This window comes from Mesoplodon densirostris, chromosome 15, assembly GCF_025265405.1.
Source record: "Mesoplodon densirostris isolate mMesDen1 chromosome 15, mMesDen1 primary haplotype, whole genome shotgun sequence".
NCBI classification, from domain to species: Eukaryota; Metazoa; Chordata; class Mammalia; order Artiodactyla; family Ziphiidae; genus Mesoplodon; species Mesoplodon densirostris.
In genome coordinates this window covers 89,930,017-90,174,804 of record NC_082675.1, presented here as the reverse complement: position 1 = coordinate 90,174,804, position 244,788 = coordinate 89,930,017, and the positions used below count along the sequence as shown (strand labels likewise).

General features: G+C 46.4%; 2 protein-coding genes across 4 annotated transcripts; one reads left to right on the top strand and one right to left on the bottom strand.

Annotated features, from left to right (window-relative positions):
• The first annotated feature begins 34,167 nt into the window (after window positions 1-34,167).
• On the top strand, window positions 34,168-141,510 carry PARD6G (par-6 family cell polarity regulator gamma). The gene is made up of 3 exons (XM_060118678.1): window positions 34,168-34,324; window positions 70,582-70,804; window positions 140,605-141,510. The coding sequence occupies exons 1-3, from the start codon at window positions 34,253-34,255 to the stop codon at window positions 141,423-141,425; spliced, it is 1,116 nt and encodes a 371-aa protein (XP_059974661.1). The 5' UTR covers window positions 34,168-34,252; the 3' UTR covers window positions 141,426-141,510.
• A 28,963-nt stretch (window positions 141,511-170,473) lies between these two features.
• Window positions 170,474-197,959, bottom strand: ADNP2 (ADNP homeobox 2). Of its 3 annotated transcripts, XM_060119520.1 has the most exons (5): window positions 197,579-197,675; window positions 189,118-189,238; window positions 178,868-178,957; window positions 172,049-175,200; window positions 170,474-171,581 (listed from the first exon to the last, which is right to left on the bottom strand). In XM_060119520.1, the coding sequence occupies exons 2-5, from the start codon at window positions 189,223-189,225 to the stop codon at window positions 171,500-171,502; spliced, it is 3,432 nt and encodes a 1,143-aa protein (XP_059975503.1). In that variant the 5' UTR covers window positions 189,226-189,238; window positions 197,579-197,675; the 3' UTR covers window positions 170,474-171,499. The 3 variants fall into 3 exon arrangements, with proteins under 3 accessions (XP_059975503.1, XP_059975502.1, XP_059975501.1); XM_060119519.1 differs by lacking the exon at window positions 197,579-197,675 and adding an exon at window positions 197,930-197,959 and having other exon boundaries at window positions 171,503-175,200; XM_060119518.1 differs by having other exon boundaries at window positions 171,503-175,200.
• Between the last annotated feature and the right edge of the window lie 46,829 nt (window positions 197,960-244,788).

Here is a 244,788-nt window from a genome sequence, read left to right as displayed (position 1 = left end):
ATAGTGATATTATAAATCATAGCTGGAGGCTGAGGCACACTTAGCCATACTCACCTGGAAAAAATTACACCCTCCTCATCAATTGCCCATAGAGGATGAATAACAGCTATTATAATGTATATTCAGATTATAACAATCCAAAACATACGAATTTATATCATAACAACACTCTCTTCTTATTTATGCCCAGATCATGTACTACAAGAGTACCATTATCACACACATGAGATAAAACACCTCCCATCACAATCCTTTTCCTCACCATTATAGTATCATTAGGACATCACCCATCACTATCAGCGTTTTTACCCAAATGAATAATTACCCAAGAGGCAACAAAAATGATAACATCATTCTACCAACACGGATAGCCATCATAGCAGTCCTCAGCATATATTTCTACTTGCAGCTAACATACCCCACATCACTATGTTCCCTTCATTAAACAACACAAAAATAAAACAATTTGAACATACAAAGAAATAACCTTCTTATCATTACCAATCATAATATCCACACGATTACTACACATAACACCCATTCTATCATTGCTGGACTAGGAATTTAGGTCAGTTCAGACCAAGAGCTTTCAAAACCCTAAACAAGTAAAATTTACTTAATTCCTAAAAATAAGGATTGCAAGACTTCATCCTACATCAATTGAATGTAAAGCAAACATTGTAATTCAGCCAAATCTTTAGGAGATTGATGAGTTTTAACCCCAGGAAACTTCAGTTAACAGGCAAATCCTCTAGTCAACTGGTTTCAGTCTACTTCTCCTTCATTTGAGAAAGAAAGAAAAAAAAAGGCAGGAAAGTCACCGGCAGAACTGAAGCTGCTTCTCTGAAGTTACAATTCAATTTCTTGATTCATCACAGGGTTTGCCAGAAAGAGGGCTCAATCTCTGTCTTTAGATTTATAGTCTAAAGCTAGCTCACTCATTTTACCTCTGTTCATACACTGCTGATTATTTTCAACAAATCACAAAGATATCAGCATTTTATATTTACTATTTGGTGCTTGAGCTGGAGTAGCAGGCAGCACCTTAAGTATATTAATCCAGGCTGAGCTATGCTAACCTGGAGAGCTACTTGGAGATGCCCAAATCTGTAAGGTAGTCATAACAGTCCCTCCACTTGTAATAATTTTCTTTATAGTTGTACACATTATATTGCAGGGTTTGAAAATGGACTTGGGCCACTAATAACTCGGACACCTGTGGTAGCATTTTCCCAAAAAAATCATGTAAACTTTTGAGTACTTCCCCCATCATTCTTACTCCTATTCATATCACCAACAGTGGAAGCTGGTTCTGGTACCAGTGGAACCGTGTATTCAGCTCTAGCCTGCAGTCTGGCCCACGCAGGAGCCTCTGTCGACAACCATTTTCTCCTTACATTTAGCAGGTGTCTCTTCAATTCTTGGTATTATTACTTTTATCACTATAGTCTTTCATACAAAACCAGCAGTCATATCCCAATACCAAACACCATTATTTGTTTAATCTTCCCCAACTCTAGCCATATTACTATAATTACCAATGTCAGTCCAAGCAGCCAGAATTGCCACACTGTTAAGAGATAGAAATCTCAACACTACTTTCTTTGACCCTGCAGGAGGAGACCGAATCCTATACCAACACCTATTTTGAGTCTTTGGTCACCATGAAGTCTGTATTCATGGCCTACCAGGGTTTGTTATAAACTCACATATCATTACATACTATTTAGGACAAAAAGTGCCTTTCAGCGATTTGGGAATAGTATGAGTCACGTCTACTGGCTTTTTAGGATTTCTCTTGTGGGCCCATCGTATGTTTACCATAGGGATAGCTGTCGACTCAGGAGCACACTTTGCATCAGCTACCATAATTACTTCTATCCCTACAGGAGTAAAACTATCTAGCTGATTAGCAACTCTTTCTTTAATTGTTCTTTTTTTTTTTCTTTTGGCTGCGTTGGGTCTTGGTTGCTGCACGTGGGCTTTCTCTGGTTGCGTTGAGCGGGGGCTACTCTTCGTTGCATTGCGCGGCCTTTTCATTGCAGTGGCTGCTACTGTTGCAGAGCACGTCCTCTAGGCACATGGGCTTCAGTAGTTGTGGGTTGCAGGCTCTAGAGGGAAGGCTCAGTAGTTGTGGCGCACGGGCTTTTTGCTCCACGGCATGTGGAATCTTCCCACACGAGGGCTCGAACCCATGTCCCCTGCATTGGCAGGCGAATTCTTAACACTGTGCCACCAGGGAAGTACCTGATTAGCAACTGTTCACGGAGATAATATCATATGACCTCCCACCATATTATGAGTTTTAGGCTTTAGTTTTTCTTTTTACAGTAAGTGGTTTGACAGGAATCATTTTAGCCAACTCATCCCCAGACATTGTCCTCCAGGATACATACTATGTAGTAGCACACTTCCATGACGTAGTGTCCATGGGAGCAGTCTTCACTATTATAAGAGGCTTCCTACACTGATTCCCACTATTCTCAGGTTACACAGTTAACTCAGCAGTAGCAAAACTCACTTCACAGGTATATTGTACTAGTAAATATGACTTCCTGCAGCACTTTCTTGGCCTCTCAGGGATGTCACTACGTTAGTCTGAGTACCCTGAGGCACACACAACATGAAGTGTTTTGTCTTTAGGCTCATCCTTCTCAGTAGCAGCAGTAATGCCAATAATCTTCATACTTTGAAAAGCATTTGCGTCTAAACAAGAAGTCTCAGCAGTGGAAACTGCTACTCCTAACCTAGAATGGTTGCACGGATGCCCTCCACCATATCCTATATTTGAAGATCCTACCTATGTAAATGTAAAATAAGGTAGGACTCAAGTCCTTTTCAACCAGTTTCAAGCCAACACCATAACAATTATGTCTTTCTCAATAAATGATATAAAAGTAAAAAGTGATGTAGCTTTGTCAAAGTTAAATCATAGGCTAAAATTCTGTATATCACTAAGGTATATCAATTTCATCTAGGCTCTCAAGATACAACATCACCAATTGTGGAAGAACTTTTACATTTTAATCACACACATTGTGATTTTAAAAATAAGTTCTCTAGTCCTCTCTATTATTTCACTAATATTGACATCTAAACTAACTCATATACATACAATAGATGCACAGGTAGAGAAAATGTGAACAATTTACTAGCCATTATTATAATCTTAGTTGCCCTATCATCATTGTGAATCCTTTACATGATACATGAAATCAGTAACTCTAACCAAACCATAAAAAACTATGGGTCAGTAATGATACTGAAGCTACAGATTCACAGATTATGAAGATTTAAATGTTGATCCTCTGTAATCCCCACATCAGAGCTAAAGCCAGGAGAATAGTGATTAATAGAAGTCAACAACCTAGCACTGTAGAGATAGTCATTGAAGATTAGTTTCATCTGAAATTGTTGTACACTCCTGAGCTGTTCCTTCTCAGGTCTAAAAAGAGCTGCTCTCCCAGGCCGCCTAAATTAAAGAATCCTAATACCGACAGGACCAGGCCTATGTTGTGGACAAGAGAGCTCGTTTTCCTGAGGTCAAAGACAGGACAGAGGGATATGGCTGAGATATGGGGTGAATCTGGAGCCCATGGGGATGCACCCTCCAAGCTCCAGGATAGGAATGGGGCCTCTGGGGTCCCAGGCCACCCACCACGCCCTCCCGAGCAGCATCTTGGCAACATTTCCTGTCGGTGATGGGGCAGCCCTAGCGCTTGTCACGCCCCAATGCTGTGTCCTATGTGGGTCCCCTGCTCTTGGGACCACACCCACACTCTGCAGGTCCACGCTGCAGGGTCCTTCCTGCCTCAGGAGTACAGACCCCACAGCAAGCAGTTTCCTCCCCAACCAGCAGGAGGAGGGGAGGAGAGCAGGGGCACCAGGGGAATCTCACTCAGACAGCACCCCAGGGGTGCCAGCGGGGACAGTGATGATGCAGATGAGGCACAGACCAAGAGATGGATCCAGAGGACCCAACAGGCAGCTGGTCAGGTCCTGGCTCATCTGCACCCCAGACACCTTTGTCCCTCATACAACCCCTTCCTCATACACCCTCTCCTTAAATGCAGATTCTTCAGATGCAAACAGGCAGAGCTTCAGACTGAAAGTCAGCTCTTCCAAAGTGACCCCTCAGCAAACACGGCAGGATTCCACTCCAGTGGGTGCCCTGGAGCCCACAACTCAGGGACTGAAGTGGATATCGGTGCCAGGGGCAGTGGGAGGGAATGAGGAGTGAGACGTTCGTGGTTGTGGAATTTTGGTTTTGCAAGGTGCAAAGTTCTAGGGATGGTGGTGATGGCTCCACGAGAAAGTGAATAGATCTGATGCCTCAGAAACGTGCACTTAAAATGGTGATGATGGTAAAGGGTATGTGACGTGTGTTTTATTTCACTTAAAATAAATTCTTAAAATAATGTCTTGTTCACTGTGATTCCATTTCGACTCCCCTTCATCACAGATGTCGGAGGCCCAGACACAGTCCCCTACCTTAGGGGCCATCACGGTACCCTCACATGTCACATGGGAGACCATTCTTAGGGGGGGCTAGTCTGTGCTCACCTGACCTCTGTCCAGGGGGACCCAGGCAGTGGTGACCCCCATATATTAGACTTATGATATGTGATGATATTAATATGATACCACCAAGTGTTGTCACTCACTAGAACACAGAGCAGCAACCCACTCAAACATGCCTGACCTCATATGAATGTGAGAAGACTAAGAGAAGAAAAGGTACCACAGGTTAATCAGGGCAACACCCTGGAAATCTCAAAGGGGAAAAGACACACTGCAGGCAAAGAGCAGATATGGGGTCTCCCCGTACATGTGATCCCAACCCATGCAGATGTGGTGAGACCCACACAGTCTCCGCACCCTTTACCTGGAGTCGCACATCCACACTCACCACGGTGACCCACCTCCCCAGACCCTGCACCTAAAGTCACTCGTTCTCTCTCAACAGGTGACCTCTCCTCCCCAGACACCTCCACCTGGGTCACATGTCCACAGTCCCAGTGTGACCTCACCTCCCCAGACCCTGCACCTGGGGTCACACGTCCCCTTGGTCGGGACACCATGGCTTTGCTGGTGGCTCCCCTACTGTGGAAACAAGCTGCGTCCCTGGGACCTCCTGGGATGGAAAAAAGTGTAAGGTGGGTCTCCTCTCCCCACATTTGTCCCAGAGAAGTCCTCCTCTTTTCTCTTTGGTTCTGTGTGATTTTACCTGTTTTTAAAGCTTTCATGCTAAAGTTGAACACACTACTTGGTTCTGGCAGGCTCAGTCCTTTCTTGTCTCACATGCTTGTTGAGGTAACTTACAGGACAGCAGGGCTGAAAGCAGAGGGGCAGCTCTGGACGCTTCTGAGTAGGGACGGTAGAATGGAAGGAGAGCTCAGCAGCAGCCTCAGCTGTTACCCATCGGCCTTTTGCCCGATCTGCGTGCCCTGCAATCAATTCACCAGCTAAACCTGCCTCCCTACGCACCATGCACGTGCTGGTGAATTGGAATTATTGCCAGGTAGCCCTCCTGCGGATTCTCCACGAGACCCAGGGAAGGTGAACCTTGCAGGGATTAAGACTAAGGCCCCGACCATAGCACTGACCCTTGGGAGGACCAAGTAACCACACTCAGAAGAGAGGCTGTTACTTAGACAAGCCCACCTCAGCTCCAGACCCCAGACATCTAAGCACTGACCTTCAGATGCAGGCACGGAGCTTCCCAGTACTGAGGCCAGGCCAGGTTTCTGCCCAGGTTCCCATAGTCCTAGCACACACAGAACATGGTCAGCTCTAAATCATCTTATTATAGATAACACATGGTCAACTCTAAACAGAATCAGTAGACAGGACATGCAGAGGTCTAAATCTACTCTGTAGACAGAACTTGATCATGTTTAAACTAGCTTAGGGCTGATCTCATAGGAGGTACAGATCACACCCAAGAGTCTCTCATCTTTGGACACCCACATCAGGAAAGTGAACAAAATCTTTGTCATTAAACATTTCAACAGGCAAAACAGAAATGTTACCAATATCTCTGGCCACCAGATGGTCAGGATCCACGGGTTAGCCACGAACTTCTTAGAGCGCAGCCCAGTCTCCTACAAGGACAGACAAGAAGTGGCCTGATTCCAGCTTCCCAGGCTTCCAGAAGGAGGCGGCTGCACTGGAAGCCCAGGCAGGACAGTCCTGCATGGTCTGGGCCGGGAGATCCAGTCTGTCCATTCCGCTGGCCGATTCCGGGTGGGGCGTTCAGGGCCGCTGAGAACCCTGCACTCAGGTCCTGCTTCCCTGCAGTGTGTGTGTGTGTGTGTGTGTGTGTGTGTGTATGTGTGTGTGTGTAGAGGGGGCGGTGGCTGACGGCTCCTATGGCTCCCGGTCAGGTGACCTCATGCCCTGGGGCTGACACCCAGCACGCGCACCAAGCTGTCTTCAAGGGGAGACACGGGGAGAGGTTGGGGCACAGAAGCCACTGGAGAGGAGAACCCACCATGGAACTCCTTGCACATTGGCTCATCCCCACCCAGGGAACTGCCTGCCCATCGTGGGCCCCATGTCACCCCCCAGCCCCCCCCAAGGGCAGGGTGCCTGCTCTTTCAAAAGCACAGGGTCTCACATGAAGAAGACATGGGGGGGCTGTCACCACCCCCCACTCCTGATGCTGAGTTTGGGAGAATGCACTGCCTTGACTGGGCAATGGGACCCTGTGAGGAACGGCGGCCCCATCTAAGTTGGGGCCTGGTTGAGAAATGGGAACACAGGAGCCAAGTTCAGGGCCTGGAGGCCAGGCCAACAGGAGGGACACCTCAGGCCCTGGTCGGGCTCTCCCACTGTGACATTGTAGCTTATAGGGACCTGGGACAGGTGACTGAATGTAACTGAGGCCTCAGCTGGACCCTGAATGGGGCTTAAATAAGGTGTGAAGGATGTTACTGAGACAGTGACAGTCATTGGAAGACAGACTCTGTGTCAGGACATCCTGCTCCATCCATTTAAATCCCTGAGATCTGTGATACATTAAACAAATTGACTTAATTGATATTTAATTGATAATTGATATTTATAGGACATTCCATCAAGAAACAACAGAATACACTTTCTTCTCAAGTGCTCATGGAACATTCTCCAGGATAGATCATATCTTGGGTCACAAATCAAGCCTTGGTAAATTTAAGAAAATTGAAATCATATCAAGCATCTTTTCCAATCACAATGCTATGAGATTAGAAATAAATTACAAGGAAAAAAAGGTAAAAACACAAACACATGGAGGCTAAACAATACATTACTAAATAACCAAGAGATCACTGAAGAAATCAAAGAAATTTAAACATACATAGAAACAAATGACAATGAAAACATGATGACCCAAAACCTATGGGACACAGCAAAAGCAGTTCTAAGAGGAAAGTTTATAGCAATTCAAGCTCACCTCAAGAAACAAGAAATATCTCAAATAAACAATCTTACCCTACACATAAAACAACTAGAGAAAGAAGAACAAAGAAAACCCAAAGTCAGTAGAAGGAAAGTAATCATAAATATCAGAGCAGAAACAAATGAAATAGAAATGAAGAAAACAATAACAAAGATCAATAAAACTAAAACCTGGTTCTTTGAGAAGATAAACAAAATTGATAAACCCTTAGCCAGACTCATCAAGAAAATAAGGGAGAGGATGCAAATCAATAAAATTAGAAATGAAAAAGAAGAAATCACAAGTGACACTGCAAAAATACAAAGGATTATAAGAGACTACTACAAACAACTATATGCCAATAAAATAGACAACCATGAAGAAATGGACAAATTCTCCGAAAGGTACAATTTTCCAAGACTGAACAAGGAAGAATTAGAAAATATAAACAGACCTATCACAAGTAATGAAATTGAAACTGTAATATAAAATCTTCCAACAAACAAATGTCCAGGACCAGATGGCTTCACAGGTGAATTCTATCAAACATTTAGAGAAGAGCTAACACCAATCCTTCTTGAACTCTTCCAAAAAATTGCAGAGGGAGAAACTCTCCCAAATTCATTCTATGAAGCCACCATCACCGTGATACCCAAACCAGAAAAAGATATCACAAAAAAAGAATATTATAGACCAATACCACTGAGGAACATAGATGCAAAAATCCTGAACAAAATACTAGCAAACAGAATCCAACAGCACATTAAAAGGATCATACACCATGATCAAGTGGGATTTATCCCAGGGATGCAAGGATTCTTCAATATACACAAATCAAGCAACATTATACACCACATTAGCAAATTAAGGAATAAAAACCATATGATCATCTCAATAGATGCAGAAAAAGCTTTTGACAAAATTCAATACCAATTTATGATAAAAACCCTCCAGAAAATGGGCATAGAGGGAATTTACCTCAACATAATAAAGGCCATATATGACAAACCCAGAGCAAGCATCATACTCAACAGTGAAAAACTGAAAGTATTTCCACTAAGTTCAGGAACAACACAAGGACGTCCACTCTCGCCACTCTTATTCAACATAGTTTTGGAAGTCCTAGCCACAGCAATCAGAGAAGAAAAGAAATAAAAGGAATACAAATTGGAAAAGAAGAAGTAAAACTCTCACTGTTTGCAGATGACATGATACTATACATAGAAAATCCTAAAGCTGCCACCAGAAAACTACTAGAACTAATCAATGAATTTGGTAAGGTTGCAGGATACAAAATTAATGCACAGAAATCTCTGGCATTCTTATACACCAACACTGAAAAATCAGAAAGAGAAATTAAGGAAACACTCCCATTTACCACTGCAACAAAAAGAATAAAATACCTAGGAATAAACCTGCCTAAGAAGGCAAAATACTTGTACTCAGAAAACTATAAAACACTAATGAAAGAAATCAAAGATGACATAAACAGATGAAGAAATATACCATGTTCTTGGATTGGAAGAAACAATATTGTGAAAATGACTGTACTACCCAAAGCTATCTACAGATTCAGTTCAATCACTATCAAACTACCAATGGCATTCTTCACCACTGAATTAGAACAAAAAAATTTACAGTTTGTATGGAAACACAAAAGACCCCAAACAGCCAAAGCAATCTTGAGAAAGAAAAACGGAATTGGAGCAATCAGGCTCCCCGACTTCAAACTATACCACAAAGCTACAGTAATCAAGACAGTATGGTACTGGCACAAAAACAGAACTATAGATCAATGGAACAGGATAGAAAGCCCAGAGATAAACCCATGCACATATGGTCACCTTATCTTTGATAAAGGAGGCAAGAATACACAATGGAGAAAAGACTGCCTCTTCAATAAGTGGTGCTGGGAAAACTGGACAGCTACATGTAAAAAGAATGAAATTAGAACACTCCGTAACACCATACACAAAAATTAACTCCAAAGGGATTAAAGATTTAAATGTAAGACCAGACACTATAAAACTCTTACAGGAAAACATAGGAAAAACACTCTTTGACATAAACCACAGCAAGATCTTTTTTGACCCACTTCCTAGAATAACAGAAACAAAAACAAAAATAAACAAATGGGACTTCATTAAACTTAAAAGCTTTTGCATAGCAAAGGAAACCATAAACAAGACAAAAAGACAACCCTCAGAATGGGAGAAAATATTTGCAAATGAAACAACAGACAAAGGATTAATCTCCAAAATAGACAAACAGCTCATGGAGCTCAATATCAAAAAACAAACAATCCAGCTAAAAATTGGGCAGAAGACCTAAATAGACATTTCTTCAAGGAAGACATACAGATGGCCAAGAGGCACATGAAAAGATGCTCAACATCACTAATTATTAGAGAAATAAAAATCAAAACTACAATGAGGTATCACCTCACAACGATTAGAATGCCCATTATTTTTTTTATTTTTTTATTTTTTGGTATGTGGGCCTCTCACTGATGTGGCCTCTCCTGCTGCGGAGCACAGGCTCCGGGTGCGCAGGCTCAGCAGCCATGGCTCACGGGACCAGCCACTCCGCAGCATGTGGGATCTTCCTGGACCGGGGCACAAACCCGTGTCCCCTGCATCGGCAGGCAGACTCTCAACCACTGCGCCACCAGGGAAGCCCTGGAATGCCCATTATTTAAAAATCTAGAAACAGTAAATGCTGGAGAGGGTGTGGAGAAAAGGGAACCCTCTTGCACTGTGGGTGGGAATGTAAATTGATATAGCCACTATGGAGAACAGTATGGAGGTTCCTTAAAAAACTAAAAATAGAACTACTATACGACCCAGCAATCCCACTACTGGGCATATACCCTGAGAAAACCATAATTCAAAAAGAGTCCTGTACCAAAATGTTCACTGCAGCTCTATTTACAATAGCCTGGACAAGGAAGCAATCTAAGTGTCCATCGACAGACAAATGGATAAAGAAGATGTGGCACATATATACAATGGAATATTACTCAGCCATAAAAGAAACAAAAATGACTTATTTGTAGTGAGGTGGATGGACCTAGAATCCGTCCTACAGAGTGAAGTGAGTCAGAAAGAGAAAAACAAATACCATACGCTAACGCATATATATGGAATCTAAAATAAAAACAGAAAAGGGCTTCCCTGGTGGCGCAGTGGTTGAGAGTCTGCCTGCCAATGCAGGGGACATGGGTTCGTGCCCTGGTCCAGAAAGATCCCTCATGCCACGGAGCGGCTGGGCCCGTGAGCCATGGCCGCTGAGCCTGTGCGTCCGGAGCCTGTGCTCCGCAACGGGAGAGGCCACAACAGTGAGAGGCCCGCGTACCACAAAAAAAAAAAAAAAAAGAAAAAGAAAAGAAAAGAAAAGAAAAAAAATGGTTCTGAAGAACCTAGGGGCAGGACAGGAATAAAGACGCAGACATAGAGAATGGACTTGAGGACATGGGGTGGGAGGGAGAAGCTGGGGTGAAGTGAGAGTAGCATCGACCTATATACACTACCGAATGTAAAATAGATCGCTAGTGGGAAGCAGCCACATAGCACAGGGAGATCAGCTTGGTGATTTTGGATGACCTAGAGGAGTGGGAAGTGGAAGGTGGGATAGGGAGGGTGGGAGGGAGGCTCCAGAGGGAGGGTATATGGGGACATGTGTATGCATATGGCTGATTCACTTTGGTGTATGACAGAAACTAACACAGTACAGTGAAGCAATTATACTCCAATAAAGATGTATTAAAGAAAAATTAACCAAGGATGTGAAAGCACACTGAAAAATGTAAAACACTGATGAAAGGAATGAACAGACACAAATAAATGGAAAGCTATCATTTATTGGATGCAAAGAATACTGTTAAAATGTCCATTCTACCCAAAACAATGTTCAAATTCAAAGCAAGCCTGCTCAAAACTCCAATGGCATTTTTCACAGAAACGGAACAAACATTCCTAACATTTGTGTGGAAACACAAATGACCCTGAATAGCCAAAGGGATTTTGAGAAAGCAGAACAGGCTGGAGGCATCTTGCTCCCTGACTTCACACTTCATTACAAAGCTACAATCACCAAAAAGTGGGGAATTGGCACAAAAACAGGCACGTGGACCAGAGGAACAGAACAGAGAGCCCAGGAATCAACCCACAGGTATGTGGTCAGTTAATTCACAAGAAAGGAGCCAAGAACATACACCAGGGAAAGGACAGTCCCCTCAATGAACGGTGCTGGGAAAACCAGACGCCACACTCCAAAGAACAACACTGAACTCTGTCTACACCACACACAGAAGTGGCCAAAAACCCAGTTTTCCACATCAAGCCCTTCCCCTCCTGGGTCCTCTGAAGACAGACACCCTCAGCGGGCAGCCACGCACAGGAACCTTCTCCCCACTTTTCCTCACCTTCTCCCTCAGCGGCATCACCTTCCGGCAGGTCCTGAGGAGACCAGGCTCCTGTCAGCATGAACTGCACCCCACAGTGTCCGAAAGCCAAAGCCCCAGCGGGTCCTGAGGAGACCCAGCTTCTGTTACTGTGGACTCGACCCCGGCTTGTCCCGAAGCCTGGCCGTCAGCGTGGACTCGGCCCTGCGTGTCCCAGAAGCCAAAGCCCCAGCAGGTCCTGAGGAGGCGAGGCTCCCGTCAGCTGCGCGCGGCGCCAAGTCCGCAGGCAGAATGCGCCTTCCCGCGGAGGGTCAGCGGGGCGGGCTCGCGTTCCCTGCCAGCCAATGGGAACGTGCAGACCAAGCCACCTCCCAGTTCAGTGGAGGCCCCGCCCCCTGAGGGCACTTCTGCAGCATTCACTAAAATGTGGAAATTCAAACTGAAATACAGTCAAGTATCCCATGACTTCTCCAAAATAGTTAAGGAACAATTAACTGGAAACTGTATGAAATGAAATGACTGTAGACACAAACTTTAAAACTTACACCAAATTCATGCAAATTTATTATCAGACATTTAAAATGCAAAGCTATCAAAATTACATAGAAACACAGAAGAAAATCTACATGACCTTGGATTTGGTCTGTAGATCATGAGCTTTGAGTTTTAACACACAAACAGCCAATCCACAAAAGAAAAAACTGTCGTGGACTTTATAAAAACTAAAGATTTCTACTCTGAAAGACCTTATTCAGAAAGTCAAAAGACAAGCCACAAACTGGGAGAAAAATATTTGTAAACCACATATCCGATAAAGAATTTGGACTAAAAACAGGCAAAGAGTTCTAAAACAATCCCATTTTTAAAAAAACTGGGTTAGGATTTGAACAAGACACCTGGCCAAAAAAGATATACAGATAGTAAAAATCATACAAAAATATCATATACTATTAGGGAATTACAAATTAAAATCATGAGATATCACAGCACACCTATTAGGATTGCTAAACTCCAAAAATATGACAATATCAATTGCTGGAGGGTGAAGAACAACAGAAACTATCCCTCATAGCTGGGGGGATGCATGTACAGCCACTTTGTAAGACAGTTTGGCAGTTTTATTTTCCAAAGCTAAACAAGTCTCACCTTGGGATCCAACAATCATGCTTCCAGTATTTAGGCAACTGCTTTGAAAATCTATGTCCAAATTCAAACAAGGATGCAATTATGCACAGCAGCACTATTCATAATGGCTAAAAACCTGAAGAAATCAAGATATCCTTCCATAGATGAATGCATAAGCAAAGTGGAGTACATCCATGTCAAGGTGAGTGGAATATGCCACCCCAAACTGTGCCTCTCTGTCATAAGGATTATTTCAGTCTGATTGAAAAAAAGAAAGAAAAAAACCGAGTAGAGATTGTCCTTTTGTGAAGGACATTTACAATAGAGCAGTCTCCATTTATAAGGGTATGTCCCTCTTTGTACCAGAAATAGAAGGATAATGAAATCTCAAGTAACTCTTATCAGTGGAGAAGTCCTGACTTAAATCTGCAAACAACCATACCTTTGTTTACTGTGCTTTGCATGATAACCTGCCATAACTGGCTTCTCCCCTTCCTCAGCATCTTTCTTCTGTTTTTAGCTGAAGATGATGGTATTTAAGGGGATGGCTTTGGCCATCTCAGGGAGTGACTCAGTTTTTCTTGGTATGCCCCCTGTATTCAGAAGGTATACATGTTTTTAAACTTCTGCTTTTCTCCTGGTAATCTGTCTTTTATTACAGGGGCGGGGGGGCCTCAACCAAGAACCTAGAAAAACAGAGTGAACATTGCTTTTCCTCCCATACACATGCAGTGGAATACTACTCAGCAATAAAAAGGAATGAACCATCGACCCATGGAAAGACATGGATAAATCTTCAGTATATATTGTTAAGTGAAAGAATCCAGTCTGAGGAGGCTGCACACAGTATGATCCCATTTTGGGAAAGGCACAGCTACATAGATGAGATGGGGTGGGGAGTTTGAAGTAGCCCACATGATACTCTAGGATGGATACCTGTCACTATGCATTTGTCTAAGCCCATAGATTTGTATAGCCCAAGGAGTCAATCAAAATTTATTCAAATTTAGTTATTTAGGGTGTAGGAATATTGCAGGATGGAATATTCAATGTGACAGAATCTAACTGTATTAGAAATGCATGGAAAAAACTCACTGTAGAGGATGGAGTAAAAGGCGCTGACCTAAGTTAACTTTGGAAATGAACAGAATCTGTAAACTAAAGGCAAAATGGACCATATATAAACAGTGGGCTTTATTTTACGAAGTTCTTTCCAGGGTGTAGTAGCTAACAATTCTGAAACCTCTGCACATGTAACCTGGAAAGGAGCAATGCACACGTAACTGGCAGATGGTGGGAGCCAGGCTCCTTGCTGTGGGAGCGGGAAGTTACAGATAAGCAAGGGGAGAGCCTCTGCCCTCGTAATCCTGGATCTGGGCTTCCTGGGAGGATGCTGACTGGCTGAGGGAAACATACACATGTTCACACTGGAAAGACCCTGCAGACATAGGAACCTCACACCCCATATTTCCACCATAACTGCTGGAAACACTCATCCCTCCATAATCAGTCAATTGCAGCTTTTTAGACATTCTCACCCCCAGGCGGATAAAGGAGCATGAGGGTCTTTCTTACCCCTCAGCTGTCCCAGAATCCAGGCCCTGGGGGTGGAGCCAGGTTGGGGGTTCCTGGGCCTCTGACCAGCAGGTGTGAGGAAGGAGGAAGACCAGTCCTGAGGACAGAGGTTCCCTGAAGTCTCTGAGCCCCAGTGTCCTGATGGGATTCATTCCCAGTGAGGACATGGGCGGGTCCTGCAGTGGTTGTGTTCCCCCTGGGCCCTTTGATGAAGCCACGGCAGCACTGGGCCCGGACGTCCCCTGGCGGTGTCTCAAACTCTGACACGGCGGTTTTACAAAGGAACAAGAGAATGGAGCTGAGCCCCTGACGGCCACTCCTTTCTGGCTCTAAGTTGCTTCCAACAGGAGTGCAGTCACCTGCACATAGTCTGCTGTGACCTACCTGCCTCCATTGGCCTTTCCTCTCCCTCCCTGTGATGATTCCCATGACATTTCCAGCCTGGACCCCTCTCCGAGGCCAGACGCCTCTGTCCAGCCACCGCACCCCCATCTCACCTTGGGGGCTAACAGGGCCCTCAGAGGACTGGGATCCCGCAGCTCCCCACAGCCATGAGCAGCCCCACCTTCCCAGGTTGCTGAGCCCAGGCACCGGGTGTAACCAAGCAGGACCCTATGGGGCCTTCCCAGGACAGACCCCTCCCCCATATCCTCTGCTGTAGGTCCTCTCTGAAGTATCTGATAACAGTGTCTGATGCACACTTCCTGAGTTGTTTTACAGAGGCTAAAACCACCACCAAGTGGAAGGAATTAACTACTTGATGATCATGAACAGGTAGCCCTGGAGCTTCTGGTGCCTAAGAATTTATAATGTTAACCACCTGTTACCTCACCATCAGCCAGAGAATTGTGCACCAGCTGATCACATACCCTGCGACCCCCCTCCTTCACCTGGCCTTTAAAATTGCTTTGCTGAAAACTTTCAGGGAATTCGGGGTTTTAGAGCACAAGCCACGTGGCCTCCTTGTATTGGCGCTTTTACAACTAAAGCTGCACTTTCCTTCACCACACCCGGTGTCAGTAGATTGGCTTTACTGCACTCGGGAGAGCCGATCCAAGTTTGGTTCAGTAACACTGGGGTCTCCCAGGCTCCCACTCTCCTTGTACCCCAGTGACTGTCAGCTCCTCCTCCAGAGTCTGTGGCCAGACCCCACACTGATCCCCCTCTACACCCACAGCCCTGGCCCAAGCCCGATCTTGTGCCTGGTTCCTCCATCAGGCTTGACAAAGCTCCCTGCCCCCGCGGTGCGTCTCACATCCCACCCCAATGTGGTCTTTCTGAAGCATAAACGAGAGTGACTCTCTCCCACCTGTAATCCCCCAAATGTTTCCCCACTTTCGCTAGGGTATCTGCCGGGAGAGACATCTGCAAAGGCCCTGAGGGTCCCCGGCATCCCCACTAGGCTGCTGGCTCCTGAGTTCCCTGACAGTGAGCACCTCAGCAGGCCAGGAGACACTTCAGGAAACCCCAGAACTGCTCACCTCAGGAGGGGACTGGCACTGCCACTGCCTGATCAAAGAGAGCAGAGAAGGGCTCCCCAGCTGGGACACAAACTCTGCATGAGTGGCCTCTCCTTGAGACATTACATCACCTCGTGTGACTTGAGGGAAGGAAGGACCGAGGCACCCTCGGTTCCTAAGGAGGATGGTACAGGCTCAGCCACGTCCCCCCAAATTCACATGCTGAATCCCTAACCCCCAGGACCCCAGGACGTGGCTGTATTTGGAGATGGAGTTTTTAAAGAGGTGATCAAGGTAAAATGTAGTCACTATGGTGGCTCATAATCCAGTAGGATTGATGTCCTACAAGAAGAGACTAGGACACAGATAGGCACAGGGGGAGACCATGTGAAGACCTGGGGAGAAGACAGCTGTCTAAGCACCAAGTAGAGAGGCCTCAGGAGAAACCAGCCTGCAGACACCTTGATCTCAGACAGCATCTAGGACTGGGAGATGTCTGTTGTTTAAGCTGCCCTGTCTGTGCTATTTGTTACGGCGGTCCCGAGCAGACTCACACGCAGGGTAACTCAGGGCTCAGACTGGACAGAGCCCACTCTCCATCCCCCTGTACATGAGTTACAGGAGCCCCAGGAACTGAGGAGGGGGTCCCTGATGGGAGGCACGAGATAGAAGATGCCAGGCATTAACATGAGTGCATTCATGTTAAACGTGCCTGAACTACATTCACACGAGATGGTCTTGTCCTGTATGTACAGCGGCACCTTCAGTCTGAACTGCGGATCTTTGGCTTCACCAGCTCCACCGAGAGCATTAGCTTCACCTGCTATGAACCACCTCCTATAGGATTTCCAGAACCACAAAGCATCGAAGAGCTCATGCTGATGTGTAATCATGTTTCACAGGACCCAGAGTCTGTGCGCTAGCTTCCGGGCAACCCTCACAACAGAGCGGCGCAGCTGCCCACCAGATCCCATTTCCCTTTTTCCTGCTCACAGCTACCATGCCCCTCCCAGCTTTCCCACCCCTGGCAACTGGGACCCAGTGTCTCGTGTTACCAAGGGGAAATGGTGGAGGTGGTGAGGACCTTGACAAGCCTGCATCCTAGGACAGAGGACATGATGCCCACGTGGACATCCCACCCTGCTGGGGGGGGACAAGGGGGGACAGAGCCTGGGCCCTGACACCCACCTGCCCTGGACGCTTACATGAAGCGGACAGAGACATCTTGAGCTTCAGCCCATTTCTATGGGGGATACTTTGTTCTAGTAACAAACCTTTGCCTTAAAAGCCAAGGTGCTTTACAAACCCCTCCCCAGCTTTAACAGAAAGTAAGGCTTCTTTTCATCACACAATAAACTTATGAAGAATTTACAAGTCAAAGAAACTTAGGTTTTGGATATTCAATTCGTGAAGAATCTGAACAAAGTTTGAGCTTGGGGCAGTAAATTAAAGAAGTACCAAGGGTTGTTTATATAGGCTTCTGCACCTTTCACATGAGAGACTTATTTCCTTCTTTCAGGGAGATAGAGTGTTCCTCTTGCATCAGCAGTTTATTAAGTAACTTTAATTCAAAATAATCAGTACACCATTGTGAAGCAGCCCTCTCTGAGACCCAACAATACACAGAGGTGGGAATACATGCATATATTTTCCTTGCATTATCAGCTGAGCACTTTTACCTCCTATATGTAACTTTTTTTTTTTTTGCGGTACACGGGCCTCCCACTGCCGTGACCCCCCACCCCCCCGCCCCCCGCTCCCCGCTCCCCGCTCCCCACTGCAGAGCACAGGCTCCGGACGCGCAGGCCAAGCGGCCACGGCCCACGGGCCCAGCCGCTCCGCGGCACGCGGGATCCTCCCAGACCAGGGCATGAACCCGCGTCCCACGCATCGGCAGGCGGACCCTCAACCACTGCGCCACCAGGGAAGCCCCTATATGTAACTTTTTTTAAATAAATTTATTTATTTATCTATTTATTTTTGGCTACATTGGGTCTTCGTACGTGCTTTTCTCTCTAGTTGCGGCGGGGGCTACTCTTCGTTGCAGTGCTCGGGCTTCTCATTGCGGTGGCCTCTCTTGTTGCGGGGCACAGGCTCCAGGCGCACAAGCTCAGTAGTTGTGGCTCACGGGCTCAGTAGTTGTGGTTCACGGGCTTAGTTGCTCCGCGGCATGTGGGATCCTCCCGGCCCAGGGCTCGAACCCGTGTCCCCTGCACCGGCAGGCGGGTTCCTAACCACTGCGCCACCAGGGAAGCCCCCTGTAACTTTTTAATACCATTCTCTAGTAAAAGGAACCAGAGTTCTTTGAAAAAATGGCTGACACTAAGACTGACACAGTAAATATATGAGCCAGGAGAATCTTGAATCTTATATCAGAAAGTAAGGAAGTACCAAGAAAAAAAAATCCACAGGATGGAATTATGTCAAAGGAAAAGAGGAGCCAATGGAAAGAGCTCTCAGTAGCCAAAGTGGGAATGAACTTAGCAACCAAATCTGTACTGCTGGATTATAACACAAATTCTAAACAAACAAACAAAAAAACTATCCACAGGTGTCCATGCTGGTAAAAATAAGTAACAGCATAGAGTTTTTGTGTTTTTTTATTTGTATGTTTGTTTGTTTGTTTGTTTTGTGAATGGGGTTGAATACAAGTCTCCTATGTAGAAGAATGCCAAATAATTGATGTAGACACTCAGCCAGCCATGGAGTGTGGAGGTGGAGCTAACTCCTGTCTCCATAGTTGCTGGTTCCCAAAGTGACTTCCTCCTAAAGAACGCACACAGTATGGAAATGGGAAAAAAATTAATTTCATTATGGGGAAATGTGACAAATACTACCTAGCCAGGTGACCAAAGTTAATATTAACAATGATAAGTTGCCTTGAGAACCTGTTGCCTTGATATAAAATGATAAGAAAGCAGTTTACCAGGTTTTCCTGGTGGCGCAGTGGTTAAGAATCCGCCTGCCAGTGCCTGGGACATGGGTTCGAGCCCGGGTCTGGGAAGATCCCACATGCAGCGGAGCAACTAAACCCATGCGCCACAACTACTGAGCCTGTGCTCTAGAGCCTGTGAGCCACAACTACTGAGCCCGCGTGCCACAACTACTGAGCCCGCATGACTAGAGCCCGTGCTCCACTACAAGAGAAGCCACCACAATGAGAAGCCCGCGCGCAGCAATGAAGACCCAACACAGCCAAAAATAAATAAAATTTTTTAAAAAAGAAAGCACTTTACCTCTGTGATCTGCTTACTCAAAACCCATAACTCATACCTAATCATGAGAAAAACACCAAGTAAATCCCAATGCAGGACAGTCTACAAAATACTGACCAGTCCCCCTCACCAATGTCAAGGTCATAGAAAAAAGCAGAGTCTGAGAAACTGCTAAAGCCGAAGAGCCTAAACAGACATGATGACTAAATGTCACATGATACCCTGGATGGCATCCTGGAAGAGAAAAAGTTAGAATGAAGGAAACCCAAATGAAATATGGATTTCAGTTAATAATAAGATATCAATATTTGTTCATTAATTGTGACAATTCTGTAGAAAACTAGAACGAGAGGAAAAGAAAAGTGAAATAGGAGAAACCTATTGCATCGCACTAGAAATCTAGAGCAAATGGGCAACTTCCTAATAAAAACACATTAACAAAATGGAACATAACTATGGAAACTACAAACAGAACAATTTGCCATCAAAGGACCTCTTCCCCACGCTGCTTCTCCTCTCATTGTTCTGAGACTTCACTCTCCTGAGACGGGAGGAACAGAGAGCAATTGGCAGCTCCCCTAAGATCTGACCACATTCAGGGTCTTCATCTCCCCCAGCCATGCCCCACCCAGTAGGACACCCAAGGGAGTCTCAGGGATTATTGGTTCTGATGTGTCAGCTATGAACTTTTGATTCCAAGGGACTGGACACACTTACTAAAGTAAAATAAATCAATATATTTTTTTAACAATTTATTTATTATTTATTTACTCTTGGCTGTGTTGGGTCTTTGTTACGGGTTTCTCTCTAGTTGTGGCAGTGGGTTTTCTCTTCTCTAGTTGTGACGTGCAGGCTCCAGAGTGCGTGGGCTCTGTAGTTCGTGGCAAGCAGGCTCTAGTTGAGGCAGGTGAGCTCAGTAGTTGTGGCACACAGGCTTAGCTGCCCCGCGGCATGTGGGATCTTAGTTCCCTGACCAGGGACCGAACCCACATCCCCCGCATTGTAAGGCAGATTCTTTACCACTGGACCACCAGGGAAGTCCCCAATATTTTTATTTTTATTTTTTATTTTTTATTTTTTATTTTATTTTATTTTTTTTCCTTTTGCGGTATGCGGGCCTCTCACTGTTGTGGCCTCCCCCGTCGCGGAGCACAGGCTCCGGACGCGCAGGCTCCGGACGCGCAGGCTCAGCGGCCATGGCTCACGGGCCCAGCCGCTCCGCGGCATATGGGATCCTCCCAGACCGGGGCACGAACCCGTATCCCCTGCATCGGCAGGCGGACTCTCAACCACTTGCGCCACCAGGGAGGCCCCCCAATATTTTTAAATGATAGAAATAAATAAATAATGGTAAGAGACAGGTTTAAGAGTGGATTTGGACCTGGCAGTTTCGGGGGCTCATTCTCTTGCAGTGTGATCTGGTCTCTCTCCAATCCTTTGTCCTGCTAAATGCCTTTGGGTGGCCCCATTCACAGGAACAGTCTCTCTCACTCCATCCAGGGCTTCCTGGAGCAACTCCAGGCTGACACCCACTCAATGTCCATTTTACCAGAAAGGAAGAGGTTCAGTTAAGGTCATGGGCTGTGGTCACCCATCCAGGGCTCTTGCTGTCTTCCCTTGATGGCAGGAAGCTCTTCCACTTGCTAAAATAGCAACTTTGCTGTTGGTGGTAAACTCAAGGATCTTGCTTTGGGCATCGGCGCCTCACATCAGGGGCTGGCCCTGATTGCCTGTGTACCTCAAAGGGCACACAGACTTCATTCGTGTCCCTGGGAGCTGGAAGCCCAGAAGTCACACCTGCCCTCTGTCTGTATGAATCACCCAGCTCCACAGAACACATTTGCTCATTTTCCAGTTTCTGCTCTCTACTTTACAGAGACCAAAAACCAAATGGTAGGTGGTAAGGGAACTGTTACTCAATGGAGCATTGTCTCAAGGATTATTCTATACCATGGAACCCACAGTTGGCTGGCTTTCCAGAGGCCACAGGGACTGGGCCCGAGATGCACATGGCTCCTGGAAACCACGTGGCCTCAGTGTGAGAATACCGGTTGGGTAGCCACTTGCTCCCATACCTTTGATTTTTAATGAGTATGAATGTCAAAGGTTTGCAACAACCCGAAGGCCAGAGGATTGCAGGGCCGCGGTCTGCTGTATGCTGGTTGTGGCCAAGGCCACACTCAATGTCTGGAGGGTTATTTCCTCTCGGAAGGCTAGGAAGCTATGAGGGAGGAGGCCCTTTTCTCAATCACATGGATGTAGGGAACTGAAACATCCCAAGGGGCCGTCTACCCTGACCAGGTAGCTGTTCAATTGCCCAGCAGCAAGGTCAGCTCAGTGATTGGCCACAGGGGCTTGACAGGGCCCAGGCAGGCCTGAGCTGGAGGACCACAGATGCCTGCTTGGATGGTCAGGGGTCAAGGGATATTCTGAGATTTTATTATCTACTACTGCCCACTCAAATAGGATGAGGGATGCAGCCAGTCCTGAAGGGCACCACCAGCCCTCAATAAGGCAGCATATGGGGGCTGGCAGCGCCACAGCCTTGCATACATGCCAACACGTCCCACTGAGCGCACTGCATGTCAGGGTTGTGCTGGAACCTGGGTCCAGCCCCACCCTCCTCATGTTGGCGGCGGCGGACCTTCCTGACTTCTGAGACCCTCCACAACCACAGACTGAGGTTAAGTTGGAGATGAAACAGTCAGCAACCAGAGCAGACATTTCATTCATCTTCTTTAGAGTCCCGGATGCGGAGAGGAAGCAGAGGCGGAGCAGAAAACCAACAGTCCAGCTCGACCCCGCATCACTTGTGCCAGGTGAGTCCTGTCCATCGTGGAGGCTCAGATAGACGAGAGAGGGCAGAGCGAAGCAGGCCCATCAGATCGTGAACACTAGGTGTGTAAAGCACGAGTACTTTCTGGTTATCTTTTTATTTACAGGAATTTCTATTTTTCAATCATTAAGATGTACTATCAGTAAAATAAAAAGATTAAAATTGTGTACACCTTTTCACATGCCCCTCACTAAATGTGAATTCTGTAGAAGGTACATATCTTCAGACATCTCTTCTTACAAGAGTCATGGATTTACTTACTAAAAGCTGGATGGAATCAACACAGGTGACTTTGCAGTTTCAGGAATGCCTGGGGCCCTGGCTTGCTGGGCTGCAGCTCCTACTTTCCACCTCTGTAAGATGCAGGTGGAGAAGCAAGTGTGAGACCTATCTCCCTATTAGCCGTTCAGCCAGGACTTTGAGGTACTTACCTTGTGCAGTATGTTTTAGAAGAAGCACGGGTCACAGCAGGAACGGAGTACTTGATCTCGGCCCTTAGATGACCCAGGGTGGACATTACATACTCAGCCAACAGCTAGAAAAGAGAATCCACACATCTTTCCTCCCTTCTACAAGTACGTGCCGCTCAAGAACACAGGACACAGAAACTGGGTGGATATAGAGTTTAAATGCAGAATCTCTGGGACTTCCCTGGTGGTCCAGTGGTTAAGCCTCAGCGCTTCCACTGCAGCGGGGGCAGGTTCAGTCCTTGGTTGGGGAACTAAGATCCCGCATGCCGCACGGCCCAGCCTAAATAAATAAACACACAAATGCAGAATCTCTGTTCTCAAGGTGCTGGCTGATGGGGGAGACAGAGAATAATTCATGTTCGCCTCCCCAGAGTGGAAGTGTCGGAGCCAGCCACAGACGAGCATACCTACATGGGATGCCGGGGTAGGAGCGGGCAGCTGCAGGGGGAGGAAGTTTGATGAGGAAGGGAAGCGACCCAGGGGTCCAGCCAGCGAGGCTGCCTCACAAGGCAGGCCCGGGAGACCACTGTGTGGACAGGACCACAGGTCCCCTGAGGACTGGGGCTGAGCTGCTGGTGGGAACAGGGAGGCAGCCCTGATAGAGGGTTGGGAGGCTCCAGAGTTTAGAGAGAGCCCTGGGCCCCTGTGAGGAGGATGCAGGGGAGCAAGGCCCTGCAGAGACCAGCTAGGAAAGGCTGCACGGATCCAAGCAGACGCCAGAACAAGATCGCGCCAGGGGACCATGTACAGGCGGTAGAGGAGACTGAGTGACTGCTGGGCAGGTGGGGTGGGATGGCCGACAGGGGGCGCATCACGGGGAGAGCCTAGGAGCAGCAATTTGGGGAGAGAGGAGGGACGGCAGAAACGATGAGATCGGCTGTATAGGTCAAGCCATAGTGACAAGTATCCAGATGGTCTGCCTGAGGCCTGAGTGCATGATTTAGATCTTGCGAAATATGAGTAGGAAGGAAGGAGGAGAGAGGATCCCAAGTTCTGCTACTTGCTTACCACTTTGAGGGTATGAGGAATATGAAGATCCCGCAGTGAGTGAAAGTCTGGGCAGTTATTCTCCCAGTAAAATGGGGAGATCCAGGACTAATCAAGGAGAAGAAGACACCAGAAGGGGATGCAGACATGTGGATATGGGGAAATGAACAGGACCAGAGATCAGAAGAGGATGGTCCGAGGGAACCCAGTGGGCTTCCAGTTTGTCCTTGGGGTTTTTAGTAGGACACGCGAGAACAGCTAGATCGGGTGCATATTGAGGACAGAAGGGCCTCTGGCTAAAGGACTGGGCATCAAACTGGGTGTTGCCTGAATCCAACCCTTGACTTCCTTAGGCTAAGGAAGTTCCTTGTTCACTTTCTGCATGTGCTACTGTGAGTTTTATAATCGCGTACTGGAGCACCACCTCCCAGGAAGATTTCCACCCAGTTCTAAGAGTGCTGGGTTAACCCATAACAATCTAGAATGAATAAACTGTATCCAGACAAGGACAGACAGAGAGACAGAAAATGACAGTGTGGTGTGACGAGTGCTATGACAGGGACCATTCAGGGGAACAACGAAGCCAGCAGGAGGACCAAGGGGCTGTGCTGGTCCGGCCAGACCGGGGTGTGGGGTGGAGAGCCTCCGCGAGGAAGGACGCAGTTGTTTCCTTGAACAGCTACAGGTGTTGGTTTGGCAGGAGGTCACCGGACCAGAAAATGACCAGCAGGGGGCACTGAGGGGGAGACCAGGCACCAGGAAAAGGCAACAGCTGCCCCAGCTCAAGACATTCGGCCGGCACCTCGGGTTCACCCAGGCCTGCTCTGGCCTTCGGTTCCCCCTCTAACACAGGCCACCAAGACAGCTCTGGGCAAAACTGTGCCCTCACTCACCTCCCACCCAATCCCCTCCTCACCCACTTTGGGTCTTGATGAACCCAGAGCAGCAGGGATGCCTACCATCCTCCCAGTGGGGGCCAAAGTCTATAAGCTCATCCCAGCAAGCCAGCCCACTCCTTCCAGCACACTCCCGAGGGTAGCGATGGAGATGCAGCTGGAATCCAAATTGCACAGCCTGCTCACTTCACCTTCCGTCGTTAAGAAAAAGGTCTTTACCCGTGGAACATACTTTGCATTTACACATTCACCCCATTTTGGGTCCTTTAAAAAATACATTTTCTTAGGGACTTTTACAACAAAGTATCTTCTGGAAAGCAAACCTTCAGTAATAAGATTTATTTTCAGTACAGTTTCATTTTATGTACATATATGTGTACTTAAAGAGGGCCGTGTATAAAGTGATATGCTTAGTTTTGCCATTTCTTTGAAGTCTGAGGCATCTGACGGTGCCTGGTGTTTATGATTGTTGCTTTCATAGAGTACTTTTTCCCGCCTTTATCTCCAGACCCAAGGATGGGGAACAAAGGCAAAACAGGTCTGCACACTGCAAAATGTCTTCAGGAATCTGCAAACCCCGCTTCTTACAGGAGCTAAAGGTTAAGGACTGGGACAGTGAAAGGGTGTGCGGGGCAGGGAATAGCAAGTAACCAAAGCAAGGTGTCTGCGACCAGCCCGCCTCCCCCATCAGGAGCTGCACCTGGAGCTGGTCTCTGTGTTTGGGCAGCCCTTGTGCTTCACAGAAGCAGTGCTGAGCCAGGGTGGAGCAGCTGGCCACAGACACCACCTGCCAAGCACCCACTCTCAGTCCTGAGCTAAGGTTAAACCATAATTGCATTTATTTGCTTACTTACTGTGACAGGCAATGTGCTCAGTACTTGGAGTGACTATATTCTCCCCTATTTTATTTTTTTAAACCACTTTATGAAGGTATCATTGACATACGGAAAGCTGTACATAATTAATATATATGCAACTTCGTGAGTATGGCGACAGATTACACCCATGAAACCATCACCACAATCTACACCGTAAACATATCTGTCACTCCAAAGGTTTCCTCCCGACCCATTCATTCCTTTATTTATTATTATTCCTATTATCATCATCATTTGTGTGTATGGTAAAAACTCTTAAGAAAGGAACCATCCTCTTAGTAAATTTTAAGCGCACGATACAGTATTGTTAACTACAGGCACCATGTTACTCAGCGGAGCTCCAGGACTTGCTCATCTGGCGTAACTGAAACCTTGCGCCCTTGGACTAGCAGCTCCCAATTTCTCAGGGACTCAGAAGGGGTAACCTATTGCCTCGGACCTTGACAGCTGGGAGGAAGCAGAGCCTTGGTGTCTTCCTGCTCTGTCCAGACCTGTGCATGGTCGGTAAATGCTCTGTCCTGGCTGCAGCCCCTTGCTCACACGCCCTAGTATAAAACCCCAAGTTTGGATCCCAGGCCACCCATGCATGAGTGTCAGAAACCCTTCCCAAGGACCTCCCTCTGCCAAGTTTTCTTAGTCTTCTCCCTCCCACCCTCCCATGCCTTTCCTTGCTTCCCCTAAAGAAGGAGTTAGTGGAGAAAAGCGAAGCCCGGCGGCTACAATCACACACACACACACACACACATACACACACACACACACACACACACACAGTGCTCCCTGCTGTGAGCCTCATGACAACCTTGGGAGGGGAGTCCTCACTGTACCCCCATTTCACAGATGAGGGCCCGAGGCAGAGAAGAGCAGTAGCACATCCACCTCACACAGGATGAGGCCCAGACGCCCCTAACCTGTGGCTCACCTGGCTCCAGCCACAGCCACCTCGGATTCTAGGAGACTCTGCTGGGTCTTTTCCACAAATCCCTTCGAGACCTACAGGCTCTTAACTAATCTACCAGGGCAAGCTACTCAAAAACGCCCCTGGCAGGTTTCTAGCCAGCTGTGAGCACATGAAAAACTGAAGACAGATGGGAGAGCCCAGGCTACAGAAGAGGACGAAGCAGCTGCTTCGCTGGCAAAGCAGGAGACGGGGAGCTTCTACACGCGTCCTTCAAGGAAAAGGTGTGTGGCTGGGAAGGAGGGGCGTGTGGACCCTCTCAAAGCCCCGCCCTGAAGAAGGCGTACACCCTGGACCAAGGCCAAGTGCCAGCCAATGTCTTCAGAAGGGAAGAAAAATATAAAATAGGTAGCTGTGCTTGGAGTGTTTGAGATTGCGCCGTGAGGGGCAGACTCCAGCATCATCGCACCCCAGCACATGTTCGTGCCCAGAGGTACGTCCTCCACGGGGAACTGTGGACGTCCGTAGAACATAGCTGCCCTTTTTCTCCACAGATGAAGAACCTGAGAATCACAGAACTGAAGTCTCCTGTGGAGGAGCACGCACCGTTTACAGGTTGTAACTAGTTTCAGGAGGTCACCACTGCTGACAAAGCCCCCAACTTCACGTGCATTTAGGCACACAGGTGGGTCAAGAGTCAGGCAGGATCCTTTTGCAAAGCTGTCCCACTAAGCTTCCACTCTAGTAAGGTTTTGTTTACAGAAATGCATACTTATGGCAGAAGTTTTTAAAATGCAGAAGATAACTGAGAAGAAGTAAAAATTCCCTGTGATTCCCTCCCAAGAGATACCCGCCACTAACCTAGTGATCCATCCACCGCCTTTCAGCCTCAGGCTGAGCCCCTCTGACCTGGACTTTAGTCTGGCGTGGACACCACACCCCGCACTGCCCCTAGATGTCCAGTGTAGAGTTGGCAGCATGCTGGGGCTTGCGGATGGGGTTGTCTGTGCCTGGGAGAACCTTCTGAAGAGGTCAACTCTGAAAGGCCCAGGCTGTGGGGTAGGGTGTGAGGCTGTGTCTTCGTCACACCTCTGCTACTTCTCAGTTGACCCTGGAATCTCGCGACTCAAGGGTGCTCCACAGAGCAGGCACCACCTCACTACTAATTGGCCTAATTTGTCTCTTTCTACCCCAAACATACATTGTACATTACCAGTGAGACCAAGACCAAGCCTGCTGGTGCCAAATCCAGCAGCCACTCCCTCTGTTTTTTCAGACCCTGCTCTACAACAGAGGGGGGGGTGGGGTAAGGTGCAGTCTGAGTCCATGGAATTCGGGGAGCTAACAAGGCCCTCAGTTCCCAGCTCCTAAGGCCAGGGTACCGGGTCACTCACCAAGAGTGGACAGCAAAAGGTCCTTAAATTTGACCAAGCTACAGGAGAGGACCATCCCCCCCTTGTGGGCAGGAAGAGGGGTGGGCTGTCTCCTGAGCTTCTCCTGGAGGCCAGCATTACCACTTACATAGGTTTCTCATCCTCAGCACTGCTGACATTCTGGGCTGAATCATTCTCTGTGGTGGGGTTTGTCCTGGGCATTGTAGTGTGTTTAGCAGCGTCCTGGCCACCTGCCACTAGCCCACCTTCCAGACATTGCTAGGTGTCCCTGAGGAGGGAGGGTAAAACTGTTCTGTTCAGGAACCCCTGCACTTATCCTGCTGCTCTGGCCAGCCCAGGGGCCACCATGTATGCAGGACTCACCTCCTAACCAGGCATACTGGGGAGGGTGGGCAGGGAGGGTACAGGCTGGAGTCTCTTCTCCAACAGAGTTGACATCCAAAAATCCTAACCGCTGATTCTGCAACTCCCATGAGGTTGACATTTCTCTTCTCTCTTTTCAGGGTCTTGGAAACAAATTATCTCTCTGTGTTTTCATTATTAAATCCTTTTTCTTTCTGATGAAAATGCCTTTGGTCCCCGAGTACCTAGAAGTTTAAGATTTTAAGCCTACTGCTACTTCCATTTTAGATACTGATGACTGTGAGGGCAAACCTAGGCCTTTTGGGAAACACATTTTCGGGGTCTATAGCATGTTTCCTTTTTGGTACTGGGGGGCTCGGCTACCAGTTTGGGATGGATTATTTGAAGCCAAAGATTTGAGGAGGACTGCACCCTTACACCTGCTTATTTTCCAGCCTCCATGTGAAACTAGCCTGTGTACATGGCAGGTGTGGACCTCTGCAGCCCGGGCCTCAGTGAAGGAACACCTCTGGCTGGGCTGTGTTCGTTCATCTCAAGGACAATGTGCTCACTCCTGACACCCGCTCCACCCCAGACCAGGTGAGGCATTGCTGGCAAGGTGCAACCTCCAGCCACTTTTATTGGCAGACCGCTTTAAAGATTTCAAAGTGGGCCCACATGGTGTCCTCTTGTCGCCAGGATATCGCCTTGAAGTAGGCGAGGGAAGCACTGCGGTGCCTACCTTACGAAGAAAGAAAGCTGAAGCTCAGTTAAGTGACTTGTCCAAGTTGACCTAGATCCACGTCCTTCATAAGATGCCTGCAGGACGCACGATGGAAATATAAGGCCTCCACACCCTCCCAACACTTCTGCTGAGAGACTCCAAATTTAACTTCATTTAAATCTCTGGATACCTACCTGACTGAGGCAGCTAGCTCAGAGACAACTAACGGAACAGCAATCAACATCTTGTATCTGTTCTGTGGGGCAAGCATGCACCTTCCAGCCATAGACAGCCTCCCATCGAGGACTCCCAGGGCTCTGTGACCCCATGGTGTGTGTCAGGCCAGGACCTGTGGAGAGCTTTTCAATTATGCTTCTGAACTTTGAAGAGATTTTTCCACCTGAAGGCTCCACTAGGCAAGTTGGTTTGTCTACACCCAACCCACTCACAGACTTGAAGCCCTAAAGGACCCTGTTCAAGTCTCAGCTGGACACTCAGGTTCCACATGCAGCCAGGCAGCTTTCCCAGCCTTTCCTCCTGCTGACCACGCCAACCAACAAGTGACCGGCAACAGATGAGATGAGAGATGGGTGAGAAAGGGTGCAGATGTTCAGGTGCAGATCGTGCTGCAGCGGGCCTGGGGGATCACTAAGTGCCACGGGATCACGTGTTATGGGGCCTCGGACCACACAGGCCACAAACGTGGCAGAGATGATCTCTCCTCCACCAAGCCTGGAATCCTGTGGCTTCCAGCCTTTCCTCTCTTCTGCCCCAAGGGTGCTGCTCATCCCCCCTCTGCCTCTATCCCTCCTTCTTAAAATGTCTGGGTGGGAGTTCACCGTGAGCATGCCCGGAGCCTCTCCTACCCACACCAGATGAAGATGCCCACTGTCAGCCATAACCTGTGACTCTCCTCGGAGCCAAAGACCTGCATTCAGTTTAGGAAATTTCCCTTTGAGAGAAAGTCAGCACCTCTGTACACAGTTTACTCTCCCACTTGCCCACTGTGTATCTCTTTGACATTTTTTTGTTCTACCTGGAATTTATTAAGTTTTGCATAGATGGCAAACTAATATACCAGGTCCTTTCTAGCTTTCAGACATCCTCAACCTGCTGTCTGGAACAGTTTTCTCCTGACTTCCTGTGGAAATTTCTCAGCATTTTGTTTGCATGCTTACTTCACTTGTGCCTTGTTGTGGAACTCTGTCTACATGTCTGGACCACTGGCCACCCTTCCTTTAAGGGCAGGGACCGTGAATTGTTGCCTCTCTGATCGTAGTCCCTGGCATGTAACAGCATATTTAGTGAAAGGAAATGAAAATTAAATTTTGCGTACTGGAGCTTGGCAATCTATATTGAAGGGTTTAGGGATAGGTGTGCTTTATGGCCTAGAAATTCCACTTTTAGGAGTTGATTCTAATGAAATCAGAAATAAGAGAATTCAACAAACACAGCATTATATAAAACCTAAACATTGGAAACATTCTAAATATTCAATAATGGAATGATTAAAAATTATATCTGTATTCACATATGCAGTTATTAAAAATTATATTTTCTAAGAACATTTAATGAAAATGTTTTTTATATAACATGAGGTTAAAAAAAAAGCAGGTTACGAAGCTGGTTAAACAGCATGATCAAAATTTTGTGAAATATATAAATATATATGCAGAAAAATGAAACAGAGGTAAAATATACCAAAAAGGTAATAAATACAGTTGATTGCTGAGTAGTATGATTATGGGTGATTTTAACTTTTTTCTATTATGTGTTTGGATTCTCCTGATTTCTTTTACAATGAACTTATGGTACATTTATAATTACATAACTTATAAATTATAGTCATTTATAGTATATTTGATAATAATTTTTTAATCGGTTAGGTTACCTAATATTTATTTGTTTTTTTCAAAAAGCCACCTCCTGCATTTATTTATTGATTCTATTATTCTTTTCCTAATTCAATCTTTCTACTTCCCATCCTACAATTTTATTTTATTGTTATTGTTTTAAAATTTTTAATTTGATCTTTTATTCATTTATTTTCATTCTCACTTATTTATTAGCATAATTACTTACTATAACATTTTCCTCTGAGCACTACTTGAACTATATCATATACAGTCCAATCTATGGTTTTTCATTATTACTTTAGATATTTTAATCTGATTTTTATTTACTCATTTATTCAAGGTGTGTGTATTTTCATAACAGTTTGAGTTCATAAAATTAGCTTCCAGACAGTAAGGATTTTTGTTGTGGCGTTTATTTTCTAATTTTTTCTTTCATTCCTATTTTTAAAACATTGTGACCACATATACATATCAATATCTATCTGTCTATTGATACGTATATATTAATACTCTTTTTATACTTTGGAATTATTCGTGTTTACAAACTAATTTAGGGAGCAGCAAACTTTTTGTATAATGGGCAAGACTGCAAAAGTTTTTGAGTTTGTGATCCATGCAATCTCCCTCTCAGCTATTCAGCTTTGCACCTGGAGCACAAAGCCAGCCACAGACATGAAAGAATGAGCATCCCTGTGTTCCAATAAAACCTTATTTACAAAATCAAGCAGCAGAGCAGATTTGGCACATGGGCCATAGCGTGTGGCCCTGTCCTAACATATGTCCTGATACACAGTTATTTTGTGGATGTTCTATGAAAACTGCAAAAGGACCATTGTCTGTATTTAGGCACAGAATTCAATAGTTATATAAGTTCAAATGACTAAGTTTACTATTCTTTACATATTACTGTGCATTTTAACAAAGGCACATTAGTTAATTTCTCATTCTATTTCCTGCCATGTTATTTTATGAATGCTGATCCATGTAGTGTTCATATATATTAGATCTTCATGTTGGCATACCATTTTTCATTATGAAGGACCATTTTCATTATGAAGGCTCATTTCCTTTTGCGTGCGTGTCCAAAATATAAGCCTTTTATTTAAATATCATGTAAGAGATGTCTAAAGTCTGTACAATGACTGAGTAAGCTTAATATAACAGGAGTAAGGAATAACATTATTCCTAAAGAAAAATTTTGCCCATATGACTTGTTTTTCTCAAAAAAAAAAAAAACTCCTCTCATCTGTGGTATCTGAAGGCTCATTTTCATTAAATGAGGTAATGCCTTTGTCCCTAAAGCGACATAATCTTAAATTAAGAACCCTCATTTTCTCCCTTTTACTGATATTTTAAATTTCATCCTTTCTATGTCACTTTGTTGTAGTTATGTCTCTTGTTTACCGTTTTTTAAAAAAATATTTATTTATTTATTTGGCTGCGTCAGGTCTTAGCTGCTGCACGCGGGGATCTTTGTTGCCCCTTGGGGATCTTCGTTGCAGCGTGCGGGATACAGTGCCCTGACCAGGGATCAAACGTGGGCCCCCTGCATTGGGAGCGTGGAGTCTGAGCCACTGGACCATCAGGGAGGGCCCCTCTTGTTTACTGTTTTTGACTGGGTATTACTTAGTGAACAAATCTGAAAGTCTTAAAATAGGTGAATTTTATCTCACTCACATTTATAGGCATGACAGATGTATATATATGTACTCTCAGTTCCTATCTACTTTGTTATTTTTTCTGTCTATAGAATTTAATAAGTATTTCACAACGTGTTTGCATTCGTTTCTCTCTCTCTCTCTCTCTCTCTATATATATATACATAAAATGTTCTGAAAATTTGAGGGGTTATATTGTTTTCTATATTTGTTCTTGATTAGATTTATTTTTTAAACGTAGTTTAATTTTTTTTTTTAGAAATTTATTATTTATTTATTTATTTTTGGCTGCGTTGGGTCTTTGTTGCTGCACGTGGGCTTTCTCTAGTTGCGGCGAGCCGCGGCTACTCTTCGTTGCGGTGCGTAGGCTTCTCATTGCGGTGGCTTCTCTTGTCCCGGAGCACTGGCTCTAGGCGCACAGGCTTCAGTAGTCGTGGCACGCGGGCTCAGTAGTTGTGGCTCACGGGCTCTAGAGTGCAGGCTCAGTAGTTGTGAGGCATGGGCTTAGTTGCTCCGCGGCATGTGGGATCTTCCCGGACCAGGGACGGAACCGGTGTCCCCTGCATTGGCAGGCGAATTCTTAACCACTACACTACCAGGGAAGTCCTTGATTACATATAAAACCATACATTTAACTAACCCTTCTGTATGTATAATAATTAAATTAGCATGTGTGTACTTCCTCTTCCTTTTCCTCCTATGAATTTACACTAAGAAAAATAATATAATAAACTAAAATTGGATTGCAAACTCGTATAGTATACTTTATAATAATTTTGAAACACCTATTTGTCCTGTGTTCTTAACTTCATTACAAATTCCTCAAGAGCGAGGATGTTGGTTTTGGCAGCCCCGCTTCCAGAGCTCTCTAGATAATAAGTACTCATGTCATTGCTAACAACTGATGACCTCTTTCTCCTAACATGTTCTTTTTTCTACCAGCCGTGGCAGAAGTCTTCCTTCTCATCAGACAGGCCTATGAGATGCTTCTGACCCTTCCCTATCCCTTTACTTCGGCCTATGCTAGACTATGCCTTAGGAGTTTGCCTCCGGCAGAACCTTCGCCCAGACCAAATACCACCTGGCAGCTCCTACGGACACTTGGACCCAAGGGCGTCACGCCTCCGATAATTCCCCTATTATCAAAGACAACGTTAAAGATCACCCCAAGTCAGCCCCCTTCCCTGGCCGACGGGTGGAGGCAAACAAAATCTTGGTGGGAGCGAGCAAGGGAGAAAAAGCGTGGGCGCCGAGGTGGGAATGAGGCGCCCCGCGTGGGTCAGCGCGGCGTCTCTTCCCCGCTCTTGATTTTGCGGACTGGAGCACGCACCTACCCGGGCGCGGCGTCTTTGGGGGCGGGCCCGCGGGGCGGGGCTGGGGGAAGGTCTTCGGGGCACAGGGCGGGGATTGACGGCGGGTTCGGGGGGACGGGTCGGCGAGCCCTGGGCGGGGCGTTGGGTGAGTCCTCGGGGCAGGGGGCGTGTCCTCCAGGCTCGGGAGGTGGATCCTCAGGGCGCGAGTCTGGGCCTTGAGGCTCGTGGGGCGGGTCCTCGGGAACGTGAGCCGGTTTTCTCGGCGTGGGGCGTGTCCTCGGGGAACAGATCCTCGGGTCGGGGGGCGGGGATTGGCGACTGATCCACGGGGCGCGGAGCAGGACGTGGGCCCTTGGGGCTCGTGGGGGCGTGTCCCCCGAGCTCCGGGCGTGTCCTCCGGGTACGAGTGCTGGCGACGCGGGGCAGGTCGTCGGCGCGCGGGGCGGGGCGTGGGGCCGGGTCCTCTGGGTACGGGGCGGGGATTGGCGGCGGATGCTCTGGGCGCGGGGCGGGGATTGGTGGCGGATACTCTGGGCTCGGGGCGGGACGTAGGTTCTAGGGACTCGGGGGGCGGGTCCTCGGGGCGGCGCGCGCCGGCTTCCCCTGCTCCTCCCGCGCGCGGCCCCTGGAGTGCCTAAGGCGCGCGGCCAGCCCAGCTCGGGCCGCTGCACTCGAGCTGCCCCGCGGCCGAGCGAGCGCGGGCCGGGGTCGGGGCCGCGGCGGCGGGTATTGCACCCAGGGTCCTTCTGCAGCCCCCGTAGCGAGGAGCGAGGGCGAAGACGAGGCTAAGCGGGGCCGGAACCATGAACCGGAGTTTCCACAAGTCTCAGACCCTGCGCTTCTACGACTGCAGCGCGGTGGAAGTCAAGAGCAAGGTGAGCCGGGGGCCGGCGGTCTGCGCCCCCCACCCCCGCGAATGAATGGGCACCCCGAAGGGGACTGAGAGGTGCGAGACGGGCCGGCGCCAACTTTGGAACGCGGCGCCGTCCGTGGGATGTGCAGGGGTCCCGCGATCCTTCCCGCCCCTGCGCGCGCACAAAGCCCGGCAGCCCGATAGGGTTCAGCTGGAGCCCCGGCGCTCGGAGGGCCGCGCGGCCGCCTGACCCTTCGCGAGAGCGGCTCTTTTGTTCCACAAGCTGGCGGCGACCCGGCGCGCCGCACGGTGGAGGGGCGACATTTCCGGGGCGACCCGGGGGCTGCTCGGACTCGGGGCCGTGGAGGGGCCTTGGGGGCCCGGGCCAGGGGAGGGCCCTCGCCGCGCCGCCTCCTTCATTGCGGAGGAGTCTCGGAACCGGTGAGGGGAGACGGGCAGCCGGTCCCCGATCCCCGGACCGGACCCCCAGCCCCCGGCCCGGCCCTCTGTACCAGTCCCTCAGCCTCCCGGCTCGCCCCAGGCCCAGATTGCCCGGGCGCGCCGGGCCGGCGGCCCCTCCCGCTGCCCGCGCCCCGGCCCCAGCGTGCCCGAACTTGCGGGTTGCTGTGCGCGTTTGGGTAATTGGCTGATAGGATCTGGCGCTTCTGCCCTTTGCGGGGGCGGCTACTTCGCGGCAGACGCTTTTGTCTGCGAGGGTCTCAGTGGTGGACCCCGCGGCAGAGGAGGAGTTGCAGTTGTTCAGGGTCCTGGAGGGAGGGGGCCCAGCTTACCGCTGCCTGGGATCCGGCTCTCGCCCGTTCTCTGCGCGCCCCCCGCCTCGGTCAAGCAAGGCGGAGGCAACTGAGTGGTTGGTGGGAGGGGGCCGGACCCGAGGGTGGGCTCTGACCTCCAACTCTGCGCACGCTTGGGTCGCGGGGCGTGTGTGCCCCGGTCCGGTCTCTGGGAAGACGAACCCGGCGGCCCCCTGTCTGGGCTGCCCCTGCCGGCCAAGGGGGGTGCTTTGGCGTAGGAGTCCAGGGCTTCCTCCGAGGATGGGGGATTCTCTGCGGGAACCCCACTGCAGTGAGTTGCGGCATTTCATCACCATCTTGTTGGACAGTCTTTTTAGGAACCCCTCATCTCTAACTACCCCGTGTGCTAATTCTGGGACCCTCGCCCCACACTCCTCCCCGCTTTTAGCCCCAGAGTACCTACACCCCGGAATCAGAAGTGCCCGCTGTGAGTTGCGTGGGGGAGAAGAACCGACAGGCGTGAGTGGGAGCCCCAAATAATTGACGTTTCTTCAACTCAGTGGGAAGGTGGCTTTGTGGAGCTCATTGTCCCCTGCAATAGCCACTGAGCCCGTGTGGTGTTTCGTTTTAATTGTTTATTTTGAGATCATCATAGATTAACAGGCAGTTGTGAAAAAGAATACAGAGGCTTCCCCAAAAGTAACATCTTGTATCACAATGTCATGTCCAGGACTTCATCAGACTTGTTCACTGGGTGTTTTGGGGTCACACACTTTTGTCGTGTGCTCATTCCTGAGACCTAGCACGGTCACAACACAGACCACTTCGATCGCAAGGGTACCTCCTGCTGCCCTTTCACGGTGGCAGTTTGGTTCTAAGTGATTAACATCACATGCTGTTCCTGAGTCTCACTGGCCACATTCCCTGTGCTCAGTAGCCACAGGCGGCTTGCAGCTGCCTGACCAGATTCAACTCCGGAGGGTCCGTCCAGAGGGACAGCCCTGGAGGAAATGCCCTCACCAGGCCTTATCTTGCAGTTCTGCACTGTGGACACTGAGGACCCCTGGGGACTGGAGAATAGGCGTCTGCCTTTGCCTCTCCTGGGGAACTGTGGGCTGTGGCGTTCGGGGGGCCCAGCGGGTTGCCTCAGGCTGCCCCACCTTCTTTTTTTTTTTTTTTTTTTTGCGGTACGCGGGCCTCTCACCGCTGTGGCCTCTCCCATTGCGGAGCACAGGCTCTGCGGCCATGGCTCACGGGCCCAGCCGCTCCGCGGCATGCGGGATCCTCCCGGACCGGGGCACGAACCCGTGTCCCCTGCATCGGCAGGCGGACTCCCAACCACTGCGCCACCAGGGAAGCCCTGCCCCACCTTCTTGACTCCCCAGTGAATGCTTGCCGCATGGCCCAAGCCTGGGTTCAAGTTCAGATGCATTGACTGCTCCACCGGGGGTGAGCGGCAGAGCGAGAGTTTTGGTTGGATTTGGGAGCACCCCTGGCAGGCCACACCAGCCTGGGCCCTGCTGGGCTGGCTGGTTACACACACACCACCACGACCGACCCCCGCCCTTTTGGAAGAGGGGGCTTGCCTTACTGTTTGTCCAGAGGGTCCACGTGGCTCATCTGTCTGTACACGCCCTCCCACCCACCCACTTGGTAGTGAATACGTGCATGGAGTCCATCTCTACAGAGAGCCTTAGTCCAGATGCTGATGTCAAAATATGGGAGGCCAAACATTACGACAGTGATGTCTTTCTACCATCTAAAGGTAGCACCGTAACACCTGGGTTTGTATGTGGAGAAAGTGGTGCCCGGGAGCTGAGTCCAGCTGGTTCTGCCACCTACCCTTTGGAGTTTTCAGGCAAGTTATTTAACTTTTCTGAGCCTTAGTTATTTCATCTGTAAAATGGTCGTTGAACCTATTCCGCTAGCCTCCCAGGATCAAATGAGGTAATGAATGTGAAGTACTTTTAAACACAGAGCACCCACAATTGTAAGAGTTAAGCACTGCAGATCAGGATTCTGTGGCATTTCAGGATATCAGCTCTGAAAATCTGATCCTCTCAGAATTTTTGGCCTTAGCCACCTGCCACAGCTGGTCAATTCCCAAAGCCTTGGAGACAGAGACATTGTCTTGACCTGGTGGGTCTTCCCCATCGTATAGCCCCGGCTCTTCCCCAGCATTTCTGTTTTTTTTTTTTTTTTTTTTTTTTTTTCTGTACGTGGGCCTCTCACTGTTGTGGCCTCTCCCGTTGTGGAGCACAGGCTCCAGACACGCAGGCCCAGCAGCCATGGCCCACAGGCCCAGCCGCTCCGCAGCACGTGGGATCCTCCCAGACCGGGGCACGAACCCGCGTCCCCTGCATCGGCAGGCGGACTCCCAACCACTGCACCACCAGGGAAGCCCAGTATTTCTGTTTTAATACCTGTGATGCGTCTATTTCTCTCCCCACCAGCTGCATTTCTCAGCACTTCTTTTTTTTTTTTAACATCTTTATTGGAGTATAATTGCTTTACAATGGTGTGTTAGTTTCTGCCTTATAACAAAGTGAATCAGCTGTATGTATACATATATCCCCATATCCCCTCCCTCTGTGTCTCCCTCCCACCTTCCCTATCCCACCCCTCTAGGTGCACGCACTTCTGATTCCCCAGTTTTGGTTAATGGGGCCGCCATTTCACACTCACTCTGACTTTTTCCTCTCTCCCTGTAAGACCTGCAGTGGGGAGGGGCTGTGCAGCTGTCTGAGGGAGCATGTTTCAGGCCGAGGGGAGCAAGTCTTGGCCCATCAGAGGGGGAGCAGGAAGGCCAGTGCTGGGGGGGGTGGTCTACAGGGGCAGAGTAATTGGGATGACTTGTTTGAGGAGAAGGCAAAAGGCTGCCCGGGGCCATTGTGAGCCACATGCCTGAAAAGCCTAGAGGAACACAGCTACCCGTGTCCGCAAGTTGCTGTTCACGGAGCCCTCACCCTCTGGCTGGAGGCCCCTGTGTTAAATGAGGCCCGTGTTGTCCCAGTTTCCTTACCCCTCAGGCCTCATCCGTGTTCTCTTCAGCCTCTGGGCCCCGTTTATGTGGCTTTCCCCCCACCTGAAATGTTTTCTCGAAGAATCTGCCCTATCCTGACGACCCTTTCCTGCAAGGCCCATCTGATGTCTTCACCAGGCCAAGCTTTCTGCATCCTCTGACCCCTTCCCCGTGTTTCTCTCATCTTATGGCCTTTGTCACGGTGCTGGTGACAGGAACCCAGGACTGTGTTTACACCCCCATGACTTGTTGTGTTCATTGTGTGAGGGGAGAATAACACCTCTAAAGGTTTTAATCTAGTTTTGGCTGCTTGGTTTAGATAATGTTGGAGACTTTTCTGCATTCTAGACAAATACATTATCACTGTAGAAAATGTAGAAACCATAACAGACGCAAGGGGATAATTCTCACATCCAGAGTGTGGTCACATGTCCTTCTGACCCTTTATATGCATGCGTACATGTAGATGTCTTTGTTTTACAGAATCAGAGTCATATTTTATAGGTATATTATTCTGTAGCCTTCAAGTTTCCACCTTGAACTTAACAGTGACGTGTTAAGTGTTTTCTCATGTCATTAATAATTTTAGAAAACATATTTTTGAAATGACTACGTAGTATTCCATCTTATGTGTAAACCATAATTAAATTGGGTTATTTCCAGTTTTTTCCTAGAATAAACAATGCTGTGAATAACAACTTTGCATTTAAATCTTTATATAAAGAGTACATATAGAATGTATATCATAAAAAGTATACAGAGAATACTGATTCCCTTAATTCAATGCAGAACTTTTATTATTTCTTTAGGACAGATTCCTAGAAGTGAAATTACTAAGTGAAAAGTATGCACATTTTTAAGGCTTTGAGTACATATTGCTGAATTTCCTTCCAGAAAGTCTCTTCTGTAAATGTGTATACCTTGTTTCATGTCTAGCCCTCTCTCTCCCTCCAGTACTGGGTATTTTCTTATTCTTTCCCATTTAGATAAGTGAAACACTACCCCATTTAATTTGTATTCTTGGGTTATTAGTGAATAGAAAATTCTTATACTTGTTAGCTCTTTGTATGTCTATTTTTAGCTGCCTGTTTCTTTCCACCCTTCTCTTTTTGTTGGTTAGGGTTCTTATTTTTCTACTGCATGGAGCTGCTTGTCCACAGGAGGTTTTCCAATCAGTGCAGATGGTGCTAGGTGACAGTGTTCCCCGTGGTCCCAGATCTTGTCTCTGCTGAGGTTGTTGGCTGCCTGGCCATGCCCTTCCATCTGGGGGCTGGAGCCTGGGCCAGGCCCTCCCCATGGGGTGGCTGGGCACTTGCCTCCTGTGGGCCAGTTGAGAACCGCCTGACACAGTTTGACTCACCTGTGTGTTTGGCTACACCCTTTTAAGATTCCGGTTTTGTTGTATCTGTGCATGTCTGTGTTTAAACAGGTTCGGTAACTTGATTTGGGAAGTCGCATCTAGAGGAGGCTCTCATCAGGGACCCAGGTGGGGAGTGTCGGTCTGGTGGGCATGGATGGTGTTGCTGCCCACCTCCTGTGGGTCTGTGACCCGTGAGCAGCAGAAAGCCCTATGGGCCTTCCTAGGGGCACCCCAGTTAGCAGGGGTTCAAGCCCTTTCCTAGGACCCATGACATTTCGGATAGATAGAGGGCTCTTCCAACTTTAGGGAAGGAAAGGAGTGTCAGGGCCTGGGGGATGCAGCCGTTCAAGGTTGCTTCTAGGTGTTAGAAGCTCAAATGTTTGTGAATCATATCCTGAATCGGCGAAAACAGAGAGGCATCCTGCCCCTTTCCCATGAAGGGGCCTCCTGGACTTTTAGAGGCAAGCAAGGAAGGAGCTTGGAATGACTAGGGCAGAGGCATCTGTGAAAGGGGCCTCAGGGGTCTGGGAGTTGCATTTGGTCAACTGGCTGTTTCCATGTTTATAGGCTCCCCACTTCCTCTCGGCAGATTTCTCCTCAGCTGTGAACCTGGGGAGCAATGCAAGGTGCTGTGCCCCTTTCTAGCCCAAACACACACCCTGTAGCCCTCCTCTGAGGCTGCCCTGAACGCACTGGGGGTGTAGAGATGGTCCAGGCTGGACACTGCCCTCTGGGTATAGGTTGCATTCAGAAGTATTTCTTAACATTTGGTTAACCACATACATATATATTCTAAATACATTACAAATAATAATTCATTAATCCCCATCACAACCTTGCCAGATCGGTTCTGTTATAACCTCCGTTACACAAGAGAACGCTGAAAAACCAAGGTGGTTCCACTAAGCTGGCCCAGGTCAGAGAGCCCAGGCAGTTGGGCTCGAGACCCCGTGACCTTTGCCCTGAACGGTCTGTGGCCCCGTTGGAGGAGGGCTGCTGCTCCTGCCCCTCTGACAAGCCCTCAAGTCCAGGTCCGGATACTGACGCAGGTGCTCACAGCTCACCCCGTGTAGAATGAGCCAGCCCCTCTCGGGCTTTCTGGATCTGGAGTTTGGAAGGGTTAGGCCTAGTGCTTTGGGGGAGGAAGTTCTACTTTTCTTCCATCCCGGGAGCAGCTTCTAGCCGTGTGGCCTTGAGGGGAGTCCAGTGTTCAGTAGTCATTCTTAAAAGCCTGTCATCCATGGATGTATTCATTTATTGAGCAACTACAGTGTGACAGGTGTGGGGTACAAGGGTAACCAAGACAGCCAGTATCCCCACCTTAAAAACGTAGGATCCAATGAAGGATCAGTCGCTGATGGGCATATCGGAGTGGGTGGATGCGGGGGTCCTTCATTCTGATATCCAAAGTGTCACCAAATCCACAGTTTCACATCTTGAGACCAGAGGTTTCCGGTGCATCCTGGCCATCTTGCCCACACAGCAAGACCAGTCATGGTGCTCGGGCACCCAGGACCTGCTCTTGTCTTCTCTGGCGTCAGCAGCAGCGGCGCCTGCGCGGGTCGCTTTGAGACGAGTCAGAGCATCTTCCGCCCTCCTTGCTTCCAGAAGCAGCTGGGCTCTGGTCCCCACTTCTACGCATCTGGGGACTCTAGCTCTCCCCCTGTGCTGCCTTTCTCAGTAGCACGCTGCAAGGAAAAAATTCAGTGGCTAAAATGTGACAAGCAGTGCTTTGCATGCAGTAGGTACCCAATAAATATTAGTTGAGTTGAAATCAGATGATTTTCCTGATAGCTGCTAGTGCAGAAGTGGTCTGTCAGGGTACTTTCAAAAAGAACTGCTTTTTGAGGAAGGTGACCAACGCTGGATTCACCAATTGACTTATTCCCAGGGCATCTCTGAGAGGGGTCAGGGGCCTTGTCCCCTGCCTGCTAGTGCCACGGAGGGGAAGGGAAAGAATGGGGTAGAAGATGAGCTGAACAAAGACGAGAAAGTTTGGAAGTGCAAAGGAAGCTGATGTAAAAGTCCACGTGGACATTGCTGCTGTGGTTAGTGTCTCCTTATTTCCTTAGTGCTAAATTGTAGGCTGAGAGCTGCAGGGGCCCAGCTCGGGGCACCTCGTCAGAGCCAGCTCCTGTGCATCTCCACGAGCGGTGCTCACCCCTCTTCCTTGTAAACCCCATTGGCCCTACCTGCTTCCTCCGCCAGAGCCGCCTGGGCAGCCCTGTGTTACCCATAGGATAGGGGGAGCAGGACAGGGCACTCACTGTTACAGCTGGGACAGCAGTTACCTTTGCTGCCTCCTTTCTCTGTCCCCTAAATTCACTGCTTCTCAGGTTCCTGGGGTCCAGGGATATGTGTCCCGCACCCCGCCATCCATCTCTCCGACTCCCCAAGACTGTTCCTCTGGGGCTCTGCAAAGATGCTTGCTGGCAGAGGAGACCACGGGGGTGGGCTCCTCTCAGCATCCCCAGCCAGAGCATGTGCTCTGTATTTTGGGGTACATGTGTAGCACTTTACTTGAGGAAAGTGAAAAAAGCTTTTGCCGCTTAAAGAGTGTGAAAAGCACCCAGAGCCTCCTGCGTGGCCCATCCCTGTTAAATTCTTAGTTTGTCACCCTCCCCGGGTCCACGGTCTGACCTTCTGCAACCTGATCCTCTCCTACACTTAAGCAGGAAGCTCTGCCATGCCTCAAGGCTGAAACAGCTGCCTTTTCAGGAAACTGTTCCAGCCCCACCTCGCACCAGGGAATCTCTCCTGTGTGGAGTGCGGTGTGTGAGACAGTACAGTAATCTCAGGCGTGTGGCTTGATGAAATTTTACATGTTTGCACACCCGGTGAGCACTGTGCACATCACAGTGTGGAGCATTTCGGCATTCAGGAAGTTCCTTCGTGCCCTATACAGTCAGCACCCATCCCCATTGTAACCACCATCAGGGTCTCTGTCACCAGAGATGAGCGTGCCGGTTCTCAGGCGCTATGTCACAATGCAGTCTGTGTCCGCGGGGTCCATCCGTGTTGTGTGCATCCAGAGATCTGTTTTTTATGGATTCAAAGTATTCCTTTGTGCAGAAGGTGTGACACATATATACAGTGGAATTTTACTCAGCCATAAAAAGAAACGAACTTAAGTTATTTGTAGTGAGGTGGATGGACCTAGAGTCTGTCATACAGAGTGAAGTAAGTCAGAAAGAGAAAAACAAACACCGTATGCTAACACATATATATGGAATCCAAAAAAAAAAAAATGGTCATGAAGAACCTAGGGGCAGGACAGGAATAGACGCAGATGTAGAGAATGGACTTGGGGACATGGGGAGGGGGAAGGGTAAGCTGGGACGAAGCGAGAGAGTGGCATGGACATATATACACTACCAAACGTAAAACAGATAGCTAGTGGGAAGCAGCCACATAGCACAGGGAGATCAGCTCGGTGCTTTGTGACCACCTAGAGGGGTGGGATAGGGAGGGTGGGAGGGAGACGCAAGAGGGAGGAGATATGGGGATATATGTATACGTATAGCTGATTCACTTTGTTATAAAGCAGAAACTAACACACCATTGTAAAGCAATTATACTCCAATAAAGATGTTTAAAAAAAAGTATTCTTTTGCATCCGTCTGTGTGCTGGAAGTCCAGGTGGCCAAAGCCTCCTGTGAGCTCCTTCAGCGTGCTTGTGAATTTCACTAGCCATTCTCGATGCTGCTGGGGGCCGGCTGGTGGAGGCCCTGGTCAGGCTAGCGCACAGCCCACTGTGGCTCTTCTGGAGTGTCAGCTGTGCGGGCTCCAGCCCTGGACTTGGGTGGATTTGGGTGGGGCAGCTGTTGTAGGGTTCTGAGGGTTAAGGAGTTCCTGAAGGCCTTGAGCCACAGCTTATTAATTAGTTGTTGATTACTGAATCCAAACAAATCAGGAATTAGTCTTACAGAATTGAAGGGCCTTCCTAGTCCTTCCTGTATTTATTTATTTTAAAAACTATTTATGTATTTATTTATTTGGGTTGCGCCAGGTCTTAGTTGCAGCGCGCGGGATCTTTAGTTACAGCATGCAGACTCTGAGATGCGGCATGCAGACTCTGAGATGCGGCACGCACGCGGGATCTAGTTCCCCGACCAGGGATGGAACCCGGGCGCCCTGCGTCGGGAGCGTGGAGTCCTGCCCACGGGCCTGCCAGGGAAGCCCCCCCGGCCCGGTCCTTCATTTAATTCTGCAGTTTGAGCTGTTGCTGTCCTGCCTTCCCCTGCCCCGCTCTACCCCGTATTACCTTGTGTGGGCCTTTCTGGTGGGCCAGGTGCTCGGGGAGAAACTGAGACACGACATGAGCAAGGATGGGCCTGGTGCTGCTCAACGGGTCCAGGATAGCTCACGCCACAGTCTCTTTTTTTTCTTGAATTTTATTTTATTTATTTTTTATACAGCAGGTTCTTGTTAGTCACCTGTTTCATACACATCAGTGTGTACATGTCAATCCCAATCTGCCAGTTCATCCCACCACCGCCCCCGCCACTTCCCCCCTTGGTGTCCGTACTCTTGTTCTCTACCTCTGCCACGGTCTCTTTCGTGACAGTGCACAGTTGTCCTTTTGAAAACTGTCTGAGTTTCCCACGCGGAACGAAGACCCCCCACGGCGGCCTTGACCGTGGCGGGCTGTGGAGCCAGGAGCTTCATGTGGCCTTCACCTAGGGGTGTCCCTGTGTCGCCCTGCAGCTCACCACTCGCACACCTGAGGATGTTGGTGAACTGCACCCTTTGCCTTCGGGAATTTCTTCGCTCTCCCTAAAAGTCCTGCCTAGTGATCCGGCTTGTTTATTTTCTGTTTCATGGCGTGAGTGTGCCTGTCGAAAGCTGGATTGTGTGTCCGTCAGTCTATAGAGCAGATCTCTCTGTGCCTTTGCTTCCGAGACAGGATGTGGGGCACTGATGCACAGGGGCAGAAAGTCCCCCCGAGGGCCTCCTTTGGGGGTGTGTTGCTGTGGTCCACCTGGGGTCCCTGGTTAAGGGCTGTGGAAGAGAACTGTGAGGTCCATTAAGTGGCTGTCTTTATGTGGTCAGCTATGCTAGAGGAATTGGGAGACTAAAGTAATGTTCGTGTCCTGTTTTCCACGCTTGGGGGCCTGAGCGACTGCTTCCCCACCCACAAGCCCTGCCCTTACTTCCCTCGCTGGCCTGGAATAATAACGGGCTGCTGCTATGGGGCAAAGCAAACTACTCTGCCTGCAGGAAGGTCCTTCACACAGAGGAGGAGGTGGCCCCTGGCTCCTGGCAGCAGCTACAGGTGCAGGATGAGCAGGGCGCCCAGATTTCACAAGAACGTGCTCCTTTGGCCTGGAAGGGGATGCAGAAGCCCGTATGTCTGGACGCTCTTGTGGGAAGCAGCATGTCGAGGGTTCTCCGGAGAGGAGATGCCCTGGAGCAGCTTCGTCCCTGCTCGTCTGGAGCTCGGAGTCACCGGTCCTGTGCGCCGCGCCCCCGAACTGGGAGCAGTTTCCCAGGAATGCGACCGCACTGCTGATCAATGGTGCCTCCTCTCAGCCCACCCGGTGGAGGGTCACAGACTCTGGTCACCGCCAGGCCAAGGATCAGCAGGGACCAGCCCTTGAGAGTGAGCAAGCGTGTGCTATCGGGGTTGCCCTGCAGTCCTTCCTGGAGCGAGTTTCTGGGGAGCACACAGTCTCTGGGCTCCCTCCCTGCCCTAGGAGCTAGGTCCAGACTGGTGGGAGCAGTTGCCACCCAGGTCACCTCACCTGGAGGAGAGTCTGGGCAGGCGTGACCTTCTCTCGTCAGTTTCAGTGGCGTCTCATGGTTGCAGCTTCCTTTCTTGGAGCATCAGCTGTGTACCAGCTTCCTGCCAGCCCTTCTGCGGGGTACTCGTCACAGATGTTTTCCTTGATGCTCATGACACCTTATGCATGGGCTGTAGAGGGGAGGACCTGGGGTCTTGACCAGGCTGTTAACTCTCCCAGCCAAGGCCCCAGCCAAGTGGCAACATCAGATCTTAAACCCTCAGTTGCTATGCCATCCTGCTTCCCATCTAGTTCTCATTATCCACCTCATGGAAAATAGACAGCACCTACCTGGTCGAGACGTGCTCTGAAGTCACAGCATGTGTCACTCCACCTTCCTCCCCAGCACCTCCTGGACACCAGCTCAGGGCTGCACTGCTTCTTAAATATCCGTCCTGCACCCTGTGAAATCCCCTCTCCTAGGCAGCCCCATGAGCTCTGGCCCGTGTACAGTCTGATTGGAGGGAGATGGGGAGGGTATAGGGAGGGCCTTTTCCTCTGTAGCACTGCAGAGGCTCTTGCAACTGTGGTCAGTGTTAGCGGTGACCTCCCAGGTACCTAGCACACGGGACATGTGACTCAGTGGAGGCCCCTTGGATTGCAAGGCTGGGGGTGGGCAGCGCCTGCTCAGCTTAGCTCTGAGTCCCCATCCAGAGATCGGGATTAGGGTCACACTCCTGAGCACAGCTTTTCTCTCACAGAGTTATCAAAAGGTGGTTTCATTGTGAAAAATGCCCTGAAAAATAACTGCCTGCCAGTGACGGAAGGGACAGGGCCTATGGCAGCCGTGACTCGTATTCAGAAGTTAGGAAGGTGGCTCAGCTGAAGGAGGGAACGCTGCCATTGGGGGCCCACGAGCTTCCTGCTCTGTCTTTTATAAACCCACGCCGGCAAAAGGTCTCACGTTATGATGCTGGCAGGTCTGGCTCTTTGAGAAGGGCTCAATACAGCCCTGGGAATGCGTGTGGAAGGCCTAGCTCAGTGCAAAACTTGTGCACCTTCTCCACGCGTGCTTGGCCAAGAGGAGCAAGAGCTCCGGGCGCAAGCTGGTGAATAGCTGCTGTCTGCTGGCATCTCGCTCAGAACAGCACGTGGTTGTGGATTCGGTTCTCACAACGACCCTGTGAGCAATATACTTTGTCCCTCTTTTACAAAGGAGGAAGTAGGCTTGGAGAAGTTGAAATTATCGAGTCCCCCAGCCAGTCAAGGTGAGTCAGGAATTTGGACCTAGTACACTGGTCCAGAGCCTGCCTCTCGGTGACTCTGCCTTTTGTGTGATAAGCTACCCCCCTGACCCAGGCAGCATCCCGCCTCAGCCTGTGCCCTCCCTGGACACTGACTCTTTTCCGTGCATCCTGAGCTCGTGTCCGAATGTGACCTTGCTTCCCTACTCAGGCTGGGGTCCCAGTCCTCTGCCTGAGTGGATTTCTGTTCCAGGAAAGTTCTATGAAGGCAAAGACACATGAGAAGCTGGCATTTGCCTCCACGCTCTGGCCCAGGTGGACCTTCCAGTCCGCCAGCCCCACCTCAACACCAGGGTCTCCCTGCACGTCTACCCCCAGCTTCTAGAGCAGCCCGGCTCTGGTTCATGCTGCTAGCCCCACCATGGCCCCCCTTTGTCCACGCTCTCAGCTGGTCTGGGTGCTGTCCCTTCCCACGTAGGGCGTCCCTGTCCCTTGGAATTCTCACCCGCACCATGGGCGCTCTTTAGGTCTTGTCTAAATTCTCCCCTGTATTAGCCTCAGTTCCTTCATTTACTAGCCTTGTACCCGTGCACTGTTATAGAATCCTTCCAGGCCTCAGTCTCCTGGTCTGTAAAATGGGAACAGTGACACCTCGGGCTCGCTGTTAGGGTCACGTAGAGCGTGCACGCAAAGCTTGGCGCCCACCACACCTTCTCTACCACAGTGGAAACCCCTGCCAGGCAGGCACCAAGGCCATATTCCTAAATCTCTCTGGCCTCTATTCTCAGCCCTGCCCCACCGCTACATTTAGCAGCACTGGGTCCACGGGTGCCAGTCACGCATTCGTGAGCAGAGGAGTGTGTGCCCACCTGTCTGGAGCACACGTGGGGCTCATAGAGGTGACCACAAGCGCAGTGGGTTCTCAGGCCCCAGCAGCTGTCTGGCAGCCTCGTGCAGGAATCGGTGCTTGTCTGAGCAGTTCTGCAGGTGCTGACAGCTGCGCCATCATTGCTGTGGATTGAGGTGGGTGGACGGGGCACAGCAAGGGGCCAGGCTCCGCTGCCGGCTCCACCCCATCTGACTCACAGGTCTGTGGCCCGATTTTAAACTGTCCCAGCGTGTCAGCCCAGGAGGTCGTCCCTTGGCAGGTCCCACGCCCTGACAGATACCTCGTTAGGACGACGACCTGTGCCGCCTGATCATCCCATAAAGGGAGGTCTCTCCGCAGTTTTCCACATGGCATGCTTGTGTACACATGTTCCTTGGCCCCGTCCTGAAATGGTCCCGAGGTGCTGGCATTTACCCTATGAATGTACGCTCCTGAGATCTTTTAAGGTTGGAATGTCATGTTGATTGTGACTCCAGGACCCACCCCGACGAAAAGCAGGACATAGGAGGTCACAGCCCACAGGGCCGCCCTGGCAGCCTCTTGGTGCACACAGTGAGGGCCTGCCCCCCACCGGTGCCTGGGCTGTTGGGAGCTCCTTCGGGCCACGTGTGGGTGATGTGCTGCAGCCCTTCTCCATCCATCTGTTTGTTGCTTTCCTCATGCACACAATTTAAACCAGGGCCTGTGTCATGCGGCTTCTTCGTTTACGTTTCTCAGTTTGTCGTTACACATTTGCACATGTGATTACTGTTCAACGTCTCAGTGCTGGGCTCTCAAGCTAAACCATCAGCCTCACGAAGACGCTCATCACTGGCGCAGGGCCTGGCCCATACTGGGCATTCAGTGAAATCTTGTTGAGTGAATGAATGAGTACTAAAAAGTAGCCCATAGTGGTTACTGGCAAGATGCTTACTGGGATGTTTATGACACTGCTTTTGAGACTTTAGTGTGCACCTGGATTACTGGGAATCTTGTTAGAATGCAGATTCTGATTCCCTGTGTCTGGGCCCAGCCCAGAGAGCCTGGCTTCACTGGCCAAAGGTGGGCCGGGTGTACACAGCTCCCTGGGCTCTTGGCTTAGGCAGGAGTCCCAGGCCTGGGGTGGGGCCTTGCTGCTTTGTTCTGTGTTGCACCCAAGTCATTTTCAACCTGATTGGGATCACATTGTGGATTTTCCGATGGGTTGTGTTTTCTTTCACTTTCCATATTGTAAAGGCTTCCTTGAGCGCTAAAACAGCACTTCTGTTGGCTTCATCGTATTTCATCCTGCGCATGTGCTTCATCTGTCTGACGAGCTTTTACAGTTTCCGTTTTTCACCATATTTTGATGAAGATTTTCCATCAGAATCTACCTGTGCTTCTGATGACTTCCTGTGATTGCTCTCACCTAAGAGGCTGGGGCGGGGGGGGGGGGGTGGCCTCGGTATGGGGTGGTGCCTCGGGGTGGGGTCGCCTGGGGGCGGAGCCTCTACCGCAGGGTCCAGAGTGCTGGGCTGGGTCGCTTCCTGCATTGAGCTGCTCAGAAGGCTGGGTAACGTGTGTGCGTCGTTTTAAGTCTGCGCTGTAAGACAGACTTTACTTATAAGGGGTCGTTCGTGTGTGGAAGAACATAGTAGCCCCCTGGATAACCCTCAGGAGTATCTTAAGAGAAACACAACATTTTACAATAGGAAAATGAGCCGAGGAATCCTGGATGCTTCAGCCCCAGGCCCCTGCCAGGGAGCAGTCAGTGGGTATTGGAATGAGAAGATTTAGCATCTAGCATCCTCCTTGGTCCCTCAAGATTAGGGCAGAGTCTCGGGATCACTGGGAAGAGTCTAGCCCTGAAGATTTTTCAAGGAAAGTACTGCTTTCACAGTAATGGTTAAATTGTTACAGTGGTCAGAAGCAGCTAACCTGCTCTGTGTGCATAAAACCTTACGGTAGCCCCATCCTACAGATGGGGTAACTGAAGCCCAGAGAGCTGTAGCGCCGGGGCGACCTGTCCAGGCCCTGTGGAAGGGATCCAGCAGGCCTTTGAGCTGCCATGGTCTGTGCTCCCATGTAGCTTCCGGCAGGTTATGGAAAACACGTGGCTTCCATCAGCCCATCTCCTTACCATTCTCTCCTCCTCCCCGTGGCGCTCACCACTTCCTCACACACTCTAGGATCTGCTTATTCACTATTTGTACTGTTTGCTGTCTGTCCTCCCCACTGGTATGTAAGTCTCATGAGGGCAGACATTTTTTCTGCTTTGTTCACTCACGTGCCCCAGTGTGAGGGGTCGTACCTGCTTCTGGGAACCTCTCCGTGGATATTCTCTGCGTGACTGAGAGCAGGGGCCATGCCTTATTACTAGCTGTCCACTCGGCGGATGTACTTTGAGTGCCTGCTCTATGCCAGGCTCAGTGGGGATAAAATGGAGACCATATTTTTCTTTTTGCAGCTATAAAGTCCAGCTCATGAAAATATTTTTTCAATGAATAAGTTCCTCCTTGGGGTACTTCCCTGGCGGTCCAGTGGTTAAGACTTCGCCTTCCAGTGCAGGGGGTGCGGGTTCTATCTCTGGTCGGGGAGCTAAGATCCCTCACACCTCGAGGCCAAAAAAACCAAAACATAAGACAGAAGCAATATTGTAACAAATTCAATAAAGACTTTAAAAATGGTCCACATCAAAAAAAAGTTCCTCCTTGGTAGTTTGGAGGAGTGAGTTCACGTGAATGAAGAGACACATGTCACATGAAACGACACTTTTGTAAAAGTGTCCTGGTGGTTCCTGGGGCCTCTCTTGTGAAAGGGAGCAGCAAAAGCAAACGATGCTTCTCGGATGTTCTCCTCTTTCTAGGGTCAGTTCTGCTGCAGGGAGGGTGTGGGGTGGGCAGTGGTAGGAGCGGCCTGGAGGCTCAGGGTCTACCTTCCTGCCGCAGGTGCAGGGTGCCCACCGCGTGGTCTCTAGCAGAGGGTACAGCTTCAGGCAGCCACTGGGTCTGAGACCCACTGAGCCTCTGTGGCCTAAAACTGGCACTTGATGTTGAGCTGTGCCCTCTGAAGCAAAGGCACAGCCAGAGTGTGTTACACCTGCCAGGTCACACCCCTTTGCAAATATGCATTGAAACAGTGCCTTTGCTGGTGAAGATGTCTTCACTTTTGGGCTGACACATGGTGGGCAGGGGCGGGCTGGCATTCAGCTTCAGGTTGCTGGGATGCGGCAGGGCTAGCGTGAGGCGCGGGGCCTGCTTCGTGACTCCGTGCTCACATCTGCTGCATTCCTGTTTTCTCCCGTAATGTCAGCTTATAGAGTTTTATTTTGAAACTGGTTGACACAGGTTTATTTCATTAATTCAATAAAGATTTGAGCGCCTACTATATACCAGGGACCGTGGTAGGCTGCAGCAACCAGACCCTGCGCTCATGGGTTTGTGTTCTGGTGGCAGTTTCCTGCTCCCGCTCATATGGTAATTGGAAGTTTGTGGCTGCTTGGGGTTCGGGGGGTAGCTTATAAGTGACTCAGTTACTAAGCAGATTTCAACAGGTAAAGACTCCTCCTTAGTGCCTGGCTCCTCTGGCCTTGCCTGGTGAGTCTGACAATACCTCATCACATCCCTGTGGGCACCTTGTGGGCACCTTACAAGCCAGCAGCCAGCTGACGTGCAAGTTTGAGATGCCTACCTCGTAGGACCTCAGCATTCAGTAAAAGAATGTTTTTCAAGTACAGCAGATAAGTGGAAAATGTGTACAGTAGAGCAGTGCATACGGTACAGTACTGTTTAGAACAGAGGGCACATGGACACAAGTCACAGAGACTGCTTTCACATGCAGGAGACGCCTTTTGAAGGCACATACAAGTGAAGTCATCGGTTCCTGTGGAGGGGACACTGGGTGGCTGGGATTCCTTTTGAATTTTGGGCTGTATGGTTCTATCCCATGCAAACCATAAAGATAAATGTACCAAACTGTGTAATCCTAATTGTTTAAAAGCACACACGCTGGAGAAGCCTGGAGGAGCGTCCTCTCCCCCAGCGCAGAGCTCTCTCAGTCAGCTGTCCCTCCCGGCCCAGGCAGCACTGGAACGGCCGCAGGACAGTGAGCCCTGGGTTCCGGCGGCACGTCAAGTGTCATACCAGACACCCGCCCTGGCGTGTCCGCCTCTTTTTCGGTCCAGCATGAATCTTGCGGGTTTCTCCAGAGTGACGGTGTTCACAGGCACATGCGGTCGGCTTTGCTGACTGCCTCTGAGGCGAAGATTACCGTGAGTTGCATGCAGGAGAGGAAAGGATGCTTTCTTAAGAACAGCAGAGTACCTTAAGGAAATGATGAAGAAGGATAGAACTTGAGAGTTATAGACCTTTGTCCTGAAAGTTCAATTCCCCCTTTTTGTGAAAGCCAACCTGAAAGGGGAGGTGAGCTGGGGCTTGGGGGTGGCTGACTCAGACACTGTGGCAAAGAGTGACCAAGAGCACCTTCGCCTCTGGGTTTTAGCTGCCTACATCTAGGAGGGGGCAGCTTGAAAGTAACAGTAGTGTGGTGCATTTCCTGCCCCCAGATAGTTGTTAGAGACACAGCCACGGGTGTACCTTTACCTCCCACGGCCTTTCCCCAAGTGATGGAAACGGTGATTGGTTGGCCCCCCCTGGGGCCGTCGAGGGACATCACGTGGGGTTCAGGCCCTAGGAGCTGTCCCTAGTTAGAAAGACAACGGTGGGAAAGGACCTAGGTGAGAAGACAGTACCATTTATAATTCTCCTACCCTTGCCTTTGACGTTAGACCACAGGAGGATGGCGGCTGCTTTTACTCAGACTCAGTTTCTTTGGGAATGGTATTAAGCCAGAGCTGCATCTTAATTATCAAAGATGTGCCATTTTAGAGTTTTGAAGTGAATAGTAGCTAAGTGAGTTTAAGGTGAAACCTGGGACCATGATTTCAGTTGTAAAAAGAATGAACTTTTTGGTTGGCTTGAAGTGGCAGCAGGTGGAACACAGGACCAGAGTCAGGAAATGGGGTTTATTTCCAGCCTGGAATCAAGTAGCTCTATGGCTTTGGGCAAATCTCTCTCTCTGAGACCCTCAGCATAGGAGCTTGGAAGTGCACCTCCACTGGGGAAGCTTATGATTTAATTGTGGGCGTGAAGACAGCTAACAAGACTTGCAGTGCACACCAAATGAGCCTTTCACGCTCTGAATTAAATATGTTTCCATACCAAAGGGATTTGTTTAAACATGTGGATAACTGTAGAGAGAACTCCTTAGGTATCAAGAAAAAGAAAATTTTACATTTTTAATATTTTTAACCTGGAAAGTAAGAGAGAATTATGGTAATGGTAATAAACTGACCTTGGAGTCACGTGACACTGAATGATGAAAATACATTTGTATTGCCAGAGCCTTGTGGCTCCAAAAACATCATTCATATGAAGTTTTAGCTTCTAACTTGGATGAGAGGGATTGAGGGCCTTTTGCAGTTTGGGGTCAGGGTGGAGATGGGCGTGTGAAGGAGGCAAGTTCTGCCCTGTTCAGAGTGCCCGCCCTCTGTCTTCCCTACCAGTTCTACTCTGTTGGACCAATTCGAACTGGAAAAGCTTGCCCTACCAGCCTGGACGAAGTCTCACATCCTGTTCTCCTCTGCAAGGGCCAGCAGTAATGGCGGCGGGGCAGGGGGCGGGCTTCCCTGAGTTCTTTGTAAGTCTTCATCTTCTAAACTGAGGTGTGCTGGCAGCTGATGCTTGGACCCTTGGTCTCTTGGGATTTCCTGGGGCACAAGCAGAGCCTCCGTGTGCACCAGCCAGTCCACCGCCGTCTTCCGGGGTTTCCGTATTTCTTTTTTTTTTTTTTTTTTTTTTGTGGTTCGCGGGCCTCTCACTGTTGTGGCCTCTCCCGTAGTGGAGCACAGGCCCCGGACGCGCAGGCTCAGCAGCCATGGCTCACGGGCCTGGCCGCTCCACGGCATGTGGGATCTTCCCAGACCGGGGCACGAACCCGTATCCCCTGCATCGGCAGGCGGACTCTCAACCACTGCGCCACCAGGGAAGCCCTTCCGTATTTCTTAACGTAACTGCCAATAAGCCTTCAGTTGGCGGTTTAAAAAAATTATTCTTTGAAGTGAAAGTTACAAAAACAGCTCTATATGCTGTAATTTGTATGAAATAAAATTCATACCTTTAAAGTATAAATTCAGTAGTTTTTAGTATTTTCACAGAGTTGTGCAATCATTACCATTATCTAATTTTAGAACATTTTCTTCACCCCAAAAAGAAACCCCCTGCCGATTAGCAGCCGTTCTCAATTCCTTTCTACTTCTAGTCCCTAGAAACCACTAGTCTACCTTCTTTATGAATTTGCCTATTCTGTACATTTCATATAAATAGAATCATACAGTATATGGTCTACGTGTCTGATGACTTTCATTAACCATAATGTTTTCAAGGTTCAAATTTGTTGCAGCATTTATCATACTTCATTCCTTATTATGGCTGAGTAATATTCACCAGTAAGGGTATATACCACTTTTTGTTTATCCATTCATCAGTTGATGGACATTTGGATAGTTTTCACTCTTTGGCTATTGTGAACAATGCTGCTGTGAACATTCATGTGCAAGTTTTTATGTGTTCGTTAATCTTGGGTACATACCTGGGGGTGAAATTTCTTGGGCCACATGGCAACTCTTTGTTCAACATTTTTAGGAGCCAAGCTGATTACCAAAACAGGCACATATTTTATATTCCTACCAGAAATGTATGAGAGAGTTCAGACTCCTTCATATTCTACCAGCACATCATCATCTAGCTCTTTTTTTTTTTTTTTTCTGGCTGCACCTCATGGCATGTGGGATCTTAGTTCCCTGACCAGGGATCTAACACATGCCCCCTGCAGTGGAAACGTGGAGTCTTAACCACTGGACCGCCAGGGAAGTCCCTGTCGTCTGTCTCTTTGATTGTAGTCATCATAGTGGATGAAATGGTGGCTTATTACAGTTTTGATTTGCATTTTCCTAATGACTAATGATGTTGAGCATCTTTTCATGTGTTTATTGGCTATGTGTATATCTTCTTTGGAGGAATGTCTGTTCAAGTCCTTTGCCCATTTTAATAGGGTTGTTTTGTCTTTTCATTGTTGAGTTTTAAGGGGTCTTTATATATTTTTGGTACAAGTACATTATATATGATTTGCAGCATTTTCCTCCCAGTCTGTAGATTATCTTTTCACTTTGTTGATGCACAACATTTTCAGTTTTGATGAAGGCCAATTTATCTAATTTATTCTTTTGTTGCTTATGCTTTTAGTGTCATATCAAAGAAATCATTGCCTAAGTGAAGTAATAAATTTAATCCTATGTATTCTTCTAAGAGTTTTATAATTTTAGCTCTCACATTTACGTCTGTGATCCAGTTTTAGTTTAGCTGTATCTGATATGAGGTAGGAGTCCAACTTCATTGCTTTGCCTGTGAGTATCAGATTGCCTCAGCACCATTTGTTGAAAAGACTGTTCTCTTCCACTACTGAATTGCCTTAGCATTCTTGTCGAAAATCAATTGATCACAAATATAAGGGTTATTTTCCTTGACTCCCAATTCTATAATATTGATTATATGTCTACTTCTTTGCCAGCATTAGTCTGTAACTTTTGAAATTAAGAAGTGTTGAGTCCTCCCTGTTCTTCTTTTTCAGGCATCTTTTGGATTTTCTGGATCCCTTGCATTTCCATATAAATTTTAGGAACAGCTTGCCAATTACTGCAAAAGGGCAGCTAGGATTTTGATAGGGCTTGAAATGAATTTGCAGTCAAGTTGGGGATTATTGCCATCTTAACAGTATTAAGCCTTGCACTTCATAAGCATTGAATATCTTTTTTCCTTCCCTCCCCGCTTCCTTTCATGCCATAGGTAGCCATCTGCTCCCTGGAGACATCTGCCGATAACTTTGAGAAAAATATTTGACAAAATGGGAACTCATCAGGGAATTGTTGTTAATGTGTTGGAAATGAAGAGCAAGATGACTAATATTCCCAGTCGTCTTACTTTATGAATTAAAAGCTGTTTTGTTTTGTCCTTTTTACATGTCCATATATGTGCTCACACTATTTAGGTCTTCTTTAATTTTTCAGCAGTATTCTGTACACTATTCTGTAGTTTTCAGCATACAAGTCTTTCACTTCTTTTGTTAGATTTATTCCTAAATACTTTAATCCTTTTTGATGCTATTGTAAGTGAAATTTTGTTAATTTCATTTTCAGATTGTTCCTTGCTAGTGTACAGAAATAAATTTATATTTGTGTGTTGATACTGTATCCTGCAACCATGCTGAACTCATCTATTAAGTCTAATAATTAATTCTTCCAGATTCCTTAGGACTTTCTACATGTAAGAACATATCAGACGGGGACAGACGTATTTTTAATTCCTCCTTTCCAATCTGGATGTCTTTTATTGTCTTCCCTAAGCGCCCTTGGTAGAACCTGTAGAACAGTGTTAACTAGTAGATGTGAAAGTGGAAATTCTTTTCTTGTTCCTCATCTCAGGGTGAAATCATTCTGTCTTTAACCGTTAAGTATGAGGTGTTAACCTAAAACAATCAGTTATCTTACCAACAAATAGGGTTTGCTTGGGAACAGCAAAAAAAATTGCAATTTGAGACATGCAGTCTATGGCAAACCACAGGCATGTCCAGAGAACAAAGGGAGTCTGCTTTTATGGGGAAAATGGGGAAGCTGCAGGGGTTGTTCTAAATGAAAGTTCATTGGAGGAAGGAAGGAGTTCAGGATGGTGATGGCTTCTCCTTGGTCGAGCTGTGATGTTTCTCATTGGCTGAACTGTTGCTGAGCAAGGAGAAATTCTTCCTTTCGGATAGTGATGTAGTCACTTCCTGTCTGGGAGTGCAAGGTATGCTTCTTCCTGTGGGGCAAACACATGAAGTTCAGGGCATGCGAATGATGGTGAGTGAGAATGTGTGAGCGCTCCCTCTACAGGTCATTCCTGACTCTAATTTTAGTTGAGGTCTCCTTTATTAATTTCCAGAGGTTACCTATGAGTTTTCTTGGATGCCCTCTATCAGGGTGGAGAAGTCCCCTTATATTCCTAATTCCTTGAGTATTTTAGATCATTAAAAGGTGTTAGATTTTGTCAAATGCTCTTTCTGCATCTATTGAGATGATCACGTGGCTTTGCTCTTTATTACTATTATGTACTACATTGATTTTTAGGTGTTAAACTGACCTTGTGTTCCTGTGATAAATCTCACTGGTCATGATGTATTGTCCTTTTTATACAGTCCTTTGCTGGATATAGCTTGCTAGTATTTTGTTGAGAATTTCTGTGTTTCTATTCACAGTGGATATTGATTTGTTGTTTTCTTTTCCTGTAATGTCTTTTTCTGGCTTTGCCAGGGTAATACTGACTTCATAGAATAAGTTGGAAAATGTTCCTTCCTCTTTTACTTTTTAGAAGATTTGTGAAGGATTGGTATTATTTTTGTAAATGTTTACTAGAATTCTCCAGTGAAGCCCTATGGGCATCGGATTTTCTTTGTGGGCACTTTGAAAAGTAAATAAATACCTTACAATAAGTTTAATCAGATTGTCTATTCTTGAGTCAGTTTTGGTAATCTGTGTATTTCTAGCAATTTGTCCTTTTCATCTTGGTTATCAAATTTGTTGAGACAACAGTTATTAGTAGTATTCCCTTGTCATACTTCTAAAGAATTAACTTTTAATTTTAGGACAGCTTTAGATTTACAGAAAAGTTGCAAAGATAGTACAGAGAGTTTCCATATATGTGCCACATCTAGTTTCCTCTGTTATTAATGTCTAATGCTAATAAAATAAAATCTAATGGTACATTTGTTATAATCTGTAAATATTGATACATTTAAATGAAATACATACTTTATTTTTCCTTAGTTCTCACCCAGTATTCTTTTTAGCCTAATGTTTCAAAATCCTGTACAGGATACCACATCATATTTGTGTGATGTCTCCTTAGGCTCCTCTTGACCATGACAATTTCTCTGACTTTAATTGTTTTTTATTACCTCTATGAATTGAATGTTGAATTCAGTTCATATGTTGAAGCCCTAATCCCCAATTTGACTGTAGGTATTTCGAGGTATTAGGCCTTTGGGAGGTAATTAGCTTTAGATTAGGTTATCAGGGTAGAAGCCTCATGATGGAATTAATGTCCTTATAAAAAGAGGAAAAGATGCATGAGCTCTCCATCATGTGAGGACACACAGCAAGAAGGCGGCCATCAGCAAATCAGGAAGAGAGCTCTCACCAGATACTGAATCTGCCAGCACCTTGATTCTGGACTTCCCAGCCTCCAGAACTGTGAGGAAAAAATATTTGTCGTTTAAACTACCCAGTCTATGGTATTTTGTTTTAGCAGCTCAAGCAACGACCTCAGCAGTTTGAAGGAGTAATGGTCAGATACTTTGTGGATTATCCTTCAGTTGGGATTTGCCTGTTGTGTTTCTCATTATTATACTGAGATTATAGGGTTTGGGGAGGAAGACCATAGAGGTAAAGTGCCATTTTCATCACATCGTATCAAGAGTACATGCTGTTGGGCTTCCCTGGTGGCGCAGTGGTTGAGAGTCCGCCTGCCGATGCAGGGGACACGGGTTCGTGCCCCTATCCCGGAAGATCCCACATGCCGCGGAGCGGCTGGGCCCGCGAGCCATGGCCGCGGAGCCTGTGTGTCCGGAGCCTGTGCTCCGCAACGGGAGAGGCCACAGCAGTGAGAGGCCCGCGTACAGCAAAAAAAAAAAAAAAAAAAAAAAGAGTACATGCTGTCAACATGGCTTATCACTATTGATATTGACCTTGATGACCTGGCTGAGAATGTTTGCCAGATTTCTCCACTTAAAGTTATTCTTTCTCTCCCTTTCCACACTGTATTCTTTGGAATGAACTGTGTGTGCAGCCTACTCTTAAGGAGTTATGTTCTATTTCCTTGAAGTTGGTGTATCTACATAAATTATTTGGTGTTCTTCTGCATGGGAGATCTGTCTCTTCTCCCCCATTTATTTATTCACCATTTATTATGTCATTCTGGACACATGAACATTTATTTTGTATGCTGAGTTATAGTCCAGTATACTTTATTGATTTTGTTGCTCATATGGTTCCAGCTTCAGCAATTGGGAGCTTTTGCAATTGGTTCCTGTTTCCTTTGACATACCCCCATGATTATGTGTTTTGTTTCTGTTTTCAGCACTTTCTTACTTTCTGGTATTATAAAATTTCCTAGGCTCATCTTATGTGTTTTGTGTACCAGTTCTAGAATCAGTCAATTCTTCAGGGAGTTTCTTGGGTGTTAGGTGTGATTGTTACTACTGGGATGCTTATGATCCTTCTTAATTCCTTAAGCTCAATAGTAATGTTTCCTCCTCTTTCATTCCTGGTTTTAGTAGTTTGAATCTTCTTTTTTTCTTGGTCCACCTACTTAAAGATTTGTCAGTTTTGGTGATCTTTGATCTTTTCAAAGAACTGATTTTTGGTTTTGTTATTTTCTATATTTTTTTCTATTCTCTATCACATTCATTCTGTTCTAATCTCTATAATTTCTTACTTTCTGCTTGCATTGGGTTATTTTTGTGCTTTTTTAGTTTCTAATGGTGGTAGTTTAGATTATTGTTTTGATATCTTTCTTCTATTACTATGGGTGTTTATAGCTGTGAATATCCTCTAAGCACTGCTTTAGCTGATTTCCATAAATTTTGGTATGGAATGTTTTCATTTTCTTTAATCTCTCTGTATTTGCTAATTTCCCTTGTGATTTCTTCTTTAAACCATAGGTTATTTAGGAGTATGTTGTTTAATTTCCACATATTTGTGAATTTCCCCAATTTCCTTCTATTATTGATTTCTAATTTCATTCCGTTTTGGTTGGAAGACATATTTTGTATAATTTCAATCCTTTTAAATTTATTAAGACCTGTTTTAGGGTCTAAAATGTGATCTATCCTGGAGAATGTTCCATGTTCACTTGAGAAGAATGTGCATTCCACAGTTGTTTGGTGGCATGTTGTATAGACTGTTAGGTCTAGTGTTGTCTTCTATTTCCTTTTTGATCTTCTGTCTAGTTCTATTCTGTAATAAAAGTGGGATATTGAAGTTTCCAACATTCATTGTTTTTTTAATAGTTTTTTTAAATGTTTATTTATTTATTTATTTGGCTGCACCAGGTCTTCGTTGTGGCATGCAGGATCTTTTAGTTGCAGCATTCGGGATCTTTGGTTGCAGCATGTGAACTCTTAGTTGCGACATGTGGGATCTAGTTCCCTGACCAGGGATCGAACCTGGGCCCCCTGCATTGGGAGCTCGGAGTCTTAGCCCCCGAACCACCAGGGAAGTCCCTCCAACATTCATTGTTGAATTGTCTATTTCTTCCTTCAAGTTTGTCTCTTTTTGCTTCATGTATTTTGGATCTCTGTTGTTCGGTGCATAAATGTTTAAATTTTTACGTTTCCCTCATGAAATGACCTTTTTATGATTGTAAAATATTTTTCTTTGTCTCTAGTAACAATTTTCGTCTTAAAGTTTATTTTGCCTGCTGTTAGTATAGCCACTTAGCACTCTTTTTGTACTGTTTGCATGGTGTATTTTTTCCCATCCTCTTTCAACCTATTTGTTTCCTTGAATTTAAAGCATGTTTCCTGTAGGCACCATCTGTTTGGATCATGATTCTTTTTAAAATTCATTTTGCCAATCTCTGTCTTTTAACTGGAGCATTTAACATTTACATTTAATGTAATTATTGATAAGCTAGGAGGATATACTCCTGTCACTTTGCTTTGTGTTTTCTATACGTCTTATGTTTTTTTCTTCCTTTCTTCCTGTATTACTGCTGTCTTTTGTATTAACTAGATATTTTTTAGTGTACCATTTTAATTCCCATTTTGTTTCTGTTACTGAATTTTTTCTGATTTGTTTACTTAGTGATTGCCCTGAGGATTACAATTAACATCTTAATTTAAAACAATCTAGTTTAGATTAATAGCAACTTAATTTCAATAAAAAACAAGTACTTTGCTCCAATATATCTGTTTCCACCCCTCTCCTTGGTGTTATTATTCTCATACAAAGTACATTTTTATTTAACTTTATCAAACACTTGTATAACTATTGCTTTCTGCAGTTATCTTTTATTTATTTATTTTTAAATAAATTTATTTATTTATTTTTGGCTGTGTTGGGTCTTCATTGTTGCACATGGACTTTCTCTAGTTGCAGTGAGCGGGGGCTATTATTCGTTGCAGTGCACGAGCTTCTCATTGCGGTGGCTTCTCTTGTTGCAGAGCACAGGCTCTAGGTGCTTGGGCTTCAGTAGTCGTGGCACTCAGGCTCAGTAGTTGTGGCTCATGGGCTCTAGAGTGCAGGCTCAGTAGTTGTGGCGCACAGGCTTAGTTGCTCCACAGCATGTGGGATTTTCCCGGACTAGGGCTCGAACCCGTGTCCTCTGCATTGGCAGATAGATTCTTAACCACTGCACCACCAGGGAAGTCCTTGCACTTGTCTTTTAATCAGAGAGAAGAAAAAGTTACAAGCAAACAACAACACATTTGTACATACCTATGTAGTTATTTTTTTTCTATGTAGTTACTTTTAACAGTGCTCTTTATTTCATCATGCGAATTTAAGTTAATGTAGAGTGTCCTTTCCTGTCAGCCTAAAGGATGGCTTTAGTATTTTGTAAGGCAGTTCTGCTAGTGACAAATTCTCCCAGTTTTTGTTTATTTGAGAATGTCTCATTTCTCCTTCATTTTGAAGGATAGTTTTCCTGGATATAGAATTCTTGGTTGACATTCTTTTTTCCACCCACAAGTTGGAACATGTCATTCCGCAGCATTTTAGCCTCCGTGGTTTCTGATGAGAAGTCAGTTGTTAATTTATTGAGGATCCTTTGGACATGACAAATTGTTATTCTCTTGCTGCTTTCAAGATTCTCTCTTTGGTTTTGGGTTTGGTAGTTTGACTATGATGCATCTAGATGTGGGTCTCACTGAGTTTATTCTCCGTGTAATTTGTTGAACTTTCAGATATGTACATTAAACTTTTTCATCAGCTTTGGGAAGTTTTGGGCCACTATCTCTTCAGATATCCTTTAGCCTTTTTCTTTCTCTCTCTTCTCCTCTAGGATTTCTCCAAGATGTGTTTCTTGGTATGCTTGAGAGTATGGCACAGATAGTATGTCATTGAGACTCTGTTCATTTTCCTTCATTCCTTTTTCTTTTGCTTCTCAAACTGGATAGTCTAAATTGACCTATCTTCAAGTTTGCTGATTCTTTCTCTGCCACCTCTAATCTACTGAGTCCCTCTAGGGAATTTTTTATTTCAGTTATTATAATTTTCAACTCTAGAATTTCTGTTTGGTTCTTTTTTAAAAAATGATTTCGTCTCTATTATTTTCTAGTGGTGAGACATTGTTTTATGGTTTCCTTTAGTCTTTATACATGGTTTCCTTTAATTTGAACATATTTATAGTAGCTTATCTAAAAATCTTTGTCTAGTAAGTGCAACTTCTGGGCACCCTCAGGGACAGTTTGCATTGACTGTTTAATTTAACTCTGGCCATTTTTTCCCATTTCTTTGTATATCTCATAATTTTGTTGGAAACTAAACATTTTAAATAATATGACATGATAACTCTGAAAGCCAGACTCTTCCCTCAGGGGTTTGTGGTTGTTGCTGCTGCTTGTTTGTTGAGTGACTTTCCTGGACTAATGCTGTAAAAAAGTGTATTCTTTCTCATATGTGACCACTGAAGCTCTGCTTAGTTAGCTTAATGGTCATCTGATGATTGGACAGAGATTTCCTCAAGTGATTTTAACCAATAAGTCTCCATTCCTTTTGGTTATATGTACCAAAATGGGCACATATTGGGGCACATATTCAACACTTCAGTAGTTTACAACTTTGCTTTAGCCCTCACTTCCTGATTGCACAGAATCTCAAAGTCAGCCAGATATGAGAGATTACAACCTTCTCATGTCTTTCCTGACCATGCACACAGTCCTGCACATGAATGTGCCCTTATATTTCCAGGAATATATCAGAGCTTATCAAAGCCTTCTATGGATACCTCATTCCCCAGCATTTGAAAATTTTTCCTCCATTTTTCTATTGTAGTAAAGTATACATAACATAAAATTTACCATCTTAGCCATTTTTAGGTGTACAGTTTAATGGAATTAAATGCAATCACATTGTTGTGCAATCATGCCAGTATTTATCCTCGTAACTCTTTTCATCTTGTTAAACTGAAACTCTATACCTGTTAAGCAATAACTTCTGGGAATTCCCTGGCAGTCCAGTGGTTAGGGCAGGGGGCACAGGCTCAATCCCTGCTTGGGGAGCTAAGATCCTGCATGATGCATGGCGCAGCCAGAAAACAAACAAACAGAAAAGAAGGTGTACTAAGTGACCTCCCTTCAAAAAAAGAAAAAACCAATAACTTCCAATTTCCCCCTCCCCTAACCCCTGGCATTACCATTCTACTTTCTGTCTCTATGATTGTGATAACTCTAAGTACATCATGTAAGTGGAGTCGTACAGTATTTGTCTTCCTGTGACTGGCTCATTTCACTGAGCATACTGTCTCCCAGGTTCATCCATGTTGTAGCATATGCCAGAATTGCCTTCTTTTTTAAGGCTGAATAATATTCCATTGCATGGATAAAGCACATTTTGCTTATTCATCCATCTGTTGATAGAAACTTGGGTTGGTTCTGCATTTAAACTGTTGTGAATAATGCTACTATGAACATGAGTGTACATATATCTCTTTGAGACCCTGCTTTCAGTTATTTTGGATGTATACTCAGAATCTGAATTGCTGGGCCATATGGTAATTCCTAATTTTTTGAGGAACCTCCATACTATTTTCTGCAGTGGATGTATCATTTTACATTGCTAACAACAGTGCACAAGGGTTCCACTTTCCCCATATCCTCACTAATACTTGTTTTCTGTTTCTTGACAGTAGTCATCCTAACAGGTGGGAATCCCCAGCATTTCTTTTTATTGTGTTTGTCCCAGCTGGTACTTGACTCGGGTACTTTTGTAGAGATTCCTATACCCTAATGCAGTAATCTTCATATGTTACAACCCCCCTAAAAGAATTTTGAGAATTACCTCTCTAGAACAGATAACATATGTTGAAGTTTACATCTAAGTTTTCTTGTATTAAATATAGTTACAAAGGATATAATTTCCTTCATGTTGTAAAAATTCCATTTAAAAATGGAACTTTTATTGTATAATCTTTAATCATTAAACAATTGCTGCTGATTGTTCTTAACAAATGTCCTGAGGAAAGGGCTTTTCCCAATGAGTGATCTCTGACTCAGGTCACATAGAGACAAACCCTGTGAACCGGGCTTTTCCAGGGACTTGTGAGACAGGTTTAAAGATGACAGTTATATAAGGATGGGGCTTTTGGGTGAGCTCCAAACCAGTTCTGCCCCCTGTAAAGCTATTAGGCTGCTGGTTTTCAAAGCTGAGGAACGGGGGAAGTTCAAACACTGTAAAATTTGCTGTTCTGAGATTCAGCTGCTTTTCTGGAATAAATGCACCTTGGATTATTGCTTGCAAACCTTTGGTTAATTTCCAGAATTCTCAAAAAGTTGCTTTTTTACTATCTTTGCCAGAGTTCTCATGGCTTTTATGGAGGAGCAGATTTTTGCAGATCATGACTCCACTGCTCTAAAAGTACTTCAAGATTCATTTAGAACAACAAATAACTTGTACTTCCCCAGCTCTTAGCTATCTTGGGTTTCTACCACTCTTTTTTGTCTCCTTGCTTCTTGACCAAGGAAAGGCTTCTAGTTGACAAAGAACTTTATCAGTAACATAGTGCACTCAATAGCATATTACTTGTGTAGCAACCAAGTTCTGGGTATTATTCATTCAACAAGCATCTGTCAGAAGTCTCCCTTCTTCCTGAAGGGAAGGAGCGTCAAAAGAGATGTGTAGGTAAATCTTGGTTTTCTAATTATAATGATCATTTATTACTTATGTAATATTTTTAAAGGAAATAAAAGTAAATTTCATTTAGAGGCCAATTCAGTTTTGCTTACTGACTTCCTTATTTCATATTTGAGATAACTAAAAAATTTAAAGAGGTGAACCCCCTCCCCCATTTTTACTATCCTGTTGTAGGAATAACAGGTGGGGTCAGCTGTAAAATTCAGTAAATATTATCAAGATCATAATGGAATAACAGTTTATTTATCTGCAAGCTTTGGGAAATAAGGAGTTGTTACATCTGTTAATTTCCCAATAATTAATGATGTTTCTTTGGGGAAAATGCTTGATTCTTTCCTTTTATCTACTTATTTTCAACGTAGTAGGTTGGTTCCCTGGCACCCTCCAAAAAGTAAAAAATAAAATTTTGGTTCTCATTATAAACAAATATGCATTATTTATGCATATTGGATGTGTTCCAGTCCATAGCAGTTATTATCCTTATGGATGATAAATGCACAAATGTCCCATCTTCAGCTGTTGGGAGATCATTCAAACTAGTTCCTGAGTCCTTTTGATATGACCCTAACAGTCTTTGATAATTCCTTGCTTCTTAGAAGGATGAGATTCATGGGCTCATATAAAGTTCTTGACTCATATCTAGAATTAGCCATTTTGACAAGGAACCCTAGATCTTTTTTTAAAAATTTGTGTTAAAATGCAGAGAACAGGGACTTCCCTGGTGGCGCAGTGGTTGAGTGTGTGCCTGCCAATGCTGGGGACACGGGTTTGAGCCCTGGTCTGGGAAGATCCCACATGCCATGGAGCAACTAAGCCCATGAGCCCAGGTGCCACAACTACTGAAGCCCGCACTCCTAGAGCCCGTGCTCTGCAGCAAGAGAAGCAACTGCAGTGAGAAGTCCTCGCACCACGACAAAGCATCTCCCCCGCACTCGCCGCAGCTAGAGGAAACCAGCGTGCAGCAACGAAGACCCAACGCAGCCAAAAATAAATAAATAAACAAACAAACAAATAAATAAATAAATTTGAAAAATACACAGAACATAAAATTTGCCATCTTAATCATTTTTTAATTTAGTGATATTAAATACATGCACATTATTGTGCAGCCATCACCATTCATCCCCATAACTCTTTTTATCTTATAAAATTGAAACTCTATACCCATTAAACAATAACTAACCATTTTCCCCTCCTCCTAAGCCCCTGGCTACCACCATGGGACTTCCTATGATTTTGACGACTCTGAGTACCTCATATAAGTGGAATCATACAGTATTGTCCTTTTATGACTGACTTATTTCATTGAGTATAGTGTCCTCAAGTTCCCATGCTGTAGCAAATGCCAGAATTTTGCTCTTTAAGGCTGAATAACATTTTGCTTAGGAATTCTTTATATATTCTGAATACAGTGGACCCTCAGTATCCACAGGTTCTGCATCCATGGATTCAACGAACTGTGGATAGAAAATATTCAGAATAACAACTACAGAAATGTTCAAAAAGTAAAACTTGAATTTGCTGTGCACTGGCCACTATTTACATTGTATTAACAACTATTTACATAGTGTTTACATTGTATTAGGTATTACATGTCATCTAGAGTTGATTTAAAGTATGGGGGGTGGGGCATGTGCGTAGGTTATATGCATATAATGTGACATTTTATAAGGGACTTGAGCTTCTTAGGATTCTGCTGATAGAGAGGTACGACTGTGTTTATCACCGTTCAAAGCCTTTTTACGCTGTGGATAGTGTCTAAGAAGTCCAACGTCTGTTTTTTTAATTCTGTTACCTGTGCCTTTGGTGTCGTGTCGAGAACTCATCATCAAACCTCATGGACTGAAACTTTTGCCCTATGTTTTTGTCTAAGAATTTTATAGTTTTAGGCCTTACATTTAGGTCATGGATCCATTTCGAGTTAATCTTTGTAATGGTGTTAGGTCGGGGTCCAGCTCTATTATGACAAAACTATTTTATTTTTTAAAAGTATTGGCATGTGGTACTAATTTTATATTTTTAGTTCCCTGTTCTATCAGATCAGACAGGTTGCCTTTAAATGAAGGAATTCGCCGGCACAATTCATTGTCGTATAATCCTGGGTATAGTTACCAGAAATTGAAAAAGTGAAAATGGCTCTAAATGACGGGGCAATCAATCTTCCAAGTCAAGTATTTTCCAATTCTTTGTTTTCAACAAACTTGAAAGTGGTCCTCATTGAATTGTCAGCTAATAGATTGTTTGAAATAATTCTAATGATGGGCTGCTCTGTGGTTACTTCTGGCCCAAGACTTGGTGAGACTCACAGGGCTGAGCATCTTTGTGTCTATCTCTGTCCTGCTTCATGCGACAAGGCTTCTCGGTGCCAACGCCACCACCACAGGAAACAGCAGAAGAGTCGATGCCACCCTTGCCTCATTTAGCAATAAATACTTTCTATTAAGCAAAAGATGTTTTCAGTGTTTACCGTGGAAGGCTAATAATTATTTGTCAAGTTTTATAACTATGTTCCAACTTGATTTAATAATTGTCATGACTCAATCTAGAAACTTTTTTACTGTAAAAATCTATTTTTGTTTATTTTATATTACTTGATTTATAAACGTGATAAAATACACATACATAAAATTTACCGTCTCAGCCATTTTTTAGTGTACACTTTAGTAGTGTTAATTACATTCACGTTGTTGTGCATGCACTCCAGAACACTTTCCGTTTTTCAAAACTAAAACTCTATACCCATTAGAAACAACTTTGAAATATTTTTCACAAAGAGAGCCTTATGGCCTTGGGGAAAATGCTTAATTTCAATTTATCTAATTTCGTTGTAGAGAACAGTGATAGGGTAATCTAGCATAAAGTATTAGGATAAAATATCAGGGTTAAATTCTCTTGGAGCATTGTAATGGAAACAAGAGATCAAAGAGAAAAAGGAACCTTGCTGAATTTCTTTTTTTTTTGGCTGCGTTGGGTCTTCGTTGCGGTGCATGGGCTTTCTTTTCTCTAGTTGTGGCGAGCAGGGGTTTCTCATCCTTGTTGAATTTCTGATTTTTATAAAAGAGCTTGTTCATTCTATTTTAAAATGCATGATAGTAGTATCAAATCACTATGGCATTTAGATTTCACTGACTATATTTAAAAGATCATATGATAAAATATTTTTAAATGAAATATTTACAGCATGCTGGAAATTATATCCTTTGCAACTATTTATTTTTCTTATGAAGAATTTAGATGCCAACTTAAAAGTATATTATCCTCTTCATAGTGGTAGGTTTTCCAAAATTCTTGAGGGGGTATGTGACATTTGGAGACCACTGCATTAGGGTAGAGGAATCCCTATGAAATGCCTGAACCAACATTGAAGTTCACTGGAGACTCACCACCCCTTTAAGGTGTTCAGCGTCTCACTGGACTGTGTTCCCACGGCAGGACTCACGAAAGGGTGACCGCTGAGCTTCACTCCTTCACTTATTATCCGATAACCAGACCCGTAGAAAGGCTCACTCCATTACCAATTTCAAATGAAGTTCAATACTTACTAAGGAAAGTTTTAAGAAAAACTTGCCTTAACTGTGCCTGACCTAGGTTAGGAAGCAAGTTACAGAACTGTGTCAGAAGTCCAGCTTTAAAATAAATAAATAAATAAAAAGTCCAGCTTTCCCTCCCAGCACCCTGGTTACTTAAAGGACCCAGATCCACAGACTAAAAGACAGAATGGGAGAAAATGTTTACAAAGCATGTATCTGATAAAGAATTATATGCATATATATGTGTGTGTGTGTGTGTGTGTGTATATGTGTGTGTGTGTGTGTATATATATATATATATATATATATAGAGAGAGAGAGAGAGAGAGAGAGGGAGGGAGGGAGGGAGGGAGGGAGAGAGGAAGCACAGTGGTGGTTGCCAGGGTCTGGGGGGCAGGGAAATGTGTTGTTATTGCTTAACGGGTATAGGCTTTCAGTTTTACAAGATAAAGAGTTAAGGCAGATGGATGGTGGTGATGGTTGTAAAACGGTATGAATGTACTTAATGCCACTGAATTGTACACTTAAGAATGGTTAAGATGGTGAATTTTATGTATATTTTGCCACAATAAAAAAAAAAGCTTGAAAAAATGCTTTTATCATATCACATTTCACACCTCTTTGCCCAACTGTGGAACTCATTCAGCATATGAAGCATATTCAGCATATAACTGGATTGACAGAACCAGCGTCTTTATCCAACAGAAATCAGACTTCTGTCAGGAAGAAGTCAGAGCTCATTTGCACTTAAAATTAACATGTATTTTGAGGAAAATTATTAAAAGAACTGAGAAACAAATTAAATTTCATCTGAAATTAATTACCAAGTACAGTTAGGACTAAAACATCGCAGAACTAACTTATTTAATGCATGCTGTTTCTCATTACTTAAATTGCAGGATGCGGCGTAAGTCTAGCATGAGGGAGAGGAATGAGAGTCCCCTGGTGTCCCTTGGATGAAAGTGAGTGTGTTGTGTCCAGTTTGGGGAAATATTCAACTGGGAATTATATATAAGTCAAAAATACCTGGTTTCATTAGACATGATGAAGCTCTTCTCGTGTATTTAGTGAAAATAAGGCATATACTGATAAAAACTAATTGCTCTGGAAGTCAGCATGTGTGAGATATATGAGACTGGAAAGATGGTGGTTGACTGCTATTGAAATAAACATTCGTGATGTGACTGGATAACTGATTATGAAAAATCCCATTAACCTTGTGTCGTCTGCTTGTCTCTTGTGTCTGGAAAAGTTTTGCCGGCCGGGATGTCTCCCCTGTGTGTAAGGGGTGGGGTGTGCCTTGCTTACTGTGAGCCTGTTCTTGTGAGTGCTTGGAGAAAATACTGAGAAGGAGAACGGTGCTTGTCTTTTAAGTAAAAGGGAGAGGGACCCTGTCTCAAGGGGGGGCATCTCTGGCAACAGCAGGGGACGAAGGAGAGTGCTCCCCTGGGCCCTGGCTTGCGGAGCCAGGCTTTCGTTTCGATTAGCCATTGAAGGTGGTTTTCCCAAACTTGAAGTTTTTCGTTCCTGGGGCAGTGCAGGATGGGTGTTGTCCTTTGCTTTTTAAAAGGGAAATGGGATCTGAGGCTCTGTTTCTAAGAGATCTGTGGAGGTTGAGGTCTGAAGACTGATTCCCTTTAAATCTGTGGTTTTGTCTGTGTGCTTTGCAGACCAGTACCATCCGCTTCTCCTGGGAACTTGTTAAAAATGCACATTCCTGGGCTGCATTCCAAATCAGGCAATTCCAGAACTCTGGCATCCTCCAGGTGATTCTGATGCCTCCCCAAAGTTTAGAACCACTCACACCTGTATGGTTTGAGTCACATTGCCCTTGCGTAGTTGACATAATGCCTAGATGATGTAACTATTGATGTAACGTGTAAACGTTAGACATTTCATTTTTATGTATTTTGGAGCCAATATAATTAGTTGTCAGTTATATACAAGGGCACAGAATCTGTCCTGCCTGTTGAATAAAGGCCCCTTTGGCAAGTGAGGAACAACAGCATGTCCTAAGCCAGCAGCCTCAGGCCAAACAAACAGGCGGTGTCCTGAGATCGCTGGACAGTCCGGCCGTGGGAGCTGACCCAGGGTCCTCTCCTGAGATCGCTGGACAGTCGGCCCATGGGAGCTGACCCAGGGTCCTCCCCTGGCAGGTGGCCTGGAGGTCTGCAGGCAACTCTGTGGGCATCTGAGCCAGAGCCAGGGGCTGACAGGAAGGAGGTGGGCCCTGCGTGTTTCCTACAACAGGAGAGTGAATAGCATCTTTTTTTGAAAAGACCTGCTCTGTCCTTTTGGCCAGTCCAGAACCCATCCTCCTGCCCCAGAGATTTGTGAAGCATCTGATCCTTTTGAAGGGCAGCCGTTTGGTCTTTTTAAAAATGCAAATCGTATCAAGTCGTTTCCTTAATGTTACAATTGTTCCAGGACTTCCCATTGCCCTTAGGAAGGAGTTCAGAAGCTGCAGCTGGCCTTTGCTTCCCTCCCACCTTTGAGTGTCTAAGGCTGCCCCGGGGTTGTGCTGTTGCCTGGGCCTGGAGATGCGCCCCAGCGTCCTCAGATGAGGTGAGGGTCCCCCACAAACGGAGCTCCAGCGCCTGTCCTGCACTCAGGACGTGGTCCATGCTGAGTGAGCTGGTCCCTCCCCTCTGGGCTCGCGTAGCCCTGAGGACTGGGGTGCCGTTCGCAGCTGTGTCCCAGGCCTCCTGGTGGCTCTGTAAATGCTCCTTTGTCAGGTGAACAAGCCACAGCTCTGCTGCCCTTTCCCTGCTGTTCGCGTACCCGCTGTCTATTTCGTTGTAGTTTGGAGCCGAGTTCCGAAGGTTCTCCTTGGACCGTCAAAAGCCTGGAAAGTTCGAAGACTTCTACAAGCTGGTTGTGCACACCCACCACATCTCCAACACTGAGGTGACCATCGGCTACGCAGACATGCATGGCGACCTGCTGCCCATCAACAACGATGACAACTTCTGCAAGGCGGTCTCCAGCGCAAACCCCCTGCTCAGGGTCTTCATCCAGAAACGAGGTACCGAGGAGGCTGAGCTGTTGCTCTTGCTCGGCGCTCATTTAAAAAATAAATACAGTTTTCTATTTTGTCTGTCATTTCAGAACCATGTTATTATTCTGTTTTCTAGCCTTTGGTGGGAGACTAAAGAAATTAACATCTGTTGGGCCAACGTTAATTTCTTAGAAAGGCTTAACAATATTTGAGCTGCATTTTCCACCTGAAATCGTGTTGACTTATGATTTTTAAATACCGAGGAAAAATAATATCGATATTTTCAGTATTTTAACTGGATGCATTAGCCAGTAACCCAAGAATGAAACTTCAGCTTATTAGTATATGTTTTCCACTGCCTTCTTAGGGTTGGAAAAAATGTTAGCTTTAGAGTGTAACTTTGGTTAACTTTTAGCTCTGAAGGCCTAGCTTTGCTGTAAGTAAGAACAGTATCATTTTATGTGAGAATACGTCACTAACACAGGTTAACGGCTGACGGGTGGGGCACTCTGCTGTGGAGTCACTTCTCAGAGCTGCGTGTTAGATTTGTTTTATCGTCCCTGAACTTGGGAGAACCCTAAGGATTCTACATAACGTACTGGAGAAAACAGCCACCTGCAGGCGAGGCCTGAGGTTAAAGAAAGAGGCACCTTCTGATCGCCCTGGTCACAACCGTCCCTCCTTCCCTGAGCAGACCTCTGTGCCCCCAGCAAGTGCTGACCACCCCGGGGGAGCAGCATGGCGGTGGGGACACCGTACTCGCCGTCGGGACTTCCGGCGTAGGGGAGGAGAGAGGACGGTCTTAACCTCTGGGGCAGGGGGGCAGCTTCACGGACACTGGAAGCCGCAGCACAGCGTGCTGGGCGGGGCGCCCTCCCCGCTGCGGGAGCCCGAGCCAGGCTTGGTAAGCGTGAGACTGCGGGAGGCCGAAGCGCGGGCCGGGTGCCTGGCGCTCTCTCCTCCGCCCGAGTCCCCGCCCCCGCTTTGCGTGACCGTGTTCGTCCCGAGGTTGGGAGGCCGCACAGGCCGAGCGCTCAGAGCGTGCTGGCCGGCAGCCCGTGCTCTCAACGCCGGCTGCTGCTGTCCTCTCGTCTGCGGCGTTGGAAGGGAGTGTGTAGCAAGGGAACGGCAGGCGGTCTGCTGACCTCACTTCGGGCTGGTTCCCTGGCACTAGATCAGAAAGCTCTGCATCTGCAGCCCCGGTTTAGCCTGGGTGTCCTGCTGATGGTACCGAAAGTCAACACAGCTGTCACTTCCTCACGGTGGCGGGGGCGGGGACTGGCTTTCGCCCTCCTGTGGAGTTGCTGGGGCCGCAGGGAGCCCGCCGCCGCTCACGCCGTTTGGGTGCCTCTTCTCGTCCACCCTCTCAGCAAGGCCTGGTCTCGATCGGCCTGGGGGCCCCCCGCCCCCAGCCCCTTGTCTCTTTGTTCTGCTCTCTCTGTGTCGTATCATCAGTTGCTCCCAGGGCTGGCGCGTGGTCCAGATCCCACGTCTACAGCTGTGCCCCGGCCATCCCAGGTCGCGGCGTTGTCTCACAGGGTGCGGAAGGATGAGTAGTGGGTGTGAAGCCCTGTGAGTGACGGACGTGCACACGGGCTTTGCCACCTGTGTAGGAAACAGGCCGCTCTGTACGGCTGCACTGGGAGCACCGCCGCACGCACTCCTGCCCTTTGTGAGGGCAGCCCTAGGGACACTTGGCAGCCTGTGCCGTCGAGTCACCGAAGTTCAGGTGAGGCAGGAAGCCGCAGGCGGGGACGTGCCAGCTTCCACGGGTCGCTCGGATGGCTTTGCTGCTCAGCTTGCTGGCTCAGGCCCTGCCCCCTGTCTTTATTATTTTCTTTTCCTCTTTCCCTTGGCCTCAGAGGAACAGCCCAGAGTTAAACTAGCTGCCTTAGGGTTTCTAACCGTCCTGTGTTGTAAGGGTGCAGGCTTCGCCTCCAGCCCCTGCCTTTCTCTGTTAGGTGACGGCAGGGAGCCGCATTCATACCCTGCCCCCAGCACTTTCTCGCGGCTCGACGACCCCCGACCCTAATGTTCTCACATCTGTACAGTGGGAGAACCTACCTCAGGTTATTGTCAGGCTTTGAGAGGAAAATGTTCCTGATGTTCCCAAAGCCTGGCCCCTCGCTCCGTCACTGGGGAGACTGGGGCTCTCCTCTCACTCTCCTCAATGGAGTCCAACTGTAAAGACTGCATCGCAGTGGGAGAGGCAAGGGCAGTCGTGTTTCTGTGGACGGTGGCAAGCAGGAGCCATCCTGGTGCCCTACGTGTTCAGGAAAGACTCGCTAACCGTGTGACAGGGGCTGTCCGTCACGGGTGGGGCCGAGCCGAGGTCCCTCTGGAGGTGGCACTCAAGTCCCATGTCCTTGTCCTACAGCGCGGGTCCTGAGATTTGGGTCACAGTGATGCCATTCTCATGATCTTACTGTAACCACACCCGGTCTGTAGTTTACTTAATAACTTTCTGTACATTGATGTGTATTGTAAGAGGAAATTGTTTGACCATCACAAATGAAGAGTCATTCTTCTAATAGGTGTTGAAATACACCCACAGTGATGTTTAGGAAAATGAATTTGTTTGCCACTTACTAATCCCCTCCCCAAACCACACAAAGACACCACAGTAAAACTACAGACCAACACCCCTTATGAATATAGATGTAAAAACCCCTCAGCAGAATACTAGGATATGGAAAACATGTTTCCGTGGTGGATGAATAGATAAACAAAATGTGGTATATCCATCCAATGAGATATTATTCAGCCATAAGCAGGAACAAAGTACTGAAGGGTCCAGACTGCAGTACAGATGGGAAAGAACGCCAGGTGGATGAAACAGCCGTGTTATAGGATTCCATTTATGATCTGTCCTCATCCTGTGCAGATTCTGTGTTTGTGAACTCAGTCCAGTTTCAGTACGCGGGGCCCTTTCACAATCGTTTGCAGACGTGCACAGGTTGCCAACGCATGTTCCAGACAAGGCTAAGTAGGCACTGCTCTGCCTGCTTGTTTCAGCTCACGCTGTGAACAAGCGTGCTTTTCATGGTCTATTTAGTGCCACATTTTCCACATTTTTGTACTTTTTTGTTTTGTGAAATTGTGTTAAAATACATACAACATAAAATTTAGCATCATAACCATTCTTAAGTGTTCAGCTCAGTGACATTAAATACATTCACAGCGCTGTGCAGCCGCCACCATCCGTCCCCTTTTCATCTTGTAAAACCAGTAATTCCCCACTTCCCCTCCCCCAAACCTGGCAACCACCATTCCACTTTCTGTCTCTAGGATTTTGACAACTCTGAGTACCTCCTATAAGTGAAGTCATACAGGATTTGTCCCTTTGTGCTAGCTCATCTCACTGAGCATCATGTCCTTCAGGTTCATCCATGTTGTAGCCTGTGTCACAATTTAGTCCTCCTTCCATTCTATGACAATACCACATTGTGCTTATCCACTCATCTGTTGATGAACACATGAGTTTCTTCCACATTTAAGCTATTGTGAATAATGCTGCTCTGAACATGAGTGACAAATATCTCTTTGAGACCCTCTTTGAGTATAAACCCAGAAGTGGAATTTCTGGGTCACGTGGTAATTCTATTTTTTATTTTTTTTGAGGAACCCTCATACTGTTTCCCACAGTGGCTGTTCCATTTTCATCCCCACCAACAGTGTGTGATGGCTCCAGTTTCCCGACATCCACACCAGCACTCATTGCTTTCTGGTTTTGGGATCATAGCCATCCTGGTGGGTGTGAGGTGGTAGCTCATTGTAGTTTTGATTAGTGTTTCCCTGATTACTAGTGGTGTTCAGCATCTTTTCACTTGCTTAATGGCCATTCATATGTATTCTTTGGAGAAATGTCTATTCAAGTCTTTTGCCCCTTTTGTACGAGGTTGTTTGTTTTTGGTTGTTGAGTTTTAGGAGTTCTCTATTTATTTGGATATTGATCCCTTATCAGATATATTATTTGCAAACAGTTTCTCCCATGCTGTGGGTTGCCTTTTACTCTGTGGATTGTGTCTTTTGGTGTACAAAATTTAAATTTTTCCCGAGGTCCAATTTGTCTAATTTTTCTTTTGTTACCTGTGCCTGTGGTATCATATCCAAGAAATCGTTGCCAAATCCAATGTCATAAGACATTTGTCCTACGTATTCTTCTAAGAGTTTTATAGTTTTAGGTCTTCAGTGTAGGTTCTTGATCCATTTTGAGTTAATTTTTGTGTACGATGTTAGGTAAGCATTCAACTTTATTCTTTTGCATGTGGATATCCTATTTTCCAACACCATTTGTTGAAAAGACTGTCCTTTAAACATTTAGTGGTCCTGTCACCCTTGTAAAAAATCATTTGACTATATGTGAGAGTCTATTTCCAGACTCTCTATTCTATCCCATCAGTCTCTATGTCTGTCTTTATCTCAGTATCACACTGTTTTGATTACTGTAGCTTTGTAATAAGTTTTAGAATCAGGAACTGTGAATCCTCCAGTTTTAGTCTCCTTTTCAAGATTGTTTTGACTACTCAGAGTCCTTTGAGATTTCATATGAATTTTAGGATGGTTTTTCTATTCCTGCAAAAAAAAAATAGCATTGGGATTTTGATAGGGATCACTTTGAATCTGTAAGATTGTTTTGGGTAATCTTGGCATTATAACAATATTAAGTCGTCCAATCCATGAACATAGGATATATTTCCATTTATTTATGTCTTTAATTTTTTTCAGTAGTGTTTTAAAGTTTCATTGTATAAGACTTTCATCTCCTTGGTTGTTAATTTCTAAATACTTGATAAATTTTGATGCTCTTGTAACTGGAATTGTTTTTGTAATATCCTTTTCAGATTGTTCCTTGCTTATATATAGAAATGCCACTGATTTTATGTGTTGACTTTGAATCTTGCTACTTTGATGAATTCATTTATTAGATCTAACAGCTTCTCTGTGGAATCTTTAGGATTTTCTGCATATAAGGTCATATCATCTGTAAACAGAGATTATTTTACTTCTTCCTGCTCAGTTTGGATGCCTTTTTTTTTTTTTTTTTTTTTTTTTTTTTTTTGCGGTATGCGGGCCTCTCACTGTTGTGGCCTCCCCCGTTGCGGAGCACAGGCTCCGGACGCGCAGGTTCCGGACGCGCAGGCTCAGCGGCCATGGCTCACGGGCCCAGCCGCTCCGCGGCATATGGGATCCTCCCAGACCGGGGCACGAACCCGTATCCCCTGCATCGGCAGGCAGACTCTCAACCACTTGCGCCACCAGGGAGGCCCGTGGATGCCTTTTATTTCTTTCTGTTGCCTAATTGCTATGGCTAGACTTCCTGTGCTTTGTTGAATAGAAGTGGTGAAAGCAGGCATCTATGCCTTCTTCCTGATTTTAGAGGAAAAGCTTTCAGTCTTTCACCATTGAGTATATGTTTGCTGTGGGTTTTTCACATATAGTTTATTATGTGGAGGTAGTTTCCTTCTATTTCTCATTTTGTGAAGTGTTTTTATGATGAAAGGATGTTGAATTTTGTCAGATGCTTTTTCCGCATCATTTGAGGTGATCATGTGTTTTTGTTCTCCCTTCATGTTGTTGATTGATTGATTTTTGTGTTTAACCATCCTTGAATTCCAGAAAAAAATCCCACTAGGTCATGGTGTACAGTCCTTTTACTTTGCTGCTGAATTCTGTATCCTAGTATTTTGTTGAGTATTTTTGCATCAGTGTTCATAAGGAATGTTCATAAGGAACGTTGGTCTGTAATTTTCTTCTCTTGTGGTATCTTTGTCTGGCTTTGGTATCAGAGTTATGCTGGCCTCCTAGAATGAGGTGGGAAGTGTTCACTCCTCTTCAGTTTTGGGGAAAGTTTGAGAAGGATTGGTATTAGTTCTTCTTTAAATGTTTGGTAGAATTCACCACTGAAGCCATCAGGTCCAGAGCTTTTTTGGGGGGGAGATTTTTGGTTACTTATTCAATCTCATTACTAGTTATAGGTCTATTTAGATTTTCTGTTTCTTCTTGACTTTGTCTTGGTAGGTTTTGTATTTCTAGGAATTTGTCCATTTCATCAGGGTTATCCAATTTGTTGGTGTAAAATTGTTTATAGTGCTCTCTTATAATTTCCTTTATTTATGTAGAAATGGTAGTAACGGTAGAAATGGTAGTCTCCACTGTCATTTCTTATTTTAGTAATTTGAGTCTTCACTCTTTTTTCTTAGTTTATCTAGCTAAAGATCTGTTGGTTTTCTTGATCTTTTTGAAGGACCAACATTTAGTTTCAATGGTGTGTTCCACTGGTTTTCTACACTCCATTTCTTTTAGTTTTGCTCTACCCTTTCCTTCCTTCTGCTAGCTTTCAGTTTAGTTTGTTCTTATTTTTCTAGTTCCTTAAGTTGTAAGTTAGGTTGTTGATTTGAGACTTCTCTTGGTTTTTAATGCAAACATTATAGCTATAAATTTACCCTTAGCACTACTTTTGCTGCATCCCATAAGTTTTGGTATGTTTATTTTCATTTTCATTTGTCTTTAAGTATTTTCTTTCTTCCCTTGTGAGTTCCTCTTTGACCCATTGGTTGTTTAAAGGTGTGTTGTTTACCTTCCACAGTTTTGTGAATTTTCCAGTTTTCTGTTTGGTTTGTAACTTCATCCCGTTGTAAATAGAGAAGATTCTTTGTATGATGTCTTTTTAAAATCTTCTGCGACTTACATATGGTCTATCCTGGAAAATGTCCCATGTGCACTTGAGAAGACTGTGTATGTGGTTGTTGTTTGGTGGAGTGTTCCGTGTGTATCAGATCTATTTGGTTTATTGTATTAAGTCCTCTATTTCCTTAGTTATCTTCTGTCTGGCTTTTGTATCCATTATTGTGAGACGGGTATTTCAGTCTCCAACTATTCTTGTAGAACTGTCTGTTTCTTCAGTTCTGTCAGGCTTTGCTTCATATATTTTGATGATCTGTCATTTGGTTTATAAATGTTTATAATTGTTATATCTTCTTGCTGTATGAACCTTTTATTAGCATATAGTGTTATACTTTGTCTCTTGTAATCTTTTCTGATTTAACATCCATTTTATTTGCTATAAGTATAACTACCCCTGCTCTATTTTGGTTACTCTTTGCATAGAATACCATTTTTCATCTTTTCACTTTCAACCTGTTTGTGTCCTCGGATCTAAGGTGAGTCTCTTGCAGACAGCCTATAGGTGGAACATATGTTTTTATCCATTCTGCCAATCTCTGTCTTTTGATTGAAGAGTTTAATCTGTTTTCATATAAGGTGATTACTGATAAGAGGGGCTTACTTCTGCCATTGTGCTATTTGTTTAGTATATGTCTTATAGTAATATATAAGACATATGTATGTCTTATATGTTACTCATTTTCTGTAATCCTATCTTCTTTTGTGGGTTTTTTTGGTTATGAATGTTTAACTTCACTTCTCATTTCCTTTTGTGTATATTATACAGCTATTTTCTTTTTGGCTACCATGACAATTACATTTAACATCCTAAAGTTATAACACTGTAATTTGAATTCATACCATCTTACCTTCAGTAACATACAGAAACTCTGTCCTTTTACAGCTCTATCCCTACTACTTTTGTTGTTGATGTCACAAAATTACATCTTTTTACATTGTGTGCCCCCAGACATAAATTAATAATTCTTTTAAATGCATTAGACTCCTAAATTATGTAGAAAAAAAGATTTGGAGTTACAAATCAAAGTTACTTTACTACTAGCTTTACACTTACAATTATTTTCTTTTTTAAAAAATGTGTTAATGTTTTGAACCATGTAGAAAACAAAAAGTCCAGTCTAAAACGTTGTCACAATACTATAGCATTTATAATTACCCATATATTTAATTTTATAGAGATCTTTATTTCTCCAGTTGGCTTTGAAATTCTGTCTACTGTCCTCTCATTTCATCAGCAGGACTCCCTTGAGCATTTTTTGCAGGGCAGGTCTAGTGGTAATGAACTCCCTTAGCTTTTGTATATGTTGAAATGTCTTGATTTCTCCCTCACTTTTGAAGCACAGTTTTACCAGGTATAGGATTATTCATTGACAGGTTTCTTTCTTTCCACATTTTCAATACATTGCCCTTTGTCTACTTGCCTCCAAAGTTTCTGATGAGAAATCTGCAGGTAATCTTATTGAGGATGGCCTGCATGTGATGATTTTGCTTCTCTCTTGCTGCTTTCAAGATTCTCTATTTGTCCTTGGCTTTTGAAAGTTTGATTAAAATTTGTCTCAATGTGGGTGTCTTTGAGTTCATCTTATTTGGAATTTGCTGTGCTTCTTGAATTTTATATTCATGTCTTTATTCAAATTTGGAAAGTTTTCAGCCATTCTTCTTCAGATAGTCTCTCTGCTCTTTTCTATCTCTCTTCCTCTTCTGGGACTCCCATAATACATATGTTGGTCCTCTTGATGGTGTACCACAGGCCCCTTAGGGTATTTTCTTTTTTTCCCCCCAATCTTTTGCTTTCTAGTCCTCAGCCTTGATGATTTACATTTCCCTGTCTTCTGTTCACTGGTCCTTTCTTCTGCCTGCTCAGATCTGCCTTTGAATCCCTCGAGGGAATCTTTCAGTTCAGTTATTGTACTTTTCAGCTCCAGGATTTCTTTTTGGTTTATTCTTAGGTTTTCTATATATTTGTTGATATTTCCATTTTGTTCATACTTTGTTTTCTTTACTTTCTCCACATATTCCTAAAGTTCTTTGAGCATTTTTAGGACTGTTGTTTTAAAGTCTTTGTCTAATATATCTGCCATTAAATCTTTTCAGGGACAGATTCGGTTGAATTATTTTCTCCTGTGAATGGGCCATACCCTCTTATTTCTTTGTATGCCTTGTGATTTTTTGTTGAACACTGGACATTTTAATCTAATAACATGGCAACTCTGGAAATCAGATTCTACCCCTCCCCCAGGGTTTGCTGGGGGGGGTTTTGTGGTTTTTGTTTTTGTTTTTTTGGTTTTTTTAAATTATTGTTGTAGGCTTTCTCTACCAAGCCATCTGCATGAGGTGTAAAATTAATAACTTCGGAGGTCTTTTCTGAGACTTTCCTTGGGCACGCACAGTCACTTTCTGATTTTCGCAGTTGTTTTTCAATGTCCTAGTCTTTAATGTCTGGTTCATGAAAGGGGAAAAGAGAAAAAGAGGGGATAAAAGGGCACTCACTTTTGAAATCCCCTTCAGGTCACTTCAGCTTCTTGGGGAGGGGTTTGCAACAGTGGGGGAAAGTGTAACAGCAATGGCCACCTGCCTCTGGCTGCACCTTTGCAATCAGACGCAACAGTCAGCATCAGAGCACAGATTCCTGGTATTTGCAGGGCAGAGTCCTCTTTGCCCACCCTGGCTCCTGCAAGCTGCTCCAGACATACATGCGGAGCTGCCTGCTGTGTGGCTGGGGGTGCGATGGGTGGGTGCTAAGACCTGAAATGAACCAGAGTTGAGGGCAGTAACCTTCTAGTTCTTCCCCTTGGAGTCGTGAGCCTTCGACAGGCCTCAGATTTCCAGATTAGTTACCCCAGCAGGTCCTGCCGTTGTTGTCCAGGTGGGGGGTGTCCCTGGTGCTCCCTTCTCTACCGTCATCCCAGAACTCTCCTGTGTGTGCGTGTGTGTGCGTGTGATTTCACTGTTTAAAATTGCCCCAAGCATAGTGCCAGAGTGCTGTAGGGCTTCTCTGAGCCCAAGGTGGATGGGATGTGCTTTACTTAGAAAATGCTCTTGGCCATGAGTTTGATGTTAATGAATCAATAGTATATATGAAATCAGGCGTCTCAGCCAGAAACACACTAATGCAAGTTTACTGCTCAGTGGATGAAAATGTTGTGATCAGAGGCTCACAGGACCCTGTATTTCCTGGCAGCCGTGGTTCAGTATTCAGTAATGCGGTGTTCATGGAGACGCTGTGAAACGTAACTACTGTGGATAACGAGAATCAACTGTATATGAAAAGTCTAGAATGGGCAGTCTGTAGAGACAGAAGGCACATTCATGAGGGTGGGAGGTACAGGGTTTCTTTGCTGGATCATGGAAATCTTCTGAAATTCGATAGTGATGCTGGTTGCACAGTTCTGTAGATATACCAATAACCATTGAATTATACTCTTAAAATGGGTGAACTTTATGGGATGTAAATTATATCCCAGTAAAGTTGTTAAGAATTAAAAGTATGAGATGCAAACCAGACTCTCCTGGATCAGAGTCTCGGCCCTGAGTGAAGTCATCTGGGCTCGTCTCCAGCCTTTATTTCCAAACTTCAGCCATCCTCAATCCGTGTGAATACTTTGACTTTTTAACTCATTTATTTGTACAGATTTTTTTTTTAAAATCGTCTTTTCCCCTGGTAATAGGGACTTTTGTTCTTCACTTGTGGCCTCAGCTGTGAGCAGCACCTGCTGTCCTGATGCACTGGCTTTGGGACTCAAGATAGCTCTCAGGACACCCAAGTTGGCTCCCAAGGGGCTTCCCTGGCTGCCATCCTTGAACTCATTAGGAATGTCAGTGGCAGGCACAGTAAAATTAGCAGGACCTGCAACTTTGTTACCAGTAGAAATCACAGATAGCATTCTCATATGATGTGATCATATCAGCCAGAGACCTTGAATATCATTTACAGTAATTATTTTTAAATAGTGCAGATTGTTATTGTGAATGCATTAGTAAGAAAGCATATGTAGCGTTGTATCCCCCACTTGCTTTAGTGTTTTGATCATTGCCTTCAAAGTAATTTCTTTCTTTTATCATCCCATGTCTCTTACTTTATGCGTTTAAGAACATTATTCTGAGAAGGCATTCCCAGGCCTCGTCGGATTGCGGAGGGTTCTTGGGACTCAGAGTTAAGAACCCAGCTGTGGATAGTCTGCATTCGGGCGCTCAGACAACAGGCCAGCAATGACTGGGATTTTGCCCTCCTGGGACCCAGTCAGGGGCATCTGTGTCCACAGGGGGCAGAGAACCACGCCTTTGGCCTTCACATCTGCAGACTTCTTTCCTTCCGCATTTAGTAGACTTTGTCAGTCCTCTGTCCTGGGCTGGCTGCTGTTACCAGCTGTGGGGTTTTTCCCTTGGGTAAATAAAGGATGTCATTACGCCTTTCACGTTAATGCTCTGCCCATTTAAGTGAAGAAGAAGAGCAGTTACCAGGATGACGTAGTCGCAGTGGGGAACCCGGATCCCAGATCCTCTCCGTCCCCTGCATACCCCTGCCCTCCCCGAGCATGCAGCAACCCTGGGGAAACGGGCCCAAGTCAGAGGGAATGCAGGATGAGACCAGCAAAGGAGCTGGGAGTCTATTTTTAGCAGAATAAACAGGAAGTGCTGACACTCACTTGTCACCACTTACCCATCAAATAAACCCTCCCGATACTAGCGACCCCTGTGTTCTCATCATTTAAGAGATGGCCCTTTTACCCCCAGGTCCCAGCCCAGGACCAGGGGAGGAACCCTGATGGAATTTCAGTTGCTTTCTGTCCCTGGGGTAAGGGGCCTCCCAGGGTGTCAGAGGAGGCTTGTTGAAGACAATTATACCAAAAGATTTCCAGCATAATTAGAGGGCTCTCAACTATTTACTTTTAAAATAAACATAAATGTTGCTCATTTACATGTGTCTGTTAACTGCTCTTGGCATTCTAGCATTCTTTGGGGTTTCTAGAATGAGGAAGACACATTTTAAAACTTTTGACTTATCAGAAGTGGCATGACTCAGGGCAGGGTGGGGAGGTAGGGGTATTTGCTTGTGATGTCACTTAAGCGTGTTGCCGGAAAAAGTAATTAAGGGAAGTTCTTCAAAGTAAAACGTATAGAGTCATTGACAATTTGGTTATAGACACTGGCAGACTCTTAAAGTATCAGGCCTGCAAATTCTGCTTATAAACGCTTTCCTTGGATTCGTCCTTAATTGGCAGGAGGCGTGTTTGACTTTTACGTTGGTGGCTTTTACTGCTCAGCAGGAATCACTCAGCGAGTCTAACAGTTTAGCTGCCACAGCCGAATCTATTTCTCTCCCCGTTTTACTCTCTTTCCTCAGATGCTGCCTAGGGTTTTGAGGCTGTGTGTTGAGGGCAGGGTCAGGATGTAGTTTGGCTGAATTAGCTGCATCTATGCGCCCACGTGTGTAGGAACAGGTGTGTCAGAACCTGCAGTTAAACACCCCTCTGCTCTGGGAGCTTTTTCATGAGACACATTTGCTTTTTTAACTGTCACTGATTCCTGGAAGTTCGTGTGTTTGGAGAATTTCCTTTTTTTTTTTTTTTCCCAACTGTGAAAAAGGGCAAAAACTCTCCCACTGCTCTACCGTGGGAACATGCAGAAAACAAAATGCCTGAAGCCGGTGTTCACCCCTGGAGTGGGAGTGGATGGGGGAGAGAATGTGCTGATGTTAGGTCCTTCAAAAGCAAACAAAGCCAGAGCCGCCCACCGTCCAGAAAGAGCCTGTCCGGGAAAAGCTGGCCACTCTGTGCAGGCGCTGTCGGGCAGCCTGGGCCTCGCCGTGTCCTGGACGTGGCTCACGCCACCCATGTCACTGGGTCTGCAACTTCCCCTCCAGTTGAGCCTTTGGGAGGGAGGGGAGAATATCAGAGGCTGATTTTATTCTTTGTCCCACAGAACACCTTGTGTATAAACAGTGAGAGTTTACACAGATGGAATTTTGGATTCTCCTCTTTCCTTATTTATTTGCAAGTCATATATACTTTTTTATGTATTCAAGCCCATAGTATACTAATAATTTGGATTCTTTTTTAAATCCTTACATATCATAAACATATCCTATGTCATTAAACCCTTTGTGAAACTTTTGTTTTAAAAGATGTTTTTTCTGTTTATAACGTGTTTGTAAAAGAAAATTCAAACAACATGGAAATAACTTCACTGCCCTGAGGTGACCATTGTTAGCAGTTTGGTGAGCCCCCTCCAGACCCCTTGGTGTAGATACAACTAGTTGGATATAGTTTCACATAAACAGGGTCATAATACACATACTATAGAGATTATTTTAGCCTAGCATCTTTTTTTTTTTTTTTTTTTTTGCGGTACGCGGGCCTCTCACTGTTGTGGCCTCTCCCGTCGCGGAGCACAGGCTCCGGACGCGCAGGCTCAGCGGCCATGGCTCACGGGCCCAGCCGCTCCGCGGCATGTGGGATCTTCCCAGACCGGGGTACGAACCCGTGTCCCCTGCATCGGCAGGCGGACTCTCAACCACTGCGCCACCAGGGAAGCCCCTAGCATCATATTTTTGACTCCTTGAAGATACATAGATATACACCATCTTTTTAACAGACATAGCAGTTGTATGAATTTAACAAAATGTAACCAATCCCATAATAATTTATATTTAAACTGTTCCAATTTTTCATTTTAATAAACTGTGTTGTACCTTTTCATGTACATGTCAGATTCAGGATTAATTGGTAGAAATGTTCTTGCCGGATTAAAAGGCATGCATATCTTTAACTAAAGTATATTTTTGCCAGTGGACCTCTCTTTAGCAGGGCATTAGAATGACATTTGAATTGGGTCTTTTTAAAACACATCTTTGAAGGCCGTTCTTGTGTGGCATGGAAGCTCGTGAGCTTTGAATTTACTGTCTTGAACTCTGCAGCAAAGGCCAGTGAGGGGCTGGCAAACGGTGTGGGGGGAGGGCTGCCCTCCTGCTAGGACAGCAGCCGCCGTGGACTCGTGAGTCTGGTACCTTGCAGGTCCCAGCCTGCCCCCGCGAGCTGATTATCCTGCTCCAGACTCCTGAGCTCAGGGAGCCCCTCCCAACCTGGCCTCCCTGGGTGGGAGCTGAAGACCGGCAGGACGTGAGCTCCTGGGGGGAAGCCGCCCGGGGGGGGGGGGGTGGGGGGGGCGGACAGTACCAGCTGAAGCCGTTTGCTTCCACGGAGGCCAAAGGACCGTGTGGCTGCACGTGGGCGTCGTATCGTTTCTTTCCTGTCTTATCAGTGTGGCTCGTTCGTGACGATCCACACATGTATTTAAGCCAGCTCAGTGAGGACGAGCTCAAGGAGTTCTGCTTTGATGGGAAATAAGGCCAGGAACGGAGGCACGGTTTGGGGCTTTCTTTTCCTGTTTCAGCTGATAATCCTGGTTGTCAGGCTGCCTGTGTTAGTAGGATTTCTTTTTTTTTTTTTTTTTTAACATCTTTATTGGAGTATAATTGCTTTACAGTGGTGTGTTAGTTTCTGCTTTACAACAGAGTGAATCAGCTATACATATGCATATGTCCCCATATCCCCTCCCTCTTGCGTCTCCCTCCCTCCCACCCTCCCTATCTCACCCCTCCAGGTGGTCACAAAGCACCGAGCTGATCTCCCTGTGCTATGTGGCTGCTTCCCACTAGCTATCTAGTTTACGTTTGGTAGTGTATATATGTCCATGCCACTTTCTCACTTCGTCCCAGCTTACCCTTCCCCCTCCCCATGTCCTCAAGTCCATTCTCTACGTCTGCATCTTTATTCCTGTCCCGCCCCTAGGTTCTTCAGAACCATTTTTTCCCTTAGATTCCATATATATGTGTTAGCATATGGTATTTGTTTTTCTCTTTCTGACTTACTTCACTCTGTATGACAGACTCTAAGTCCATCTACCTGACTACAAATAGCCCAATTTTGTTTCCTTTTATGGCTGAGTAATATTCCATTGTATATATGTGCCACACCTTCTTTATCCATTCATCTGTTGATGGACACTTAGGTTGCTTCCTTGTCCGGGCTATTGTAAATAGAGCTGCAATGAACATTTTGGTACATGACCCTTTGGAATTATGGTTTTCTCAGGGTATATGCCCAGTAGTGGGATTGCTGGGTCGTATGGTAGTTCTATTTTTTGTTTTTTAAGGAACCTCCATACTGTTCTCCATAGTATTTCTCTTTGAAAACTCTTTTTAAACATAAAGCAACATACTCCTCGGGTAATGTAACAGGGCTGTGTTTCTGTTTCCAGGGTGGGTGAGGGTTATGTGGTGTCACCTGCTTTTAGAAGGGAGGGGTTCTTTGGCCTTCTGGAGCAGCCCAGCCTGTACACTCTGCATCCGCACCCCCGCCCCACATGTGTGCCTGAGGCCTTGGAGGTGCTCAGAGCCTGGCACTCAGGCACCTCCCGTGGGGCCCGCCTGCGTTCAGGCCGGCAAGTGGTCATTCCTTCTTGGACTCGCTGACTCTCACGCCCCGCCAGTGCTGCGGCACGCAGGTTGGGTCATGTTCCTGCTCTCTGGGTGCAGGTTCTACTAGGAGGCATGTTGCAGGGAGGCATTGTAGCCCCAGGGATGGGCCGGCTGCTGCAGGGCCGTGCGGGTTGCTCCAAGGCTGATGGAGAGCCGTGGGGAGGTTGAAGCAGATGCCCCGTGGGGCCAAGGTGCCCTGTGGGTGGTGCCTTGCCCACCGCACCTGCTTCCCCTGCGGCCTGAGGGAACCCGTGCCCGCTGCGTGTCCTGGGCCACACTCTCCGTGAGGTGGGGCCCCGCTCCTTTCCATCCGGAAGGCCTGCTGTGCTGAGCAGGCTGGCAGCGTCCCCGCAGCAGGTGTGCAGCTTTGGGGGGGCCCTGTGCCTGGAGTTAAAACCGGGTTTTACTGAGTGTTTCTGAAGGCCAGCAGGTCGAGAAGCGCCAGCCCCCGTGGGCGTTCGTAAGCAAGGGGTTAAGGTTGAGCTTTCCTGGCCCTTGTTGGGGACGGGTGTCCACAGGTGTCAGCACAGAGATTTTGGAGAGGTGACCTGGCCTCTGGCCGCTTCCAAAAGTCAGGTCCTTGCTTCATTCCGCTTTGATCCGGATAGTGGTTCCCAGGTCAGCCGGCCCTGGCTCTGCACTGGGAAACGCAGAGCCCCGGCTAAAGACGCGGCTTCCAGGCCGTCATTCCTAGCAGTCACAGGGCTACCAGCTCTTTGCTGCCTCACTCATTCGGCTCACGTGACCCACGGACGGGCTCACCTGGCTGATGGGCACCTGCTCTGTGCTCAGCACTGCCAAGTCCTGGGGCACAAGGTCAGGTCGTGGCTCCTGCACTAACAGGGGACCCGCAGCCCCACAGTCTGCCGTGAAAACAGCGACCACCCAGGGGGTTGTGCTCCGGGAACTGGGAAGAAGTGCGTTAGGTGGAGAGTCCAGGAGGGCTTTGTGAAGAGGCGGTGCCAGAGCTGAGTGTCGACTGAAAAGCGTGCGCAGGGTCACGGGAGAAGCAGGAAGTTGGTGGGCTCCGTTTCGCAGTGCCAGGCTGAAGTCTGTGACGGGAGGAAATGGTGGGAGGTGACCGGGGGTCTCTGAGCTCCAGGAGAGCCTGGGGATTGCGTATCGCCACCTGCAAACAGGAGGGGCGCACTCGTGAGCTGGTGGCTACATTATGAGCTTCTGGCCAAGGATGCGGTCAGATGACAGATCCCCCTCAGAACCTGCAGATGAGAGAAGGGTGCACGTAGGAGAAGCCCTTCAAGGTCTTGATAAGATCTGGGGACCAATCACACATCCCTTGGGAGATCTATATTCCAGTTGCCTTCTGTCGAGACCATTTTTTTTTAGCGTGTTTACAAAGTGGCTGGCTAAAACATCTTTTGTGTAGGTGAGAAGTAGTTGATCGGTATTAATCTTTTTTTTTTTTTGGCTGCAGTGGGTCTTCGTTGCTGCACGCAGGCTTTCTCTAGTTGTGGCGAACGGGAGCCACTGTTTGTTGCAGTGTGCGGGCCCCTCATGGCAGCGGCTGCTCTTGTTGTGGCTCACGGGCTCCAGGAGCACGGGCCTCAGTAGCTGTGGCGCACGGGCTTAGTTGCTCCGCGGCATGTGGGATCTTCCCGGACCAGGGCTCAAACCCATGTCCCCTGCCTTGGCAGGCAGATTCTCAACCACTGCGCCACCAGGGAAGCCCGGTATTAATCTTAAATTGTGTTCTTTTAAGCATTTTGCATTTGACGTGTTTTTGCTAGAAAAAAGCTCCAGGTTACTCAAAACAGTGAAGTCTTCCCTCTTAGCTAAAGGCTAGCCCATCTAATCTACACCTACCTGTATCCTTAGGGTCGCTGGGCTGGGGAAGCTGTTTATGTTCCTGTTAGTAGTCATTTTGAATCCAATTAAATGCCACTCCATTTGGAAGAAACTCTTTTGGGGAGAGAATGAAGACGGCTGGAGGAGAGCCTGCAGTTGGTGTGGGCCCCATGGAAGCCCCAGGAAGGAGACTGGACCCCGGGTGCAGCTCCCATGAAAGCACACCACACGGAGATGCTCAAGGACACTCTTGTGACAGGTTCCGCTAGGTCTATGTGGCCATTTCTGTTTAAAAGGGCTTCGCGTTGCAGAGGACAGCTGTGGAGACTGGAAGCTGGTGGTCATCCGGGTGGGCTCGTCTGAAGCCCCCCCGTCCGCTGTGATCTGTCCTCAGTGGAATTCACCAGTGAAGAGGAGGGAACCATTCTAAACAGGCAGCTGGAGGCGAAGAAGGACGCTCTGTTGCAGACAAATGGTTCCAAAGCCCTGAATGAAACGGCTTTGGTGCTACCTTTGTCCAAGGCCCTTAAACTCACAGCTCTGGGGATGTTTCCTTGCTGGTTTGTTCCTTTTCAACTTTCTTTCTCCTTTCTTCCCAAACTCTGGCCTGTCTTCCAGCTCTGTTGACTACTTCTCCACGTTCTGCCTGCCTGACCCCTCCTCTTGGTCTCTGTGGCTCCACTGGGCAGCCTGTGGCACCCCCGGTGGGCTGAGCTGGCCTCCTGCCTGTCACTCCCTCCTTCTGCCCAGACACCTGGTTCAACAGCTTAGAGGCTGGACGGACCCCTGACGTACAGCTCACGCCCCACAGCAGCTGCGAGCATCCTCATCATGTTTTTCGTTACAGCGCATCAAGGCTCCTTATGCCAGCATCTCGCATGTTGGCTTCTGTGTTTGTTTATGTCATTCCCTGGCTCAGTCATAGCCCGCGTGTTTCCCTTTACCGTCCATTCCTTCCTAAGGTCCACCGCTGTAACCGTCTTACTTGAGGAGTCCTTAAAAGTAATTCCCATGTGGCCTGGGGGCCACCGGCCTCAGAACCCCAGGGAGGGGAGGAAGCTTGTGAGATGCAGATTCTGGAGCTCATCCCAACCCAGGAACCAGAACCTCTGGGGTGAAGGTCAGAGCCGGCTTCTCCAGTGACTCACGCACACAGCCTCAGAACACATATATCCCTTCTGCTCTCAAGACAAATGCTCATTTAACGGTCTACTGTTGACCAAGGACTCTGAAGCTATCATGTGCCTGTCACAACAAACCAAGTTGTGTAATTGTTCTCGTTTTGAAACTGAAGCTTCAAGAAAGGTTAAACATTCCAAATATAGTTCTCAATTGAAGTTGTTTGGAATTTATTTAAAATACCCCCTGGTGAGGGCTTATCTGGCACCTTTCAACAAAGGATGTAGAGCCGGTGACATCCAGCCATTTCACTGTAATGGGTGTGCCATGTGACTGTCCACAGCTCAGAACAGGCAGTCAGCCTTGGGAACTGGAATTGATTAAGACCACATTAAAGACCGTACTGTGTTCCCAGAGCCAGGAGAACCCTTATTTAGAACACAGGAAACTTCAGTGATGCCTTAGTGCCAAGTAGTTTACTGTACGAATGATTTACCTGTACTAGTTTGGAGTCCAGAGGTTAAAATTTCCATCATGAACTTTTTTCTTTTCCAGAAGCGTAAGCAAGATTTGGATTTCCTCTTGCATAGTGATTTGTCTTCCTGTTTTTGCCCTGTATCTCTGTAGTTTCCATCCTCTCCTGTGGGAAAGTGATTCAGCACAGAGGCCACCATCTCTAGCAGACTCCACCTGCACCCGGCCTCTCGTAAAGCCCCGAGCCACTTTGTGGCATTTAACAAATGCAGGCAGAGAATTAGGATGAGACTGACAGTTGGATTTGGAGCTGTTTACTCCTGTGTTGTTTTCTCTGGGGACGTGAATGCAGGATACGCCCCCTAGGCCCTGCCCCCCGCCCCCCCCCAACCCCGTATTCCAGCAGCCCTCTAGAACCACGGACAGGGAGAGGCTGCGGCTGGGAGTTCTGTACCTTGTTAAACTGTAAGGGAGAGTGTTGATACAGTACATGCCAACTAAGAAAGGCCGTTTTTATTGTGGTAAAAAGTAAAACATATGTAACGTAACATTTACCATTTTAACCATTTATGAGTATGTAGTTCAGGGGTGTTCAGTACATTCGCGTGGTTGTTCAGCCACCGACCACCTCCTGAACTTTTTCATCTCCCAGCTGAAACTGTACCCACAAAAACATTATGTGTTTGGGTGAGTTAAAGTCAAATGCCAAGAAGCACCTCCGTCTGTGAAAGTATGAATTCCTATAAAATGCCCATGGGGCACATTTATAACTGAGTGTCTATGGTCTTCTTAGAATTTCAGATCAAAGGGTGAGGGATTATACTTTTGCAAAAAGCAAATCACTTAGGAAATAATTGTCACTTGCTAGTGGCGTCATCGTGTCCCTGCAGAGACCCCAGGCCTTCCCTGGGGGCTGTGTCTGCGGCCCACCCTCATCCCTCTGGTTCCCGTGCACTGACCATGCCTGGACTGGAGGCTGGCAGTGAGGGCCGGGCTTCTTGGACTTCAGATCGCATGTGGAGAACCTCAGGTTAAATTAATCCAGCTCCTCTGGACACGTCAGGGCATCAGCAGTGACTCAGAAGGGTCAGCCAGCCTCACTTGTCCTCCTCCTGCTTGGGACCCCTCTGAGCTGGGAAGTGCAGCATGCAGCGTGACGGGTGTCTGTGTGTTGGGGGCGGGATGCCCTCTGCCAGGGCAGCAGCAGTGTGGCAAATCTGCTTTCCTGCAGACGTTTCTCCCTGTGCCTCCCAGACTCCAGTGAGGGGAGCCTGGAGATGGCCGGGCCCCCGTGGCTCCTCCTGTGGCTAATAGGCCTGGGACTCCCTGCTGGCAGACAGAAGAGCAGGAGAACGGGGAGGCTGGGGCTGGCGGCCATCCTTGCCCAGGCCAGTGTGCTGGTCGCGTCTTCCCGGTCCTCCCTGCAGCCCAGCCTGTCCTGGCGGTGGTGGACGCCGGGGTGTGTGTGAGCATGTCCTCACTCCCAGCCCCAACAGCCACTCTCCGCAGCCTTGGGCGTGCGCCCACCCCTGGCCTTGGCTGGCTCTCGGGTGGACTTTGGGTGGGGTGGACGTTTGGTTGAGGCCCCTTGGGGGGAGGGGGGCTCCAACACAGATCTGCCCCACGTGGCCCCTGCCCATCTCCTGCCAGCTTCAGAGACCACCAAAAAGTGTGCTTGCCTTTGGGAGCAGGTGCCAAGCAGAGGGTGCGTTGTCTCCTGATGTCACCTTTGACCTTGGAACCATCCCAGTCTTTTTGAGCATCATTTAGTGGATGGAAGTTCTTGGTGCGGTTGACACTGGAAACACGGTTCTGATGCTCAGGATCATCAGAAGGCAGAGCCTGAGGCTGGCCCACGTTTAGATTTGGGGTGTATCCGCCCGAGGACGTGACCCTCCTAAACCCTCCCTCCAGCAGCTCCTTCTGGCGGCCCTCACTGCCGAGCGTGGGGGCACGCTTAGCTAGTGAACCCTGATGGGTCTCCTGCGCTGTCAGAGTCCATCAGAGGAATTGCCAAAGCTTGACAAGCTCTCTGGCCCAGGCACTCACTGACCGGCAAGGAAGACCCTGAACTTCGTGCTGCAGGTTCCGGGGCTTCACACAGGGAGATTTACAGGTCCTTTCGCTGTGGATCCTGCTCGAGTTCCTGGGGGATTCCTGCCGACCGCAGACCATGGCGAAGGCGCATCTGAAATGAAAATGCGCCCTCCTGACCCTTCGTTCCTCTTTAAATCCTCGTCCACCTGGCGCTCCCGACCCAGTTGATCCTCTTGTGCTGTGTGCTGCCTGCGTTGCTCTGCCAGCCCCCTGGTAACGGGCAGGCGTTCCCAGGACAGTGGGTGAAGGGAGCTGCAGAAGTGGTGTCTGTTTCACAGGGGCTTGGGAGTATGGTTTCAGGGTCCGTTGTTACAGCGGGAACTTAATGAGCCCTGCTTCCTGCGTCAAGATGGTGGTTTGGCGTGTGGGCCGCCGGGACCACTGAAGACTCCAAGGGCTGCGGAGCCCTCACGGTCGAGGCAGGCATCCTCAAGTCCGTGGTCTCCCTGAGTGGGGTGAACTGTCCCTTTTACAGAGGACAAACCTGAGTCCCAGAGAGGTCCACACGACTGTCCAGGTTTCTCTGGTTTCCTCCCACGGCTGAAGTTGGGAGTGAAGAAGAAGGCTGCAGCTCTCCGGAGCGGTCAGCAGAGGACCTAGGCACTTGCACAAACCCAGCCCGCAGGCTGCGGTGTCCACTGGCCCGAGGGGCGGCGTCAGGAAGTGCCCCCGGACGGACCACAGATTCCTCTGGACGGGAGAAAGATGCGCACTGTGGTTCCTGGTCCCCGTGGTTTGCCCATCTTGGACAATCCTGCCGGTCAGGACCCTCTCCTGACCCAGACTGTCGCTGGTGAACTGGGCAGCTCCATAGAAACAGCAGGAAGATGACTCGTTCAGCTCTTAAAATCCAGGGTCTTCAAGATGTATTAAATGGAAAACCTAGGTGCAAAATTGTGTGTATAATTTGTTACGCCCTGAAACAAAATGAGGGAGTACGAATCTTTGTTCATATTTGCTTGTAGTTGCATAAATAGACCTGGAATGACGGATAAACTAGCAAAAGTCACAACCTCGAGTACGGGGTGGGGAGTGACTGCTGACGTGTCTGGGGTTTCCTTTCGGGGTGATGCAAGGGTTCAGGAATTAGGCAGTGGCGATGGTTGCACAGCCGAGTGCGCCAAAACCGTTGAACTGTACCCCTTAACGAGGGGCACTGTGGAGGCCAATCACGTGGCGTGTATCTCAGTCCTGTGGTTAAAGCATCTTCCTGAAGCAGGCATCTCGCTTGGCTTTGAGCCTCTCTGAGCCAAGTGTTTAACGCTAGCGGAGCTGCACTGGTCTTCGCCCCGTCTCGATTCGTGGACTGAGGGCCCGTGAAGCTGTGTCTCTTGCAGGGTCTTTGGGGGTGAATCAAGCGGAGGGCCCAGGGCAGGGCTGGCCCCTGGGTGCTCTGTGGTAGGGTCCCGGGAACTGCTCCCTGGGATTCACGCTCAGGAGCTGTTGGTGAGAGAGACAGCTGGAGCCGGGGCCTTGGCTGTGGGCTCGCGCAACAGAGACCTCTCCCCGTCGTCGTCACTGCCCAGCGGCCGCTGCTGCAGAGGCGCGGCTGCCGTGGGTGGGACTCAGCTGACCGGGTGCTGTGAGGCTTGTAGTGCCGGGTGGCGCAGAGACCTGGCCGCTGAGGGCAGGGGTGAGGACCTGTGACCCTCCGCCAGGCTCCCGTGGAGCTTCCGTGACCCCCTCTGCTGTGCTGGCCGGGCCTGCAGCGTGGAGGGCTGGCCATGGGAACTGCTGAAGGAGGTCTGCCTTAAGTACAGGCTTTCCTGCCAGCAGTTATTTTCGGCTGTTTCAATTACAGTTGTCCCCTCTGGTAATCGCTGTAGCGTCCCGTAAATACAGGCTGAATCACAGCCCCCGGCTGTGGAGCCAGCGCGGGGAGGGTGGACACGTGGATGGCCCCGCTCCTCCTGGAGGGGACGGTGGCCCCGCTCCTCCTGGAGGGGACGGCGACCCCGTGGGGCTTTTGAGTGGCCGCTCGGAGGAAGGAGAGCCAGTGCACGACGCCCCCTTCTCTCTGATTCGATCACGCTGTTCTTCCCACATCCTCTGCTCAGCACCTGGAATCACCTTGTGTTCAGGAGCCCGCTGTGAGCTGGGGGCGGAGCCACCGACTCTGATGGGCGTCGGGAAGCTGGCTTTTCGGAAATGCCTGACCCTGTTCTGCCCCCGGCGATCCAACCCTGCTCCTGAGACAGGCTCCTGAGAGGCCCTGTGTTTTCCTTGGAACTTGGGGGTTCATATTTCCTTGCTTTTTATCTGATCTCCTTTCTCCTACGTCATAACAAAGGTTAAGTATGAGAGGGCGGGGAACGGGGAGAGCTCTTCCTCCGGCCGACCTCCGCGAGGCAGAGGGACTGGGAAGAGCTGCCCGCCGGGGGCCCGAGCCGGGCTTAGCCGCCAGCGCACCGCCCTGGGGCTGGTGAGGCCAGGCCGTTACTGTTAATCACGGGGGGATCGTGTCTGGGCCGCGGGTCAGCACAGCAGCCCCGCCTGGAGGTGAGGGTGGACTTGAGGGTGGAGGGAACTGCCGCTTGGACCCTCAGAACGGCTGGCATCAGTGCCCCTCGAGTCTAGGTTTCTGAAAGTGTTCTACTTGGGAGAGACACCAGCCCTGTCCCCTGGGTGTCCAGAGATGTGGTGGGTCTACAGGAGGGCCTGCTCACGGCCCACTTCTCGGTAGTTACTGAGTCTGGATCTTAATTACACCGGACCGCAGACTCGGGAGGGGCAGGAGTCCCGCAAAGTGAGTGGGATGACCGAGTCCAAGCCGTCTCGCTTCTGGTGCTGAGCTTTTTCAGTTAAGCTTCTCGTCTGAGATCAGCCCCCAGAACTTGGAGTTTTTTCAGTCCGGCTCCCTTAGGACCACCAGCGTCCTCGCCCTTCTGGGTTAGTCAGTCATGGTCCTCGGACGTGACGGTGATGAAAGTGAGTCCCCGTTCCTCACCCCACCAGCCACGTGGCCTCGGGCAGATCACTTCATCCCTCTTGTGCCTCAGTTTCCTCATCTGTTAAACCTCAGTTTGGGAGGATTAAATCTTCAGAACTGTGCCTGACCCCCTAGGGCATTTTGTGAGAGTTAGCTGTTACCACCCTCCCCTTGCCCATGGCACCTGGCTGAGGTGTGAGTGACGACGGGGTGTGTGTGACGGGGTGTGGGCCCAGGGGTCCTGGTCCTTGAGCATCAGGGGTGGGGCTGGTCCTTCAGACCAGCAGCAGCCCAGCCGCTGCCCAGCACCTCCCTGGGTGCCGAGCAGCAGTGAGCCTCCCCCTCGAGAAGCTGGTTGTTTGGCCCGAGGGTTACGTGGCTCTCACACACCCATCTTCCGTGTCCTGCCCACAGGACACAGTTCCCTCCACTCTGGGGCACAAGTTAAGAGCGGTCAAGGCTGGTGTTGCACACCCAGGGCTCTCTAGGAAGGGGCCCATTGAGCAGAACCCACCCGTGTGTTGCCGGTTCCTCCCAGAAGCCAGGCTGGAGCCTGGGGCAGTCCTGCATCCTGAGCTGTCAGCCAGGCAACCCCACCATGGGACGCATTCTAATTGGGCTTCAGGGACATTAGAGTGACTCCTGTTGGATTCTTCCCCCATTCCTTAAGCTGGTTCTGAAGACCAGAAAAGATGAAAAGCCACTGGGCATGAAACAGGCTTTAGGGATGGAGGATAACATTTTATGCGTTAACTTCTGAAACAGTTGGAAGACGAGCAGCAGCTGCAGATGAAATGCTTATTAGCGCTTGATCACAGCCAACGGTTGGCATGTGCCTGCGTGTGCACGTGCCCCTGTGTGTGTGTCCTGTTGTGTCCCGAGGTCTTTGGTTGTGTGCCTGGAATGATTTTGCCCCCCGGTGGTGCGACACTTAGGTACCTTTGGGCCCAAGTGTAGCTAGATAGGAAAGACAGTGAAAGTTAATTTACCTTCATTAAAATTAGTTTTAAAATCACTTATTCCTAACACACTGAACCTTAAATCACCTTCTGCGGATATAATTGGCCATTCAAAATGGATTTGTAAGTAGAGACATTGCTACCTGTGTGCTCAAGGGAACTGATTACTGATGTCAGCAAAGCGAAGCAGCATTTACTAGACTTTTATTAATCAAGATCAGTTACTGGAAAATACCCTGAAGAGGGCAGGACCTTCTAATTCATAGTGACTACCTGATTTTCTGATAATGCACCAGAAAGAACAGTCTCCTTGGGTCCCAAGCAGGACCTGGGAGGACGAGACGCCCTGGTTTAAACACACGCACCGTCTCACGTCAGATCCTGAGCTCGACCTGGACCCACCGTGCACTTGCAGGCCGCCCAGCACAGGCAACGTGAGGAAGTAGCCCGAGAACAGGCCTGGCCCCGGTCCCCTGGGGGTATCTCCCTGGCTTTAGCTGTTTTCCCACCGCGCCAGCAGGTCAGTCGCTGTCTGATCGGCCGTGCTCATTCTCGCTCAGCTTCCCAGAGGGCTGTGCCGAGGTGGGCAGCAGGGGTGCCAGTTCAGACCTGCTCCTGTGGGGGGTCAAGGCCAAGTGCAGGCTGCTTTCCAAGGCACGAGGAGTGGGCTCGGGCTCTCGGGGCTGCCCAAGGGGAATTCAGAGTGAAGGAAGCACTGGTCCCTTGTTTGCTGATCATCGTTCTGGCCTGTGTCAAGTCTTAATTTTTGTCTTCAACAAAATAAGGATTATTTTACTTGTCAGTTGCTTATCTGATAAAGGTGTTGTTAGAGTTAATGAAATAATGTTGGCAAATTACGGCGAGCTCCCGAGCGGCGAGGTTCTGTGTCCGCGTGAAGTGTCACTGAAGCTGCAGTAGTGAGCAGCTCCCTTACACCCGCCTCTCCTCCCGGGGACTGAAAACAAGGGCAGACGTTTGGGGTCACCCCTCAAACTGCTGCTCCTTCCTTCTGCAAAGCCCGCGGTCCTTACCGTTGCCTCCTCAGAGACCCGCACAGAAGCCAGAATGACCAAAAGCTCCAGGTTTGTGGCGAAAATGGAAGCAATCCAGAATAGTCAGGAGGAAAAAGAGCCTTCAGCGAAAGTGAATGGCCACCATGTTCACGAGCGTTACAGAGCCGTCCAGTCGTGGCGTGTGGAGCCTCACCAGGGGTCTCCTGGCCCTGCTCTTGCAAGGCCTCATCCTGGGGGATGGGTGCAGGTGAGCCTGTCTGGAAGCAGAGAATGTGGACAAGCAAGCTGTGGACCCGATAAAACGCAAAACCAGATAAAGGCAAAAATGTTCAGGTTTTAATTCGTTAGTGTTGATTGTAGTCTAACTGGAGGGAGGAGAGTGGATTAAAAGTAGGGAGAAGGTGAGAATGTCTCACAAATGTCTTCTTCTTAAAAGGCGTTCTGAGGATGCAACAACTAGGAAAGCGCTGGGCTGTGTCTAGTATTTCTTTTTCTTCCCCCAAAGCTGGAAGAAACCATTTTATTTTTTGTTTTAATAAAAACTTTATTGAGAAGTAATTCCTGTATCATATAATTCACCCATTTAAAGTGTGCAGTTCACTGGTTTTTAGGGTGTTCACAGAATTGTGCAGCCATCACAACAATTGTAGAACATTTTCATCACCCCAAAAAGAAACCCTGAACCCAGAAAGCGGCTTCTTCCCAGCCCCTGACAACCACTGATCTGCTTTCTGTCCCTCCAGATTTGCCTATCCTGAGCATTTCGCATAAATGGGTCCCATCACGTGTGGTCTTTTGTGACTGGCTTCCTTCACTTGACATCGTGTTCTTGAGATGCATCCATGTTGTGTCCTGTGTCAGTATTTCAGTCCTTCTTTATGGCTGAATAATATTCCATGTATGGATGTGCCACACGTTTTTCATCCATTCCTCAGTGGATGGACACTGGGGTCATTTCCCCCGTTTGGCTGCTGTAAACATTCCTGTACAAGTGTCTGTGTAGACATATGTATTCAGTTCAGTTTTGCGCTTCCTCAAAAGGTTCAATGTGGCGTTACCACGTGACCCAGCAGTCCTACTTCTAATGATGGTTGTACTTCAAATTTTCTCACCTGAATGAATGCCTTTTCTTTCTTTTTCTTGCCTAATTCCCCTGGCTGGAACCTCCAGGTGCAGTGTTGAGTAAAAGAGTAGATACTCTTGTCCTCTTCCTGATCTTAGAGGGAAGCACCCAGCCTGTCACCTGAGTATGAGGTTTGTGGTGGCTTTTTCATGAATGCTCTTTATCAGGCTGAAGACCTAGTGTTTCTTTTTACATCAGGGGCAGATGCATCTGGGAGTGGGTTCTTAATTTCATCTTCTTCATAAAAACGACCAAAGAGAATAGAGCTACTTGACTACTAACATATTTATAAGAAGAAAATCCATAAAAACGAGAGTTAAAGCACTTTTATCAGCGTCAGCATTCACGGCACACACGTCGTTGGAGTTACAGTTCAGTGTGTGTCTGTACTTGTGGTTTCGTTGTGTGCCGTGGGCTCTCAGCTAAGCCTAGGAAAACTGAGTTGATTTCCTGAGTTAGGGAATTGAAACTTTATACCACAGCTGCATTTAGAGGATTCATTTTGTTGTATTTTCCATTCTCTTTTATTTAAAAGTTGTGTGAAAGGTCGTTCAGGCTGGGTTTGATACGGAAAGGTCATTATGCCTGGTTTGGCTAAATGCATATCTTTGTGGTCTTGGGAACGTGCTGTGCTCAAGCCTAGGAATGTCTGCAGAAACAAATGTGGGGTTTCTCCCAGCACAGAGATGGAGGGGAGAGACGGCCCTGCCTGGCGTGTGCAGCCTGCTCAGCTGCAAGTGGGCTTAGCTGGGGCCGCCCTCCCCTCGGGAGCCTGCACTGCCTCTCTGACCAGCGTGTGCCCTCAGGGCCGGTGAGACTTGTCTGACTGCAAAGGAAGGAGAATGGTGCTGGCGATTTTGTCTTCTGGGTGTCTTTGTTTTCGTTTTTAGAAGAACCCGTGGGAAGAGCGGCGTGCTTCTCCACTCTGCCCGCGAGTGGCTTTCCCCGAGCTCTTTCGTGCTGTTTCACAGCATCGTCCCCCAGCCTGCGTCTCTCTGTTGTCCTCGGCTTCCACTCCTTCCTCAGTTTCCCCGCAGGTGCTCCTTCAGACGGAGCTCACGAGGGTGGGCTGGGTGCACCCCTTGAGCGCATCCTGCCACCTCCAGGGGAGGACGCCTGTGACGCCCCCCAGAACCCTGCCAACTGCCTCCTGGCCAGCCCGTCCGGGAGGCCCAGCTGCACGCGGCAGGGGGACACGGCAGGAGGGCCTTCGGCTCCTGGGCGAGTGCCACCTTCAGCCGGGTGTCTAGCCCTGCGCCCAGAGCTAAAGCATACAGCTGTCTTCTTGGATGTTTGTCCTGCCCAAACAATAAGTGTGCATTTTTAAAGAGTTAACCCAAGCTTTGTAAGCGCTGAGAATGTGCTTTGTCTGAGGCACTGCTGATGTGGAACCGGCTTCAGGCTGTACCTCCCAGGTGATTTCCAGAGAATTGGAAAAAGTGTTAGATTAGCACCTTTTTTTCCCTGTGAAAGCTATCTTTATGCAGTTTCCGTTTGTTCTCAGAACACATTGGCCAAAATCATTACCTTAAAGTGTGAATTAATTTTTAGTGTGTATTTTCAGATATCGTTGGAAATAAATTCAGAGTTGAGGTGTCTAAACGTGGAAGATTCCTCAGCCGTGGACAAACACATGTGTTTGTTATCGGTAGAAAAGCTAACCGCTTTCTAAGTGCAGTTCCAGAGTCTGCACAGCCACTACTTTGCAAGTAGAAGGAGGGGAGAGGGGTGGACAAGCCACTGCACACCCACCACAAAGCCACCACCACCTTCAGGGACAAGGGCACGACCAGGGAGTCCGCCGAGCTGTGAGGACCGGTGGCCACCCAGCCAACCGCAGGCCCCCGCCGCTGACTCCCCGGGGTGCCACCCGTGGGCGAGCTGGAGCCATGGCTCGCTCAGCTCAGTGGGAGGGAGCCCAGGTCCCTTGCTCACCCTCACAGCCACCCTAGCCTCTACCCACACCGCCTGCCCTTGACCTCCACACACACACTCACCAGCTTCTGCTGGTTACGGTAAAAGAAACACATAGAATTAGACACAGAACCTGTCCTTTGGCCAACTTCCCTTGCCTGGCGTACGTCTGCTCGTGGGGACGTCGGGGCGCGGAAGGGAAGGCGGGGCTGCTGTTTCTCCGAGGCCCTCAGCAGAGGCGGCCTGGGTGTTTCAGGAGAGGGACGCAGTGGCTCGAGGTCCAGGGCAGCTGTCAAGTTGCAGACACAGGAGGGCTTTGAGTGCTCTGGGTGCCCGCTTCCAGCCTCAGGTTCCCCCTGACGAGGGGCAAAGGGGGCGGAGCCAGGGGCCAGGCTTCCCGAGGCCACTCATGGGTGCTCCCGGGTCTGGTTCAATGTGGGTTCCGCCGGGCAGGGCCTGGTCTGATCTCTGGGGCAGCTCCCCGGGCCAGCCCGCTCAGCAGACCCAGGGCCTGCTTCCTGCGTTCATTCCGCACGAGGAGGGTGCCGGACCAGGCCCCCGCTGGGAGGGGGGCGACTCCCGGCAGGCGAAAGGCCAGGCGCCCCTGTCTCGGCCTGCCACGGCCCCAGGCCGTGGCGAGCGGCTCTGACACTGGGTGGGGCGCTGGGCCGGGAGGGCACCCCTGTGTCCCCAGTCACGACCCAGCACAGCTGGGGGGCGGGTCCTCCGAGGGTGGCGCGGGCTCACAGGCACCCGAGCGCTGCCCCCGTGTGTCCCCCGTGTGCCGCCAGGTGGGGCGCGGACTGGGCGGAGGACGGCCACGTGCTGGTGGCCCGTCTGTGCCAGCCCGTCCGCCGCAGACGGCTTCCAGGTTTGCCCCCCAGCCCCCTCGGCCTCAGGTCCCGCCTGCAGGGTCGCCCGCTGGCCCACAGTCTTCTCCATCACATGGATATGGTGCCCCCTGTTCCCAGCGCTAACAGCAGCCCGGGGGCCCCCCGGCCCTCTCGCTGTTTGGGGTCCTGGCGGCAGGGAGCTGTGAGTGGACACGGCAAGGTCTACCCTTCAGGGAGCGTGCAGAGGAGAAGGGGTCTCTGGACGCAGTTTTGGTGAGACTGCTAAATCTGGGGGGGGCAGGAGCAAAGGCCTGCGGACTTCCTGGGTGCTTACGGCCCCACTTCGGCCAGTTCCTGGTGCCCAAGTGCGTGTAACGCACACGTGTGCCCCAGGCCTGATGTCCACCTCGGGCGTGGGCAGGACATGCCCGTCGGGGTCACTGAGGCCACAGCACCGGGAAACCAGGGGCCAGTACAGAGCCCAGTGGGGATGCATCCCTGTGCCTGGCCTGGGATGCTCGGCCTGCCCTGCAGGCCCTGGTGTCAGCACCAGGGCTGGTCCTCACAGCGACCTGACCACAGACAGACCCTCTAGGCTGCACCTTCCCCCCGCCCACCCAGGCCAGCTGTCTCCTGTGACCCACGTTTTCACGTCGCGACCCCTCGTGTGTTACCACGCGCCTTAGACGGCCTGGCTCTCAGGGGCCCCTCCCAGCTGCCGGAGACGTGTGCGTGGCAGGCGGTGTCCCCTGCAGCACTGCTGACACTTGGGCCAGGTAACCCTTCGCTGCAGGGTGTCTGTGCTTTGCGGGCACTTATCGGCGCTCCTGGCCCTCACCTACACGGCGCCAGTAGCGCCCCTGCTGATGACAGCCGCAAGCGTCTCCACCGTCGCCACACGTCCCCTGGGGGTCGGGACCCTCGTGGCCGTTCCCTGCGTTGGGTGTCATTTTCTGTACTGCGGTGATGAGGAAGGGGCTGTGCTCTCAGGCTGAGGGTCTGGCCTCCCCAGGAAAGGCTGGCCCTTGGGGTCTGGGGCGTGAGGAGTGTGTACTGACGTGGTAGGTAGGAGCTGGGCCAGGCCTACTTCTTACAGAGGTGGAGCGGCCCCATCACACTGGGCACCCTGTCACTGTGGTGTGACAGAGACAAGCAAGCTTAACGTGAGACGGTCCTGCTGGAAACTTCTGCGGGCAGCTGCCTGCCCGGCCACGGGCGGCTCCTAGCTGAGCCGCAGGTGGACTTGACCAGGGAGCTTGGAGGGAAGTGAGTCCTGGTCCCCACCCAGGGACTGGTCCGAGGAGAGCCTGGAGCCCATGTTTCCAAAGACGTGGGCACAGGCGTGGACAGGGGTCCCACCCCTCGCAGGGCTGCCGGGGAGCCCGTGTGGACCGAGCGTCCCACTCCCCAGGGTGAGAGCTGAGCGCTGCACCACGGGCCCTGCTGCGAACTCCCCCAACAAGAGCTCAGGCCGGTAGGGCTGCCAGGACCGTACCTTCAGGCAAAGTGAGCTCGCCAGACCAGGCCTTCCGGTCACTTCCGCACGGGGCACCTCAGTCTCCTTTCTGCATCTCTCGGGAGGGCGCTGGACTTTGTTACCTCTGCCTATCTCTGCGGGGAGAGAGGACCAGCTGAGTGCAGCTCTGACAGCCAGGCACACCCCTACCGCTGCCGCCTTGTCGCACCTTCGCAAAGGCCCCCGCAGCCTGCTTTCTCCTTGTCTCTTGGGGCCTCGGGGCAGCTTCCTTGGCCCTCAGACCACAGGAGCATCTGTGTTAGCTGTGTTCCGAACCAGCACGCAAGCAGTGGAGGCTCGTTCTGAAATTTGCGTTACCCAGGCCGTTTGCTCTAACGAGACAGTGTCGGGGCGCTGCGTGTTCCACGTGGTGGCGGTGAGCACCCGTCTTCAGGGGCAGCCACCGGACACTCAGGTGGCCCACGGCAGTGGGGTTTGTCGCCGTGCTCACGTACCCAGTGAGAAAACGCGGCCTTGGGGCCGAAGTGGCTCCCAGGGTGCTATGGTTGGTGCGGTGCCTCAGGCCCAGAGGCAGGAGACCTCAGACGAGACCTGCCTGGGGACCTGGGGATGGGGGAGAGGGGCATTCACTGGCGGCTCCCACCCCCGTCAGCCCTTTCGCAGTGACGTTGAAGCCCGTGGCCTGCGGAGGGCAGGACATAGTCCTGGCGAGGAAAGGGATATTCTCCCTGCGACGGCCAAGGAGACGGGAGGCGTGTTGCTGCAGTTTGGGGCACACGAGCCTGGTTGCAGAGGGGTGACTTCATCCCGCCCTGGCCTCAACGTGCGTCTGAGGCTGCTTCACCGAGACACACCTGAGTGACTTCAGTTCCCTGGATTTCCGAGTGAAAATGTTCCCCTCTAGTTAGAACTACGACTGCAGTCCTCCTAGAGGCCCCTCCCGCGGGGGACAGGCCACGGCACGAGGCCGGAAGGTTTGGCCAGAAGTCCTCCCACGTGGGCTTGAGGCGGGAACGCCGAGCTCCGATTGGTGCTTTGTGATCAGCCCCTCTTCGTGGCTTCTGCAAAAATGTAAGAATTCGGGGGGTTGGCTGTGTCTCTCCCTTGACTCGGCATGTTCTTGACTAGCTGTCTGCCCAGGTTGGGTTCGCCCTCCTCCTCCTCTCCCTCCCGAGGAGACACGGTCCCATAGGTGGCAGGACAAGATTGGGGCCACGGAAAGGGAGAGAGAGGACGCCTGATTCTCAGCATTGGCAGGCTTGGCTCGGGGAGAGACATTCAAGGAAACCATGCTGGATGCCCCCAAACGGTGCTTCTCACCCCTTCTGTCTTAGATCCGCGTCCTCTCGAAGCAGTGCAGAGCAGTCAGCCCTCAGCCCCTCCCATGGACCCCTCCCCAAGGCTGTTTCTCCACTCACCCGTATTTGTTGACTTTTGCTTCCCACCCTGTGTTATGTACGTAAAGGCTGGTTTCCCACAAGGGCTGGATAAGCGGGTTGTGCTGAAGGCGATGCTCCTTCACGCTCTGAGGGCCTCCACCCTGCTCCGGTGAGCGGGGCAGCCGTAGAGCAAAGATGACCCGAGAGTCTGGCAGGAGCCTGTGTGTGTGTGTATGTTGGCCGGTGGGGGGGGGGTGTGGGGAGCTGGGAGCTGGCCAGCAGGACACGTTAGGAATTCTCCAGGAAGATCTCTGTGGGCTCTGGGCGTCTCTGCTCATCTTTGCATTGCAGAGAACAGAAGGTTTGGGAGAAGTTTTCCTGCTGTGAATGCAGCCGGGAGTGCGGTGCTGGGGCCTTGCAGCGGGGGCCCAGGGGCCCTCATGGCAGCACCCGACTCTCCCGAAGACACTGAGTTTGCAGAGCCTCAGCCGGAGTGGGAGGCTGGGCATGCGGGACCCTCCCCCTGCTGGCATGGGGTTTTATTGAGGTTTTTATTGAGATGGTTGCAGTTTTCCGAAATAATACAGAGATCCCCGTGTACTTCGCCCATTTCCCCCCAGTCGTGGTATTTTACAAAACTGTCACATGTCTCACACATGACACACCCCGCACCTTGTTCAGGTTTGCCTAGCTTTACTCGGCACCCAGTTGTGGGTGCTGGCATGATTTTTAAGAGCAAATCACAGCAATATCTGGTAAAATTGGACACAAAGACAAGCCACTTTCCCACCTGTGGCAGGATGTTCTGCCCCGTCAGACGGCGTTTTACGCGTGCTTCCTACATCTTAGGGCGCGGTCACGGGCTACTCACATCAGCAGTGTGTGTCTGTGGGCCATGCCCGATACCTGTCAGCCCTCACGGCCGCGGCCTCCCAAGAGTGCTTTCCACCCGCGTGGAGCTGTCCTGGGGCCTGCATCCCACAGCAGGCTGCAGAAGCAGCCCTCCGAAAGCAGGCAGGCAGCAGCTGTAAGGCTGACTGTGCTTTACTCCCTCCCATTCTCCCTGCCGACCCCTCACCCCCGTCACAGCCCCTTACCCTGCTCCCCAGCCCATGTTACCTGCTGTGCCCTCTCTCAGGCGAGGCCCACGTGGGCGCTGAGATCCCAGAGCAGGTGCTAGGTTTTTTCTCTGGGGTTTGGGGGCAGTTTTTCAGCTTTGAAGGAAGTGGGAAATACACATTATAAGTAGGATAACTGGTTCTGAAAAACACTTAACGTGTTCGAAGTTTAAATGTAATTTACAGGTATATATCCGTCAGTCTTTTCTCAGGGCATGAAGTTTTCCAGGTAGAGACACTAGGAAAAACTTTATTAAAAAGCAGGTATGCTCATGCAACTCAATATTAAAAAAACAAACCACCCAATCCAAAAATGGGCAGAAGACCTAAATAGACATTTCTGCAAAGAAAACATACAGATGGCCAAGAAGCACATGAAAAACTGCTCAACATCACTCATTATTAGAGAAATGCAAATCAAAACTACAATGCGCTATCAACACACACCGGATAGAATGGGCATCGTCAGAAAATCTGCAAACCACAAATGCTGGAGAGGGTGTGGAGAAAAGGGAACCCTCTCGCACTGTTGGTGGGAATGTAAATTGATACAGTCACTATGGAGAACAGTATGGAGGTTCCTTAAAAAACTAAAAATAGAATTACCACAGGACCCAGCAATCCCACTACTGGGCATATACCCAGAGAAAACCATAATTCAAAAAGACACATGCACCCCAATGTTCATTGCAGCACTATTTACAATAGCCAGGACAATGGAAGCAACCTAAATGCCCATCGACAGACAAATGGATAAAGAAGATGTGGTACCTATATACAATGGAATATTACTCAGCCATAAAAAGGAACGAAATTGGGTCATTTGTAGAGACGTGGATGGACCTAGAGACTGTCATACTGAGTGAAGTAAGTCAGAAGGAGAAAAACAAATACCGTATATTAACGCATATATGTGGAACCTAAAAAATGGTACAAGTGAACCGGTTTGCAGGGCAGAAATAGAGACACAGATGTAGAGAACAAACGTACGGACACCAAGTGGGGAAAGCAGGTTGGGGGGGTGGGGTGGGATGAATTGGGAGATTGGGATTGACATGTAGACACTAATATGTATAAAACAGATAACTAATGAGAACCTGCTGTATAAAAAAATAAATAAAATTCAAAATGAAGAAATAAATAAAAAGCAGGTATGCAGCTACTTTAAGCGTGGTCGGGTGTCTGCTCTGATTTCTGTTCCTCACCTGTCCCTTTAGGCCGATATTCCCCCCTCTTTTAGACACTTGCTTCTGTCACCAGTCCTTTCCAGGTAAAATGTGAGCTCCACCCCCTCGCCGCTTTCTCTCTTCATCACGACCGTAGCTCTTCTCTCCTCGTCCACCTTCAAGGCTGGTCCTCATAAACCACAAACCTCTCCTCTCCTTGCAAAGCTCCTCCTCCAGGAAGCCTCTCAGGATTTACTGTCCTCTGACCGGAAAGACGTCACAGTGTCGCTGGCGCCGGTGGACCGCTGGGGTCATCGGATTTGGAGGCGCTGCCTGCGGCGGCGTCACAGAAGCAGGCCCGGCGTGGCCCGTTGTAAACGTTGACCCAAAGCTCGCAGCCCCGCTTCCAGGAAGAGCCCCCTCAGAGGCACAGTGACGGTCTTAGGGTCATCGCAGAGCGGTTCGAGCGTCCAGGTGGGCATGCGGAGGCCTCTCCCTGTGGTGTGCACCTGATAACTATGACAGAGAGAGACCTGCCCTACCTGGAGAGCGCCCAGGGTACGGTCAATGAAGGAACCAGCTGGGAACCGGGCACCAGCAACACGGACCGAGCTATGTCCCGAAGCCACACGCCGAAGCCCTCACCCCGACGCGAGGGTCTTCAGGAGGCGATTAAGGTTAAATGAGGTCCTGGGAGGGGGTCTGTGCCCTTCTAAGAAGAGGAGAGGACACCAGAGCTCCTCTCCGCCACGAAGAGGCCTCATTAGAACCCACCACGCGGCGCCCCGAGGGCGGACTCCAGGCCCCAGGACTGTGCGAAGTAAACGTCTTCTGTTTAAACCACCCGGCTCGAGCTAGCGTAGGAAGTTCCCAGTTACTGAAGTGCTGTTTTATGTATTTTCTGTATGTGGTATCATGATGGTTAATTTTATGTGTCAACCTGATTGGCGTAAGGGATGCCCGGAGAGCAGGTAACACATTATTTCCACGTGTGTCTGTCAGGGTGTTTGCAGGAGAGATGAGCCTTTGAATCCGTGGACTGAGTAAAGCAGGTCACCCCCGGCCCCCCGCAGTCGGTTAGGGGCCCAAATGGGACCAAAGGTGAAGGAAGGGCAAATTCTCTCTCCGGGAGCTGTGGGGCATCGACCTGTCTTTGCCCTCAGACATGGAGCTGCTGGGTCCCCAGCTCGCCTATGGCTGGGGGCCGCCTTGGCACCCATAACCGCCGGAGCCAGTTCCCGTGAGAAGTCTCCTCTTACGTCTGTGTCTGTATGTGTCCTGTCGGCTCCGTGCCACCAAGAACCCCACGAGTACGGATACGTTTTAGTCGCGCTCAACAGCCTGGGAAGGTGTGCACGAGACAGTGACTAGGAAGGAGGGCCGTCGGGCCTTTTCTTTCTGTTTTGTGTGTTTAATCCGCTTGATCCAACCTGCGTGCTGTTCTGCTGCCAGCGCGTGCTGAGCGCTTTCTGTGCACGTTGTTTCAATGAATGAACCAGCAGAGGATAGTGACTTTTCACGATGCTGCCTTTACCCCTGCCGAGGGGCTCACGTTGCTCCCAGCCACTGGCGCAGTGCCACAGGCGAGCACCTGGGTCCCGTGCCTAGTGGCGTCTGCCTCTAGCCTCAGTTTCCCCGTCTGTCAAAAGAAGGTACCCTGGGCCTCGGGAGCCGTGAGGCCTGAGGAGGACGGGGTGGGAAGCGCTTAGTCGGCTTGGCCTCCGGGAAGGTTTGTTCCTGGCTGACCCGGCCTCTCCAGGCCTCAGGAAAGCCGCCCGAGGGGCTCCTGGCCCGCCTGACTTGCCCGTGTCTGTGGGCCTGAAGGGTGGGCTCTGAGCACCCACAGAGGGTTGGAGAGGACGGCTTCCACTTCCTGGCTGCAGGCGTCTTTGCGTTCTTCCTCCGGAGCCCTGGGGGAGGTCGAGCGTGGCTCAGAAACGGCAAACAGCTCTCCGGGCTGAGCGGGCTGAGCTTCAGCCCGGGCTTCTCCCGTGTCCTGAAGACATAAAGCTTCACTTGTCATTGACCTCAGTGGTTCTGCCAGCAGCCTGGACCCTGCATCTCAGTGGAGACTTTCGCGTGCTGCCCAGAACTGGCCACACAGGACCCGGCACTCTTCACTGTGGGCTTTGAAAGCATCTCAGCAAACCCTTCGGGGAGTGGCCCAAACATCTCCCAAAACTCGGGCATGGGGCCTCCCTGGTGGCGCAGTGGTTGAGAGTCCGCCTGCCGATGCAGGGGATACGGGTTCGTGCCCCGGTCTGGGAGGATCCCATATGCCGCGGAGCGGCTGGGCCCGTGAGCCATGGCCGCTGAGCCTGCGCATCCGGAGCCTGTGCTCCGCAACGGGAGAGGCCACAACAGTGAGAGGCCCGCATACCGCAAAAAGAAAAAAAAAAAAAAAAAAAACTCGGGCATGGCTTCCTTTGGCAGAGAAAGGTATTTCAGAGTTGACTTTATTTTTACTTTGAGGTGGCTTTCAAGACCCGATCCATTGTTTGAGGCAGCTTTTAACAGAAAATACCAAGTGTTGGTCTGAGTCTTGTTTTCCTGGTAAACTTGTTCAGGCTCCCGGTGTAAACCACCCTCACACGAGGCTGGGAAACTGGAAGCTGAGCGCCATACTTAGCGTCTCAAATTAGGACTTTCTACATTGTGTGGTTGGTTTGTTCATGTTTACATCATGCTTGTTCCAGACAGCTTCTATTAACGCCTGGTATTTTGTGTTGGGCCTCTTCTCCAGAGAAGCCAGAAAAGAGCTCCTAAGACCAGACCCCACACACAGGGTGTTATTTATGTTTCTGTTTTTTCAAACCAGGGCCACAGCTACTTTTGTTTGCTGCTTTACTTAGAAATACACAGGGACATGACCTTGGGTTAGGGAATGGTTTCCTAAATATAATACCAAAAGCACAAGCAACAAAAGAAAAAATAGATAAATTGGACTTCATCAAAATTTAAAACTTTTGTGTGTCAAGGGACACTATCAAGAAAATGAAAAGATAACCCACAGAACAGAATATTTTAAAGTCATATATCTTATTAAGAGATTTGTGTCTAGAATATGAAGAACATTCTCATCAATGATAAAAAGACAAATTGAAATCTGAATTTGTCAGATTTGGCAAAGGATCTGAATAGATGTTTCTCCAAAGAAGATATTCAGATGGCCAGTAAGCACATGAAACGATGAAAGACAGATAAAAACAAATGTGGAGAAGCTAGAACTTTCGGGCACTGCTGATGGAAATAAAAAATAGTGCAGCCACTGTAGAAAACCATTTGGTGAGTCCTCAAAAAGGTGAAAGTATAGTTACCATACAACCCAGCGATTTCACTCCTAGCTATCTACCCAAGAGAAATGAACATATATGTCCACACAAAAACATACATAGCAGCATTATTCACAATAGCCAAAAAGTGGAAACAACCCAAATGTCCATCAAGGAGGCATGGATTTTTAAAATGTGGTCCATCCATACAGTGGTATATTTCTCAGCCATAGAAAGAAATGAAGCACTGATAAATGCTACAGTGTAGAAGAACTTGAAAATATTATGCTCCGTGAAAGAAGTCAGACACAAAAAGCCACATACGGTATGATTCCACTTATATGAAGTGTCCAGAATTGGCAAATCTATAGAGATAGAAGGCAGATTAGTATTTGCTCGGGGTTGGAGGGAGGAAGCCGTTTTGCAGGGCGGTGCTTCTTTTTGGGGTGATGAAAATGCTCCAGAGTTAGTGGTGATGTTTCCACAACACTGTAAATTTACTAAAAACTTCGGGACTGTACATTTTTAAATGGTGAATTTTATGTTACATGAATTTTATCTCAATTTTTTTTTTTAAAAACACCTTTTTTTAAGCCAGATGCACAGGGAGCAAACATGGGCTGGTGAAGTAAACAGCCGGGCGGTGCCTGTTTCATGGACCACTTGGTGCTCCCTGCTGACACCGCCCCCATGGACTGGGGCAGAGTTGGGGGCCTGGAAGCTCCTCTGTCTTAGAGGTTTTCTTGGGTGGGGTCGGGGGCCTGTCGGGGGTGTGTGTGGAAACACCCACCTGGGATGACGATGCCCTCTAGCTGTGTCCATGGTTACCTGCTCGCGGCTCACAGAGGAGCAGGTGGGCGTGGCCTGAGTCTTTGCTGAGACGGTTCTAGTGGGGAATGCTGACACTGGTCACCTAGGGGTGGGGCTACAGCTTTGGGGGTTTGCTGATTATTCTTTGCTTCCATTTTTTCTATAATGAATATGGATGGTTTGGGTTAGCTTTTTAATAGAATGAAATACTAGACGCCCAGAAGCAAAAGAAAATGTAAACTCTCTTCCTTTCCTTGCCCTGGACTTGGGGTGGGGGGCATTCCAGAAACAGCATCCTAAGTAAGTTAAGAATTCTATGCCCTCGTTACAGAAGACACTACCCAGGGGAAAACTAGTACAGTCGACCCTGTGTATCCACGGGTTTCACATCCATGGATTGAACCAGCCGAGGATCAAAGGGGATACGGATGCAGAACCCACGGATACGGAGGGCCGACTGCACTGGGCCATTTTATGTAAGGGGCTTGAACATCGCAGATTTTGGTGTCCACGGGGGGCCCTGGAAGCAGTGCCCCTTGGATACTGAGGAATGACTGTACTGTGTTTTGTTTTTTGTTTTTTTGTCAGAAGAAAGCTTGTTGTCAAGCACCCAGGCTCTCTGAAGCTCATGTGAGGAGAGTTCATTTTGAAAGAACGTGCTTTAACGTGAGAGGGAAGGAGGGCCGGAGGACTGGCCACGTGACTAGCGAGGTTTCTCCCCGAGGCCCCTGATCGCGCGCTCATGCCTCTTTCCCTTCCTCCATCTGTGGCGAGTCCGAGGTGCCCCTGTTCCCCCACCTTCCAGCTCTCACTGGCACCTGAGTCCCTGCCTGTTTTCAGCGTTCTTAGACTCTCTGTGCACACCTAGCAGACAGGTGTGTCTCGGACCACCTGCTGGGAGCTCGGCCTTACCTGAGCACCGCATGGCATCCTGCTGGACCAGTCGCCTGCTTGGCAGATACAGGCCCCGGGGTCCTAGTCCACGTTGAGATGGGTTACAGATAAGTTAGTACTGCTAAGAACAAAGCACTGAAGATGTTTAGAGTTTACCGAAAAGGGTGGACCCACAGATATGATTCTAAGGAAACTGTGTCGGTCAGTCAGCTCTTGGGGGAGGGTTATAGCCCTCCCAGACCTGACCCAGGTGGGGACAGAGGTGCTGGGAGCTGCTCGGGGACACCAGCCTGTCTCCCAGTGCCAGCGGCTCCCAGGCTGGGGCGCCCTGCCGACCACCGTCTGCAGCTCGGCCAAGCCACAACCAGCCTCTGCGTGAGATGCACAGTAGAGCTCGTCCCGGTGAAGCTGGGACAGGAGGGCGGGAGGGCAGCTGGCGGCTGGCAGCTGTGCCGTGGACAGAGGCAAAGACCCAAGAAGAAACAAGCGCCTGGGAACAGAAAACAAGCACAGGAGACCCCTCTATGCCCGTTAGAACAGATCTCCTCACCTGAGAAGCACAAGCCCCAGAAGCCGGCTCTAGTTCATGGACACACCCTGCCCTGGGGTGTCAGGGAGCTCACAGCCACGAGAAGGCCCCACCCCAGGAGCCCTGTGAGTGATGCCCAGGCCCCGCCTCTGGGTGCCCTCCTTCCAAGCCTCCTGACACTGGTCTGGGGGTCACTGCGGCCAGGGCTGTCTGTGGCGTCATAGCATGGATCTGCCGCCCCCCGTCCCCTAGATGGGCCTCGGTGACCCAGAACTACCCGAGTTTCTCTGCTGGGATGAGTAGCAGACGCTCAAGACACGTGCGAGTGGCCATGCCGAGTCCCCCAGAGCCTGCGTGCAGCCCTGGAGGACAGGTCTGTGTCTGCTGTCGGCAGGGATCCTAGGATCACGACTCTGAGAGGGGCCCCGAAGCTGTCAGGAGGCATCTCGCCCTGAAGCAGCGCCTCACAGCCTCGTCCGGAGAAGGACTGAAACGCGTGTTTACCTTTGGGAGGGGTCCTAGGACCACAGCTCCAGGGGGGCCCTGATGGCCCGAGCCCGACCCAGCCCCGCTCAAGTCCTTGTTTCCAGAACGGGCTGAATCATCTCGGGGCAGGAAGAGACAGCCTGACACACACCGACAGGTGCTGGGCTGGAGGAGCCATGCGTTCCTTGATCCTCGATCCCTGGAGCTGTTTACCGCCCTAGGCCTGATGCTGCATTCGTTTTGAGTCATTTCTTAGAAATGCTCTTTAAACTTCCTTTGAAGCTGGAGCCAGCCCCGATAGAAGCAACCGTGATGCCAGGACCGACGCTCAGAGCACATTCAGCCAGTTCCTGAGCTGTGGGCCCCCGGGTGCCCTGTGGAGCCGTCCCAAACCCAGAGGACTGCACTCCTGGGAAAGGTGGGGGACTAACCGGGACGGCGTCCTTTGAGGAAAACTCAGGGGGGTGGGGGGACAGCACCTGGGAGTGGCCCAGCTGAGTCCCTCAGCCCAGCAAATCGGATGAGCCGGGAGTAGCGAGACGGCTGGCTGCGCGGCGGGGGGCCTCCAGGGAGTCCGGCTCCGCGAGTTCATCTGGGGGCGCCTGGGGAAAACAGAGCAAGGAGACAGGTCCCAAGTCTGCTCGACAAGGTTTGTGGGGAGGGAGAGAACTGCAGGACTTCCGGATTCCTTTTAATATGTGGCATGTTTTGTTTTTCAGCTTATGTGGCAGACTTTTAAAATGTTGACATTTCCAGTGTCTCTAAGAATGAAATCTTGCTCTGACTTGTGTTTTGATCTAGTGGTGCCGTTCTTCCGGGATGTCTTTTGTATGTGTCGGCAGTGTTTGCTTAATTGTGGGAAGGGGACCTGTTTGGCCGTAACTACCCGTGGACAAGCCAAGACTGGAGGAGGTGTTTGCGTGCAGCCAGGCTGATGGCTGATTAAAGTCACCCGTGTGAGCCTCCCGTCCCCGGTGTGGTACGTCACTGAAAGGCCCCCAGCTCTCTGCGGCCTGTTCTCCGGCCTCCCCCCCCCCTTCCCTACATCCCCCTCCCTCCTCTCACTTTTTGTTTCTAGAATCCTTTTACGTAGATGCCAGCAGCTATTTGCTGGCACCACTTCCTGCACCGCGTGGCCCGGGATGCTCCTCTGTGTGGCCACGCAGCAGACTCGCAGCAGCTCTTGTGATCCTGGTGGCAAATCGGGCTCGTTAGGGAGCGGTTCCTTCTCCTCGTGGTGCTTTAAAGTCAGGTAACTGTCCTGGGAAGGAAGGAGGCCTCCTCAGCTTGTGTCTGGAGAAGCTGAGTCAGCAGCAGCAGGATGGGGGCAGTGGGGGCCCGCTTACTGGACAGAAGGCAGGGCGCCTGGAGAGGCCTCCCCTCCCCACAGCCCTGGTCTGTCTGATCCTGGAGGAAGGGCGCCACTGAGCGCCCGATGGGGCGGACGGTTTCTGCCAGGCTGAACGGCGCCTTGGTTTCTGCATCTGTCTGGCATGTCCCCCCTCGAGCAGTTACGGGAACATAAGGGAGCTGTGGCTGGAGCGTGGCCTGCAGGCTCGAGGCGTCCAGGCGCTGAGGTCTGGCACTGCCTGGCCGAGGCCGCGCCCCCAGCCCCCTGCCCTCGGCCTGCCCAGCTTGCCTTCTCTGGATGCAGCCCGGCTCTGCGGAAAGTGCACCCTGAGCCGTTTCCTTGTACCACCTGCAGACACACAAGACCATTCCTGGAACTGCAAATTAAAGCGGCATGGGTGGTGTTTTCTCACGTTTGTGCTTCCATTGTGATGTGCTGATTGAGTGCCTTCAGACTGGGAGTCCTGGTGATGCGCTGGCCAGCTGACCTGGCGACTCACATCCGGGCATCTGCCCTAAGGAAACAGTCAGAGGAATGTACAGCCACCTCGTTGTTATTTGTAGGACTACAAAGTAATATCAAACCAAATATCCAATTGTGAGGGATAGATTAGACAGTTGCAGGCAAATCCATATACTGGTGTCTTATGTAGTCTTTAAAAGCAGAATATTTACTGAACAGATGTTCCTGACGTGCAGCATTAATAGGGAAAGCATCACAACAGGGATGCTGCACGAGCCACACACACACAGGGACGCAGCACCAAAAGGTCAGAAAGAGCATCGCAGCGCCGGGGGCCAGATGAGCTTGATGCTGTGTGTGTGCACAGCTTGGGAAGTGTAGCAGTGAGCATGTATTGCTTCTGAAATCAGAAGAAAAAGTGTTATTGAAAGCACAACCAACACCCAAAAGAGCAGCGGTAGGGAAAACGGGTGTCCTTTCAGACAGGGATCCCCCAGACTCGGCCTGGGGTGGAACCGCAGGCCTGACCTCTGCTGGCCAGCTCGGACCGGGTGTCTTCCACGCAAGGGCAGCCGTGGCAGTGGGGGAGTTCACTGCCGCCCCCCGTCCGTCTGGGTCAGCGGGGCCCCTGGGCGCGGACAAGGCATGACCACTCGGCACCGTGATCCGGCAGGTGGTGGTTCGGCCTCAAGCTGTGTCCAGGGTGCTGGGCAGTGTGGACTGAGGTTGGGCTGGAGCTTCTCGGGGCCACCGTGGACTGACCTCGAGGGCCCACACAAGGCAGCAGGAGAACACACAGACCCAGGGAGGTGGAGCGACCCGGGGGCGCCCTGTGCTTCCCAGAGGGGACGGGGTTCCAGGCGCCGAGTGCCGGCCCCCCCGCGCACAGGCCCCTTCTCCAGGTCAAGTGTGTTAGCAAGCGGCCTGCAAAGCCAGACCCAGGGAGGGGGGAGGTTGGGTGGGAACTCTTTGTGGGAGAGGGGACGGAGAAGGGTGTGTGTGGTGACTCCTGGACTCCCACCCGGCTTCTGTCTGTCTCTTGGGGGTCCCCTGCCCACCTGCCGTGCATTACTTTAAAGGGAAAGCAGGCCTTTAACTGTGCCGCTGCTTACAGCACAGTGACTTGCAGCCTCCTGGCACTGCCTAGGCTGCTGGCCTGTTCTGCCCGTCACAGAGAGCTGCTCCGGACCCTCTCCCGGGCCTGTTTTCTTCCTGGCACAGTTGCTGGACGTTGCTCTCGGCTGCTTGTTCTCCTGACTCTGACGCTGGACTGGGGCTCTGTGACATGGAGGTTCTGTCTGTCTGTCCTGTGGTCACAGGTGCGGGCAGGTGGCGGGGAGTGAGGGACCATCCCCCGGCCTCTGGGGCAAACCGAGGTCTCCTCAACCTGCCAGGCTGAGCCCCCATCTGAGCTCTGTGTCTGGGGTGCTCGCCCGGCCAGCTGGCCAGGGCTGGCCCTCAAGTCGGGGCTGCGAGGGCCACGGGGAGATGGTTCCAAGCAGTTCTAGCTGCTTCGACGGCTTTTTGACCACTAATATACCTAGTTTACTTTTTTTTTTTTTTTGCTGTACGCGGGCCTCTCACTGTTGTGGCCTCCCCCATTGCGGAGCACAGGCTCCGGACGCACAGGCCCAGCGGCCATGGCTCACGGGCCCAGCCTCTCCGCGGCATGTGGGATCTTCCCAGACCGGGGCACGAACCCGTATCCCCTGCATCGGCAGGCGGACTCTCAACCACTGCGCCACCAGGGAAGCCCCCTAGTTTACTTTTAAAGAAAATGGTCGGTGCTACTGAGGGAGTAGTTGTTATGTGTAAGAACCATAGACGGATTTCTAGCCTTTTATGCTTTAAGGCATTTTTTTAAATGAACAGACTTTATTTTTTAGAGCAGCTTTAGATTTATAGAAAAATGCAGCAAAAGTACAGAGAGTTCCCATTGCCCTCTCTCCCTACTGATGGCATCACATATTAACGTGTTACACTGTTACAGCTGGTGAGCCAGTATTGATACGTTACTGTTAATTAAAGTCCGCAGTTTACATTAGGGCCCCCTCTCGGTGCTGTGGTGTTCAGTGAGTTTGCCACGTGCACGGTGACCCGTGTCCATCACACCAGTTCATGCAAAGGATTTTCACTGTGCTGAAGACCTGTGCTCTGTTTCTCCCTCGCCCACTCCATCCTGGGCAGCCACGGGTCTGTCTCTTCAGTGTCTCCACAGTTTTATCTTTTCCCGAGTGTCGTCTAGTGGGAATCACACAGTGCGCAGCCTTTTTGGATTGGTTTCTTTCGCTTAGTTATAGTTATAGAACTTTTTAAAGTTCCTTCTTCTCTTTTCATGGCTTGATAGGTCATTTCATTTTATTGCTGGATAATTCTCCATTGTCTGGCTTTACCACGGTTGATCTACTCACAGTTTGGTTGCTTCCAAGTTTCGGCAATTATGAATAAACCTGCTGTAAACATCCACGTGTCAGTTTTCGTGAGGACATAAGTTTTCGGTTCATCTGGGCAAATACCAAGGAGTGCTGGATCATATAGTTAGATTATGTTTAACTTTGTTAGAAACCACCAAACTGTCATCCTGCAATGGCTGCACCATTTTGCGTTCCCGCCAACAGCGAATGAGAGTTCCTGTTGCTCCGCGTCCTCGTGGGCATTTGGTGTTGTCAGTGTCCTGGAGTTTGGCTCTTCTATTAGAATGGCCAAACTGATAGGGGTGTGGTGGTATCTCATTGTTGTTTTACCTTCTATTTCCCTGACGATGTGATGTGGAGCATTTTTCAGGTGCTTATTTGTCATTTGTGTATTGGGCGAGGTATCTGTTCACACTTTTTGCCCATTTTTTAATTGGGTTGTTTGTTTTCTTATTGTTGAGTTTTGAGAGTTCTTTGTGTTTTTTAGAAACAAGTCCTTTATCAGATGTGTGTTTTGAAAATATTTTCTCCCAGTTTGTGGCTCTTTTTTTTTTTTTTTCCATTCTCTGTGTCTTTAACAGAACAGAAGTTTTTATTTCAATAAAGTCCCATTTATGCATTCTTCCTCTCCTGGATCATGTTTTGGTGTTGTATTTAAAAACTTGCTGCCAACCCAGGGTCACCTAGATTTTCTGTGCTGTCAGCTTCTAGGGGTTTTACAGTTTCACATTTACATTTAGGTCTGTGGCCCCTTTTGAGTTAGTTTTTTGAGGGTTGTGAGGTCTGGGTCTGAATTCACCTTCTGCATGTGGACATCCAACTGTTCCAGCACCGTCTGTTGAACAGACTGTCCTTTCACCATTGAATCACCTTTGCCCCTTTGTCAGAAAGATCGGTTGAGTGTCTTTATGTGGGTCTGTTCTGAGCGCTCTGTTCTGTTCGGTTGCTGTTTCTCTATCCCTTCACCACAACCTTATGGTGAGTCTTAAAGTCGGGGCGTCGGTCCTCCGGCCGTGTTCTCCTCCTTCAATTCTGGTCCTTTTGCTTTTCTGTGTAAACTTTAAAATCGGTTTGTTGACATCCACACAGTAAAATGTTTACTTATACTAAGGGAATAACTTGGTTTGATATATGTACCATCTGATGATTTTTAGCCTTTTATACTTTAAGACATTGTTTCCTGTTCTTCATAATCAGAGGGTTTGGGGCTTTGGCAGGGGGGAGTTGCTAATCTTTATGAACTCCGTGATTGTTTTTTAAGCATTTTTACTGGTCATCTGGATTTTAAAAAATTCTCAGTGAATTTTTAAAATAAAATTTCAATTTAATGTCCAGTTTCTAGTGAATTGCCAAAAAACAATTTGCTTGAAAGGGAATACTATCCGTCCACAAGTTCCCGTATTTATAACATGGAAAATACCATGGATACCCTACGTGATTCTGCGTTTTCCAAATTTAAAAGTTTCAAGTTTAAAAATTTTAAAGTTCCTTTCATGTAACTTGGTCGATTTTCCAGAGTAGACCTGTCCCAAATGTGCATGAAACAGGGTAGCCAGCGGAGCTGCCCACGGCACGGCGCCTTCCCCGGCCGCGCGGGCGCCTTGCCGCTTCCCTCCCTCTGCCCGGCCCCCCCTTCCTCCTACTGACCCTGCCCCGGGGGCCCGCACAGCCCTCCGCCTGGGCCCCCGTCAGCCCCTCCCCAGCCTCCCCTCAGCTGGCCTGCGTCCCCGCGTTTCCTGGACACGGCTCCCTCCTCGCGGGGGAGGGCCGGTCCCTAACCAGCGCCCAGAGGCACTTCAGGTCACGGCTCAACCGAGCGGGAAGGGACCCCCTTCGCCCTCACCCTGCCCGTCTCCTCTCCGTCGCCTGAGGAGTGCTCCCGACGGGGCCTGCGCCCACCTACCCGTGTCCTCGCATCCGCCAGGCCCTCAGGGCCTGAGCGCGCTCCACGCGGGCAGAAGTGGAGCACGTGCAGGTGGCGGCTCTCCGGCGGCTGTTTTGTGGCAGCGGGTTTGCGGCCGGTCAGCCGGCCCTCAGACCCAGGACGGCCCCAAGGAGCCCCCTCGCACCACGAACGTGTGTCACGCGCGGCGCGCTGAGTGGCCTTGTCGCCCGTGAGGAAGGACTGCAGAGCCGTTCAGCCGGCCCTCCTCCCGGACACGAGCTGCCCGGCTGGACCTGGGCCGAGGAGGGAGACGCGCTCGGGAAGCGGCCAGGCTTCTGTCTCCCCTCCTCCGAGGGCGTCTGGAAACAGAGGAGGGGAGGGGACGTCGTTTCACGTGAGTGTAAAGGTGAAACAGGAAAGGGGGAGGGCGGGGGCCATGCGCCCAGAAAACGGGGGCCTCCCTTCATGGCTGACTGCGTGGAAAACATACGATCGAACACGCTGCGGGATAAAGAAGCCGTGACCGTGTTGCTCTGGCGGAAAGGTGTTCCGGGAACCAAAGCCGGGGTCTTAGGAGCGGGACATTCTAGACAACAAGTTTCGTGTTTGAGATGCTGGTGCCCGTGCGACGGCTTCTGTGTGAAACCACCTGAGCCGCAGGGCTGCCCCGCCGCTGTCGGCACCGGGCGTCTGGCCGGAGCTTTGCCGTGCTGCTTAGGACGTGGAAGGACGGAGGGAAGCCGCCTGGGACCTGGGCGCGGGGCGCTGGCCACGGGACTCGGGGTGAAGCCTGCGCGCCCCGCCTCGTGAGGCCGCCTGCTCTGATGCCGCCGCCGCCGAGACTCGTTTGCCTTCCGTTCAAACCGCTTGCCGGCCTCACGCCAGCCGCCTCGTCGTTCAGAAGCAGCCGTGAACCACGTGCATCACCTGAGGCTCTCGGGCTGCGTCCCAGGCCAGGGACGGAACCTGCCCGGCACAAGTCCCAGCATCAACCTGCCTGAAAAGCAGGTCCCCAGGACCCCGAACGCGCCCACCCGGGGTCGTGTCTGGACCGCCTCACCTCGCTGCGAGTCCCCGCCAGCCACACCTGCGAAAGGAGGACAGGAGTCCCTGAGCCTGGAGGACACGTCGACGGCCGACCGCGTGTGCCAGCCTGGCCAGGCCACGGGGCCCAGAGGGTGGGCGTTTCGGAGCGTTTCCGGAAAAGGTGAGCATTCGAGTCAATAGACTGAGTGAAGTAGGGTGGGCTTCATTCAGTCCTCTGAGGCCTGGATGGAACGAAACGGTGGAGGAAGGGAGAATTCTCCCTCTTTCTGCTTGGCTGGGGAATCCTCCTCTGCCCTTTGACATCAGTGCTTCCGGGTCACCGCTGGCTCACCTGGGTCTCCAGCTTGCAGACAGCAGGTGGTGCGACTTCTCGGTCTCCATAATTGCCTGAGCCACTATATAATAAATTGTTCTCTGTACCTACCTACACACACACACACACACACACACACACACACCCCACACACACACACACACCCCCACACACACACACCCTATTGGTTCTGTTTCCCTGGGGAGCCCTGACCAACGTTTCAGGGATCTGAGACACCTCCCTTCCAGAGAGAGGATCTGCACTGGACAAAGCACACAAGGACAGGGTCACTCCTACCCGATTCTCGCCAGCATCCTCTCCCAGCCCCCGGGAATGTGGTGAAGGCTCTCCTCAGGGCCCGCCTCTCCCAGGCCGTTCTGGACCCCGTCCCACCCTCCAGGGTGCACTTCTCTGGGCCCCTGGACCCAGGCTTACTGCCCCGTCCCCAGACCCCCGAGTCTTCATGCTTCCGTGCGTGTTCATACGTGTTTCCCGGTAGACGGGGCACTCCCAGGATGGGAACCACACACCAGCACGTCCTCTGCTCCTGACACCCACAGGCCCATGAGGTCCCCAGATGGACCTGCTCACTTTGGACAGGGTCTTTGCTGGAAGGAACGAGCACCCGGTATGGTACCTTGGTTCCCTTTAGATTTGCTGACGCTCCTTTGGAGGCACCGCTGAATAAACCAGGGCGGTTGGGCACACAGGGTAGGGTCAGCATGAGTGTTAGTTTTCAGCCAGCATGATCCGGGTCAGATGCTGGGCCTTCCAGTGTTTGTGTTCAGAGGCTCCTCAAAGGAAGGAGGCCGAGTGGTAGAGAGGTGGCCGGGTCAGCCTTCAGGCTCCAGCCCCACCAGCTAAGCCCCTTCCCACTTCCCCCGCCATCCTCGGAGGTGAGCAGGCCTCCTCGCCAGCAGACGGAGAAAGGCTAGAAGGTGCTGCAGCTGGGACCCAGTCTGGCTAACAGTGTGATCAGGGCCCACGAGGCGGCTGCCCCCTCCGGCCCTGGGCCCGCAGCCCTGACCTCATACTCACTCCTGGTCTGCTTCTCTGAGGTCACCAAGATGATGGGAACAGGCTTGTACATCATCACCTGTGGCTACAAGAAGCAGGAGTGGGGCCTCCCTGGTGGCGCAGTGGTTGAGAGTCCGCCTGCCGATGCAGGGGATACGGGTTCGTGCCCCGGTCCGGGAGGATCCCACGTGCCGCGGAGCGGCTGGGCCCGTGAGCCATGGCCGCTGAGCCTGCGCGTCCGGAGCCTGTGCTCCGCAACAGGAGAGGCCACAACAGTGAGAGGCCCGCGTACCGCAAAAAAAAAAAAAAAAAAAGAAGAAGCAGGAGTGGGCTGAAATAAGCAAGTTTCCCCCCCACTTGTCTGATGATCTCTACTGAGGACATTAGCAGAAAATGGAAAATACTGTTTTGTTTGTAAATAATAAGCCACCACTGAGCAGCTGTGTTTTCTCATCTGGCAGCTAATTAAACCTCAGGATGGAAGCGTGGTGCCAGGCCCTACCCTGAACAGGGAGATTGTAATTAATTGCTTACGATAAACTTATTGAACTCTAAATTTAGATTCTAAAGGAGCGGGGTGGTATGTGTAGGAATGTGCCTTTAGTTTGATAACACCGAGATTCAGTTTCAAACATTCATCTGGTTCAGCTTGAGAATTTTACCATTTCAAACAGATTAACAATCTTAGTGTTGAAAAACTAGTGTGTAACAATAACATGTTCACGGGAAAAAGTGTCAAAACAAACACTGTGTCAAAAACGTCAGGGTCATTAAGGAAGTAACCATACCCTGCTGATGTTATGCTTCCTGGATGGAATTAACAGCGATTTGAACAAAAAACCTGTGGCATATTATTTGAAAGTAAGGGCTGCTTTTTCTTACAGGAACTTTCTGACTTACGGTTAGACAAATATGAGAAATACTTAACAACAAACGGTAAAATCTCCCATTTCCTGAACTACGTTTTCATCAGTGACTGAGCGTGCCAGCTACGGCTTCCAGCCCTGAAAACACTAATAATTCACCCACGCCGAGAGGGTGCAGCTCTGAGGCCTTCCTGCCAGCTCTCCGCCCTTCTCAAAACTATCTAATTCCAGGACATTCCACCAAGCTGAGGAGTCCTCCTCATGACTGCAGGCTGGGGAGGCAGGTCAGATCAGCAGGGGCGTCCGCACACAGGTGCCCCCGCACACAGGTGCCCCAGGCTGTGTTGCCTCCTTGGGTTATCCAGGGCATGGGGCCAGGACTGCTGCGGAAAGACCTCGCAGTCGCGCTCCTGGGCTTGTTCTGTTTGGGGTGGGCGCCACTGGCTGGAGGGACACAGCGGTGATGCTTGGGCGGCGTGTGGCCTAGTGCCCGCCTGGCCGTACAGCCTCAGGTAGCGAGCGAGGCTGTGTTGTGTGGGCAGCATTGCAGGCGGGCCTGCCTTCATTTCAGAAGGAAAAATACAAGCGGAAGAGTCACAGCATTTGTTTCCACGTCCAGATGGTGACAGGGGTAGCTTTTTCACTCAGGAAATAAGTAGCAATGATAAATGATGGTTTCTGGCAACTTCCTAGAGGTTAGTCATTCAACACCATTAAAAACATTTATCAGCGTGAAGTTGGCTGGGATTTTTATATTGTTGTCTGTGGGCCAGCGAGGCCCCCTCATACCTGTCCTCTCCGTTAGGGTCCGGGAGGCCCAGGACCAATGGTTCTGTGCCCTGAGGCTGAGCAGCACTCACACACGACACTGGTGGGGAACAGTACGGACCCTTCAAAAAACACTCCGACAGCAAAGTGAAAAGCTGTAGCCCTCTAGGAGAAGAGAACGTGTCATGGAGGGAATGCCCTTGGACTCTGAAGGGTTTGGGTTCCAGAGGAGGGGGGACGTGCATCTGCTGTAGTTTGGCCTTGGCATGACGGTGGGATGAGCGTGTCAAGAGCATGTAAGCAGGTAGGGAGGAGAGCTGTGGAGGACACGCTCAGGCAGCTGAGCGGTGGGGGGGGCGCGGTGGTGCGTGAGCGCGGGGGGGGGCGCGGTGGTGAGTGAACGCGGGGGGCGGGGCGCGATGGTGCGTGAGCCCCAGCAGGCCTGGAGCGCAGATGGGGACGCGGCCCAGGGCAAGGGCCGAAGGGGAGGGGGCCGGGACCACAGAATGAGAGCACCCCCATCAGACTGTGACGGACTCAGCTCCTAGTGTCATGGATTTTCTCTGTTGTTTTCAGGCTTGTTGAGTCACTTCTTATCTTTATTCCTTCCTTCCTTCCATCCCTTGGGCTTGTTTTGCTCTTTCTCTAGGTGTGGGCCCTGACTGCTGACCAGAGGCTGCTCCCCTTGTCTGACGTGTTCTGGGTGCCTCTCCCGTCCCTGCACCCCGCACTCCTCTCCCCCCAGGCCATGCCGGCCGCCCCGTCTCATGTGCTTGGACGGCTGTGCTTCGTTTCCACTCCAGCCAGTGCCGGGTTTTCTCCTTAGAGACGTCCGGTTTACCTGTGGATTATTTCCCCGCCGTTTGGAGACCCTCCCGTGGCATCCCCGGCGCTGATCTCTGCTTTGATCGCACACTCGGTGTGACTCCAGCTGTGAAGATTTGTTGAGGTCGGGGCGCGGCCATCCCGGCACGGAGCCCTTGGGCGCTTGGAAGAGTGGGTGTCCCCCCCGTGGGCTGTCCCCAGAGGCTGTCCTGCTGGGTCCTGTGCTGGGTCAGGAGGGTCGAGGGCCAGTCTCCAGCTGTGACGGGGCTTGTCGGTTTCTCCTGCAGCTCTTCTAAGGCGTTTTGCTCCGTTTTCGTTCTGGTGGTTTGCTCCGCCTCGCTGCGGCCCCGCTGGGGCACTTGGGGCTTCCCGGGTGGACTGTCTCGCGTGTGGCCCGTCTGTCCCTCTGCCCGAGGTATACGTTACCTATCAGAGCAGCTTCTGCTTTCCTCTGATTTAAGTCTGAGCGGCTCCTCCGTCCTTTTAACCCGCCTACATTAGGACATTGGATTGGACTTGCAGCTGACCCTGGGCGGGTCCTGTTCTGACGCCCCCGCCCAGGTTGGACATCCAGCCTCCGGGCCTGGCCTTCACCGACCTGCGGGGGCTTCTCCGGCCTGGGAGGGGCCCTCCTCCCTCCGCCTTTGCTGTCGGATGGGGGTAAAACGGCATTTTTCTCTTGGATTTGGACTGGGAAGAGATTCCTGAAAGTGCCGTCCCTTCAGGCTGCCCCCTTTCTGGTGCTTCGGATGGGAAGAGTGGTTTTGCTGGGCTTCGAGGTCTGTGCACACTGGCGTTTCCGGCTGCGGCCTTGGAAACAGGAAACCCAGGCACTGGACAGCGAGTGGTCCCTGGGGCCACGGTCCTGGGGACGCCTTCCCCTCACCACCCTCGGGGTCGTCCTGCGGTTTGTGTGACAACGGTGAACCCGGAGTAGGGTGGGCAGGTGGGCATTCCCCCCCACCTTGGGAGGCAGAAGCCCACTCCGTCTCGTGTGGGGGCCTCGTCCATCTGTGTACGTGGGGAGCCCTGCTGTCCTCTGTCCCCCGAGTCCTGGGTGGATGCACAGGGACGCAGCCCTCGGGCCTCCGTCCGGTGACCGCGCCTGGAGTGCCCACTGCCCTGGGGCCACCCAGCCTGGGGACACGGGGAAGGGAGCCTGGGGGAATGGGGGTGCTGGAAGGCCAGCGGCTCTGATGGAATCACAGCGCAGGTCCTGAGTCCGGGGCAAGGATGCTCTGAGCAGCAGTATCCGGTCCTCCACAGGCTCTGCCCCCGCCCCCGGCCCCCTCACCCCGCCCCCAGTCCTTCACACGTGGAATTGCCCAGGATGTTCCTGGGGGATATTGGTCTGTAGTTTCCTTTCCTCTTAGTGTGTTTGTCTGGCTTTGTCAGGGTTATGCAGTCCTCATAGAATGAGGTGGAAAGGTTCCCTCCTCTTGAATTTTGGGAGGAGTTTGAGAAGGATTGGGTATTAGTTCTTCTTTAAATGTTTGGTAGAATTCACCAGTGAAAACATCAGGTCCAGAGCTTTTCCTTGTGGGAAGAGTTTGGATTACTGGTATAATCTCCTTACTAGTTACAGAACGATTCAGATCTTCCATCTCTTCATAATTTAGTCTGGGTAGGTTTTGTGTTTCTAGGAATTTGTCCATTTCATCTAGGTTTTCCAATTTGTTGGCGTGCAGTTATTCATAGTAACTCTCTTAAAATCCTTTTTTTTTCCTGTAGAAATGGTTGTAATGCCCCACAGTCGTTTCTGATTTTAATCATTTGAATCTTCTTTTTTCCTAGTTCATCTAGCTAAGGGTTTGTCAATTTCATTAATCTTTTTGAAGAACAAATTTTTTGTTTTATTGATTTTTCTCTATTGTTTTTCTGTTCTCTATTTCATTTATCTCTGCTCTAGTCTTTATTATTTCCTTCCTTGTGCTAGCTTTGGGTTTATTTTGTCCTTATTCTTCTAGTTCCTCAAGTTGTAAAATTAGGTTGTAGATTTGAGATCTCTTGGTTTTTAATGCAAGCATGTAACTATAAATTTTCCCCTTAGCACTGCCTTTGCTGTGACCCTTAAGTTTTGGTATGTTGTGTTTTCATTTTTATTCATCTCTAAGTATTTTCTAATTTCCCATGTGATTTCTTCTTTGATCCATTTCTTGTTTAAAACTGTGCTGTTTAGGTACACCTTTTTGTGAATTTTTCAGTTTTCTTTACATTACTGATTTCTAACTTCATCCTCTTGTTATCAGAGAAGATAATTTCTGTGATATCTATCTTATTCAATCTACTGAGAAATAATTTGTGGCCTAGTATATGGTCTATCCTGGAAAAAGTCCTGTGTGCACTTGAAAAGACTCCCTATGCTGTTGGGTGGGGTGCTCTGTGTGTGTCTGTTAGATCTCATTGGTTTATTGTGTTACGTCCTCTACTTCCTTACTTCTGCCCAGGCATTGTATCCACTTTCAGGAATGGGGCACTGAAGTCCAACTACTCCTAAGAACTGTCTCTTTCTCCCTTGAATTCTGTCAGCTTTTGCTTTGTATATATGTAAATATATTTTTTACATGGTTGATTTACAAAATTATATTAGTTTCAGGTATACAACATAGTGATGCAAAATTTTTATAGGTTATACTCCGTTTAAAGTTATTATAAAATACCGGATATTTTCCCTGTGTTGTACAATATATCCTTGTAGTTTATTTATTTCATACATAGTCATTTGTGCCTCTTAATCCCCTCTCCCATCTTGCCCCTCCTCCTCCTCACTGGTAACTACTAGTTTGTTCTCTACTCTGTAAGTCTGTTTCTGTTTTGTTATATACATTAGTTTCTTTTATTCTTTAGATTCCACATAAAGTGAGAACATACAGTATTTTGTCTTTCTCTGTCTGACTTATTTCACTGAGCATAATATTCTCTACATCCATTCATGTGGTTGCAAATGGCAAATTTTCATTCTTTTTATGGTTGAGTAATATTCCATTGAATATATATACCACATCTTTTTTATCCATTCATCTGTTGATGTACACTTAGGTTGCTTCCATATCGTGACTCTTGTTAATAATGCTGCAATGAACATTGGGATGCACTTATCTTTTCAAGTTAATATTTTTGTTTTCTTTGGATATATGCCCAGGATTTGAATTACTGGATCACATGGTAGTTCTATTTTTAGTTTATTGAGGAAAATCCATAGTGTTTTGCTCAGTGGCTGCACCAATATACATTCCCACTAACAGTGAACACTGGTTCCCTTTTCTCCACATCCTCACCAACATATGTTATTTGTGATTTTTTTGACGATAGCCATTCTGACAAGTGTGAGGTGCTATCTTATTGTGGTTTTGATTTGCATTTCTCTGATGATTAGTGATGTTGAGCATCTATTCATGTGCCTGTTGGCCATCGGTATGTCTTCTTTGGAAAAATGCCTATTCAGGTCTAATGCCCATTTTTTAAAAGGTTGTTTGTTTTTTATTGAGTTGTATGAGCTGTTTATATATTTTGGATATTAACCCCTTATCAATCATATCATTTGCAAATATTTTCTCCTGTTCAGTAGGCTGTCTTTTTTATTTTGTCAATGGTTTTCTTTGCTGTGCAAAACCCTTGTAGTTCACTAATGTCTCCTTTCTTTGTTTCTGCTTTTCTTTCCTTGGCCTTAGGGGACAGATCCAAACAATCATTGCTACAGTTTATGTCACGGAGTGTTCGACCCGTGTTTTCTTCCAAGATTATTATGGTTTCTGGTCTTACATCTGGGTCTTTAATCCATTTTGAGTTTATTTTTTTATATAGTGTGAGAAAATCTTCTACTTTCGCTCTTTTACACATGTAGCTGTCCAGGTTTCCCTGCACCGCTTACTGAAGAGACTGTCTTTTCCTCATTGTGTATTCTTGCCTCCTTTGTTATAGATTAATTGACCATAAGCATATGGGTTTATTTCTGAGCTTTTTATTCTGTTTCATTGCTCTATGTGTCTGTTTTTGTGCCACTACCATACTGTTTTGATTACTGTAGCTTACAATAGTCTGAAGTCAGGGAGCATGATACCTCCAGCTCTGTTCTTTCTAAAGATTGTTTTGGCTGTTCAGGGTCTTTCGTGTTTTTATACACACACACACACACACACACACACACGTATTTGGCTGCACCAGATCTTAGTTGCAGCACATGGGATCTTTAGTTGCAGCACGTGGGATCTTTAGTCGTGGCAGGCAGGATCTTAGTTGTGGCATGCATGTGGGATCTAGTTCCCTGACCAGGGATCAAACCCAGGCCCTTGCATTGGGAGTGTGGAGTCTTACCCACTGGACCACCAGGGAAGCCCCTCCATATATAATTTTAAATTATTTGTTCTAGTTCTGTGAAAGGTCTCATGGATATTTTGATAGGGATTGCATTAAATCTGCAGATTGCCTTGAGCAGTATGGTCATTTTAATAATATTAATTCTTCCAATCCATAGCACAGTATATCTTTCCTTCTGTTTGTGTCATCTTCAATTTCTTTCATTAGTGTCTTCTAATTTTCCAAGCACAGGTCTTTTACCTCCCTGGCTAGATATATTCCTATGTAATTTATTCTTTTTTCATATGATTATAAATGGGATTGTTTGCTTAACTTCTCTGATAGTTCATTGTTAATGTATAGAAATGCAATGGATTTCTGTATATTAATTTTGTATCCTACACCTTTACTGAATTAATTGATGAGCTCTAGTAGTCTTCTGGTGGCATCTTTAGGATTTTCTACGTATAGTATCATGTCATCTGTAAATAGTGACAGTTTTATTTCTTCTCCAATTTGGATTCCTTTTTTCCCTTTTTCTGGTCTGATTGATGTGGTCGGGACATCCAGTACTGTGCTGAATATAAGCGGTGAGAATTGGCAATGTTGTCTTGCTCCTAATCTTAGTGAAAATGCTTTGAGCTTTTCACCGTTGAGTATGATGTTAGCTGTGGGCTTATCCTATATGACCTTGCTTATGTTGGGGTAGGTTCCCTTTATACCCACTGTAGAGAGTTTTTATCATAAATGGCTGTTGAATTTTGTCAAAAGCTTTTTCTGCATCTATTGAGACGCTCATATGATTTTTATTCTTCAATTTGTGAAAGTGGTATATCACATTGATTGATTTGTGGGTGTTGAACCATCCTATGTATCCCATTTAATCATGGTGTATGATCTTTTTAATATATTGTTGGATTTGGTTTGCTAATAATTTGTTGAGAATTTTTGTGTCTGTGTTCATCAGTGATACTGGCCTATAACTTTCTTTTTTGTTTGATAGCTTTGTCTGGGTTTGATATTGGTATCAGGGTGACGCTGCCCTTTTAGGACAAATTTAAAAGTGTTCCTTCCTCTGCAATTTTTTGGAAGAGTTTGAGAATGATAGGTGTTAACTCTTCTCTAAATGTTTGGTAGAATTCATCTGTGAAGCCATCTGGTCCTGGACTTTTGTTTGAATTAGTAATCAAAAAACCTCCAACAATTTCATTACTGGTAATTGGTCTGTTCATATTTTCTGTTTCTTCCTGGTTCAGTCTTTGCAGATTGTACACTTCTAGGAATTTGTCCATTTATTCTTGGTTGTCCATTTTATTTGCATACAGCTGTTCATAGTAATCTCTTTATGACCCTTTGTTTTTCTCTGGTGGCAGTTGTAACTTCTTTTTCATTTCTGATATTATTGATTTGGGTCCTCTCTTTTTCCTGATGAGTCTTGCTAAAGGTTTACCAATTTTGTTTATCTTTTCAAAGAAGCAGCTCCTAGTTTGATTGATCTTTTCTATTTTTTTAGGTCTCTATTTTGCTTATTTCTTCTGATCTTTTATTATTTCTTTCCTTCTACTAACTTTGGGTTTTGTTTGTTCTTTTTCTACTTCCTTTAGATGTAAGGTTAGGCTGTTTGAGATTATTCTTGTTTCCTGAGGTAGGCTTGTGTCACTGTAAACTTCCCTCTTAGACCTGTGTTTGCCACGTCCCATAGATTTTGGATCATTGTTTTTTCATTTCCATTTATCTCCAGGTATTTTTTAATTTCTTCTGATTTTTTTCAGTGATCCATTTGTTGTTTAGTAGAATATTGTTTAGCCTCCACATGTTTTTGTTTTTTGCAATTTTCTTCTTGTAGTTGATTTTCTAGTCTCATAGCATTGTGGTTGGAAAAGATGCTTGATATGATTTCTTAAATTTACCGAGACTTACTTTGTGGCCCAGCATGTGATCTATCCTGAAGAATGTTCCACATGCACTTGAAGAGAATGTATATTCTGATGCTCTTGGATGGAATCTATATATATATACAGAAGTCCATCTGGTCTATGTGTCATTTAAGACCAGTTTCCTTATTGATTTTCTGTCTGGATGATCTGTTTGTTGATGGTAGTGGGATGTTCAAGTCCCTCACTATTATGCTACTGTCAATTTCTCCCTTTATGTCTGTTAATATTTGCTTTATGTATTTAGGTGCTGCTCTGTTGGGTACATGTATATCTACAGTTGTTATATCTTTCTCTTGGGTGATCCCTTGATCAATATGTAATGTCCTTTGTTACAGTCTTTGTTTTAAAGTCTATTTTGTCTGATGTAAGTACTGTTATCCTGGCTTTATTTTCATTTCCATTTGCATGGAATAACTTTTGTCCATCCCTTTCAATCTGTGTGTCTCTCTAGATCTGAAGTGAGTCTCTTGTAGGCAGCATATACATGGCTCTTGTTTTTGTATCCATATACAGCCATTCTGTATCCTTTGATTGGAGCATTTAGTCCATTTACATTGAGAGTAATTATTGATAGGTACATACTTATTGCCATTTTAGTTGTCTGAGTTGTTTTGTAGTTCTTTTTTGATACTTTCTTCTTTTGTTCTCTTGTCTTGTGATTTGATGAGTATCCTTAGTGTTATGTTTAGAAACTTCTCTCTTTTGTGTATATCTATTATAGATTTTTGGTTTGTTGTTACCATGAGGGATGGTAAGTTGCTGATCTTGTAGTTTCAAACACATTTAAACAACCCTGCATTTTTACTCCCCTCCCCTCACAATTGTTTTGACATTATATTTTACATTTTGTTTTATTTTTGTATTCCATAACTACTTATTGCAGATATAGGTGATTTATTACTTTTGTCTTTTAACCTTCTTACTACCTTTGTACATGGTAGGTTTGCTACCTTTACTGTATATTTGCTTTTACTGATGAGCTTTTTCCTTTCATAGTTTTCATGTTTCCAGTTGTGGCCTTTTCCTCTTTGCTTAAAGAAGTCCCTTTAACATTTCTTTTTTTCTTTTTTTTTACAGTACACGGGCCTCTCACTGCTGTGGCCTCTCCCATCGCGGAGCACAGGCTCCAGACGCGCAGGCCTAGTGGCCATGGCTCACAGGCCCAGCCGCTTTGCGGCATGTGGGATCCTCCCAGACCGGGGCACATACCCGCACCCCCCGCATCGGCAGGCGGACTCTCAACCACTGCACCACCAGGGAAGCCCCCCCTTTAACATTTCTTGTAAGGCTGGTTTCCTGGTGCTGAACTCTTTTAGCTTTTGCTTAGCTGTAAAACTTTTGACCTCTCCATCAGATCTGAACGAGAGCCTTGCCAAATAGAGTATTCTTGGTTGTAGGTTTTTCCCTTTCATCACCTTAAATATATGGTGCCACTCCCTTCTGGTTTGCAGAGTTTCTGCTGAAAAGTCAGCTGATAGCCTTACTGGAGTTCCCTTGTAGGTAACTTGTTGCTTTTCCCTTGCTGCAGTTAATATTCTCTCTTTATCTTAATATCTGCCATTTTAATTACAATGTATCTTGGTGTGGTCCTCTTTGCATTGATCCTGCTTAGGACTCTCTACCTCCTGGACCTGGATGTCTGTTTCCTTTCCTAGGTTAGGGAAGTTTTCAGCTAGTATGTCTTCAAATATGTTCTCTGCCCCTTTCTCTCTCTCTTCTCTTTCTGGGACCCCTATAATGAGAAAGCTAGTACACTTGATGTTGTCCCAGAGGTCTCTTAAACTGTCCTCATTTCTTTTCATTCTTTTTTTCTGTTCCGCTTCAGTGGTTTCCACTCCTCTGTCTTCCAGCTAGCTGATCCATTCTTCTGCATCATTTAATCTGCTATTGATTCCTTCTAGTGTATTTTTCATTTTAGATATCGTATTCTTTGTCTCTGGTCCTTCTTTGTGTTCCTTTACTCTCTGTTAAAAACTTTTTACTCTGCTCATCCATTCTTATCCCAAGTTCTCTGATTATCTTTATGATCATTACCTTGAACTATTTATTGGGTAGATTGCTTATCTCCACTTCTCTTAGTTCTTCTTTTTTCATTTGGAACATGTTCCTCTGTTGCCTCATTTTACCTAATTTGCTGTTTTTATTTGTGTATCTCATATGTTGGTTGCATTTCCTGATCTTAGAGAAGTAGTCTCTTTTAGGAGATGTCCTATGTTCCCTGCGGCACACTGCCCTCTAGTCACCAGAGCTGTTTGCTCTAGGGCTATATGAGGGCTGTGTTGGTCCTTCTGTTGTGGCAGGATGACTATTGTGGGCAGTCTGGTAGGTGCAGCTGGCCCCGTCTGGTTGTTTGCCAGGCCCTGCCTTGTGTGGAGGCTGCTGGCCTCTGGTTGGCAGGACCAGGTCACAAGGTGGCTGGCTGCAGAACCCAGGGTGGTCCCAGATCTAGTGCTCACCGTTGGGCAGAGCCTGGTTCTCGCACAGATGGCTGCAGGACCAGGGTTCCTGGATCTAGTGTTGGCCTGTTGGTGGGTGGGTCCTGTTCCTGACACGGCTGGCTGTGGGTTCTACAGTATCCCAAGGCTGGTACTGGCCCACTGTATCCCTGGGCAGCTAGCTGAGGATTCTAAGGTATCTCAGAACTGGTGTTGGCTTTCTGGTGGGTGATTCTGGGGACTGGGGGGTCCATGGGCTAGTTCCAGCTCACTGCTTGGTGGAGCCAGGTCCCGAAACCTCTGGCTGAAGGGTCCTTGGGGTCCTACAGCTGGTGTCATCCCACTGGTGGGTGGGGCTGAATCCTGGGGTATTCTGATACTGTTGCCAGCCTGCTGACACCTGAAAAGGCAAGCTGCAGTGATCCTAGGGCCAGCGACCTCCCACTGGTGGGTGAAGCTTGGTCCTGGAGTCTCTGGCTGCAGTGGTACTGGGGCTGGTGTCTGCCTGCTGCTGGTCGGAGCCGGGGCCCAGGGAGTTCTGGGGCTGGTACTTACCCACTGGTAGGCAGAGCTGGGTCCTGCAGTCTCCGGCTGTGGATCTAGTCTCTAGTCTCTGGCTAGATCCAAGACCCCCTCTGGCAGGGCTGTGGGGGTCTTGGATCTAGTTCCAGGGTGTGGTGCCAGGGCCTAGGCCCTCTGGTGGACGGGGCTGTCTGCAGGAGTGGCTGGGGGCTCGGGAGGTCTTAAGGCAGCCTGCCTGCTGGTGGGGGTGGGGCTGTGTCCCTGCCTGGCTAGTCGCTTATCCTGAGGCCTCCCAGTACTGGTGCCTACAGGATGCTGGGCAGGGCAGGGCTGGGTCCTAAAGCTGATAAGCTATACGGAGAATTCAAAAACAGCAGTTTCCAGCACGGGTGTCCATGTGGTAGGATGAGTTCCCCAAGGTGGCTGCCACCAGCGTCTGTGTCCCCAGGGTGAGCTGCAGGTGCCTGCTGCCATTCCAGGGGGCGCTCTGAGATCAGCAGGTGGGTGTGACCCAGCCTCCTTTCAAATTACTGCTCCTGCCCTGTGTCCTGGAGCATGTAAGATTATATTGAGTCTAGTTTTTTTTTTTTTTGATACATCTTTATTGGAGTATAATTGCGTCACAATGCTGTGTTACTTTCTGTTGTACACCAAAGCAAATCAGCCATATGCATACACATGTCCCCATATCCCCTCCCTCTGGAGCCTCCCTCCCACCCTCCCTATCCCACCCCTCTAGGTGGTCACAAAGCACCAAGCTGATCTCCCTGTGCTATGCAGCTGTTTCCTACTAGCTAGCTGTTTTACATTTGGTATGTTTTTTTTTTTTTTTTTTTTTTTTGCCGTACGCGGGCCTCTCACTGTTGTGGCCTCTCCCATTGCGGAGCACAGGCTCCGGATGCGCAGGCTCAGCGGCCATGGCTCATGGGCCCAGCCGCTCCGCGGCATATGGGATCCTCCCAGACCGGGGCACAAACCCGTATCCCCTGCATCGGCAGGCGGACTCTCAACCACTGCGCCACCAGGGAGGCCCATTTGGTATGTTTTTATGTCCATGCCACTCTCTAACTTCGTCCCAGCTTACCCTTCCCCCTCCCCGTGTCCTCAAGTCCATTCTCTACCTCTACATCCTTATTCCTGCCCTGCAGCTAGGTTCATCAGTACCATTTTTTTCTTTTTTTTAAGATTCCATATATATGCGTTACCATACAGTATTTGTTTTTCTCTTTCTGACTTACTTCACTCTGTATGACAGACTCTAGGTCCACCCACCTCACTACAAATAACTCAATTTCATTTCTTTTATGGCTGAGTAATATTCCATTGTATATATGTGCCACATCTTCTTTATCCACTCATCCGATGATGGACACTTAGGTTGTTTCCATCTCCGGGCTATTGTAAATACAGCTGTAATGAACATTGTGGTACATGACCCTTTTGAATTATGGTTTTCTCAGGGTATATGCTCAGTAGTGGGATTGCTGGGTCATATGGTAGTTCTGTTCTTAGTTTTCTAAGGAACCTCCATGCTGTTCTCCATAGTGGTTGTATCAGTTTACAATTCCCACCAACAGTGCAGGAGGGTTCCCTTTTCTCCACACCCTCTCCAGCATTTGTTGTTTGAAGACTTTTTGATGATGGCCATTCTGACCGGTGTGAGGTGATACTTCATTGTAGTTTTGATTTGCATTTCTCTAATGATTAGTGATGTTGAGCACCCTTTCATGTGTTTGTTGGCAATCTGTATATCTTCCTTGGAGAAATGTTTATTTAGGTCTTCTGCCTGTTTTTGGATTGGGTTGTTTGTTTTTTTGATATTGAGCTGCAGGAGCTGCTTGTATATTTTAGAGATTAATCCTTTGTCAGTTGCTTCGTTTGCAAATATTTTCTCCCATTCTGAGGGTTGTCTTTTTGTCTTGTTTAAGGTTTCCCTTGCTGTGCAAAAGCTTTTAAGTTTCATTAAGTCCCATTTGTTTATTTTTGTTTTTATTTCCGTTACTCTAGGAGGTGGGTCAAAAAAGATCTTGCTGTGGTTTATGTCAAAGAGTGTTTTTCCTATGTTCTCCTCTAACAGTTTTAAGTGTCTGGTCTTACATTTAGGTCTTTAATCCATTTTGAGTTTATTTTTGTGTATGGTGTTAGGGAGTGTTCTAATTTCATCCTTTTACATGTAGCTGTCCAGTTTTTCCAGCACCACTTATTGAAGAGGCTGTTTTTCTCCATTGTATATTCTTGCCTCCTTTATCAAAAATAAGGTGACCATATGTGCGTGGGTTTATCTCTGGGCTTTCTATCCTGTACCATTGATCTATATTCTTGTTTTTGTGCCAGTACCACACTGTCTTCATTACTGTAGCTTTGTGGTATAGTTTGAAGTCGGGGAGCCTGATTGCTCCAGCTCCATTTTTCCTTCTCAAGATTGCGTTGGCTATTCAGGGTCTTTTGTGTTTCCATACGAATTGCAAAATTTTTTATTCTAATTCTGTGAAGAATGCCATTGGTAATTTGATAGGTATTGCATTGAATCTGTAGATTGCTATGGGTAGTAGTCATTTTCACAATATTGATTCTTCCAATCCAAGAACATGGTATATCTCTCCATCTGTTTATGTCATCTTTGATTTCTTTCATCAGTGTTTTATAGTCTTCTGAGTACAAGTCTTCTACCTCCTTAGGCAGGTTTATTCCTAAGTATTTTATTCTTTTTGTTGCAATAGTAGATGGGATTGTTTCCTTAATTTCTCTGATTTTTGTTGTTGGTGTATAGGTATGCCAGAGATTTCTGTGCGTTAATTTTGTATCCTGCAACCTTACCAAATTCATTGATTGATTAGTTCTAGTAGTTTTCTGGTGGCATCTTTAGGATTTTCTATGTATAGTATCATGGCATCTGCAAACAATGACAGTTTTACCCCTTCTTTTCCAATTTGTATTCCTTTTATTTCTTTTTCTTCTCTGATTGCCGTGGAATAAGAATGGCGAGAGTGTATTCCTGATCTTAGTGGAAATGCTTTCAGTTTTTCACCATTGAGTGTGATGCTTGCAGTGGGTTTGTCATATATGGCCTTTATTATGTTGAGGTAGGTTCCCTCTATGCCCATTTTCTGGGGAGTTTTTAATCATAAATCGGTGTTGAATTTTGTTGAAAGCTTTTTCTGCATCTATTGCGATGATCATATGGTGTATCACATTGATGGACTTGCATATACTGAAGAATCCTTGCATCCCTGGGATAAATCCCACTTGATCGTGGTGTATGATCCTTTTAATATGCTGTTGGATTCTATTTGCTAGTATTTGGTTGAGGATTTTTGCATCTACGTTCATCAGTGATATTGGTCTATAATTTTTTGGTGACATCTTTTCTGGTTTTGGTATCAGGGTGATGGTGGTTTCGCAGAACAAATTTGGGAGTGTTCCTCCCTCTGCAATTTTTTGGAAGAGTTTGAGAAGGATCGGTGTTAGCTCTTCTCTAAATATTTAAGAGAGTTTACCCGTGAAGCCGTCTGGTCCTGGACTTTTGTTTGTTGGAAGATTTTTAATTACAGTTTCAATTTCATTACTTGTGATAGGTCTGTTTATATTTTCTAATTCTTCCTTGTTCAGTCTTGGAATATTGTACCTTTCCAAGAATTTGTCCATTTCTTCCAGGTTGTCCTTTTTATTGGCATATAGTTGTTTGTAGTAGTCTCTTATTACCCTTTGTATTTCTGCAGTGTCAGTTGTGATTTCTCCTTTTTCATTTCTAATTTTATTGATTTGCATCCTCTCCCTTTTTCCTTGATGAGTCTGGCTAAGGGTTTATCAATTTTGTTCATGTTCTCAAAGAACCAGCTTTTAGTTTTATTGATCTTTGTTATTGTTTTCTTCATTTCTATTTCATTTATTTCTGCTCTGATCTTTATGATTACTTTGCTTCTATTGATTTTGGGTTTTCTTTGTTCTTCTTTCTCTAGTTGTTCTAAGTGTAGGGTTAGATTGTTTATTTGAGATTTTTCTTGTTTGTTGAGGTGACACTGAATTGCTGTTAACTTCCCTCTTAGAACTGCTTTTGCTGCGTCCCATAGGTTTTGGGTCATGTTTTCATTGTCATTTGTTTCTATGTATTTTTTAATTTCTTCTTTGATTTCTTCAATCATCTCTTCATTATTTAGTAGCTCACTGATTAGCCTCCATGTATTTGTGGGTTTTTTACAGTTTTTTTTCCTGTAAGTGATTTTCAATCTCATAGCGTTGTGGTCAGAAAAGATGTTTGGTATGATTTCAATTTTCTTAAATTTTCCGAGGCTTGATTTGTGACCCAAGATGGGATCTATCCTGGAGAATGTTCCGTGTGCACTTGAGAAGAAAGTGTATTCTGCCACTTTTGGGTGGAATGTTCTATAAATAATCAGTTAAGTCCATCTCATCTATTGTGTCATTTAAAGCTTGTGTTTCCTTATTTATTTCATTTTGGATGATCTGTCCATTGGTGTAAGTGGGGTGTTAAAGTCCCCTACTATTATTGTTACTGTCGATTTCTCCTTTCATGGTTGTTAGCATTTGCCTTATGTATTGAGGTGTTCCTATGTTGGATGCATAAACATTTATAATTGTTATATCTTCTTGGATTGATCCTTTGATCATTATGTAGCAGCCCTCCTTATCTCTTATAACAGTTTTATTTTAAAGTCTATTTTATCTGATACAAGTATCACTACTCAGCTTTCTTTTGATTTCCATTTGTATGGAATATCTTTTTTCCATCCCTTCACTTTCAGTCAGTATATGTCCCTAGGTCTGAAATGGGTGTCTTGTATACAGCATATATATGGGTCTTGTTTTTGTATCCATTCAGCCAGTCTGTGTCTTTTGGTTGGGGCATTTAATCCATTTAGATTCAAGGTTATTATCGATATGTATGTTCCTATTACCATTCTTTTAATTGTTTTGGGTTTGTTTTTGTGGGTATTTTTCTTTTCTTGTGTTTCCCACCTAGAGAAGTTTCTTTAGCATTTGTTGTAAAGCTGGTTTGGTGGTGCTGAATCCTCTTCGCTTTTGCTTGTTTTTTGGGGGGTTTGTTTGTTTGGTTTTGGTTTTTTTGCATTACGGGGGCCTCTCACTGTTGTGGTCTCTCCCGTTGCGGAGCACAGGCTCCGGATGCGCAGGCTCAGCGGCCATGGCTCATGGGCCCAGCCGCTCCGTGGCATGTGGGATCTTCCCGGACCGGGTCACGAACCCACGTCCCCTGCATCGGCAGGCGGACTCTCAACCACTGTGCCACCAGGGAAGCCCCGCTTTTGCTTGTTTGAAAAGCTTTTGACTTCTCCATCGAATCTGAATGAGATCCTCGCTGGGTAGAGTAATCTTGGTTGTAGGTTTTACTCCTTCATCACTTTAAGTATATCCTGCCACTCCCTTCTGGCCTGCAGAGTTTCTGCTGAAAAATCAGCTGATAACCTTATGGGGTTTCTTTTGTACGTTATTTTTTGTTTTTCCCTTGCTGCTTTTAATATTTTTTCTTTGAATTTAATTTTTGCTAGTTTGATTAGTATGCATCTTGGTGTGTTTTTCCTAGGGTTTATCCTGTATGGGACTCTGTGCTTTCTGGACTTGGGTGACTATTTCCTTTCCCATGTTAGGGAAGTTTTTGACTATAATCTCTTCAAATATTTTCTCAGACCCTTTCTTTTTCTCTTCTTCTTCTGGGACCCCTATAATTCGAATGTTGGTGCGTTTAGTGTTGTCCCAGAGGACTCTGAGACTGTCTTCAATTCTTTTCATTCTTTTTACTTTATTCTGCTACTTGGCAGTTGTTTCCACCATTTTGTCTTCAGCTCACTTATTCGTTCTTCTGCCTCAGTTATTCTGTTATTGATTCCTTCTATATATTTTTCATTTCAGTTATTGTGTTGTTCATCTCTGTTTGTTTGCTCTTTAGTTCTTCTAGATCTTTGTTAAACATTTCTTGTATTTTCTCAGTCTGTGCCTCCATTCTATTTCCGAGATTCTGGATCATCTTTATTATCATTACTCTGAATTCTTTTTCAGGTAGATTGCCTATTTCCTCTTCATTTATTTGGTCTTGTAGGTTTTTACCTTGCTCCTTCATCTGGAAATATTTTTTTGCTGTCTCATGTTTTTTGTTGTTGTTGTTTTATGAGTGAGATTGTGTTCCTTTCTTACTGGTTGTTTGGCCTGACGCTTCCAACAATGGAGTTTGTAGTCTATTGAGTAGAGCTGGTTCTTGGTGCTGAGATGAGGAACTCTGTGAGACCTCACTCCGATGAATATTCCCTGGGGTCTGAGGTTCTCTGTTAGTCCAGTGGTTCAGACTCGGGGCTCCCACTGCAGGAGCTTCGGCCTGACCCCCAGCTCAAGAACCAAGAGCCTGCAAGCCGTGTGGGGTGGCAAAAAAAAAAAAAAGTACAATAACAAAGCCCAAAATAAAATTAGACTAGGAAACTAACAGATATGTTAGAAATAATATGAGTAAAAATATAGATGGATCAGCAACCAGAAGGTACAACAGTACCACAATAGTAAAAAAGAGGAGGAAAAAAGGGGGAGAAAGGCCTCGGCTGTGGAGGGCGGGGCCTAAGCAAGAGTGAGGTTTGGGTGGTGGGTGGGGCCTATGCTTAGGACCCACAGGGCTGGAAAAGGCCCTGGGGGCTGTGCGGGGTGGGGCTTAGGCTCAACGGAACAGAAGGGGCCAAGGCGTGCCCCCCACTCCTGGTCTCAGAGGGCGGGGGACTTCACCTTGGAGCACAGCAAGCTTCCCGGGCTTGAGTGGGTGGGGCAAACACCCTCCTCTCCTCTCCTGCTCCTCCCACAGGGCCCCTCCCACCTGCCTCTCCTGTTCTCCTCTCGGCCTCCTTCCTCTGCCTCCAGGACCAATGCAGCCGGTGCGGGGGTTGCCCTGGAGGGCAGGGACCAGCCTGGGAGCTCAGCAGTCTCCCTGGCCCGAATGGGCAGGCGATCTCCCTCTGCTCCTCTCCTGCTTCTCCCACAGGGACCCTCCCCCTGCCTCTCCTGATCTCCCTGGCCTCAGGGGCCCCATCCTGTCTGGTCTCCACTTCTCCTCCCCTCTCAGCCCCCCCACATCCTACCGGTTCACTTGAGGGTTCCTCCCATCTCCTTGGGCATCAGGGTCCCCCATCAGTGGCAGGCAGGAGCCCTAGCTGTGGGGAGACGCTAACTTGGTGTCTTCTCATGCCACCATCTTGACTCTGCCCCCTATACTGTGTCTTTATTAAGTTTGACTATTTTGTAATCTTGTGTCTCTTTGACTTCATCTTACTTAGAGATTGTTGAGCTTGGATGTTTACATTTGCACACTTAATCAAGTCTGGGAGTTTTCAACCATTATTTCTTCCAATATTCCCTCCACCCCTTTCTCTTCTCCTTCTCAGACTCTCACAAGGCATATATCAGTTTGATTAATGGTTTCCCAGTGATTGTTTACTCTCTGTTCTCTTTTCTTTAACCATTTTTTGTTGTTGTTCCTCAGATATGATCATTTCTATTGTCCTATCTTCAAATTCACTGATTCTTTCTTCTGCCTGATCAAATCTGCCTTTGAGTCCCCTGTTCAATAATTTCCATTGTACTTTTCATCTCCAAAATTTCTATTTAGTTTCCTTTTAGGTTTGCTGTCTCTCTGTTGATATTTCCATTTTGTTCACACATTGTTTTCTTGACTTTACCCACATCTCTTTTTTTTATCATGTCTTAGGCCATTGTTTTAAAGTCATTGTCTAGTAAATCTGCCATCAGGTTGTTTCAGGGACAGTTTCTATTACTGTTTTCCTTTGGGGCTCACTCTCGTTTCTTTGTCTTGTGACTTTTGTTGTTGTTGTTGAACACTGGAGATTAATCTAATAACATGGTAGCTCTGGAAATCAGATTCAACCCCTTCCCCAGGGTTTGCTGGGTTTTTGTTACTGTTTTGGGGGTGTTTTTTTTTTTTTTAATTGTTGGAGGCTCTTTACTGAGTATCAACATTAAGGTGTGAACTTAAGGTCTTCTAAGGTCCTGAGTCCTTCCTTGAGCATGCACAGTCACTTCTAACTTTCCCCATATATGCAGTTGTTTTTAATGTCCTAGACTTTAAGGTCTGGCTCCCAAAATGAAAAAAGGTGAAAAATGAAAGGAGAGAAAGGGTGCCAGTCCTTTAACTCTCCTGGACGTTCCTTCAGGTAGAAGGGGAGGGGCTTGCAACAATGCAGGGAGGTGCAATCGCCACCTACCTCTGTCAACACCTTTGTGATCAGAAGGAGCAGTCCGTGATCAGAGCACGGATGCCTGGTGCTTGGAGAGCAGGGTCCTTTCTGCCCACACACTCTCCAGGAACAGTGCACAGCTGCCTCCCAGGGTGCTGAGAGGTCAGCTAGGAAGCTGCTACTGCGCTAAGAGTTGAAACTGAGCAAAATTGACTGCAGTTACCATCCAATTCTTCCCCTGGAAGTTGAGCCTTCAACAGACTCTCAAGTTCCAAATGAGTTACATCAGACAGATTCTGCCCCTGCAGCTGTTGTCCAGGTTGGGAGACGTTCCTGGTGCTTCCCGCTCCACTGTCATTGCAGAATCCAGTCAGGCACTTTTAAACCTTTCATCTATTGTTAATTCTCTTAACCTTTCAGCCATTCTGTTGGTTGCCTGGAGAGCTAATGTTAAGGAGGTGATTGTGCTTGAACTTGGCATCAAACATTTACCTGAATATTTGAATACTGTTTGAATATTGAATAGTTGAATATTGTTGGGCCAGCTCACCTGAGGCCAGGATTGCTGTGGGCTCAGCAAAACAACCCATAAAGTTACTGCATTGTGTTTGCATATCATCCAGGAGGTTGAGACTTTCCCCAAAACTGAAGTGTGACAAAATGAACCGATCATTCAGCTCCTGGGCATATGTGGGAGACTTGTCTTTCAGTCAGTTCTTTATATGGTTTGATTTGCCCATTGCCTCAGACTTCCCTGGGGTCACATCACAAGTCAGAGAAGCGGTGGGAAGGTGAGCTGCAGAAGGCCAGGCCTTACCTGGACAGCCAGCCTCAGGCTCCAGGTGTTCGATGCTGTTTGACTTGTGCTTCCCCGTTGCCCGCGGGGTCTCTCCTCTGACTGACTCCTCTGTGCTCTTCCAGAAGAGGCCGAGCACTGCAGCTTCGGGGTGGGCTCGCTGTCCAGGCGGCGGCGCCCCCTGGCCCTGCGGGAGGACGGCCCTCGCCGGCGCGCACACCTGCACATCGGCCTGCCCCACGACTTCCGCCCCGTGTCCTCCATCATCGACGTGGACATCCTCCCCGAGACACACCGCCGCGTGAGGCTGTACCGGCACGGCTGCCAGAAGCCGCTGGGCTTCTACATCCGCGACGGCACGAGCGTGCGCGTGGCCCCGCAGGGGCTGGAGAAGGTGCCCGGCATCTTCATCTCCCGTATGGTGCCTGGCGGCCTGGCCGAGAGCACTGGGCTGCTGGCCGTGGACGATGAGGTCTTGGAGGTGAACGGGATTGAGGTGGCCGGGAAGACACTGGACCAGGTCACGGACATGATGATCGCCAACAGCCACAACCTTATCGTCACGGTCAAGCCGGCCAACCAGAGGAACAACGTGGTGCGTGGCAGCCGTGCGTTGGGCAGCTCCGGCCGCTCCTCGGACAGCACGGCCAGCCGCCACAGCCTGCCTGCAGCCCACGTCCTGCAGAACTTGCCCCCTGACGAGATGGAGAGCGACGAGGAGGCCGACGTGGTCCTCGAGGGCGTCCTGGAGCCCCGGCTGGTACCCAGGCTGCCACCAGGCAGCCTCACTCGGGTCAACGGCGCTGGCCTGGCACCTGGCCTGCACAGCCCTGGGCGGGAGGGCAGCGTCCAGAGGCTGCTCAGCTCCCTCCGGTCCGACCCCCGCCACAGCCTGGCCCTGCCCCCCGGAGGGGTGGAGGAGCACGGGCCGGCAGTTACCCTGTAGGGCCAAGTGTCAGACAGGTCAGTTTCCCGAGGGGAAATACTTCTTAAAGTTTTATTCCAGTCTTAAAATAAGAAAAAGTTGTATACTGCACGCCTCCTTTTTGTTGTTTTTACTTAACCCTCCCTTTTCTCCCACAACCCTACTCTTTATTCCAACTTATGGAGAGAAAAGAATATTGTATTTTTGTAGAATTTCTCCACAGAACGTAAAATACATACACATGCACCGTCTGTACGAGGCTGGGTGAGGGTCTAGCACCTTTGTCAAGTGGTAGAAAGGATCTGACCAAGTACAGAAAATACTTCATTTTTAAATTTTAAAAATATACTTTTTTAAATGAAGCTTTAAAATTACTTTTTTAAAATACTCGAATTCATGTTTTCACTGTGCTTCCTGCCGACTTGCACTGATTCTGCTGATGGGACGTGGCAGGAAGGTGGAGGCAGGTTTTCAAGAGCAAATGCACCCACACCTGGAGTAATAAGCATGGCGGTAGAGGATGAATTTCAGAACGTTGCACTGTTTGCAGTCCTGTCTCACATAGCATGAAGTGGTCGTGGTGGCCGCAGCGGTGGACCCTCCCTGACAGGCAGTTTTGTGAGGCCGTCAGAGGTGGCCTGTTTAGCCTCTGAGGTGAATTTAATTTTGGGAAGAGAGTGGAAGGCACAGCGCACCAGTACCATCTGTGATCAAAAGCCAGCATTTACTCTGAGGTAAAAACCAGCCTTTTCCTGTGGATTGTGACTGAGGGCAGTTTTTGAAGTGTTTCCAACACTTCACACAGGCCTTCGAAAGGCCAGTCATTTGGATGTATGGGTTCTGTTATCTTTGATTTTAAATAACAAGTCACATGGAATGTACAGATTTTTAACACAGGTTAAATTCATTGTCACTTCGTTTGGTATCCTAGCAATATTCACATATTTAGTAATTTTAAAGGTTTATTCATGGTTCAGCCAATCAAACTTTATATGACCTATATTTTCTACTTGAATCCAGTGTCGAGGAGAAAATGTTACACTTGTACTTTGGAAACGAAACTGTCACCCAAAAAAGTTTTCATGTAAATACAGGTAAACGTATTTTTGTAGGTTGCCTTTTGGGAAACTATGTGGCTGCTTCTCCTGTGGTCAGGCACCCCCTGCTGGTAGTGGCAGAACTGACTTTATGGATGGCAGGTTGATAACAGGTGGAAAACAGTGTATCTCAATGTGTTCATTTCTCTTGAATTCATTTCTCCTGAATTCATTAAGTGAAAAGCAAATTATTTTTCTTTCGGAAACTATTTATTGGGCATAAGTAGCTTTTATTGAGTAGTTGTGGTCTCCTGCACCTTCGTTTTTGTTATTTGTATGCCAGGATCACTGTCTGTTTTGGTCCTAAGTACAGGGAAGACCAAAGATGCTCCCCTTTGAGGTCTAGGACTCCCAAATTTATGGGCTCCAATGAACTGTACGAGCATTTTTGGGCCCCAGGAGTCAGAAGTGTTTTTTTTTTTTTTTTTTACTATGACACATATTGTAGAAGCAAAACTCTTATGCTAACTTACTATCACAAAGGAAATGTTCTTTTATTAAGTTATTGCTGGTTATTGAATATCTTGTCAAATAACTACGTGTGTTTTTTAAGTAAATGTGAATACTTTTTTAAAGGAAAAAAAGGCTTATGCTGAGATTTGTGTGCTATTGTTCATAATTTTAGGAGTTATGAATTGTCTTGAGCAGCTGCTTGAGTGTATTTTTCTACCCAGGTCTATATTTCTGCTATTTTCTTTTTTTAAAAAAAAAAAGGACAAAAAAAACTATGTTGTATACACATTAAAGTTTTCTTTTATATCAAAGAATAAAACTTTTTCTTTGCTGCTTTCAGCTGTGTTCTAAATACTGGAGAGAAGGTCTGTTAACGATCAGCAGAGATAAACTCAGCCTCAGGATGAAACACCTAATATTTACCAAGTGCCTCTTGTGTGCCTTATTTTTTTTTTTTCACATAATCCTCACACTTCCTCCACAGGCAAGTAGTAGTAGCCCCATTTTACAGATGGGAAAATGGGCTCAAACTCAAGCAGGTAGTAGGGCATTTCAGATAACCAAATTATACTCGTATTTGATAGGAGATAGATGCGTCGTCGGTCCAGAACCTTCTTTTGAAGTCCTTTTGAAAAAGCTTTTCTGAATACTTACTATACAGCTTTTTCAAAATATACCCTGGTTTGCAAAACCTCCGTTAACACTTTCTCATCACTGACATTACTACCTGTATAATACATCAAGATCTACTCTTTCAGTGAATTACACATGTCAACGTGACGGCAGCAGATAACTTCCAATAACTCGTGGAAGAAAGAGGCGCAGCTACCTCAGCTTTACCAGCTGCACCACCTCGCTGAATCCCCTCACTGACGCTGATCTGCAGGCAGCCCTTTTCCATTTAGAGTTGGGGGGACGCGAGCACTGGGACAGTCACCCCCGCAGCCTGTGAGGTGGAGCTGAGGCAGGGAGGTACTGAAGCTGGATATATGCTCTGAGTTAGCTCCTGCAATGGAGTCGGAGATGCAGGGGCAGATACCTGGCTGACCAGCCAGGGAGCGCAGGTCACTTGACCTCGTAGTAATGCACATTGCCAGCCCCAGAGCCTGTGACATCTCAGGAGGGCCAGCCTTTCAGGTGATAAGGAGACCCTGTCCACGAATCAGTGAGGTTATATAGTATCTCACAGTTTTACACAAAGTAGCCAGAGACAGGGAGCGGGGTCTTGTTGCAGGTCACAAAGATACCTGGATAATGCTGGTACTGAGACCCTAATATCAGGTAGCCTGCAAAAAGTATTTCCTGATGGGCAGAAATACTGTTCTGTGGTTTACTTTTTATTCCAGCTACAGCTGTTCCTCCTGTCTGCCTCTGACATCAGTCTCCTAAGTATTTCTTATCCCAAACTCATCCCAAGTCAATATACAAATTCTTTTTCCCTCTTATGTTTCCGCACTTATTTTGTTTTCTTCTTTATCTTCACAAAAAGATAACTTTCAGGGATTGAGAACTTTGCATTACTGAACAACGTTTCCAAGGAATGGCATAAACTGTTATTATGTTAATAAAAAGCAAACAAAATGATTCACCATGGGCGTCCCCAGCCCAGGAAACAAGTGCCATTCTCCACATTCCCTTCCCCAGGGAGCTCTGAAAGTAAGCACATTTCTTAACCTGAACCCTCTTGACCCCAGGCTAATGTGCAGGGGGAAGAGCTCTTTTCACACACGTTTTACTTCTAGTAGACCCCAGTGATCTGTTGAGCAAGACTACAGGTGTTTCATGGCAAACTGAGTTGTCTGCCTTATTGCTCCAGGACCAAGTTACATTCTTCATATGAACCCCACCCGAAGCCCAGACCACAGGTGAGAAGCAGCTTCCACAGACCAGCTACCAGGGACTCCAGGGAAGCACTGCAAACCCTACGCAATGTCCTCAGGTTTTCGCTGTTTTGGTTCTATGTGCTCCGTCTCCTAAACCAGCATGAGCTCTTTGTTCAGAGGTTGTTACATTCTCTTAAGTTTCTTATTTAGGGAGTGTGAGCATACAAATGTTTCCATGGACCTTACACTTTAGAAACAGATAGTAACAAATGAGTATAAGATGTAATATTTTGTTTGCCAGTAACTGCTATGAATAAAAACAAAACCAGAAGGAGTATACTGTAAATTTTTACCATTACTTTTTAAAACGAGGAAGTAAAGGTAGACTGATATTTCCAGGATCACATGGTAATTTCAGAGCCATAATTCACACCCATATTTTTTGACATCCAGTACTTTTCCTGCCCCATCTATCTGCTTTCAGAAATGCAACATTCGGGGCTTCCTTGGTGACGCAGTGGTTGAGAATCCACCTGCCAATGCAGGGGACATGGGTTCGAGCCCTGGTCCAGGAAGATCCCACATGCCGTGGAGCAACTAAGCCCGTGCGCCACACTACTGAGCCTGCGCTCTAGAGCCCGCGAGCCACAACTACTGAAGCCTGCGTGCCTAGAGCCTGTGCTCTGCAACAAGAGAAGCCACCGCAATGAGAAGCCCACGCACCACGCCCCTGCTCGACGCAACTAGAAAAAGCCTGAGCACAGCAATGAAGACCCAACGCAGCCAAAAAAGAAATGCAACATTCATCCACACTAAGGAAAAACACCACTCTCCTCCTTGAATTATTCTGGACTGAGCCATAAACCTCCAGTCCATCTAACAATAGTAGTTCCAGGATCTGTCATCCAGCGTAAGTGACATCAAGAATATAAACTGAAGGGCTGCTCATACCAGGATCACTCAGGTAGAAAATATCAAAAGGAAATTTCCCTGTTCTGGGCCACTGACCATAAACATCCTTCCTCTTCCCTTCTTCAGAATCATGATTTCTGTGTTTAAAAGCACCTTTGAGAACTGAATGCTGCTAGGACGGTAGCCTATTTGGGAGGCCCAGCCGTCCTCCGCAGCAGCCAGCTTACCCTAACCACGGCCCATCTTCCTCTGGCTCACTCACCCCGGCTCCTCCTCATGCCCCAGGGTCAGGGGTCAGGCTCCCCCGCGTGGGACAGGTGTGTTTATTAGTGAGAACTTTCTTACTCCTGTATGTTGTTCCTCATTTGCTCATTCTGCTCCCTCGGGGGCTGCGTGGTTTCCACTCCCACCATCCCGGCCCCTTGTCAATATCCCAGGTTGAACTCGGGTTCAAAATGCAGAAGAGGCTACGTTCGTGGTCAGGATGTTTAGTGCTGACGAAACATCATCCCACTGCGGCCGCCGCTCAGGGCTGGGATCAGTCTGACCTTGCGGGTGAGCCACGCAGAGCCCGATTTTCCCAGCCCTGCACTTGTGCAATGTGAAAGTTCTCAGACTATAAATGCAGGTTCGGGTACAAATTAAGATCAAAGAACACATATGCGTCAAATAAACACAGTAAATGAGAACGCACACGTGGGGTCGGCAGTGCCTTACTGCTCCTAACTTAGGACACTCACCCGCCAGGACTGGTGACACCGTACTAGACATGAGAAAAGGCCAGCTTTGTCCACACGGGTAGATGGTGGAGCTCCAGGCCACGTGCCGCTCCAAATCCAGCACTAGCCAGGGCAGTGGGGGTGGACCCTGGATGTGGAGTCCATCTTCACCACGATGGGAGGACTGGCCACCCAAACAAAACTGGGGCTTTGGCAGCGCAGAGGGACGTGCCACACCCGCTGCCTGGCGGCAGTGCCGCAGTCTGAGGTGAGGTGACAACACCTTAAGTCGCTAGCGGCTCACCTTCCGCTCTGGGGGTGCAGGCCCGCCCTCCCACGCTCTGTGGTGCCGCGGGAGAAGTGTGCCAGCCGCGGCGCTGGACCCCGAGACGCCGGCCTCCATGCGGTCTCTGGCATTCCCGTCCTCGTCACCTGGCTTCCTGCCTCTATAGCCCAAACTGGTCATCACCCTGTTCTATTCCACCTGCCCCGGCTGGCGGTGGGTTGGGGGGCAGCTGTAATCAGTTCCCCACGTGAAATCTCCTCTGTTTGAAATGCCTGGCAGAGTGAAGACACTTTGGCAGGGAACCTGGAGGTCCCTGTGGACCCTCAGGCTGGCGGTGGGGTGGGGGTGACGGAAACAGCGCCTCCCGGGGCTGCTGGCAACGGATTAGACCCCCGTGGATGACCCCCTGCTGGGACGGCACTGCCAGCGCTGCTCCGGTGGGAAACACTGTGACCCCAGGACAAGCCTCCGCTTGCCGACTGCAGCTGCTCCCTCCGTGCAGACGCTTCATCCCCATCCCCACTCACCGTAGCAGCTTCACCAGCCGACACAGCCGACAACGGGACCCCTCACGGCCCTCACAACGCCTTCCTCACTGCCCGGCTGAGCGAGGCCAACCGAGACTAAGTCGAGGCTTCCGGCTCAACGTTCGTATTCCTGCCCCTGCACAGACCTGGTGCTATCGGAAGCCTCCCCTGCACCTTTTTCCACTCGGGCTCTCTGGGTGTTCAGGCGGGAGCCCTGAAACGCCACAAGTATCTGAGCCCATTCAGAAGTGCACATCAGACACCTTCAAATGCTGAACCTAGATTTCTACCCACAGAGCCATTTCCTTCCCCCTTGTCTTCAAGTGTACCAACCCAAACTATCCACAAAGTGCTTCACAAAGTGTGACTCTCAAAAATATAACCCCTGAAGAAAGATGGCCCCGTAGGCATCTGGACAGTTCAGCACTGAAGTAACAAAGGGTAGACACACGAAACGCACAAAGGCCCTGAGATACGGGGTTATTTACAGTGTTTATATTACAAAAAGTATGGAAGCTTTACACATCAATTGTGGCTTAGATTTCTGATTATTTCTCTAGGATAGATTCCTAGATGAAATCACTGAATCAAAGGGTATGAACATTTCTGAAGTTCTCTTTCTCTTTGGAAACAATCTCATGGAAAAGTTGCAAGTACAGCAGGGAAAAAAAAAAAAAAAGCTGAAACGCTGCCAAACTGCAGCCATCGGGACCCAGAGTGGGGTGACTCAGGAAGACCCTGAGCTCACCTCCTCCAGACACGCGTCTACAGCTGCAGGTGCGACCATCTCCTCTGAAAAAGACCTTCAACTCGCCAAGCGGCTACCTCACGTTGACAAACGAGACAAGAGCCACGTGGAAGTGGGTGGGAGAGGCTGACGCAGTCTCCCCATAAACCTACCCCTGGCACAGCTGCCCACCACCGGGAGGGAATCACAAACCCGGAGCTTCTCCCTGAGGAGCCAGAAGTTGCGCCCCACAAAGGGCACCCCGGCGAGAGACAAGCCCCCAAAACACCTGGCTTGCAGCCCACCCAGCCCCGCATCCGCGAGACCCAGCGGGCTTCAGGAAGCCCAGAGGCACCCTGACACGCAGGCTCACTGGCTGATCTCAGAGCCTCGGCCCGAGGAGCCAGGCCTGGCGGGACTCTCCAGCGACAGGGGACTAGCACTGCCGCTGTGCTTCCTCTTGCTAAAGCTGGGGGTGACCTGTTGGTTAACTGAGACCTTTTTCCTTTTTCTCTCTGTGGGAGCCATCTTGGCGCTCTCTCTCTCTGCCTCGCGAGAGCCCGCAAGCTCCACCATTTTTCCTGTTTCCTGGGAGGGTGCACGTCTTCACCGCTCTCTCTGCCACGCCCACAGCACCAGCACCTCTGGGAGGGGAGCTCTTGCACACGCCAGTGCCCTGGTTCTTACGTTGGGTGCCTGGTTTTTGAGGCTTCAGCCCAGGGGATGCCCCTTGATCCCCTGGCTCTGAACACCGAGGGCTTGCGTTTCTGGGTCCCCTGGGACTGTAACACTGGAGAGAGTTCTTGGCAGGCTACAACCCAGGGCATTGCACAGATAACAGACCAAAACATGCGCCCATCTTTGTGAGATAGAGGCCTATTTGCTGTCCAGGGGCTCTGGCCTGAGGGGCAGGCCTCTGAAATGGCAGGCTTGCAGGGGCCCAAGAGGTGCTCCAGGGAATGGAGGCTGGTGGATGCAGTCTTCGTGCCCGCCCCCTGCCTTGGGCACCTCACTGGTATCTCCCAGAGAGGAGTTTATACCCTCTGGCGCCCTGATTTTTGCAGCTGCTGCCGGGCAACACCTCCACATCACCCGGCTCCAGCTGCCAGTGGGCCTTACGTGGGCAGGTCCCGCACTATAACCAGTGGAGGGAGAGTCTCAGACAGCTGCCACCCCCGGGCAGGACGCGAGGCGGCGGGCTCAGGAGCTCAGTCTTCCTGTGCAAGAGGCCCCACTGGCTCAGCAGCGAGGCTGAGGCCTGAGGAGCAGGCGTCGAATGACACACAACATCTAAGGGCTGAGCGCAAACCTTTCCAGAGGCCTCGAGAGCCGGGTGTTTGCATCCTCACTCCAGCACGTCCAGAGCCCACGGCTCGGGGGGAGCTCCTACACGCCGCTGGTGTCCCACTGTGGCTGCCCCGGGATGCCCGTGGACCCCTGGCTCTGGCGGCCAGTGGGCTTGTGCTCCTGGGCCCAGAGGACTGTGACGGTCAATGACAGCTCTTGGCAGGGTCCCACCCCAGGACGCCGCACAGACACCACACCGGCACACACCCCGACTCTCTCCGTGAAAGAGGCCTACTTCCTGTCCCGGAGCTTCGGCCTGAGGGTCAGGCTCCAGGTGTGGCTCAGCCCGAGGCCCTGGAGCAGAGGTGCTCTCAGGGACCGCGGGCTGGGACACCATCCTATGCACCCCCTCTGCCTCACTCCCGCTCACCAGCATCTTCCAGAAAGGAGCTTATAAACTCGTCTTGAGCCCCAGTTTTTGCAACTATTGCCCAGGGGACACCTCAGATCACCTGTCTGGTGGCCAGCAAGGCCTCCGCAGCAGTCCCACAAGACTACATATTTCTATACTTTAAAAGCTACTGCCACAGATAAACAACACGGTCCTACTGTAGAGCACAGGGAACTATATTCAAAATCCCGTGTCAAACCATAATGGAAAAGAACTGAAAAACAATACATATATGTATAACTGAGTCACTTTGCTGTGCAGCAGAAATTAAACACAACATTGTAAATTAACTATACCTCAATACAATTTTTTTAAAAAGCTTTTTCCAGAGGAGATCAAGATGGAAGAGGAAGAGGACACGGGGCTCACCTCCCCCCACAAACACATCAAAATATATCTATATATGGAGCAATTCTTACTGGAAACCAGCAGAACGATTCTTCTATAACCAAGGATGTAAGACAGAGCCCTACAGGGCTGAGTAGGCAGTGGGGAGAAGCGACGGGGTCGGGACCTGTGCCCCTGGGAGGGGACACAAAGGAGGAGGGGGATTACAATGACTCGGAGATCCTCCCTGGGAGAGAGCAGTTGGAACCACATCTGGGCACCCGAGCCCTGGGTTGCAACACGAGGAGGACAAGTCCCCTTAGCTGGTTTGAAAACCAGTGGAACCAGCAGTGGGGATGTGACAAACCTAGACTCTACTCGTGAAGAGTGGGCACATGCTTGCTCACTCCCAGGGAAAGGTGGAGGACGCAGACAGAAACTGCCCGGGCTCTGGTCAGTTTCCACAACCAACCCGGGCCACGCCCCGGCCCACACTGAGCACCCCACCCCCTGCAGCCCCTCTTGCTCTGCGGTGCAGCCCCTCAGGAGGGTGAAGGCCGCCGCAGCCGAGGAGAGTGCTTGGTTGAGGAGCCAGAGCTGACTCAACCAGCACAGCACCTGAACAGGGCGAGGATGGCTATTACTGGCATTCACAGCAGGTCAGGATTGGCTGCAACTGTGACTGGTGCCCATGCTGCTCAGGCACCCCCCAGCAAGCCCTGGGTGCCCGCTCCAGTACGCTCCCCTCTGGAGCAAAGGTGCTGATGCCCGGAGGGGAGGGCACACACCTACAGGGAATGAACCAGCTCAGACTGACCCTCAGGGTCTGGGATCCTGCCTCACCCCTGAAAGGTGGCGCTGGCCACTGAGCAGAGGAGTGGCCCCAGCTCACACCTGACTCTGCCACCTCCACTTCCAACCCCACACCTCCTACCAAGGTGGTAGCTGCCAGCACACCCTGGGGGAAGATGTGACTCACGCTCACATCAGATCCAGCTCTCCCAGCAAAGCAGCTGGCACACGCAGACTGTGTCGGGACATCCCCACACAAGGCCACCCCTCCAAGACTGGGATCGGTAACTGCTTCATCTAGTTTCATAGAGACAGAGAAAGATGAGCAAAATGAGAAGACAGGAATTTGTTTCAAATGAAAGAACACAAAAACCCTTGTGAGAACAACTAATGTAACACAGATAAACAATTTACCAGATGAAGAGTTCACAGCATTGGGAATAAGAATACTGACGGAAAAAAAGAGATGAACACATGACAAATTTAACAAGGAACTAGAAAATATTAAAAGAACTCCTCAGAACTGAAGAATACAGTAACTGAAATGAAAAATACACAAGAGGAATTAACAGCAGACTAGGTGATACAGAAGAAAACTAAGTGATCTGGAGGATAGAATAATGAAATCACTCATTCAGAACAGCTAAAAGAGAAACATAAAAAAGAAAACAGTTGAAGGAACCTTTGGGGCAACATCAAGCATACCAACATTTGAATTATAGGGGTCCCAGAAGGAGAAGAGAGAGAAAAAGGGGTCAAAATGTGTTTGATGAAATTATGGCTGAAAACTTCCCAAACCTGCAGAAGGAAACAGATATTCAGGTACAGGAAGAACAGTCCCAGACAAGATGAACCCAAAGACACCCACACAAAGACGTCATAATGAAAACAGCAGAAGTTAAAGATAAAGAGAGAATTCTAATGGCAGCAAGAGAAAAAACAAGAGTCACATACAAGGGAACTCCCAAAAGGCTATCAGCTGATTTTTCTGCAGAAACTTTGCAGGCCATAATGGAAGGGCATGATATATTTAAAGTGCTGAAAGGGAAAAATCTACAAACTAGGATACTCTACTCAGCAAAATAACCAGTCAGAACTGAGGGAGAGATCAAGAATTTCTCAGATAAGCAAAAACAAAAAGAGTTCATCAAAACTAAACTGACCCTAAAAGAAATGCTAAAGGGTCTTTTCTAAGCAGAAAACAAAAGGCTACAAGAACAAAGAATCCATAGGAAAGGAAAAATCCCACTAGTAAAGTCAAATGTATATTAAAGGCTGTGGATTGACCACTTCAATAAGCTAGTACAAAGATTAAAAAGCAAAAAATTGTAAAATGAACTATAATAAACAGTTAAGGGATAAACATGAAGATGTAAAGTATGACATCAAAAACTCATAACATGTGAAAGTTTAAAAAATGTAGCTCTTTCAGAAGAACCTTTTAGATCTTTTTGAACTTAAATGACTACAAGTTTAAAACAGGTAGATATAGTTATAGGTCAAAATATATGAACCCCATGGTAACCACAAATCAAAAACCTACAATAGATACAGAAAAACTAGAGAGAAAGGAACACTAAAGCAAATCATCAAACCACAAGGGAAGAAACTAAAGGAAGACAGAGAAGAACTACAAAAACAATCAGCAAACAAGTAACAAAATGGCAATAAGTACATTCCTATCAGTAATCACTTTAAATGTCAATGGACTAAAGGCACCAATCAAAAGTCATAGGTTGGCTAGGGACTTCCTGGCAGTCCAGTGGTTAAGACTCCATGCTTCCATTGCAGGGGGCATAGGTTTGATCCCTGGTCTGGGAACTAAGATACCACATGCCACACAGCACAGCCAAGAAAACAAAGACCCATATGTATGCTGCTTACAAAAGACTCATTTCAGAGCTAAAGACACACACAGACTGAAAGTAAGGGATAGAAAAAGATATTGCGTGCAAATGGAAATGTCAAGAAAGCTGGGGTAACAATACTCATATCAGGCAAAACAGACTTTAAAACAAAGTCTATACAAAAGACAAAGAAGGGCATTTTATAATGATAAAGGAATCAACACCAGAAGAGGGTATAGGGACTTCCCTGGTGGCACAGTGGTTAAGAATCTGCCTGCCAATGCAGGGGACATAGGTTCGAGCCCTGGTCCGGGAAGATCCCACGTGCCGCAGAGCAACTAAGCCTATGCACCACAACTACTGAGCCTGCGCTCTAGAGCCTGAGAGCCACAACTACTGAGCCCGAATGCCACAACTACTGAAGCCCGCGTGCCTAGAGCCTGTGCTCCACAACAAGAGAAACCACTGCAATGAGAAGCCCGCGCATCACAACGAAGAGTAGCCCCCGCTCGCCGCAACTAGAGAAAGCCTGTGCGCAGCAACAAAGACCCAACGCAGCCAAAAATAAAATAAATTTATTTTTTAAAAAACGAAGAGGATATAACATTTGTTAACATAAATGCACCTAATATAGGAGCTTCTAGATACATAAAGCAAATACTTCTTCTAGATATATAAAGCAAATACTTCTAGATATATAAAGCAAATACTGAAATACATAAAAGGAGAAACTGACAATAATAAAATAATAATTAACACCCCACTTACATCAATGAATATTTCATCCAGACAGAAAATCAATAAGGAAACAGTGGTTGTAAATGACACAATAGACCAGCTGAACTTAATAGATATCTACAGGACATTCCATCCAAAAACAGAAAAATACACATTCTTTTCAAGTGCATATGGAACGTTTTTGAGGACAGATCACATGCTAGGCCACAAAAAAGCCTCACAAATTTAAAAGAAATTATATCAACACTTTTTTTGGACCACAACAGCATAAAACTAGAAATCAATCACAGGACAAAAAATAGGAAAAGCACAAACATGTGGAGATTAAACAACATGCTACTAAAAAAACATTGGGTCAATGAAGAAATCAAAGAGGAATTCAGAAAATACCTCAAGACAAATGGAAATAAAAACACAACTTTCCAAAATCTATGGAATGCAGCCAAAGCAGTTCTAAAAGGGAAGTTTAAAGTGATACAGAAACAAACAAACAAAAATCTCAAATAAACAACCTAACCTACCAGTGAAAGGAATTAGAAAAAGAAGAACAAACAAAGACCAAAGTCAGCAGAAGGAAGGAAATAAAAAAGATCAGAGAGGAAACAAATAAAAATAGAGGCAAAAAAAAGAAAGAAAGAAAGAAATGAAAGAAGAGAAATAACAACCAATAACACAGAGATACAAAAATTCATAAGAGAACACTAAGAATACTTATATGCCAACAAATAAGACAACCTAGAAGAAATGGATACATTTCTAGAAATATACAATCTTCCAAGACTGAATCGGGAAGAAATAGACAATCTGTGAAACATTAATAGTGAAATTGAATTTGTAGTAAAAAACAAACAAACAAAAAAACAAAAAAACTGCCAACAAACAAAAGTCAGGACCAGACAGTGTCACAGAGGAATTCTACTAAACATATAAAGAAGAGCTTATACATATCCTTCTCAAACTATTCCAAAAAACTGAAGGCAGAACACTCCCAAATTCATTCTGCGAGGCCACCATCACCTGACACTAGAACCAAAGACAATACAAAAAAAGAAAATTACAGGCCAATATCTTTGATGAATATAGATGCAAAAATTCCCAACAAAGTATTAGCAAACTGAATACAACAATATATAAAAGGATCATATACCATGATCAAGTGGGATTTATTCCAGGGACATAAGAATGGTTCAATATCCACAAATCAATCAATGAGATGCACCACATTAACAAAAGGAAGAATCAAAATCACATGATCATCTCAATAAACACAGAAAAAGCATCTGACAAAGTGCAACATCCATTCATGATCTCTCCTCAAAGTTGTAGACAGAATATATCTCAACATAATAAAGGCCATTATGACAAACCCACAGCTAACATCATACTCAATGGTGAAAAGCTAAGAGCTTTTCCTCTAAAATCAGGAAGAAGACAAGAATGCCCACTCTCACCCCTTATATTTAACATAGTATTGGAAGTCCTAGCCACAGCGATCTGACCCAAAAAAAGAAATAAAAGGTAACCAAATTGGAAGGGAAGAAGTAAAACTGTCAGTATTTTCAGAAGATATGATACTATCCATAGGAAACCCTAAAGTCTCCACCACTAAATGATTTGAGTGAAGTTACAGGTTACAAGATTAACTACAGAAGTCTGTTGCTTTTCTATACATTAATGATGAACTATCAGAAAGAGAAAGCCAAAAAAAAATCCCACTTAAAATTGCATCAAAAAGAATAAAATACCTAGGAATAAACTTAACCAAGGAGGTGAAAGACCTATACTCTGAAAACTATAAAACACTGATGAAGAAAACTGAAGATGATACCAAGAAATGGAAAGATACCCCGTGCTCTTGGATTGGAAGAATTAATATTGTTAAAATGGCCACCCTACTGGGACTTCCCTGGTGGTCCAGTGGTAAAGAATCCACCTTACAATGCAGGGGACATGGGTTCGATCCCTGGTCAGGGAACTAAGATGCCACATGCTGCAGGGCAACTAAGCCCGTGCACCACAACTACTGAGCTCGTGCACCTCTACTAGAAAGCCTGTGTGCCGCAAACTACAGAGCCCATGCACTCTGGAGCCTGCGCACCACAACTAGAGAAGAGAAAACCCGCACACCACAACTAGAGAGAAGCCCGCGTGCTGGAACGAAGAGCTCACGTGCTGCAACAAAAGATCTCACATGCCTCAATGAAGATCCCGTGTGCTGTGACTAAGACACAATGCAGCCAAAAATAAATAAAATAAAATTTAAAAATTTTTTTAAAAAAGAGCTGAAACAGCTATAAAAATAAATAAATAAATGGCCATACTACCCAAAGCAATCTACAGATTTAATGCAATCCCTATCAAAATAGCCATGACATTTTTCACATAACTACAACAAATAATCCTAAAATTTACATAGAAACACAAAAGACCCCAAATAACAAAAAAAATCTTGAGAAAGAAGAACAGAGCTGGCGGTATGATGCTCCCTGGCTTCAGGCTATACTACAAAGCTACAGTAATCAAAATAGTATGGTACTGGCACAAAAACAGACACATTGATCAATAGAACAGAATAGACAGCCCAGAAATAAAACCACTTACTATGGTCAATTAATCTATGACAAAGGAGGCAATAATATACAATGGAAAAAAGACAGTCTCTTCAATAAGTGGTGCTGGGAAAACTGAACAGCTACATGTAAAAGAATGAGATTAGAATATTTCCTCATATCATATACAAAAATAAACTCACATGAATTAAAGACCTAAATATAAGTCCTGAAACCATACAACTCCTAGAAGAGAATATATGCAGAACATCCTTTGACATAAATCATAACAGTATTTTTTGGACCTGTCTCCTAAGGCAAAAGAAAAGTATTAAACTTAAAAGATTTGTACAGCAGATGAAACCACTGACAAAACGAAAAGACAACCTAGTGAATGGAAGAAAATATTTGTAAATGATATGACTGACAAGAGGTTAATATCCAAAATATATAAACACATCATACACCTCAATATCAATAAAAACAAACGTCTCAATCAAAAAATGGGCAGAAGACCTGAATAGGTATTTTTCCAAAGAAGACATACAGATGGCTAACAGGCACATGAAAAAATGCTATCACTAATTATTAGAGAAATGTAAACCAAAACAACAACAGGTGAAATATCACCTCACACCTGTCAGAATGGCTATCATCAAAAAGTCTACAAATAACAAATGTTGGCAAGGATGTGGAGAAAGGGGAACTCGTACTGGTGAGAATTTAAATTGGTGAAGCCACTGTGGAAAACAGTACAGAGCTTTCTCAAAAAACTAAAAACAGAACTATCATATGACCTGGCAATTCCACTCCTGGGTATTATCCAGAAAAAAATCAAAGCACTAATTTGAAAAGATACATGCACCCCAACGTTCAGAGCAGCATTATTTACAATTGCCGAGATATGGGAGCAACGTAAGTGTCCATCAAGAGACAAATGGATAAACGATACAACACATACACACACACGGAATATTACTCGGCCATAAGCAAAAAACGAAACACTGCCATTTGCAGCAATGTGGATGGACCTAGAGAATATTATGTTTAGTGAAATAAATCAGACGGAGAAAGACAAATACCGTATGATGTCATTTATTTGTGGAATCTAAACAATAAAACTAATGAATGTATATATCAAAACAGAAACAGGCTCACAGATATAGAAAACGAACTAGTGGTTACCACTGGGGAGAGGGAAGTGGGGAGGAGCATGTTAGGGGGATGGGATTAAGTTACAGAAACTATTGAATACTATGTGTAAAATAGATAAGCAACAGGGATATACTGTACAGGGAATTATAATCATGATTCTATAATAATTTTAATGGAGTATAATCTATAAAAATATGTATTCACTATGCTGTACACCTGAAACTAATGTAATATTGTAAATCTACTATACTTCCAAAAAAAGCGGCAAGAGAAAAACAACTTATTACATACAAGAGACCCCTCCATAATACTATCAGCAGTATTTTCAGCAGAAACTTTGCAGGCCAGTAAGGGGTAGCACAATATATTCAAAGTGCTGAAAGAAAAAAATTTCTAACCAAGAATATTCTACATGGCAAAGTTATCAATCAGAATTGAAAGAGAGATAAAGAGTTTTCCAGACAAGCAGAAGCTAATGCAGTTCATCAGCACTAAACTGGCCTTAAAAGAAATGTTAAAAGGATGACTTTAAGCTCTAATTATTAAGAAGAAAACATATGAAAGGATAATTCTCACTGATAAAGGTAAAGGTAGTGCAGTAATCACTTACAAAGCTAATATAAATGTTAAAAGACAAAAGTAGTAAAAGTAACGATAACTACAATAATATTAAGGGATATACAAGATGAAAGATGTAAAATGTGACTTCAACAACATAAAATGTTGGGGGGGGGGCTTTAGAGATGTAGAGCTTTATTTTATTTTTTTTTTTTTTCCGGTACGCGGGCCTCTCACTGTTGTGGCCTCTCCCATTGCGGAGCACAGGCTCCGGACGCGCAGGCTCAGCGGCCATGGCTCACGGGCCCAGCCGCTCCGCGGCATATGGGATCCTCCCAGACCGGGGCACGAACCCGTATCCCCTGCATCGGCAGGCGGACTCTCAACCACTTGTGCCACCAGGGAGGCCGGAGATGTAGAGCTTTAGAATGTGTTCAAAGTTAGGTTGTTATCAACTTAAAGTAGACTGTCAAAAATATAGATTGTTAGATGTGAGCCTCATGGTGATCACAAAACAAAAACCTATAGCAGACACACAAAAGATAATGAGAAAGGACTCTAAGAACAGCACTAAGGAAAGTAATCAAACCACAAGGGAGAGAGCAAGAGAAGAAGAAATAGAGGAACTACAGAACAGCCAGAAACCAGTTAACAAAATGGGAATAAGTACATACCTATCAATAATAACTTTAAATTTAAATGGATTAAATTTTCCAACCAAAAGACAGAGTGGCTGATGGATTAAAAAAAAACAGACCCATCTATATGCTGTCTCCATTACACACAGACTGAAAGTGAAGGGGTGGAAAAAGATGTTCCATGCAAATGGAAACCAAAAGAAAGCTGTGGCTGCTATACTTATATCAGACAAAAGAGACTTTACAACGAAGTCTGTAATAAGAGACAAAAAGGGCATTACATAGTGATAAAGGGGTCAATCCACAAGAGGATATAACATTTGTAAATATTTATGCACCCAACATAGGAGCTCCTAAATATATAAAGAAAATATAGACAGGCCTAGTGTAATTATATACATATAATTCTCATTAATATATATTTACATAAATACACACACATACATACAATGGAATACTACTCAGCCATAAAAAAATAAACTCTTGCCATTTGTGACAACATGGATGGACCTTGAAGGCATCACACTAAGTGAAGTAAGTCAGAAAAAGACAAATACAGTGATCTCGCTTATGTGTGGGTCAATTGGATTTAATCACCTTTCCCAACTGGTAGCACTGTTAGATGATACACTCCTTGTATTTTTAAAGAACTAAATAAACACACTTTAATTTTAGAAAATTTGTAAAATACAGAAAAACACAAAGAAGGGAGTCACATCTCATCTCGCACCAGGTGCAGCAAGGGCTTCTGCAGCCCATCTCCCCGGACACATAGAGGTCACAGCTGAGCCTCACAGGAGCCCAGACATGCTGAGCGTTAACTGAAAGCAAATGAGCATGGCATCTTGGCACCCATGTTCACAGCAGCTTTGTTCACAGTAGGTAAACCGTGGAAGTAACCCCAGTGTCCATCAAAGGATGAACAGATAAACAAAAAACGGAAATACATGTGACCAAATATTCAGCCTTTAAGAGGAAGGACACTGTGACACACACCACAACATGGATGAAACTGGAGGAATTATGCTGAGTGAAATGAGCCAGTCACAAAAGGACAAATCCTGAATGATTTCATTTAAAGGAGATCACTAGAGTTGGCAAAATCATACATAGAGACAGAAAGTAGAATGCTGGGTTCCAGGGGCTGGGGGAGGGGAAATATGGGAGTTAGTGTTGAATAGAGACAGCGTTTCAATTTGGGAAGATAATAATGTTCCCTGGGGCTTCCCTGGTGGCACAGTAGTTGAGAGTCCGCCTGCCGATGCAGGGGACACGGGTTCGTGCCCCGGTCCGGGAGGATCCCACATGCCGCGGAGCGGCTGGGCCCGTGAGCCATGGCTGCTGGGCCTGCGCGTCCGGAGCCTGTGCTCCGCAACGGGAGAGGCCACAACAGTGAGAGGCCCGCGTACCGGAAAAAAAAAAAAAAAAAAAAAAAATTCCCTGGATGGATGGTGGTGACGGTTCCACAACAATGTGAATGTATTTAAATGCCACCAAACTGTACACTTAAGAATGGTTAAGATGGTAGATTTTATATTACATGTATTCTAACAATTTTTTAAATTGGGGGAAAAAAGGAATGAGTACAAATTTCTGGTCATAAGCAGTCTAGAAATAATGCTTTGGATTCTTAGCTGATTTGTTCATCCAGGCTCCTTCCCTCTCTTTTCAGGTGCCTGTGTACAAACATTCTTTTGCACACACACACTGCCCTGCTGACCTGTGGTCTGATAAGAATATGTGGAGCAATGAATAATTTTGGGGTCCGTGCATGAATGGGCCTTAAAGGTCACAAGACACGTTCCCAGATTACATTAATTTCTCGACACTGAATCTAAGGATCACGCTGGTCTTAGTTTGAGGAACAAAAGGAGTAGCTGCTTTAAGCGTGGTTTGGAGCGTTCCAGGCAGAAAGGTGAGGGCAGTGAGGTCTGGGGACAAGGAGTAACTTGAATGCGATGCTTCCTAACTGAATGCAGAATTCAGTACCCAAAGGAGAAGCACGGATGAACCCCAGACCCTTGCAGCAAAGACAGGACTCATGTGCCACTTATACTCTACAGGTTTTTTTTTTTTTTTTTTCCTCCCCTGCCGTACGCGGGCCTCTCACTGTTGTGGCCTCTCCCGTTGCGGAGCACAGGCTCCGGACGCGCAGGCCCAGCGGCCATGGCTCACGGGCCCAGCCGCTCCGCGGCACGTGGGATCTTCCCGGACCGGGGCACGAACCCGCGTCCCCTGCATCGGCAGGCGGACTCCCAACCACTGCGCCACCAGGGAAGCCCTACTCTACGTTTTAAAGAACAAAGCCTTTCACACTGTCCTTGCACAAGCCCAGCTGGCACAGCGATTAGTGAGACACCATCACCCACCTTGGAAGGGCAGCCTGTGTCAGGAGAAGGTGCTCCAGCCACCCTGGAGGGGTTCCTCCTCGCCACTGGGCTGTGCCTCTGCTGAAGGGGTGGAGCTAGTGTCGTAGGGTTTTGGTGGAGCCGGAGACTTGAATTTTCTCTGAACCTGAAATGAGGTAAGGCCGAGGTGTCAGAGCAGGCAGGCTCCAGGGCCACGGAATCACTCATATCCTCTCAGACAACACTTATCCTGACCTCTTCAAACAGCAGAACGCTTTCTTCAAGTAAGTTCTGGGCCGTCCAGAGCAGAATCCGTCCTTGCTGAAGACCACGGGAAGGTTTGCTGACGTCAGGGTCGGGGGTGGAGATCCCGTAGTCACGTGCACTGCTGATAGCAGCTTGCGATTCGCTTGGGCTTTAGGGCTGTCCAGCTTTGAAAGTGTTTCTTTCTCACCCTCCTTAATCTTTGTAGGGTGTTCAGCCCTTCCCAGGTTGAAAAACACTGTTGGAGAATCTGAAAGTCAAATACAAGTTGCGTCAGTTTGCCGTTTCCTTCAATTTGTGGGAATCACATCAGTTTAAAGCAGCAGGCCTGTTGGATTCCTGTTCCAAGGACCCCACTTTCAGGTGCTGCTTCAAGTGCTCCCAGGTGTTGCTGGCCTCTTCTCCCTCCCCTCCACCAGTGAGCAGCCTCGGCTGCACCTGGGTTGATTGAGCAGCTTCCCCATTTCTCTCTCACTGAGGTCATCTGTTATCACACGTTAAAACATTATTTTTTAAAGACTTATCTTCATGGGGAGGTAGCGCACGCTAGAAAATAAGTCAGTAACTCCAATTTAGATCTGGCTCTGCCAACCACTGTATCATACGGCCTGAGAAAAGTCGTTTACCTCTCTGGGCCGGTTTGCTCATCAGCAAGAAGCAAAGCCTAACTTATCTCTTCCACAGGATTGTCAAGAGACTCAGGTGGGCAGACTGCAGGTACTAAGCAAATGCAAAATACATACTCTCAGAACCATTTTCTATTGAAACATCAAAAAAAATCACACCTATTTCTTATTGGAACTCTCAAAACTTGCCTTTAAAGAAAGCCTCATTTACCATCAAACAACGCATAGGGCCCAAGGAGTATGAACCTTCGTTAAGGAAGCAGCTCAGGAAGGCACGGTTCTTAGTCGACAGGGCACAGGTGCTGGATTCGGGCTCAGGGCACACCTGAGGCAAGTCTGCTCCCTCTGGCATCACCACTGAAGTAGCTGGGAACGACGAATGGATGAGTGAGGTACCTCGTGGCTACATGTGCCCGTCTACAACCACACTGGTCGCCATCTTCAGTGGCTGCATCGCATACTTAGCATGGCACCATCGCACGTGATCAAGAGGTTTTGAAAATGTAGCCTTTAAAATTAATACAAGTCAGAAAGCACCTCAGCCCCTGCTCATTTGTAAAATTCCTGTCAGGTTTTACAGGTGGCGATAATGGAAACAAGTTAATCAAACTGAATTAACAGTTACTTCTATTAAGCAACGCTATCAACTTAAAAACATAAGCACTCCATGTAAAAAGTTTTGCAATTCAAATTACCAAGTTAATAACCAACATTATTCTTTGCACAGTCGTTCAAAACTTAAGAAAGAATTTTTATTCATAAATCAAATGCACAAATTCAGTTAATCCTAAACTAATGTTTCTTTATTACAGAACAAAGATTCAGACAGGAGTCTTGAAGACTTCTAAGGACAGCTGATGAGTTTGCGGGTATGTTGGATTATATCTCAAACATTGCTGTGATTTAAACACTAAGACACAGTCATATATTTAAATTACCAAGATATTTGGATTTTTAATTAATCTATCCAGATATTCAGATGCCAACCGAATTTGCAACAGAAAAAAAGAGCTATTTGATCTATTTACCATCTTTTCATTTCAGGTTATGATTTTGTAACTAGCACCTGGCAAGGAATCAATGTTAGGATTTAAATCTCTAGGGCAGTTCACGCTTCAGTCTGTGGCAATTTAATGCCAACTCACAGGTGGGCTCAGGTGAAAATATGAGAACGAACCAGGGGGAAGGGGCTGAAGCCATGTAAACACAGACCCAAGTCACACATGCGTGAACAAACCCCCGGAGCCTCCAGTGACGAGGGACGGAACCACTGAACGCAAAAGGTCCAACATGAAAGGCTGATTTTGACAAATTTTAGAAACCTCTAACACGTTATGCAGTAATGAAGACCACATTTATCCAAAATTATGTAATCAGAGTAACTTGTTCTAGCCTCACCCTTTTCTTTTAGATTTTAGGTTTGTAGGGACTCTGCACGTCTTGTACGTGAAAGTGCACCTCCCACTTCCCTAAAGCCCCTGAAGTGAGGCAGACACACTTGATGTGTGTAACATATTCTGACAGCTTCAGATGAACTCAACAGTCAAAGCACTTCACCTTGTTTTACTGGGACTCAAGTTGCCCTTTGCATTTTTATTAGCATCTTTCTACTACTGGACATATCATCTCAATCAATATAAACTATGATAGGCAGACAGATATATATAGCACATACCCAGGAAAACCTGGTCCAAAGGTACTTTACTGCTTTAGGAAGAAAAGTCTCCAATGCTATCCCGATAGTGAAATACTTACAAAATAATGTTGCTGATAATCTTAGACTATGCACACAAATAGCGTCTTAGCAGTGAGAAACCACTACTGGAAGAATATAACATTACCAAATGTAGGTAGCAGCTTAATTTTTTAAATAAATGAATATTAAATTTTAAATCAAAGAAAATTAATCATTCTGCCACTGTCTTCCTTCACATTGCTTATCCTCATGGGCAAAAGGTCCTGACCATGCGGGGTGCGTGGAGAAATGTAATGAGAGACAATCCCTTAGACTTTTATGCCAGTCTACATAGTTTGAGTTACAACCAAATGATCTAGATTGAGGTGGACTTTATATTAGAAGGCAAAAGACTCTTATGGTTACCCTCAAGAATATACTGTGTTCTGAACTCTTTGTCTGGTCTTTTTTTTAAATTGAAGTATAGTTGATTTACAACATTGTGTTAGTTTTAGGCATACAGCACAGTGACTAGGCTTTTTTGCAGATTATATTCCATTATAGGTTATTACAAGACATTGGGTGTCTAGTGTTTTTTGTAGACACTCTGGCAACCCTGCAGGACAGGAATGCACTGATGCCAACTAATAATCTATCCTTACACAAGTCATCGCAAGGAAGCAGTTAATTACTAACTGTCCAGGAATTGGCAAAGACCCATTCTCTATTTCTAGTGCATTGAAAATAAAACATATGATTATACTGAGGCCATTTCTTATGACACACAGAAGGAATCACCTCTCCCCACCTGCCATTTTGTGAATGGAAAAACAGGCACAGTACAGCCAGAACCGGCGTAGCTTCTCAGATGGCAGAGTAAGGTTAAGTAGTTCACACCCTGAACTTCTTAAGTGTTGAGAAATTAGATTGAGGATATCATTTAATTACACTGCAACCCTCAGACATTATGGGTATTTTGATCCTGGAAATAAGATATGTTTCATTTGGACAACAGTGTACAATTCTGGGAATTCCCCAGTGGTACAGTGGTTAGGACTCCATGCTTTCACTGCGGAGGGCGCAGGTTCAATCCCTGGTTGGGGAACTAAGATCCCGCAAGCCGTGTGGCACAGCCCAAAGGAAAAAAAAAAAAGTGTGCAGTTCTAAACATATATTTAAAGATTCATTTCTAAGTGGGACTCAGATAGATAAGAACCTGTAATCACAGTAATGTCAATCTACTTTGATTACTGAATAGATCTCATAATGAATTTACCAAGATTTTCCATTTTCGTTTTTAAAATTCTGAGTTGATTCCATGTTGTCAATAACAATACATCTATTTTTAGTATCCCAGCTTCACCTTTAGTCATCAAATCATGTAACACAGAATGTTATGTAGAGGCCAAAAAATTGGCAATGCCAATAGCTAGGATATGGTTAGAAAACTCTACGTACTGCGTGTTGATATATGTGTATCCTGCTTACTTCTAAATTAGTGACTTACTGCACCAAGATGGTCACTACCACCACCTGTATAAAAACAGGTATAAATAAAATAAAAACAAGGTCAGCAGTGAAATATATGGCAACAAGGAAACAGGGCACCAAGAACTACTGTGATAACAATGTGAGTTCTGGTGCGAGGCTACTGATCTTCTGATAAGTTATTAGAAGGGCACTCACCTTAGAGCTGAACGTAGTGAGAAGGCCTCTGCTAACATGCCTGGAGTCATGTGACTGGAGTGGGGAGCAAGCCACTGGCAGGGCTAAACTTAGGCTTCCCCAGTGAGCTTCAGAAATTCCTGCATCAGCTGCCCTCCTTCTCCTGTGTTAAGTTGTCTTATTGGTGTACGTAGCCACTCCAGTTAGTTATTTGAAAGCACATATAAAATCTAGACAAAATTAAATTTTAAAAATAACCAAAAATTACCTTCCCTGCAAAATGCATAATTTCTTTAAAATGATCTCATGACTTTCCCAGTGTTTTCTTAAGTCATCTTCCACAAGACAACAGCAAACTGAGGGTAAATCTCCTGTCCTTTTTAGGACCAAAGGTGCTTTCCTTGTAATGAGAAGACCTTAAATCTAAGTCTGCATAGAAACTCCTTCTAGAATCTGTGAGATGTAGTCTAAGTTTGATATCATATTAACTTGTGTGTGCATTTGTGTGTGTGTATGTGTGTCAGTATCACTATTTCATAGACAATGTAGGATTTTCTGGGTCTTCAGTCTTAACAATTCTGAAAGCTGCTCCACAGAGGACTGGGGAGGCAAAATGAGTCAACTTATCTATAAACTCTAACAAAACTGTTGTTTTTGCGGATTTTACAACTCAGCTAACGCTCAAGATAGATCTATATAGAAACGTTGTTTTAAGAAAAACTACCGAACCATTATTCGTTGCTATTATTCAATTTTCTCTAGATTATGTTTAGGCAAATGGTAAATTAATACATTAAACTTTCCATATCGTGGATTGTAAACTGTAAGCAACTAATTTCTGAAAAAATATATTCATTTATGACAACTAATTCTGAATTTGCATTTGATAGTATGACCACAGGATCTTAGTTTGTTCATAGCAAACATACCTATATGGCTGAAGTTTGATTTATAATTTAAATATTATAAAATTCTAAATTTTAATTGTTAAAGTTTTCCTTCTGAAAAGGAATTTATGTAATTTTTTGTTTGTTTAAAAGCAAACGAACACTGCTCATGATTTTATGAGTGGGATAAAGAAAAGTGGTTTGGGAAGCACCTTCTTTTACAGGCTGTGAAAAACAAATGTTAACTACTATTTAGCAGCGTTATATACGTTTTCCCTCTCAAAATGTGAGCTAGGGGACTTCCCTGGCAGTCCAGTAGTTAAGACTGCCTTCCAATGCAAGGGGTGTGGGTTTGAACCCTGGTCAGGGAGCTAATATCCCACATGCCTCCTGACCAAAAAACCAAAACATAATACAGAAGCAATGTTGTAACAAATTCAATAAAGACTTAAAAAAAAACAAAAAAGTGAGCTAGGTCATCTGAGTGAATGGTGTTAGTATTTGTTTTCCACCTGCCAATATGGTGGCCTTAAGAGATCCCTGTCAGATACAACAGATTTTGATTTGGATTTTAATCTACTTTACAAGGTAACCCTCCTAGATATCTGATCCCAAATAAGCATAAAATTTAGGCTGCTTTCCTGTGTCATTAACATAGGCCTTTGAGGCTGATAGTGCCAGTAAATTGTAATCTTATCTGTATATTATGAAAAATCTGATAATATAATCTAGACTTTAACTTTCATCAGTGTTTACACTTTTTACTCAGATGGTTCATGGACCACAAATTAAGAAAATCCTAGGTTTCGAATCTGAAAGAAAGTAACTACTCGGCACTGTTACAAGTAGTATGTTCTTAGGGCACATTCACTTACTATGAAGAGTTTCCCTCTAGAACATCTTTATTGCTAAAATGATTTTTAAACTTTTAAATTTTAAAAACTAAGTAGTAATTAGGACAGGTTATCAAAAACTAGAAAAATTCTAAAGCTGAGAGTTAATAACTGCATAACAGAAAAAATAGATTCCATAAGTATAAATCAGCAGGTGTGCTACAAGGTGAAGCTTTATGTTAAGGAATGCATGTTTAGATATTTACTCTCAGCACCTATGAAAAAGGAATTGGTTTGAGAACATTAAAATTATAACTATCAGTAAGAGAATGAAATTAAGTTTTTAAGACTTAAGAAAAGTGGGACTTCCCTAGTGGTCCAGTGGCTAAGACTCTGAGCTCCCAATGCAGGGGGGCCGAGTTCAATCCCTGGTCAGGGAACTAGACCCCACATGCTGCACCTGAGTTCGCATGCCGCAGCTGAAGATCCCGAATGCCTCTACGAAGATCCCGCATGCCACAACTAAGATCCGGCCCAGCCAAACACATAAATAAATAAATAAATATTAAAAAAAAAAAAAAACTAAAGAAAAGTTTTCTGGCAGTTACCTCATAGTTGGAATTTTTATTCCTTAGTTGATAGTTCAGCAGAGACTCTATTTAGTAACATGGGGAGACATTCTAAGGTACCTAAATAGCAAATCTGTGTGTACTTCTTTTATTGTTGCTCTAACCAGGACTTCCCTCCTTTCACTTTTCATTCACAACATACCGTGTCATTGAGTTCATTACGCAAAGCATTCAGAACACCACCTGGCACCCGGAGGGCACTGTTACTGTAGGTGCTGTAACCATTTAGGATCAGGAGACCCTGTATATCTCGACACCTAAAGGGCTACGTGTGCGTCTAGAGAGAGCAGACAGAGATTTATTACAACCAGTACTGCATCAGTTAAGGGACATGTCACCGTGGGGGGTGAACTGACCTCTTGAGTAGGGTGACCAACTTATCCCCACCTGCCTGGATGCTCCCAGTCTTGGTACTGAAAGTTCAGAGAAATCCCTCAGTCCTGAGTAAACTGGTACAGCTGGTCACTCTACCTTGGATCCCATTTCTTCATCTTTAAAATGCAGGTAAAATAAAACCTACATCCTAAGAGTATTATGAGGCTTAAGTGGGGAAATACGTGGACAGAGGAATGTATCATCCCAGCTAAGAGCGTGACGCTCGGCACTCAGGTATCGCCCTATAGCTCCTTTCACCTAACTAGCTCCTTGCCTTGGGCAACTTACTTAACCTCTCCATGCTTCAGTTTCCTTTTAGGCAAAACGAGATACTACCATTTACCTTGTAGGCTTGTTGAGAGTTAAAATGCATGTCAGCTGTGCACAGCCTGAGTAAGCACTAAGTAGATCATTATCATTGTCCTTAAAATACTCGGCCCATTTCCTAGCAATAGTAAACTGTTGATAAATGTTTATTATCTACTAGGAAGGTCTGTTTAAAAACAATGTAAAAACTAGGTTAGTGTTTGGGCGCCGTTTTTTCTTTTCTTAATTGGTCAGGGTTGTTGCTTTCTTTAGGGAACTCTTAAGACAGCTGCACATAACCGTATGTGAAGAGCTGTTGGAAAAGGGTAACAGGAGGTGGGCGACTGCCCTCCCTGGCCACACACCCCTGGGAACTCGGGGGCAGAAGAGCAACCGTCTACTGCAGGCCTGGCCCAGCTGCTGCCCAACTACAGCACAGCGTAGGATTTCCAGAGGTCTTATTTCAAAACGGAATGAAGAACCAGAACCACATGGCTTCTGCAAGGGAGACTGAACTGGCCTGAGCTTGAGGGAGAGGATGATGTGTCCACAGCACCAGGGAGGCCAACTGACAAGTCTCATATGATCAACAGCCCTTTCCTGAGACCCACCCGGACCAGGGATTCCTGGAAGAGCCCCTTGGCCCGGGGGTACCAGTCCAGTGTAGTGACCCAGAAGGCTAGTTTTTTTGTGGTTATCTGGTGGTATGTGGATGAGGGTCTTCTGGCCCCCGTTGGCTTTTCAGGACCGGCCTGGCTTCTTCACTGATTGGCTATGTTTTGTTTGATCTCACTGATGAGGGTGAAGGGGCTAGAGCGGGCGGACACCACCTATACCACGTAGTCTTCAAGCCACTGTGGTACCAACACTGCCCTCGCACCCAGCACTGTCCTCGACACAGCCATCTCCGCTGTCTGCCTGCCCTCAGGCCAGCCCTGTGGCCCACATCACAGAAACTGAAGGCAGGCGCCCCTGCAGCTGTGTCGGGGTCCCACCGCTTCTTGCACGGCCAGACTCCGAGGCCTACTGTCCTCGAGAGCCTAGGGCCCACACTCCGCCCTTCCTACCTCACTCGCCTGCAGCTTTCTAAAGAAAACATTCATGGGCCTTAGGACAAGGTGAAATCAAAGCCCACTTGTTCCTCAGCTGAGTTGCTAAGGCAATCCGACAGACTGAGATTTGCTGGCAGTTTCATTCTGGAAGCAGCATGCTGAGGGACACGTGGGAGAGCAGTGACCAAAAGAATTAACCCAAGGTGTGGGTGGTGAAGGTGCTTATCCTATTTGGTGGATGAAAAGCTTTCTGGAGCACTCCTGAATTACTGCCTCTCATTTATTAGTCACTGTAACAAATGAAGTGATGTGGTTCCTAGTTATTAAAAAATAACACATCCAGAACAAGGATGTGTTAACAGAATTCAGAAGCTAAAATAGTATCCTACATTCTAATTTGTCTTTCACTGAATAGACTTCAAATATGTAATCTGGGGGGAAGAGGGTAGGAGAAGGGAGGATTTATTACTTGCAGCAAGGAGAACACGGAGGATCTTTCCCAAGCAGTGTCTCCAAATATGAAATATTTTTAGAGTTCATGCTACATAGATTAAAAAAATTTTTTAAGTATACAATTATTCGTAACCGTGGTCATAAAAAGGATTGTCTCCTTTCCTTCTCAATTTCTAATCTTTTAATGGAATACTTTTAAAAGCCTCCACCACTATTAATCTATAGTTTAGTTTTTCATTTTCAAATTATACATTTAGGGACTTCCCTGGCAGTCCAGTGGTTAGGACTCCACGCTTCCACTGCAGGGGGCACGGGTTCCATCCCTGGTCAGGGAACTAAGATCCCGCAGGCTGTACGGCAGAGCCAAGAACAGTAATAAATTTACTCATTTTTCACATTTGCAAGAACTCCCATGTGCTTTTTGAAGCTCAGCTTATATCGGATTGTGATCCATAAGCCTAAAACCTTATTTAATAACCAGTAACCAGCACACTATAAAAAGACTCCACATCACAAGCTGAAATCCAATTAGAAGTCAGAATCCCTTCATCACAGTGGTTCTCCTCAGGGGCTGATGCAGCCCCACAGGGACACCTGGCAGGGACACATCTGCCAGCCCGGGGGGTGGGTGGAGGTGCTACTGACTTGGAGGGCAGAGACCAGGGATGCTGCCCCGATCCTGCAGTGGGCAGGACAGTCACCCGAGCAAAGAAATCAGGCCCCAATGCCAACAGAACCCCTAACGTGCACAGCTGAAGGAGGGTCAAACCATGCAGACGGCAAGCTGCGCCGTCCGGCACAGAGCACAGCCTGGAGAAAGGCCGACTCCCAGCCACCGCCAGACACGGCAAGGATCTCTAGCCACATCTATTTTGTGACCCTGTAATTAGTTAGCCCCTCTGGGTTGTGCTTATTTTCACAATGACAAGTAATGTTTTTTAGAAAATAAATATGGTATCTACTTCCACGTTTAGATTGTTCCTGAGTCACCGTGATGTTTTAACAGTTAAAAGAATTAAACGATTCTACTTGCAGTGCTGTAACAAGTTTTAATTCAAAATAGACACTCTGAAAACAATAGGTAAAAAAAAAAAAAAAACTTGAACAAGCTCTTTGAATTTACAACAGAGCACACCAACAATCACACACCAGTTTCACGACTGCCTCAAAAATGCACATTATAGCAATGACATGCAGCTATTATATTTTAAAAATCCGTACGGTAACATTATCTTATTTCCCAGAGACTGTCTTATCTTCTGAGTATGTTGCACAGGTGCCTCTGCTGTGTATCACCAGCACTATGACTTAAGGTCTAAACTGGATGGTCTCCATTACTGCTTCTGGTGCTTTAAGTTATTTTATATTGTGTGAAAAAACCGAGGCTTAGCTGTCCAAAGGAGAGTAATACACTTGAGCTCCTTGGCAATACCCCAACCCACTAACCTGGACAACTAGGCTATGGGAAAGCCCATTTCCCCAAAATGAATACATTTACCTCTAGGAAACTGTCAAGAGATTTAATACACCAACCAGGAGCCTCGCTCCGGTCTACTCATTTCACCTTGACCCCTGAAAACCTGTGTTTAAATTTCAATTAGTAGCCACACCCAGGGGCCAACATTTTATTCCTGAGTAACAACACAGTCCTTCCCTTTCACTGGTTTATGAACAGTTAGGTTAGGAGGAGAGCTTGTGTGTGTGTGTTCAGTGTTTGTTCTAAAGGCACTAAAGATTTATTGTCATATCTTTGAGTGGAGAAAAGACTTATCAGCGTATCAAAAAGAGGGGAAAAGTCTACACTGAGAAGTATTTTTGTACCTACAGAATTACTTTATTTGCAAAATAACTCTTGACTTATGAGCTTTAATACCAGACTTCAGGTTCAGTATATTTTTAACAAATGAAAACATTTGGTTTTCTGAGTTACAGTCAAAAACAGCTATTAGGACAAACCTGAAAAAACGTAAATCAAAAGTATAATCTAATAAGCAAATACCTTACAAGAAGAAATCAGCATAAGTTAATGCAGTGCATCCTTAAGGAACCAGACATGTCACAGGGGCTTCTACTCACTTCTCTAAACATTTACTGTATCATCTGCTGCTACTTGTGAAGCTGAGGGAGAGCAGTTTTAATTCGCAGTTAATCAAGTATTCTGAAACAAGCTGAAATTTCCTTAAATGAAAAACAAACATATATAGATTTCAGTTTTTATCATACGATACTGACACTACTGGGAAAACAAGGCATGCATGAAATATCAAAAGATTTCGTTTACATGACAGAGGAAAACATGAAAAACAACTGTTACAAAATCAAGCTGCAGGAAACAATAAATTTGAAAGAACTATTCGGTTCTTTATATAGAAGTCTTTCTGAGCACCTGAAATAAATCTAAAGAGCAGCATAAAGACCACTGAAATTGATTAGTTCAACATACAGTGAAGAAAATAACATTTTAAAAAATCTCAATTGAAAAAGACTACTAATTATCTAGTACTTTAGATTTCCTAATTTTTTTTTACAAGTTTTGTGGTTCATAGTCAAATTTCAATCTGTGTTTAACATTTTTAAGTTCAGACATATCAAAGCCTAAAAGTACAGAAGGCTTATGGTTTTTTATTGCTTTCATGCAAATATACCTTCTTTTTCCAAAAAATGAAGCCACGTCAATTTTCCACACCCATAAGAGTGAGGATAACAGTTCTATTTCCTTTTTACTGGGATATGGTCTCTTGTGGAAATAATCCCTAAGAAACTGCTTTTTTTCTTCGTAAGAACGGTCTTCGAATCTTTTGGGATTTAACGCTAAAACCTGGAGAGCGTCGTCGTGCACAAGGGGCGCCTCCGTCCTGCCTTCGTTCCTCTGTCTCTTAGAAGGCACGGCGCTCGCCTTCTCCGGGGACGGCTCTGTGTCAGCGTTCGTGACGAGAGGCCGCTCCGCGCCGTCCCTCTGCTCTTCAGCCCCAAACTGGCCATCAGGCATCTTCCTCTTTACAGAAAAACTGGAGTCGTGTATCACCTCACCGTTGACTAAAAGCAGTTCACTGTTGTCAATAAAATTAGGCTGGACCTGCAGGCCCGAGCTGCTGTCCTTTGGAGCACTGCGGCAGCGCAGCAGATGTATGGCAATGGCTGCCAGAGTCATGTTGCCCGTGTAAACCCCACAGCAGTGGATGCACTTGAAAGCCGGAGATTTCAAAATCGTGTGGACTGTTGGCATGATGTGGTGCCGCTCCTTCAGATGCAGCTCGTACGCCTCGGCCGTCACAAAGGTGCCGAAGCAAAAGGGGCAGGTCAGCGCCTGGCTGCCAGGCCTCCCGGGCGCACCCTCGGTCTGCGGCCTCACTTTGATGTACACGGGCACCAGCGACTTGGAGTGTATCCCAGCCAGGACGGCCAAGTAGACCTCCCGCTCACCCAGCTCCTCCCTGGGCAAGATGGTGATGAAGTCAAGGTGGGGAAACAGCAGGCTGCCATTGGCATCAACATCCAGCTGAAATCCTTTGTCACTATAGTCCCCGGGCAGTCTCCTCTTCCCGAGGTGCATAGCCCTACTATGCTCTGAGAGGCCTTTAATATCGTGGAAAGTGCACGGGCAGAACACGCACCCCAGGCCGTGCACCAGTAAGTGGCGGATAAGCTCCTCCTCAGAGACTAAGCACTTACAGGACAAACACCGAACTGTTTTCTCTCTCATCCACTTTAGAAACGGTGCACATGCCGCCAGCTTTTCCGGCTCCAGGGTTTCGGCGGATTTGGATTCGCTGTGCTTATGTGCCACTTCCATGTGGACCTGGTAGACATTGGAAGGGAAGAGCTCGTTGCAAACTGGACAGGTTTTCCACTGCTTTGCCTGTCTGAGCACCTGATTTGCCTCTGCCACAGACGAAGAAGGCTGAACAAACATACTCTGAGTGGCATTTACCACCACTGGTGGGGAGGGCAGGCTGGCCATGGAGCTGGCCATCTGTGCAGCCGTGCCCGACTGCAGGAGCTGGATGGGCATCTGCGGGGGGGCAACAGTGGCGACACTTCCAGGAGGCACAGGCAAAGTGACAGATACTGGGGCAAGTGTGTATGTGGGGATCCCATTCACTTGTTTCCCCGTGGGTATCAGCTGTCTGAGAATAGAGCCTGACGTTAGGAAAGCGGTGTTTGGCGAAGCCCCGGGTCTAATGGGCTGATGTGCAGGCAGGATGTTGGTACTCACGGACTGATTAAGCTGCAGGACCCCCGGCCTCACCGGCTGGCCCACAGGGAGGACCCCTGACACGACAGGCTGGCTGAGCTGAAGAACACCAGAGTTCATGCCCTGGTTCACAGGGAGAACCCCTGACGAGACCGTCTGGTTGGGAGGAAGGAGCCCAGGTGGGACCACCTGGCCTGCAGGGAGAACCCTCAGTGGGACCGTCTGGCCGGGAGGGAGCACCCGCGGCGGGACCGTCAGCCCCGTGGGGAGCACCCCCGACGGGGCCGTCTGGCCAACGGGGAGCACCCCTGACTGAACCACCTGGCCAGCAGGGAGAACCCCGGAAGTTGCTGTCTGTCCTGAAGGGATAACCCCAGCAGGGGTCATCTGTCCCGCAGGAAGGACCCCTGACGGGACTGTCCGACTCACAGAAATCACCCCTGGCGAGACCGCCTGAAGAACTCCAGGGGTGACAGAGGGGTTGACAGGAAGGACACCAGACGCAACAGGTCTATTTACCGAAAGAACTCCAGGCCCAACTGGTCTGCTTATGGGTCCAACAGGCTGGTTGAGGGGCAAAAGCCCCGGGCGGATGGTCTGGTTTATGGGGAGGACACCGGCTCCGACAGACGTATTTACAGGTCGCACTGGCTGAGTCAAGGGAAGCACGGGAGGCTTTGCTGCCTGATTCAGCGGAACTCCACGAGAGAGAAAGACAGGCGGAGGCGCTGCGGGCGGCAGAGGGAGGCTGCCCTGGCCCACCTGCAGAGGACTGGAGACCAGAGTCACGTGAGACTGGGCGACCGCAGGCGGCGAGTGGGTGAGGCTTCCAGAAGCACCCGAGGCCACAGTCACCGGAGGGGGTGCACCCTGAACTGGCTGTACCACAGTCTGGCCCTGACTGTTCTGTGGCAAGGCAAGGTGGAAGCAAGGAGATGCGGCTGGGATGCCCGGAGCACTGCTGTTGGGTGGTACAGCCACACGGGCAGCTGGTTTTGGAGCAATATGCATTTGCTTCAAAAGTCCAGTCTTCTTAATATGTTCTGAGATCACAGACCTAAGCTTATTCTCCAAATCCCTGTGTATATCCGACGTCAAGATGTGGTACATTAAAGCATCCTGGCTGCTGGCATTGGCATTGCACTTTTTACAGTAATACCTGTCGGATAGGGGCATCTTCTCTGTAGAACGGGGGTCGTCAGCCCTTGGTGGCTCACCCGTCTCCTCAGTTTTCAGGCCAAAGTAGGAATTAATTAAGTGGTGAAAATGGGCTACGAGCACATGCTTCTTCATGCTGTAGTACAGAGTGTTTGAAAAGTTACATTTTAAACACGTAAAACTTATCACATCGCTCCTAGATGACTTAGTGTCACCTAAAATATTCACAGTGTAGTTCTGGACTTTCCGAGCAGGTGCATGAAACATTCTGAAGTGCCTTCCCACAACTCTGGGTTGAGAGGAAAACACACAGTTTGGACAAGGGATCACCAGCTCTTGGTCAATTTCATCTTCATGGTAACGATGTAAATGATTTTTGAATGAAGTAAGCACTTTTGTGGAGTATTTACAGAGGCTACAACAGTATGGTTTTGTTCGATATCTCTGTTAAAAGAAAAGAAAGTCAAGCATAGTTTAATAAAACTATCAGATGCTACACCTTCTACAGTTGACAAGTATATGATTCTTTTTCTTCTAACTGTCTAGATCTAGTGCTGTGTTGTAAGGGAAAAGTACCCACGGATAACGTGTAAATAACACTAGAGACCCTAATTCAAATTTTCACATGTCACAAAACGGTATTCTTTTCATTTTCTTTCCTTCTCAAACATTTAAAAATGTAACAACTATTCTCAGCATGTAGGCCATACAAACACAGTTTGGTCCCAAAATCACAGCTAGCTGAACCCTGTTTCCAAGCCAGCCATTAAACCACAAATCTCGTCACTTAGTCCTATACTTTGAATTGATGCAGTCCTAACTGCAATCATTAAAATAAACTCAATTTTCTGCATGAAAAAGTTATTTTCTCCCCTTCTCATCCCACTTCCCTTACTTCCAATGTCGTTTTTAGTCCAAATTCTAAAACTCCTGGAATTTATCTAATATAACCAAACCTGCCAACTGTTAACCCCATCACCACTGTCTTCCATTTCCCAGATTCCTGGAGAAGGCAGGAGACACACAGACGGCGCATGGCACAAGCAAGTAGCCAATAAACCATGCGACAAGCTCTGAAGAAAGAGGGACTGTGCCTAACTCACTGTGAATAATCCTGAGGTAAGTTCAGGCCACACTGCAACTCTGACAGTATGGTAATTCTCTGTAGGGCAAATACGGGAAATTCAACAAGCTTGGGGCACAAGAACAGACATCTGTACAGCAGCTGGCCAACTGAGGAGCAGTCTGTTCGAGCATCCAGGAAACCTTGCTGGTCTGACAACCTGGAGCAGTATGACAGCCTCCGGACCCCAGAGCTGGTGCCCCAGGAAACACGGGCCCTAGTTTCACAAAGGAGGAAGGTTAAGGTGAGGACAGGTTAAATGCTGGGGCAGAGGCCTTCCCGTTCTGCAACCCTTTTTCCAGCTATTGCAGTGGCCACAGGCCACCCCGCTCCCTCCCAGATCTGTGCTCTCGTGACCACTCTCATACACACACACACATACTCCCCTCCTGTGGGTTTTGTCGCCTTCTCTCCTAGTCATGCCGTTTTCCTCTTGGGTCACTGCTCAGAGAAGTCACCCAAACTCATTCAACAACATGTTACTACTGCCTTCCCAGCAATTAGAAATCCCAGGTTCTGGCACTTCCAGGAGGATCTATAATAAACCTGGGCAACAGCCAACCACAGATCCCCAGGTAAGAAAAACATTTTTCACTGATTCTGACACACTCTTCCCCCCATATTTTAATATCTCTGAAATCTGAAAACACCTTACAACTGACAGTTCAATGCTGCAACACAGCTTCAGTGTGAAGTATTACTTCAGTTTCATTAGTGGTTCATTTTAAAACGGTGCATCTTATACTCCACAAAATGCTATACTGAAACACCAGATACCTAATGAAACTTACACCCCGTTACAGAGTCAATAGCACTTACTAACAGCGTGTTACTCTCTGTTACTATCTATCTGTTACTATCTGTTACTATCTGTTGGTATTGAACAGATCTTTGGGTTAAGAAAAGATTTCTTAAATATGACACCATACGTATGAGCCATAATAGAAAACAATGATAAACAGGACTTCATCAAAGTAAGAAATCTGCTCTTTGAAAGACACTGTTTAAAAGATAAAAAGACAAGCCACAAGCTAGGAGACAATATATGCAAACCACATATCTAATAAAGGACTTGTGTCCAGAATCACTTTTGTGGACATGTTCAAGTCTCAATAAGAAAACATATAACCCAATTTTTAGAAAACTGGCAAAACATTTTAAGCATCAAATACTTTAAAGAAGGATCCAGATGCCAAACACACGAAAAGATGCTCAACATCATTAGTCACTAGGGAAATGCAAACTAACACCAGAGCAGATACCACTACAAACCTATTAAAATGGAAAATAAACAGGAAGTCCGTAAGCACAAAATCCCTGACAAAATGTTCAGAGAAAAGCTCATATGTGAAAGTTCTAGGACAGTGACCAGTCAGAAACAATTTGAGCGTGAGACCTTGGTTCACTGTAACAGAGTTAGAAAAAATAACCAAGGAGAGCAGCAGAAAAGAAGTGGAGCCAGGTGTTCTGGGTGCTGCTGGAAATCCTGTCCCCGTGATAGTCCCTGTCTCCCCGTCAGCCTAAGGCCTCAGCCTCAGGTCCCACAACAGCTGGGTTCCATCACCTGATATAACCTGAGCATCTTCGTCCCAAACCCAAAAGTCCAGCACATCTCATTTCTGTGCAGCATGAGCCACATAATCCAGCAGGGTCACACTTTTCTGCTACGGTGCCCGAAACTGTCTCTGTTCACACATCCTATTACCCAGAGACAAATTAAAGCAAGAAGCTACCTACGGCACAGAGAGGGGTAAGGGACTAAACCGAGCAGACAACACAGCCTCCACCAGGCCAGGCAACGGTGGTTTATGGGTTTTTTTCTCAATATGGTATCTACTTAACAAATTCAATCTCCACTCTTTCATATTGTTATTTAACTTTTTATGCCAGGCCCTATTCACCCGAACAAAAAGATAAACTCCCTGAGGAAAAGGACCCTAACTTTCACCTCTTTGTGAAAGTTTTACCTACTTTGTAACAGGAATTCAAAATATGTTTCCTGATGAAAAGCATATCATTATACATTATACTGCATGTTATGTTACAGAATCTTTTAAGAATTTGGATGAGAAAAATCAGGGAGGCCCAAGAAAATATTCACAAAGCCAGGGTCTTCAAAACAAGGCATATTTGAATAGCCATGAGCTGTTCTGAGCAGAATAACCAAATCAAAGCAGGTTCAAGGAATCCTGTATCTGTGGGTAGAAAGGCGAGTTCCGGGTTAAGGAGGAAAAGAGACACAAAATAGAGGCAGAAAGCAGGACTCAGGAGGACAAGGTGACAACGGAAATTTTTTTAAGTAAAATTCTGACAGAAAAATGACTCACTGGCTACAGGAATTTGTTTTTAAAGCCAGAATTCTTAAGGTCAACACGATCTGGCCAAATGGGGTGGGGGAAGCGGTGAGGGGAGACAGTGAAGTCGTATCAGGGACACGCTGGTTTGACGCTGATGAAGGTGCTAGTCCAGCGGCTGGGGGGTAGGAAGGGTTTTCCAGAAGAAAACACTTTAAGGAGGAGAATTCAGCAGTATGTCACATATTTTAGCTCGAATCTGCTTAAGTATGAGGCTTCAAATTATTATAAACTGTGTTCCTCGATTCAAACTCCATATTCTTATTTTAATTTTTGAAACCAGGATGTACCTTCATTACATATAAAGTCATGACATTTCTTTTTACTGAGAATAATTATATAAATCAGAAGCTCTTCTTACATCAGGGACATATAATAATCAAGGACAAATAATAGTTTCACTACATCACTTTACCAACTTGATAGGCGGAAAACTCTCAAAGCATCAATAATCCTATATTACAAAACGTTTAACTTTGTTTTTCTTTCTACTTCCCTGAATATTTACACTACATCTCCTCCTCCTCCCATTCATTCATCTGCAACCCCAAAACATATGATGTTCCTCAGAACTAAGTTGACACTTACCCCCAGGTTCTTAGGAAACATGAAAATCAAAAATAAAAATACATACCACTTTCTTTCCAGAAGGTTCCCAGAGAGAAATATCTCCCCATGATGTGTTATAAAAGTACTTCTCTCCTGGATCAAAGCCTTTAAGGTCCTTTTAAAAAGGGAGAAAAAGAGAGATTATTACATAATTTCAGAAGATAAAGAAATATTTAATTAGAACCTGATGGGATTACGTGGCACCTAAGAAATCTACTTGGGAAGAGTGAGATGAAAATGCAGCCCATGGCAAGTTGTGACAGAGTTCCCATCAAGTTGGAGACCTGGAGAAAATGTTGAAATAATCCAAGTTAATATTACAGTCTTTGTACCTCAGCAGCGGCCTTTTAATTTATGCCAAGTACTTACTGAGTTTACACTTGAATAGTAAATGAATATGTCTTCCGAGTTTTTACAGTGTCTTAAATTCAATGCACATTTTTTTTCTTCCTTTCCCATCCTTTCTTGTTTGTAGTTCATTAAGCCGTCCTATTAGAGTTGATTTCCTTCCTGGCCGTACTTGTTAGGGTGCTGGATTTTTTTCCATGTCTTTAGTCTTCCGTAAATTCAAAAATATATATAAATATATATATATTTTAAAGAGTAACAGTTTTGTAAGAAATAAACAGATGAGATTTCCACAAGTAAGTTCTGAAAGACAGAAACTGCATGAGCAGACACTGTCTTCCATCAGCGCGAGCACCACAGAGAAGAGTGTCAGGGTGGGGAATAACGTAGGGGCTCAAGTGTGTGGCTACCACCACAGGGACGGCAAGAGGGAAAGGGACGTGACTCTAAGACCCTAAAGCCAGATGCAGCAGGGTCCAGACTGAGTTCCATTTCAAAGAGACAGAGTGTGAAAAATATTTGCGGGGAACTGGAGAAATCTGAATATGGACTGGGTATTAGACAGGATGAACATTTAATGACACAGAAAGATGAAGGTAACTGAAAAAAGCATGCAATAAAAGAGTGTGAGCGATATGAGCTCACTGTGGTAAATACTACACACATTTATATTTATATGTTTACACACATAAAGAGAAAGCTAAACCTCTGAATGGTAGGTACGTGGCATTTAATATTTCTATTTTCTAAAGAAATGATAGGGCTTCCCTGGTGGCGCAGTGGTTGAGAGTCCACCTGCCGATGCCGGGGACACGGATTCGTGCCCGGGTCCGGGAGAATCCCGCGTGCCACGGAGCGGCTGGGCCCGCCCTCCGGAGCCTGTGCTCCGCAGCGGGAGAGGCCACAACGGTGAGAAGCCCGTGTACCGCAAAAAAAAAAAAAAAAAAAAAAAAAAAAAGAAATGATAACCTGTACTTTCTAACTTTCACAGTATATATTACTGGGTTTTTTTAAATAATAAGATTATTTTAATATAAAATAATTAGTTAAGCCAAAGAATGACAATTAATATCACATCTGCCTTGGACTATACCTAGGCTAATACACTGCTACCAAGTCAACTCAGAACTAGAGAAAAGTGCAAATTATTACAAGGATTTAAATTGGATTAAACACTGCTTTTATTGTGAGGTTTGTAACATATATAGAAGTAAAATATACGACAACAATAGCAGAAAGCTGGAAGGGGAAATGAAAGCATGCTGCTGTAGGGTTCTACACTATACATAAATCAGTATTATATGAGGAAGGTACCCACAAAGTATAGCTGATAAGCCAGAAATGGAGATAATATGGAATCATAAAAATATTCATCCAAACGGAAGCAGAAAAAGAATAAAAAGAACAAAGAACAGATGAGATAGGTAAAAACAAACAGCGAGATGGGAGATTTAAACCCAATCATGTCAACAATCACATTAAATAACAGGGGTTGGTAAACTGTTTCTTAAAGAGTCAGACGATAAATATTTAAGGCTTTGACAGCCATGCAGTCTCTGTTTGATACAACTACTCAATCCCACCATCGTGCACAAAAGCAGCCATAGACAATATGTAAACACTAATAAGTATGGCTATATTCCAAGAAAGTTTATTTACAAAATGGGCAGCAAGCCAGATTTGGCCCATGGGTCATAGTTTGCCTACCTCTGGTCTAAACACTCAAACAAGAGGTAGAGAATGTCAGAGTGGGTTAAAAACCACGATCCAATCATGTGCTGTCTACAAAAGTCTCACTTCAAATACAAAAACCGCAAATTTATCAATGCCTGCAACTTTCTTTAAAATGCATCAAAAAATAAGATAAAATGATGAGTGTAGATATATATTCATGTTAATTTTGTAGACTTTACGTGGTAGGTACATGGGTTTTCACAGTACAACCCTTTCAGTATTTCTGTAGGCTTAAATTTTTCGTAAGGAAATACTGCAAAAGGAAGAGGGAAGCAGTAATGTTCTATCACAGGCGATGAGAAGGGTTTAAAGGAAAGAGCGCTTTCCATTGTCAGATGCAGGAAAAGAAGAGCAGTAAGAAAAAAACACAATTATTAGGAAATAAATGGATTAAGAATATTTCAATATATTTTTGTACATAAGATGTAGAAACATAGATGAACACATTTTTTAAAATCTGTTTATACATATATAGGTCTCAGAAGATTGACATGGGGTGGGTTCAGTGCACTCTTTTTGTTTAAGCTTCCCTAATTTAGATGCAGCAACCCCAAATTTGTAAACATTGGTTGAAATGTTCTCATCTAATCTGTAACTTGATGCAAAGAAGTTAAGTGCACGAGTTGCCTGAGAAATGGCAGCTCTGAGCAGAACAGCACAGAAAGGAACGTGGTGCAGTGCAGTGAGAAGCAAGTGCAAGAGTGGTCAAGCTTTTGCACCGAAGGCAGACCCTTGGGGCTTCTACGAGGGGAGAACAGTACCTCCAGGAAGAGCCTCAGAGTAGACAGGATGCAACAGAAGACTGGTAGGAAAAAAAGGCTTACAAGGTAATAACCCACAAGGCGACAAAAAGGCGAAAATGATCATGGATCCAAATTTCTACTAGACAGTCAACATTAATTCCTTCTATCTCATCCTCCCTCAATAAATCTGATAGATACTTTGAAACTCTAACCTAGGGACCTTCTTTTTTTAATCCCCTTTTTCCCTACCGCTTCTTCAAAGGTTTCTGGCCTCCATGTGACAGTATTTGTATCTCTGATAGCTGTTAATTGAGAAAACAGAGGATGACAAAAGCTGATAGGAAGAGTAATACTTTTAAATAAATTTGGATAATATTAATCACCTCAGTATCTATGAACATTTGATATATAACAGTAATTTAATGGGAGAGATTACTTTCAATTCTCAGACAATGCTTCATTTGAATTTGCAGCCACCAGAGAAATTGGAGTAACTCCCTAATAACTTCATGATTCCTCAAGGGTCCACATCATACATTAGAAATCTTTCCTCTAAGCAACATACACATCATACACAGAAAGAACATCCAATGTCTCTTCCACTTTCCCACTGATTACATTTGTGGTTTTTTGGGGTTTTTTTTTGTTTTTTTTAATCAAACAACCCAGTACTAGTTTCCTGTACATTTTAATGAGATTCAAGGGATGGGCCTGCCTAATGAGGCTGACCAAGCAATGAAAAGGATGGTCAGGACTGATCCCTGATGTGGGTCCAGCACACTCAAGACATGCCACATACTCTCCTAGCACGAGTTCTGAAAAAAAACTTCCTTTAGGGTTTTACATGGGGAAACCTGAGTAAAATAATGAAGGTAATCGAAAACACACTAAGGGCAAGTGCAGAAGAAACTAACACACCATTGTAAAGCAATTATACTCCAATAAAGATGTTAAAAAAAAAAAAAGAAAAAAGTTGGAGAGCTCACACTTCCCAATTTCAAAACTTATCACAAAACTACGGTAATCAAGGGCCTCCCTGGTGGCGCAAGTGGTTGAGGGTCCGCCTGCCGATGCAGGGGATGCGGGTTCGTGCCCCGGTCTGGGAGGATCCCATGTGCCGCGGAGCGGCTGGGCCCGTGGGCCATGGCCGCTGAGCCTGCGCGTCCGGAGCCTGCGCGTCCGGAGCCTGTGCTCCGCAGCGGGGGAGGCCGCAGCAGTGAGAGGCCCGCATACCGCAAAAAAAAAAAAAAATAAAAAAATAAAAAAAAAACTACGGTAATCAAAACAGTGTAATACTAACATAAGGATAGACACATAGATTAATGGACTAGAATTGAGAGTTCAGAAATAAATCCATGCATCTATGGCCAAATCATTTTCTACAAGGCTGCCAAGTCCATTCAATGTGGGAAAAATTAGTCAAATAAATGGCACTGAGACAACTGGATTTCCACATGCAAAAGAATAAAGTTAGACCCCTATATCACACCACATACAAAATTCAAAATGGATCAAAACCTAAACAAAAAGAACTACAACCATAAAACTCTTAGAAAAAAACAAAGGAGAAAATCTTCTTGACTTGAATTTGGCAATGGATTCTTAGATACTACATAGAAAGCATTGCAAACACAAAAATAAATTGGACCTCATCAAAATTTAAAACTTTTGTGCATCAAGATATTATCAAGAAAGTAAAAAGAATGGGAGAAGATATCTACAAAACATATCTAATAACGGTTTAATATCCAGAACACATAAAAAACTACAACTCAACAACAAAAGGACAAACAATCCAATTTAAAAATGGGCAAGAGTTGAATACAAATCTCCAAAGATACACAAAGGTGCAATAAGCACATGAAAAGATGCTCAACATCATTAGTGGCCACAATGGCGAGGACGGGAGAGAAAGAGGGAGAGACTGAAAGAGAGAACAAATGTTAGCAAGGCTGTGGGTAAACTGGACCCCTCATTCATGGCTGGTAGGAACTGAAAAAGGTGCAGCCACTGTGGAAACAGTTAGGTGGTTCCTCAAAAAGCTAAACAATTATTACATGACCCAGCAATTCTCTGAGGTATATACCCTAAAACTGAAAACAGGGACTCAAACAGATACCTGTGAGCCAAAGTTCACCGCAATATTATTCACAACCGCCAAAAGATTTCCATCAACCCAAGTGTCTATCAACAGATGAACTGATAAAATGTGGTATATGCTTACATAATGGAATATTACTTGGCCATAAAAAGGAGTTAAGATTTTGACACATGCCACACATAGATGAACTTTGAAAACATTAAGCTAGTGAAATAAGCCAGTCACAAAAGGACCAATACTGCATGATTCCACTCACATGAATTATTTTTAATAGGCAAATCTATAGAGACATAAAGTAGATTACAGGTTATCAGAGGCTGGGGTGGGGCATGGGGAGTTAACTACTTAAAGGTTACTGAGTTTGTTTGAGATGATGAAAATCTAGTTGCAAAATAGTGTGAATATAATTAATGCTACTGAACTGTACACTTAAAAATAGCTAAAATGCGGAATTCCTTGGTGGTCCAGTGGTTAGGACTAAGAGCTTTCACTGCCAGGGCCCAGGTTCGATCCCTGGTCAGGGAAATAACATCCCACAAGCCGTGCAGCGCGGCCCCAAAAAAAGGCTAAAATGGCAAATTTTATGTTATATATATCTTACCATAATAAAAAAATTCTATAAATACACTTGGAGGATTTAAGAGAAAAAAGAGGTTAAAATGTTTCATTACTTATTTTATACTGATTACATACTGAAATAATATTTTCAACATGAGGTTAAATAACTAAATTTTTTTTAACTAAATTAAAAAAATAAAGAACTGGGAAAGTTTTCAAAACGACCGATGCAGTTGCACAGATCCCTGTGCTCACAGGCCAGTGCTGGGGTGTAATCCCTGTTGTCAGCATTTTGAAAGTGTTAATAATTTCATCTTTGAATTTGTTTTATAAAGTGAAGTCTAATAGGACCATGGAGCATGTGTCAGGGGCCTGAAGCATCAGCTCACGTGTGGTCCTACCTCCACTGTCCTAGGACAGATTCTGTCCCTGCTCTCGGTCTCCACAACCCTCCAAACTCCCCTCACCCTGCAACCACTCCTAGACTCTTGTCCACCACCTGGGGCAATAACCAAGTTGTCAAGAGGTCCATATTCCCCAGTCGCCCTGGTGGGAGCCAGGCACAGACTCGGGGAGAGGAGGAGGAAGGTGGTAACCAGCCCAGCCCTGGACTGGCAGCACCAAGGTGTTTGGCAGATAACTTGGGGCCTTGAGCCCACCCTGGATCCAGGTAACAGAAGCATCCTGACACAGAAGTTGCAATCTCTTGGGAGTCACCCATCTGCTGTGGGTTGGGACAGTGCGCCTGTGGGGCCTGTCCATGGCCCCACATTTTCATTTTGCACAGTGCCCTCCAAATTATGTAGCTAGCCTTTAATTTAACTGATCAAATGTTAACTTTTTTTAAAATATCTTGATCTAATTTATTTTATTTTTAAAATTTTTATTTTATTTATTTATTTTTGGCTGCATTGGGTCTTCATTGCTGCACATGGGCTTTCTCCAGTTGCAGTGAGCAGGGGCTACTCTTCGTTGTGGTGGGCAGGCTTCTGGTTGCGGTGGCTTCTCTTGTTGTGGAGCATGGGGTCTATGCACGCGGGCTTCAGTAGTTGTGGCACAAGGACTGGTAGTTGTGGCTCACGGGCTCTCGAGCGCAGGCTCAGGAGTTGTGGCGCACAGGCTTAGTTGCTCTGCGGATGTGGGATCTTCCTGAACCAGGGCTTGAACCCATGTCCCCTGCCTTGGCAGGCGGATTCTTAACCACTGGGCCACCAGGGAAGCCCCCAAATGTTAACTTTTTAAAAAACCCCTCAAGATACTCTAAGGAGTAGCAGGGTTTAGATCTATTTTTAGAAAATGAGATAAGGTTCTTGGAAGAGCCTATTTCCCCTAAGATTCACTTTTCTCAGCCAGGCTTTTGACAAGAATTGTACAGCCTACAATTTGAGGGCCTAAATCTTAGGATAAGTGGAGTTGTATACACCTTGGAAATCAGAGAAGGCAGAGTGATTTCTCACTATGAAACCTGAAATGCTGGCTAAGGAAACGGAAAGGACCACGTGGGCAGGTGTTCCCAGGGCTGACTCTCTGTAAGCGCCCACAGACTTCAGATAAATTCCCTCTTGCTTAACTTGGTCAGTACTGGTTTTCGTTGCTTGAGACCAAGAGACTCTAAATAATACAATGGATTAAGAATAAATGCATTTGACATGGAAAGAAGTTCTTCATATGAGATTCAGTGAAAAGTAAGAACAAAGCTACTAGGACAGTATTTTATATAGTTAGATCAAGTCCTGTTTCTAAAAATCTGGAAAGATGTAACAGTGTTTACCATGGAGATTCTGGGGTAACGGTTTACAAGTGAGTCATTTTTTTCCTCTCAGTTTGTGTATATTTTCTAATTTTTCTATAATGAACTTCTACATTGCTTGAATTTTCAAAAATTTTTCAAAATATAGGACCAACTACAAATTAATAAAACAAAAAATTTCCCCCAAAAGAATTAGTAAAATTTAACCCAATAGTTAATTAACTAACAATTCTGATATGCCATTCAAATCTCTTACTTTTCTCTTGTGAAGTATGTACGTTTCTGTGTCACTATAGTCTTGGAAAGAAAAAGTAAACAGTCCTGAACAAATTCAGATGAGTAAACAATTCTTAGGCTGACTGAGGAAGCAAGTTAGTGAGGAATGTGCAGTTTTTACACCATGTCAAAAACAAAGGACTCCAGGATGAAAAATTTTAGTTGTTACTGGCATTTTACCTAAAAATAAAACTAATTCTGTAACAAAATTCCATTTAAAAAGTAAATTCACATTAAAGGAGACTAAAGACAGATGACAACCAAAGGCAACACCTGACCCTAGATTGGGTCCACCAATGACAGGGGGAAAAATGCTATAAATGATGAGACAAAAATGTCATATCAATGTTAAATTTACCTAAGTTGATAACCATCCTGTGGCAATATAAGAAACTAATCTTATTCTTAGAAAACACACACTTTAAGTATTTAGGTAATAAGGGTCATGAGATAAGCAACCTACTTAAGTGGCTCAGGGAAAAATACTACACACACAGCACAAGCAAGAGTGTGCAAATATTAAAGCAAATGGGAGAAAATGTTAACAACTGGTAAGTCTGGGTAAAGGGTAATGAGTGTTCCCTGTACTATTTTTATTCTTGTAACTATTCTGTAAGTTTGAATTATTATTTCCAAATAGAACACTTTTTAAAAAAACTGAATTCACTTAGCCTAGTTTGATGGGGGTTAATCAACTGGGTTGTGATTCTAAATTCCATGTTCCTGAAATACTCTTTCTAATTCCACTGGAGAATCCTACCCTATCTTTAAAAACACGGGGACTTCCCTGGCGGTCCAGTGGTTAAGACTCTGTGTTTCTATTGCAGGGGGCACGGGTTCTATCCCTGGCTGGGGAACTAATATCCCTCATGCCATACGGCACGACCAAAAATAAATAAATAAATACACAAATAAAAACAAACAAAAAACAGTTCAAATCCCATCTCCTCCATAAAGGCTGTTCTAGCCTCCTCAGCTAGAAGTGATCTGTCTGTTTCTCACTATGATTGTTTCAAGTTTGTCTCAGCTCCTGCTAGACTGTCAACCCCCTTCAACGGTAAGTATCCTGACTAATTCTCTACATTCCTTAGAATGAGGACACTGAGGCCCAAAGAGTAACAGATTTGCCCAAGGTCACACCATTAGCTACTAGCCAGGACTAAAATGAAAGCCATGCCTTTATCCCCCAAATATTCCAAAAAGAGTTTCAGTCTGTTACTGAAGGCACTGCTATACCTTCAGGGTACATTTTTTGAGCATCTACCACGTGCCAGGCACCATTCCAAAAACTTTCTCATACGTTATCATTTGAAATTTCCTCAGTCTATACATATTGTGCTCTTAGCTTGTTATTTTTATATTCTCTGCAAATATTAAACTCGCATACTTATCTATTATTAATGGACAATGTGTCCACTATCTACCTTCTCAAACCTGTCTCCAAAAAATTATCCTGCTTTCTTCCTCATGCATAAAATATGACTTACAGACAGAGCTGCAAGAACAATGACAGTACTCTCACTTTAAGGCTGTTCTTGAACAATGTGTCTAAGAGCTTCCAATTCAGTATCTCTCCCAACCTTTTATTTCCAAATAAACTTTCAAGCACAGTCTGCGATTAAAAGTACTTCTCTACTTGGGTTTTACTTTCATTCATTCATTTGAAAAATATTTGTTAAAAAAAATATATATGTTAAGCATGTACAGGTAATAGAGTGGATAACAAAACAATGTGGTCCATGCCTTCCTACATTCAAGTGAGGGATACAGATAAACAAATAACATCAGGTATTGCAGGAGTTCTGAAGAAAAACAGAACAGGTAAGATAACAAAGTGAAAAGGGCAGCATTTTAGGGGGAAGATCTCTCTGGGGTGGTAATGTTTGAAGATAACTATTTGAGGTCTTTCTTTCAGAAATTTTACTTTAGAGCAAAAATCAATTCTGACCATTAATGAGAATCCTGGTTAAGTATTGGTCTTTCAGCATCAGAACACCTGAACACCTTTTTATAAATAAAAGTCAATCTGGTTCAAAGTCTGAGATTTGAAAATTTAGAAACTGAACTCTTCCCAGGCCAATAACACCTTGAATTGAATTCTTCACAAGTCTGAAAAATTCAAAGCAGACACGGTCCCTATTTCAATAGCTATGAATTAAACATGCATAGAATTATAAGTGGCTATAAAGCTACAAAGCAAGCTTTATTTAACAATTTTTATTTCTTTATGCCAGCCATACATTCTCAAGTTATAAGAAAAGATAAAATTATATGAGAACATAATTTATCAATAAAGTGTGTGACTGTGACCTTAATTTTTAAACTTTTATAAGACTGAATGTATTAAATTCACAAATCAGAAAAAAACAGAAGAAAACAAACAACCCTATCATACAAGTATGCATCCCCATTTGACGATCACTCTAACAATACTGGAAAATTGAGTTAGTCTTCTTCTGCTAAAATAATTTATATAATTCAAGACATTCCCCTCAAAGATCAAGAACAAAGATATGTTGCAACTAATGACTATAAACGGTCCCTCCTAAAAGTAAGGTTAAAAACTGGAAGAGCCTCAAGTAGCCCACTTTAAGTCAAAGACATGAATAAAAACGAATGCTATTCCCATGCCTCATTTCAAGAGTCGGCAATCTCCATCTTGAGGCATCTTACCCATTCTCCAAAACCTCCCAGTTCAAATCTCACCACCCCTAGTATCTCCAATATTACTGTTTTCTCTTAATCTGTTACTTATGTCTTCTTACCTTCAGCAACTCCTTGCAGGTGTCAAGCCCAATATCCACAAGAATACTTTTCACCTTTTTCCGTACCTTCCTGATGTTGTCAAGATTCTCCACGGGAATTTGAAACATTTTTGAAATTTTCCTTAAAAGGGAAGAAAACAAAACTGTAATAAGTGCATATACACATACACGCACACACACACAGACACGTAAAAATTTTTAAAACAGGGCTGGTAAAGCAGAGTAATTTTTATTCTGGGACAATTAGATTTCCACATACCAAAGAATGAAGTTGGACTCTTCTCTTATACCATACACAAAAATTAACTCAAAATGGATCATACATGCACATGCACAAGGTGAAATTTTAAAACTCTCAGAAGAAAACATAGGCATAAATCTTCATGACCTTGGATTTGGCAATGGATTCTTAGATATGACACCAAAAAGCACTAGCAACAAAAGAAAAAATAGATAAGTTGGACTTCATCAAAATTAAAGACCTACCGGCTTTGAAGGAAACCATCAAAAAAGCGAAAAGAGAATCCACAAAATGGGAGAAAATATTTGTAAATCTTATTTCTGATAAGAAACATATCCAGAATACATAAAGAACTCTTATAACAATAATTAAAAGGCAAATAAATAACCCAACTTAAAAATGGGCAAAGGGGACTTCCCTGGTGGCGCAGTGGTTAACAAGCCGCCTGCCAATGCAGGGGACACAGGTTCAATCCCTGGTCTGGGAAGATCCCACAAACCGCGGAGCAACTAAGCCCGTGGGCCACAACTACTGAGCCCATAAGCCACAACTAAAGAGAAGCCCTCGTGCCTCAACTAAAGATCCCACGTGCCTCAACGAAGATCCTGTGTGAGGGAACATTATGCTATGTGAAAGGAGCCAGACACCAAGGACCACATATTATATGATTCAATGTATATGAAGTATCCAGAACAGACAAATCTATAGAGACAGAAAGGAGAATACTGGTTGCTTAAGGCTGAGGTGGACTGGAAGGTGATGGCTAAGGGGAACAGGGTTTCCTTTTGGAATAATGACAATATTCTAAAATCGACTGTGGTGATGTATGCACAACTCTGTGAACCTACTAAAAGCCACTTAGTAAGTACACTTTAAATAGGTGACCTGGGGACTTCCCTGGTGGTCCAGCGGTTAAGACTCCATGCTCCCAATGCCGGGAGCCTGGGTTCGATCCCTGGTCAGGGAACTAGATCCTGCATGCCGCAACTAAAGATCCCGCGTGCCTCAATGAAGATCCCATGTGCCGCAACTAAGACCCGGCAGAGACAAATAAATAAATAAATAAATAAATAAATAAATTTTTTAAAAAAGGTTAAGTGTATGGTATGTAAATTACATCTCCATAAAGCTGTTTTTAAAATACCTGAAAGAGCATAAAATTAAAATAAATCCTGTGGTACTTGACCATGATAAGAGGTATAGCTGTGACCTCATAATTCTTAACACATACATAGATTAAAAACAAATACATTTGTTAATGTGTCTGTGTATATTGTATAGCTCTGTCCACTGAGAGAGCCTGGAAGCAGTTACACAGCCCAGTAGCAGTGAGCACTCCTTGGCCCCAAATCTTTTTTTTTTTAATTTTATTTATTTATTTACTTATTTTTGGCTGCATGGGGTCTTTGCTGCTGCGTGCAGGCTTTCTCTAGTTGCGGACAGAGGAGGCTAGTCTTCATTGCGGTACGCGGGCTTCTCATTGCGGCGGCTTCTCTTGTTGCAGGGCATGGGCTCAGTAGTTGTGGCAGACGGGCTCAGTTGTTGTGGCTCACAGGCTCTAGAGTGCAGGCTCAGTAGTTGTGGCTCATGGGCTTAGCTGCTCCACAGCATGTGGGATCTTCCCAGACCAGGGCTCGAACCCGTGTCCCCTGCATTGGCAGGTAGATTCTTAACCACTGTGCCACCTGGGAAGTCCCTCAAATCTTACTTTCTAAATACCACTTTCCATTAAAAGGAAACAGGGCTCCTTGGAAAAAACGGCTGATTCTAGGGCTGGAGCACATAAAAGACAAGATGAGCCTAGAATTTCTTATGCCAGAAAATAACGAAGTTGCTCAAAGAATGGTGAGACATGTCAAAAGGACTCAAAAGAAGTCAGCTTGAAGAAGTTCCCACAAGCCAAATATGGGACAATGTGGGTACCAAATAAGTAATGACAATAACAGATTAACCTGTGGCACTGAATTTTCCAAAGATAGTGTAACAGTATCTCCCATCCCACATGCTTTCCTTAAAATATGTCCTTGACACTCCTCCCAAAAAGTAGGGGCATCTATGCTCCCACCCTTTGAACCTGGGCAGAACTTTGTGGCAACCTCAACCACTGAAGTATGGCAGAAGTAATGCCATGTGAATTCCAAAGGCAGACCATAAAAATGCCACATGCTTTTTGCCTGCCCTCTGGGTACCATTACTCTTGGAATCTAGACTCCTTATTGTAAGAAGTTCAACTAGCCCACATGGAGAGGTTCCACATCAACCAGCAGACACAAGAGTGAAGATGCTCTACAGCCTGCAGCTGTCCAGTCACCCTGAGCCTTTGAGTCTTTCCAGATGAGGCCCCAGACATTGTGGAATATAAACAAGCCATCCTCCCTGCTCCCACCTGAACTCCTGACCCAAAGAATTACTGAGATTTTTAAATAAAATGTTTCAGTCTACAAAGTTTTGGGGTGGTTTGGTATTAAGAAATAGTAACCAAAATATAACCCACTAGAATATAAACTTAAGTCCATGGTAACATAAACAATTTAATAAATTGAAAGTTTAGTGAGGAATGGGATATGTTACATGGTTTCCAAGCATCTCCCCACAAAATACTTGTTAATAACCAAAGGGGAAAGTGTAATTCACAGAAGTCTGGCAGACATTCAGTTAAGAGACACTACAAAATACCTAACCTGCAATCTTCAAAAGTGTCCAGATGATACAAGGGAGCACTATTCATAATAGCCAAATGTGGAAACAACCCAAGTGTCCACCAAATGGTGAATGGATGAACAAAATATGGCATACCCATACCACAGAATACTATCTGGCAATAGAACTAACTAGGTACTGATGCACGCTACAACGTGAATGAATCTCGAAAACATGATGCTAAGTGAAAGAAGCCAGACGCAAAAGTCCTCATACTGACTGATTCCATTTACATGAAATGTTCAGAAAAGACAAATCTACAGAGATAGAAGGTAGATTAGCAGTCAGCTTCGGGTGGGAACAGGTAGTAACTGCACATGGATAGGTTTTTGGGGAGAGTGCTGAAAATGTTCTAATATTAGATTGTGTTGTTGGTTGCACAACTCTGTAAATTTACTAAAAATCAACTAATTATACACTTAGAAAAAGATCATGGGAGGAAAAACTAACAACTGTTCCAGGTTGAGAGAGACTAAAGATAGCTAAATACAATGCGCAATTCTAACTAGATTCTTTACTATAAATGATGTTATTGGAACAACTGGCAAAACTTCAATGGAGTCTGAGGATTAGATGGTAATAAACTGATATCCTAATTTTGATGGTTGTGTTCTGGATATATATGAGAATGTTCTTGTAGGAAACAGACAATATTGGGGGTAACGTGGCATCATTTTTGTCAACTTAGTTTCAAATGATTCAGGGGAAGAAGTTCTTTGTACTGTACTTGCAACTTTCTATAAATCTGAAACTATTTCAAAAAAGGTTTTAATGTGCAAGCTATAAAACAAAATCAGTTAAGCTCGAGTTAAAGAAATGCCAGGTAAAAAAATGAATGCCAATTTTCTATCATCAAAACAGTAACTTAAAGATTGATAATACCCACTGGTAGTGAGGATAAGTAGAAAAACCGTAATTTCTACATGTTTAGAGGACAACCGGCAGTATCTTCCAGGATTTTAAATAACCATTTCTGTAAGTCTGCAATTCCACTTCTATACCCTCTTATAACCCCTTCTCCCTCAAGGATAAGCTTGGTGCCCCTCCGAGAAATTCCCAGAGTGGCCAGTTTATACTTATTTCATCGCACTCACCTCACTACGTTGTAATTATTTACTTCTATACCTATTTTCCCTATTGGACTGAACTTCTTCAGGGCAGGAATCGTTTTCTTTGCACATCTGGGCCTATCACTGAGGTTCAAAATGCAAAGGATATGGAGGGTTGGTGAGTTGGAGTCCAAGACATTCCAAGTGAATAGATCAGCATCAGAAAATGACTGAGGTAAGGTAGTAAAAGTCTGAATATACTGGGCAAAAGGTAAGTAAAACCAAAAGGTGGACTGGAATAAAACAAGATGAGTAGGGCAGGGAGGGTTAACAGTGGGAGGACCTTTTCGTGGGTAATAAAGAAACATGAAGTATTTGAGAAGCTGATTTGGAATGGACACGCTTTTCAGACAAGTTATCTATGTGAAAAGTATATCTCAGGCTCAGAAGAAAGTGAGCTTGAAGGATCATTTATTATTTTAGAACTGGGAGATATAAAAATCATAGGAAGTAAAGTTAAAAATAATAAAATTAGGGCCTCCCTGGTGGCGCAGTGGTTGGGAGTCCGCCTGCCGATGCAGGGGATACGGGTTCGTGCCCCGGTCTGGGAGGATCCCATGTGCCGCGGAGCGGCTGGGCCCGTGAGCCATGGCCGCTGGGCCTGCGCATCCGGAGCCTGTGCTCCGCAACGGGAGAGGCCACAACAGTGAGAGGCCCGCATACCGCAAAAAGAAAAAATAATAATAATAATAATAATAATAAAATTAGGGCTTCCCTGGTGGCACAGTGGTTGAGAGTCCGCCTGCCGATGCAGGGGACACGGGTTCGTGCCCCGGTCCGGGAAGATCCCACATGCCTCTGAGCGGCTGGGCCCGTGAGCCATGGCTGCTGAGCCTGCGCGTCCGGAGCCTGTGCTCCGCAACGGGAGAGGCCGCAACAGTGAGAGGCCCGCGTACCAACAAAACAAACAAACAAACAAACAAAAAACCTAATAATAAAATTATTAACAATAAAATTCACTGAATTGGGTTCTAGGCTTCAAAAGCATAATTTAACAGAGGAGCTGTCAAGAACCTCGTGGTGGCATTCCTAAATATTAAGCACAAGGTCACTTTCAAGCCCAGACTGGCCTCCTTGGCCAGAGCAAAGCCTCAACAAAAAGCCTTCTTCACGCTTCCCACTCACTCTACCAGACCTGCCGTTATCTCCCCCTTGAAGCCCCACTGTCCTCTATCCTTTGGGGTCCTTCTTTCCCCAAAGCTGGTAAATAGGATTGTCCAAGGTTAAGACCACCATCCACATATATCCAAAACAAAAAAGCTAATTTTTTTGCTTGCAAAGAAATCTGGCCTTCCGTAGCAAGTGCTGATCTTCTCACAGTTTTGAGAAGCAAGGAGCACAGGGATCGGTACACTGTCACGCAGTTTAGGGATTGGCCGATTTTCACAGCATGGTTCCCAAGGCTGCTACTGACAGGCCGGCCCTCAGGAGGAAGGCACTGAAGAGAGGCTTCCAGTGACTAGGCAAGTTTTAGAGGGCTCTGCAGTTACTTGTTCAAGGCTTGGGAGGAGGGCCAAGGAAGTCTGTCTTCTTGAATTTGGAGAATAGGAGCTTTTTATTCTCAACTGTAAGTGCCCCCATTCCCTCATCATTGCTATTGTGGTTGCCCGCCCCCTCCCAAAACAAACACACAGATCCATTCTTAATTAAAAAAAAAAAAAAAAAAAGTTTCCCCTTTTCAGCAGTTTGCTGTTTTAGGGAAACCAAGTAAAGATAAAAAATAAAACATCGGTAAATCACAGAAGTGTCATAACCTTAAAACAATTCTTTCAAAATCCTGGTCTACTGTTGCCAATCACTCTGGGGAACAGAAGGTGACTTTTACCATTATTTCTCCATTCTAAGAGATGAAAGATTCCATAGAGGACCTAGTGGATTAATTAACTAGGAGAGAAGTTGTTCAATGCTTCCATATCTATAGATCCTTTATTGATGCTGTTCTCTATATATTCTTAGTACTCAATTAAATCTGTATCTTCACCATTAGGAAACAGCAGGCTAATGCAGCTGCACTAATCTATCAACCTTTGTTCACAGTAAATTACCTTTAATTTCACAGTGTGTGGTAGACACTGAACTACCAAAAATTGCGCTGATGTGCACAAGAAAATATTACTTCCCAAAGAGGCACTTAAAGGTTTCTTTCGTTGCTTTTTAGTATCATGATTTAAGAATATTCCATTATTGAAAAAATACACTACAAAAAAGAAAATCATTCAGGTAATAAATAATACTTTTTAAAGCCACAGAACTTTCTTTTGAGTTCCTGTGAAATCTAAGTTCTAAAAAGACTTCACTTCAGAAGCAACCCCACACAATCATCTCACGAGCAAAAGATTCTGGAGCTGCGCTGCCTGAGTTCAAATCAGCTCCACAGTTGACTAGCTGTGTGATCTTTGACAAGTCACTTAATCCTGGGGCCTCAGTTCCTTCTGTGAAACGGACTGCACAGCTACTCTGAGAAGTGCTTTTGAGAAAGAACAGTCTAATACAAGAAAAGCACTTAGAACACAAGACTGTGAGTTTGCCATTATCTAACTCCAAAAAATCTAAATGAAATGTCCCAACTATTGGAATACAGGTTTGTTGTTTTTTGTTTTTAAGTAACTTTAAAAACACATAAATACTCAGGGATTTCCCAGGGGGCGCAGTGGATAAGAATCCGCCTGCCAATGCAGGGGACACGGGTTCGAGCCCTGGTCCGGGAAAATCCCACTTGTCGCGGAGCAACTACGTCTGTGCGCCACAACTACTAAAGCCCGGGAGACACAACTACTGAAGCCCGCACGCCTAGAGCCCGTGACCCGCAACAAGAGAAGCCACTGCAAAAAGAAGCCCACGCACCGCAAGGAAGAGAAGCCCCGGCTCGCCGCAACTAGAGAAAGCCCGCGCGCAGCAACGAAGACCCAACGCAGCCATTAATTAATTAATTGATTGATTAATTTAAAAAAACACACACATAGTATTTATACAATGCATGAAAGCAAGATTCAAAGGTCTGGGTTCAAACACAGAAAGACCCCTTCTCAGACTTGTTGCCTTCAGCAAGTCATCATCTTTCAGTCAGTCTCCCCACTTGTAACACACTGCCCTAACAGGTGTGTGACATCCAGAGTGGCGGCCACGGCAGAAAGCTGGGGCGTGACCCCTCAAAGGGACTTCAACCACAAATTCACCAAAAGCATATCGCAAACCTGGGATCAACTTAAAAAGGTGTCCCAGATCTCTCCAGCTAAAAATCCCGTAACAACTCCACCTTCACCTCCCGTCACCGACCTTCAATTCCTAACCCTAAATCCAGCTCCCACGTCCTCACCACTGCTCAGACGGACAAGTGAGCATCTCCGCCCCACTCCGGTCCATCCTCCAGGCCAGCACCAGTTCCCTTCCTGCACACAGGTCTGTCACTTGCACGCCTAAAGACCACTGGCTCAACACAGCTGCATCTCCAACCAGAATATCAAAGTTCGTTCAGCTCTAAGTAAGTCACGCATGCATTACTTGACTTCCAAAGATGAACACGCACTTCCCACAAGACGCACTTTTCACGCGGTCCTCTCCCCAAGACGCTCCCCACAACCTTGACTCTCCGCCCCACCTATCTGGCGAGACCTGGGTACCCGCCGGTGTCCGCCGGCACTTGCCCATCTGCATTGTAAATCACCACACAGAAGAGTCCTTCAGGTCTCAAGAGGCTGCCATTACCCATTCCATTCAATTAGAACGAGTTTTAAGAGCATTCAGGTAAGCCTCCCATTCAAATTCAAAGAAAATGCTTTAAATATTTAACTACTTATCATTTTGCAACTGTGTACAGGGTGAACTGGTGGCTACAGGTTTGGACGTTCCAAAGCCAAGTGAGAGGAGAAATTCTGCACACAGACGACTGTACGTCAACGCAGTAAGCGACGACATATGAAAAGTTAAAACGTTCATGTCAACAACTGCATGTGGTCAATATGCAGGGGTGAAGGAACTGGGCTTTGCTACCGGCTGTTCTCTCCTCCTGAGAGACAGCCGCCACAGGGCAGGCCGGGTGAGCTCGCATCCGCTCGGCCCGCGTCCGCACTCGCTCCGGGCGGCTCCCCGGGTCCCCGTCCCGCCGCCCTCCGCTCGCCCGGCCCTCCCCTGCCGCCGCCCAGTCCCCGAGTCCCCCTCACCCCGGTCCCGTCCCCCCGCCCCGCCCCCCGAACCCCCATCCCCGCCCCCTCCCCACCCCCGGCCCCCACGTGACTCGGAGGAACGACGGGCGCCCTTCTGGCGGCGAGCCCCGCGCCGGGAGAACGTCGCGGGATTCGTGAGGCGGCCCCGGGCCGCGAGGTGTGGGCGGGATGGGGCGGGGCCGCCGCCGGGACTTCGCTGGCCGGGCCGGGCCGGGCCAGGGGCGTCGGCGCAGGCCGGGGTTACCTACCGCTGGGCGACCGCAGCGGCGCTGCGTCCCCCGCTGCTCTCGCCGCACCCGCTGGGGCCCCGCGCCCGCCCGCCTCAGCCCCGCGCGGCGGGACTCTGGCTCGGCGCGCGCCCACCCCGCGCGACCCCGTCCCCTCCTCCCAGCTCGGCCAGAAAGAGAAAATGGCGCTCGATTGGCCTCCGGAAGTGACGCGCGCCCTCATTTGCATGCCGGTGCAGCCAGCCAATGGGGGAAGAGTGTGCATGGGACCCCTGGGCACTGCCCCACAGGCCCCTAGGGGCCCCTGTCTTAAGCTGGACTGAAGACTCAGCAGTGGGAATGGGGGTCTGTATTGAAGCTCCCCTCACCCACCTCCTGCCACAGTGGACTGGCCTGCCAGCCTCTCACCAGCATCTGTGCAAACTCTCGTGAGAGTTTGAGAGGGTGATGATGTCATTTGAGGGGGTGGGGCGAGTGTGTCGTACCACGTGACCAATCACGTGGGTTCACCAGAGCTTTGATTTCATTTGCATGGGGTGGGGTGGAGCTAGTGGCAGCAGCAGGAATGGGTGGCCCCGCCCACATCTCAGAGCCAATGGGAGACCAGCTGTGAGGAGAAGCCTGCCCTGCCATTGGAGGATAGAACTTGGACTATCAGAACTTTGACAAGTATGCCCTTGATTGACACATCTTGGTGAACTGACTGGATAGGGTCTCCTGACTTAGTAATTATTTTCTAAGAAAATTAATGTCACACCTTTTCTTGAGAATTCTGATTTTTAAGTTAGAGCTACTACATGTTGTGTAGGAAAAAAGTTAATTGCATACATTTGTTAAATCTCTTAAACGGCCTAGAAGTTCACTTCTGCCCAACTCTTTAAAAAATTGTGAAGCAATAATTATTTTTCAAAATGAATGAAATCATGGAGTAGGAGGCTTTCAAAATGCCTTTGGGTCTTCCTCCGTGGAGTCAAGAGCCCAAGGGGGAAGAAAAGGGCCACATCGCCCTCAGAGAACTTGCAGTTTAACGAGAGGCCTGGTGTGTGTGCAAACAGCTACTTTAATTTATCGCTCGTCAATAACTATTCCAGACCTTTCTTACTTCACTGAAGCTGCCGGGATAATCCTCAGCTTCCTTTTCAGCAGAAGACCATGTCTCCTCCTTCTTCCAGAACACCAAGACCATCAGACCTGGTCTCCCTGGAACCCCCTCCTGGCCCCACGTACACGCCTTTTTCCTCAGCAGCCACCCTGATCAGAGGATGTGTCTGCTCACGCTCATGGCCAGCGCCTTCATCCTTGGGCCTTGTTTGCCCTACCCAGCACCTCATTGTCCAGCCATCCCTCTCCCATAATTTCAGCTTCTCTCTTTCTACTGGTAGCTTCTGTTCAGTTTAGCCCAGTGACTAAAAACATAACAGGCACTAAATAAATTTAGTGAGTTAATTTAAAAATTGTGTTGAGGGCTTCCCTGGTGGCGCAGTGGTTGAGAATCTGCCTGCCAATACAGGGGACACGGGTTTGAGCCCTGGTCCGGGAAGATCCCACATGCCGCGGGATCCCACATCCCACATCCCACATGCAACTGAGCCCGTGCGCCTCAACTACTGAGCCTACGCTCTAGAGCCCGCGAGCCACAACTGCTGAAGCCCACGCGCCTAGAACCCGTGCTCCACAACAAGAGAAGCCACCGCAATGAGAAGCCCGCGCACTGCAAAGAAGAGTAGCCCCCGCTCGCCACAACTAGAGAAAAGCCCGCGCGCAGCAACGAAGACCCAACGCAGCCAAAAATAAAAAAATACATACATAAACTTTATTTTTAAAAAATTGTGTTGAATGCTGGGCTGATGTTACTTAGCCACAATTTGCTTTTTTCCTACAGGAATACAAGCCATAATTGAAGGAGAATTTGCTGTTTATAGTTATTTATGAATCATGATTTAATTTGATAATAAATCACAGCAGTAAATGGGTATGACGTCCCTAGATATCTTTCTTCAAGTAATTATGGGTGTGATGAAAAGTTAAAGCCTTCCGGTCACCCTTGATCTAGACCACGGCGCTCTGGTATGGAGCAATTGTGTCACATTTCTCCCGATGCCTCAGCTGCTTCCACTCCTCACCCTGTGCTCTCTTGTCCCCACCCTCTGCACTCTGCAGATATCCCTTGGCTACCAGTGACCTCCCAACTGGTACACCCAAGAACAGATTTTAGTCTCATCTTTTATTTGTAACCTCCTCCCTGTCCTGAAACACTTCCTTCCCAAACATGACCTTTAATCTTCTCCACCCTCTCTGATCGGTCCTTACACCTTTACCAGCTTCCCTTTCTCAGCCCATCCTTGAATGTTTGTCCCAGAATTCTTCCCACTTTTGTTCATATTCATCACCACGTCCTATGTGCCAGGCACTGTTCCAGGTATTGGAAACCCCATCCCTTTCATTTATCACTCTCCAGACTCTCCCTTGTTAGTCTCAACTGCAGATTCAAACTTCATTATTTCGATCCCAGTAATGAAGTGTATCCACCTCTTCCCTAAGTTTCAGCTTTGTTTCCTGGCTGCCCACTTGGCAGCTCCACTTGGGTGCCCCAGGTGTTCAAGGCTGAGCCCATCATCCCTCCTCAACAGCCCCTCTAACCGTAAGCAGCATGCTTACCACCCTTCATCTTTCCCATCTCCAGTTTTCTAATTTTACATCCTAATGCTCCTCAAATCTGTTCCCCCACCTACAGCCCTCTTACCACGTGTGCATCTCCTGACAGGAACACCTGCACAGTCAGGCACCGACCTGACCTCCAGCTTTGGCATCTCAGGGATGCTCTGCAGTCAGCTAGGTAGAGACGCAGCAAAAAGCGAATCTGACCCTGCCGTTTCCCTTTTACCTTCAGCCATTCCACCTCCCCCCACCACCAAGAAGCAAGCCCAGCTGGCCAGCTTGGAACACAGGCTCCCCAGAGCTGACCAGTCCAGCCCATCTCCCGCTGCCGCAAACACTATACAGGGTTTGTTCATGGAATTCCTTCCTTCCCTACTACCTGACCTGATCTCTATCCCATTGCCATTCGAGGCTGAGTTCTGGTGGCTTCTCTTCCAGGAAGATCTCCCTGACCACTACCACCACACACATACACATGGCAAAATGTGGTGGGTTCTTCTTGACGTGCCCAGAGCTGTCTGTGTGTATCTATCATGTCACTCACCATGCTGTTTGATCATCATCTGCTAACGTGTCTGTCTCTCTCAGGGAGTGCTGTACCAACAGGGGCCATGTCTTCTGATCATCACTGTATCCCTGATGCCTAGGTTACTTTAATAAAATTTATATTAATAAATATTTTAATAAATATCATCAGGTTTTAATAAATGTTGAATGAATTTTCTCCCAACATCTTATGCAAAATTTTGAACATACTGAAAAGTTGAAATAAATGCACAGTGAACACCATCACCTAGATCTTTTTTTTCAATTATTTTTAAGAGTATCCAGTATTCTTTTCTTTTTTTAATTAATTAATTTAATTTATTTATTTTTTGCCTGAGTTGGGTCTTCGTTGCTGCGCGTGGGCTTTCTCTAGTTCCGGTGAGCAGGTGTTACTATTCATTGCAGTGCACGGGCTTCTCATTGTGGTGGCTTCTCTTGTTGCGGAGCAGGGGCTCTAGGTGCGCGGGCTTCGGTAGTTGTGGCACACAGGCTCATTAGTTGTGGCTCAATGGGCTCCAGAGCTTGGGCTCAGCAGCTGTGGTGCACGGGCTTAGTTGCTCCACGGCATGTGGGATCTTCCTGGACCAGGGCTCAAACCCGTGTCCCCTGCATTGGCAGGCGGATTCTTAACCACTGTGCCACCAGGGAAGCCCAACATCACCTGGATCTTATAATGAACAATTTTACTCTATTTGCTTTATCACCCAGCTATCTAACTGCTCATCTCTTTCAATTCTTTTATATTTTTATTGAAGTATAGTTGATTTACAATGCTGTGCCAATCTCTGCTGTACAGCAAAGTGACTCAGTTCTACACATACAGACGTTATTTTTTTATTTTTTTTTTTTTCCCTGCAGTACGCGGGTTTCTCACCGCTGCGGCCCCTCCCGTTGCGGAGCACAGGCTCCGGACGCGCAGGCCCAGCAACCATGGCTCACGGGCCAAGCCGCCCCGCGGCACGTGGGATCCTCCCGGACCGGGGCACGAACCCGCGTCCCCTGCATCGGCAGGCGGACTCCCAACAACTGTGCCACCAGGGAAGCCCAGAGACGTTATTTTTTAATATACTTTTCCATGATGGTTTATCACAGGGTATTGAATATAGTTTCCTGTGCTCTACAGGAGGTCCTTGTTGCTTATCCATCCTATATACAACAGTTTGCATCTGTTAATCCCAAACTCCCAGTCCCTCCCTCCCCCACCCCCCTCCCCCTTGGCAACCCCAAGTCTGTTCTCTATGTCTGTGAGTCTGTTTCTGTTTCGTAGATAGGTTCATTTGTGGTATATTTCAGGTTCCACATATAAGTGATATCATATGGTATTTGTCTTTCTCTTTCTGACATCACTTAGTATGATAATCTCTAGGTCCATCCATGTTGCTGCAAATGGCATTATTTCACCCTTTTTAATAGCTGAGCAATATTCCACTACATATATATATATATATACATATATATATATATATATATATATATATATATATACACATACCACATCTTCTTTATCCATTCATCTGTTGATGGACATTTAGGTTGTTTCCATGTTTTGGCTAATGTGAATCAACTATTCATCTCTCGTTCCATCTTTTTTTGTTGTTTTTTGGATGCATTCAAAGGAAATTGCAGACATTGGTCTACTATGTCACTAATGTCGCTAAACACTTCAGCATGCATGGATATTTAACAAATGATGTTTAAAACTACAGTCAACGGCTTTGATGTTGAAAGGACTGTCCCTCCCCATGACAGAGGAATGAGCAACATGACCCAGAGGGACTCAGTCATCAAATCATTCAAAATCAGAAGTTAGACCTGAGGACTTACATGCTGGGCACGTCATAGCACAAACAAGTTTGTTCTGCTTCTCCTCAACCTACTTGGTGTCAGTACGAGTACAGATGCTTTGATTTCAGCTTCAGTTGGGTCTAAAGATGTGCTGGACTTTTCCGACTCTCTCATCTGGTTCCTTCTATAATCAGCATCCGCTTTTGCAAAAATAATTGTCCACCATAAAAAGAGCAATCTGGGTGACCACAGAACAGAGAAAAATCTTAAACTGGCCCCAGAGCCTGACACGCTGGCCCACAGAGGGAGCGCTTGGGTGTGTGCTGCCCTGAGGGCCCCACCCAGCTTCCAGACAAAGAAAGAAAGAAAGCAAAAGGAGTGTCCCTTCCTCTGGGCAGAGCTGGGCTAGCAGAGTGGGCTGGATTTCCAGGCCGCGTAGGCACCCTCTGCAACTGCATCTGGCAACACACAGAGACAACTGTCCACGTGCTCACCTACAATAAAATTAATTGCTACGATTAATCCAAAACCACTGAAATTTCTATAGAAAGGGGAGATGATATTCTTTGTGAACCCATGGCATGTGATCTTGCCTTTCTCACCTTGGTTCTACGTTTATTTGTGTGTCTACTAGACGCCAAGGAGACAGTGATGAGCAGAAAACAAAAGAAGCTCAATCCCTGCTTTCACAGAGCTGGGTTAGAAATGCAGGTCTGGGTTAGAAATATAAAGTCACCATAATACAGATAATAATTGAAGCTGTTACTGAACCAAACTTGGGTCAGCTGGCCTACGCACAGCAAAGCCAATCTACTGACACTGGGTTGCGGTGAAGGAAAGTAAAGCATTTATTGCAGGCACCATACAAGGAGTCCAGGGCAGCTGGTGCTCAAAAAACCCAAACTCCCTGAAGGGTTTCAGCAAAGCATTTTTAAAGGCCGGGTGAGGGAGGGCGTGGGGGTCGCAGGGTATGTGATCAGCTGGTGCACAATTCTCTGACTGGTTGATGATGGGGTACCAAGGTGGTGTCACAGGGGTTCACCTTAGGCTCAATCCTTAGGCTCCAGGAGGTCATCAGGTCGTTAATTTCTTCCACTTGGTGGTGGTTTTAGCATCTGTAAAACAACTCAGGAAGCGTGCATCAGATACTATTATCCAGATACTTCAGAGAGGACCTACAGCAGAGGATGTGGGGGAGGGGTCTGTCCCGAGAAGACCCCATAGGGTCCTGCTCACTTACAAAGCCATGAACATGGGTGAGAGAGAGTAAAGAGTGAACCAACACAAAGGGAGGTACTAGATGGAAATTGTTCTTGAAGTCACGTCTACCCTGAGATTCTATGATTTTAATATAATAAAGTTAAAATACAAAACACTTTGTAAACAACTGTCTTCCTAGGTTAGTTATGACAAATAAGATAATGGAAAAGTTAAACTGTACAGTCAGTTGGTGGTACTATGTAATCAGCAAAGCATTAGATCCCATACTGATAGAAAATAATTCTAGAAATAATTTCTTCAGAGGAAAAGTTTCAGATATGTTCCTTCAGGTTACCTAGATAAGGAATTGCAAAACTACTGTGAGGGTTGATGGGATTAGGCTTGGTGTGGTATATGACCACTATAATTTAGCTTACGGTTTAATGGTGAACACAACCAAATAATCAGTGGGAAAAGGGTGTATTATGCCAACAATAGGAGGAGCAATTCACACAGGCAGGCATGGAGGAGAGCTGGCCAGAGAAAGTGATGTCGGTGCGCAGACCTGAGGGGTAGTGAGGATGTATCCAGTTGAAGAGAGAAATAGGGGAGAAATCCAGGTAGAAGAAACTGCCTGCCCCAAAGCCAGGAAGGAAAAGAAAGCAAGGCACATTCCAGAAAACAAAAGGTCCATCTGGTTACCAGTGTAAGGGAGAGAGGCTGGAAGCCAATCAAGATCGCTAAAAAGAGCAGGGGCAGGGGAGCCAATAAAGGCTCTAGAGCAGGGCGGGGGCGGTGATCTAAATAAGAACAGGCTTTGGAAAGGTCACTCCAGTTTCAGTTGTCAGCATCCTTCTTTTTCAGACAGTTTCACAATCTACTAAGTCCAGTTTGTCACGTGGAAATAAATGAAGATCCCCCAAATGAGAACAAACAGAGGCTATTTATCTGGGTCTTGCTGTAGCAAGCGTGTCAGCCACCATCACCTGTGTTTGGTAGAGACTCAGAGGCGCGCAGATGAGTGAGAAACTTCTGGAGTGAAAAGGGAAGGCTTCAGGTAGGTGCCCTGGGGAGCTGAAGGTGGCTAATTAGAATTGGGACCCCTTATGTTTGTGGAGCAGACTGGGCTAGGGAGCACATTTGGCTTTCTCTGGCTGGTCCTAAGTTGGAAGTGGAAACAAAAAATAATAATAAGGAAGCTGGCAGTCACTGACCAAGTCCTGATCATTCCGGGCTGATTGCTGCAGAGGTTGTGAGTCAGAGACTGTCATAAATGGTCTGACCCTTGTCCATTTGTGTATTTAGTCTCTTGGTCCCCTTGCCACCTGGGTCTCCCTCTCACCTGTGGGAAGCTGATCAGTTCAGGGAAGGTTAGGGATCCAGATCTTCACAGCTTGGGGATTCTCTGGCTGTCTCCATCATCAATCATATCATGAGATTTATTTTTTCTTTTAGTTGTTGTACCGTCATGGCAATCATCTGAGCTGATGAGGGAGCAGCTGCACAGAAGCCTGTGAGGCTGGATAGAATGTCATGCCCACAACGAAAACAAGAGGCATCAGTAGTCCCTGTAGGTTGCTTTGAACTAGGAACACAAACTGCCCAACCTAGGCCGAGAGAAAAAAGTCCCGTAGGCCATGAGGATTAACCCTAAAGAGACAAATAGCTTTTTCTTTAAGGTGACGTATCGTGTGTTCTGCTTGGCCTGTTTCATTGATCCAAGCACAGCAAGTATTAGCAGTGGTACATGACTGGCCAACCCAAGATCCAGAGCACTGTGGTCACCTCTCTCTGCCCTGCCAGTCTGCAGTTCCCGGGGGTGGGGAGGCGGCGGGGTGGTGGTCATAGCTTCCCCAGAGTTAATGGTAACTCTCTTAGAGCCTTTCTCTTTGTATGGTCCCACATTTGGGAACACTGCTCTGGTTGCTGGCATCAGAATGAGTCTGATTCCTCCAGGAAAAGTGCCTGAGTAATCAAGGTGTCCTCATTTCAGAACTCATGTCTGTTAGAATTTCCAGCCTTGGTGACTTCTAGATTTAGGGCCTCTGTGTATAGAGAAGTCTGAGAATACTCTTCCTACAGTTCATGAGGAGTGGGTCTGAGGCAAGCAGCACCAAAGGTCCTGGTCCCCCAAAACTAGTACCCAGTAGGGGCACATGGAGACCCAGTAAAAGAGAATTTGCCTGGGACGCAAGGCCTTACCTCAGCTGGTTATATGCTTTGGTCTCTTTCATGTGGCAAGTGTTTGGCCCATTGCTCTATGAAGGTTGTTAAATTCAAATTTATAATTACCTAGAATCTGATCAACAGATTGTCATAGGGCTTCCCTGGTGGTGCAGTGGATGGGAGTCCGCCTGCCGATGCAGGGGACACGGGTTCGTGCCCCGGTCCCGGAAGATCCCACGTGCCGCGGAGCGGCTGGGCCCGTGAGCCATGGCCGCTGAGCCTGTGCTCCGCAACGGGAGAGGCCACAACAGTGAGAGGCCCGCGTACCGCAAAAAAAAAAAAGATTGTCATAATTAGTTATTTATCTGAGAGAAGGGGACATAAGAAAAGTCACAGGAAGATTTATTATGAGGAATTGGCTCACCAAATTATGGAGGCTGAGAAGTTCCACAATCTGCTGTCTGCAAGCTACAGACCCAGGGAAGCCAGTGGCGTCATTCTGTCTGAGGCCCGTTGGTGTAAATCCCAGGAGCAAGAGAACAGGGGTGTCCCCGCTCAACAGGCAGAAAAAGGGACAAGTTCCTCCTTCCTTCTCCTTTTGTTCTATTTAGGCCCGCCTGGATTGGATGGTGCCCACCCACACTGGAGAGGGAAATCAACTTTCCAGAGTCTACCTTTCAAATGCTAATACGCTCACAGACACACCCAGAAATAATCTTTCATCTGGACACCCTGTAGCCAGTCAGGTTCACACATAAAGTTAACCATCCCAATGGGACACAGCCAAGAACCAAAGCCTCAAGGGCGCTCTGAATACCTTCAGATGGATTTTATATGGTTTCCATGGGTTTCGAATGTTTTAGTTATTGAATGCATATTTTCAGAATGGGTTGAAGCATTTCCTTCCCAAAAAGCTTTAGTCCTTACAGTTGCTAAAAATTGTTTGATTTTGTGTTTCCAACGTGGGGTATCCCAACTTTCATATCACGTAATCAAGGCATACATTTTATAGGAATGTTGACTGAAAAAAAAAAAAGCACAACCTTAAAGTTGTGAGTTGTGTTTTATTCAGGGACCTTACTGAGGACTACAGCCCAGGAGACAGCCTCTCAGTAGCTCTGAGGAGCTGCTCCAAAGAGGAAACGGGGGAACCAGGATACATGGTCAGGTTTTGCTGAAACAAACAAACAAACAAAAACACGTAATGGAACATCAAAAGATTACGGCTAATCACAAAAAAACATATCTCAAGTTAATGACTTTAGTGTTTTCCTATGTCTGGGAAGATGCAAACGTCTGGGCTCATTGAAATTATTCAACTGATTTGCATCTTAACTATCTAGGGCCAGCATCCTGTTTCCCTCCCTCCTGAACTCCCCTGAGGGCCTCCGATGGAGGAAGCTGCGGCGGCTGATGGCTTGATGCTGGGCAGCATTCTTTGTCCACAGGAACCATTATGAGAGAACTCTGTAAGGTGTTACTCCTCACTCAGCAACTACACTACTTTTGCCCCCCAAATATTCTGGAAAGGTTGAAAGAACCAATGGCATTCTTAAATTAAAACTAGCGGGGCTTCCCTGGTGGCGCAGTGGTTCAGAGTCCGCCTGCCGATGCAGGGGACACGGGTTCGTGCCCCGGTCCCAGAAGATCCCACGTGCCGCGGAGCGGCTGGGCCCGTGAGCCATGGCCGCTGAGCCTGCGCGTCCGGAGCCTGTGATCCGCAACGGGAGAGGCCACAACAGTGAGCGGCCCGCGTACCGCAAAAAAAAAAAAAAAAAAAAAGAGTGGAGCCCAGTCCCCCTTGCTGACCTCCCGCAAGGGTTTCTGTGGGGACCACAGCTGGTCAGAGGCAGGGGTCCGCGGTGACAGGCAGGACAGACTGGAAATGAGAGCAAGCAGAGGCTGGGTATCAGAGCTGCTGCGGCCAGGGGTCAGCCGCCCCCGTCACAGGCTGGCGGGGCGTGGGAGGGCCTCGGAGTGGGTCACAGGGAGGCCTCCATGCGTTGCAAGGAGGCTCCGGGACCGGGGTGCTGCAGGCGGCTCCTTGAAGCAGGGCGCCCCGTGTCTCAGGCTTGGCCTTCTCTGAGCCGGAAGAAGGGTGAGAGACCAGGTGGCTGCATCACTGGCCACGTCCCACCTCCCGTCTCGGGCCCTGGAGCCGGGGCTGAAGCTCGGGGTCTTTGCGCTCACCTGACCCGTGAGCAGACAAAGGGGCGTAAGTCAGGGGAACCTGGCCTCCCCTGAGGCATCTGTGCTTCAGCCCCAGAACGTCCTTAAGACGCAGGGAGTGAAGTCATGATGGTGGACTGGCGGCTCTCGGGACCTGCTCGCCTGAGAAAGGGTCCGTTCCTCCCGACCCCTAGGGCCGTCCAGGCCCCTTTGCGGCCGCGCACTAACAGCCCGGGGACGGGCAGCCTCACCCTGGGCGTCCAGTCCTCCGCCTTGGACGCCCCTCTGGGCAGTGACCGCGGCGGGACTCCACTGCCACCGCCACATTGATGAGTTGGGGATCAGATTTATCCCAGGATTTTGTGTGAAGGTGGAATGAGATGTCGTGTTTAAGTATCTGGGCACAGTGCCTGAAACCAGCCAGCACTCGAGTGACCTGTCTCTCGGCTTGCAGACGTGTATCTGTGTCAGCTGAGTGCTGTCGGCCTCGTTTCTAGAGAATGGTAGCACCAAGGATAAGTTGTAATTGTCCATTACTGATTGAAAGGTGGCAAAAGAGCCCCAGTAATTTACTTGATTACCTGATTTCACAAGATTATGTAGATGGAGAAGGGAGAATGGGGGGGCGGGCTTCAACACATAGCAATATGTCATGGCAGTGTTTACGTAGGGTCAAAAATCTAAGAGAAATTGTAATGTTTGAGTGAAAATGATTAGATGAAGGCAGAGGATGATCCGTGGATCACTGGTGTTTTCTTTTTTTTTTTTTTTTTTTTTTGCGGTATGCGGGCCTCTCACTGTTGTGGCCTCCCCCGTTGCGGAGCACAGGCTCCGGACGCGCAGGCTCCGGACGCGCAGGCTCAGCGGCCATGGCTCACGGGCCCAGCCGCTCCGCGGCATATGGGATCCTCCCAGACCGGGGCACGAACCCGTATCCCCTGCATCGGCAGGCGGACTCTCAACCACTTGCGCCACCAGGGAGGCCCTGGTGTTTTCTTTTACTGTGGTGAAATTTATATAATGTATAATATATATAAATTTATAGAATGTATGCTGAATCGTTTTAAAGTGAACAATTCAGGGGCATTTAGTGCATTCAGAGTCCCATGCAGCCACTACCTCTTTCTTGTTTAAAAACATTTTAATCCCCCCAGGATCACATTCGTATCCATTAAGTAATCACTCCTCCTCCCCCACCCCCAGCCCCTGACAACCACTAGACTTTTCTGTCTATGGATTTGGCTATTCTTGACACTTCATCTAAAAGGAATCATACAATATGTGACCTTTTGTAACTGGCTACTTACATTTAGAATAATGTTCTTGAGGTTCATCTGGAGTATAGCATCTATCGTAATTCATTCCCTTTAATGGCTGAATAGTATTCCACTGTACATGTGCACACTTTTTAATCCATTCATCCACTGATGAACGTTAGAGGTATTTCCATGTTTGGCTATTAGGAATAATGCTGTAATAAACATTCATGTGCAAGTTTCTATGAGGATATATGTTTTTATATCTTTTGGTTATATATACAGGAGTGAAATTGCTGGATCATGTGGTAATTCTGTGTTTAACTTTTTGGGGAACTGCCAAACCCTTTTTCTATAGTGGTTTCACCATTTTACAACAATCTAGGAAAGCTCCAGTTTATTCACCTGCTGCCAATGCCTGCTATTTTTCATTGCTGTTATTGTTGCTGCTGCTGTTTTTGTTGTTGTTACCATCCTCATGGATGTGAAGTTGTATCTCATTATGATTTTGATTTGCATTTCATTAATGACCAGTGATGTTGAACATCTTTTCATGTACATGTTGGCCATTTATATACTTCTTTGGAGAAACATCTACTAAGATTCTTGACCCATTTTTAAAGTTTTTATTTATTTATTTATTTTTGGCTGTGTTGGGTCTCCAGTGCTGTGCACAGGCTTTCTCGAGTTGTGGCAAGTGGTGGCTACTCTTCGTCATGGTGCGCAGGCTTTCCCTTGCAGTGGCTTCTCTTATTGTGAAGCATGGGCTCTAGGCACACGGGCTTCAGTAGTTGTACCACTCAGGCTCAGTAGTTGTGGCTCACAGGCTCTAGATCGCAGGTTCAGTAGTTGTGGCGCACAGGCTTAGTTGCTCCACGGCATGTGGGATCTTCACGGACCAGGGCTCAAACCCGTGTCCCCTGCATTGGCAGGCGGATACTTAACCACTGCACCACCAGAGAAGCCTGTCTTTACCCATTTTTAAACTGGGTTGTTTGCCTTTTGTTGCTGAGTTGTTACAATTCTTTACATGTTATGAATACTAAACTTATCAACACATGATTTGCAAATATCTTCTCTACTCTGTACTTTTATTTTTATTTGTTTGATGATGTCCTTTGATATACAAAAGTTTTTAATTTTGATGAAGTCCAGTTATTATTTCTTATGTTGCTCATGTTTTGGTGTCAAACCTAAGAATGCCTTGCCAAATCCAAGGACAAAGAGATTTACCCCTATATTTTTTACAAAGGGTTGTATAGTTCTAGCTTTCATACTTTAACTGTTAATTTTGAGTTAATTTTTGTATATGAAGTGAGGTAGGAATCCAACTCTATTATTTCCTGTGTGTACATCCAGTTGTTACAGCACTATTTGTTGAAGAGACTCTTCTTTCTCATACTGAAGGGTCTCAGCACCCTTGTTAATTGGTCATAAATATATAGGCTTATTACTGGACTCTTCTATTACATTAGTACCTGTGTCTATCCTTATGCTAGTACCAATACTGTTTTGATTACTGAAGCTTTGTGATCAGGTTTAAAACCAGAAGTATGAGTCTCCCAAATTTGTTTTTCTTTTTCTATTTGTTGTTGGTTATTTGGAAACCCTTGCAATTCTTTTGAATTCTAATGAATTTGAGTAGTGGTTTTTCCATTTCTGCAAAAAAAAAAAAAAAAAAGGCCATTGGAATTTTTATAGGGGTTGCATTGAATATGTAGTTTGCTTCTGGAGTATTGTCATCTTAACAATATTGTCTTCCAATTCAAGAATATGGCATATTTTCTCACTTATTTAGGTCTTCTTTACTTTCTTTCATTAATGTTTTGTAGCTTTCAATAAACAAGTCTTTTACCTCCTTGGGTAAACCAGATCCTAGGTATTTTGGAGGGATGCTATTGTAAATAGAATTGTTTCTTAATTTTCTTTTAGACTGTTCATTATTGATGCAGAGAAACACAACTGCTCTTTGTATGTTAATCTACAAGCAACTTTGCTAAATTTATTTATTAGCTCTACTTTTTTTTATTATTCTTTGGGATTTTCTATACGTAGAATCATCTGCAATTCGAGATAGTTTTACTTTTTTCTTTCCAATTTGGATGCCTTTTATTTATTTTTCTTGCATAACTGCTCTGGCTAGGACATACAGTACAATGTTGAATAGCGGTAGTGAAAGGGAGTATCCTTGTTTTGTTTCTTATCTTTGGGAGAAAGTCTTTTACCATTGAGTAGGATGTTGGTTTTTAGTAGCTGTGGATTTTTCATAAATGTCCTCTATCATGTTAAGGAAGTTTCTATTTCTAGTTTGCTGAGCATTTTTATCGTGAAAGAGTGTTGTGTTTTCTCTGCATCTATTGAGGTGATCATATGGGGGGGGTTCCTTCATTCTATTAATATGGTGGGTTACATTGATTGATTTTCTTATGTTGAGCCACCCTCACATGCCTAGAATAAATCCCACTTGGTCTTGGGGTATAATTCTTTAATGTGCTTTTGGACTCAATTTGCTCAATTTTTTTATGAATTGAATTCTGTTGCCCTCAAAAAAAGGTATGTTGAAGTCCTAACCCCAGATACCTATGAATGTGACCTTATTTGGAAATGAGCTCACTGCAGATGAAATTAGTTAAAATGAGGTCATACTAGAGTTGAATGAACCTCTAATTCAATGTTCCTGATGTCCTTATAAGACAGCCATGTGAAGATAGAGACACAGAGGGAGAATGCTAGGTAAAGATGAAGACAGAGACTGAAGTTATGCAGTGCAAACCAAAGAACACCAAAGATTTCTGACAAACCACAAGAGGCTAGGAAGAGCAAGGAAGGATTCCTCTACAGGTTTTGGAGGGAGCATGGCCCTGCTGACACTGGCTTTGGATTTCTGGTTTCCCAAACTTTGAGACAGTGATTTGTGTTGTATTAAGCTACTTAGTTTGTGGTACTTTGTTATGGAAGCCCTAGGAAACTAATACACTCTAGTCATAAGAGATATTGGTCTGTAGTTTTCATTTCTTGTAGTATATTCATCTGGCTTTGGAATCAAGGTAATAATAGCCTCAGAAAATGTGTTAAGAAGTGTTCCCTCTTCTGTTTTTTGGAAAAGTTTAAGTATGATTGGTGTTTAAGTCTTATTTAAATCTTTGGTACAATTCATCAGTGAAGCCATCTGGTTCTGGGCTTTTTTTTTTAACTAACTAACTAATTAATTAAGTTAGTTAGTTAGTTTGGGCTGTGTTGGGTCTTCATTGCTGCACGTGGGCATTCTCTAGTTGTGGTAAGTGGGGGTTACTCTTCGTTGCGGTGCACGGGCTTCTTATTGCGGTGGCTTCTCTTGTTGTGGAGCACGGGCTCTAGGCATGCGGGCTTCAGTAGTTGTTGCATGTGGGCTCAGTAGTTGTGGCTCATGGGCTCTATAGCACAGGATCGGTAGTTGTAGTGCACGGGCTTGGTTGCTCTGTGGCATGTGGGATCATCCCAGACCAGGGCTCGAACCCATGTCCCCTGCATTGGCAGGCGAATTCATAACCACTGTGCCACCAGGGAAGCCCTGAGCTTTTCTTTTGGGGGGAGATTTTTGATTATTGATTCAATCTTTACTTGTTATAGGTCTGTTGAAATAGTTTCTTCTTGAGTCAGTGTTGGTAATTTGTCTGTTCCCAAGAATTTGTCAAATTCCCCCAGATTATCTAATGTGTTGGCATACAGTTGTTTATAGTATTCTCTTCTAATCCTTTTTATTTCTATAAGTTAGGTAATAATGACCTCCCTTCATTTGTAATTTTAGTTATATGCAACTTCTCTGTTTTTTCCTTTGTTGATCTAGCAAACGTTTGTCAGTTTTGTTGATTTTTTCAAAGAACCAACTTTTGGTTTCATTGACTTTATCATGTTTATATTCTCTGTCTATCTCTGCTCTAATCTTCATTATTTTCTTCCTTCTGCTGGCTTTGCGTTTGGCTTGCTCTCTTTTTCCTCATTCCTAAGGTGTATAAGTTAGACTGTTGATATCTTTCTTTTTTTAATAATGTAGGCATTTGTAGCTATAAATTTCTCTGTGAGCACTATTTTCACTGCAGGCCATGAGTTTTGGTATGTTGTGGGTTTTTTTCCCTCATCTCACATTATTTTCTAATTTGCTTAGCTATTTCTTCTTTGGTCCATTGGTTGTTTAGGAGTATATTGTTTAATTTCCACATATTTGTGAATTTTCCAGTGTTCCTGTGTTACTGATATCTAGCTTCATTCTACTGTAGTCAGAAGAGATACTTTGTATGATTTCAATCTTTTAAAAGTTATTGAGAATAGTTATATGCCTTATATATGATCTATCCTTGGAAAAGTCACTGTACAGATGACTGAACCCCTCGACAAGCAACATCACCAATCCCTGTGGAAGGGGAAGAAGCTGATTTTCAGAATTACCACATAGCAATGTTCAAAATATCCAGTTCTCAACAAAAAATTTACATGGCATACAAAGCAACAGAAAAGTATGGTATATTCACAGGGGGAAAAAAAGCAACTGGCCATAAACTTCTCTGAAGAAACCAAGACACTGGAATTACTAGATGAAGACTTTAGCTGTCTTAAATGTGCTCAGGAAGCAGAAAGAAACCATGCACAAGGAACTAAGGGCAATCAGGGAAACAATGCATAAACAGTAGGAAATATCAATAAAGAGATAGAAATTATAAAAAAGGAACCAAATGGAAATTCTGGAGCTGAAAAGTACAATAGCTGAAATTAAAAATTCACTAGAGGGACTTCCCTGGTGGTCCAGTGGTTAAGACTTTGTCTTCCAGTGCACAGGGGTGTGGGTTTGATCCCTGGTCAGAGAGCTAAGATCCCACATGCCTTGTGGCCAAAGAAAAAATATAAAATAGAAACAATATTGTAACAAATTCAATAAAGACTTTAAAAATGGCCCACATCAAAAAAAAAAATCCAGGCTTCCCTGGTGACACAGTGGTTGAGAGTTCACCTGCTGATGCAGGGGACACGGGTTCATGTCCCGGTCCGGGAAGATCCCACATGCCGCAGAGCAGCTGGGCCTGTGAGCCATGGCCACTGAGCCTGCACGGCTGGAGGCTGTGCTCCGCAATGGGAGAGGCCACAACAGTGAGAGGCCCACGTACCGCAAAAAAAAAAAAAAAAAATCCACTAGAGAGATCTGGCAGCAGATTTGAGCAGGCAGAAGAAAGGATTAGCAAACTTGAATATAGGGCAACTGAAATAACCCAGTCTGAGGAGCAGAAAGAAAACAAGACCTACAAGACATCAAGTGTATCAATATCCACATTATGGAGTCCCAGAAGAAGAAGTAGGATAGAAAGGAAGCAGAAAATATTTGACGAAATAATGGCCAGAAATTTCCCAAATGTGAATCTACACACTCAAGTTCAATGAACTCCAAGCAGGATAAGCTCTAAGAGATATCACTGAAACATGTTACAATCGAACTATCAAAAGACAAAGACAAAGAGAAAATCCTGAAAGCAGCAAGAGAGAAGCAACTTGTACAAGTGCTCTTCAATAAGGCTAACAGTCAATTTCTCTTCAGAAAGCATTGAAGCCAGTAGGTAATGGGAAAATATATTTAAATTACTAGGAAAAAAAACCCTGTCAACTAAGAATTTTATGTCCAGCAAAATTATCCTTCAAGAAGGAGAAATTAAGAAATTCTCAGAGAAACAAAAGCTAAGAGAATTCATCACGAGTAGACCTGCCCTACAAGAAATTCTAAAGGAAATTCAGGGTGAAATGAAAGGAACCTAGATGGTAACACAAAGTCACACAAAGAAATAAAGATCTCTGGGAAAGGTAAATATATACATAAATATAAAAGTTAGTATTATTGTGTTGTTGAGTTATAACTCCTCTTCTTGTTTCCTATATGATTTAGGAGGCACATGCATAAAACAATTATTCTACATCTATGTTAATGGGTACACAACATATATAGATGCAATTAGTTATGACCGCAACACAAAGGGGAGATGATGCTGGATCGGCGCAGAGTCAACATATGCTGTTGAAGCTAAGTCTGTGTTTATTTAGTCTAGAGTCATGTAAATTTAGAATTTCACTCTAATCCCCATAGTAACCATGAAGAAAAGAACTAAAAATTATACAGAAAAAAAAAAGGGAACCAAAAGCAGTCCCCAAAAAAGGTGGCAGTATCAGAGGAATTAAAGAACAAAAATAATAATAACTATAGAAAACAAATAGCAAATTTGCAGAAGTAAATCCATCATTGTAAGTAATCACTTTAAATGTACATAGATTAAACTCATCAATTAAAAGGCAGATATTGGCAGAATGGATTTTAAAACATGATTGAACTATGTGTTGCTTACAGGAGACTAACTTTAGATGCAAAGACAAACATAGGCTGAACGTGAAATGATGGGAAAAGATATTCCATGCAAACAGTTACCAAAAGAGCCAGGGTGGTGGGTTATACTAATATGAGACGGTAGATTTCAGTCAAACATTATTACGAGAGAGAAAGAAGGGCATTACCCATTTGTAAGACAGTCAGTTCATCACGAAGATAGAAGAGTAACAGTTACAGCAGCCAAGACATGGAAGCAGCCTAAATGTCCATCGACAGAGGAACGGATATAGAAGAGGCGGTATATATATAGATATAAAATGGAATACTCTTCAGCAATTAAAAAGAATGAAATAGGTTGGCGCTGCTGCGGGTGGCTGACATGTAGGCTGTGCCTGCTCCACCCCCTCCCTCCTTGCCGGGTCTGTGGATCTGTCGGCAGTCAGGCTGTCTTTGCAGACACTGCCCCATGACTGGGAGGGACCTGGCAAGCCTGGCGTGTGATGCGGATGAGGACGCGGTGGGGCAGCTGCCTGCGGGCATTCTCTGCACTGGCCTCCGCCCCCCACCTGGCGTGGGAAGTAAAGATTAAACCGAAAGGGAGGGAAGCACAGAGGCAGGAGCTGGAAGAGTGATGGGAAGTGCAAGAACCAGGGCCGAGAGCCCTGTGGCTTACAGGGTCTTGGTGCTCCGGCCAGTTGTCAGGCCTGAGACTCTGAAGTGGGAGAACCGAGTTCAGGACATTGATCCACCAGAGACCTCCCGTTTCCTCATAATATCAATCAGCAAGAGCTCTCCCAGAGATCTCCATCTCAACACTAAGACCCAGCTCCACTCAACGACCAGCAAGCTACAGTGCTGGACACCCCCATGCCAAACAACTAGCAAGACAAGAACACAACCCAACTCATTAGCACAGAGGGTGCCAAAAATCATAATTTCACAAACACCCCAAAACACATCAACGGACACACTCCTGCCCACCAGAAAGACAAGATCCAGCCTCATCCACCAGAACACAGGCACCAGTCCCCTCCACCAGGAAGCCTATATAACCCACTGAACCAACCTTGCCCAATGGGGGCAGACACCAAAAACAATGGGAACTACGAACCTGCAGCCTGCAAAAAGGAGACCCTAAACACAGTAGGTTAAGCAAAATGAGAAGACAGAGAAACACACAGCAGATGAAAGAGCAGGTAAAAACCCACCAGACCAAACAAATGAAGACAAAATAGGCAGTCTGCCTGAAAAAGAATTCAGAGTAATGACAGTAAAGATGATCCAAAATCTTGGAAATAGAATGGGGAAACTACAAGAAACACTTAACAGGGACCTAGAAGAATTAAAGAGCAAACAAACCATGATGAACAACACAATAAATGAAATTACAAATTCTTTAGAAGGAATCAATACCAGAAAAACTGAGGCAGAAGAACAGATAAGTGACCTGGAAGACAAAATAGTGGAAATAACTACCACAAAGCAAAATAAAGAAAAAAGAATGAAAAGAATTGAGGACAGTCTCAGAGACCTCTGGGACAACATTAAACACACCAACATTCGAATTATAGGGGTCCCAGAAGAAGAAGAGAAAAAGAAAGGGGCTGAGAAAATATTTGAAGAGATTATAGTTGAAAACTTCCCTAATATGGGAAAGGAAATAGTTAATCAAGTCCAGGAAGCGCAGAGAGTCCCATACAGGAAAAATCCAAGGAGAAACATGCCAAGATACGTACTAATCAAACTATCAAAAATGAAACACAAAGAAAAGATATTAAAAGCAACAAGAGAAAAGCAACAAATAACATAAAAGGAATCCCCATAAGGTTACCAGCTGATCTTTCAGCAGAAACTCTGCAAGCCAGAAGGGTGTGGCAGGACATATTTAAAGTGCTGAAAGGGAAAAACCTACAAACAAGATTACTCTACCCTGGCTTCCCTGGTGGCGCAGTGGTTGGGAGCCCGCCTGCCGATGCAGGGGACACGGGTTCGTGCCCTGGTCCGGGAGGATCCGACGTGCCGTGGAGCGGCTGGGCCCATGAGCCATGGCCGCTGGACCTGCGCGTCCAGAGCCTGTGCTCCACAATGGGAGAGGCCGCGGCGGTGAGGCCCGCGTACCGCAAAAAAAAAAAAAAAAAAAGATTACTCTACCCAGCAAGGATCTCATTCAGATTTGACAGAGAAATTAAAAACCTTTACAGACAAGCAAAAGCTAAGAGAATTCAGCACCACCAAACCAGCTTTACAACAAATGCTAAAGGAACTTCTCTAGGCAGGAAAGACAAGAGAAGGAAAAGACCTACAATAACAAACCCAAAATAATTTTTAAAATGGTAATAGGAACATACATATTGATAATTACCTTAAATGTAAATGGATTAAATGCTCCAACCAAAAGACAGACTGGCTGAATGGACACAAAAACAAGACCCACATATATGCTGTCTACAAGACACCCATTTCAGACCTAGGGACACATACAGACTGAAAGTGAGGGGATGGAAAAAGATATTCCGTGCAAATGGAAATCAAAGGAAAGCTGGAGTAGCAATTCTCATGTCAGACAAAATGGACTTTAAAATAAAGACTATTACAAGAGACAAAGAAGGACACTACATAATGATCAAGGGACCAATCCAAGAAGAAGATAGCGGGGCTTCCCTGGTGGTGCAGTGGTTGAGAGTCCGCCTGCCAATGCAGGGGACACGGGTTCATGCCCCGGTCCAGGAAGATCCCACATGCCGCGAAGCGGATGGGCCCGTGAGCCATGGCCACTGAGCCTGCGTGTCCGGAGCCTGTGCTCCGCAGCGGGAGAGGCCACAACAGTGAGAGGCCCATGTACCGCAAAAAAAAAAAAAAGAAGATATAACAATTGTAAATATTTATGCACCCAAAAGAGGAGCACCTCAATACATAAGGCAAATGCTAACAGCCATAAAAGGGGAAATCGACAGTAACACAATAATAGTAGGGGACTTTAACACCCCACTTTCACCAATGGACAGATCATCCAAAATGAAATAAATAAGGAAACACAAGCTTTAAGTGACACATTAAACAAGATGGACTTCATTGATATTTATAGGACATTCCATCCAAAAACAACAGAGTATACTTTCTTCTCAAGTGCTCATGGAACATTCTCCAGGATAGATCATATCTTGGGTCACAAATCTAGCCCTGGTAAATTTAAGAAAATTGAAATTGTATCAAGTATCTTTTCCGACCACAACGCTATAAGACTAGATATCAATTACAGGAAAAAAACTATAAAAAAATACAAACACATGGAGGCTAAACAATACACTACTAAATAACCAAGAGATCACTGAAGAAATCAAAGAGCAAATCAAAAAATACGTAGAAACAAATGACAATAAAAACACAATGACCCAAAACCTATGGGATGCAGCAAAAGCAGTTCTAAGAGGAAACTTTATAGCAATACAATCCTACCTCAGGAAACAAGAAAAATCTCAAATAAACAACCTAACCAATTAGAGAAAGAAAGCAATTAGAGAAAGAAGAACAAAAAAACACCAAAGTTAGCAGAAGGAAAGAAATCATAAAGATCAGATCAGAAATAAATGAAAAAGAAATGAAGGAAACAACAGCAAAGATCAATAAAACTAAAAGCTGGTTCTTTGAGAACATAAACAATATTGATAAACCATTAGCCAAACTCATCAAGAAAAAAGGGAAAAGACTCAAATCAATAGAATTAGAAATGAAAAAAGGAGAAGTAACAACTGACACTACAGAAATACAAAGGATAATGAGAGATTACTACAAGCAACAATATGCCAATAAAATAGACAACCTGGAAGAAACGGACAAATTCTTAGAAAAGCACAGCCTTCCCAAACCTAATCAGGAAGAAATAGAAAATATAAACAAACCAATCACAAGCACTTAAATTGAAACTGTGATTAAAAATCTTCCAACAAACAAAAGCCCAGGACCAGATGGCTTCACAGGCGAATTCTATCAAACATTTAGAGAAGAGCTAACACCTATCCTTCTCAAACTCTTCCAAAATATAGCAGAGGGAGGAACACTCCCAAACTCATTCTACGAGGCCACCATCACCTTGATACCAAAACCAGACAAGGATGTCACAAAGAAAGAAAACTACAGGCCAATATCACTGATGAACATAGATGCAAAAATCCTCAACAAAATACTAGCAAACAGAATCCAACAGCACATTAAAAGGATCATACACCATGATCGGTGGAGTTTATCCCAGGAATGCAAGGAATCTTCAATATATGCAAATCAATCAATGTGATAAACCATATTAACAAACTGAAGGAGAAAAACCATATGATCATCTCAATAGATGCAGGATAAGCTTTTGACAGAATTCAACACCCATTTATGACAAAACCCCTCCATAAAGTAGGCATACAGGGAACTTACCTCAACATAATTAAGGCCATATATGACAAACCCACAGCCAACATCGTTCTCAATGGTGAAAAACTGAAACCATTTCCACTAAGATCAGGAAGAAGACAAGGTTGCCCACTCTCACCTCTATTATTCAATATAGTTATGGAAGTTTTAGCCACAGCAATCAGAGAAGAAAAAGAAATAAAGGGAATCCAAATCAGAAAAGAAGAAGTAAAACTGTCACTGTTTGCAGATGACATGATAGTATACACAGAGAATCCTAAAGATGCTATCAGAAAACTACTAGAGCTAATCAATGAATTTGGTAAAGTAGCAGGATTCAAAATTAATGCACAGCAATCTCTTGCAATCCTATACACTAACGAGGAAAAATCTGAAAGAGAAATTAAGGAAGCACTCCCATTTACCATTGCAACAAAAAGAATAAAATACCTAGGAATAAACCTACCTAAGGAGACAAAAGACCAGTATGCAGAAAACTATAAGACAATGATGAAAGAAACTAAAGATGATACAAACAGATGGAGAGATATACCATGTTCTTGGATTGGAAGAATCAACATTGTGAAAATGACTATACTACCCAAAGCAATATACAGATTCAATGCAATCCCTATCAAACTACCAATGGCATTTTTCACAGAACTAAAACAAAAAATTTCACAATTTGTATGGAAACACAAAAGACCCCGAATACCCAAAGCAATCTTAAGAAAGAAAATGGGGCTGGAGGAATCAGGCTCCCTGACTTCAGACTATATTACAAAGCTACAGTAATCAAGACAGTATGGTACTGGCACAAAAACAGAAATACAGATCAATGGAATAGGATAGAAAGCACAGAGATAAACCCACACACATATGGTCACCTTATCTTTGATAAAGGAGGTAAGAATATACAATGGAGAAAAGACAGCCTCTTCAATAAGTGGTGCTGGAAAGACTGGACAGCTACAAGTAAAAGAATGAAATTAGTAAACTCCCTAACATCTTACACAAAAATAAACTCAAAATGGATTAAAGACCTAAATGTAAGGCCAGACACTATAAAAGTCTTAGAGGAAACCATAAGCAGAACACTCTATGACATAAATCACAGCAAGATCCTTTTCGACCCACTTCCTAGAGAAAGGGAAATAAAAACAAAAATAAACAAATGGGACCTAATGAAACTTAAAAGCTTTTGCACAGCAAAAGAAACCTTAAGACGAAAAGACAATGCTCAGAATGGGAGAAAATATTTGCAAACAAAACCACTGACAAAGGATTAATCTCCAAAATATACAAGCAGCTCATGCACATCAATATCAAAAAAACACACAACCCAATCCAAAAATGGGCAGAAGACCTAAACAGACATTTCTCCAAAGAAGATATACAGTTCGCCAACAAACACATGAAAGGATGTTCAACGTCACTAATCATTAGAGAAATGCAAATCAAAATTACAATGAGGTATCACCTCACACTGGTCAGAATGGCCATCATCAAAAAATCTACAAACAACAAATGCTGGAGAGGGTGTGGAGAAATGGGAACCCTCATGCACTGTTAGTGGGAATGTAAATTGATACAGCCACTATAGAGAACAGTATAGAGGTTCCTTAGAAAACTAAAAATAGAACTACCATCCAACCCAGCAATCCCACTACTGGGCATATACCTGGAGAAAACCATAATTCAAAAAGAGTCATGGGGACTTCCCTGGTGGCACAGTGGTTAAGAATCCACCTGCCAATGCAGGGGACACAGGTTCGAGTCCTTGTCTGGGAAGATCCCACATGCCGTGGAGCAACTAAGCCCGTGTGCCACAACTAATGAGCCTGTGCTCTAGAGCCCACAAGCCACAACTCCTGAGCCTGTGTGCCACAACTACTGAAGCCCACGCACCTAGAGCCCATGCTCTGCAACAAGAGAAGCCACTGAAATGAGAAGCCTGCGCACCGCAACGAAGAGTAGCCCACACTCGCCGCAATTAGAGAAAGCCCACGCGCAGCAATGAAGACCCAATGCAGCCAAATAAATAAATAAACAAACAAATAAATACGTTTTTTAAAATTATTAAAAAACCAAAAAGGGTCATGTACCACAATGTTCATTGCAGCTCTATTTACAATAGCCAGGACATGGAATCAACCTAAATGTCCATTGACAGATGAATGGATAAAGAAGATGTGGCACATATATACAATGGAATATTACTCAACCATAAAAAGAAATGAAAGTGAGTTATTTGTAGTGAGGTGGGTGGACCTAGAGTCTGTCATACAGAGTGAAGTAAGTCAGAAAGAGAAAAAGAAATACCGTACACTAACACATATATATGGAATCTAAATAAATAAATAAATAAATGGTTCAGAAGAACCTAGTATCAGGACAGGCATAAAGATGAAGATGTAGAGAACAGACTTGAGGACACGGGGAGGGGGAAGGGTAGCTGGGACGAAGTGAGAGAGTGGCATGGACATATATACACTACCAAATGTAAAATAGAGAGCTAATGGGAAGCAGCTGCATAGCACAGGGAGATCAGCTCGGTGCTTTGTGACCACCTAGAGGGGTAGGATGGGGGGGCAGGGAGGGGATATGGGGATATATGTATACGTATAGCTGATTCACTTTGTTATACAGCAGAAACTAACACACTATTATAAAGCAATTATACTCCAATAAAGATGTTCTTAAAAAAAGAATGAAATAATGCCATTTGCAGCAACATGGATGGACCTAGAGATTATCATACTTAGTGATGTAAGTCAGAAAGAAAGAAAAATACCATATGATATCACTTACACGTGGAATCTAAAATACGACGCAAATGAACATATCTACAAAACAGAAACAGACTCACAGACATAGAGAACAGACTGGTGGTTTCCAAGGGTAGGGGGGATGGAAGGATTGGGAGTTTGGGATTAGCAAATACAAACTATTATATACAGGATGGATAAACAGCAAGGTCCTACTATATAGCAGGGAACTATATTTAATATCCTGTGATAAACCATAATGGAAAAGATATGAAAATATACATATATATACACAAATATATGAGTGCATATATATATATATATATATATATATATAACTGAGTCACTTTTCTGTACAGCAGAAACTAACACACTGTAAATCAACTATACTTCAGTAATTAAAAAAAAAGAAGATATAACAGTTATAATTATATATGCACTAAAAAGGTGGAGTCTCAAAACATATGAAGCAAATATTGACAGAATTGGAGGGGAAAAGAGACAGTTCTACCAGAACAGTTGGAGACTTCAATTCTCTGCTTTCAATAATGGATAGAACATCTAAAGAGGAGATCAATAAGGAAACAGAGGACTTGGACAACGTTAAAAACCAATTAAACCTAACAGACATATACAGAAAAATCCACTCAACAGCAGCAGAATACACATTCTTAAGTGCATGTTGGTCATTAAATTTTGAATCAACAGTGAGTGTCTGTTCTTTTTTTTAAATTTATTTATTTTTATTTATTTATTTTTGGATGTGTTGGATCTTAGTTGCTGCGCGGGAAGTCTTCCTGTATCACAGAACAGTCTAATTTTTCTCTTACCACCTTATGACCACACCTAAAATGAGCACCTTCTCCAGAGTTCCTGCTACCCAAGGAGAAAGCAATAACGAGGCTCGGCTCTGATGCTGGATAAGGGACACCCACCCCAGGACCATCCTCAGGCTGAGGCAAGAGAGGCATCAAATTGTGCATGTGCAGCAGCATCCCATTATCAAGTAGAAGTGGATTATATTAGTGTTCTCTTAATTAATATATTTCTCCCTGTTTTGGTAAGAGTGTCTCAGTGCCTTCTTACCAGAACCTAGGTAGAAAATATATAAGTGGGCCTTACTTCACATACCCATTCCATTATTTTTTAACTCTTTAAGCCTGGAGATTCCTTTGTATACATTAAATCAAGAAAGTTATGGATCTCAAATTCATTTAATGTGGCCACCAGTTACTCTGGCTGTCAGTCAACCAACTAAGAAAAGTGTGAGGGTAACTCCCAGCTGCTGAGGCTAATGCTGAGTCCAGAATATCTGCTAAGTACCCCATATCAATAGATTCTGTTCAACCCAACATTGTTTTCCTCCTCGTATAATATCAATAAAATCCATTTTCAAATGTTATGCTCAGATATCCGTTGAAAACAACTAGCACAAGCCTTTTGCACACCTCTCTTCCCAGGCCAGAACTGGTATGCATCCCCCATGCACAGGGATCTGACTGCGGTGGGTGGGTCTTGAGAACGGCATTCTCTTGAAAGCTAACTGCCTCGCTGAGAACATTACAAAGTCTTCACAAGGGGAGGTTGGTCTCCTCGGATGGGAGGACACTAGACTCTAGCAGTGAGGGAGGTACAGAGGAACTTGGGGCTTCAACCTTCTCATACTCATCAGAATCCACCCAAAGTTCCCTATTCCATTGCTGAGGGTTCCACTCTTCCCCAATCAATGCCCTAAGTTTTGGTAAAATGCCTGGAGAGGTGTGACATCATCTTGTGTTGTTCTTCAGAAACCTGAAGGATAAAATTTGGGTCAAACAGAGAGAAGTGGGCTCTTTTACAGCTTGGGGCCCAGCTCACCTGCTTTTGACTCTAAATGAGAACAGCTTATGAAAATATAACCAACCTGGTGTCCTTGGGACTCTGTGTGCAGGAAGTCCCTTCCCAGCCCATCAAGCCCCTTTCCCATCAGTACATCCAAGACCTCAGTTCCCACACAGTATTCCCTGATTTCCTTTTAGCCCCTTTCCACAAGCCCTGCTTTTATTACTCTGAGAAAGTTTCTTGCTCTGAGCTCTCCTCTCTGGATCCTTCATCTCGTTTATGTCCTCGTTACTGTTTTCTGTCTCCACCCTACCTGAGAGTTATCTGAGACAACCCTGAAGTCCCCTCACCCTTGAGGGGATCCTCTCGGGCTTCTCTTAGAGATTTGTAATGAGTTTCTCTTAGAGGCTCAGAGAAGCTCCATAATTAAAACACACACACACACACACACACACACACACACACACACACACACACACACCTTTTTAATGCTGTCAATTCATGTTTTGTTTGATTTAGTGCTTTCAAAAGCCAGAATAAAGGTCTGACCATTTTAGGAGGCAAGGTAATAAAATGAAGTGGCCCTGTGTGAACAAACTCCTTTTAAGAGGAAGTAGAAAAATAGAGAAATTCTTAGAAAGGTACAACCTTCCAAGACTGAACCAGGAAGAAATAGAAAATATGAACAGACTAATCACAAGCACTGAAATTGAAACTGTAATTTAAAAACTTCCAACAAACAGAAGTCCAGAAGCAGATGGCTTCACAGGTGAATTCTATCAAACATTTAGAGAAGAGTTAACACCTATCCTTCTGAAACCATTCCAAAAAATTGCAGAGGAAGGAACACTCCCAAGCTCATTCTATGAGGCCACCATCACCCTGATACCAAAACCAGGCAAAGATACCACAAAAAAAAAGAAAGAAAGAAAATTACAGGCCAATATCTATGATGAACATAGATGCAAAAATCCTCAACAAAATACTAGCAAACAGAATCCAACAACACATTAAAAGGGTCATACACCATGATCAAGTGGGATTCATCCCAGGGATGCAAGGATTCTTCAACATATGCAAATCAATCAATGTAATACACCACATTAACAAACTGAAGAATAAAAACCATATGGTCATCTCAATAAATGCAGAAAAGCTTTTGACAAAATTCAACACCCACTTATGATAAAAACTCTCCAGAAAGTGGGCATAGAAGGAAACCTACCTCAAATAATAAAGACCATATACAACAAACCCTCAACTAACATCTACCTCAATGGTGAAAAACTGAAAGCATTTCCTCTAAAATCAGGAACAAGACAAGGATTCCACTCTCGCCACTCTTATTCAACATAGTTTTGGAAGTCCTAGCCATGGCAATCAGAGAAGAAAAACAAATAAAAGGAATGCAAATTGGAAAAGGAGAAGTAAAACTGTCACTGTTTACAGATGACATGATACTATACATAGAAAGTTCTAAAGATGCTACCAGAAAACTACTAGAGCTCTTCAATGAACTTGGGAAAGTTGCAGTATACAAAATTAATACACAGAAATCTGTTGCGTTTCTATACACTAACAACAAAAGATCAGAAAGAGAAATTAAAGAAACAGTCCCATTTACCATTGCATCAAAAAGAATAAAATACCTAGGAATAAATCTACCTAAGGAGGCAAAAGACCTGTACTCAGAAAACGATAAGATGCTGATGAAAGAAATCAAAGAGGACACAAACAGATTCAGAGGGATATATCATGTTCTTGGATTGGAAGAATCAATATTGTCAAAATGACCATACTACCCAAAACAATCTACAGATTCAATGCAATACCTATCAAATTACCAATGGCATTTTCACAGAATTAGAAAGAAACATGTTTACAATTTGTATGGAAACACAAAAGACTCCGAATAGCCAAAGCAATCTTGAGAAAGAAAAACGGAGCTGGAGGAATCAGGCTCCCTGACTTCAGACTATACCACAAAGCTACAGTAATCAAGACAGTATGGTACTGGCACAAAAACAGAAATATAGGTCAATGGAACAGGATAGAAAGCCCAGAGATAAATGCATGCACCTGTGGTCACCTAATCTATGACAAAGGAGGCAAGAATATACAATGGATAAAAGACAGTCTCTTCAATAAGTGGTGCTGGGAAAACTGGACAGCTACATGTAAAAGAATGAAATTAGAACACTCTCTAACCATACACAAAAATAAACTCAAAATGGATTAAAGACCTAAATGTAAGGCCGTATACTATAAAACTCTTAGAGGAAAACAGGCAGAACACTCTCTGACATAAATTGCAGCAATATCTTTTTTGATCCATCTCCTAGAGTAATGAAAATAAAAACAAAAATAAACAAATGGGACCTAATGAAACTTCAAAGCTTTTGCACAGCAAAGGAAACCATAAACAAGACCAAAAGACGACCCTCAGAATGGGAGAAAATATTTGCAAATGAAGCAACTGACAAAGGATTAATCTCCAAAATTTATAAGCAGCTCATGCAGCTCAATAGCAAAAAAAAAAAAAACAACCCAATCCAAAAATGGGCAGAAGACTTAAATAGGCATTTCTCCAAAGAAGATATACAGACTGCCAACAAACACATGAAAGAATGCTCAACATCATTACTCATTAGAGAAATGCAAATCAAAACTACAATGAGATATCATCTCACACCAGTCAGAACGGCCATCATCAAGAAATCCAGAAACAATAAATGCTGGAGAGGGTGTGGAGAAAAGGGAACACTCTTGCACTGCTGGTGGGAATGTGAATTGGTACAGCCACTATGGAGAACAGTATGGAGGTTCCTTAAAAAACTACAAATAGAACTACCATATGACCCAGCAATCCCACTACTAGGCATATACCCTGAGAAAACCATAATTCAAAAAGAGACATGTACCAAAATGTTCATTGCAGCTCTATTCACAATAGCCCGGAGATGGAAACAACCTAAGTGCCCATCATCGGATGAATGGATAAAGAAGATGTGGCACATATATACAATGGAATATTACTCAGCCATAAAAAGAAACGAAACTGAGCTATTTGTAATGAGGTGGATAGACCTAGAGTCTGTCATACAGAGTGAAGTAAGTCAGAAAGAGAAAGACAAATACCGTATGCTAACACATATATATGGAATTTAAGAAAAAAAAATGTCATGAAGAACCTAGGGGTAAAACAGGAATAAAGACACAGACCTACTTGAGAATGGACTTGAGGATATGGGAAGGGGGAAGGGTAAGCTGTGACAAAGCGAAAGAGAGGCATGGACATATATACAGTACCAAACGTAAGGTAGATAGATAGTGGGAAGCAGCCGCGTAGCACAGGGAGATCAGCTAGGTGCTTTGTGACCGCCTGGAGGGGTGGGATAGGGAGGGAGGGAGGGAGACGCAAGAGGGAAGGGATGTGGGAACAGATGTATATGTATGACTGATTCACTTTGTTATAAAGCAGAAACTAATAAAAAAATAAATAAATCACAAAAAAAACAAAAAAAACCTGCTCTTAAAAAAAAAAAAGGAAGCCATAAATAAAATGAAAAGACAACCCTCAGTATGGGAGAAAATATTTGCAAATGAAGTGACCAACAAGGGATTAATCTCCAAAGTACACAAACAGCTCATGCAGCTCAATATCAAAAAACAAATAAACAAACAACCCAATTAAAAAATGCATGGAAGATCTAAATAGACAAAAAAGACATACAGGTGGCCAAAAAGCACATGAAAAGGTGCTCAACATCACGAATTATTAGAGAAATGCAAATCAAAACTACAATGAGGTATCACCTCACACCAGTCAGAATGGCCATCATCAAAAAAATCTACGAACAATAAATGCTGGTGAGGGTGTGGAGAAAAGGGAACCCTCCCACAATGTTTGTGGGAATGTAAACCATTATGGAGAACAGTATGGAGGTTCCTTAAAAAACTAAATATATAACTACCATATGACACAGCAATCCCAGTCCTGGGCATATATCTTGAGAAAACCATAATTTGAAAAGATACATGCACCCCAATTTACACTGCAGCATTATTTACAATAGCCAAGACATGGAAGCAACTTCAGAGTTCATCAACAGAGGAGTGGATAAAGAAGACTTGGTACACATATACAATGGAGTATTATTCAGCCATAAAAAAGAATGAAATAATGCCATTTCCAGCAACATGGATGGACCTAGAGATTGTCATACTGAGTGAAGTAAGTCAGAGAAAGACAAATATCATCATGATATTGCTTCTATGTGGAATCTAAAAAAACTGTATCAATGAACTTATTTACAAAACATAAATAGAGTCACAAAGGTAGAAAACAAACTTATGGTTACCAGGGGATAAGGTAGGGAGGATAAATTGGGAAATTGGGATTGACATATACACACTACTATGTATAAAATATATAGCTAGGGCTTCTCTGGTGGTGCAGTGGCTGGGAATCCACCTGCCAATGCAGGGACATGGGTTCAAGCCCTGGTCCGGGACGATCCCACATGCTGTGGAGCAACTGGGCCCATGCGCCACAACTACTGAGCCTGAGCTCTAGAGCCCGTGAGCCACAGCTGCTGCGCCCACATGCCACAACTACTGAAGCCCACGAGCCTGGAGCCCGTGCTCCGCAACGGTGGGGGGGCCACCATGGTGAGAAGCCCGCACACTGCGGCAAGGAGTTGCCCCTGCTCGCTGCAACTAGAGGAAGCCCGTACACAGCAACGAAAACGCAACACAGCCAAAAATAAGTAAATAAATAAATAAATAAATAAATAAATAAATAAATAAATAAATAAATGTGTTTGAAAAATAGATAATAAGGACCTACTGTAGAGCACAGTGAAATCTACTCAATGCTCTGTAATGGCCTATGTGGGAAAAGATTCTAAAAAACCAAAAAGTGGATGTATGTATAACTGATTCACTTTGCTGTACACCTGAAACTAACACAACATTGTAAGTCAACTATATTCCAATTTTTTAAAAAAATGAGGAAATACAGCGTCATTCAGAGAAGCGGAGGAGGAGAAAGTTTCCAAAACTGTCTGGTGTTTCGGAAAACAGCAGTGACGGCTTAGATGGGAGAAGCTAAGTGGGGACCTTCACAGCACAGAGGTGTGGAGGCCGCAGCTCACACGTGCATCACAGCCCAGAGCTGAAATACGCTGGAGGGTGTGGAGCGGAGGCCCTAGGAAGCCTCGGGCAGGCTCAAGGTCAAGAGAAGGAGCAAATGTAGAGAAGAACGCAGCCACTCTTGCTCCTTGAAGGCTTACTTTGTTGGGTTTATTCTGCTTACAAATAGAAAGTAAAGGGGAATTCCCTGGCGGACCAGTGGTTAGGGCTCAGCGCTTTCACTGCCAGGGCCCAGGGTCAATCCCTGGTTGGGGAACTAAGATCCCACAAGCCACGTGACACGGCCAAAAAATAAAAAGAAAAACTTGCTGTTACTAAGGAGGCTTTTTACCAGTGAGGTATTAGGTGCGCATCCTTCCTGGGCCACCCAGCCAGCGTCTCGAGAGCGGCACCCTCTCTGGTTCCTCCCGGGAGCCTTGCAGCCATTGACTACAAGGCTGGCTTCTGAGTATCCGCCGCATGCTCTGGACACCCTGACTTAGCTGACGCGGCACAGGCCACACTCTGCCTTCCTGTTTCAGCTCACAGGTACACGTATTCTTTTGTGGTCCATTTAGTGACACTTATTTTTTTGCATTTTGGTGCCTTTTCTTTGTGTTTTCAGGATTCCTGAGCCCAGGAGGAGAAAACGCAGTGTTACATGAGCTGCATTCAGGCCGAATCAGGCGCTGCTGGCCACGAGGTCAATGTTAATGCCTCAACAATATGTGGCATCTTTAAACAAAAGCACACATAAAGCAAGGTTCTCTTGGTCGGGTGAGGAGAATGCTGTGACCAGAGGCCTGGGGGAAGCTGCCCGGGTAATTCCCGAGGAGCCAGGGTTCGGGGTTCACAGTGGCTTTTTGTGCATAAGGACCTCAGATCATAAGAATCAACTGTAGGTGCCCCTGTGGTGCCCTGCAGAGCACGACCCTCTGCCGCTTTGACGGAAGAGAACACAGCCAACAATGTCCCAGCACAGAGCAGGCTGTTAACAGAGCACAGAGTGGCTGCATCCCGAGCCCCTCCTCGCTTCACCATTTCCTTTCGTGTTTCCAGTCTTTCCTCCAGTCATTTCCTTCTGCTTCTCAGGTTCCCCAGAATTAAGTCTCACAAGCTGTTTTAATCAGATTCATCCCACCATAATGGAGAAATAGCAAAACATTGGGAACTTCTGGCCTCCCAGTGGCATTTTAAAGTTTTTATTAGAAGAGGGATACAAGTGGGACTTCCCTGGTGGTCCAGTGGTTAAGAATCCGCCTTCCAGGGCTTCCCTGGTGGCGCAGTGGTTGAGAGTCCGCCTGCCGATGCAGGGGAAACGGGTTCGTGCCCCGGTCCGGGAGGATCCCACGTGCCGCGGGGCGGCTGGGACCGTGAGCCATGGCCGCTGAGCCTGCGCGTCCGGAGCCTGTGCTCCGCCACGGGAGAGGCCACAACAGTGAGAGGCCCGCGTACCGCAAAAAAAAAAAAAAAGAAAAGAAAGAAAGAAATGCAAGTATTTTTAGGGGAAAAAAGTCATCATTTAAAAATTGGTTTACACACACTTATTCCCAAAGTAAAAAACAAACACACAGTTATCATACAAGGTAGCAAAGGGGAAGGAGAATTAATGCTTTAATTCTCAAAAACCACAGAGATGTTATTGTCTCCTTTCACAGGTGAGAGACGAAGGAGGTGACTGAATGCACACCCCAAGTGTGCGCAGAGACAGGCCACCCGGCTGCACGCCCCCGGTCCTTTCCACTTTCCTGCACGACTGCTACAGGTATCACTATCACCTTCCGACACCGGAACAGAGCCCGCGCGGCCGGCGGAGTGCAAACCCCCAATGAGGCGAGGGAGTCGAGGGAGAACTACCCGAACACGGAGGTCTTCTAAACCTCATTTTTGGTCATCTTCTCCCTCCATATCTAATTTAGGTTCACTTTCTGGGTCTTGTTCAAGTTCAGAGCCACCACTTAATGACACTGGGACTGCGTCTGCCAAGTCATTCCTCCGCATTCTCCCCACTGTGATTGAAACAGCTTTTACTGCCGGACACACCTCTCCACTCCCGCCTTTGTCACTGCCTTTCTTTTCTTTCATAAAGTGTTGGTCCCAACCAGCTGGAAATGGAGATGATTCTTGTTCATTTACATACCAGGACACACTTTCTTTCAAAAAGCCATGGGAAAAGTGATTTCTGAATTGTTTAGAGGAAAAGTTTATGACTGCATTTTAAAATAAAATGTCAGTGAGGCTCACTTTGAGAACTCACTCGAACTCACTCTAAACCTCAGCTAAGAGGATGGCTCTCCAGGTAACATACATACAGTCACACCTACTCTGCTGAGCACCCTGGCAGGTGCAGATGAAATGGAATGCCGTGAAGGAAGCTTTAAAAGTAGACATTTACAAAAATTCAAACTATATATTTTATATAGAAAACAAAACAGTACAATACCTAATTCAGAATTTCTCCTTTATCATAATTGTCATGTTTTAATAAATTTTACTCCTTTTCCTACAAAAGCAGGATGCTCACCATTCCTCAAAAAGGCACAAAGCCTGAAACTTAGGCTTTAAGATAAAAGCAATGTCCCCTGTCTCCAGCATTACGTGTCACACAGAAGCTTGTCTGCACAACGTAGTGTGATTTCTGTGTCGTCTATTCACTTCTTTTTTCTTCCTTAGTGATCTTTTCCTACCCTTCTCTTTTGGGTCTTACTGTCCTTTATCTAACTCCAAATTATAAAATTAGAAGTAAAATCTGCGTCTGGCCTTGCCCCGCTACACTGCTAATGCTCAAAGATCATAAACAGGAACCTACATCGTCTGCCCTGTAGACAGTTTGGGTTTGCACTAGCTCTTGGCCGTCCTGGGGAACAGCTGCGCCCCCAACAGCAGCTGCTGTGAGGGTGAGGGTGAGGACCAGCGGGCAGTGGAGTCCTGTTTTGATGTCCTACGATAGTGCCTGCTTCCAGCCTTTAGAGGGGCCTCCAGGGCCCCAGCCTCCCAAAGCCCCTCAGACTCAGAACAGGGAGGCACAGCCGCTGCCAACAGGAGTCCCTGGGCCTCCCGCGCCCCTTTCTAGTCCAAGACAGATGCTCACCAGGGCCCCTCCCTGGTCTCCCCCCATCAAAACAACAAGCCACCCAATTAAAAAATGGGCAGAGAACCTGAATAGACATTTTTCCAAAGAAGACATACAGATGGTCAAAAGACACATGAAAAGATGCTCAACATCTAATCATCAGGGGAATGCAACCTAAAACTACGAGAGGTCACCTCACACCTGTTAGAAGAATGGCTATTATCAAAAAGACAACAAATAACAAATGTTGGTGAGGGTGTGGAGAAAGGGGAACCCCCATGCACTGTTGGTGGGAATGTAAACTGGTGCCGCCTCTATGGAAGTTCTTTTAAAAATTAAACATAGAACTACCATAAGATCCAGCAATCCATTTCATGGGATTCACAAGGACAGCTGAGCAGAGGGCTCCTGGGTTTTGGCTCTCAGACCAAGAAAACGCAAATGGATGTTATAATCGTCAGTTCAGAAAAGACCACACTACCCCGTCCTTTGGCGCATTGCTTCCCAGGACGAATGATCCAGTCCCTTCAAAGTCGCTCAGGAATCTGGCGAGAGCACCAGAGACCGGGCTTCACACTTGAGGAGGTGGGCGGTACTTGCAACAGCTGGAGACCCGGGTCTCCGCCGGCACCCGCGCGGCCAGAGCACGTCGCCCTCGGAGTTGCCCGCCCGCGGTCAGGGGAGGGGACAGCATGGGGTCGCCGGCGCCACGTGTCCAGGGCATCGGGCGGGACCGGCAGCTGCTCCCGCTCGGCCGGGGGGAAGGCTGCGCCGGCCCGCAGCGCCCTGCCACTGCCACTGAGCCCCGCACGCGCCGTGTCCCGGACCCACCCTGTGCCGCACCTGCGCGAGCTCCCAGGTCCGCCTGCAGGTGAAAAGGGCCGGGACGAGGGGGCCGGAGCGAAGGTCGTCCACTTGGCTCGGCGGCTCGAGACGTTTCCTCCTCAGACCTCGGAGCAGGCGAGTCTTCAGGGTTCCTCCCGCCCTTCCTTCCACCGCTGCAGGCGACCCCGGCCCGGGGCGCGGGAGAGGTGGACGGCTGCCAGGCCGATGGAAGACCACCATCCTGAGAGCCGGGCGGAGCCGGAGCCGCGGGGCCGGGGCAGCCTGGCGGGCAGCCTCGGTGCGCAAGACCCACGCACGTGCATGGGCGGAGCCTGGGCGGGCGGGGCGCGGGGCCTGCTCCCGGCGCAGGAGCCAAGGAGGGAAAGGTGCGGGAGGCGGCCGGGGGGAGCCTCGGACTATAGGCAGGGGCTGGGCGGTAGGGAGGGGCCAGAGGGGCGGGGCGGCGGGAGGGGGCCGGGGATGAGGCCCAAAGATAACACACCTGTGCGCGCTCAGGGGGCCGTCCTGGGCCGGGGCTGCGGTTCAGGGCGGCGAGGACGCGGCGCCAACTCCTACCCGCTACCTCTGCCGGGCCGGTAGCGCTGGCCGGAGGCTGGGGGCCTTGTCCCCCGACCCAGACGAGAGACGGAGGTTCGCAAGGGGAAGAGGCTCGCCCAGGTCTCCAAGACCTGAGCCTGGGTCTGGACGCAGGTGTGTCTCGGTCACTGCGCGGCGGCCCGCGCTGACCGGGCGGCCCCGAGACGGCCAGTGTTGCCCATGAGAGCTTCGGTCCACGCGTGCAGCCGGTCCGCGCGCAGCCCCCGTGGTGCAGCGGGGAACGGCCGAGTGGTGCTGCCTGCTGGGAGAAGTTCTCCTGGAAATGCCTCAGTGGTTTGCAGAGTGTACTTCCTGGGCAGCATGCGTATCTCCAGGGAGCTCGACAGAAGTGCAGGTGCTCGGGCCTCAGGACTGCGAATCCGGAGGGCTAGGGTTGGCCTGCGTCTGATCTTACCAGCGCCCCGGGGGTGTACACTGAAGCTTAAGAACCGCTGACCTATCTAACAAAACAACAGGCGCTGATACAGTAGTTTCTTAGACTGAAACGCGTCGACTCGTTTCGCGTTTCAGCAGCCATTTCGCAGCAAGAGGTGTTTGCAGAGAATGGGTTCATGGATGTGCTCACAAGGCTGGTTTGAGGACTTCACTAGATCAGCACTTCCCAGCCTCTCGTGCTTACTGTGGACTGAGGTATCCGGGGGTCTTGGGAAAACCCCAGGGTGGACTGTCCCGCAGGACAGGGAGCGAGGTTCTGCATCTCTGAGTTCACTCTGCGAACAGCAAGATCTAGGACAGTATCTCGGAGACGTGCCCACTGCTGCCCTTTTGGAGACACGAAGCACGCGCTGGTAGGAGCCCGGCTCTGACCCAGACACTGGTCAGCTCCTCCAGCGCAGCATTTCACCTCTGCCTGGACCTGTTTCCCTGTTTGTAAGATGAGGACTGCGCTTGCAAGCCCGCGCCTTTCTGCCCCGCTCTCCACACCGACCCCGCTTTGCCTTTTCCCGTCCCTGGATTTCTCCAGTGTGCCGGCCTCACTGCCCCGGGACACAACAGTCCTGTCACACGCTGGAAAGGACCCCAGAGACAAAACGAAGGCAACAATATCTTTGGTAGCAAGAAAATAGCCTGCCCATCTTAGATGTGTCCAAGGATGCACGTTTCCCCTACTAAAGGTGGCATCAGAGCGCCCTCTCCTCGCCCACAGATGATGGGGCGCAGCGGAGGTCCGGACGGCAGGCTGCCTCTGGCTCTGTGACCTTGGGCTGGTTACATAGCCTCTGCCTCAGTGTCCTCATCTATAAAGTAAAGGCGGTAATGGAGTCTGCCTCCGAGGATGCCGACAGCACTCTATTACTCTCCTCGGCACCATATGCTCCTGCTCGCAAACGTGATAGGTTTTGCCTGATGAACTCATTACTACTGAGGTGTTAATGGCCAGTAGTGAGTTAGCCTGTCCCCCTCCGTGCAGCATCTGGATTTCAGTTGGGGGATTCTCAGGGATTACATCTGTCAGGGTACGTCTGGACGCAACTGACAGGACAAAGTGAATGTGCTTTAACAGTACAGATACTCCTCATCTCACTAACAAGAGAAAAGGGCAGAGATGCCCAGGCCACGGTTCTCTGTGCTGCGTCACATCTGCCCAGCACACCTCAGCCACGGCGTCCAGAGGCAGAAAAAGGGGCGGTCTCCTCTGGCCCCCACTTCTCATCAGCCGAGTGTCCATTTCTAAACCCAGTGCTGGCACGAAGAGCAGGGAACACATGCTGCCCCAGGAGGATTTTGGTTAGCAAGGAAGAGGGGGGACCCCATGACCCCCACATGCTGTGATGCTTCGACCCCAAGAAGCCCACCAGGAACAGTGGGACTTCAGTCAAACTGGTGGACAGTCCAGAGCTGCCAGTTACTAGCAGAGTTACTGCTACGAGTTACTGAAGCGCCCAGAGCTAAAGAGCTTCCTCTGTCATGTGGGGTTGCCAGCGCCTGCATCCTTGGGTTGTTGTTACGGAACACCCGAGACCGCGCTCGGTCAGAGTGTGGCGAACGTTAGCTGCTACCACTATCATTACCTCCTTTCTCCCAAGGGCCGTCCTCTACTTAAACTCCTTCGTGTGGATATTTAAATGCTTAACTGCCTAAAGATTAATGGTTGTGATACAGTGTGCTGCTTCAAGCCTTAAGGATTTCAGATACGGGATCACAGGCCTACGGATATTTTTCAGAGGGGTTACTAGTATAAATGAGATAAAATTTTGTCTTTCTTGAATCTTTGTATCTCAGCTATTTGCACACATTTTTCCAACTTTCTATTGTGGTAAAATATGTGAAACAAAATATACCATCCTAACTATTTTTAAGTGTACAGTTCAGTGGTATTAAATACATTCATATTGTTGTGCAACCATCACCATCATCCATCTCCGTAACTCTTTTCATCTTGTAAAACTGAAATTCTGTAAGAATTAAAAACTAACTGCCTATTCCCTCTCCCCTCAGCTCCTGGCAACCACTACTCTACTGACTGTCTCTATGATTTTTGAGGACACTAAGTACTACATATAAGTGGAATCATACAGTAATTTGTGTTTTTGTCACTGGCTTATTTCACTTAGCATAATGTCCTCAAGGTTCATCAATGTTGTAGCATATTGCAAAGTTTCCTTCCTTTTTAAGGCTGAATGATAGTCCACTGTATGGACATACCACATTTGTTTATCCATTCATTCATTGATAAGACACTTGGGTTGCTTCCATATTTTAGCTATTGTGAATAATGCTACTATGATTTTGAGACCTTACTTTCAATTCTTTTGTGTGTATACCCAAGAGTGGAATTGCTGTATCATTTGGCAGTTCCATTTTTAATTTTTTGAGGAATAGCCATACTGTTTTCTACAATGGCTATACCATTTTACATCCCCACCAACAGTGCACAAGGGTTCAAATTTCTCCACATTCTTGAGAACACTTGTAATTTTGTTAGTTTTTAAAATAGTAGCCATCCTAATGGTTGTGAGTTGGTATCTTGTAGTTTTGATTTGCATTTCCCTAATGATTAGTGATATTGAGCATCTTTTCATATGGTTTTTGGTCACTTGTATATCTTCTCTGGAGAGATTTCTATTCAAGTCCTTTGTCTGTTCTGAATTGTTTTGTTGTCCTTGTCATTGAGTTGTAGTCATTTTTAATATATTCTAGATATTAATTCCTTATCAGATATATGATTTGCAAATATTATCTCCCATTCTGTGGACTGCCTTTTTATTTTACTGATACTGGCTCTGCACAAAATTTTAAGATTTTCATGAAGTCCAATTTGTCTATTTTTTCTTTTACATTTTGGCCGCACCATGCAGCATGCAGGATCCTAGTTCCCCGACCAGGGATTGAACCCGCACCCCCTGCAGTGGAAGCACTGAGTCTTTTTTTTTTTTAATCTATGAACCAATCAGGATTCATGAATTTCTTATTATTTCTTGGCTGCATTGGGTCTTCGTTACTATGCACGGGTTTTCTCTAGTTGTGGCAAGCGGGGGCTACTCTTCATTGTGGTGCATGGGCTTCTCTTGTTGCAAAGCATGGGCTCTAGGCATGTGAGCTCAGTAGTTGTGGCTCGTGGGCTCAGTAGTTGTGGCGCACAGGCTTGGTTGCTCCGTGGCATGTGGGATCTTCCTGGACCAGAGCTCGAACCCGTGTTCCCTGCATTGGCAGGCAGATTCTTAACCACTGCGCCACCAGGGAATCCTGGAAGCATGGAGTCTTAACCCCTGCCACTGGACCACCAGGGAAATTCCTATTTTTTTCTTTTTTTGCCTGTGCATTTTGTGACATGTCCAAGAAATCATTGCCAAATTCAATGTTCTGAAGCTTTAGTCCTATGTTTTCTTTTAAGTGTTTTATAGTGGGTTTTGTTTGTTTTGCTGCATTGCATGGCTTCTGGGATCTTAGTTCCCCAACCAGGGGTCGAACCTATGCCCTCGGCAGTGAAAGCATGAAGCCCTAACCACTGGACCGCCTGGTTACTCCCTATACTGTTGTCTTACATTTAGGTCTTTGATACATTTGAAGTCAATTTTTGTATTGGGTGTTAGGTAAAGGCCCAACTTCATACTTTTGCATGTGGATATCTAGTTTTCCCAGCATCATTTACTGAGAAGATTCTCCTTTCCCCATTGAATGATCTTGGCACCTTTGTCAAAAATCATCTGGCCAGCGACTTCCCTGGTGGTCCAGTGGTTAAGAATCTGCCTTCCAATTCATGGGACATGGTTTCAATCCCTGGTCAGGGAACTAAGATCCCACATGCCACAGGGCAACTAATCCAACTAAGATCCCACACGCCACAGGGCAACTAATCCTGTGCACCACAACTACTGAGCCCACGCACCACAACTAGAGAGAAGCCCGTGTGCCGCAACGAACATCCTGTGTGCTGTAACTAAGACTCAATGCAGCCATAAATAAACAAACAAATAAATAAAATATTAAAAAACAAAAAAAATCATCTGGCCATATACGTGAGGGTTCACTCTGGGCTCTCTGTTCTATTCCATTGGTCTATATGTCTGTCTTTAAGCCAGTAGCACCCTGTTTCACTAGTTTGCAGTAAGTTTTGAAACTGGGAACTGAAAGTCATCCAGTTTTGTTCTTTTTCAGGATTGTGTTGACTACTCAGGATCCCTTGAGATGCCTTATGAAATTTAGTATGTTTTACAATTTCTGAGAAAAAATCATCAGGATTTTGGTAGGGATTGCACTGAACCTGCAGAACACTTTTGAGTAATACTGGTGTTTTAATAGTAAGTCTTCCAATTAGTGAACACAGGGGGTTTCCACTTATTTCTCTTCTTTAATCTCTTTCAGAATGTCTTGTAGTTTTCATTGTACAAGTCTTTCTCCTTCTTGGTTATTTCCTAAGTATTTTATTCTTTTTGGTGTTATTATAAATGTAATTATTATTGTAATATGGTGGGGGTTTTTTTGTTTTGTTTTGTTTTTCTTGGCTGCACCACACAGCTTGTGGGATCTTTGTTCCCCAACCAGGGATTGAACCCAAGCCCTGGCAGTGAAAGTGCTGAGTCCTAACCACTAGACTACCAGGGAATTCTCTGTAATGTTTTCAGATCATTCATTCCTCATGTATAGAAATGCAACTGCTTTTTGTGTGTTGACTTCCAATCCTGCTACTTTGTAGAATTCATTTATTAGATCTAACAGCTTTTTGTGTGTATGTGGTATCTTTACGATATTCTACACATAAGACCATTCATCTGCAAACAGATCAGTTTACTTTTTCCTTTCTAATTTGAGGCCTTTTTTCTTACCTAATTGCTCTGGCTGGAACTTTCAGTACTATGTTGAATAGAAATGGTGAAAGCAGGCACATATCTTTGTCTTGTTCCTGACCTTAGAGGAAAAGCTTTCAGTCTTTCACCATTATTATGTTTGCTGTGGGTTTCTCATATACAGATTTTATTATAAATATTAAGGTCTCCTCCTATTCCTATTTTGTTGAGTTTTCTTTCATGAAAGGGTGTTGAATTTCGTCTCATCTTTTTCTGCATGATTTGAGATGATCATGTGGTTTTTCCTATCATTTTGTTGATGTGGCATGTAACACTGACTTTCCTGTGTTGAACTTTGCATTCCAGGAATATATCCCACTTGGTCATGGTGTATAATCTTTTTTTTTTAAAGGCTAGCTTTTAAAAAATTTTTTTTAATTTACTTTTGGCTGCATTGGGTCTTCATTGCTGCATGTGGGCTTTCTCTAGTTGAGGCGAGCAGGGGCTACTCTTGGTTGCAGTGCACAGGCTTCTCATTGCAGTGTCTTCTCTTGTTGCGGAGCATGGGCTCTAGGCACACGGGCTCAGTAGTTGTGGACAGTGGGCTCTACAATGCAGGCTCAGTAGTTGTGGCACACAGGCTTAGTTGCTCCGTGGCATGTGGTATCTTCCCGGACCACGGCTTGAACCCGTGTCCCCGGCATTGGCAGGCGGATTCTTAACCACTGCGGCACCAGGGAAGCCCTAATCCTTTCAACATGCTGCTGAAACCTGTTTGCTGGTATTTTGTTGAGGATTTTTACATCAATGTTCATAAAGGATATTGGTCTTTACTTTTCTTACTTCATAGTCTCTTTGTGTGGCTTTGGTATTGGGGTTATACTGGCCTTCTAGAATAAGGTGGAAAGCGTTCCTGCCTCTTCTTTTTGGGGGGGAAAAGTTAGGGTACAGTGCTCTGTTATATGTACTACACTGCCAGCCTCTAAAGAGTTACACAGATATAATTCAGGTAAGATTTTGCAATGAATCTTTTGTCATTTCTCAATGGTTCTTTCTCCGCTTTTCCTCTTCTGATCACTAAAATACACTCACACACAATCATTCTTGGCTTTGTGACCAAAATTAATATATCTCTGATGAAACCTGCTTTGAAGATCCAGTAGTTGAGCATGGGAGCCAGGTGGGGCTTCTTGATCCCAATAATGTGTGATGCAGCCATCCAGCCCAGAAGCCAAGTTGCAAGTTGTGGGCCTGAGCAGGGACTGACATCAGGAATTCCACTTATCCAGATGGAAGGACCAGCCTACGCAACACAAGATGCCACCATCATGCTGGTCACGGTATGAACACAGCTGGCTGCTCTTCTGACGCAGCTCAGCACCTGCCCACCAGCCCCCAGCCCCCATGAATGTTTGCCAGCTGCAGGGGCATCTCTCCCCATTGCATTTCACTAATTTTTGCAGAACCTGCATCAAGCACTTCTCCAAAGCCAGTGCATGAGCCATCTGCATGCAGTGGAGGCACAGAGGGGAATTTTATGTTTGGGGCTGAGTGAAGAGGCTTTATTGGACATTTGAGAGTTCCTTCTATACACATTCTTCCCAGAGCAGCTTACTTTAAAAAGCTGTACCTAGTAATGTCATGCTCCATGTTGAGAGGTGCTATGCATAAGTGAATCTGAAAGTACGTACAGAAAACTGTTGCAGGGACCTGCATTCTATAAAACTGGGAACCGTTATCCAGAGCTAAACAAAATATATTGTAGGCTACATTTTTTTTCCTTCAGATACTGAAAACCTATTTTTAAAAAATAGATGTACATTAGATTGCTTCCACATTTACCAGGAGCACTTGGATTCTGACCTCAGCAGTAGCTGTACAGTGACTGCATGCCATCTTGGATTACGTGGCGCAATAAGACTTTCCACATGCGTCTTCCAGCAAAGATCCCTTAGAGCTGTGAAGGGAAGGGAGTTATCTTAACGCTGGTCTGACTACCTGTGTGCACGTCACGGAGGGTAAACGGAGATAGTGAAAGGCTGAGTCAGAACTGCTTCCCACACAGCATGTCCAGCCAAGTGCCTGGTTAGACAGAGCTTAAGTTTTCTCAGGGAGAGAAGCTGCTGCTTGGATGTTTCTAGAGGTGAGTCCTTGGGCACCCGGAGCACCCATCCCCAGGGGAATGTGACAGTACCTCCCACCTGCCCTCTGCACCTGGGGACAGAGAATCGCTCCTGACACCTTGCATGGCCGAAACCTGGAAGATGGGCCAATCTGCATAGTCCCTGTTCTAGAAGGGAAAGAAGCATGATTCCCTCCACCCTGCCTCCAACCCTCGTCATACCAAGATTCAGAGTTTCAGAAACCAAGGTCTGGTGGCAGGGAAGGCTACCAAGACTCTTGCACTAAGACACTGCACTGAGAGTGTGTGTGTTGGAGGCGGGGGGGGGGGGGATTAGGAAGGTGCCCCGAGATCTAGGAAAGCTGGAATTCTGCTGTCATCCTGCTAGATTTGGCCAGTTTGGTGCTGTTACCGCTGCAAAGCAGGAGTTCCTCCCAAACGCAAGCAGTAGAAGACGTGTCGTTTCTTCAACGAGAATGCTACTGCAGCGCCATGAATTTTCATGCAGAACTGAGACATCATCTCTTCAGCCTCTGAGGGCATGAGTGTGAGTTCTGGCCTCGGCCTGGCAAGACAGGAGCATCAGAAACGCTCAGGAGGCATCCAGAAAGACAAGGCAATGTATCCAAGCACGTGGGGCTTGAGGCCTGCAAACGAGGCAAGCTGGGGAGAGAGGCTTGGAAACGAAACAGAGAAGTCCTTAACGGGACCTGATGGGTCTTTGTTGTTGACCACTGGCCTTGGACTGTGTGATGCTTTGTTGCATCTTTTCATCTCCTCCATACTGTCTATCCTGGATGTCTGAGTCCCATCTCCTCCGAGGGGGCTCCTGAGACCCCATGACCAGCTGAGGGCTTAACCAGGTGGACTTGTGCCCGCAGCTTGGGAATCTCAACATAGGAGATTGTAAGGAGTCCACACCTAAGAATCACACCAAGCTTCACTTTCCAGAATGAAAACAACTTGTCAACATTCAGCTTCCTGTTTGGGTTTTATTCAAGTCTAGTGCTGGACGGTATTCAAACTAATGCAGAAGAGCCACACAGGGGTACTCATGTTCCAAAGACAAAACCTGAGAGAGAAGGCTGTTTGTGCTTCTGCTTTCCCAGCAGGATTTATTTTGGGGTTGCAGAGATGTTTGCATAAATAAGGCTCTTCAGGTGTATCCGGGTTCTGATCAACAAATTTCACTTCTAACAGGCAGACTTTGATCTCCTCCTTTCATCTTCGTGTCCCAAGGACATGAAAACCTGGCCACGTGTACAATTCAGTCACGTCTGTGGGCCCACCCTGCAGAGGCCCAGCCAGCTCCAGCCAGGGGCACCTACGGTCCTGCTCTGCACGTCCTCACAAGGTAGATTGTGTGCACCTCCACCAAAGGACATGACGGAACCAACTGCCCCCCTCAATCCCTTTGTCACTGCACCCAAAGCCCTAGGAAGGCGGCATCGAGCTGGGACGCGTGGAGCACGTACCACGTGCCAGGCTCTGCCAAGTGCTGCTACACGTGCCACCCAGACGGTCCTCCCCGTGACCTCTGAGGTGGATGCCACCAGTACCCTGACCACGGAGAAAACGGAGCAGAGGCCACTCAGCCACCAAGTGTCAGATCCAAGTACTGAACCCAGGGCGACAGGTCTAAGAGCCAAATGGCGGAAAAGCCCTTCTCCGCAGCACGTTGCCACTTCCGCCTCAGTCGGACCTGGATGGCCCGGGGCCCCGTCCTCCTTGTATGCAGAGGATCTGTGTCTTGTCTTCTTTCTGCCTCTCCCACTCACCCTCAAACCCTGATTGTTTCCAGTGATCCAAACGACCAACGTCTGTCTGGTGCTTTGGCTCTGCATCTGTTTCTTCTCTGCTTTTCTCAGGCACAGGGTGAGAGCCTCAAAGCCACTCCTGCGTTTGCTGTTTGTCTTCTCCTTCCTCTGAGCAGCAAGAACGTCTGCCTTCAACCTTGGGGCAAACCTGAACAGCAGTCCACTGCTGGCAGATGGACACGTGCTTCAGTCTCGCCTAGCAGGTCTCGAGGACCGTGGCTCTCCCCGAGAGGCTGACGCTCACATTTCAGGGCCTCGGGGACTGGGTTATGGGCATGTGGGCTCTTCACCAGGAGAGGCGGGAGTAGCGGGACGAGCGTGAGCCCTGCTGCAGCCGCAGGAGCAAGCGCAGTGTGGCACCGGCAGGGGAGGCTGTGTGCAGGTGTGGACCCTGCCCACGGGGCTGTGGCCTGAGTGGCCTCTTGTGCTGAGGGGTCCTGCAGAGAAGCAAGCCTGCAGGCGGGTGACAAGTCGAAGGCTGGGGAAAAGAGGGATGAATGTAAGTCAAACACTTAGCAAGGAGCCTTTGCCTCTAACAGAGGTAACATCTCAAGGTAAAATGCAGATTCAAAGCTGACCTGCAGGCACCCCAGGCGGGGACCTCAGGCCTCCTCCTCGGCAGCTCCTGCCGGTCTTGGCCTCAGCTCCCCTCTACCACGGAATAACCTTGCAGCTTCCCCTGCGTGTCTCACAACAGGCTTAGCCAACCCTTCCCAGGGCATCGTCCCCTACCATCGAAGTCCTGTTTAAATTCGGCTCCAGTGTCAGATGCCAGTGACGGCCACCCCCGGCCAAGCCGCAGCTTCCATCCACACCCTCAGCAGCGTGCCCGCCTCAGCTCAGCCAGAACTCACAGTGAGACCACCGGACCCTTTTCACCTAACCCACAATCCTGTAGTTTAATAAGTACATTTTAAATCTCAAACATAGGAGTTTATGTGTATTCCTGTCAAATTTCATCTGGTAGATTTTGGTTCTTCATCTCGAACTGTTTCTAAAAGGCAAATCTGAGCTCTATTTTGTCACATGATGCATTATTCTTCCCAGTGTTCCATTTTACATCGCTTTGATAACCTTCAATTAAGTGTTGAGCAAATTCTGGAATGCAACCTTCAGACACGGGTGTCCACACCTCTCAACAGGCTGGTGTTGAACCCACAGGCAGGTAAATGACGGGGCAGTTCACTTGCTTAGGCTTTCCCCATCTTTTACTCTAGAGCTGAGATACATCACAGTTTTGATGGTGATGACTTGACTATGCTTTTTAAAACATATGATGAAAACTACTTACTCTTTTTATTAAAAAAG

Excerpts from the sequence above, each read along its gene's own strand:
- ADNP2 (XM_060119519.1), bottom strand. The coding sequence starts at position 189,225 with ATGTTTCAAATTCCCGTGGAGAATCTTGACAACATCAGGAAGGTACGG. Across the intron at positions 178,958-189,117 it reads CCTGCAAGGAGTTGCTGAAG|GACCTTAAAGGCTTTGATCC; the intron begins GTAAGAAGACAT and ends CCTTTTTAAAAG. Across the intron at positions 175,201-178,867 it reads AACCTTCTGGAAAGAAAGTG|AGATATCGAACAAAACCATA; the intron begins GTATGTATTTTT and ends TTCTTTTAACAG.
- PARD6G (XM_060118678.1), top strand. The coding sequence starts at position 34,253 with ATGAACCGGAGTTTCCACAAGTCTCAGACCCTGCGCTTCTACGACTGC. Across the intron at positions 34,325-70,581 it reads CGGTGGAAGTCAAGAGCAAG|TTTGGAGCCGAGTTCCGAAG; the intron begins GTGAGCCGGGGG and ends ATTTCGTTGTAG. Across the intron at positions 70,805-140,604 it reads GGTCTTCATCCAGAAACGAG|AAGAGGCCGAGCACTGCAGC; the intron begins GTACCGAGGAGG and ends GTGCTCTTCCAG.